The sequence below is a fragment of the Vidua chalybeata genome, chromosome 3 (genome assembly GCF_026979565.1).
Source record: "Vidua chalybeata isolate OUT-0048 chromosome 3, bVidCha1 merged haplotype, whole genome shotgun sequence".
Classification (NCBI taxonomy): domain Eukaryota; kingdom Metazoa; phylum Chordata; class Aves; order Passeriformes; family Viduidae; genus Vidua; species Vidua chalybeata.
In genome coordinates this window covers 72,901,705-73,190,062 of record NC_071532.1, presented here as the reverse complement: position 1 = coordinate 73,190,062, position 288,358 = coordinate 72,901,705, and the positions used below count along the sequence as shown (strand labels likewise).

The 288,358-nt window shown below is 41.5% G+C and overlaps 7 protein-coding genes and 1 long non-coding RNA gene across 29 annotated transcripts; 3 read left to right on the top strand and 5 right to left on the bottom strand.

Moving 5' to 3' along the window:
• Positions 1–52,460: 52,460 nt before the first annotated feature.
• On the bottom strand, positions 52,461–79,472 carry FAXC (failed axon connections homolog, metaxin like GST domain containing). Its single transcript, XM_053936834.1, has 6 exons — positions 79,204–79,472; positions 78,582–78,717; positions 73,280–73,476; positions 65,923–66,140; positions 60,258–60,374; positions 52,461–58,789 (listed from the first exon to the last, which is right to left on the bottom strand). The coding sequence occupies exons 1-6, from the start codon at positions 79,470–79,472 to the stop codon at positions 58,506–58,508; spliced, it is 1,221 nt and encodes a 406-aa protein (XP_053792809.1). The 3' UTR covers positions 52,461–58,505.
• On the top strand, positions 79,180–87,182 carry LOC128784923 (uncharacterized). 2 transcript variants are annotated; one of them, XR_008429679.1, is made up of 3 exons: positions 79,180–79,265; positions 85,072–85,139; positions 87,108–87,182. It is a non-coding gene; the product is annotated as an uncharacterized LOC128784923 (long non-coding RNA). The 2 variants fall into 2 exon arrangements; XR_008429680.1 differs by lacking the exon at positions 79,180–79,265 and adding an exon at positions 81,827–81,914.
• Positions 87,183–90,378: 3,196 nt separating this feature from the next.
• Positions 90,379–97,875, bottom strand: COQ3 (coenzyme Q3, methyltransferase). Of its 7 annotated transcripts, none has more exons than XM_053936836.1 (7): positions 97,791–97,875; positions 96,789–96,912; positions 96,267–96,419; positions 96,011–96,110; positions 94,209–94,451; positions 92,836–92,995; positions 90,379–91,434 (listed from the first exon to the last, which is right to left on the bottom strand). In XM_053936836.1, exons 1-7 carry the CDS (start codon positions 97,873–97,875, stop codon positions 91,217–91,219), a joined length of 1,083 nt encoding a protein of 360 aa, XP_053792811.1. In that variant the 3' UTR covers positions 90,379–91,216. The 7 variants fall into 7 exon arrangements, with proteins under 7 accessions (XP_053792811.1, XP_053792814.1, XP_053792816.1 ...); XM_053936839.1 differs by having other exon boundaries at positions 96,789–96,886; positions 97,791–97,860; XM_053936841.1 differs by having other exon boundaries at positions 96,789–96,882; positions 97,791–97,850.
• A 2,149-nt stretch (positions 97,876–100,024) lies between these two features.
• PNISR (PNN interacting serine and arginine rich protein) lies at positions 100,025–127,254 on the bottom strand. 6 transcript variants are annotated; one of them, XM_053936828.1, is made up of 12 exons: positions 127,178–127,254; positions 114,658–114,776; positions 113,249–113,434; positions 111,240–111,463; positions 109,377–109,563; positions 108,919–109,109; positions 108,166–108,303; positions 107,066–107,165; positions 106,311–106,364; positions 104,866–105,036; positions 102,240–103,341; positions 100,025–101,998 (listed from the first exon to the last, which is right to left on the bottom strand). In XM_053936828.1, exons 2-12 carry the CDS (start codon positions 114,743–114,745, stop codon positions 101,968–101,970), a joined length of 2,472 nt encoding a protein of 823 aa, XP_053792803.1. In that variant the 5' UTR covers positions 114,746–114,776; positions 127,178–127,254; the 3' UTR covers positions 100,025–101,967. The 6 variants fall into 6 exon arrangements, with proteins under 6 accessions (XP_053792803.1, XP_053792805.1, XP_053792804.1 ...); XM_053936830.1 differs by lacking the exon at positions 127,178–127,254 and adding an exon at positions 126,626–126,638; XM_053936829.1 differs by lacking the exon at positions 127,178–127,254 and adding an exon at positions 120,797–121,816.
• Positions 127,255–133,289: 6,035 nt separating this feature from the next.
• Positions 133,290–184,205, bottom strand: USP45 (ubiquitin specific peptidase 45). 5 transcript variants are annotated; one of them, XM_053936824.1, is made up of 18 exons: positions 183,654–184,205; positions 173,763–173,872; positions 171,539–171,708; positions 169,933–170,036; positions 169,449–169,549; positions 160,813–160,958; positions 159,450–159,545; positions 157,226–157,356; positions 148,563–148,650; positions 145,146–145,227; positions 144,087–144,178; positions 142,057–142,113; positions 140,729–140,872; positions 138,673–139,342; positions 136,913–137,010; positions 136,450–136,536; positions 135,853–136,006; positions 133,290–134,459 (listed from the first exon to the last, which is right to left on the bottom strand). In XM_053936824.1, exons 2-18 carry the CDS (start codon positions 173,860–173,862, stop codon positions 134,326–134,328), a joined length of 2,454 nt encoding a protein of 817 aa, XP_053792799.1. In that variant the 5' UTR covers positions 173,863–173,872; positions 183,654–184,205; the 3' UTR covers positions 133,290–134,325. The 5 variants fall into 5 exon arrangements, with proteins under 5 accessions (XP_053792799.1, XP_053792798.1, XP_053792797.1 ...); XM_053936823.1 differs by lacking the exon at positions 183,654–184,205 and adding an exon at positions 182,036–182,112; XM_053936822.1 differs by lacking the exon at positions 183,654–184,205 and adding an exon at positions 181,565–181,745.
• A 112-nt stretch (positions 184,206–184,317) lies between these two features.
• On the top strand, positions 184,318–186,858 carry TSTD3 (thiosulfate sulfurtransferase like domain containing 3). 4 transcript variants are annotated; one of them, XM_053936846.1, is made up of 5 exons: positions 184,318–184,411; positions 184,566–184,721; positions 184,935–185,094; positions 186,094–186,240; positions 186,438–186,858. In XM_053936846.1, exons 1-5 carry the CDS (start codon positions 184,333–184,335, stop codon positions 186,499–186,501), a joined length of 606 nt encoding a protein of 201 aa, XP_053792821.1. In that variant the 5' UTR covers positions 184,318–184,332; the 3' UTR covers positions 186,502–186,858. The 4 variants fall into 4 exon arrangements, with proteins under 4 accessions (XP_053792821.1, XP_053792823.1, XP_053792824.1 ...); XM_053936848.1 differs by lacking the exon at positions 186,094–186,240; XM_053936849.1 differs by lacking the exons at positions 186,094–186,240; positions 186,438–186,858 and adding an exon at positions 185,685–186,087.
• A 1,548-nt stretch (positions 186,859–188,406) lies between these two features.
• Positions 188,407–206,126, bottom strand: CCNC (cyclin C). Of its 3 annotated transcripts, none has more exons than XM_053936845.1 (12): positions 206,108–206,126; positions 204,837–204,943; positions 201,268–201,352; positions 200,954–201,023; positions 199,430–199,481; positions 196,823–196,878; positions 195,506–195,541; positions 193,991–194,082; positions 193,189–193,256; positions 192,831–192,910; positions 190,812–190,930; positions 188,407–190,152 (listed from the first exon to the last, which is right to left on the bottom strand). In XM_053936845.1, exons 4-12 carry the CDS (start codon positions 200,990–200,992, stop codon positions 190,098–190,100), a joined length of 597 nt encoding a protein of 198 aa, XP_053792820.1. In that variant the 5' UTR covers positions 200,993–201,023; positions 201,268–201,352; positions 204,837–204,943; positions 206,108–206,126; the 3' UTR covers positions 188,407–190,097. The 3 variants fall into 3 exon arrangements, with proteins under 3 accessions (XP_053792820.1, XP_053792818.1, XP_053792819.1); XM_053936843.1 differs by lacking the exon at positions 206,108–206,126 and adding an exon at positions 205,837–205,958; XM_053936844.1 differs by lacking the exon at positions 201,268–201,352.
• Positions 206,127–223,064: 16,938 nt separating this feature from the next.
• PRDM13 (PR/SET domain 13) lies at positions 223,065–231,222 on the top strand. The gene is made up of 5 exons (XM_053936835.1): positions 223,065–223,095; positions 223,956–224,098; positions 225,761–225,892; positions 225,990–226,110; positions 229,757–231,222. Exons 2-5 carry the CDS (start codon positions 223,958–223,960, stop codon positions 231,220–231,222), a joined length of 1,860 nt encoding a protein of 619 aa, XP_053792810.1. The 5' UTR covers positions 223,065–223,095; positions 223,956–223,957.
• Positions 231,223–288,358: the final 57,136 nt, after the last annotated feature.

Here is a 288,358-nt window from a genome sequence, read left to right as displayed (position 1 = left end):
AGTTCCAAGTGACAGCTACCTTCCATTTACTAACCAGGTAAATGCTACCTTTAAAACAGTCGTATTCTTTCTCATCATCATCATCAGTGTAAGCTATTTTCAGATCATTTTTGTGAGTGGCCAAGACTGTTTGTCCTGCTGCCAGATGAACTAGCATGGTTTATTTTACACTGTTTAAGTGGTACTTAGGGCATGCACACAAAGTATGTCATCCAATGGAGGTGTCACACAAAGGCTCTTCTATGAATGACCCCAGCAGTGTTAAATTCAAGAAAACAGTGCTAAAGGATATGTGGCCACGTGAAAGATTTCCATGGGGTTTTTTTTCCATATTGCAAGGTTTGAGTTTTGGGGGGTTTTTTTGACCAATAAGATTATTTTTATGTGGCCACCTGAAATGATAAGGGAATCACAAATCCAAAGGTAGCCTAGGCATCCTTTCAATAACCATTGTAAAAATAGACAGTAATTTTAATACTCCCTTCATTTCCATAAAATATCTAACTTAATGCTCCAAATACTTGCCAGGTAAGAGATACATGAAGGGGGGAACAAGACTATCCAGTGCTGTGAGTCCCCTCACCAGGGAGAAGACCGGGTAGGTAGCAGTGACCCTTGTGACAAAGAAAGCCACATGACAAAGAAAAGCATGGAATGTATCCTGGTGACCGTGAGAGGAGATGGGTCCTGCAACCACCAGATCCATCCCACTCCTCTTGTTCTTTCTGGCTCCACCACCGTGGGACAGGCTGGTCACTGACAGCCTTGCACTGTGGCCTTTGATCCTGGTCTGGTTCCACCCTTGTGGAGCAGTATGCAGGCTGTGTTGCTGTGGACAAAAACAAAATTCCATTGATGCCTTAGTGCCTGTTCTGACAAGATACAAAAGGTATCCATCTCCCAGGCTATAACCATAGCAAGTAGAATGAACTATAAATGCAGAAAATGTCACATTTTTAACAACCAGTTTTGGTGTTTTCAGCCAGTTCCCAAATGAAAAGACCTAATGTTTTCTAAAGTCTGTTTTTTTAATAAAAAAATCATTTCATGTACCAGGACAATGCAGCTTTAGAATCATACATGTTTGCTGCATATACTCTGAAACATGAGATTTATAAAGGGATTAACTGCTTCTGCATCCTGAATCATTCCAAAGATTGTCTGCAAATAGGAGACCATGAGGGAGCAGGAAATATAAATAAGAAAGTGCAGTTGCTCTAACAAGGAAAAGTCCTTAAAATAGGGGGTGGTCTTCAGTACTCAAAAGGAATTTAAAAGAAAAGGTGGCAGTTTTTCCTACAAAGACACACTGACAATGCAAGACAAGTGAGAGAAAAGGGAGCTGCCAAATAGAACATGCCACTGCAAACCTGTGCAGCATGGCAGAGCCCAGACCACAGGAGAGGACCCCCTACACTCATGCTCCTTCCTGACAGCACATGGGCAGCAGGGCCCCTAAGAGGGCAGGGGAACAAGTCTGCTTTTAGTGCTTTTCACATGGGTTTATCTCTCCCTTCCAGCACAACTTCCTCTGAGGTCAGACCCTTGGTGGCTGTGACAGAAGTCCCACTGCATCCAAAGAACACCAGAGGGTGATAAGGAAGGATACAAACAAAGTGGTCACTTTCCATTTTTAGCAGCAGCAGCAGTGCCCTGTACACTCAGTGGGACAAAGCATAAAGGCAGCACCTTGGTTTATCAGTGGCAAAGCAATGCCCTGCTCTGTCCCAAACATGTGGGGGCTGAGCTGGGGAGGAGCACATGCACGGGGAATGAACAGGCTTATTTACATCACCTGCTGTAAGTGAATTAGTAGCAAGATGCTGCAGCCCAGGTGTTTCAAAGATACCTGTTTCTGGGTAGATTTTAGTAACTTGGAGAAGCTGGCTCCAAGCATATGGAGGACAGTCTAAAATATTACTTCAACACGCAGGTTTTCAAGAAGGAAAAGAAGAACACTCAAGAGTCACCTTTGGGCAAACTCAGAGTAGAATCAAGGCAAGGGAAAAATGCTCTTTGCAGATAGCACAAACCACCAGTCCCTGCCCACAACAGGTAGCTGCAACATCTTCTTCTGTGAGAGTTTGGACCTATGCATCTTCATTTACCCTTGAAAAATGAGTGCAGAGCATTTCTGAATGGCAGGATGCACATTCCCAGCCTCTACACAGGGCTGAGCATTTGGAGAGACATCTCAGACCTGCCTGAGCCAGCAGTTTTGGAAAAGCACTTCTGCAATAGCAGTCTTAAAGTCAGTACAGTATCCCTGTACCATGGCTAATGCAAGCACCAATAGTACATAGCAGGACAGTTAAGAATTGGACTTTTAAACTCACGTGGGCTTTATGCCCTTCAGAATTTGGCTGTCTGAAACTACAGGAGTCTCTAAGTCAAGAACCCAAGAGAGAGAAGTATAATCTACTAAAATCACAGAATCCTCATTATAAGGAGTTATTGGCTCAAATAGATTACTTTCCAATTTAACTTGTGCCTTTCCTAATCAGCATATCTCCTACCTTTTGTGCACAGTAAATGCAAGCAGTGAATCCAGTCTGTACCAGCTTCCCTGGCCACAAAAGTTGACCCACTGTCTTTTCTTTCAAAGGCAGAATTTATAAAGCTTACATTGCAGTTCAGCCTTGAGTTGGGGCTGACATTTGTTTCCTTCCCCAAATGAGTTGCCTGGTTACATTTCAAGCAGACTTCTGAAAGTATACAAATGTACTTCTAAAACTGATAATCATCTGGGGGGGGGAAGGCTTATATCCTGTTTTTGCTTATGAGAAGGGCCCCAGGCACCCTGATTTTAAAAATGATCTGACAAGAAGCAAATACTCAAATGCTCCTTGACACATATACATCTGACACCTCAGATAATCAGCATAGTTTCATGGAATTAGCTGAAACTCCATCCTCACCCCCCACCCCCCACTTGTCATCTCACAGCAGAAAACATGCTGAATAACAGTGCATCACACCAGGTCCAGGCTTTTATTATATTTTCAGTCCAGAAGAAGAAAAAAAAAAAAAATTTTTTTCTCACTGTTTCTCTTCCATCAGCAGAGCTATTCTTTCCTTGATGCCATATCAAATGTTTAAAATTTTTCCACAGTTTAGTTTTAAAAGCAGTACATGAAGCCAAAGAAGGAAAAGAAGAAAAAAAAAGAAGAACAAATGCAGCCATTCAAGCTCAGCTTTCAAACAAAGAAGCCCGATCAGGACCTCAGACTTTGGAGCTGAAAGCCCCAGACTCCCTTTGGACAAATGCCTTCACTTCTCACTGATTTCAGTGACATCTGCACAGTATGGTCATGGACCCATCTTGCTTCAGAAATTATCTGTCTGTGCAAGACTTTGCTCATAAAAGACAAACCTAAAGGATGTGTGAGTCATATGAAAGCACATGGATTTGGAAAAGGAGCACTTCACAGTGTAGAGGACTGCAATAAAGCCTCGCTCACCCCCTTACCTGAAGTATTTTTGCAACACACATATTTACAAGATTCCTTCTTTATTTTCATCCTCTTTGATCTATGCAGTTCCTTTGATGCATGCAAGTGATAAATCTCTGTGTCTTTCCTCCCAAGCCTTTCAGACAATATGTGCCCTACTCTCATGACTACAGTCAGTACCTCCTCAGTTTGGTTGCTCCTCTTCCTCCTCCTGTATCCTCCTACTGCTCCTCCCACTCACTAAATTTACCAGTCTTTGCCCATAGCTATCTCCTTGTTCCTTGGCAGGACTATCCTTAGGTGTTCTTAAAAGTGACACTGATAGAAAAATAACCTGTAATCCTCAATCCTGCCCAGATCCACTTGGGTTCTGAGGATGCTGGTGCAAGAGATGAAAAGGAGCTCTGTATGGTTAGGTATCCAGGGCTTGTTTTCATTCTTCCACCTCTAATTCAAAGGCAGTGAAACCTGATCTCCTTCACCTTTCCTGGCAGTTCTGTTTTTCTTGTGACCAATATTGCTGGTCCTGTGTCTATCTGTACCTGTGTATCTCCTGGTCTTCTTTCTATATGTTGTAGTTCAGGACAGAAACTCTCTTGTTCTCCAGTGTTTCTGTAGTCTCTGGAGCCACAATGTCCCAGCCCATGCCTGGATCTTCCAGCAACTTGAGTCAGGCCATATTGCTGATGAAATACTGTAGATGAGGGGTTTGGAATTCTAGAAATATTTTCCTTTCCATATTTTTTTTCAGCAGTCATCTGTTAGTAACCTCTGAAGAATGAAATACTTACCCAGGCTTTGATTATCTTGCAGTCTTGCATCTTATTGAAGGTATCTTTTCTACCAACCTTCCAAATTCTCATCTAAACTGAATAAAATACAGTTTATTTCTCAGGCTTTGCTTTAGCTCAGAGAGATTTGAATGGGGGGTGAAAGTTAGCATCCCCATAATAAGTCTAGAAAAATTACAGACCACATTATGTTTTGGCTGCTTATCTGAGGTCTCTGAGCTACCATGGTTTCCATCAGTTTCAAATATGGAAGCTCAGAAGCTTTGGAGAAAAGCAGATCATTTAATTCAATACATTTCATTTGAAAAACTGATATAAAACTGTTCTTTTTTAAAAATCCCAGTAGCTTTTGCTTCTAAAAGGCTAAGTAAACTTAAAAGGATAGTGTCTGCCTCCATACCTTAGAGTTGCAGATGCCAACAAACACTGGAAAATGCAGGTAGCTGGGACGAGGAAGGCAGTGAGGAATTGATGCTCCTACAAGTTTGGCAAGGAAAGTGAAAAATCCACCACAGCAAAAGGACAGAAAACATACTGTGAGTAGATAAGATATTTCACCAGCCTTACAGCCTTCATAGATGAAGGGTTGGCAATCCAGCCTCATTGCATTCATAGGGGGAGTATTTTGGAAAAGCACTGGCATCCAGCAATACATATTACTGCACAAGTGTTACTATTAATAGGATTAAGGCTTGCATTTATTATGCTGTGCAAAGATAGCAACTGTGATAAATGAGACTGCAACTACTGCCCACTTTAACCCTTTTTATAATCCTCTTACTTTTAGATATCGTTTTCTATACTCACTTCAATACTTGGTTCCATGCCCGTGTTGGACAAAAAAAAAGCATTTCAAGCAGCTCATTACAGTAAACATTAAGTATAAAAGCATTAATTTCAAAATTAGATATAAAATTTATCTGTAAATGAAGCAGCTGTCTTCATTACATACTCACACACACAATTCTACATGTAATTTTGTTTGCATGTCACAAAGTGTCTCTAATTTGTGTCATTTGGAATCACCTGGCATTTCACAGTAAAGGCAACAACAGAGATGCCTTACAAAAAACAAATCCAGAAATCAATTGCAGCTGTAGTCCTTGCACTGAGGTTCAGCGTGCCCTCCTGCATCCATGGACAAAGTTTGCTTCTCTGTCCAGGGCATTCTGTGCCAGCCAGAGGGTATGGCCTCGGTCGGAGCAGTGGGAGTCACACGGGGCTGGAGCGTGCTCAGCCTTGTGAGATTTACAGGGTGATCAATGGCTTCAGCATCCTGAATTACTCTGGAGATGGTTTATTAGGAAGGGGCCTTAGGGAGCAAGGAATAGAAAGAGAGAGTAGATTCACAGTTAAGGGAAGAATTGGTACAAGGCAATTTATACATGAAAATTCAGATGCCCTTCTGAATTTCCTAAAAGCTTGAGGTATCTGCGTCCAGGGCTTTGCTCTGGGCCCTTCTCTAGAACGGATGTGCAAGTAAATCAGGCTCCTGTATGAAATCGCTCTTAAATGTGTGAGGCACCATCAATCAAAAGGTGTAATCAGCTTTCCTCTGCTCAGTCCCTGCAGAGCTATTCTTGGCATGCTATTGGAAAAAAGCAAAGGCAGAGAGATGCTCTTTTTTTCCCTCTGAACACGGTCCCAGAGAGACAGCTACCCCGCATAACGAATGCAGCCCGTATTCCCTGTCTGTAAGTCGAGTTTCACAATGTGTCATCGCCTCCTCTGCCAAGGTGTTCGATTCCCAATGTCTAGGACCATCAGGTCAGTGTCTGGTCCACACTAATCCACAGTTATTTCTACCTCATCTGACTGCCAAAAAATTTCCTTCTCATTTCTGGAACAGTCTTACCCAGACATGCCCTAAAATTTCATGAGGAAACTACAGACCAGCTACTGCCTCCACTTTCATGTACGTTCAGCTCCTCAGTGCCCCAGAGCAACATGAAAGCAGAGCAAAAAGAGCCGTGTCCCCTCACATATGGCTGGGAAGCAGGACTTAAAAACTACTACCCAGGACTTTTGGATGCCCTCACAATTAGGAATAGTGGAAAACCTTAGTGTGTTATTGCCAGCCCCTGGGCTGGGCCACAGCCACAGACTTTTGCTGCACCTCTTGTTTGAAATAGGAGCCCTACAATGGGCATCAGGGAGCTTGCTTATATGTGTGCACACACAGACATTTTGTTTTTGAAATCATTTAAAGGGTATTTGCAGAACCAGGAGGAGATATAAAGGCAGTAGGGCCTCACAGGAAAGACAGGGGGAAGAAGGAGTGCTGGGAATTACCAAACCTGGGGCTGCAGCACTAGATTCTCCTCAGCACATTGCAGGATTTATGTCAAGGTTTCCCACACTGACGTTAACCCTCAATCCACATATCAATGGCTGTGTTCCTGCTGGGGTGTTTCAGAAGATACACTGCCAAACAAAGCCTTTCAGCAAAGAGCACAGCGGTGGAATCAGATTGACCTCTCAAATTTTCTTCTGTAGTTTTTTTGTTGTTTCAGAAAAATCTTGCATAAGGGTAATCACATATTTTGCAATGCCAAGATGTGTATCATTCACATATAGAGGTTACACAAGTATCACTGGGAGAATGTATCCCTTCAAGAATTGTTCTAATTAGTGACTTGAGCTTTCATTTAATTACACTCTTTAATGCATATCTCGGAATTACAGAGGTGGGTGTAATTTAATTAGCCAAAAAAAAAAAAAAATCCAAGACACGTTTCTATTCCCTTAAAATATAGGTTACACTTAAGACATGATGGGGATGACACAGATATTTCCCAGGAACAAGGTCCATACGCCTTCACCTTGAGGTATGTTCGGATGCAGCTCTGGGCGTGCGAGCGTGAGCATGGCTGGAGGCTGACAGCTGCTCATTACAGGCTGCCAGGGGTCTCAGCCTGGCTCCTGGAGGACAGGTGGCCACATGACAAATGAAACCCCTCACAATTAGCACTAATTGACACTCGGGTGGCTGGCCTCCAACGAGAGGTCAGGGAGCGGGTGAGCTCAGAGGCTGAGCATCCCATCCTGGCTGTGAGGGTCTGTGGTGCCACTGCCACCACTGCCACCACCACATTGCTGTGTGCAAGCACAAGACTCAGCACCAATATTTTGACAGCCCTGGAGCTCACCAGGGCCCCCTGTGGCCCCTGACTAAAACTATCCCGGTTTTAGGTCTGCTGCGAATGCCTTAGCCTGGCCTCTTACCTACACCAGGTCCATGCAGTTGCCCTATCATCCATGCCCTTCATCTCCACTCCATGGATGTGCTGGCTTTCTGGAGAGCAGATGCAAGAGTCTGAGTTTACTACCACCTCCCACCTTTCATTTTTTTCATTTAGAAACATTTCCACATTAAAAATGTGCAATAAACTGACCAGCTGCCACCCCTTGATGCTTAATCCTCTCTAATCTCGTCTGGGAACACTGAAATGTACAATTTTGCTTATTATGCAGCTTCCAAAAATAATTGAATGTAGCAAGTAGAGAGGGTAGCAAGTGAGGAATAAAGGAAACTAACCCCTCAGCTATTTATTTATCATTTTCTAAGGGCCTGTATGGCACACTCACACTGCTGTGAATGATCTCCTCCTCCTTAGAGAGCACATACGGCTACTCAAGCTGTGGACTGAAAAATGCCCCTTGTCCAACATAGGCACTCTCCATCCAGGAACAAGATATCCCATGCCCCACAGACCTTCCAATTCCACAGCAAACAACATGGTCCTCAGGGATGGAATTAATTGGAGTTTGGATTTTATACTGGTTGGCTTGATTGACTTCATCTGAGACCTCACAAAAGCAGTAAGTCTTTCAGAGGGGCTCCCTATAAATTTATGGCTCACAAGGCAGGGAAAAAAATCTCATGTAAATTATACCCTTTGAAAATGGTCATGAGGTATCGAGATGGCCCAGGGGACTGTCGAGGAAGTTTCATCTCTTGCTCATTTAGCATAGGTAAGTAGCAATAACTCATTATTCTCTTGAAGTAATGCAAAAACTTAGGAAAAACAAAATGTTTTATCAGTTTATTTATACTATGCCCTGTACCAAATATGTTGCTGTCTACAATCAGATATCTGCAAGGTTTTCCCAGTGAAAACCAGCAGGTCTAAGGACTGACTGATGAATAGATACACAGACAGTGTGTGTATTCTGTCCTTTCTTGGTGTATGGACTTTCTTCCTTTTGCTGAGAAGCCACAGCCATGCCTGGATAATTTTGTGAAATGACGATGCCACATGGGGAGCAATTGCAACTGGATTTGATGGAGCCACTGGCATATTGTTCCATGTTGCCATAGGTTGATCCTAGCTCCTCTGGAGCCCCACAGTCTTGTCTTCAACAAATATCATAGCTCCAGTCATGATTTCTAATCCAAATGTCTAACATAATCTTTTTCTATGATGTCACCAGCTTTTTCCCAGCATTCAGTTCTTCCTGACAGAAATTTAAAGCCTTATCATGGAGTCGTAGAATATCTCAAGTTGGAAGGGTACAGGGCAACCTAAAACTAAATCATATAACTAAGAATGTCATCCAGATGTTCCTCAAACTCTGATAGGCTTGGTGCCATGACCACTTTCCTGGGGAGGCTTTTCCAGTGACTGATGACCCTTTTGATGAGCAACACTATCCTAATATCCAATCTGCACTTCCCCCGATCAAATTAATTTCATTTATTTAATTCTTTGGAGAAATAATTTCTCTGAGGATCTGACTGTCTAACTTGTATAAAAGAGAGTTCATGACTAAGGCATCTATAGAAAGTGAAGTATTCAGTAAAATTCAGCTTAAAAATATTATTTTGCAGTGTAGCTGTGTATCCCTCATCCCAGCTCTGAGAAACATTGAGTCTTTTTTTTTTCTTGTCCTGGGCAAAATCTATAAAAACACACAGTATAGAAAGCTCTGGAGGTCAGGGTCCTCTCTCAGTCATCTGCAAATCATCTAACAAAGTCATCAGTTCTTCACAAAGTGCAATATTAAGAGCATATTGTTTCACACATGCTGCTTATCATTTTCCACTTTGGAACAAGCAGCTACAAGCTCTTCTAGAGGAGCATATTAGTGGTAGCAAAGACAATCAACTTGGAAAAAGTGACTGATTGCTATAGTGCTAGTTTGCATTTCATGTCACCTTGCTTTCAAGTTCTCATTAATTACATTACATTAATTAATTAAGCCTGATAGCACACCTGTTGTTAAGAATTATCCATACTTCATAGTTAGAGGCACCAAAAGAGAGCTATTAGAAGGCTTGCTTAGAATCTATATTAAAATTGAAAACTAGTCCAGTTTCATACTAGACCCAGATTGTATCTGTGTGAATACATGGTCTCCCTCTATTGTTTCCCATTGTACTCAAGACTTTCTAGCTTCTAAAAATAGAGGCAACATCAAAGGAGTCGAGCTTTCCCTTCCCAGTATGCAGGAGAAAGCTTGGCTTATTTATGTGTACAAGAAAATTATTGCAAAAAGGTGACAATTGCAAAAACTCAGTTTTTTTGGTTCACTTCAGCTGGGATAGGCCCCTGAAGCTGGCCCTTGGCTTCTATCTGGGGTAAAGGCAGAGCCAGTGCAGGTGGCTGTGCCCCCATGGAAGGGTTTTTACTGCGTGATGGTAACAGCTGGACCAGCCCCAGGCACTGGTGGAAAGGGCAACAGATGGAGGCTGCAAGTGGCCAAATCCTCACCTGGCCTTTCCTTCCTGCAGTGCTGCAGAGCTTCCCTTTCCCTGGCCCCCATGCTTGTGGTGGACAAGAGTGTGAAGATCAGCCTCCCCTCTCCCACCCACCCACCCCAGTGCAGCTCAGCCTTGCCCATGTCCTGGGGAGCCCAGCTGTGGGCTATGGCACTTTGTGCCATACATGAATGCCCTTTCCTTTCCAGACAGGGCAGGATGTCACAACCAAGCATCAAAATGATGGGGACACAGGCCATCTTAACCCAGTCCCTGTGTGATCTGTTACAGATTTCCTGGTAATTCTCTCTAGGGAGAAATGGGTTGCCAGCTACATCCAGACGAGTCCAGAACCACTCTGGGCTGTGGCCTGCCTCAGTGTTGGTCTGTGTCCCACACAAGGGGCCATTCAGCCCTTTGCATGGCTTCCTGACAAACCAGAAAAGCAATCCAGGAAAACAAAGTCTCCTTGCTGCTGGTTTGGTTGTTGAAAGATGTCCTCCCAACACCCAAAACTTTAACAGCCCAGCTGCACCCTTTTCATCATTTTCCCCTCCATCTCATTTGTTGCACATGAAGAAGGCATTCCTGTTGGCCAGGTGGCTCCTCAAAGGCAGAACAGAGGTAAGGCACCATGCTCCCACATCCTCCTTCCTCTCCAGCAGTGTCCTTGCCTCACTCTGATGCCAGCAACTGAGTACTTCCCAAAGAGTCAATTTGTGAAAAGAAGCAGTATCGATTCAAGGGGTGTGCAGCAGTAATTCTGTCGTTCGGCTTCGACTCTGCACAATCACACTTCATTTTCAGTCTCCAAACAATAAATAAATATAAAATGAGCATTGGCTTAAATAGCATTTAACACGCGTGACTTCCCAAAGAACAGCATAAAAGCAGGATCTATTGCTGCTTTTCCCTTATGTGAATCAATGGGAAATGCTGAATGAGTTAAGAAAAGCAGAGAATAAAAAAAAATAGAGATTATTGTTAGAACAGGGGGCTTTCTGCACTGCTTGTGCTGTATATCCACGATCCTTTTGTGTCCCTCTTTATCCTACCCTGGAATGGAATTAGCTTTCAGTCTTTCCTTTTTTTTTTTTTTTTTTTTTTTTTTTTCCTTAAATTTGATCTTATTCAAATCAGCCCCTTAGCAGGTTGGCTGAATTCTTGAAAGCCTAACACAGCCTGCAGATGTCTGTCTGTGCAGCCACATGGCAGAACCAGGCTTTGGGGGTCCCCAGAGCATCACGCGGGACTGGGAACTTCTTGGTGCCGGTTCCAAAAATCCATATCCCTTTCCAGTTCATTACAAACACCTATTGTTTGCCATATTTATCTGCCATCACTGCTGTTTGTTAGCAAATGGAAAAAGAAATGCCAGGACTAAATTTCAGCCTGCCCTTAGAATAGTGGAAAGGGGCTACAGGAATTGAATGACAGATGGTCTTTGAATGATATACAGAACCTCTGCCCCTGGGCCTGCTTTGGAGGAGCTGTTTTGGATTGTTGCTCAGAAGAGTGGGAGGTTGTTGTGTGATATGTGATTATTCCATAATAATTTTAATTATTTTGCCTGTTTTCAAACAATAGTCTCAGCCTTTTTTAATTTTTACACTCACTGAGTTGTGACACGAGCATTCTTTCCTCTGTGTTTGCAGGGATTAAAATCAAACCCTGTATCCCTTCCCATTTTTTTTTTTTTTCAAATAATCCATGTTTAAATAAATTACCTCAGCCTGGAAAAGTGAGTTACAGGGCATTCTCCTGACATGTATGGCAGAGAGAAAAGAGAAGGGCTGGGGAACAGGGGTGGGGGGATGGGGAAGGCTTTATTGTGTTTTGCAGGATGAGATTGTCACCGTAACAAGTTTCAAGAAGAGCTGCTCTTTAACTCCTCTTCCTCGGCACAGAGAGCGCAGCTCTGGGAACCTCATTTACATGCATATGGGTATCTGATTGGATCTGTTCAAAGGTACAGTAGGAGTCAGTCAGATTGAATATGATGTGCATATAAATGAAGTTCCCAAAGTGGGGTGTGATGCTTCAGGAGAGACAGGGAAAATATGCTGTCTCTGCTTCATCCAAAGTCCAATAGAAACTTGGGGATTTTATTTTTTCTTAAACTGGCTTGAGATAAGCAAGAGTGGAAGCCAAAAAAAAAAAATACATATATATGTACAAATATATATGTATGTATGTATGTATGTATGTATTTCTCCCCTCCCCATTTATTGAATTTACATCTTAGGCCAAACGCTCATCGCTGGAACCCCATAAATTGCATTAGCTCGGCATTATCAGAGCACACATTTGGTTTGCAGGACAACTGCACACCCAGCCCTGCACAGGGCACAGCTGCAGGGCTCACCTCCCTTGCAGTGCACACACCTCACATGCATCCATCCCTCTGCTGACAAGCAGGGACACGAGGAAAGCTGTTGGGCTTTGCTAAGCTTTAGTCTTTCTTGCAGTAGATCCTGCCCAGGCAAAGCCACCACTCAGAGTTTTTGGCTAATCAGGGGGCGAGCAGCATGTAGCTTTGGCTGAGCTTTGTGCTTGGGTGCAGGCAGGAAGCATGGGGCAGTTAGAAGAGTCAGGCAAATATGTTGCTTAGGAGGAGATTTGGTCCACCCTCAGGAGCTGGTGTGCTCCAAAAGAGATAGGAATTATCAGGAAAATGCAGCACCATAAGAGGTAAAGGGCTAAAGGGAACTCTTCTCCGAGTAAAATAATCATTAGCAAAAGCTACCTCTCCGGAAAGCACTGAATTTAAATAATACTGCAGTGCTAACCTGGGACAGGAAACAACAGTGTGCCTACAAGCCAGGACTCCTTTGGTTTGGGCCTTCTGACCTTGCCAGTGTGCCAGGATTTGGGACACACCCCCGTGGCACAGGAGTGCACACCAGACCCTTGGGAGAGCTGCATAGTCCCAAGGTGTCCCAGCCCTCTCTTCACAGCTGGGTTAATGGCCAGCTCTGCCTCCTCCCGCAGGCTGGCTGCAAGGGGGAGCACATGGAGACTGGGAGATGCCCAGGAGCCACACAAAGATGTGTGCTTTCCCTGAGCCTGGCTCCTGTCCTGAGATGTGGCACCCATGGCTGCGGGGAGGGGGCTGCGGAGACAGTGCAAGCTGTAGGCGAGGGGATCCTGCGCCTCATCGAGGACACCCTCTGTGACATCTGCAGTTTTATTTTCAGCAAATCCCTGTCTCTCTGCAGCAGAGTCTCGCTGGTACTGCAGCTAATGCCCAGCTGAAATTCAGATTATTCCAGTCCCACCAGCAAGGAGGGCCTGGGGAGTGTACTCTGCCTCCACAGGGAAACATGCTGGTGGATGAAATCTTACGGGGCACTCTTGTGCCACAGGCAGCAAATCCAGCAAGCAGAGACCCACCTGTGGAAATAAAAATACTGTGTATTCCTCTCTCCTCGGTGTTACAGGAAGAAGAGAAGAAAGAGCTTACATAGTGATGAGGATGCTCTGGCAAACCAAGAGTACCTTGAAGCTAGATGCCATAATTTCAAAATCTTAAAGCCACAATACACATCTCTAATAGAAATTATTCCAATGCAATCTGAAAAACTAAACTTAAAAGCTGTCTAATTTTTTTCTTTCTTTTTTTTTTTTTTTTTTAAACCTTCCAGGATTTGTATCCTGGTCTGGGTGTTTCTCATAAAACATTAGATAATATCAAACATTTCAAGCTATCACTGAAAAGAATTTACTGTACAGCTTTAGGGATACTACCAGACATAAAAAGATGCAAACAGAACACTGAAAACAGGTGAATATAACAGAGAGATATTTCCATTCCTGCTGCTTAAGAATATTTGTTCCTGTAACTTTTGGCTACTTCCTATTTGTGGTTCAAAATCTAAAGAGCTTTGTTTTACCTTTACTTTAAAGCTGCACTTTGAACTCCTTTCAAAATACCCTATGAAAAGCAGAGCCGGTATCAGGCCTTAATAACAGGGCCTAAACTCCAGTGTTTGTGTAGAAATATGAAGGATGGCTACTGCTAAAAGAGAGGGTTTAAAGGCAGGAGCACATTGGAACTTTTATCTGCAGCACAGATGATAAAATAAAACCTTGTACAACTCACCAATGACGCTAAGATTGGTAGAGTGGTAAACAAGGAGAGCAGCTTATTGTTCCAGGCAGGCAGGAATTGCCTGCATGGATGGTTGCAAGTCCACAATGAGCATTTTAAGACAGGTGAACGAAGTGTAATTCAGGTAAGACATAGAGCAGCAGAGAACAGGCTCTGCCTGGGCCTCAGAAAATACTCTGAACCACTGAAGAACAAGAGCCCCTAGAGAAGTTCTCACAGCAATGATATTGCAGAAGGGACAGTGTGGGTTTTTATGTATAAAGAAATACCTGGTAGAAAGCACAAACCATCTTGCCTCCACAGTCCTAGATACCAATGCCCATCTCTGGAGAAGACCCTAAAGGGTCCATATACATATAAATTAGGCATTAAGCAGGGCTAAGAGGACCTTTCAGCTTCTCCAATGTGGGCACAACACAGATGATGAGCAAGAAGCAAGGCAAAGCACTGGGACTCCATGTGTGCGTGTTAGATGCCTGGAGACTTTTCAGAGAAAAGGAAGCATAAGGGTGTAATGTACAGGGAATTTGTGTGGTTTAAAGGAGCCTTTTATCATCCATAAAATGTCCTTCAGTCTGAATTGTGGCACCAGCAATTGAAAAGTTATAGTGGATACCCAACACCCACTTATTATTTATAATGAGCCTGAAGATCTCAGTGGTGAATCAGCCACTTGCCAAAACCCTCTGTCTGGTTACTGATAATAATCTGAGGTCATGGGCAATGAAGTATGGGGCACAGATTCTCGCCCTTATGTTTCCTTGGAGATAGGCTGCTCTCTTACATCTGCCCATGCTTCAGTCAGGGCACTGGACTAAATGACCTCCCGAGGTCCCTTTCAATCTGATTTATTCCATTATTCTACCATGACACCTTGTACAAAGTGAATATCAAGTCACAGACCTCAGGACCAGACCTTGCAGGGTTTTTCTTGTCCTCACCCTTGTAAGTTCCCAGCTGGACCACTCTTACTACTGCAGCACTGCAAGAGCCTCTGTGATAAATGGACCTGAATGTAAGGAAAGCATGATTTTGGCCATCTGGGATTATGTTATAAACACTTCTAGAAGAAAAAAGAAAGTACTTCTGGGAAATAATTGTAATTTGTAATTATTTCTACCTTCACAAAGTTTTGCAAATAGTTATACATTGCCTTTATATAAAAAAGTTAAACCATACCAAACATATATGATATGCATAATATTGCTTCCTTGAATTGGCCAAAAATAAGAGAGATTGTCAGGTGTGAAAGTAAGTGGTTGCTTAAGTAAAAATTTATATTGAAGTTAGAGATAGTTACCCTAGATTTAGCTACCAGCATTAATAATATAAACAACAATCAGGAGATTTTTCCCAGTTCTTCCTATCTAAGGCTTAGATTTTAGTGATGTTTAATGTTAATCCACATTGTTTAAATGCCTGCTGCCCTTCAAAGTATAATCCACCTGGAACAATGAGAAAAACAAGAATCAGTAACCAGTGGTGCTATTAATTATCCTTCATGGATTAAATACTTCAATTTCACTGAGTTATCACCCTGTAACACTACTGCTCAGGAACTTTGCACTATCTTTCCTTGCCCAAACAAGCTGAATCACATAATTTTTTTAGTGGTGCTGCTAACATAGTTCAAGGCATGATCTACATAATGTTGTTCCTGGGAGCTGGTGATTGAGAGAGCACAAAATGTCTGTCCTGAGGGTTTCCAATGAAGGGCTCAAATGGAATAGAAAGTCAGAGGTCCTGAGCAGTCTTCTGGTAAAGATTCTTTGCTATGCCTTTGAGCAGAGCCCTAAACTGCAAGAGAAGCAGGATATTGGTGAGTCTTTCCTCTGTTTAAGGAGAACAAAAACAATTTTTTCTGACTACCGTAACTGCCGATTTAATTTCTTATTTGTAATAACTTGATTAAAATTCACTGACATTTCACCTGGAGGCCAAAGGGGAAAAAAGGTGTCACTCAGACCTTACCTTGGACTTGATCCTACAGATCGAGTCAGTAGGGAGGTGGCTTCTGTGAGGACTTCTGGAAAAGATCCTTAGTGGAATTAATCAGTATTACGTATGCTAATACTTCTTGCAAGTAATTGACATATTTTCTTGTAAATCAGTTCAGAAACCAGCTGAAATTAAGTGGTGCAATGGATTTGGCTTTACTTCCTCATTCAGGTCAGTGATGTGGGAACACAGAGAATCTGCTAGTAGAAAATACAGGCATTTCCCTAACATTTTCCCAACATTTTCACAGGCACCCTGGGAGTCCTTCTCTTCCTCTATCAGACCCCATCGTCATCTTACCTCTTAATTTTCTCAGCAAACCCAAGTAGCAAGAGCTGGTACTGTGAGAAAATATGTTCTTACTGAATGCTGAACATCTGTATTTTATTTGTGAAACCCTTTCCACCACAGACACTACTCACTAAGATTTAACTGCAGGGTTTAGGGTTTGTCTCCTGCTCCCTGCAGAACCTTTTTTCTTCAGTTTTTGCTATTTCAACTGCTAAAAAGGGTTTTCTTTTCCTGACTATTTAGAAACCCATGCATACACATATATACACACAGAGGTGGAAAAAATTTACTAAGAAAAATTTGCAAATTCTAATTGATTAGAACATATGTTCTTTTCATTTATGAACTATGCCCAGTATTTTTAAAGTCAGCTTAACCAGTATGAACACTGTCATAAAAAGTCAGTATGTAAAAATGGGCTTTTCAGCAATTCCAGGAAACTGCAAAATAAATGGAAACAGTCATTTAATGCTTACCAAGTACAGTATATATAGATTTAATAAATGCAAGAATACAAAGGATTTGATTAAAATGTAGTATTTGTTATTGAAATGTACTAAAGGCTAACTGTTCATACATATGACTCATCTCTACTAGAAGCAGAAATGGTCAGAAAACGTATTGCTTAGCAAAAGTTTGCTTTGACTGTAAATAACTGCAGGTGAAATCATAGACAGTTCTGTGAAATTTCCTTTTTTTAAAAAAATCAGCATTGTGATGTAAGAATGTAATTTGGAATCTGAAAATTTTACTTTGTGTTTATTTGAATTTTATTTAAGTGCAAATATTTTCTTACTGCATTACATATTTGCATGGTCAGACTACGAATGTTATTTTAATTATTATATGATCTTAATGGCAAATTGACATTTTAAAACATCATATAAAAGCACAAATTAAAGAGGCTAGTTTAGTACAATAAACATGATGTGTGACTGAGAACAGGTACTTTCAATTTTCTTCTGTTAGCCTAGTAATACTTAATTAAGCTATTTTGGGGATTAATAAAACCATTTCAAACCAGTTTATTAAAACACACAAACAGAAGAGAGTTTGATCCAGCAGAAGTTTCAATCCCAGATAAGTAGCAAAAACTAAAAATTTCTATTAAAACTTCATTACTTCAATCAATATTTTGTATGATACTCCTTTAAGTAAAGAGCAGAAAATTTATTTAAAAAAATAAATAAAATTGGAAGAATTTACTTTGCAGAGTGGAAGTGCCCAAAATTTGCAAAAAGCTCTTGAAATAATTCTTATTTCATGGAGAAATTGAAGATGCTTGACATGACAAGGCAAGGCAGTGATGGCTTATTACCCTTAGCATATTGATGTATTTTATTGCAAATTGAAGAAAACCACTCAATGTCTCAGATCCCACCCCCTGATTCCTTCTCATGGACCGTGTCCAGTGCTCAGCTGATCTTGCTGGCAGAAAACTCCTCTTCCCATATCTGATACACACCTCCATGACTTCTCAGATCTCCAAAGGACACCCAGATAACTCAAACACCTCCCCTTTTTGCTTACGGTGCGTTAAAATTGCCCCGTGTCCTTATTTTTATTTCTTCTTCAGCGAAAATAAAGATAGCCATGAGATTTTTTCCCTCCAAAGGTGGTGTTTGCTATGCCTGTTCCCGCTGCCCTTCCCTGGCCCCTCCTTTCTCCGGAATATGTGGTACCTAACACCAGTCTCCAGTGCTGAGCTCCATGCTATCTGAATATCTGCATACTAACATTGAATATGTGGCTTTAATTACTCTTATGTAATGCTCTGGATGTACATTCATCATTGCAACCTCCAGCTCCTCTGCTACCAAACTGTTCCCTTGACAGTTATTCCCTTCCTTGCATTTCTGCAGTCAATCGCGCTTGTGAAGTGTAGGAGCCTGCATTTATCAAAGTCTACTCCGTTTTTGCCGATAAATTCCTAAAATATTCAATGTAATTCTGAATTCTAGCCCTGCCCACCAAGGCACTTGAAGTGTTTTTCAGGTTGGTATTTCTCTAAGTCTCTTGATTCACTGCAATCAGTGCAGACTTGCAGTGTAGCAATGAAGGGTTGCCTGCTTTCTTTGGCCAACTTTCCAGGTAGCCATTCACCCATCTGCCCAGAAGTCACTGTTTTTTCTAAATTTGCTCATGAACCTGTCATGTGATACATGACATCCAGGAATCAAGATCTAGCCCAAATATCATTCTTCTTTCTTCATGAGTCTGTTGCCCATAAATCAGTTACTTTGGCTGGATATATTTTGCTTGATGAGGCAATTACTGGCTGTTGGATGCTTTTTTTCTTGTTCTCTAGATGGTTGATCCATTAGCAAATGGATCAAATAATCAAAAATAATTATATATAAAATAAAATATAATATTATAAATATAATCAAATTATTAAGTCAAAATTAGTCTAATTCCTGGAATCCCTCCTTCTCTTTTAAAGAGAGACAATAGATCCCCAAGCTGCCATCAACCACACTTCTGAAGTTGCCCACTCCCTTCCCAAAGACCTGCTAATTCTCCAGCTCTTTCAGGCAGCTCCCAAGCTATTCAGCCCTGACTTGTCCAGCTGTTTTGAAATGTCTCGATTTTCATGTAAATTTCTTTCAGATTTTAGCCAGAGTCCTTAGCCACTAGTTACTCTTATTAACTGCTTTAGCCATCTCATTTAATCCTTCATGAAATACAAAGAAATACCAAAACCTTTTCCATTCTTGGTTGCCTTCTTGTTAGATTTTCCTCACTGTTGAAGACTGGACTGACATTTTTGTCTTCTCTTCCTCTTACCAGTTGCATATTTTCAGAATCATGTATCTTTTAAAATTAACTTTGTTTGCTGCACTTCCACTTAACTCAATAAACACCCTCTAAAAATCATTTTTATTTTAAGAGATGAGCACAAAAGGAAGATGCAATTGCTTTCCATAACATAATCAAATAGAGGTTTTTCAAAGTTCCCATGTCATTTAAATATGCCGTATCAGTAGTGGCATGGTGAATGCCAATGAAACACCGCTGTTGTATCATACCAGCATCATTCTGGTGGTAAATTTCCCCATGTGGACAAGTCTTTAGCAGTATTCCCCAGTGCTCCTCCCATTGTGAGTGACATTTCATAGAACTGAGTAGAGTAACATTGAAATGACCCCAAACCATGATGGAGTGTGGCAAAATTGCAAAAATGCTGAAGCTTTGAACATGAATTATTTTGGATTTTAAATACATCTTTCTTTTATTAATCTAGTGGAATTAGGAAGCTATTAAATACAGCAGACCAAACAGAAGCCAGGAACTGTAACACAAAAAAATTATTCCAAAGTGGGACCACCAGGCTAACAAATCTCACTGCAAAATACCTACAAGGCTACAACTATTGGTGCACCTAGACCCCGGTCATATTATTCCATATGATGATAAATGCAAGTTGTGCATTTTTTTATGGGAAATGGTTTTTAATAATTATCATAATCATATCTATCTCTAAATACCATGCAGTTTCTCTATTCTTGCCAGCCTGTAGCCCTTTTAGCTGGCTTTTGTGTTTCCCTGGACAAGCAGTGGCTTCCCAAGCTGGGAAGGGCTCTGAGAACATCTCAAACTTTTCCTCCTGCTCCAGAAACGATTGCAGAAAGCCACTAAACTTGGCTGGGGAGGCAGCAAGTCAAATTCAGGGTGTCTTTTTCTTGGCTGTCCTACAGCAATGTCACCTCAGCTGCACTAAGGTAGATGGCATTTTCTCCTATGTGTCAGTCTCTGCAGAAAATATTCAGAATTACAAGAAAACTTACAACTCTTCCTTCTGTTTGCAACTTTCAGGTGCAAAATGACCAAACCATCATGGTCTATTCAGTAAATTCTCAGCAAATGATGCATATAGAGAGAGAAAGGAAAATCCCAATCATCAATCAATTGTGCATTAAAGGAGGTCACATCTTGGATATCTGCTCACTGGAAGAATCTTCTACTGCAAATTTTCTCCCCCAAAACCTGGAAACTTACCAGGGTAGGTGACAAACAAATAGCGATAAGCAGGATTCCATCCAGTTGGGGTTTGAATGCCTGCAAAGATGGAGATTCCATGTGCTCTCTGGGCAACCTGTACCCATGTCACCCACATCACAAAAAAAGCATTTCCTGACGTTCAAGAGGGACCCCCTGTGTTTCAGTTTTGTGCCCATTGTCCTGCCACTGGGTACCACTGAAAAATGCCTCAGTTCTTTTCACTCTCCCTTCTTTATACCTTCTCTCTTATTCAGGTTGGACATTCCCAACTCTAATTCCTTTGTAAAGGAACTCATCAACTTTAAATTGCAGTCTTAAAAATAGACTTAACTTAGACATTTATCTGGCATGGGCCCTCTCCAGGACGCCTTTGAGCTACCTCAGTCTTCACTACAGAGAAGACTTGGCTGTTATGGGTTCTGCAGTATCTATTTGGGGTTTAAATGGGAAGCTTGCTGTTGCAACACCTTCCATCCAGCCTAGGAGTGGTAAAATTCCATTTGTTTAAAAGATTTGTCTCTGTATTTAATTATGTTCTTTGCTTGCTCTTTGATAATGCTCGTTTTGTTCTCACATCTTTTTTTGCATGATTTTAAAATGGGTGGGGGGAGATATTTCACAGAAAAAAAATATATATGTATTAGCAAAAAGAGTTTCATGCAACTATAATTCCATTTAGATCACTGTCAGTGACAGGCAGAATTTACTTAAAGATATTTTCTGTGCTTTACGGTTACTCATTCATGCAAATAAAGATAGCCCTTGAAGCCAAGTCACCTTGCCCTCTCAATCATCCACCTTGCCCTCCAGAGCTCTGGGGGGAATGCTAAATTAAAATCTGTCTGCTCTGGCAGAGGTGGTTTTTTTGATATAAAGCCAGAATAATTATTCAGACATATGTTTACAGCTGCAAGGTTATATTTTGCTGAAGATTTTTTAAAGCGAAAATGTAACTTGGTTGCTAAAGGGTTTTCTGTTTAATCACTGCAGAGGTATGGAAGACAGGAAAATTTGTGAATTTACCCTCTTTCATCTCGGTCCTTGTGATTTGTTTGTTTAGCTCACTTTTTTTCTTTTTTTAATAACATGAAATTTTGGAGGGTGAAAAACATTTCCAAGTCATATTATTTAAAGAGTTTCATTCTATTTTTGTGCATAGAAACAGAGTTTCCCCTCTTTTTTGCCTTCTGTGATGATAATAAACACTGGTCAGAGTGAAATTAAACACTACAGGAAAATTGTGTTAGTCATGTTAAGAAGAGTTCAATGAAGGGCTTCAAACAATATTTTGAGTTGTTTTGCAGCAGTGAAAATTAGCTGGAAGGATGACAAATGCAAATTGAGAAATGCCTAGTTGGAATTTACAAACTGTCCTGTAATGAAAAGAGATCCAAACTTTAATTTTTTAAACTGTAACAATCCTTGAAGCAACAAGAACAGAAGAAACAGAAGGGGAAAATTCTCAAAAGGAAGACAACTTTGATGATTTAACGGCACTCATGTTGCATAAACTTTGCAGGAACAGGTAATAAAATACAAAACAAAGCTTCCCCAAGTGTGGCAGGATTCCACTACAGGTATTAAACTCTCAAGTAGAGATTCATCTCAAGAAACTGTCTGCCATCATGCTAACTTTAGTGAGAGACATGAAATACCTCTACATGTTCCTCCTCACTTTTTATTTAGCCCTCTTCTCAGTTAGGCTGGAGCTTTCAAATGATGTCTGTTGCAAAGCAGGTCTGGATAATTTGGCAGGCTCCCTTTCCACCTCAACAGCTGGAACACATATGTGATGCATGAGATACATGGTGCATCCTGATTTTTGCCTCTCTCTTTCATTACTGTGTTGTCTAGCCGCTCCTGAAAGAAAAACGTTTCTAGTTAGATCAGTGGTTTTCAGACATTCACCTGCCTTGGGGTTTTCCACTGCCTTGTTAAGCTGCAAAGTCAGGAAGTTGGTGGTCAGGAATGCCAAGGCTCTGAGCAAATGGAAGATGGAAACACTGAAAAAAGCTCAAGTTGTAGTAAACATTCAGAAAAACTGCTTCATAGTAAAAGATTCCAGAATCTTAGTTTTTATAGATTTATTTATTATGTAAATCATATAGTTTATAGAATACATATTATATAAATATATATTATAAATAATACTGCATATTATTTAAACAAAAATCCTTAAGAAGAGATTGACTGCTGCAAGCAGGCACCTTCAAGAGCTCTTATGCTGCATAGCTTTTTGGTTCAGCAGGAAAAGACATCCAGGTGTTTGAAGCCAAAGCTAGAGAAAAAAAGTATAAACATATTTTTAAAAGGAGCTTCATTAATATCTAAATGAATCACAGCCTGAAGTTTTATGAATGTCTCAAAGCTTTAATTTCAGGAGTGGATAAGTTTCTGAAGATGTAGGAGCTATCTGGGCATAGAGACTGGAGAGGAGACTGGCTTGTGTCCTGAGAGAGGTCACATGAGCTGGTCACTGCAGGTTCCTCTGTCCTTGCAGTCCCATGGAATCAGAGACACTGTGAAAAGACTTTCAAGTTTCAAGAAGCTTGCAGACAAAGAGAAGTTACCTGGAGTCTGTGAATTCTTATATTAAACCAAAAATAGTGACTCTTATATAATTTATATAATTTATATAATATGTATCTCAAAATACCTTGACACTAGGCCACATTTTGTGTGTTGAGATTAGACAAAAGGAGGAAAAAATTATTGCAATTAATTCCAAGAAAGTCTGCTTGTTTATTTTCTTCATCTGCCTGTCTCATAATATATTACACATTGTGAGGTTGAAGTCTTTAGTGTAATCTAATAATCAAGACAATTTGAGAAAAAAATCATGTGCACAAAGAAACTTTTTCTCAGTTATAATCTCTAAGCCTGGATAATGACATTACATTTTTGAGACACTAAGATCAACATTGCAACAGCCCATTCCACGACCTATCAGCTTTCATTAACACAGCGATTCATCCTCGCCTTAATCTTTCTTCTTAAACTATTCAAACTGTGAACCAAATAAAATGTCTGTATCCACATGGCTTAAGTTCTACTAAAGTCTGATCTTTAGCTCAGGGTCTGATTCACTAAAACATCTGCCTGCCAGTCTAGATTTGTACATTGATTTTCAGGTAAGACATCTTTCTTTAAAAGACCAGACTTCACACTGGAGTTTAACACTGAGCACAGAAAAAGGCATACTGACATTCAGTTCAGGGGCTTAATGAATCAAACCAGAATGATTCAGGCCTTATCAGCCTCAGTTATGTGTTGTTTCATCTTCTCCCCTGCCCATTTAATTTAGGAATAATCTTTTGTCACAGTTATTTTTTTTTAACTTGGACTGCAAGCAGGGCCACTTCTTATTCCCTGAGTAGCCTTGCTTATGGAGAGGTAAGGAAGTGTGGAAAATCTTTTCCTGCATAGCAACCTAAGGAGCTTTTGAGCCTCCATGGATCAAATAACTAAGTAAGGTGGCAAGTCCACTGGAATCACTGTTTACACACAGGAGCTCACAGACATGCCTACCTACATATACATACATATATATGTGGCACTTACACTCTTATCAAATCCAGCTGATTGGATGGGATGATAAATCTCAAGCAAGATTTTTTGCAAAGAGACATCCAGATATGTTGCAACAGTGGAAAAGAAAGAGGCAGAGCAAGCCATGATCTGCTATGAAAGATCTCTCTTCCTCAGTCTGCAGCCCTCTCAAAGGCATCACAACTCTATGTAGCTGTCTCTACAGCAAGCAAACCAGCATGGTGCTCTCCACAAGTCACTAGCTACAACATGAAATTCTCCACTGCATTCTGACAGCCATCCAGCTCCATCCAAAGCCTGAGTCCCTCTCCTGCAATGGGATTTACCTCCTTTCCAAAGGCCCAAGATCTCTGTGCTCTCCCTACTCTGTGCCTCTTGCCACTGATGCCCAGAGAAGATGTGCAAAGCTGGAGAGCTAAGTAAAGCCACACAGACACCTTGAGGTATGACCATAAAGAGACACAGGCTGGTGCAGATGGCATTTATTTCACAACTGTGCATTGGAGAGGCAAATTTTGGAGATGCCTGGTGTGTGAAGAGACTTTTCTGTCTCCCAGAATATTGCTACATGTTAGCAGCAGAGTTTTCATAGACATCCAGAGACAAAGACTCATGACTTTTTGCTGTCTCCCTTGAAACCACTGGAGGCCTTTGAGCAGGTAATACTTCCACCTCCCTCCATGGTAACTGGCACCACAGTGCTTGACAGACTTGTAAAACTATAGGCAACTCAAGTTAATATCAGCCCTAGGGATATATGGAACTTGCTTGTAGCAGGTGTTATTTAACTTTTGAAGTTCCTGAAATTGCCCAGAAGTTAAGGACAAGAGAGGAAATTTGCACAAAATATGTTAAAATACTTTTGGGGGTATAGGGAAGGCAAAGATACTGAAAGCAGTGCCCCGCAGATAATGCTAAAGCATTTAAATTTCAACATTTGAAGCTTCAGATTAGCTGGCTATGGTCAATTTTCAGTCTTGGAAGCTAAGTAATAAGATCTAAATGTGGACAGTGCAATTAAACCCTTGTATTTAGAAGCCAAAAAAGTGTAGCTGTTTGACATCTCCTGAAATGAGGTGAATGTGTGTGTTAAGTACTTACAGACTCTAGTGAGCTCCTGTAGTTTTAAGAGAGACACAGTACCTCCTCCTTAATCATTCATGTCTTAAACAGTTTGCAAAGTTGCCTCAGGTGAACTCAGAAGAAAATAAGCAGGACACAGATCTGAATTGTAAAGGTACATACACATTCTCATGCTGCAAACAAAGTTAAAACCAGAAAACAGGCATTGAACACAGGATTCTATCCTATCAAGTGAAACACTGGTGGTTCTCTGAACTAGAGTTGTAGCAGCCCTTGTAGAGGAAGTATATTTTCTACAGCAGATGGAGAATTTATGTTCTACAATGATGAAGTCTAGGTAAAGAAAGCCATTACCAGTAGACCACAAATATATGGATGAATGAGACAAGACCTATTTTGGAGAGGAAATTTTTCTAACTGATTAAGGAGATACAGGTAGCCAGTAGAGTTGCTCCCAGTAACTGGGACCAAACAGAAATTGCAAAATGTGCCTTCACTGTTTGATGAAGAGCCTTCTTCACAGAAACCAGATATGTGCTTTCCATACCAAAGGATTGCCCAACTCACGTTTCCTTTGTCCCATGCATGAGGATGAGCCCTCAGTCAGCTGCATTAATCAATGTCCCAGTATATGCCAGGTGCTCGGAACACGCCTTGTCTGGGTGTGACAAAAATGGCCTTGAATCTGCATGATAGCGTTAAACATCTCACCATGCCCCTGTGAGATGGAGCAGAATTTTGTGATAATTCCAAGTGACAGATACCATTTGGACAAGGAACAAAATTCCTCAAAGAAAAATTCACACTGGATTCCTGTCCTTCACTTCGACTCAGACAGACCAATCAGCAAAACTTATTAAACTTCTGGGCTATGTTTGTCTGCAATTAGATGAAAGAATGACAAGAAAAGTAAAGGGAGGCTAGGCAAGCAATCCCTGTCATTTAAAGACTTTCAGTTGAAAGCCTATATTAAATTTCTGGATAACCTCTTTTTCTGTCCTAATGAAACTTTTCATTCTTGTGCTCAGGGTTGTGCAGAAACTTCAGTGCCTGAAGTATACTGGCATGCCCAGACTCTCTCATAACTTCTCCTCCTCCTCCAGCTCCCTTCAATAGCAACTCTTAGATAACAAAAGTTTCTTCAACTTTTTTCAGCGTTTCTGTTAAGCACCTGACCAAGCCAGCCTGATCATGGAGAAAGAAAGAAACAGTGTTCATTGCCTCATCTACTTTCCTCTCTCTGCATGGTATAACCAGCCCGGATAACACTGGAAGCCACAAGCCTGGTGTGCATCAGTCTGATATGAACCTTTACTGATCATGTCTATCCAGCACCTACTCAGTTTCATCTGCATACCAAGCCACACGAAGGCTGTGAGGCAGAAAGTGCATTTCAAAAATGTGATTTTCCTTTCAGATAAATGCGCTTTACTCAGAGCAAGCTGAATTCTAACTTCTCTCCCAGATTTTGCATTTAAAAATTACTCTTGAAAGTTGAGCAGCTAAGCATCCAAATCTATGGGGAAAGTTCCAGCCTCAGTCTGTAAGGCAGGAACTTTACCCATGCCCTGTGCTTTCTGCTTCAACTTTTGGTTTGTCTGGAATTTATTTACTTTTCATTGTTTTAATCACAACCATTCTGGATGCTTTCAAATGCCCAGAGGACTGCTGATCAATTGATATAATTGCAGATATAACCCACACAAGTCTATGGGCCTGGATGATTCCACCCAAGGCTGCTTAGGGAGATGGTGTAAGCACTCACCAAGCGACTTTCCATCATTTACCAGAAGTCCTGCCAAACCAGGGAGGTCCCTGTTGACTGGAGGCTGGCAAATGTGAAGCCCATCACATTTGAAGGGTCAAATGGACAATCCAGGGAAGTGGTGGAATCACCATCCCTGGAGGTATTTTTAAAACTGTGGATGTGGCACCTGGGGACAGTTTAGTGCTGGCATTGACAGCACTGGGTTAATTGTTGGATTCAATGATCTTAAAGGTCCTATCCAACCTCAGAGATTGTATGATTCTATGATTCTGAAATTATCAGAAACAGGAGTTTTCTTTTTCACTGAAGTTTCTTCTTGTTAGTTGTGTTAATTGACCACTTTAATTGATATTCTCTACAGCAAAAGAGAAAGCAGTGATTGGGAAATGTCCACCCAGCTGTCACTGCCCACGGCCGCTGCTATGGCTTACTCACCTGAAATGACTACTGCTTTTGGAGAAATTTCACATATGTAGAATATGATGCTGCACAGGACCACATGGAAGCTTTCTTCAGTGTTGCAACCAGGGTCTATAGCAAGACCAGACTGATTTTTCCTATGCTTTCTGTGATGTTGCCATGTAATACCCCAAGGGCTAAAGAAATATTTGGCTATATGTAGCAAAATAGGAAAATGAGCTGAAACAACAGCTGGGCAGATCAGAAAATATCAAAGTCCTAAAGAGAGATTCATGTGAAAAGATGTTTCAAGAGCAACTATGCTTTACAGATACATGCTTAAATAGAAACACAAATGTTTGGGGACAATAAAGCCCAGGTCCCTCACATTTCAAACTGATCACCTGAAAAAAGTCTACCCACAGCTTCTCCTTGCTGCCACTTCTCATCTGTAAGACAAAAATAGCACTGTCACCATCACCACCCTCATTGGAGAGCCATGAAAACAAAACAAAGTTTCTGAAGCACCTCAAAACCATGGTGTTGAACAATAAAGAAAAAACTTCACCAAAACTAACAACTTCTGCCTGCCGAGCCAAGTTTGAATAGTAGGCAGAGACCACACACAGAATAACTCAAAAACAAAGGGCTGAAAAGCTGCCTCTTAAATAGGTATTGCCCCTTCCACGTCCAGAGTAAGGCCACAGCTCTGTGGGAAAAATATTGTGCAATGCTATGACTAAAATTTCTTATGAAGGGTGTGAATTAAAAGATGCATAGAAAACTCAGACAGTATTGATGTATCTCTTCTGAGTGCTTATCCACATAGCAATTTCTTTTGAAAGCATCTTTTAGTGTCATAAATGTAATTGAGGGAGAGAAAATTATTTAGAGCAATGTGAAGATCCAGAGATAAAAGAAATATTTGGTTTGTGCTCTTGAGTCGACTCTGAAATCAGTGTTCCTTAAAAGGATTTCTCTGATTTCAGACGCTTTATGTAAACTTTCCAAAACAAAAAAATCCATAAATTTCTAGAAGCTAAAACGAACACTTTTTTTGCTAAATTAAAATTTCTTCTGTTTTCTTTTCCATACATCCCCACAACCAGTGGTAAGTAAATGTATTTTTCTGATAGTGTTCGCATAAAAGGCAAATACAGCTGTTTGAGGACTGTTTTTTTGATGATCCAGATGGATTTGTGAAGAATTTCTGCACAAGTTTAGGTTTATAATTATATGTCCTCAGATCCTGAGGTATCCCAGCAAAACCTCCCAGAAGAGAAACCCTAAAATGTTTAGGATCTGTGTCTGTATCTCCATATCCAGATATATGCCTCTATATATCTGTATATAAAAACACATGTGTATGTACTAAATATATAATTACATTTATGTTTCTATTTAGATGTAGTCATATATCCATCTATTTCTATCTGCATATAACAAGTGTTATATCAAAGAGCTGGAGAAGCAAATATTCACTCCCCAGAGTGTCACAGACCCAGCCTGAGTGTCTGGGAAATGCATCAGGGAAAGGGAAACCGCTCATGTACTGATGTGGCTGCAACCTCATCCCATCCCAGTGCCAGCAGAGGCTGCCTTGGCTCCTGCTGGTGCTCCCAGGGCAGCAGCCAGCAGGGATGGCACTGGTGGAAGCAGCAGGACAGGAACAGGACAGGGAGTGGGATGGGGTCAGGGAGGAACCGGTATGTGCCTTGCCATTGAGGTCCCCAGTGATGGCACAGGTATCCCCTGCTGCAACTCAACCTTCCCAGGGAAGATGGGGCTGGGGAGAGGAGGGGAGGCTTGGTTCCCCAATTAAATTTTATACATCCCTCCACTGTTTCTCAGGTTGCTTTCAGAATCAGAAAATCCAAGAAATATATTCACAGATGTTCCCTTGTTTATTTGTTGACTCTGTGTAATTTGTTTGCCCTAATTTGTTTTTGTCTATCATGGGACTTCCCTTTTTAATTTCCCTTTCTCTGTTTACCACTCTTTGTGGAGCAGCGGTCTGTTAAGCTGTGAGAGGCACATGCCAAATTAAAAAAAAAAAAAAGGAGGGAGGGGGGAAAGGCACCGCAGATTGTTTTAAGCACTGGCTGCCCCTTTGGGCCTGAAGGCCTTGCTTGCAGCCTGCACCTGCTCCTCCTCTTGAGACACGGGGCTCCTGATCTTTATCCCCTGCCTTTAAGCTGCCTGATTCCTATTATCCAAACTCAAACAGCGTTCTCTACATTCACGCCTCCAGCACTTGGCATGAAATTAATAAGCCTGGCTGATATATTTCCCTGGAAGCCTGCCACTCTTTAACAGTGGTGTTAGATTAAAAATTTTGGCATGGTTAATGAACAGGGAAAAGCTGAAGCCAAAAGTTTCATGCAGCAATGCAAAGATTTGGGGGTTATGAAAAGAATACCAACTTTGTTCGCATTTTCTGAATGCCATCCTAATTACAGGGTTAGATAACAGACACAACAAAATAGTCATGGCTAGAAGAAAGGACGTGTTCTCATCCTTCGCTCGCATTTGATTTTATCTGTAGCCTTTTCAATCGCATCCCATTCTGCTGTATTGTGTAACCTGAAACACAGTGGTGCTCAGTTGGATTCAAAACCCTGCATTCACACAATTAGTACTGAAAGGGGGCCACAAATCCAGAAACTGCCCTGTCCAACCCTCCCCAGGGTCCGGGAGCAGTGCAGTCCTCCTTCAGACTCTTCTGGAGACTGGGAACAACCTCTTCCCCAAACAGCAAAGTCCAAGGTGGATTGCAGGTGGCAATCATGTCCCCAAGTCATTCAGGCCTTTGGGCATGAATGGATCTTCATCCATCTTTGGTTTTAACAGATCTCTTTTATAGGATGCTGACAGCATGGTCAGGTTTTATCACTAGAAAAAATAATTCTAACAAGAAATTGCATGTGCACCCACGTGTGAGTCATAAGTACATGTATATATACATATATATGTGTAAGAAGTGCTGTTGATTCTTTCAGGTGCAAACCTTTTATCCAAATTTTCCCCGTCAGTGTCACTTTCTGCCCCCTGATCCCCTGATTACTACATCATGGCTATGCTGTTACTGCCAAAGCTATAAAAATACTCTGAAACATACAGTCTGCCAAACTGAAGGAGACATGAAACTAGTGCTAAAGCATCCCTAGCATGTCACCTGTGGGCCTGATGTAGCATTATGCAGAACATGAGACCTGTCTTTTTTCCTGACTGCCACAGGTCCCATAGCTGTAAAGCCACGGTGTCCTACTAGTGGCAGAAATGCTTCCTTCTTCCATTTCCTATGGGCTCTGGGCTGTGCTCCCAAAAATCCCTTGAAGTACCTCACCACCCATCTGAACTCCACACCAAGGGCCATCCTCTGCTGCAAAGAGGCCCACGCCAGGAAGAGCTCCAGCAGTCTTTTTGCTCTTGAAAACTGACAACAGAAAAGAACAACTTCTCCAGCTCAGTGCTCAAGGGAAACTTGGAGTGAAAGGGCCTTGTATCACCTTAGTATTGTCCTAGCTTCTTTCCCTCCCCTGCCCCTTTTCTCCTCTCTTACAAACAGATTTGTCACCACGCCTTGACCAAAGCTGTTTAACATCTCCTATCTCTTCTGCAGCTCACCCCTTCCCTCTCTCCTGCCTCCTGCCTTCTGGGATGCATTTATATTCTGTTTGTTAAGGTACCCATTGGAACTCCATTTTCTTGGTCTTTCCATGTAGCTTTCATCCTTCAAAATTTCCTCTTCCATACTCTGTGGTTATTTCCAGCTGAGTGAAAGGAACATCTCTTCCACATTAAAAAGTCTTGGCCATTCTGCAGCCACTGAGGCAGCCAAACCCCTTTCCCTTTAGAGCAAGGACCTGCCCTCAGTACTAGTTTTGCAGAAGTGGAATGTGTCCCTCCCTTGAGTTCTGAACATGAGGCACCCTGGTTGGGCTGGCTGCTAGCTCTTTATGCAGCACGCTGTCGGGTACGGCTCAGAAGGAGCGGTGTCACAGATCAGCTAGTGCTTTAGTGGCTCACTGACACGACCACGTCAGCTGTGGGCTCGGTTGATACCACAGAAAAGTGTGAAACGATAAGGAAATTGCTAATCTGAGTGATAGGGCATGGTTCTCTGTGCAAGTCCTACCTTTCACAGCTGCTCTTTACACATGCATGCCCTTGGACAGCTTCCCAGGCTGCCTCACTCCAAGGGTCTCCCAGAACGCCCCTCCTCTCCACCTAGGGTCAAGTCATCTTCTCCTATGCTAGCACCAACAGCTGGAGGCCAATGACATATGAAGTGCATGCTGAACATAATAAGAGTTTACAATGCTAATAACTTAAGCAGGCAGCATTTGACCCAGGCATAAGTGTGACATGGCAAAAAAAAGTGATAGGGAAGCACAACTTGTCAGGCTTTGCATCTTACATCGAGATGAAAGAGGGCATCTGCAAAGCATGACCTTTCCTAAAGTGTCCTGCTTGACCTACTGTGGAGCTATTTCAGAAGGCAGGAAGGACAGGCCCATGGGGACTGTCCCCATGACTAGACAGTGGGAGCCTTTGTTTCAGAAGTTTGAAATTTTGCTGAGTCTAGAAACCTTTTTTTTCTTCAATTGTCTGCCAAAGAGCATCAGTTTATAGTTTTTGTTTTGCAAGCAACAGTTTCAATGAAAATTACTTTTCTTCTGCCAAATTACCAATTTCCCACTTGAAGAAAACAGACTGGAAGGAAAGTTTTCAGCCAGTCCCAGCCACCAAGCACCAAGTTTCTTCATTCTGCAATCCTTCTTTATGAGTCCTTTGTGCACCATTGATCTCCACTCTTCCAGCCTACCTGACAGCCCCAGGCACAGTGAAACTGTGATTTTCTCTGTACAGCCAGAACAGACTATGCAAAAATGCTATGCATTTCCATTAGGTTGTAAGGCAAGGTAGCCCCAGCCATACGCTCCAAATATTTGCAAATTTATGATGTTTTGAATGTCCAGCACACCTTTAATTTTTATTGACGAGTTGCACAATAGTTCATCATTAGTAAAGCATAATCAAATTAATTGATTATGAGCTCACTCTGTATTAATCAGAATTGTCTGCTACTGCAGGAAATGGCAATTAGTCTATATTACCACTGTGTGAAAAGCAAACAACTGGTCTAAACACATGCTAAGTCATCATTCAGTATTACATGGTTCCCACCATTCTGGTGTCTATTCCATGTTAAAATGGCAAAATCAAAAAAGATGAAGAGCATAATGGTTTTGCCTTAACTACTGTTCTTATAAACAGAATGCAGAAATAATAATGCAGAAAACAGAAACATAAACAATAATGCAGAAATAATTTGTTCATGTGACATTTTGGAAAGAATGTGACAACAATGTTAAATATCTCTCCATATAATCTCACTACATAAACTGTTCCTAGTGTCTGAATCAGCCATACTACATGATACTACAATCTCCTCAGATTACATGGAGTTTAAGAAGTGTGGATAAACACAAATGTTATAATTGCCAAAATAAAAGAGTGTTAAGACAGGCAAAATCCAGTTTAAAAGCTAGCTTAAGAGACTGGATCTATCCTCTTTCTGAAACAGCTTCAGCTGAGGACGTTTAGAAATCTCCCTATAAATCTTCATCTGTAGCAGTGCTTATTTCCTCCATTCCCAGCAGGCAGCCTGTTGCCTCATGCCTTGGAATCCTTCTTTATATTAATTTCCCTTCCCCTTATATTTTATCTGACTGGAAAATTTTTCCCCCTTAATCTTTATTATTGTTTATGTTGATGTATGGAAACTAATGAACATAAGGGAAAAAGACATCTTTATTTAGACTGGCTTGCAGGAATAGTTGGCATAATGGACAGTGGCTGGGACCTGGTTTCCAGCATTTTCCCAGCAGATGCTCTGAAGAGCTTATCAGTCTGCACAATACCATGATATTAGTCCCTGTTTCAGGCCTGTTCTGACACATTTCTTTGTCTGCTTTCACTGTCCATCCTGTCCTCACACCTCTTTCCCAAAGGCTGTGAAAGCAAGTCCCAGGCTAATGCTGGCACACAGTGACGCACTAGCAGAACCAGTGGTGCATGTCAACGTTTAAGGTTGAATGAGTTGGGGGTGAAAACTCTGGTATTACTTGGGGGCTGTGCTGAGAACTGGGGCTGTGGGGGTTATCAAGTGAATCAGGAAAGGGGTGTATGAGAAATGGATACTATGTGTGAATTGTGCATGTATGCTGGAGACCCACACAAAACGTAAGTCACAGGGACAATATGATAGAAAAGATAAACCAGAACTGGACCTGAGGATAATTGTCTGCTGTCATTTATTCCCCTGGCCTCTCCCAAATGGTATGGTCAGATAATCAGAGGTCAGCTGTCAAGCAGCAAAGATCACAAACCTGTGGCAATGCAACATCTTAAGAAGACCATCTGTTCTTCAGAAGCCTTATCTATTCTTTACCTTCTGTGCTCACAAGAGGGTGGCTTGACTACTGGTTTCTCCAGAAATAACCCAGGTCTTCCATTTGCCCCCCAGTTGTCCTCCTAGATTAAACTTTGTACTAATTTCAAGATTTTCTCACATGATTTTTTCTAGAGGAGGAAGTGCCAGGTGTTTCCCATAAGACCCATTCAGCTGGTGTCCCCTTACTCCTGCTTTGCCACAAGGCACAGAGGCTGGACCATCACCTTTCCCAGTTCCCAGTCCGTGTGATGCCCCTCACTCCCAGTCACACATGGGTGCTGGGGAGGTGTGGCATGAGTGCAGGGCACCAGGAGTGCATCTCCTCCAAGGTCCTGCTCCCCCAGTCCGTGATCCGGCACATTTCGGGACACAGCTCTTGTGATCAGCGCACACAACTGCATCCCTTGTATGACTCGGTATGCCAGATTTCCACCCCAACATGTGACCTAAGAATTATCATAGTACCTTTCACACTCACCTAATTCCAAGTTAAATCTCAGCAGCTCATATTTCCTGTCTTTATGTGGATTTCCTTCTTCTCTGGTTTGTTTTTTTATAAGGCAGCGGATGGTTGTCAAACACGTTATCTGCGCAGATCAGTCCCAGTCAAAGCTGGAACACGTCACTGGAGTTTTTCCCTGGGGTTGTCTGGGAACTTCATGCAGCACTCTGTGGCAAGCTCTGCCTTGCCCTGCAACCAGCAAAAATATCTTTAACTACCCCAGGTGCCAACTGCATCCTGCCAGATGGTCAGGGATTTTTCTCCTTTGGTTTTAGACTGACCCAGCAAAGATGGCACGCTCCCATCTATGTGACCCACCACGGAGCTGTGTCCTTACACTGAGTCAGCTTGGAATGGCTGCTCTCCCATAAATGTCATACTGTCACTTTTTTCAAGAGATCTGAGAGGGAAGGATCCATCTTCATTAATTTGTGGAACAGGGACCTTGCCATTACTGAGTGATTTGTTCCGTGGTGCCTGGGAGCACACTGCTGCCTCCAGCCCCAGAAAACCCCAGTTCCAGGCACCTGGTGTGAAACTCCGTGCCACGGACTCGCATCTCACCGCGCATTTGCTGGAACGCCGAAGGCCAGATATGCTGAAGATGCCATGAGTTATCCTGGGGCCCTGCTGACACCCTGCCAGAGTCAGGCTGGCAGGAGTTGCTGAGGCAGATGCTTGCCCACGTCTCCCAGCAGAAGCCCTGCCGAGCAGTGACTATCCAGTAGAGGTACGAATGAAATCCTCAAAGTAAGAGCACGGTGCGCTCGTGAAATCTGAGTCTTGCCTAATTATTTCACTTAGCATTCTTAATCTTGCCAATTATACAGGAGGGTGCAATTATTCATGCTACAGAAATTGTGACATGAGAGCAGGTCAGTGGACTTTTTATTATTAGATAAAGTTCATGTCTCCAGAAATATTCTCATGGGCCAATCTGTGGCAGCCGAATGAACTCTCACAGGAGTGGTGAACCATTGCTAATTCTGCCTGATCCATATGCAGAACACATTTCACCATCCTTGTCATCCTTATCACTATTAGCAAGGTACCTTTTAAAAAATCTGTTAAGACCCTACTACAAATGCCTCGGCAGCTCTTTGCCATGGAAAAAATACAAAATTTAAAAATAAAAAAATTGAATGCACATTATTCAATATAAGTTAGAAGGAGCTTAGTATAGACATGCTGAAGTTACTGTTATTGTGATAGAATAGAGAGAATAGGATAGAGCAGAACAGAAGTTGCTTCTTTGTACAGGTCAATTAGCCTATATTCTACAATTAGGAGTAGTTTAAGTTGATGATACAGTCTGCAATCTCTGAGTCATTTTTATTTACAGGCATGTGTACAAAGCCTTTTTTCCACCATCCCAGTTCTACATCTCTTACAGCCCACACTGTACCCAAAAAATGAGTTCTCTTCTCTTGTCTTTTTCCAATATCATGTCTTCTTTCCTTTTCCTTTCATCTCTTAGATTTTCTTGCTTGTATAGTTCACCAAACTCTTCCTCTCCTCCCCCTAAATAAGTTAATTTCCAAACAGGTTTACAATAAATCTACATTTTCTGCAACTGTTGTATCTATTTTGGTCCTGAATGCAACATAGTTGCCACATTCACAAGTTTTGATCAGGTTTTCCCTGATCTCCATCATAAAAATAGAATAGTCAACCAAAGTTTGATAGTGTCCAGTGACAGATGGCTTGAAGAAAGATGTAAAAATCTTCATACAGATAATTAAAGAGAAAGCTGCTCTTGGAATGTGGGGCTCTACATGGAGGAAGTGTCTGCTTAAACCCCACCTCTTGACTGGTTTCTGTATTCAATGAGGCAAAAAGGTTTACATCCCTTTGCATTTTTCATTGCATCTAATATGGCTGTAGACTTATTATCTGCAATTGCCCTAACAGTAAATGTCTAATTTTCTTTTAATCCTGCTAACCACGTGGAGCTCTATCATATTGAGCCACCATGACTTCACATGTTTATTTTGTATCATGTTAAAAAGCCTTTTTTGTTGTTTTTAAGTAGTAGTAGTGCTTTCTAATTTAGATATTCATTTCATCTGGCATTACCAGAAAGAATATGCAATCTATTTACTTTTTTCATTTTCAGTGTTATATATTCTGCCAATATGTTCCCACTTCCTTATTTTCTTTCCAAGCTAAGCAGTCTTAGTCATTTCAACCATAACTCAGATGGAAGCACCTTCTATTTTAACAACCACCTCTGCTACTGAGATGGCAGCTTCTGCTTCACGCTTCTTTTTTGAGACAAAGAAAGCAGAACTCAGACCAGAATTCTGGGTGATGTCATATTTTTTTTTTTTCATATTGTCATATTTTATGATTTGCATCTTCATGACATGTCAGGTATGACTGGAATGTGTTCTGCCTTCAGCTCCATTCTGTGCACAGCCCACCTTTCAATCCTGTCACCTACAGCTCTGTATTAATCAGCCACTTCCACTGGCTATCCTAATTCTTTTCTCAGTTATGCTGAACTGAGATCCCAATAATATTTATGCGTAGTTTAATCTACTCCTTCCAATGAACTGCATTAACAGAATAATTTAAGCTCCCTGTATTCACTGTGAACAGAAATCAGTGCTTTCTACATCACAATCTACTAAGTAACTTATTTTCTTTTATAAATCCTCTTTTCAAAGCCTGATAGTTAACACCAAGAGATTTTGGCATAATCTCTTCTCTCAGCTCATTGAACTTTTTCCTACTGGTCTTGGTTTTCATCCCAGTACTTCCTACCTGAGTTCTGTTCTTGGCCCAGTTGATGTGTCCACCCTCCTTTTTTATTTCTTCGCATAAAATAGAGGAGTTGATTTCTCTCCCTTTGTATCATGAAAGCTTTCATTCAAACAAGGAAAGGTTTACATACTGTGGATCAGTAACACATGATACTTCCTAGGCCTTGACCTAGTAGCTCAATAAACACAAGGTCCAAAAATATATTTTAAGTCTGGTTACTTTTGCTTTAAGGCTAAAGTAAAGTTATGCAGAACAAATTCCAACATTCCCACCAAAGGAGAAAGGGTGAGAGAGAGAAAGAGAAGCATGGCTTGCTGATATAAATATGAATAAGTAAGAATATGGCAAGTCCTCTGTGGTAGGTGGAAGGATTTTTCTTTCAAGTTTTATAACTATAGACACCACAGTCAATGCATTAAGTTATCCATAATGACATGTCTTCAGCCTGGATCTTCCAGAGTAAATTGATTAGAAATGCTGACAAACAGGAGGAAAACGTGCAATTATGCCTGGCCCCAAAGTTCTTAACAATAAAATAGTATCACTGATACCCACTTGCATTACAGAAAAACTGCTGCCTGGACAGTGTCTGAAGACACTATATAATTATGTAATTAGGAAAGACCAAAATTTTCAAAGAGGGAATGAAACATGGAAACCTATTACATTACAAAAGGAGCCATCTGACCAAAATTTCAGGGCTGGAAAGATGGCAAATCCTGACCTTGTTTATTTGTGGGTTTTTAATTATGAACAGGGGAAGAATCATGCAGAGATGATGCATTGCCATCATTGTAGATATCTGTCTGAGGATGTTACAAAATGCTCTCTAGAGATAGACAGATACCTGTTCTACACATTGGACACTGAAGGGTGCCTCCATGATATCATTCCACTGTAGAGATCTAAGAGAGTAAGGGACCTTGACTTGATTTAAACATCTAACTTGAAGACAGCTGAATTAGTTTTGGATGTACTTTACCCAGTCTTCCTTTTGTTTAATTCCATCTTCCTTTCCAAAGGAAGGAACTCCAGTGCACAGTGACCTCAGGTGTTCACTGTGCAACAAACCCAAGGAGATGCTGAGCACAGCAGCAGCCTGCAGCAGCTGACATTGCAGCAGCTTCTCCAGAACTCAACTTGGCCAGTTTTTAGCTAGGAAGATTTCAGTATATAGTTGTGCTTTCTGCTGCAAAGCACAGGAAGACTCAGGCTCATGTACCTGCATTCACTGCAAAGAATCAAAATTGCTTGCAGACACCTGAAGAAAAACAAAACACAAAACTGCAAAATTTTCCCTAATACTCCATTAAACCCACAATGAAGAGAAGAAAGGGAAACATGAGCAGCCATGAGAGGCACACTTACATGACTAGGTGCAGACGGATGTAATCTCACTCCAGTGTGGAAAACAGAGAGCTGCATTACTGCAAGGATGTGCATGAGCTAAAAACTCACTCTCGTCTCTCCTCAGACCTTCGTTTCATTGCAGGAAGGTTGGTGGGGTTGGTAGTTGTGAACACCTGCTTGACAGAAATGAGTGTGAAATGCAATACTGCTTGTTCAGCTCTTTGGCAATGTTAAGTGCCTCTAAAACATTGCAAGTGCTACACATATTATTCAACTTTTAAAGGTGTAACGGGAACTGGCAATCATTATTGGCCTGGCCAGAGTCTGTGTCAGATTTGTTCTTGCTGGAATTAAAAAGCATAGCTATTAAAATCTGAGTAGGAAAACTTGATCATTAGCTCATATAATTGCCTCATAATATATATGGACTGTTTTATCCTTCTGTGACCAGACCAGGGAAATAAGCTCATCATTCTCATGGACTGTATCACCAGCTTTGCTACTGGCCATGCATAGGCCAAGAGTCCAGCTCAAATTCTGCTCTGATGGAAGTTCTATATAGACCAAGCACAGGCACAACAGCTGAGTGCAGTATGAACTTTAGAGATAATGACAGGAAATGATAAAAAGTAGAAAACAAGATAAAGAAATAGAGTCCTACCCCAACGATACAACAACACGACCCCATCAGTTTGTTGCCACTGAACTTCTCTTGCCATCAGACCTCATCAGACAGACCAAGGTTGTGCTCCAGCAGCTGCCTTGCCATACAACATAGTCTAGGCTGTAGTTCATTCCACCATCCAGTACTGGAGCATCTCCTACAGACCCTCCTGGCTCTGCTCTGGGCTTCCAGAAATTCACTCAGCCCTGGTAACCCCATGTTTTAAGGAAGAGTTAATTGAACATATAAATAGGCAGACTTCCTAGAGAACTTAGCTCCCCTGCACAAGAAAAAATAAATAAAAAAAAACAATCACTGAATTCCATTAGAGTAAAAATAAAGGCAAACAGGCTCATAAAGATTACAAAAATGTAAAGTGCTTTTAAATTACATTTACTAGAGTCCTTGTCACAGACTTTCCTAGAATTTGCATGTATCATATGCCCATCTTCCAGGGGGGTACAGAAGAAGGATATAGTTTGATAAGCATATTGTATTTGCTACAGGAGAGCCTTCTGTGAGAAGTTCCTAGAAGCTTCCCCTATGTCCACTGGAGCCAATGCCAGCCAGCTCCAACACAGACTCTCTGCTCACCACGGCTGAGCCCATCAGCAAATGGTGAATGGAGCCTCTGGGATGACAGATTTAAACTGGGCAGGAGGAGGGAACAGTGCAACAGCAACTGCAGCTGGAGAAGAGGAGCAAGAACATGAGAGAAACAGCTTTGCAGACACCAAGGTCAGTGAAGAAGGAGGGGGAGGAGGTGCTCCAGGTGTTGAAGCAGAGATTCCCCTGCAGCCCCTGGTGCAGACCGTGGTGTGGCAGCTGTGTCCCTGCAGCCCATGGAGGTTCAGGGAGAGCAGAATTCCATCTGCAGCCCATGGAGGACCCTGTGTCAGAGCAGCTGGATGTCCAAAGGAGACTGTGACCCTGTGGGAAGCCTGTGCTGGAGCAGGCTCCTGGCAGGACCTGTGTACCCATGGAGAGAGGAGCCCACACTGGAGCAGGTTTGCAGGCAGGACTTGTAGCCCTGAGGGGGGAACCAGGGGAGCAGCCTGTTCCTGGAGGGCTGCACTCTGTGGAGGGGTCCTGACTCTAGTAGTTCATGGAAAACTGCCTCCTGTGGGAGGAGCAGGAGCAGGGGAAGGGTGTGAGGAGTCCTCCCCCAGGAGGAGGAAGGAGCAGCAGAGACAACGTGTGACGAACTGAGCACAGCCCCTATTCCCCACCCCTCCATGCTGCACAGATGGGAGGAGGTAGAAAATTCAGGAATAAAGTTGAGCGCAGGGAGAAGGGATGGGTGGGGGTGTGTTTTTAAGATTTTGAGTTGTTTCCCATTGTCTCAAATCAGTCTGATTTAAAGGGCAATAAATTAAATTAATTTTTTCAAGTCAAGTTTCAAGCCTGTAATTTTAAGTGCTCAGGGATGTCTCCTAATCTCATCCCACAAAATTTTTGTTCTCTTTTCTCTCCCCTTTCCAGCTGAGGAGAAGAACGATAGAGCAGCGTTGGTGGGCATAAGCAAAGAAAATAATATAAAGGTGAGGCAACATTTCAGGCTGGGTAGTACAGGCACAGATCTCACCAAGGTTTGGTCCTTCTGAACCAAAATTAAGAGATGCAATGAAGAAGGCCCAGGACTGACTGCATAGCCAGAGGTGAATCTGAAAGAGCAGGATCAGATCTAGAGGATGGAGATGTTCTTCTATTTAGAATGAAAGGGAATGCTATGAAGGTGAGGAAAAAACAGTCAATGAGTTTGAGAACACCTCCAAAAATCTTCTGAAGGCCCGCTGGAAACCAGCCATCACCACCTTCACTGGAAGTTTAACTGGGACTGAAGTAGCCGGTAAAAATACTGAATACATTTGGTCAAATGTATCAGAATTCCACTGGCATGCAGCAGAGATGGACTTTCTGTTCTGACACTATAATTATCTGGTAGCTGATTTATCATCTACCCTTTATAAGATATGACAGTGTTCACTGATCAAACATAACTTTCTTCAATCAGAAAAGGTGGTCAAACCCTTTCGTTTTGTGAGCTGGTGCCTGGTTAACCAGATCTCTTTGTATTAGTATTCTGAGGGTGGCCCAGCAGCAGAGTAGCATGGAGGGCAGCAGTTGTTTTGTTTTGAGCCCACTGTGTGTTTTTCAGCCCCAAGCGTTGCCTCCAGCCACTTTCACTTCCTTAAGAGGATTATTTTCCAGTGATATTTTCTTGAAAAAGCATCAGCACAATGTAATGCTGTTGCTTTTCCTTACAAAAATAAGAGAAGTAAATGACCAAGCTTACGTCCGTGAGGGATTACTGATGTCATTAACATTTCTTGTTTATTTGGTGGCTTAAAAATAACAACAGCAACAAAACCAGACTTGTCTCAAAACTCTTAGTGAAGACTAGGTGATCTGGGTAACCTCATGTTCTTCTCTCCCCTTCCACCACCCACTTCACTGCATAGCCTGGGAAAATAAGCATTTGGCTTTCAGCTCTGCAGGCAACAGAAATAGCTCTCAGAACCAAAATTTTCCTCCAGGTTGACTCAGATTAACATTTTTTTTCACTATTTCCAGTTAACTTAGACTGCATTTGGAGTCGTCTTTGGTAAAGACTAAATCGCTTGGGTGAAGTTAGAGTCAAAAAATATCTCTCATGAAGGGGTAGGTCATGATGAGGAGGAAGGACCTTTGTGCTGTGGTGCTGAAGGCACCGGTGGAGGTTGGGGTGCATTGGTGTGGGGTTGGCTTTGGTTCCTTCCACCTTCACTTGACACAGGCCTACCAGCTACAGGCAGCAATTCCCTTTCCACACAGAAAAACATGTTTCTTACAGAAGAAACATCAGTACTCCCACAGTGGGAACTTTGTAGTTATGTTCCAGGTGGGACCTGTATGTACCAAGGCAAGTTTCCAGCCTTCTACATTTTTCCATATCTTTAAATATTGCTCCCAATGTAACAACACTCAATACAAAAAAAAAAAAAGTAAAAAATATCTACTGTAGGTATTCAAACATCTTTGTCTTAGGACACCAAAAACTCAGTTTCCAGTGTATTTTTCTTCAGAAAAGGAAAAAATGAGAAAGTATTGTTCTCTTGGGTGGGCTGCCAAGACCTCAGAGGCGATGAGTTTTTAGAACTGGTTGTTGAGATGTTGGGAGAAGATCCAGATATCAAAAGGATAAAAAGAAGTAATACTTAAAAAAAAAAAAAAAAAGAACTGTCTGCTTATTGGTAGATAGGTCACAAGGAACCAGCTGACAATAGGCAATGTCCAATATTTGAAGTGGTCACAGCCCCCGTGCTGCATTTGTTACGAGAGGAGGCAACACAAGTGTCTCTGCAGATATGGATTCTGTATTACTTCCTGGTTTGTTACAGCAGTCATTTACCATCTATTTTATTAGAAGACGTTTCTGTCAACAAACTTACTCCTCTGACTATTGAGGTAACCAATTAGAAAAGGGAACAAGGATCTAATAGCAGAAATGCTCTCTCTCTTTCCCCCAAAAATCAGTTACTGGTGGGCTGTGTAGGGATTTGTGTTCATGCACCACTGTTGGGTATGAGCCTGAAGGCTCAGTTTTATATAGGTGTATATGTGAAAGCAATGTAAGTACAGAGAAATCTCACTTCTTGAAGTTTACATTCAGTTTTGGATGTAAAATCCAAATGGATTGGATTTTGGATCCAAACCTTAATTTGAAAGAAACATGTTGCAACCCAAGGCAGATCTGGGAGGCTGTAATTCCATGCAAAATAAGCCAGATTTGTAAATCCGTGTAAAACCACTGAGAGATAAATCACACACGTACCTACACAGCGAGTCCAATCCATTCACAGTGGGCATGTGGAGTCCGACCCAGCAAGCACCAGGCTGGCCAAATAGAGATTTTCATCAGTCACCCCATGGTTTCTCATCTGCCCTTCACGGTTAAGGGTCAGGCTCCTTTTGCTTTTCTAGTGCTGCCTGAACATCCCTCCTGCCAGCGTGGGCGTACTGAACCTTGCAGCGGGAACTGGTGGCCAGCCAACCTGGCAGCTGAAAGGATGGGGCAATAACCTACTGTTATGCATCTGGCCAGTGTATCTGTACACTGTCTGCTACATGGGGTCAAAACTACCTTGGCACCACTCACAGAGCTCCCACCTTGTCAGCTGCTAAGGGTGGTTTTTCCTTCAGAAGCTGGCAGAGATTGTACTTGGGGAAATGTGAGTTTTGCCTCTGCTGTGACCTTCTTTTTCAATGCAAAGACTGGCTACTCTACTGTAAATGTCAGAAAGCTCCAAAATGCTGGAAAGCTGCTACTGCTCAAAAGACATCCTATCCCTACTATCCTAAAGTTGCAAAATGGGCTCCTCGACAGATGCTCAGAGGTACTCTTGTCCCCAGTTTGCAATAGGGAAACTGAGGCATGGCAAGCGTGGGTGACTAGCACAAGGTCATACATGCCAGTGGGAGTTCTGGGAATAAAGCCCAGAAGCTTCTGGCATATTGAGACACAGGCATATATTTCATAGCGCCTTGGCAGGCTGCGGATGCTCTCGTCTCCTCCCCGCACTGTGTGTGCCACAAAAACAGCCTTTGTTCTCCATAACTTGCTTCCAAATGTTTCAAACATCACTTCTGCTGTGAACTGTGAAACTCATGCTCAGTCTCTATGGAGCACTTGTCCAGCCAGTATGTGGCTGTTTCTGCTTGCTGCTAGGCTGGACTTCCTCTGATCCTGACCAGTTTCTATACCTTTGATTGGCACATGGAGTCAGTCTGGAGAGCTTGTCCCGACATTTCTGGTTGTTAGAGACCTTCTGGTCACTAACACTGATCATGAGAACATTTGTTTTCCTTTGGTTTTACCAAAAATTTCTAATTCTTATTATAACTACAACTTTTACCGTTTGCTAACTTAGCAAAAAGCTAAGGTAAAAAGAGACATCAGCCTATTAGCAACCCACAGGAGGGTCTAGATCTATGATTTTATTAAACTGTTTGTTGGCTGAAACCTGTGTGGAATGAGGGTCAGGTCTTTCAATGAAGAAGGAATATTTGGAGTGTATCTAGGACAACTTGTGAGTATCACAGATAACCATTAAATTGTTTGTGGGGTCTTTGTTACTTTTTTTCTTAGAAGGAAGTCCTGACCTTGAAAGTTGTGCAAACATGGGAGTTGTGCAAACACATTTCCTCCGCTCCCTTCCTGCCCTGCATGCAGCACCAGGGATGGTATCACACGCTCTCCACACACTGATGATAAGCTGAACTAACAAGAGTATGAGGAAAATGTGCCAAACCCACAGAGAGAAATGAAAATCAAATCCTCTTTTTCGCATCAGCGTCAAATTTTTATTTCTTGACAAGATAGGAGCTCAGTGGAAGGGAAACGAAACGATTAAAAAACAGATAAAAACTAGAAAGAAGCTGCATATCCAAGTCATTCACTGCCCTCCCGTGGCTGTGTGTAAAGCACATCCAAAGCACTTGGCAGCAAATGAAGGCCTCCTTTTCAAGTCCATGCAAATACATTTGCCAAATTAGTAGATTTTCTCTATCTTGTCTTTCACCATCATTTAATGTTTGGCTGTTGGCTGAAAAATAATTTATACCTTAAATACTGGTAGAATATTACTAGAAAATAAAAGAGGATATGTTATGTGTACAACTGAATTGAAAAACTGTGAGAAGATACAATGTATTAATATTAATATTTATCTACATTTTTTAGAAAATTATTATAATGCATTCTTGTGACAAAGGGAATTTAAAAACCTTGTTATAAAAATATTATTCTCTGAAATTAACTCCATATTTTTTCCTTAATACAACACAAGAGTCCCTGAAAAATTCCTGATCAGGTGCAGGTAGGATTACACAGTCTTACTCATTTTCCTGTGCTGTTGCCAAAGGGGAAGGATTGAGATTGTCAAGTGTGTTGGAATTGTTATTTTGCAGCTTTTCATCCAGCCACATTTTTGGCGTGTGCTGTATTTGTTGTCAACAGATATACAACTGAGGTTTAGGAGATGTTCAGCAATCCTAAATCAAAAAATTGAGTACATTTTTTCAGAATCTCTGCTGTTTGCCTAAACTGTTTCCACTTTTGCCCATCAATATTCTACAGATTGCTAAATTACTGCCACACTGCCAACACCACACAGGTGTGTCCCGTTTCTATGAAAATAATGGGGAGATGTGCTGTCACCACAGAGGCAGAAGCTGAAGGACAGGTGTCATTGCACATGTGATAATTAAGGGCCAGCATCCCTTCAGTGGGTGTCCCCACACCATGCAGTGGCAGGGGAATCCAGTGGATGGATGTCCCTTGGGGCTCAGATCCACTGCAGCCACCACGTGAGCTGTTGTGAGGAAAATCCTAAGCAAGGGTTGGAGAGGGATTTTTCAAGGATGGGCAAGTCTTCCTATTTAAATACAGTTTCTCAGTAAGTAGCCAGCACAGAGGGAGAAGGCTGGGCCCTGGTTTCCTCTCTACAAGAACACAGCGGAGATGACTGATTTGGTGAGAAGCAGCAAAGCCTGGAGGCATTTGTTTCAACACAACATCGTGCATCCAGAGAGCACGTACACTTGGACAAAATGAAGAGTAAGGTGGTCAGGAATTGAAACAAGAGAAACTCAGGAGGCAGATTTGTCAGCACAGGGGGATCCAGGAGTCAGCCAAGCATGCTGGCAATGCTGTGCTACCACCTGCGTATCCATAAAGGCAAGCACAGAAGAGGTGTTTGCAAAGGAATGATTCAGGACAGAACTGGGAATGTCCCTGCAGCTGACAGCAACTGATCATCAACAAGGATTCTGCAAGAGAAGAAAGGGGCACAAACAACAGAATTATGTACTCTTCCCTGATGAATAAATACGGCAAGATTGGATGGGGCATCTCATGTCTCTCTTCTAGGAATAAGACATAATTAAAATCAACAACAGTGTCACATGGGCAATCCCTTGAAGAAAGATGTCAGGGTCTTTTTTGCAGCTTCTTCCAGCAGATCTCTTCAGAGTCTCTTTCAATTTTCCCCAGGAAAGAAAATAGGAATATTTATGATCAAAAGTTTCACTACTCAATCCTCTCCTAGTGAGATGGCAGACTGCATGAGCAGGAGGATGCACATCATCGTGTGCAGGAGCAGCCAGCTCTGCTGGAGACTTGTCAGAACAACCAGGAGGAGGCTGAACAGCACAAGCAAGCTGAAGGCAAATAAGGTAGAAGCCCAACTCCAGTCATCCACAATGATGTTTTGCTGAATGCAAAGTGGATGATTTATTTCTGCTTCCTGATATATGGCTGCTAAGAGATGAAGCACCAAGTAGGGAGCACAAGGCGTTTCAAAAGCATGGTATGTCTGCATTAGATGATGTAATTTTGTTGCTGAAAGCTTGTGGCCTGATTCACTTGGCTTGAATGTTAAACTGTCTGACTATACCCTGCTTAGGATGGGGAGGTTACAGGAGGGAAAGATCAGCACTTTAAATTACAAACATCATTCAGTCATTTAAAGTTCTGAATAAACAAAAAACTAATTACATTTTTGAATACACATGGAACAAAATGCTGACTAAACTAGGCCAGAAGGGGGGCATCCAAGGGGTCTGACATCTCCAGTGCCAGTCAATCACTCATATCTATTTCATTTCATTCACATGTCAAAGAGAAAAAATATTTACTTGCCTAACAAAGCTTCATGTGCTTATGTTAGCAGTGGTCTGATGACATGAGCTACCCTCAGCTGCAGTACAGGGGCAAAGAGGCTTAGATTACAGTTAAAAACAGCACTTCTGTTTGAGGGAGATTACACACAGAGCGAGAATGAAAAACCAGCTAAACAGGGACTTTGTTGGGCCTTCCCTTATTCGGGGCAATGTTATACCAGATGGAAATCAGGGTGATTGATGCCTAAGTTGTCGTTTTAACCTCAGCATGGAAGTTTGGGGATGTGCAATTAACAGCTGGTCCTGGTGCCTCCCAGCAGTGTGGAATCAGATAAGGGGCATGGTGTGAGCTGCTTCTTGGGCCAGGGATGCCTCAAACTCATTTCTCTAATTTTTTTTTAAGTTTGAAGCATCATTCCATCTTGAACCTGAATGGAAACAGGAAAGTTTCATAAGATTGCAAGCTGAAATGCTGCAGGATGACTCGCTCTGCTTCAACATTTTTTGCCTCATTGAGTGGCACAGAGTGTGTGGAGAGGCTGCCCCAGAGGGCTGCATCATCCCAGGCTGCAAGGAAGTATTCACCCCAAAATACATGACTTGTGGCTCCTTCGAGTAATTTCTGCCATGTTTCAGTATCTGTGAAACTAAGTCATCAATATTTGTAGTAAAGGCTGTATGAATTATGATTTTATAACCATGTTTACCAGAATATTAAGTATTGTATTTATCATTTCCTTCCTCACCCCAATTTCTTTTCCCTCTTCCCATCTTCTCAGCCATCAAAAGCCAGTAGAATACACGATTGTCTGTAGAGCTGAGAGACTGTTTAATTTAGATGATGAATGAACCTCTTCCTGCCTTACAATTCAATGAGAAAAGTATGCACTTGGATTTGTGCAAATAAAAGTTGTCACAGAATCTACTAATGATTAGTTCCCATGCTGAAAGGAAACCTCAAACGTCTGCAGCAAACCCAGAAGTTTCTCACCTTATTAGCATGGGAAATGCTCAATGTTAAGGTGATCTGATAGAAGCTGTTCTGAAACTTTCAAGATGCCACCAAGATTCAGAGCCTGGTTTTAGACTGGTAAAAGTTTATCACAAAATCTAGCTGGCCAGCAGCAGCTGCTTCAAGACAGCCTGAGCCATAACAGCAATAAAGCAGGCTGCTTCATACAGACTTTGTGAACAGTAACCTGCCTGCTGCAGCCACTTGATCTCCATTGTCAGGTATCACAGCGTTAAGATGGCAAGAGACACCCTCCTGTGGATCTTATCCCCTTTCTTCCCCGTGAAGCTTTACAATCATACTAGCTAGAATTTTAAAGCTTCACATAATAACCATAGGTTTGCATGTGTAAAATGATTGCCTGCCTTCTATTATCCTCCTCCTATTCAAAGCTTCTGGTTTATCCCATTTGTTTAAATGCTTGCTCTTTCTCCCTCACCAATCGTGGCTGTTTGCCAGAGTATATCACAGTACATGGTCCTGTCTGATGCTACCAGGCTCATGTGATGCATGGTTCCACAGCTCTCCACAATCTATGTACAGATTAAAAAATATATATAATAATAGGAAAGACATATAATTATGAAGCACTTGATATTTATGCATCCAAAACCACAGAGACATTAATTTTACAGTCATACCATTAATTCTTGTTTGCCATATTTTTTGGCTTATTGTAAAAGTACTAATATTTTCATGGCTTCCAATTTAAAAAATGGAAGCAACTTTTCTGAGGGATTTGATTTTGTGAACAACTTCAGTAAGCAGGCTTTAAAAAGGCTGCTATTCACTCTGACACTCCAAGTAGGTTCCAAATGTATCCATTGCTATATGAATGGTGTATCAGATGGAGTTGCTTTTTTCTCCTCTTCAGTTCTCCTCTTTTGGCCTCAGCAGAAATCAAATACCTAACAATAGTTACAGCAGCTAGAAATTCTTCGTATCATCCTCACACTTTTACAATTTGTTTTTCTGCAGGATTTGGTAGCTGGTTATGTGCTACAGTGGAACCCCAACTCATGTTTGTTAAGACATGTAAAATAAAGTGTGACATTTGAATTATTTTATTAGAATAGCAGGGCTGGCATTGGCTTTCAGAAAATAGCTGGGAGAATATTTACTGTTCAGATAGCACTATGCTGGGCAGGCAGAGTAGCTACAGTCCCACCTTTAAAATGTGTAACTGCACTTTACAGTTGAAATATTACAGGAAAATTCTCTGGAGCTGTAAAAAGCATGGACTGTTCACAACTTGCTCAACAACTCAGGAGAGAGAAGGCTCAAACTTCACCCCCTGCTTTATCAAAACATGCACACATTTGGGAGCCACCTGCTTTCACAGTGATGCTTCCTTCACCAGCAAACCTTCGCATTTTCCCCTTCTGAATCATTGTGTGACAGTGAATCACTGATGATCTTCAGTGGCAGGACCAAAAATAGGGCTGGGCGTAGAGAAAGGCTGGGGTAGGGAAAACTTTTCCTATGTTCAGCCCTGGGTCTCCCAAGCAACAGTGAGCCTGGGGTTCTACCTCCAAGTACTTCAGATCCTCCTGGGAGCAATCACCTTTCCCTGCTCCACGGGCTATTTCTGCAGTGCTGCACTCACAGTGCCGAGAAGCCGCGGCAACAGGAGCCGCATTAGCATGCGGTGAAGTTTGCACCCCGGGTAATTATGGTTTTCTTTGTCACAGTGAATCACTGCATGTGAAATTACGGCAATTTCCCTATGCATAGATGTAGTTGATAAATCAAAGCTGCTTACTAGATAATAACCATGCTTCAGGTGGCTCCCAAAGAAATGCTGCCTTCCAAACAATGGCAAAGCACAGCCCAACCTCAAAGCCTTCATGCCTAAGCAGAGAAAACTCAGCTCCTTTCACTGCTGTCTGTAAGGTTAGCCCACCCTCAGCCACTGCAGAGTCTACTGTGAAGGACAGAAAAACTGCATCTGCCTGGTGACAGCCCACGTGTCCTCTCTCCAAATGTCCTCTCTCCAAATGTTATTATTTCTGCATCACATTTCTCCTTTAAATTTCCTCCCTGTTTTGATAAACAAGTCTTTATTTTAGACCCTCAATTTCCATCCTAATCAGCATTTCTCTATGACCCTCTAACCCACTTAAACTGCATCTACTAAGAAACTCTTTGATGCCTGTTTATATCTTTCCTTCTTTCTTTGAGTCCACCCACTGGCGCTTCCTATATCAAATTCCAATTCCTTGCACTTAGTTTCAAGGCTCTTGACAACTCTATCTTTCTAGTCTTGTCTATTACTGCATTTATCAACTTATTAGTATTTTTGAAGCACCCAGAAACCATGGTAATGACTGCCACAGAGAAGCTCATGAGGAAATTAATCACTCTGCTTCCATTGTAGGACTTGAATCCTGTGCAGTAAGTAAAGCTTGGCATTCACATTTCAAAAGAAATCCCCACCAGCTCGTCATTAATTCATCAGTCTCTACCTCCTGCACCAGATGAGGCAGAGGTCTTAAGAAAAAAAAAAAAAAAAAAAAAAAAAAAAAAAAAAAAAAAAAAAAAAAAAACAGTAAGAGAAAGAAAGAAATTAGATCTGCACTCCATACCTATGCAAAAAGAGGTGGCATTAAAACCATGTGTGCAATGGAGCTCTGGTATTTCCTAACCATGCAGTGCTCAGTGTTGGGGTCTGAAGTTCCCTTGAACAACTCCCCCTCTCTGAAATGGTACATCATGGCCCAGAAGAAGTATCAAAGTAGAGGTGATCACTGGGCTTTCAAGTAAAGACACAACTGGTTTTGAGTGGGATTCAGCCTGGGATTGAGGTTTTAAATTTGATGTCTGACCACAGAGCACACTCCTGAGCCACGTTCATCTTCCACAGTCCTCCATGGAGATCTGGGCCACGCAGTCAGTGCAGCAGGAGCAGTTCAGCTCACCCAACAGCAGACACTTCTGTTCTCCTAAGGAGCCCTGAGGCTGCATGGCCACTCAGAGCAGATCTTCATGGATTTCAACAATTCAGGCACTAGAGAAGCCTAGAAAAGTCTTAAGATAAAATCAAATGTCCATGGCTAAATGCACAGCCTACACTGAACTGAGACTATCTTTCTCTTCTCTTTCTTGCTGCACCTTGTTTTTCTTAGACTGCAAACTTCACAGTAGTTAGTCTGAGCCATTGAAGAACACTGCATGCAAGGACTCATGCTGGCCAGATTATTTGGGCTCTACCACAACATAAACATTGAATAATATTAGTTGCAACACCACCATCACTTTAATTTTCCCTTTAGATACTCAATTTAGATAGGATTTGTTTGAAGCTCTTCAGCCATCATTTCAGATGCTGTAGATACTCTGTCTGGCCTCCAGCTGCTGCTCCTGGTCTCACCTGGATCCTGCCAGCCTTCTCTACACAGATTCCTCAGGTCACCCAGGATATACTGGGCACCCACCTTGTGCCCTTGAGCCCATCTCAAAACAGACATGAGCATGAGGGAAAAGCTGGCAGAGACCTCTGACCAGCTGCTGTGAACAATTTAAAAATGAGCAATGGAAAACGAGCAATATTAGAAGGGTTTGGGGTTGAATGGACCTTTACAGGTCATCTAGTCGAATCCCCCTTCAATGAGTAGGGACGTTGCCATGCAGGATCTGGCCAATAGATAAATGGCTTTTCAGGGAACTTATCTGGGCAGTTTCCCGAGGGTTGCTGTCCTGGACCATATGCCTGCCTCCATCTCCTCACACAGAGAACACAGGCACCCACCCTCACCTTTTTGGCAGCACTCTGCTGCCAAAAGTTTACCACCAGTTACTATAATAGACCAAATTCCCACTGACAAAGCTGCAGTAAGCAGCTGAGTGTGCCCATATGGCCCAGAACTACTGTGTAGCATCCAGAATATTTCTCACATGCCCCAATTTAAAGTTTTTGTGAGTAGAGAATAAACAGAGTTTGTGAGTATTTTGCCAAGACAGAAGTTCAGTGAAACAGAGAGACACCTGAACTTGACAGAACTCTGCTTTGGCTACCAGCTCTTCCAGGCTTGCAATATTTAATGTTTCAATAGGTGCATGTTTCTGACCTCCATGTTTATTAAGCACATTGAAATTTCTAGCCTTCATGGAGAGAAAAAGTCTATGAACAACCTCACCAACCATAAAAGTTTAAGGCAGTGAAAGGAGCTAAAAATCTACTAGAATGGTACTTCAGCCTTGGGCTTGACTTGTCTTTTTTTTGCGGGGGGGTTATGTTATTTTTGGTAGGTTGGGTTGGGTGTTTTGGGATATTTTTTTGGTTTTTTAATGCAACACTGACACCATCACTTAGGAAACTGGACTTGATGTCAGGCCTCTGTGAGGTTTGAAAGACCTGTGTATAGCTTTGCACCTTTACTGTCTGCCTGCTGTTGCCCTGTATTTGTTCCAGCCAGGTCACATCTCCTGTCATGCAGCCCCTCTGCTGCATTTGGGGCAGCACACTAAGCCTGGCTAAGGACTTGCATTTGCTGAAGATATAGTGAAACTAGCTACCACAGTGCTCTGAGCAAAGACCTTAAAGCTTCTGCACTCCTGACAAGAGTTGTCTTCTCAGGATTACTTATTTTCACACTGGTAGCAGTAGCCATAAAAACAGAGTGAGGAGAGCAGAGACCCCTCTTCACACCAAGTTTATGTCAGTCCTTCCTCTTGTGCTACACCCTGAAATCCTTCCTGAGTGTCAAGGGGAGAGGGGATCAGTGACAGAATGACTCCATTCAAACAATGCTGGTGGCTAAAGTATTTGCCTGGGGAGATGAGGGCTTAACTGGCTGGTCATTAAAGTTTCATGCAATACCTACTCTCAAGAGAGCAACTCTCAGCTGTTCACAGCTGCACAGAAAGCACAGACACAGAATAAGGACATGAACCAGAAAGGTATTTTAGATCCACTCATTATAGTTTACACACCAATGACATACAGCATAAAGACAAAATATACAGATCTTCATATATATGTACATTGATCAACACAGTGCACAATTTAAAGTTATGTTACAATTAAGTGTACAATTTTAAATATGGCTTTATAAACTAGTAATAACAGTGCTAAAATAACGTATGTCTCGTGTAGTTCATAGACAAACAACATAATGCAGCTGCAGCATCAGAGTCCCCATTTAGAAATGTTTTGCTTGATCTTGTTAGTTAAACCTTGTACACTGCAGCTAGCTGGATATATCCCTTGCCCATACACATCTACATATACTTTATTCTTGCTGGATTGCACACCCCTGTCTTTGGGACTTGCATTCTTCAAGTATCCTGAAAAATAAAAACCTGTACATTTGAGGAAAGATAAGTCAGAAGAACAAATTAAGAAGTGAGAGAAGAACACATACAATCATAGTGCCCAGTGAAAATACCAATCTGACCAGTGCAGACAAAAAAAGCACTTTTTTTTAGGGAGCTTAAAAAAGAACAACAGTCACATCTTGTTTGCCTTACTGTCCCCAATAAAGCAAAATTTTACTTTAGTATAATTAGACAGGAATGAGAGAAGTGGTAATTTCGGGGTCACTTGGAAGCTCTGTTGGAAACTCCGGCACCGCTGAAGCAAATGGCACTTTTGTCAACAACTTCAAAGTGGAGCAGGATTTTATTTATTCCACAAGACTTGAATGCCTTTTGGCAGCATATGTTTCAGCTTCAACTTGTTGAGCTGAATGTGTAAATCATTACATGAAATCCCACAAACCTTTTTATGCTGCTGTCTGACCAAAAGCCCATAACGATCTCCTTGGCCTTGAAAAAGCCAGGAGTGGTGCAACCAGGACACAGAGACACTGCAGAGACACACGGTGTTTTCACTGACTGGAATTCCTGTGCTGTACAACGACCAATACCATTTAACTTTCCAAATTGCTCAGAGAGCTACAGAAACCTCTGCTAAGAAGTATTTCACACTGGGGCAGCTCCATAGGGAATGAACACAGAAGAAGCCCTTCCCAATGGCCATCAAAGAGAGGACTGCCCCAAACCAGTGAGACAGAGCTGATTTGTGTTGCAACCCTTCTCTCCACCAAGGCAAAGCTGTGAAGACTGGGGTCACTGGCCTGAAAATTAAATGCACATGGGCAGCATGGGGGAACAACTTCCCTCCACAGAACACCAACACAACAGCCCACATTCACCAGCAGGCTCAAAGCTCTGCTCACTGCCAAGGCTCGCTTCCAAACAGACCCTTGTCTCTGCAGCTCAGCCACGGGATGACAGCAGGCTGATGCCCCATAGGAGCCACAGCTACCAAAATAAGCCCCTGCACAGTCTACCCAGCACTAAGGAATACCCAAGGCACAGCATACATGGATATCCCATAGCACTGATCAACTGCTGAAAGCCACTGCAGTATTCAGAGTTACCTCTGGTTCCGTGGGATTAAACAGTACAGGCTGCGTGCTGCTCCGGATCACAGCTGCTGAGAGGAACGGCCATGACTCACACCTATGGGTACCCATTTCCATAGCCCAGCTACTGGACCATCCAACTTAATTCTGTATTTAGAGAGCATGATTTGCTTTATTAGTATCACATGCCTAAATCATAATTTCACAGTATTTGGGGAGGGAAGGAGAGTTAGGCCAAACAGCTACTTGTCAAAAAACAGCTTCAAATTCTTATTCAAACATCTAAGGACAAGACCCACTTGAATTCATCCCCTGCCACAGAAATTTCACTTGGTGAGCTGCCCTGCATAAATCTGCACATAACACGCTTTTCCAGCAGGCAATATTTTGTAAGGCTTAGCATCTGACAGATACAGGCCTTTCAAGGAAAACAGTATGAAACTGTCATGATTACTTGAGCAGACATCACTGACAAAAGCAAATTTGTGCCTGAACTGTTGCTGCAGAAATATTTCAGGCAGTATTTTTTCAAAGAGAATATAGATCTGGAGGGACATTGCCAAGGTTTTAAAGATCAAAATGTGTTACTTGCAGTGCTATAATTGGATGGAAACAGTCCTCCAGATCTGAAACATCAGGTTCAGTTTGGTTTTTAAATCAAACACCACATTTGCAGGATTTCTGTAGGACCTATACATCCCAGCGCCTGTTTCCCCCACTCGGTAACAGTGAGCTCTGCTGACAGAGCCAATGAGACCGACAGGGGTAAACAAATCCCTTCTGACATGACAGAGTGTCACACAGTCAAACACTGCAATTCACATGAAAAAAAAAACAACAGACTGCTTCAAATCTAACTCCACTGAAAATGCAGGGCTTGCTTTGAACTCCCATTTGCCAAATTAAGGGCAGACCAATTACTCATTCCTTTAAAGCAGCACTATGGAAACACAAAGGCAGTATTCAGCCTTTGGCAGTATTTAGGGTAAAGTACCCAGGAGGAACAGTGCTGTCTCCTCACTAGGATTTGGGCTCATGGTCCAGCTTATAAGCAGGGCAGGGGTCCCACCCAGGTTCAGTGGCCCCTGAACCCTTCCTAACATCACCCCACAGTGAGTTTCTGGCTGTGGCAGAGGGACCCCCAGCCAGGGAAAAACCTTCTGTGGTCTGTGTCACCTCAGACACGATGTCCTGGCATCCAGCAGCCTCCAGCTCCTGGCAGAAGCTGCTATCCCAGCTCACCTGCTAGGCAGATGGCAATCCACAGCTGTCCCAGGTTTCATAGCTGCAGAGACACCTGCTGACCCTCAACCCCCACAGCAGCACAGTCTGGATCTCCAGCATCCCTACGATGGACTTGCTCGCAATTTTGATCAGTGAGGGAGGAAAAAAAAGGAAAGAAAAAACCAAAACGAAATTAAGATGCTCTCTGACTATTTTTAGTTCCGTACAGCCCCTCAGCACTAACATTAAAAATAGATATGATGGAATGGGAAAAAAAAAAAAAAAAAAAGACTGCAGGGCTAAGAAAATGTTGCTCTTTTAGTAAAATTTTGGAAAGTCAAAAACAATTGTTCCCTTTTTAAGAAAACACATCTTTTTTTTTCCCATGCAAACCAAAATAAATGAACACTTTTTAATTTATTTTTTTAAACTTTTGTTTGTTTGTTTCCCCACAACAATTTACCAAGACAGTTTCCAAAAGAAAATGCACAGATTAAATCCTTTTAAAGAGGTCTGACCATCCTTTAATGGTCTTTTAATGACTGGGACTCATCTGCTGCAAGCACACCTTGCAATGCTGAACAAATGGAGAAAGCACAGCCTTCAAACATGCATCAGTAAATGAATGAGAACATCTCCATCAGAATTTCCAATAATGATTTTAAATAGGAGCTTTTTGATTCAGATTCCTTTTATTCAGAATATCAATACCTACATTTTTGCATATAAAATCTCTCCTGACTTGGCCATGGAGTTACCCAGGCCATCACTTCTGCGCTTTAAAGCCCAAGACTTATCTTCTTGTGCCCTATTTTTGTGCTTAGTTTCCTAAGAAGGGTCCCAAGTAATTGGATGGTACCTTCCTCCTCGGTTTTGGTTCACTTTGCCATTGATACTTGCCCACAACATTGACTGGAACAAGGCTTCAAGGACATGCCTAGAGAATTGTGGAAGCAGGTGCAAATTTACACCAAACTTGTCAGCTCTCACTGCAGTGGTTCCATGCATGAACAGACCTGGAGTTTCAGTGCAGACAAAGGTGTCCCTGCTTTCAAAGCCAAGGCTAACTCCAAGTTTCCCCAGAGAAGGTGCTTTTTTCTGCAGGAGGGACTCCAGGATCCTAGGGAGCAAGGTATTCTTTGAGTGCTGGAGTTATTTCAAACTCCAGGCTCACTACAACTACCAACAATTAACATCCCAAAGCAGTTGTCTGCCCTGTCTGCTCCTAGAACATTTGGCACATCCAACACATTATAAAAATTTTGCTGAGGGATCCTGATTCATCTAACTGTAAGTCACTGAGAATGTCATAATTAAAATAGGCCACTAACAAAGTCTGCAGTCAAATACCCAATTTTATATGCATATTTAAAAACACAACAGCTCAGTAGGTTCAATATGCTCTCTCTCTCCCAAAATCAACTAATCATGGCCAAGCAACACTGAAGTAAATGCTTAACTTCAAAGCTGTGAGTAAATCCAATGGATTTATTCTCATCTCTAACCTGCATTTAGGGAGACATGAACATGAAGCATGTCAGAACCTGTGCAATCATTTTGAGATCCAGATCCACAGATATGGCAGCAAAGGCAATTTAAATTAAATTCTGGTCATGCTTTCAGTATCTGAATTTCCCCACACGCATGGCAGTGCTGAGAGAACTGCCCCATCTCACCTCCTCCCGTGCATCACATTTAGGGACTGTGCACTGCAAGCCAGCGCAGTGTCCAGCACCTCCTGAAGCACCTCCCTAGGCAGCTATAAAGCATTCAATTGCCTGGGCCAACATCTTGCAACTACACAGTGTCCCATGCCTACTAGTACCTCAAACTGCTCTGCAACCTTCATGGGTTTGGTATGTCTATTGGTAAGGAACACAAAGCACCTACTGCTGAGACACACCAGACTTTTAGCAACAAATCCCAGCTCTTTAGTCTTGCCTAGAAATAGCAGACAGCAGCCATGGGCAGGGAGTAAAAACATGATAATAATTCAAAATCACAGAAGAAATTTGACCAACACATATTCCAGATGAGTTAACACTGACATCTCCCTCCTGCGTAAAAGTATTCTAGAATAGTGATTTCAACCTTCTGCAAAGAATAAGAAACAGTAACAAGCTCCTTTCTGCAGGATTATGTTTTCCTCCATCCTTCCCTGACTGTCTCCAAAAGAACTGGGAGCAGTTCTTTCCTGCAGACCCTGTAATACATGCACCCAAAGTATGGGTAGTCATCAAATAAAATTCCCCTGAAACTTTGCCAAATCACAGAATCTTTTTAGGTTGGAAATGACCTTTGAGATCATCAAGTCCAAGTGCTAGCCTAGGGCTACCAAGTCCACCACCAAACAATGTCCCTGAAGTGCCACATCTGTGTGGCTTTTAAATACCTCCAGGGGTGGTGACTGGGCAGCCTGTCCCAATGTTTGACAACCCTTCCAGTGAAGTTTTTCCCAATATCCAATATCCAAACCTCCCCTGGCACACCTTGAGGCCATTTCTCTTATTCCAAAGCTTGTTACCAGGGAGAAGAGACCAACCCACACCTTGCTACAACCTCCTGTCAGTCAGTTGTAGAGAGCAATAAGGTCTCTCCTGAGACTCCATTTCTCCAGGCTGAACAACCCCAGCTCCCTCAGCTGCTCCTCACAAGACTTGTGTTCCAGATCCTTTCACCAGCTTCACTGTCCTTCTCTGGACATGCTCCAGCACCTCAATGACTTTCTTGTAGTGAAGGGCCCACAACAGAACACAGGATTGGGGGTGCAGCCTCACTCATGCTGAGACGGGGGGCCAATCACCTAGCCACACCACTACTGATACAGGCCAGGGTGCTGCATGAATCTGATACACCTCAGCACACCACTGGCTTATACTGGCATGGCAGTCCACCAACACTGCCAGGGCCTTTTCATTACAGCATCCATCATCTTCTCCCATGGAAGAAAACTGTGCCAGTCATACCTCTTCCATTTTTGTCCTCAACCCGTTGCTGTAAGGATAAGATAACAACACAAACCAGTTGTGACAAATGCTCCACTTCCCAGAAGTTCGTCCCACTTCGATGTGGGATCTGGTTTTGAACATGAACAAAAATAGGTTGAAAGGTCTTGCTTCCCTCTAGACCTCCAGTTTGCCCATGTGTGTTTTAAATGTGTTTACCTTGGTCCACCTGAACAATTACACAAAACAAAATACGGTTGAAATAGTCCAAGCAGTATGTGACAGCTGAATTAAGCACAATGGTCTCTTCCAAAGTGGTATAAACCTCTTCCTGACCTGAAGGAGAAAACAAATCAGAGTGATCCCAAGAAACAGCTTATCTGCACAATGGGAGACACTTGTACATCTCACTTGCATTGTTCATGATCTCTGTACTCATCCATGTCCACATCCGAGTCAAAGAGGGAATGTCCAGTGTAATCTGTGTCAGGGGTTTGGGAAATACTGTTCCCTTCCTCATCAAATGTTTCTGTCCTTGAATAAAAACTGAAGTCCTGCAAAGGGGAGTAAGTCTTGCTTGCTTCGCTGCTTTCCTCAGATTCATACAGAGTGTTGTCATCATCATGGTGCCATTCTGGCCAAAATTTCCTCCTTATTCTTTCACAATACATAGCAAGGTTAATCAGTTCACCTGCAACACAACACAACAGACTTCAGTAAATATATCCAGCCAATAATGCTCTAACTCACCTGATGATGCAAAAACACATTAGCTGTGTTTGGAAACAAACTGTGTAGGGCCTTTCCAAAGAAGTTTCAAAATTCTAAGATGCCATCAATCCTCTTAGCAGCTGTTTTTAACTTTAATGTAACCACATACAACAAGAAGGGTTACACAGGAATAAACACAAATTCATGTTCACACAAATAGCAAAGCAAGTATCCCAAATTAAACCTCTACAAAAAGAAATCAAGACAAGACAGAATTTGATCTTATAGATGCACAGTATGTTTATTAAATACAGTGAATGTGGGGCTTTCACCACCAGATGGCAGCGTTGACTGCAACATAAAGTCACATTTAATATGGCCACTGGCTCATTCCTACTGCTCCCAGCCTTAGTATCTTATGCCTTGTTTATAAATACATTTATGCTTCCAGAACAAACCATAAAAAAACTCAAAGAAGAAAGTGATGTGTATGTAAAACCTGTACTCATGACAGCATAAGTAGATTGACAGGTACAGAGAATCAATCACACTGCTTGGGTATTTCAATCCATTATCTTCTATTTATTTTCATTAGAGATGAACTAATTCAACAAGCATAGTAATCCTTCTAGACAGCCATGAGCCCTTCAGAATTTTAGCTGTGATGCCCCAGACATCAAAGGGAAGAACTGCATAGCCAATATTTATATCCTCATCACAAGTGCTCATTATCTGAGGAAAAGAGTAAGCCTGTGCCTCTTCACCACAGGTTTAGCAGAGCTGTCTTGCACAGAGTAGGTTTACAGGTCAGATTCATTCCTTTTGCATTGTTTTACATTCTTTTCCTCCTTAGCTCTTCCCATTTCTCATGCTGTGTGGATTTACTATGAAAATGGATGCAAAGATACTTTAACATCTATATCACCCCACAAAAAAAGAACCAAATAAAAAAACAACTCTCTGTGGGGATAAGGAGCATGTTGGCTTCCAATTCATGCAAAAGCTAAGTGACTCCAAAGCCAAGCTGTATTTCTGTATTTCTTCCTTGCCTGGCACCTTCAGGAACAGCAAAGGCTGTAATTTCAGTGAGACAATAGTACTTGGAGTTCTACTATCAAGAAAAGTACTCAGCTCAGCTGAATTTGCCTAATGGCTGCTCTTCTTTTTTCTCATACATTACCCAGCATCCACTCCTTAGAAGCTTTAAGGCTTTGCCACGTTAAACAGGGAAAAGATCGAGTATAGAAATAAAAACAATTACTGTGTAGAACATGAAAAAGAAAACAAAGAATTTTAAGAGAAAACAACCTTACAGGATACAAATGCTACATCAAAGGCAAGAACAGTCTGCTGAAGTACTGCAGTCTTCAAAATGTCCTTCCAAGGCACTCCAAGTTTAAACGTGGAAAATGCCACCAAGAGCTCAGAGATCACTTAAGCTTTCTTACCTTTGATTAGTCTCTCTGGTCGAGTCCCCGGTAATGTCCACATTGCCTGTGCCAGATGTCCAAAGACAGTGGCATCAACAGTGGAAACAGTTGATCCCATAATGTACTTCTTGTCACCTGTAAATACAACAGCAAATATTTCTTGACTGGATGTCACTTTTCCCCAAATTAAAAAAAAAAAAAAAAAATCACAGTTCTGCCTTTTGCATATTTATGTTACTGAAATCATTCCAATGAAAAGGTTCACTTGTTCAAAAACAGGGATTCTAAAGCTGTTTCTAGAGTTCAGTAAGTGAAATCTATTACTGCAGCTGCCCCTGTGTTCAAGACTTCTATAACCAGGCCTGTTACAGAGTCACCACTGGCCAAGGAACCTCCTCTGCTCCTCACAGCTGGCAGCACTCACACACTGTACTCGTTCTGCTGCATTTAAAATCTGCTCTGCAGCTGCAAGATGCCTGAAAACACCAATTTTGCCTTTGGTGGTGCAAACCCAAAGCTGCTCAACCACAATGAAAAATCACGAACTTGCTTAAAGAAGCTGGTCACCCTTTACCTCTCATCCATGCAGATCCAGGTTCAATTTATTCAGCCCATCAGCTGGAAAAAGAAAAGTCACACCCAAATCTATTCTCTCTCCCTATTTGTTCTGGATGAAATGGATGCACCAGTCAGACCTGCAGCAACTGCTCAGAAATAACCTGCATCTCCAGGAAGAGGACAAAGCCATAGGCAGGATTGGACAGGTGCTCTCACACACCACCATGGCAGTGCCCTCATCCCCACTGACCCCTGACAGGTACAAATCAGAGGCATGTCAAGCACTAAGTGAAACAGCAGCCCTTTGGGTCTGGCCTGGCACAGTGGAGGGACATGTCTGCTCCTCACAGCAGTTCTGCTTACTTCTCTGGGCACCCCAATATCATGATGGTCCTAAATGGCCACTACAGCACAAGTAGAATGGTAACTAAGACAGGGAAAAAAATACATGCTTCAAAGCCACTGTTTGCAACAAAACATCCATTGTAGACTTGTTTTCCCATCACAGGCAGAAGATCTGGAACAAAGACCAGGCACAGAGCACACAGTGAAACATGAAGTATTGCAGAGGTCAGGTTAGCTGGTTGCACTGCTCCTGCCTCGGCCCAAAGTGCTATTAACTCTGTGAAATGTGGTACCTAATTGAATTCTCAAAATCCAGTTATCCCATCTCCCCAGGACATTCTTCCGAGCTGCCTGTAATTCAGCAGGTTATTCAATATTAGGTTTATTGAGCAACTCCAGAGGAACTGTCCAGTGTAAAATGCATCAAATTCCAGTATATAGTACAAGGAATGCTGCCAATCCCCTGCACTAGAGTACAGCAAAACAGTGCTCAGGAATATCCAGTAACAATAACCTTCTCTGGCCTGTCAGATATCATTTGAACAAGCAGTTAACTCTCCCCAGCTCTTCCACAGTTCCATCAATTTATTGTTTGAAAATTCTGTACACGGTAAATGTTGTGTCTTTTCTGTATTTATCTGACACCAAACACTCATCAATCTCAAACACAGCTCAAAAACTGGTCCCTAAACCACAGTTATATGCCAGCACCAGAAATTTAGCACCATACAACTGGGTCTTGAGACTCAATCCATAGTGATGTGCTGGGAAGGAATTTCCACTGCCATTTCCATCTTGCTACAACTAAATCAGGCTCTGAGTGAGGGCTAAACCATCCCACCCCTCTGGTTCCCCAGGCACAACACCCCACACCTTCAGGTGCATGGAAACAAAAAGCAAGAGGAGAAAATAAAACTGTGGGATCCTATAACTCCAAATCTGGTTTTAAGTCATGCTGCTCCACAAAATATGGCATCTGTGCACATTTTCTTCCACCATTCCCAATCTGTTCTCAAACTTCCAGTGCAACTTTAGTCCAGAAGACTTTCTGATAGACTAGGTATCTCTGTGTCTGTTTTTAGGTAAAATTACACAGGGTCTGTCACATCCAGGCTGCCATAGCACTGATCATCTCAAACACCTCTCTGCATCCCCTGGCTAATCCAACAGAAATTAAATCACCTGGTCACACTGGACTTGCATCAACTTTGTACTGCCCAGCAATTTGGAAGTACACAACTCCACTGTTTACAAATGCATGCACCAGAGGATTCAAAAGCAGCTACTTCAACAGTGGGTCAAGAAACCCCAGAAAGAAGCAGGTCTGTGGGAGACAGGCCTGCACACTTCCACAGAGGCAGGTACAGCACTTGCAGGCTGCTACAGGGCACTTAACTAACTTTAGAGGCTCAGATCCAGGTTAGTCCGACCTCTGAATTTCCAGCTCTGAGCACCCCTGCCCTCCCCCAAAGCATCAAATGTTTTTCAAAATCCACTTCAGGAAGCTGCTGGCCTGCAACTCCCTGCTCAAAATACTCATCTACCAAAGAGCCTGAGAGACAGAGAGCTGATTTATGGTCACTCACTTGCCTCTTCTAAACAATTACAAAAATGTGTATTTTTATATATTGCTAATTCATGTGCTCATTCCCCACACTTTCTTACACTATTAACAGACAGTAAGAAACTGCTGCAATACAAGGAAATTACATTTGTGGTTTAAAGACTGCAGGACAGAGAGAAAGGTGATACCAATGGGACAGGCTGAGCCATCACAGTGGGATTAGTTCCAATTTCCATGTTTATAAGATCTGGAGGAGTCTGTCAGGGAAATGGGTATAAGAGAGACAGAAAAATCATTCTCAGAAATAAAAATGAAGAAAATAAAAAAGCACCAAAGATGGGATTGGGAATGTCAAAATTAATGTCATAAGAACTGACAGATGCAAAGTTATCATTCTCTGGAAGCAGCTCTTGGAATTAAAAGTTATTCTTGTTCCCACGTGAATGGTCCTTGTTAAAAAAAAGGGAGCATTAATCTGATATTCCTGATGGCTGACAGCTACAGTTTGGTATGTGCAGCTATTCTGCACCATAGGCATCATTTTTAAGCTCTTAAGATAACAGCCAAAATCTCAACTACTTTCTGTTCTGGGAAAACACTTGGGTACATATATATGGAGGAAAATCTCACAAAGATTGTGCAGGCAGTAAGCTGACTGCCTGCCTTCTCCTTCCCCCTTTGAAACAGGGGAGCCTCTTGTCAGGCTGGAAGTCTTCATCCCATCTCCTGTCCCCATTCCAGGATGTCACCTCAAGGCCACAGTTACTAGACCCTACTATAAACAGATGGCTGGAGAAAACATATGCATAGTGATGTTAATGAAAATTAAGGCAATTACAGAAAAGTAGACAAACTCACCAATAATCAAAAGGGAAAATAAAATGATTCATGTAACTGCACACTGACTAATCTGACATCCATTTCAGAGGGGAAGATGAAAAAAATGTACAACATTCAGCTGGTATATTAACATAACAGGAATACAGCAAACACCCATCAAGGCTTTTTGATGCACACAGGCACATTCTCAACAACAATAAGAAGAAAAACTCTGCTGGTAACATATGTATAATACAATTAAAAATTTGATATAGTGAAGAAGTGCTTGAGGATTTCCAGTACATTTTCCACAGAGACTGATGATAGCATTTACCTTCACAGAGAGATGATCCAAGCCACCCAGGAAGGGAGAAAGAAGTAGGAAGAGGATTTGTCTGCAGGCTAGAATCAAACTCTCATTTGTAACAAGTCCAATTTTGAAGAGATTTAGAGAGTGACTAACATCTGTCAGCAAAACATGGTGGCACCTCCACCTGATCAAATGTCGTAATTAAAACTGGATGGCTTTTAGAAAGCAATCCCCAAGCCAGCAAAAAGGCACAGGCCTCAAGACAGCATGCAAGCAGTCTGATCCACAGAGATCTGTCTAGATGATTACATGATCCCTTTGAACTTGAAATCTTACCAATCTGAGTATCAGTATACACTCCAGAGAAATAAGCAAATCAAGATACTTTTACAGGTACTCAGGCACACGTTTTGGTTTTCTCTTGAAGGTTCTGTTCACTCTTGGTAGACAGGGATGACTTTAGCACAGACATATCCACTGCCACTCCTTTCAGCCTGACAGAGTTGTCTAGCCAGAACCAGGGGGCTTTGCTGAGCTACGAAGTCACAGACTGAACTTGCTCCAGCTCCTGTCCCAACCCCACTCCTTATGAGGAACATGGAGCCATGCAGAGCCAATCTCAAAACCACAGTATCAGTAGTCCCACAGAGGAGAGCACCTGGAGCTGGCCACAGCTCTGCAGTAGGTAAGAGGACCAGATCTCTTCTAAAATAAATTGCTCCCTCCCTTCTTCCCTCTCAAAGAAAAGGAACTTCTTAATCTCCAAACAACAGATCTTCTCTGAAGAGGCACTAGAATAAATAATTGCTTCTGTTAACAAACAAAGGCAGCATAAGAAAGTGCTGTCAAAAGAGGAGCTGTCAACAAATCTTCCCCTTGCCCACTGTGTCCATGCACTTCATGGGTTTTTTTCCACCTTGTTCCCAATCCAGCAACTCAACAGGTTTGTTTCAGAAAACAAAGTTACAGAAAACTCTACATCTGGGTCCACTGCAAACACCTTCCTTTCCAAAACAGCTTGGAAGTCCAGAGGCATGTTTTTTCCTACCCTTTCTCAGCAAGCTTCAGCTTCTGCCTTCTGCTGGGCTCTCCCCAGCTTGTTTGTCATCCACTCCACAGTTGTCTCTGTATAGCATGTCTCTTTAGAGCATGTCCCCCTGGAGCACAGGGTAGGGAGGCATCCTCCTGTCCTCCACTCAGCCACCTCTTTAAAGCAATTGTCACAGGGAAAAACACACAGGTACCATCTCTCTTGGTTTCTTGCACAAGGGAGACATAAGCTCAAAGAAAGTGACAACCTGCACTACAGCAATTCCTCAAAAGGCAAGTCACACAGATGCACAGTATGCTTAGCTCTCAGTGGAGCAGAAAGCAAGAAGCACAGTGCAAAACAGTTCCAGTGCATATTTCAACCTGAGCCACACAACAGAAATGAGGTTTGTGTAATTCTAGCTAAGTGAAGTCAACTTTAATTGTATGGGATCCACCCAAGATAACCAAGAATCTTAAACACACCTATTTGACAGCACAGAGCCATCTCTACTGGGAGCTTTGAATAAAGCTGCTGACACCAACCAAACACAATGAAGTTCAGCTCAACAAAATAACATCTGCAAAGGGTTTTCAAATGGCAGCCTCACAGCAATCTGTCAAACAGCCACAAATAAAAAACGGGAAAGGAAATACAACTAGGAAACAAAAAATGAAAAACACACAAGCCCCAGCGCACAAAGAAGGTATAAATAAGAGGTTTCATTTGCAGAACTAAACACTGCATTTTCCTAATTTCATCTTGCTAAATGCTCTTCCAAAACAGCAGGCCACTGCTGTTTGATGCTGTACATACACATACTCCATGCTCAAAGAAGGAAGCCTCTTATGCCTCTAGACACACAATTTGGCAGCAAACAGTGGGAAATGAAAACAGTGTCTCTGCCAGAGCAAGGAAGGCACTAAATGACAGCCTCTATTTTCTGCCAAAATGAGATTATTTGTGTGTGATCAAGCTGTCAGGAAGCACTGGAGGTCAGTTCCACCCCGTGGAGAGAGGGGCTGCGAACAGAGCACCGTAACTCGCTGTACCTTACCCAGGAGGCCTGCCAGAGTCCGCATGTCCTTCTCCATCAGCGTGTACATCTCCTCCTCCGAGAAGCGCCCGATGCCATGGCCGTACATCTCCCGCTTCACAATTCCTTTGGTCAGATGGCAGAAGATCCACTTCAGCAAGTCGCTGAAGGGGCCAAAAAGCGAAACCATCTTTTGCGTCTCATGAAGATTTTCCACCCACTGGCAATAAGCTAAAGTCCTGGAAGGATGCAGAAACAAGTTATAGCAGTGTAATCCCTGGAGAGCCCAACACCACCCAGCAGAGGCTGGCACAGAGGTCAGGCAGGTGAGCACTCACTGCCCTGATGGAGAGGTAGCTTCCATAAACAGCAGACTGAGGCAACTCGGAGTGCCAGCAGAGCAAACCCACTTTACAGTACTTAGGCAGACTGCCCAGTGCTTATTCTCTCATTAAATCACGACTCACTTCAGGAGAAAACAAGACTCATGTTGAAATATAAAGTAAAAGCTGCAGAATTCTGCTAAACTCTTGTAACAAAATGCATTTATTAGCTAAAGACGACTCACTGCACAGACCTGGGCAAAACAACAACAAAACAGCCCCCCAAAAAATCAGTCTTTCCACCAACCTTTCTCCCTTCTATACTGCTGACACTTAGGCAAGCAGTAACTTTGCTCCAACATAAATACTGAAGCACTAATTTTTCAGACTGTTTCTATTCAGAAACTAAGAATAACATGATCTTTTAAAAATAAAATATAAAAAATTAAGAAGTGGTGGTTATTGAGTTGGTTTTCTCCTATACAGTTTCCTCTCTTTAAAATGCTTATTTTATGAGAGAGACATTTCTAAAGGACTCTGTTGCATTCCATGCTTTATTGAATGGCAAATAATATCTTTTTAAAAGTCTTTTTATATAATTTGTCTCATCAGCTTATATTATTGTTACCTACATGAGATTTTGTTATTTATTAACATTACAGGCAAACACATCTTTATGTTTTGCTCCAGAAACCTATGAAAAAAGAAACATTAACTTTTTTAATATCCAGCATCTTCAGAAATTACAAATAAACCAAGAAGACCATATAGATGAACTTTTGTCACTAAGTTCAAGGGTTGCTGGAAAAACAGCTAAAGGCATCTCAAAGTAGACAAGATAAACATAGAAAGTCTGCAGAAACACTGGGAATTGATACACATATTCCAATCCAAGCCATTCCAAGGCTTCATTGTTTTCGTTTGGAATATGACTTCAGTTTTATCACTGTACATATTTCCAACTCCACAGAATTTCCTTAGTGCTGATATGATTCACATAATTCAAGAAAGGAAAGTAAAAAAAAAAAAACCAAAAAAAAACCCAGAATCTCCTGGAGAACTCCTGTGACTTCTTTTGATAATGTACATTTTATCAAGCTCACATTGTCCACTGCAGTTCAATGCATTCTGCTCTAACTGGTTTCACTGAAGTCAGTAACAGTGAGGTGTGAACAGGCTTTGCTGCAAATGTATAAACAAAGAAGAATAAAAATGTTCCTCCTCTGCTACTGATGGCTTTGACCCTCAACAGCTTACTCCACAACCTCCAGCACTGTATAATGAAAGCATCCTGCTGACATTTCACATGCTTCCACACCACTTTTAGAATGGGGTGTTCTGCAGAGTCCTGGTTTTTCAAACTTGATGAACTCAAGTCATTGAGCAGGTTCCAGCAATGCAAAGTTTTAATCAGAGACAGATTTAGCAGAGGCACCAGCAGTACAGGAGGAATGTGAAGCCAACAAATGCAGCAGCAAAGAGCTACTGAAACTCCTAAAGCATTGACTTTGTCTGGAAGATGTGGTGTGAGACTGTTCCAGGAACAGCAGTAAAGCAGGATTTAAGACAAATGGAAAGAAGGCTGGCCTGAAAGCATAAGGGCACTCCATCGAGCAGAATGTTGCACTAGTCATGTTTGACTGGCCTGGCAAAGGACAAGGTCTCTTCAGCAGGCACAGCTCTGAATAGGAAAAACTCTTGATGTGAACACTAGGAAACAATTACAATACTATGACTTGGGCTGGAAGGGACTTTAAAAATCATCTACTTCCAACTAGATGTCCACTGCAGGGACGCCTACTCCGTGGGGAGTGATATTACCCATTAGATCAGGCTGCTCAGGGTCCCATCCAGCCTGGCCTTGAGCACTTCCAGGGATAGGGCATCCACAATTTTCTGGGAAACCTGTGCCTCACCACCCTTTGAGTAAAGAACTTCTTTCTAACACCTAATTTACATCTCTCCTCTTTTGGTTTAAAACTGTTCTCCCTTGTCCTATCACTATCTACCCATGTTAAAAGTCACTCTCCCTCTTTCTTATAAGCCCTGTTTAATACTGGAAGGCCACAACGAGGTCTCCCTGGAGCCTTCTGCTCCAGATGCTGAACAACCTCAGCTCTCCCGGCCTGTCTTCACAGGAGAGGTGCTCCAGTTCTCTGATCATCTTTTGTGGCTTCCTCTGGACCTGCTCTAACAGGTGCAGATCTTTCTTATGCTGGGCACTACAGAGCTGGAAACAGGTGGGGTCTCACAAACACAGAGCAGAAGGGGAGAATCACCTCCCTTGATGCAGCCCAGGATGACATCTCGCACTGTTGGCTCATGTCCCATTTTTTCATCCACCAGAGCCCCCACAGTGTTCTTCTCCACAGTGCTGCTCTGAATGAGTTCTTCTCCTAATCTCTAAGTTATTATTTATTATTTGAATAAGGTAAGAAGCACTTGCTATCTGAAAGCACTGCTCTGTCTTGCTGCAAAGACCCTCCTTCCCCAGGATGGACCTGACCTGCTTCATCTGGCAACTCTGCAATACAATTTAGTTACTTTGGACAACAGGCCTGGCCTGGAGAAGGGCAATACGAAAAAGAAGTCAAAACAAAACAGAAAAAGGACATAGGAATTCCACGGCAGCGTTTTTTAAGTCACCCCAGTTGCACGAGATTAAACCTGGCCCTATGGACTTGCCACCATTATTGCTCACTCCAACCACACCAGTGAGCCGGCAATGCACCAAGAGTGATCAACCATGTCCAAAATTGTTTTAATTTCATAAAACAGAATGAACAAGGTTTCCCATAAAGCTAATTGGCCCATACTTTAATGCAAAAATACATTTCCCCAGAGCTCACTTGCTTGTCCTGGGAGAGAAGGTCTTTGGGTCTGGAAGAGGCAGAAATCAGACCAGGTGTTTAATGACTAGAACAGAGCACTATACAGGATTTAGGTAATTCTGCTTAGGCTAAACTGTCAAGCACAAATTTTAAGACATCTGCTCATCCCTTTGAATGAGCAGAATTGTTACATGTCCCATATCTCAAATTTACATGGGCAATGAAGGCATAAATAGACAATCACAGAATTTACTTCCGAACTGTTACAGTTCTGAGTAGATAAAACAAGGAAAAAAGTAGGCTCTGATTCAGGGAGAGTTAAAAACACTTAAAACTGGCTTTACAAGCACTTTGTTAAAAGAATTCTATTCAAAGGATCATTATTTTTTTTTTTCTGCCAAAAAATATGCTTCTCAGCATTTAATTCCACTCATCACTCCTATATTCAGATTACATTAGTGGAGTATTATCAATTATTACAAAAGGTTAGGAAATGCCAGAAATTGGGTAGTCTACATACTCTTCTTCAGTACAGCATAACTATACATTTTACACTGGAGTAAGTATTTATGGGATGATGTAATTATTTTAAATATTAGCTTGACCGGAGCATTCAGGGAAACATTACCATTCTCATTTGTGCCAGCACATCTGTACAAATCTTAGAGTATAACTAAAACAACAATGCATTAAAGAGCAATGCTGTGGGGGTGAAGTAAATCCGAAGTCTAAATGTAACAGCAGCTTTGGCCTCAATACATAAATCAGGCAAGGAGATGAAGAAAGTGACTCAACAGCAGCTTCCCTGATTATCTCAAAATTGTCTGAACTTCAAGGCAAGGGGAAGGCATTCACAAGAATGTGAACAAGGGGTTATTTTTCCTATCTGAACCTGTGCAGACCGGAATTTCTTCATATACAAAGGATTATAACAAATTAATTCCACAATCAGTTGTAGAAACCCCACCTTCTGTGCAACTTCTCAGAGCAACTGGCTTTTAAACCACCAGCAGCATTCAAGCCTCATCACTGTTAGCAGTAGGAGAGACACTACTCTTAAAATTGGCTTGATGTATTTAAACATATTTACATTATAAAAATATTTTATGTTTTAACACTTGGCAAGTCTGAATACTGACCAAAGTCAGATTCATCTGTATTCTCATATTATGCTCTTCCTGTACTTCAAGCATTCATCACATATGATGCTTGCTTCTTGAAAGACAAAGCAAGAAACAAGTCAAATATATCTGCAAGTGTATATATACATACACACATATTTATAAATCACACACATATACACCTATTTATAAATCACTACAGCTGTGTTTGACAATACAGCTCAACCAATCTAATGGATTAGTCCTCTTAAGTCGAATATTCAAGGCTTTATGTTCTCACTAAGCACATTAGTGTCACCAACCTAAGATCTGTCTCCTGAGATTGAAGTGACAGAAAGCATCTCACAGCAACTGCTAGCCCTACAGGCACCCAGGAGATGCCTGGCCCAAATCCCAGCAGTATTGTTGAGCCCAGCATGCCAGCTCAGAAGGAAGTGAGAATCAGACCTCTCTTCATCAGAGGTCTGATTCCACAAATGTGCTGCAGTTACACCAAAAACCCAACATATTCCCCAAAGGTGGCTGTGGGTGTCTCATTGGTTTCTGGGGGTCCATGGCTCACTGCAGGCAGTGAAGTTAACTCAGAGCAAGCCTACAGCAGATGACAGAGGACTGCATTGTATCCAGGTCCTGGGGTAAGAGTCACAAAATTATTTCATTTCCATCTCTTCACTGCTGGCTCGCCTCAACACCCATTCAGCTTAGAGGACTTTTTTTCTTTTGCAAACTAAACATAGCAAAAGCTTAATGGCTTACTGCCTTCTCCAGGGACTGTAGCTCCAGCACCAGTTCCAAATCAGTCTTGTCTATCTCAGAGATATGGTGTAACCCCAGCATGGAAACAGGCATGCCCACTTGCTGCCTTCCTGTCTGAGCCCTGCCAGGTGCCACAGCCCAGGGCAGAGAGAAGGTGTCCAGAGGCTGAGGTTCTCAACAGCCCCGCACTGCTCCCAGCTCCAGCCACAGCAGTCGCTTCCACACGTAAGAGGCACTGACTGCTGAAGATGAGCCACTGCCTAGGCAAAACTAAACATTTCTAGAGGAAATGCTGGGCATCCACCAGGATTAGCTCCACCCAGAGACAGCACACCACAGGATGTACTTTTCTTCTTTGTCCAATAAATTACTACAGTATTACTTATTTATGATGAAGCTACTTTGCATGCTGCTGGCAACAAAACAGTAGGAATCACTGTATCACTGCTTTGGAGGCTTGGTTTTATATACCTTATTCTGCAGAAAGGAAACCACTGTTTCAAATTCCTCACCATGGGATATGAGGAGACCAAGAAAAAACCCTAAGCTTCAAGTGGGAAGGTTCAGGGACAGATGTGAAGGGATCCCACAACCACAGATGCAATGCTGTCAAGGAGAAATATGGTCCTACACAGTGAAAGCCTGATTTTGGTGTAAGTACAGGATGCTCAAAGTTGTTCTCCAGGAATTACAGCAGTACAACTGCAACACCTCATGGCTCAGGCTTTGCCTACAAGGAATCTGCAAGGTATAACCTCACCAACATATCAAGCCTCTGGTACAGCCACAGGGACATTTTTGCACTGCAGCAAAAATACATGCCTTGGAGGAACTCAGCTCTGTGTGACTACACAGGAAAAGCAACAGGGATACACAGCCAGGTATGCACATCTCTGTTCTTGATGTAATTTTGTCCACCTGTTAAAACAGATGCCCCTCTCCGGACCAGTGGCTGAATTTGCAATACCTGTATTCCACATTTGCCTATGTCATGTCCAGCAGTGCCCAGCCAGCTCCAGGGGAGCCTAGATGGATGGACAACAGCTTCACAGAGGAAAGCTCTTTGTAACTGGGACACAACAGCAGTATGAGCCTGCCATCAGTAATGATACATTTAACACAGTTAAATCTATGAACCACAAAACAACTGACACTAAGGCAAGGAGATTAAGCAGTAAAGGACTAAAAGGCTTCATCCTCACTTTGGCAGCTGTAATAACTGAGGGTGGAAAAATGAACCAAAAAAAAAGTTAACTTACAGGCTGCCTGTATCATGTTTGGGAGGTTATGACACTGCAGATGGGTACAATTGGTGAAGGCCATACTTCTTGGAAGGCAAAGATTTAATTTGTAAGCCAAATCACTTCAATATTCTAATTACTGAGTGCTAAAATTGTTCTCTCAGGAGACACTAAAGATTATTTGAAGAACTATATGTACACATATTGCTGCCGATCTTCAATCAAAAGGTGAAAGAAAAAGCAGGTAAATACATTCAATTTAAAAATTACACATTGTTTTGAAGAAAAAAACGTGCAACATAAATGCAAAACTTAGTGTAGCAAGGACTTAAATGCATACTAGAAAGTAAACTACTGGGAGAAAGCCTTGTGCTTGCTAAGGCAGCAAATGCAGCGTCCAAGGTGCACGCCCACCTGATGCCTCTATGCCCAAACTGGAAATGGTACTTAAGGACAGAAATGTAAAGCACAGAGGAAATCACAGGTATTATTTTCAAAGGTGTCAGTAAAATGCATAAAGTCACAGAAAGGTTCTAATTCTATTTTCATATACATACTTCAGCTTCTCAGGATACTGTGACTAATACTGGACATTATCAATGGGCAGTATTGTCAACAATCCATATCAACAAGAGAATCCTGTGTTACAGGAAAGGCAGTGATCCATACTGCAATCATTCACACATAATTAAAATCAGTAAAAGTAAGAAAACAATATTCTGGATTAACCACAAACACTGGATTCATTCCTCTACGCCCCACAAACCACAAACACATTCAGCCACCTTGATCTTTTGGTCTTTATTAACAAGGCTGCTCCTATAGAGAAGTTTGAACAGAGGAGCATCCCACTGCTGCTTCCTTCTACAAAGCTGCAGTCAAAGGGCCTCACTTCACCTTGCCTACACAGCACAGCTTTTCAAGGGAATTATCCCAGGCTCATACCACCACAGGAGCAGCAGTTTCCTAGGATGCAGAGAGTTGTGAAGTTAATAACTGGGTACCCAAGGTTTCTGCAAGAGAAAAGAAGCATTCATGTCGAAGCCCAAGCTCAGGGACACATCTGACAGCACAGGAACACAGCCAGCTTTGCCATGCAAACTTACCAGTACAGGTGCTCCTCCACCATTTTGGTCACAGCTCTGGAAACAGCTCTTTCATGTGGACCAAGGTGTTTATTTAAATTCACTCCAAGCTTCTCTTCCAGAAAGTCAATAATGAACTCAGTGCCAGATACTTTCTTGTGATTGTATTCAATCCAAGGCATTTTCCCTTGAGGGGAAAGTTTTCCATCAAAATAGTTCTAATGAAAAAAAAAAAATTCAAGTAAACAAACATACAGACAAAAAAAGCCCTTCAGGTTCTGTTTTAATGAGAATAAACATATTTTAAATCATTTTCTGAGTTTTTAAAGAAACAAATCCACAAATCTTTTTTTAAAAATAACATTCTAGAGTTGCAATGGCTAATCAATCAGAGCAGCAGTTTTACCTTCCATGACAATTCAGATAAAATTATTTCCAGGCCCTGCAAGGTGTTCCATGCTTTTATGCTGAATGTCATGCGATATAATATTATTTAAATTATATTATTTATTATTTTAATACCTGGGTTATTTAAGGGTTGCAGATGTTCAGATCTCCCAGAAGACTGTGCCTGTTATTCTAAAGTTTTAAATCACAGGACTCACAACCAAATTCAGTTCCTGTACACATATGCACCTTGCATGTTAAAAGTAACTTTAAAAAATAAATTCACTACCCAACTCAGAAGGCTGCATTATCTCCAAGGACAAAACACACACAATCACAAATGTATATGAAAAGCCTATCATTCCCTCCTGAGCAGAAGGGAAATCTGCTTTCTGCAACTTCAAAACTTAGAAATCTCAGACATTTACACACATACTTATTACAACTGGCTGTCCCAAGAGCCCAGCACAGCAGAGCACAGCACTACTGCACTGCTGAATACTGCTATGCCTGCTCAGCACAGCATTCACGCAGAAGCAGCAATGTGTTTTTCCCATGACAAGGTGGAGCACAGAGATTAGAGAGTGCTGGCTGCCAAAACTTGATCAGACATTTGTCTTCAATTCTCTTACTCCTGAAGGCAGAGACACAAAGTGCAACCTTTTTCCATTCTTGTGATTCCCATCCTTGCATCCTGTTCTTTAGTGAATGAAAGCTCCTAGCACAGAAAGATGAACAGTAAAGGCTCTGCACTCAATCTCTGGCAGTCACCCCAAGAATTTCAGGACCTAGCTCCTAATTGCTGGAGGTTTAGGGTTTGCAGTTCTGGATTGATCTGTTTGGGTGTCAAGTATTTATACTTCCTGAATCCACTTAAGATGGATTAAGGTGCTCTGGCAGCAAGGAACACGCCTCCCACTCAGTCTGAGAGCACCAGCATCCTGGCTGCCACTCCAAATGCAGATGTGCAACGCACTGGGATCACGCAGCCACTCCCAAAGGCTCTTAAGAAAACGAATGGGTAACACTTCTGGGAAACAATGCCTTCTGGCTGCAGCCTCTTCCAGGCCTTGTGCCCAAACAAACAGCATGGTAGGGACACTGGATGATACCATGTCTCACCCACCTCACCCCTGCGTGAGCAAATAAAGCACCTGAATCCCTCCCACACACACACGTGGGTGACATGGGGCCAATCCCATAGCACAAGCTCTAAAACCACTGAATGTTTGAAACTGAGAGTACTGCCCTGTCCTTCTACTTTCCAAGACCTTTCCTTCATCAAAAATGGTCTTTCAGCACTGAAACTGACTGATACATTTCCATATTTTTTCATTATGACCTTACTACAGAAGCACAAGGTTTTCCTGGAACTACACAGCATGTTTAGAAGATCCTGAGCACTGGTGGCTTAATCTTCATTAAGCCCTACCACTAAGATATTTCTCTTCTTGTGCACAAACACTGGTGGTTTGCAGAAGCTACTGGACTTGAAGATGTGCTTATTGCATCTTGCAATTACTGCAGTCCATACCATTTGCAGCCCAGAAAAAAGCAAGTTATTACTCAGCCGCACATTTCTTCAAGCACATCTATCTAATACATATAAATATATTGCCAAAAAAGATTTTTGTGTTTCATTACATACGGTTTATGAAACAAAATAGGAAATATCTTTCAGTGACCTGAGAAAACCTTAGTCTCTTGAGAAATCTGTTACACTCTTTTTGCATCCACTGTTCTCAGACATTTTTAGGCTTGAAACCTCAGTACCCTTATGGCTGATACTAATTGCTATCAAATATTTATCAATTTTCCACTTAAAAATTGTTCCAGCTGCTAAGCAGGAAAAAGCTACAGTATTATTGAAAACCAAAAACAAACCAAAATATCCCTTTTCATTCAGAGTACATTAAGTGCCTACAGAGCAACAATAACAATAGCTCTACAGAACCTCATTCATAAGAAATTTACAAAAAGAATGGCACACGGTATTTCTAGGGTAATTTTACAGTACTATGCAGAAGAAATTAGATTTCACATTTTCCATTACTCCTGTTTATGATTTTACATTCACTCATGTCTTTTCCTAAGGAAGCTGCCATTTCCACAGACCTGGCATGAAAACAGCACATTTCTGCTGTGCTAATTATTTATCAGATTACATAATGGCTCAGCTCTTCATATTCTTGAGGAAATCAAGGAATACCCAAAAGATTGTGATGAGCACACAGACGGGGCTCTTTCAAAGCAAGCTTTACCAAGAAAAGACATCAAATGTTTTGAAAACACAGCTAGGGATTATGATAGCCCAGTTGGGGTGGGGCTGCCCAAATCATTTTTCATGGAAATTCACACATAGAGAGGCAGATTCAAGAAAACATAAGCACATGACAATAGCACACGTTTTGGGAGAAATTCAGGTGAGAGTAAGATAGGAATATGTCACTCTACTCCAGCCATTAAAGCTCGTTGCACAACACAAAGCACAATACTCAGCACTCTGATGCACCACAATAACCACAAGGAATCAAAAGTGTAAAAGCAGTCTGAGCATCTCACTGTCTTCTCTTCACTCCATTTCAGAACCCTCCCTTCAAAGCAGTCCCTCCCCAGCGAGGTGATGACCACAGCAGGTCTCCTGGCATGAGCACCAGCTGCCACCTGCAGCACTTCCCCATCACAGCCCCTGACAGCGTGCAGGGAAGCAAGGTGTTTCCTTCTGGATCCTGCTAAAGCCTCCTACACAGGCACCCGATGGTCACCTACAGCATCCTAAGGGTAGCACAGTCATGAAGGAACAAGACAAAAGTCTACAGGAAGAGTATAAGAGACACCAGCCAAGAACAGTGCCCCTGTCAGCTCTCCTCCTGCTCAATCCCACAGCAGCATCCTTATTTTCCTCCACTTGCCAGAGCCCAATGCAGCACCACACTCCTAATACAAGGACAGAAACAAGATCTGCTTCTTCCAGAAAAAAAGAGCTGTGTCCTCAGCTCATAAGCTCAGCTCCACCAAACTTACCTCTAAAACCCTTCAGAGGGTCAGTAACCCCCCAAACACCTTAAGCCCATGTAAGCCAGCACAGCTAAAAGTGCCATCTTGGTGTTCCCAGCACACGCAGGACCCATTCCTGCTCCTACAAAATGGCACACAGAGCATGTGGGGAACCAAGCTGATTTAAACCCAAATAAACTAATACGTCATGGCTCTAGCTAAGCCAGTTCTGATCAGCCTGAACTGCCACAGAAAAGCATGTGAAAGGGACAAGAGGAAGCAGCTGAAGGAAGGAATGTTGTTTCTGATGGTCTTATCAGTTTTGTGTACTCACAGCTAGTGAGAGACATGCAACACCAAAAAGTAATGCTGACCTTCAGTACAAAAACTAAAGAGGGAAAGATAACCCTCTGTAAATTCCTTTCTCCAAAAAGCTGTGTGATTTCTGACCAGCATGAGCTCTCCAAACAACTCCATCCAGAATCACGCAAATGCTGTGTTATCTTTCAGAAGTGACCATGTCCTGTCATAACCATCTTTTATAATGCAGCTTTCTTTAGCTACTGTCCAGCAGAGCAAACCTGACCATCACAAACCTTTGAACTGCATCAGCTGCCATTAGAAAGAAAACAGATCACACCAAGAGAGTCATCCCCTCAAACGTGCAATTTCTACCCAAATTATTTTGAGGAAAGCAATGTGCACAAAGTCCTCCTGCTCCAAGGACATGTTCAAGCTTCAGAATCTTGCAAGTTCTGTAAAACTAAACGAGGAAAATACATCCCTCAGGATGGAAGTCTTCCTCTTTAGTACTCCCAAGTATCCGATTCAAGTACCACTGAATTGTAAGAAAACATTAAACCCAGGCTTTTAAAGAATTAAGCAAAATGTTCTGATTAGACCTTCTTTCTCTTCCTATATAAAGGAGTTTAGCCACATATGAAGCCAAGTATCAATGAAAAATGCATTTTAAAAAAGTTACAATAGGGCTGGCTTTCCACTGTACAACATTTGATTTATACAAAACATTCTTCCTAACACCTTGCTATGGAGTAAAATGCCAAACTTGTATTACTGAGGAAAAAACAGAGGGATAAGATAAAAGGGAAAAAAAAAAAACAGACATTTCTTGTACCTAAGATCTTAGTTATATACATCATCATTATTTTATCATCTTAAAGGCATTCAGTGCTTAACACACCCAGAAAAAGAAAACCATCCCATGTCTCAAAGACTCCATGTGCTGCACAGCTTGGCAACACCACAACAAGATGTGTGCCACACTTGCAGCATCCCAACTCAACCTTGATGCTAACAGGCAAGACCGTGAGATTCAAGTGTCCACTCTCACAGCTTTCGTTCACTGGAGTAGCTCAGGCCTCATTCCCTGCAGGAAGATGGCATGAAATGCACCCAACCACAATTAAGGAGCAGTATTCATGACCTCTGAAAGCAATCCTACCCCACTTCACTGGGGAGGAAGCATTAGCCATGGGAGGTGAAGCAAAAGGTAAGCACTTCTTTCCAGACAGCTTTAGAGATAACGCCTCCAGAAAAACAAGAACATGCAGCTGTCTAATCGTGATGTCTTTAGCATGGTGAAATTCAAGGATCAAACAGTCCTGTGCTTTAGTTTTGGGGTGCTATTTAGTGTTATATAAACTCCAGACTATTCTCCCACTTCAACATTTTAACATTGATTTAGCTTTGCCAGTTAAGTCTACAGCTGTTCCAGACAATCTTATTCAAGTCATATCTTTAAAGGTTATACACTAAATTTAATTGGAGCCATAAAAACGTTGGCATACCCACCTAGCTGTAGGTGTATGTTTACATCTCCCTGGGTGAGACAGACTGGGGGGACAAGAGGCAGGATGCCTATGTGCTATTTCACGTAATTACAGAGAGCTGCAAGGCAAAGGCAAACTGCACGATGTACCTGGTAGGGTAAATCAGCCATCCTCAAGTACGTTTCCATTTTCAGGCAGAACGGGGATAAACTCGGAACGCCATTCCTAGGCCTTGAAAACTGATGCAGTATGATAGCATCCTTCGAATCGAGCTCTTCCTCTTTCCTGTCAAAAAAAAAACAGAATTAAAAAAAAAAAAAAAAAAACCACCAAAAAAAAACCACCAACAAACAAACAACAAAACCAAACCAAACCAGACCAGACAGGTGCGTGATACATCAGTACATTAAACAGACAAAAGAGAAATCCCGGCCCTGGCAACACACTCGTCAGCCCTTAAGGGGCTGCTGCAGGTTTTGGCTGCCCGGGTCCGGCGGCAGCGAGAGGGCCCAGCCCGGGCCACCTGTGGGGGTGAGCGCAGGGCTCGCCGCGGAGCCGCCTCCTGCGCTGCTGCAAAGGGCGAATGGGGGAAAAAGAAAGGTAAACGGCAAAAGCACGGTGAAGGAGAGACCCCCCGACCCGGCGGACCTCGCCAACCTGACCCCGCAGGTGTAAGCGGCTCCGAGCGCCGCCTCGGCGCCGCGGGGAGCGCCCTGGGCTCGCAGCGCCGCAGCCCCCGCGCCGCTCCCGCCCGCAGCCCCGCAGCCTCACCGTATGGCCAGCAGCTCGTGGAGCAGGTACGCGGCGGCGGCCAGCAGGGCTCCGCCCGTCAGGTACAGCGTCTTCTTCCACCAGGAGTCGGAGCCCAGCGCCGCCATGGTGCCGCCGCCGCCCGACAGCGGGAAGGCGACGATCTCGCCCCCATAGAAGGCGGGCGGCGGCTCCTCGGGCCCCGCGCACCAGCCCAGCGACAGGCTGCGGTTGCGGCTCAGGTCCGCCACGCAGGAGCGCGGCGCCGCCAGGCCCACCCCCCACAGCATCCTGCGCCCGGCACCCGCATCCCCCGCCGCGGAGCCGCCGAGCCCCCCTACCCTGCCCTGCCCGGTCCCGCCGGGCCCAGCCCGGCCCCGCGGCGCGGAAGGGCCGCGCCGCGCTGGGCGGCTCCGGCGGCTCCCTCGGCCGGCGCTGCGCGGCTGCGCGACCGGGCTGGGAAGGGAGGGGATGGAGAGGAGAAGGAGGGGATGGTATGGACCGGGTGTGTCCTGCCCTGCCCTTGCGGAGTCCCCCGGGCCCGGCAGCCGCTGTTCAGGATTGAGGACGGGGAAGCTCGGTTCTAGGCTCGGTTACACGCTCGGGGGCTTGCGTGTGAGCCTGCCCTGTTAGAATGCCCGCGGTCCGAGCATCTCCGTGCTGCTCCTGGAGGAACAGAAGCCTCGCATTCACCCGGTATTTGGGACAAAAAAAGCCACCTCACGCCCCCCACGCCTCCCCCCCGGGTGCCTGGCCGCAGCTGAGATTGCCACACGGTGTCCGCAAACACCGTCGCGATTTTTTTCTTATTATTCTGGTGCTCGATGAGGTGACTGAGGAAAGCCTCAGTCACATCAGAAAAGCAGAAAGGGAAGCAAAATGGCTTCAAAGCAAATCCCTTGTCCCAAAGGGTCATGAGATTTTACTGGCACTGAGGGTCCCAGCGTACCCTGGCCTCCGGCCTCCCTGCTGTAGTAGGATCTTTGGGTATCCTGTGATGGCACGAGCAGCACTTCACCTGCATTCTGCCAAATATCCTCAGCTCTGCACATCTCACCAACCCCAAAACAGCACCCTTTGTTTTTTAGGTAGTACCACTGCCTAAATAGCCCTTTGTCAAATGCTGTGATGTGTACATAGCTGCTCCAAAATGCTCACACAAGTTGGATATTTTATTATGCCATCGGGCAAGAGAAATTAGCTTATCCTTAACACAAATGGACCAACTTTCAGTGTCCAGGAAGGATGGACAAAGTCTGTGACCAGGACTTTGTAGATGCTTTACCTCGGGATATGGGACAGGTGGGACGAAGGAGGCGAATGAGGAAGAGGAGGTCCCTGAGCAAACTCAGGAAGTTCAGATCCATATAGTGACTTCTCCTAGTGCCAGCAGTGGCCAGCTGTGTGTTTAATTTTTCTGTGCAACGTCAATGAGAGCAACTTGAAGCTGTCAGGAGAGGTTTAGGTTGGATGTTCTTCCAAACACCCAGAGGGTGTTTGGACACTGGAATAGGCTCCCCAGGGAAGTGGTCACAGCACCAAGCCTAGCAGAGTCCAAGAAGTTCTCAAGTGTGATTCTTGAAGTTGTCCTGTGCAAGGCCAGGAGCTGTTCTTCTGTGACCCTTGTAGTCCTTTCCATCTCAGGACAGTCTATGATTCTGTGATTCTATGAACTGTCTCTGCCTCCTGCCTGCACTCGCCAGGGAAGGCTGCTGTGCTCTGCAACTTCCCTGCACTAGCTCCTTGCAGCATTTTGTTCTGCTCCTCACTTCGAGCTTGTTTACACATATTCAGTAGCCACAGGCTGCCATGCAAGTATGTGTTCAATACTGTGCTGATACTCCACTCTCAGGAGTCAATGGGATCAGAGAAGTCCCAGTAAATCTCATTCCACATGTGCCCTCCAAAATGTGCTGCACTTCTTTGCACTCATGCTTAGCAAGGTGCTGGCTGAGCAGCTTCTGCACAGCTTTTGAGCCATCTCACATGACAAGTGGTGCACAGGTAATGAAACAAGAGTGGAAAGTGAGAGCAGCAGCCTTTTCATGCCACAGCTGATCATTTGCAGTACACAGTTTTGTTAAATTCTTATGACAGGGCAATGAAGAGACAAAGAAGAAAAGTGCTTTTTCTCTGCTACAGCACCTGCAAATCTCAGGCCAAAGATTTGTTTCAAGTGGCAGACAGCCTAATAAATCTGGACCGTCACAGCCTGGTAGCTGGTCTCAGCTTTTGTTCCTGCATGGGAATTGCTTGCTGTGTTACTGATAAGAGGGATCCAGTTACAGCTGGGATCTAAGTTTCTGTGAGGGCAGGGAGAGGTCCTGGGCATCCCAGCTGCTGCCCCTGCTTGACTTTCAGAGACAAATGAGTTATCCTAAAATCTGTGTTTTTATCAATGGCCAGTACAAATGAGACCTGTGGGGGAGAATAGAGAGGGAAGGTCCTGGTGCAGACCCAGAAAAGTTAGGCAAACCTGGATGCCTTACTGCAGTTTATGCTCATGTGTTTTAGTAGTCCTGGCTGCCCCAGGATTCTTAGAGCAGGACTTCAGTCAGGTGTTTAGCACTTGCTCAGTAAGGGCACTGCTACCCTTCTTTTGGAGGAGGACTTTATGCTGTGTTAATCCTATTTTGGCTGCAGTGTTGCCTGGAAGCTGCAAGGGTCCAGAGTACAACGATGCCTCCTAGAACAGTGTGGAAGCCTCAGCAGCAGAACACATGTACCTCATGGTATGTCAGATACAGATCTGCCTGGAAACCCCAGCAGCCTTGCTGTCCTGCTCATAAACAGGATTTTTAGAGGTTGATTATGACCTGCATGGTGCTGACCAGACCTGGCCATTTAAAAGGTGCAGGTCCCAATGTCACATTTTGTTTGCCAGAGTTTAACAGCAAATAAAGAGCATGGGTAGAACACAAGTACCCTCATAACTGTCCCACACTTGGTTGTCTCACTAGTGGTGCTCTGCCAGCCTTTCTTCCTTCAGGTTTCAAAGATTTCTGCCAGCAGATATTGAATCCATTTGGCGTGGCAGGCTGGTAGTCAAGCTTATTGGCAGGCAAAACAGCAAAAAGTATGTCCTTAGCCTGCCTTTTCCCTGGCTGTGGAAGAATGCAATGTCCATTCCTTCAGGCACTGTTGCCTGTTGCAAATGACTTGTATTAGAGAGGATTATTGGCTGGTAGCAATGCCCACAAACCCGAGTATTGTTTTCTGCTCCTGTGCATTGCAGGTGCCACAGTCTGCGTGGTTCCTGAGATATGGTCTGATTTTCCCAAATTTGCCTCAAAGAGGCTCACAAGTGATGCCCACTGCACTGGCAGCTGCCTTGCTGTCTCACTTAGGGAGGGTGGAAATCCAGCTAATTTAGCATGTTAGCTTAATTACCACTGTTCACTTTTTTGAGCGGGGAAAATGAGAGCTAAGAGGGATGCCCTCAAAGTCTGTCTGGCTGCAAACACACACCGAGGGCAGCACAGACTGGAACAGTCATGCCTCAGATACATCACACAGAGCAAAATACCTAATACATTAAAATACACTCCTATCTGTAATCTGTTCTAGTGCAGCTGCCTAAAGGAAAAGCAAGTAACAGAATAAAATAAGTCCATTTTTCTAGTTAACATAAATCTGAGCTTGTTATATAGCAAGCCAGATTTTTCTTCTGAAGCCTGCAATTTGATTTGGGGGCAGGAAGGCACTTATTACTAGATTCTCTACATTGGCATAAAGACTCTTGATCTTCATTACCCTTTTTTTTTTCTGTAATGTCCTTGAGTTCATTGTACATCTTTAAAAAAGCCTGAGGTTACCATGGCAGGCTGCCACAAAGGTGACATCGGGTGGAAACCACAGTCTGAACCCAGTGGTTGTGATGAGACACTGTGGAGTGCCAGTGCACAACCTGTCCCATCTGTGTTTTAGCTCAGAACTAAGTCAGCTTTTTAAAAACCAGAGCTCATGCTCTGAGCTCATGCTTACCACAGGCTTTACTTCCATGTACTGCTGCTGGCTGGATTTGAACCATGGAGTTTCACTCGCCATATCTCCCCTGGGGCTTTAAGAAATAGGTCCACCCATTTTTCACTTATTTCCCTCAATGGTGTCATCCGTGGCTCCTATTCGGTGCCTCTCTTTTTTCTAAGTGCTCGAAGGCTGGGCAGCACAGAGCTCTGAACAGGTCCGTGAATCAGTGTGGGTTAGTTTTACAGGTTGTTCTGCCTGAAGCGAAAGCACCTTGCTGTGCCCTTGCACAGGGACTGGCTGTCCCCAGCTCAGGCTGGGCTCTCACTTTGAGTGCTGCCGGGGTCATCATCCCGTGGTATGGAAGTGCTTTCTTTCTCTTTGAAGTAGCCCAGACTTATTGAGCCCTTCACTGCAGATGACATCATTTAATGGGTTTTGCGGTGAGGTCTGAGTTTATGAGAGGGTGAAAAAAAAGTTTTTCATCACCAGCAGGCTTCCAGGATCCTTCTGAAACAATCCCTGACTGCTGCCAGGATTGGTTTTGTTGTAAAATTAATGATCTCTCAGGGCAGCTTGAGTTTCATAAACATGTCTTTTTAATTATTCAGATAAGAATAGCCAAGGTATAGATACAAAACAGTAATGCTGTGTTTCAGTTTGGATTTAGAAAAGGAATGAATGATACTTTAATGACATATAAAGGTACAAATGCTTAGAAAATGCAGAACATCAAAAATCTAAACTACTTCAGTGCTATATGGAAGTGTCTGTATGTAAGTCCACATTAAGTGCAATTCCAGTAGTTCTCCAGAGTTGACTTTGCACTTGCCGGTAAACAAAGCCACTTTCTAAGGCAGCACATACCCTGACATTGCCCTGAATGATGTAACTCAAGTTCCTTGCTTTCACAGGGAAAAAAAAAAAAAAGGCTTTGCATGAAACCTCCTGCTTTCTGTAGGTGGAAGTACTCAGGCTGGTAGTTGAGTATAGCTGATTGCTACTCAGCTGACAGACCTACAGTCTCACAATTCTTTAGTTGTTTTTAATTTTACTACTCTGTTTTACAAGCTTTTTGGACAACTGACAACCCTCACAATGTCGTGGGGGCAGTTACATGATTTATAGTCACGTCTTTAATATAAAACTTTCTCTATAGAAGAATAGTGTTGGGAACCTGCTACAGATTGCTTGCCATAGCCTGGTGCAGTAGATCCCAGTCTTTGCTCACTTATAAGTGCTTTCTGATCTACAGCATGCTCAGGAGAAGATTTGCAGTACATACTGCCATGACCTGGTTGGCATCTCAGTTCATATTTGACTAATAATAGAGATGTATGAAGTTTTTGCAGATTTTCTTACACAGATTTCCTTTCCGTACCATATTTACTTTTTTCAAGAGATCTATATGGTCTTCAGAGAAAATGAGTTGCTTCAATTCATCTGCCTTAGATTTGCTTCTAAGTAGCCTAAGGTGGTAGTAGAGGTAAAAGCACTGGCTGCTGCAGACACAGCAAAATGGAGCAGTGTACCATTAGGGGAAAAAACCCTGCCAATCCAGAGCAATCAGGCCACAAAATGGGAAGAGGAGATCATTCCAGCATGACGCATTTGTCTGCAAATAAACTGTCAGCTGAAAGCAGTGGGAGAGGAATGAGAAGGGATGGGAACAAGGAGGAGGAGAGACCCTTTCAGAGGCCATATTCCTGAGGCCAAGGCTGTGCTTTCATCTCCCAAGAGCTCTGGAAATAAAAACAGGGAGAGACAGTGGCAGAGCCAAGGGCCTGCAATCTGCATCCTCCAAGAAGGTGAACTGTTGATCACTGTAGAAGAAAGGAGGATTTTGGTTTATTATGAATTTGGTTTTGGACAAAAATGCTTGTTAAGTAATTCTGTAGACAGAAGTGTTTTCCTTATCCACAGGTAAGATTCAATAAGGGAGAGATGCTGCACAGCCCACATGGGAATGCTGTCCTGCCTAGAAAGGCCAGGTAAAGTTTCTTTCATTACCTGCCATTAAGTTTTTCATCCTGTGTAGCTTCCTCCCTTAGTTATCCTTTCAAGGGACATCATCTCATCTGACAACACCTTCGGAAACTTCTGTGTCTTCATCTGGGGCCTTACGCTTCTTCTGGAGAAGGCAAAAATAAGGTTTCTCCAGAGCACTTCATCTTCAGCCACAGCAATGTGACCCAAACCCCATCCTACACACACATATTTCTTCTTAGCAGACACCTTTGGTTGGCAACTTTGGCAGGACTTTTCTTACTATGGTGTACTGAGAAATGCCGTTCTGGTGATTCTAAAATCAAGGGGTCATTTTTCCTGGCTGCAGAACAGAGGCCTTTGGACAAGTCCATAGTCAGAGAACCACCTCAGTATTCCAAAGCTTTGTGCTCTTGAGAGGTTAGATGGTCTTGCTGTTGGGATTGGGAAAGCTGAGAGGAGGATAATGAACACATTACCTCTCTTTGACATCAAAAGGCAATCTGGTAGTGCTTTGTTTAGAAAGAACAACACAGAGGTTTACTGGTTTTTAGCATCTCTGAGTGTGGGAGAGACACAGTGCTCAGTGTTCCTGCAGCAGCGGTGAGCACTGGGTGGCTGTGGACATGCCCATCCAGTCAGGACTGCCTCAGTTACAGCTAGGGACCAAGGCAGGGAGCACCCCAAAGGGGTCCCCCAGGGGTAGCCAGGTCCCATCAGTTCTGTAAAGCATAACCTGGGAGATGGATCAAGGAAGGCAAGGTGCTGAGAAGGCAAAGACCTGTGTGTCAGTGCTGGGGCTGTGCTTCATCACAGGGCATTCGAGGTAAATCTGCTCATTTACATTTGAGTTGGATACATCCTTCTGAGGTATCCTTTATTGTATGTTTTGTTTACTTGAATTATTTTATGTCTGCATATTCTAACTCAGGAAAATAAACGCCATATCATTTTCTCTATCTTCTACTATTGTAAGTTTTTATAATAGAACTGCCATACAAGGCAATGTTAGCAATTCAATCTCCAAGTTATTCTGGGATTGTTTTTTTATTTTTGTGTTTTTGTGGGTTTTTTTCTGTGGGTTTTGTTTGTTTGTTTGTTTGGGTTGTTGATTTGTTTTTGTTTTTTGTTTTTTGTTTTTTGTGTGTTTTTTTGGGAGTGTTTTAACATACCTCATGAGAATGCAACAGAGATTTCAGATTTATTAATGGAACACTAATGGTCTTCACAATCCTTTTAGGAAGGAAAAAATATTATATCTTCTTAGAACAAGTGAATATTGATCATATTGCTGGAGTGACTCCACGGGGGAGTACAAGCACAGTAAAATGGAGATCTAAGTATATATCCTGAATTCCTAATGCACTGAGAAGTGGCTGTGCAATTAATGCTTATTTGAGTCAGGTCAGGTGATTTTACAGTCTAGGTGAAATCCCAGCCCTTCTAGCTAGAATATAACATGACATTTTATATTGCTTCAGTGGAACACATGTCAATAAAAATAAGGTTTACTGTCATCACAAACTTGAAGTGATTAGAATTTTGCCCTATAACTTGGAGAACATCTTGAATGAGAGATCTGTCCACAACTCATGATTAGTAAGTCACCAGCTTTATTTTTTAGGAGCTCAGCAAGGGTGTGGGCATTTGGAATGAGGCACTGGAGCTAAATGTGCAAAAGCAAGTGGGAGGCTGTGAAGTCCTGAACTTTTATGCTTGAGTGTGACACAGAGCCACTCTCCCAACCATCAGTAGTTCCTCTTCAAAGGCACACTAGAACTGGACTGCCCTCTACACCTCTACTTCACATTTCTCCTCTCCATCAGAATCATACTTATCTTCCAGGCATTGCTTATACTGCTTCTATTTCTGGCTTTTCAATGCTCTCCCCCATTCCAGGTACTCCTGGGCACCTCTCAAACCCTTGCAAATACAGTATCAGCGCCCACATAGTAATTCATGTTCTGTCTCAGTTTTTCTCCTCCAGACTGCTTCATCAGGCTAATTAAGACACTGAGTCTTCTGACTTCTGAACATCTAGACTGCATGGGATTATTCCTTTCAAGCATTTATTAAAAGTGTATGGGAAATAACTTTATTTGTTTGTTGCCTTTCTTTTTAATTAAAGCTGAGATTTCAACATAGTGAAAAACTACAGAAGCCATTTTCAGAAAAACTTCCAACAAGATATTCATTATTCTTAGCTCAACTCACAGCCACTGCACAATTCCTTTCCCACTCCTTTCTCTCTCTTTTTTTCCTTCCCCAAGAAATCTGACACAGGGTGTTAGTGGAAATGTAGAGGAAAGAAATTGTCAAGTCCTGCAAAAATGGCCATGAAATGTCACTGGACCACAAAGGAACAATAGGCAATAAGATAGCATAAGGGGACCATGGAAACTTCAAGTTGTATTTGTATTTAAAAAGGAGATTAAATGCAGATCTCCTCTGAGGCTCTCATACTACTCCAGTTGGGCTTGAGCACAATTAATGTTTCAACTATTATCTGAATGTGCTGTTCCACAAGTCAGGCTGAGCCAACCTAAAAGCCTACTGCCCCTCAAGGGAGTGTTCTGTCCCATCTTCTCCCTGTCCATTACCTCCCAAATGGCTCTAGTCCTCCACAGTAGGAAAATTTAGCTCCCTGAACAGCACAACCACCAGCAGCATCCCAGGGAAACATAGTAAAAATAGGAAAGAAAGCAAAAAAAAACATATTTACACCTCAGACAAGAATCAGTCTGAGCAAAGAGATGGGACTGGGATCATGTGGAGCAATGTGGGAGAGATGAAACAACACAACAAGCCAAACCACAGCTGAATAGCTGAGACCACCCAGAGTACCATTGTTTGCTCTGCTGGATTTTTTTTTTTTTTTTAATCAGCTTCTTACTCTGATTTGTTTTGTTGCAGGAATAAATGGCTGGTAATGGGAGAGTCAAGGCTATGCAACTAGAAATAAACAGAGAGACTGAAAAAGACCAAGCACCAAATACAGTTTTTTCCCTATCCCAAGGCAAGAATCACCTCTTGCCTCACCCCTAGTCCTGTGTGCATGCCTGCTGCAATAACATTGCTTTTTTCACCTCCTACCACCACTGTTCCTGTAAGCATTGAAGCTATGGCTCCATAAACATTAACAAGTTGCAAAATGAAAGAGAAAAGATTTGCAAATTTATTTGATTTAAATTCTGTCCATTTCAATAGCATCTATGAAATTTCTGCAGCAGCTGGGCTAAGAGAAGTGTGAAAAAACGTCATTGGTTTTCTAGGCACAGATTTTAAGAAAAAGGTTTCTGGAGCACAAGTACATAGTACATATTCACAGCACAGTATTGAATTTGATTACACCCTGCCAGTTGCACAATTATGATAAAGGTGGGATATAAAACACCAAAAGCAGTTCACAAGTGTAGGATATTTTTGTACGGTTTGTTATCTCATTAAAATGATTTCTACCACATTCTATCATTCCTGCATTAAAACAATGTTTTAAACAGAGGGATGAAATATAGCCAAGAGTAGTTAGGATAATCCCCAGGAGAAGAAAACTGAGGGGTAAGGACAGGGGATGGAGCATATCAGGACATTTGGAGACATACTAAAGGTACAAGTTGTTGTTCAAGCAGTCCCAGCTCACTTGTCCCCACTGCTCTCAAAACTCTCCTGGATTGACAGGGCTCCAACACACATGTAGGAGCAGAAGATTAGATGCTTGTGGTAAGGTTTTTGTCAAAACCTGAGGTATCCATGGATAACCAGGTCCATGTGCTTGTGGTTTAAATGCCAGCCATTGTTAACTATGTACAGGATCCCTCTTGTGAGCTTGGACAGAGAACTCAGGCAGCATCAAAGGTTTTTTGTCCTATGTGCAATAGAAATAACAGTGAAAAAAGCAAGACACCCTTTCCCTAGGTAGTTCACAGTTTAATGAAAAACGACAAGGTTTTGTAACAAGTAATTCACTTTAGAGTTGACTTAATCCGTGTGTGTCCCTCTCAACTCAGAATATTCTGTGAATCTATGAATGAGGAAAAATGGAAAGGATGAGAAAGCCAGGATAACAGCTAGTCACACAAACATCTGGACTTAGGGCTCCTAAATAAAACAATCAGCTCTTTCTATGCCAGTTTTATAACATTATTTTTTATTTCACTTGACAAGTCTCAAAACAAGTAAGTGGAGGGGGGCCTGCCTCTTGGGGGATGTTTCTTGTCAGCTACCTCAGGAATCTGTTCAGGTCTCAGTGCTTTTCAGAGCTGCTGGCAAAATTTGAAGCAAGAGTCATACAGTTGTAGTAACTTAGATTGATGTTGGTAATTTGGTTAGGGAAACTCACTGGAGCCACATGGTTTAACACGCCTGAACACAGGAGCAAAGACTACTGGTGATCTCTTTTGACTCCACATTTTCTTCCAGCATCGCTCCTCTCCTGAATGCTGTGCACCACACTGCATGCATGACCAATGGAGCAGAGATGCCTTTGCAGAAGAAAGGCAGACAGGGAATGATGTATATTCCTCCTGTGGACAGCATTAGTGAAACCATTAATGAATTGTTGCAGGCAGTTCCACTGCCATGCCCCAGGAATGTTTACCACAGAACTTTATGTGAACTCAGAAATGCACGTGTAGTGGTAATAGCTGTAGAGATAATCTCAGACCACTTATCTAAAAGAAAATTAAGGGGTGACAACTCAAAACTGCAGCTGATAGAGGTACTTAAGTGTAAAAAGGAGGATGTTAGGACATCACTGGTGAGGTTCCAAGGTTAAACCACCTCAACTGATGAACCTTTGGAATAATTTCTTTACTGGTGTAGTGACTTCTCCATCACTAAAGTCTTAACATGATCATGAATCTTCTTCTCAAAGCCAAGCTATATTCCACAGAGCAGAACTTACTGTCATGGAAGCAATTACACCAGATACTTCTTAATTAGCTATGAATAACTATTATTTCCATTATAAATTAACTATATTCTTCTAAGCATCATCAAATCCATCATGAAACTTTGATCTGAAGGCAACATGCAGATACAGCAAAGCAGGAAGAATGCAAATGTGTAAGAAACTAATTTAGCCCACCACACCTCCACAGTAGGAGAAATGCACAAGCAACTAAAACAGGGAAAAAAATAAGAGGGGGGGAAATAAAGTTTCATTTTCATCCCTGCAAACAAAAACAAGGCACCTTTCCAGCTGTGTACAAGCTGAAAGAAAAAGGAGAAAGGAAGGAGATGCAGTCATAGACACACACATGATACTTTATTTAGAAACTTCTGTTTCATTGTAAATGACTTTTCCTTACCTGGGCTCTAGAACATTAAGAATAAATAGGTATGGCACCTCAGTTATAGGACAGACTGCTAATCTGTTATTCTTCTACCACAGAGCTCTGGTTGCTTAGTAAAATTTTACCTGCAGCTTCCCTTTATTTGGGCAGAGGGAGAAAGTTGAAAAATAGGCACATATACAAGTATCTTTATGGTGAAGAGGCATTGACAGCTGAGGTGCTCTGGTCTCAGAGACTCTTCTTCCATTTCAGTTGCAGAAACAGCAAGATTCAACAGTAAAGGTTTGCTATTTTGTTTCCCCTGCTCAGGGAGAAAGGTGTATTACAGAAAAAAGTCTTTGCAGATCTTAAGTGTTTCATATATTTTTACAGAGTTGAGTATCTTAAATACTTAAGGCATTTTATTTATTGTACAGCATTGTGGTTTTTAACTCACTCTACACCTAAGCCATTATTCTATAGAGATCTGAGTCCCAGGACTAAAAACACTACCAGACAATAGCTCCCTCCAAGCTACCAACAGAATAATTTGCATTTCCCTGTCCAAGAATTTGAAACCACTTTCTCATGAAAATACTTATTCTTTAAAAGCTTTGCTCATTTCAATCTTAAAAGATTCCTGAGATAGTGGGCACTTGAATTTTTTGAGACCGTCCTAAGTATTTGGCCAAAAATAGCGCGTGTACTATTGATGCAAACAGGAAGCTTGTTGTTGACAAAGGTTTTATTGTGTCCATCTGAGTAAAAGCTCATTTTCTGTTCTGAAAATGAGTCCATCACCACCCACGTCAGACAGTGCTGTCTGGGACAGTGCCAGCTGTGGCAGCTGTGGCCGAGTGCTGTTGAACGTCTGTCTCTGGCAGGGCGTCTGCGGCGTGTGACTGTGCCGGAGCCCCAGACCTGACTGCGTGCACCGCGTAGTTCAGGCTCGTGCTCTCCATCCAGCTCCAGGAGCCTGAGAGCGGATTATACAACATCCCATTCACGCTCTTGACTGAAAAGCCATCTAGGAAAGAAAGAAGCCATATAAAGCAACAGATGTTCTTGTAAGTCACTGCAACATCAAGCTCTTTAGAACAGCAAGTCTGAAACATGCTTCTTCCTCTGAGGGAGGAAGCTGGCCTTTGTCAGACAGCCCTACATGCAGTGCCACTGGCACCGCTGGTGACAGCAGGTCCTGCTCCTGGCAGTGGCTGCAACAGCTCTGTGCCAGGCCATGCACCACCAGCAGCTACAGGGCTCTGCTGAAAACCCCGGCCTCACATCTCCTCACCTGGCTGACTGGAGGTGGAGACATGCTTCAGGTTGACATCACATGCTCCAAAATCAAAATCTGAGCACATCTTTGCACGGATTTTTCAGATTCCCTTTAGGAATGGAAGAATGCAAGAAAAAGGCACATGAATGCCATCAAGGACTCGGTGCAAAGAAAGAGTGATTTATCACTCCCAGCTGAGCAGCACTCAGTTCACTGCACGGATCTGCTGTGTCCCAGCAGGATACAGGATGGAAGGCCAAAAATAAACACCCTATCAAAACAAATCACTCCACTGCACCTGCTTCTCCTTTCAAAGGAAGAACTGAAAGAACCACCAGTATGTGAACCAGTACTGGTCATATTCCTTATGGCATCACTGCAAAGTGCCAGGAAAAGACCTTGCCAAAAGAATAGCTCCACTCATACTTCAGCTTCTTTGCAGTGAACTAGAGTAAAGTGAAATATTTGGTGAGAGGTTTTAAAACATTTGTGGTGAAGGAGGGCAATGGGCAGAACTCTTTCCAGCTCAGTGCTTTGTCTATTTTAAAAGCAATCAGACCAGGATAATTTAATTAGAAATAATTAAAATCAGTATCACAGAGTTTCTCAAGAACTGACTAATGAATTTGTGGTAGGTTTCATCTTCACATTTTGGAAGAAATCTTTTAGTAACACAATATGAATAGAGAACATGGAGCAGCAAACCAAAAATAAAAATGCCTCCTCCCAAAGGAAGGGCGACAAACAATGCAGTGGCAGCAGTGCAGCCCCAGAGTGCCAACACAGTTATTTCCTCAAACCTGACCTAGAGCTTATGAACCACTTCAGAGCATACATTCTGTCACCAGAGCACAATGGAAAACACTGGAATTTTTTATTTAGGCTTTAAACAGAGGGCAGCTGCAACAGTGATTTTGTTCAAGTAATCACTGCACTCTTAGGATTCCATTTAATTTATTTAATGCAAAATCCAGTAAGCAGCAATGTCTTTAAACCAGGAATTATACTCTTAATATATGACTGTTAACTCAAGCAGAAAAAGCTGTGTATTGTTGCTAGCACTCACCCCACCTAACTTATCCCTTTGCCATTTCTACAGGAACCATTTGGATATCTCTCTCCATTCCCACCATCTGGCCTGAAACTTACTTGATTCCAGGAGGTGCTCCAGCTCTTCAGGGGGAACAAATTTCTCCCATTCATGTGTTCCTTCTGGTACAATCCCCATTATATTTTCTGCAACCACAATTCCCAGGACATAGGACAATTGTGTTTTATTGATTGTCGTAATGAATAAAGAACCTTCGGGCTAATTAAAATATTAAAATGTTAAATTAGAAGAATTTTTTGGGTTTTTTTTTAAATGTAAATTTAATCACATTAAGACAAATAATTTGTCTATGTCAAAGTCTACACAATGCAAAAGTAAGAAGTAATTTCATCCCAGGATAGATATTTATAATGCTTTAATACAAGAAAGAATATAATGTTCTAACAGCATGTCTCAGGAATCTTCAAAGAATCAACATAATCAGGTCTTGGGTGGCCTAAAACTATTCCCTAGCCCAAAGAACACCTAGAAAAGTCAGTTATAATAATTTTCTGCCCAGGAAATGGATAAATAAAAGGTATTAAAGCATATACAATATCTATTGTTAAAAAAAAAAAAAAAAAACTCAAAAAACCAAAAACCCAACAAAGCAAAAAACCAAAATAAAACCACAAACCACTTTTTTAATTGAAACCAAAGTAAAATGTGAAATACTTCCTTAATTTCTGAGACTGCTGAATGCCATGCCATGCTTGTTTTAATAATTACATGGGCAAAGAAACAAAGCCAGAAAGAAATTCTAAGTCCTTAAAGGACTGTTTGTTAGAAATAAGGGATAATTTCTTTGTCCCTAGAAGGCTAAAAATTAGTAGTGCATTCAGTTGAAATAATTTATATTTCTTCTGATGACCAGAAAGATAAAGAGATCAAAGAAAAGCTCCCACTTGTGTGCTGAGCTTACCATCCTTCATTGCAAATGAACTAGTATCAAGATGAATAACCACCTGATTATCTCCAAAGCTTAACTAGGAACCTTTAAAAGCAATCCAGGATCTCATGTGATGTGATGCTAGTGCTGGAATAAAATCCTGTGTCAGAAACATCATTACAGAGTTCCCATGTAGTCTGAGCCACAGCTGTCCATCAACAGCAGCACAGCCACATTTCCTCACCTGTGTGAAATCAGATGCACCCAGATTTCTTATGGTCCTGATGCAATGCAAACTTGCAATGCTGGGTAATGCCTTAACACTTTTCTGAGGCTGAGCTGGGGAAATAAATTTCCCCTAATTGTTGTTACTGAATTTGGGAAGATGTATTTGCATCACGGAGAAGAATGGAAGGCACTTCTAGAACATGCTTCTGACTTAGTGGAAAAATGTGTGCAGATAAGTTTTCACACTCCTTTTAAAAAGCCACAATAATAAAAGAGAATAAATATTCCCAATAATGAAAGCAAAAGCTCTCTTACCTTTAACACCTGAGAGCAACACTTGATAAACGTTTCAAGGTCAGCCACATGCTCCACTACTTCAGAAGCTACAATTACATCAAAGGTTTCCATAGACTCTTCCACAATCTCCTCCAGTGAACTGCACTTGTACTGTATTCTCTTGGCCAGGACTGGATCAAATGACTTGTGCCGATCTGCTGTTCTAATGTTGTCCTCCACAGGATCAATTCCAGTAACTGAAGCTCCCAGTCTACCTAAAGGCTAATAAAAAAGAGTGTAATTTATTCTCTGCATGAAAACAATTTACTTAAAGGTTTCTGAAACTTTGCAATGTACATACAAGATGCAGAAAGCATCACCACAAGACAAACAACAATAAATAATGAGCTCTGATCCGGCAGTTTTATTTTAAATGTTTATTAAAGCAAAAACACCCTTAGATTTGGGAAAGGTGATGTTAATTTTCTTAGAAAATTATCTAGTGGACTATACACACACATCTAAATTATCTTTTGGAATAATTTGTTCTGAATTCATTTTGTCACACCAAATAAAGATTTCTTCCACTACTACTCTCTGATACAGGACAAACAAAGGGGGAAAATCAACACAGTAATTAAAGGGGGGAAAACAATGCCGTATTTAATTACTGTCATTACTTTCTTCAACATCCACCTGTAATGGTAAATCCTCATATCTTTTTAATGGTTACTTAATATATGATTATCTCTGGGACTTTCTCACTGCTGAGAACTAAACACTGATGTTTACTAGGATAGCATCAGCCTTGGCTGTCACTCAGGTTTCTCCAGTGTCTTCTTACTCCAAGGTTAGCACCTTAGTCATCACCTCTTCTGAAACTGAAACAGGCTGTAGAACATGACCACATGTATGATATTCCAACCTGAAATTCACCAGTTGTTCAGCCTGAGAAGGTGATGCAGCACACCAGTTTTGCTAGCATTGTTGGAGAGACCCCTCTCATAAGACTAGAAGGCTCAAAAGAGGAGAAAAAACAAGAAAGAAAACATGGGAGAGATTGAGGTCCCTTTGTAACACCTCACTTCAGATGCTGATGAAGTTCGCAGAGGAAGTCAGCCAGATCTGTAACTCTAAAGTCACAAACCATCCCTAGTCTATTGATGGGACACAGCACTGCTCAGAGCCTGTGTGGACAGCATTCCACCACAAACAGTAACTTCTCAGTCCCAAGTTTGTGCAGAATTCTCTGGAAGCCACTGTAACATCAGCCCCTTCACAGCAGCAATCTCTACTGACACAGGAGAGGTATGATTTGGGTGCTTGATGTTGTTCCATGCATTTCCCATGAGATCAAATCAAAGGTGAGAATCCCCATCCCCATGTAAAACATTGAAGATAAGCAGTTCAAACAAATGAATGTGTAAGAACAAGTTTATAACAAAACTTGCTTCTTTGGTAATGACAATGTCATGATTCCAAGTATTCCTGCCTAGACTTGTAAAGTAAAAACAGAAAAATAAAGGAAGAAGACTTATTCATCATTCTTTCCCTCTCCTTTACTTTACAGTGCTTGAAATCTTATTTTCCTGATTTAGAATCTCAGAATTTTAGAATTTCTCATTACCAACTCTCTCATTCTCTGTAAACCACCACATTATGCTAACCAAACACTCTATGGGCTTTTTTGTATGAGTGCACTGCATTCTACTCAGTAACTAACATATCATAGAAGAGAAAAAGTCCGCATTAGAAGATTAGAAATTAAGCAGTGTAATTTGTACAATTCAAATACCTTGCCTGGCTTTTAACAAGAAAACACAGAGCTCACTGTTTCTTACCTCACTCAGCAGCCCTCCGCCACAGCCCACGTCAAGAATCTTGATTCCAGAAAGTGGATTTCCCAGATGATAATTACTACTCATGCTCAACAGAGTATCTCTGAAAGAAAAGGGATGTGATTAAGGTCGAACCCACGAGGTGCTTCAACAGATGCTGTAGTTACCTTAAGTACCAGTAATTGGCTTTTTTTACAGTATTTTCTGAGGTCATACAGAAATAGTATAAATAAAAAAAAATCTGTCTTCAAAACCATACCTAATAAATGGCACTCTAATATCATTCATAGAATGAAGGGCTGCATATTCTCCTTCTTCATCCCACCACTTATGCGCAAGGAGCTGGAATTTTTTCATTTCCTTTGAGTCTACTGATGAGTGTGAAGTGCTGAAAGGTCTCTTCACAGTGAACCTAAATAATGAAAGCTGAACATCATTAAACCAGTACTAATATTTCATGTCAGCTGAAATATGGGAAAAACAAATACTGCATCAGAAAATGCAAAAACTCATCTTTCTATAGAGATTCAAGTTACACTCATTTAGTAGCATACAGATATTATACACTGTATGGGTAACATATCTTCCCAAATAGATGGCTGCATGCCTGTAATTTTTAAGTTGGCAATTAGTAAAACAAGAACAGGCCACATCAAATATTCAAACGTGAGATATAAAAACGACTCCAGGTGACACTATCACAAAGTCACAAAGTCAAATTAAATTGTTACAGAAAAGGGTAGCCCTCATCACACAGGGTTATTTTAGATACAATACTTACATGTTGCTTTTCATTTCAGTCAGAGAGATAGGCAAGGTACTACTGGATTTCATTTGTCTTTTCCTGTTGTAGTCCTGAAGGATATCTCTCAGACCTGTCTGAAAAGACAGATCAGCATGGTAATCTGCATAAATAAAAGACATCCAAATGGAAAACATCAGCTTTACAAGGAGTCAGAGACAAAACACCTAGTTGTAAGAGTGCTGCTCTAGCAGAATACTAACCATGCAAATCTTTGCACATTTGCTCACTATTGTACTTACAGAGTTGGGGATTAAATAAAAGAATGTATGCTAGTTCACCACCCCTGTACTCCTCAAATTATGTACAATAATTTGTACATAATTTCCAATGAATGGAAAAGAGCTTTTTATGCAACTGAAATGTTTCAGTTAGTGTGAATTTTCCCAAAATGTCTACCCTGACTGTAAGCTGTGCACACACACACACTTAGCAGTGCTGGGTTTATTATGTGTTGGAATGAGACATACACAGCTGCATACTCATTTTGCGTGGTACAAACCAGTGAGGAAACCTAAGCCAAAAACCCTCACGGACGGCGCACAGACAGGCCAGGGACAATATCCTGCAATTGTTCTCCACTCCTGCTTAGTCAACGCAGGGCTCTCCCCAGCACGGCGAACACTCGCTCACATCCAGTTGCCGCCTGGTCACCTACAGCCCCCAAATCACAGCAATGCCTCAATGGACCCAGAGTAAACCACCCCCTGAAGACGATTTTAGGCCGCAGTGAGCGATGGAGCGATCTAGACACCTCCTGACTGCAAAGGAGACGGCAGGGGCACAACACCTTCCCGGCGGGCTGGCTGAGTGGGCCGGGAGTGCCGTGGGACGCGGCCGGCAGCGGCCAGACGCACGCCCGGGGCCGCCGCCGGCCGGAGGTTTGCGGGTCCCGGCTGTGAGGGAGCCGGCGAAGCGAAGCCCCGTTACGCCGCCCCTGCCGCGCCAGGGCCCCCCCGCGCCCGCCCAGCGCCCGCTCACCGCCCGCAGCCCCCGGCAGCGCGGCCGCCGCCCGCCGGCGCCGCAGGGCGCGGGTGAGCGCTCGGGCCGCCCCGCCGCCCCACATGGCCGCCGCCGCCGCCGCCGCCGCCGCTCTCGCCCCGCCCCGGTCCGCGGCCGGCGGTGCCGGCTGCCTCGCCGGGCGGGTGCCGGGAAGGTTCCGCCCGGTGCTGGGGCCGGTGCGAATGACAGCCCCTACGGTGGCACTTGTCGCCAGAGGTGCATCTGGAGCAACTCTGCTTAAATGCGTGCCCCGTCATTCCCTTGTCTTGGAACACGAAAAGACCCGCAAGCAGAGGCTCGTTCGGATGACACAGCGACGAGCCCACAGCTTTCAGTCCCCTTCATCACCAAGAAACGCACCGGGCTTGCAGGGCACGGCGCAAGTACAAGAGTGCTCGCGCTGGGGCAGGCTCAGAGGGAAGCGATCCCACCAGCCGGCACTGCGGCCTGGAGCAGAACCTCTGCGCCCCGGCACGGCTGGGCCTGGGCAGCCTCCTCATGGGAACCGTCCAGGCTGGCGTGCTGCTGCATCTCGGAGCGGTGCCGTGTCGCGGTTTGCAGATGAAGCCCAGGCTGTGGCCCACGAACGAGAAGGGTTTCTGCTTTCCCTGCCCCCTCGCAGGCACTGCTGCCCAGAGGCCCCGAACTGAGGTGAGCGGCCCTGGCAGTTCAGGGCTGATACACACAAATGGAAAAGAATTAAGCCAGGTTCTTTAAATATTAGTTTTCTGACACTTTATTGAGCTGCAGGTCCAACAAGAACGCGCAGTGAAAACCAAAGCTGTCTGGAAGGCAGCAGTGCAGAGCAAGGCAAAGGTAAGCCGTGAAAGCAGAGCTGGCAGCGCTCCCGTGCCTGCCAGGCAGATGATCAAAGGCCGTGTTCCCTGCCTGGCTGTGCAGGTGCTGGCATCCACAGGCAGGAGGCACGGTCTGCACAACGCCAAGGGCAGGAGCATCCTCCAGGCTGCAGGACATTTTGAGTAGTATAACCAGTCCTGGCTTGACTTCCCTCTAGAGCCAGCCTGCTTTCTGAACTGACCTTGCTTGGTACTACAAGCCTCACTGCTTGAAATCTGCCTGTTTCTATTACAGTTCTCCTGTAAATACAGTATAATTTATGTAGTAGTTAAAGTCTGGATTATTTTCTTTTCAAAGCTAAATAAGGACTGCTGAAAGAGCTCAAAAAAGCTTGTCTGGACAGCAATTAAACATATGGCAAACCTGCTTAGTATGTACCTGCCTCACTTTTCTACTCACCTGCTTTCTATCCAACAAAGCTCATGGTGCACTGGAGTTATGAGTCATTAAGAACACCTCAGAGCTACTGAAAAAAAAACAAAGCTTCAACAAATCCTTTATGGATAGTCTCCTTAAGAGACAAAACTAAGCCTTCCTTCAAAGCACGCATCCACATATTATTCAGTTTTATTACTTGTCGTTCATTTCGCAAAACAAATGCAAAATCTGAGCAAGAGAGCCAAACCTTACGTTACCATTGCCTTTATATTTGTGATTTTAGAATTGCTTACAAGCAAGTAAATACATGCACACTGGCCATGTATTCTACTTAACAGGACAAGCTTGTTTGAAACTAGAAGTAGGTATTCCATGAGACAGAGCCTCAGATACAGAACAGAGTTTTTGTTATTGTGCCATATTTCAAAACACATGTAGTTGCTCGATCTTTCAAGTCAGAATATTTACTCAACTACTCTTTTTTGGCCTACCCATGGCCACAGCTAATTCTTGTTCTTACAGGATGTAGCGAGCACCTCGGGGCACATGCAGACACTGGCTTGCTTGTATTCACCTTCAGAACAATTTGCATGGAAATCATTATTCATTTGATTCCGCACCATCCCTCATTTATTTAAAAAGTTTTCAAGGGAAATGTCTCCAAATGTCAGTTGCTGCATGACATTCAAAATCCTGTATATTGCTTTCCTGTAGTGCATTGAAATGTTTTTGTAGCATTCATTATAAAACAATACGTTCCCATTTTTGTACGTATTTGCACATTTTAGGATAACTTCAGATGTATGGAATTAAGAGAGTGGTTGTTAGTCTAGCCTTTTCTGGTGAAAGACATTCCTAAGGGGAGTTTCCAAAGCCCAAAGAAGTTTAATGTATGTGATGCTGACAAGAATACCAACGTGTATTTAATAACTGAGTGATGAGTAGGCCGTTATAGTAAGATTTCTGAAACAGTTAAATACAGAGAACGTATGCTCTCTTTATTGGCATACAGTCACTACCCATATAAGTGCATTTGTGTCAAAAAAATAATTTTCATATTTACAGGAAGTGACAGAATTCCAGTTCTTGGCAGAGTATATAAAGCTTTTCATACACAATCTTTTTTATTATTAGACAGAGAAAATAAAATCTGAACTGAAAATCAAATTCAATGCATCCTGGAAACTGTATTCCTCAACAGCTTTTCTTAAGCTTATTTCTAGTTTCTTTCTGTCACTCACAAGACATCCTTCTAGGACATCTGAACTGTTATGCTACCTACTTTCCAAAAATTCCTCATTCTTACCCAGAGCAAAGAGTGTACTGAGATTGGATCAATACATCATTATTTATATTCCTACCAATGCAAGTAAAGTTGTGTGATGTAAATTATGCCTTATTTTGCTAATAAATATGACTGCTTACTCTATGTGAAAGATATAATTATGGGGGGGTTGTTATAATTTATAACTGATTATCTATCTGTAACAGCGTTTTGATAAACATGCACGTACTCACTAGCAATTAGCTTGCTTATTAAACACATAGTTAAAATGCATTTCTTTGCTCTGAAGCAGTTTATTTCTGCATCTTATTTATGAAAAAATTACCGTGGAAAAAAGCTGCATAGCTGAATTTTGACTTAGTTAAATGGATTTATCTGTTCATGAAGACATGCTTTCCAAGTTGCCTGTACTAGTACCATTTTTTCTTAGAAGATAGAGCCAATCAAAGAGAACTTACTTTGACATTAAACCTTTTGCCTTTTTCACAACTGGTGTCATACCAGACCTTTTAGGCACAGATCTCTCCATGAATTTATGTTCTTCTGTAACAGTCATTGGCCTAGAGTTGGGTATTGTTGGTTTGTTTTTTGACTTACATTATTTCACACTCTTGTTTCTAACAGCAATAGTCAATTTCCTTAAGTAGGTAATCGGTGACCTCTTTCACTTTATGGTAATATTAAAATCAAAAATTTAGTGATAAATTTGACTTTACATGTCATAATGTAAACATAGTGACTTTACATGAGTCATAATTCTTAAGACACTAAGGACCTACCTTTAACATTCAGTACGCATTTAATGCATGTGCCAAAATGTAAAGTTAACCTATTGTCAGTTTTCCAGTGTGTACTGAATGATGTTTATAAACATGCTCCATAAAAACATAGAAAATTCTGAGATGTGTGTAATATCCCTGAACATCCAAAGATCTCTCTGAAAACTGGGTGAGGAATATAGTTCCAGAGCTTAACACTGCCACATGAGATCAGTTAATCGCACATATTCCTAATGGGGTTCAGTCTGTTTAAGTATAGCTTGTATTACAGTGACCCATATTTTACACACACAGCATATAGTACCAGCTAGACAAAAAAAAAAAAAAAAAAGGGTTATTAAAAAATCTATTACACATATCTAAAGAAAAATAAGATGTCTTTTCTCTGTTCTTCCACTCCCCAATAAAGTAATCTTATCATGTCCATGGATTACAAGTGTTTCACATTAAATCTTTTTCAAGTACTTTAAAAATCTGTTATACCAAAAAAGCTGCCTTTTTCTTTTTTTAAGTACTTTCTACCATTTACCACAAAATTCAGGTGCAAGAATTTTAAACAAAAAATGAACTAAAGAGCTTTATTGACATCACAGTACATTCAATAGTAATTTTAAGAACATTACAGCTGAAAGAGAATGGCCTGTTTTATAGTCTTAATAAGCACTACTGTTCTTGAAAAAATGTAATACAAAGAAATCCTATTATTCTGAGCAGCATTTGGAAAAAATACACCTATTTACAAATAAAAAAAGGATTCTGGTTTCACCTACGTAGCCACAATGTGCCTCTATAATGAGACAAGCCTTTTATAACTCATGGAATTTTTAAACGTCATAGCACTGGTGCCATAAATTCCTCAGCGTTTACGACGAAGAGGAGTTGTTGATCTGAAAAATAAAGGAAAAGGGGGAAAAAGTTAATTGGAAAAAAATAAAAGACCCCCAAACCCACACACACTTTAGGCTTAGTAATTAATAGTTTTAAAAGATTTTCCAAAGTTACTTTTGCCTAAGACAAAAAGTTTAATAAATACCATACTTTATTAAAAAGGTTCATATGCCGTACACATGAAGACGAATATAAAAAAACTTTTTAAAAGTCAGACAAAATACTTAAAAAGTATACTACCTTGATCGTGACTTAGACTTGTGTTTGCGGCTTGCCTTCTTACCAGACCTTTGAGATTTCTCCATGGAGCATGACCGAATATGCTTCGATTTCTTAGCCTTCTTTTCTTTACTGCTTCCTGGTGATTCAGAACTACTCCTTGCACTAGATTCAGAGCCTGATCGTTTTTTGCTATCTTTGGTAGTAATTTTTTTGCTTTCTTGTCTGGAATCCTGTCTTATTATTTTCACACATATTGAATCACCGCGAGAGAAAGTTCTTTCACTGTCTCTTTTTCTCTTTAATCTACTGTCATCATGATTGCCAGTCTTACTTTCTTTTTCCTCTTTTTTGGGCTTATCTTTTCTTTTTTCCTGATCTCTCTCCCTTTCTCTGTTCTTTTTTTTGTCTTTATCTACACCTCCACCCTGCTCCTTCTTCCTTTCCTGATCTTTACCCTCACTTTTATGTTTGTGCCTATTTCCAGTAGGGCTTCTACGCTGGTCTTCGGCTTTACGTCTGTCCCTGCTCCTGCTGCGGCTCGCACGGTTGGCTCGCCGGTCTCTTGAGCGGCTGCCGCTTCTACGTCTATCCCAGCTTCTCTCTCTCGAAGGACTCCGATTTCTCCGCCTCTCCCCCCTTTCAGCACTGTGATTTCTACTAGATCTTCTCCTTTCCCTTATTTTCTCCCTGCTCCTACTCCTCTCTCTCCTGTTTCTGTGGGAGTAACTCCTGCTTCTACTGCGCCTGACTTTATGTGACGGCGTCCTACTGCGACTGTGTCTCTTCTTCCTTTTGGGAGAGGAAGAACGTGAAGTGCTGCGACTACTACCTGAGCTAGTGCTATACGACGAACTGGATACTGTGCTGCTACTGCTGCTGCTCCTGCTATTGCTGCTGCTGCTACCACTGCTAGAGCTTCTTGACCCACTCCTTCCTGTCCTCTCTTTACCCTCTTTCTTGAGTTCTACATCAGGTGTGATTGCATTTGGAGATCTCTTCTTTTCATGAACCATATCTGCTTCAATTTCTTTTGCCTCCTGTGATGCTAAGTTACTATTCTGTTCTTTGTTGGTAAATTCATTCATCTCTTTTGAAACTTTTTCATTTTGTAGCTTTTCTTCTGAAAAATGAAGTACACAGAAAAAAATTGCAATTAATTTGGAGCAACATGTCAGTAATTTCCACACCATTACACTGACAAAACCAAGTTTCCAAGCACCTCTCATAATACTTAAAACACTGCCACTATACCAACTACTTAACAAACTACTTTTTTTTCCTTATAATTCTAGAAAAGTTGTCCTCTTGGTTTAGAAAAAGTGTAGAGCCCAGTCATTTTAGAAGTCTTGAGGTTATTGCACGTTTTAGTGGCTTAAGATGAAATTCTCAAACAAATATCCTGGAACACTAGATCTCCCAAACTGATCTACACACAAGACTTTTTCCTTTTGTAACCTTTCTGCACACCTGATTCTCCCTTTGTCCTTCCTACAAGACTCCTCATCAGTACAGCAGGAAGTAGTGATGCTTCCTGCCTTTCTCTGAGCCCCATTCATCTGGGTTTGAGGATTACTGTCTGGTCTGAAGAAACTGTGTTTCTCACATAGTGAGACCCTCAGACCATTTCCCAGAGGTTTCCAAAATAAAAATTATTTTTATTCAACCTAGGATTCTTTGCATCACTGCCAACTTTATCTCCCCATTTTAAATTGAATCCAGAAAAAATAACTGACATACATTTTTTTGCCTAAAAATGGCCTTTTGATGTGGGCCATCATTTCCTGAATTAATTTAGGGAATAAAACTGCATCTAGAAACCCAGAGTGGTCCAAATGGCAGCTAATGGTCAAATTTAACTCAGAAAACAATTCCAGCCGGTCCCCGAGTTATTAGGCAATACAGGAAGAAGCCAGTGTATGTTAGAAAATGCTGTATTGTCCATTAGTAATCTTCTGCCTTTCCAAAACACTGCTGCAAATGAGACTCTGCACTAGCATTCTTCAGTATTTTGGATGTACAGAATCAGCTGCTTTACACCCTAGTTTTGTATGTCTGCAAATAGTCCCAATGGAGATGTCTCCACACTGACATCTGGCTTCTTGCACTAGGAAAAGAGGTCACAGGCCACCACTCAGACACTCTCCATATGGCTATGCTTTTATGCATACATCTTTAAACACTCAAAGAGAGAGAGGACTATTAAGAAAACCAAAAGTTTAGCTAGTCCAGCCTTTCATTAAAGGCTCCATATGTCTTATTTTCAGGACTTTAAATAAAAAGTTAAAGGAGGAAACTATCAATTTGAAGTTCTATCTTAACAGCACTTTCTCCTCCAGCCTGTGAAATTGGTTCACAACTTCTTAAAATTGCATCCATCTCTAGACAGCTCTTCAGCACTGCGAGGTGACTGTGCTACCATTTTGGCCTACATTATTTGTACAAAAGGACAAACCTTACCTTGTATGGAGAAGCAGAAGTAAATCACAGGGTTTTGGTTTTTTTAAAATTTGAATTTAAAAAGCATTATTTATACATTTAGTTTAGTATTTTTTGCTTAAAATGTGTTTCTTTGCCACCAATTTACATACACTAAGTAGTCAACTCCATTTACAGTGGCACAGTAAGAAGACTTTATTTGATTTACCTTCTAGCTGTTTTTCTAGTAGTAGTTGCTGTTCTTTCTCTTTTCTCCAAAACGCTTCCTGTTTTTGCCTTATTCTGTGTCGTAATTCCTCATCATCAGTATCAGATGATTCAGAGCCTCTGTCACTCCTCTCATCTTCACTGTCTCCTGATCCATAACCACCCAGTCCACCTGCGTGCATAAAGTCCAGTCTATCACGAGGAAAGATTAAGCTTTGTTCTTAATACTTCTGTGAGGCAAAGAGGAGAGCAACATTGCCCTTCCTTCACTTCCTCGTCTCTGAAGAAGTCACTTTATTCTGGTAAGTGCCAGTGTTGTTTGCCAGTGTGTTCAAGGCCCCCGTGTCTGCATTGATGGTCACTGTCTGCTTCTACTCCTTCTGGAACAGCTTGTTTATTCTCAGCAAGCAACCACTGTGACCATGGTACTTTTTTCCATTGTATGGAAAGGCAAAAAAGCTCCCTGTGGAGACTGTAACAGTGCCTGCCTCTGTATCAGCAACGGGACAGAAAATGCCTGGGATCTTTCCCAGAAGACATCTCTGAAATGACTTCAGCTGCCTCCATAGTCCAAGGCTACAGAAATTCTGAATGCCATATCAATTTTTCCTTATGATTTAGAAAACTCTGCACTTTGATAGGTATGGAGATGGAATAGAAACAGATTTTCTTCTCCCCCAGAGATATTTTTAGCTAGTGGACTGATAAGGATAAAGTCAGTTTAAACATCTGACATGGATTTCTTTCAGTCTGAGGTCCTTAGGATCTTAACTGAGTTAGTTTTGAAACATGAATACTTGTGATGATAACATTCAATCTAATTCATCAATATTCCATGTAATGAACACATAATTGAACACTGATACTGCTGTAGTACATTTTAGATGATAAAAGTCATGTTGGGAGAAATCTCTTGCAGTTGTGTCCCAAGGCTGGAATTTCAATCTCTCTTTGCTGTGTTGGTTCTGGCAGTATATGATATGGGAGCCTTTGTGTTTATGTAGCTTTTCAATAAAATAATAATTACAAAGATTATGATATTTTTTCACATTACTCTTCTATCAACTTTCCCCTCTGGTTCATATGGATCAAAACAGAAGAAAAGTATGAAATAGTATTCCTTTCTTTGAAGGCTGCAGTGTGCTTCTGAAACTATCATACTTTAACATGTAAATCTATCTAAAATTTTTATGTATTTTCAAAATTAGGGCAAGACTCTCATACACTAAATCACACTGCCTAGTCCTTTACTCCAGCAACTATCCCACTTATAAATCAGTAGGACCACCTGTGGAACAAACAAAGGTGCTGATAATGATGAAGTTATCAGAAAGTGACCCATACTCCAGGCAATTAAAATCTAGTTTCAAAATGCAATTTTTAGAAACGCAAGGCAAAAGTGAAACTCCCCCTTTAAGCCCTCTCAAAAATAAGGAACATACTTACCGAGTCCAGTGAGGGAAGCCAGTGCACTGGACTGTGCCAGCTGTTTTGCAGGAGCTTTGTATCACATCAACAACAGGAACAACATGTTAACACAAATAGCCACGATTTCATAGTCATGAGTCTATGGTATTGTTAAATCTACTACTATTGCTGTTCTTTGGAGGGAGAGAAGAAACATTAAAAACGCATCATCCATTTAAAACCACTTCTAGATTTTCTGACCATGAAGATTTAGAATTTAACTTCAAATTAATAGTGAACAGAAAAAACCCAAATATATAAATCACTTTCCAAGTTACAGCATCTGCACATAATTTTCAACTTCTGTAGTTACAGACTTAGATTAACTCTGTTAAGTTAAAATAATCTGTTCTGTAAATACAATACATGTTAATAGCAAAAGCAAATTAATTACTAATTGAGGACTCAAAGTTCATCTCTTTTCACTTCTGAACAGCTTTGAGATAAAGATGATAGTAGTAAGGAACAGCTACAACTCAAGAGCCATTGACACAGGTACCATTTTAACTGAAATGAATTGTATGAAAAAAATGGAATAACTCAAGTAACTCACAATACACTGCACAGGACGACAGTACATGATTACTGGATTTAAACTCTACCAAGTTGGATGCATTATACTGGAATTGTTCTTGAGGGAGAACTATGGAGTTTAAATGTTCTAAAGACATGCAAATACAGAATTTTTGCAGAAGAAACTAAAAAGGAAAAAAAACCTCCCAAATCTGGCATACCTTTAGTTGCTTTACGGTGAACATCTTTGGCCACATAATAGATTTCTTCATTTGTGACATCTAAGAGAATCTCTGTCAGCAGCATTTTTGTCAGCATCATCTGAAGAAAATTGCATATACAATTAAAGTCCAAAACATCTTGAATAAATGCTGCATTCAAGTTATATCCATACAGCTACACTTCTTTTGATGACTATGAAAGTCATCTCCTGCACATTTTATTTAATGACTTCTTTCAGAAGACATGACTAAAAAAAACAAAAAATATTGAAGCTGTTTAAATATGACCTGATTTCACAACTTTAAAGTTAGTATTTTGATTGTGAATTGTGTCTGCATGTATTGCACACAGCTAGATCATCTTAGACATTAAGATCAGTGCCCTGGATAACAAATGAGTATGTAAATCAGAAATGTACTTAGACTGATTCCAATTATTCTTTCAAAAAAAAGAGCACTTTTCTGACTGGTACGTTGCCTGTAAAGATCATCAGAGGTTACTTATATAGCATTTTATTATCACATATTTTCTACAAAAACGGAAATGGCAGTAGCTAGTTCTCCAAGTTGTTTATGTCTGACCAAATGCTCTACAAAAATATATTAATCGAACTTAGTAGAATTCAGGGCCTTAATTAACAAGGATTCACAAGTATGATGGTTGTGCAGACACAGTAAAACTGTTGGTGATCTAGGATTTAGGCTTGTAGCACTTCCTTGCAAGAAAATGTTTCTTAAATTCCCTTTCACAGGAACTGAGGCTGAAGCACAGATTTGAAATGGGTAATATTTAATCACTAAAAGCTTTCAGAAATTTGATAAGTGAAGCAAAACCATAGAATTAATAAAGATCAATGCAAAGAATACGGTCATTGCACTCTTTCACTACTGTGCTAAATATGAGTTATATAACTGATATCCTTGTTTCTATGAGAAAGATAGCATTATGAACAGATGCAAATACAACCCTGCTTTACTGTACAATGCATATTCTGCCTCTGTTGACAGTATCAGGCATAGAAAATGTGATTTACTTTGATATGCCTGAAAAGTATGAGCAATTAAACAGAAATACTTAGTAAGAACTACATTATTAATACCATTTGATACTCCTTTTCTTCTTCTGTCATTTCTGGTTCACTTTGCTCCTCTTGAGGAGCTGGGGATGGACTCCTGCTGATTTTCCCAACACTTACAGCTTCCGTGTTTTCAGCGTCTTCATCTTCCTCATCACTGTCCTACAAGAACAGCATCATAGTCCTCAGGAAAAACTTAAATATCAAGCTCCTTAGTTTCTATTTTTAATAGTCAGCTTCATTTACTTTGTACTGAAATCTGGATTACAAGTTATCATAAAACCATTTATTTTCCCCCTTCCTAAAAAATATGTTGGTACATATACCCACAAAAGCTAAGAAAATACTTAATTGTCGGTTCCCTGCCAGACACATACTTTGGACTACAAAAAAGATAACTGCTAAAATGAAGGCAATGCAAGGTTTCCTAAATTGGCTCAGTTTAGCAAATACAGATATCTTAATTTTTTTCAGCTGCTGATTTGGAATTCTGACTTTGAAAGGCTCTGTACATTCCAAAAGGAAAAAAAAGAAAAAACAGGTCCAATTTCATCCTTGTTTCTTTGCTACTACAGATTAAATTATATACTTCTACCTCTTGGCCATCAAAAACTTCAAAACATCAAGTAATTCTCAAAAGAGCAGCAGCTTAACCTTACTTTAAACAACAAAACCAATAGGTAACCAGGAACACAGAGTCTCTCCTTTAAGGAGACTAAAAAGTTGATACCTTTCAGGAAATACAAACCTGAGCAAAAAACAAGCCCTTCTACTTACAAATTTACTTCTCTGAGGTAACCGCGGGCCATCCCCTTCTTCCGCCTCCTCACTTTCCTTTTTCTCTTTTTTAGACATCTGCGAACGTTGCTGCTCCATTCTCTCTTTCTCCAATTTTTTCTGTTTTTCTCTTTCCATCTTTTCCAGGCCCTCACGAATCCAGGCAGGCAGAGTTCTACGCTTCACAGCATCTACATAATCAAGGTTTACAGTTTTGCAAGATGAAAAAACCTTCCCCCTCATAAAAAGGAATAAAAATATCCCCCAAAATAAAGAAGTAAATCCCCCACCCCCATCAAAACAAGTCCCACATCTGATTGTGGGGAAAAACAATTATAAGGGCTTTTACTTTCCCTGCTCTTTTATTTTCTATGAAAAAGAAAAAGGTCTTCAAATTTTGCAATTCTTTATAAAATACAGCTTTTACATTTTTTCATTAAAGAGTGGTTAACATGTACCAATCTGAGGAGGCTCCTGCTTCACAGGCATCGCAATAGGTGAACGCTGTCGATCTCTGAATGAGGGTCTTTCCCTTCGATTCTGAGTAGGTGCGGGAGGTGCTGGAGGACCTGGTGGCCCTGGTGGTCCTGGCTGCCAATAAGGTGGGTGAAATCCACCTTGAGGTGGACCAAAAGCAGCCCCATGCTGAAAGAGTAATGCAGTTTATTTTTCTTCACATGGTAACACTAAATGTAGCACGTGAGCAAGTTGGTCTACAAAAATCCATGCAAGTAGGAATCCATGATTTCTATGCTACTGAGATCTCTCAATGTCTTTTACTGTGGTCCCCAAGAAACAAGTTTCCTTTAAATATTTAATGACTAAACTTAAGACTTAAGCAGGGATATTTAATAAACCTGAAAGGGCTTCAACCAATCTCCTTTCATATTGTGCTAAACGCTAAGCTCTATAATCACTATCTCCAATAGTTCCATGGCAACTTAGCATCAGAGCATGCAGTTAAATAAGGAGTGTACAAAACTAAGATTTGAAAATCTAGCTATGTTAGCAGTCTTTTAACTACAGTTTGAGAACAAAAATTTAAAGTTCAGCCTTTTATTACATAAGAATTTTGCACTGTGCACTTTCCAGTAATTTTTTACAGATCTTATTAATATGGCTGATTAAAATATTAAATGCATAAATATGCAATTTTAGTACAGGTCCTGGGTTCTGGGCAATCTGTATACAATCCAAAAGTCATAAGTCTTGAGTCATACATGAGGAGTTTTTTATTTTAATATTTACTGGCCAGAAATGCTAAATAAAACTATTTAAGAAGAGAGTATTCAGGAAAAAGGGTACAGTATCAAATATTCTACTGAATATTTAAGTGGCTAGCACTAAAGCACTCTCCACTACAATTTCAGGTTAAGCATCTCTCATTCAATGCAAAATAAGTTTTCTGTAAAATATTTAGAGAAGCTAATTTTAAGAGTTTGTCCCATGACAATAAACAAAAATTATAATAAACTCAGGTATTGGAAAATTATTTGATCTCTATTTAACAATACTATTGAACAAGAGAATTGTAAGAGGAAAAATAATCTAGAAGATAAAAAATAGCTGAGAATATAACAAAAAAATTTCTGCCCATCTTCCCTTGTATTTGTTTATGAACAGGAGGTAGGTTTTTAGACAGCTAGTTTGTCATTTATATCAGGAGTTCTGAAAGAAAAATACTGAAAATAGAGGAAAGATATAAAGCTTCTTTGTGTTTAAGGGTCTGTGCAATTGACCCTACTATTATTAGTGATAAAACCACCTACATGTTTATTATAGTATACAACTTATATGCCAGAATGAAGAAGAAAGTGGATATGGATTTATTTTTTTTAGAAATACCATTGTTTATTCAAAGAATCACAGTAGCTAGATATGGAAAAGATCAATGGATCATCCAGTCTATCTCCCTGCAAATACAGGACTGTTTCCTGTGGTACATTATCTAGTGTATTTAAGCATATCTTTCTGAATTAATTTTTTTTCCTTCTCCTCTTTTTTTTTTTTTTTTTTTTAACACAAAGCTACATAATGTTAATTTATATACTGGAACACAGTGATTCATTTTAATATTGCAGACAACAGCCATTTCTCATTAATACTGCAGAAAAATAAAAGCCTTTGGCCTCTGAACAGAACTGAGAACTTTAAAGTGTCTTCTGTCAAGTGTTTGGTTAAAATGTATCTTAGCAGATAACAGATTCTGTAGATGTTTGTAGAACTGAAGAATGAAAGTCGCCGCTAGATGATATTAGAGGAACACATCCATGGAGGGGACTCTGCGCGCCTACAATATTAAAGCAACAAATATGTTTCACCTGATAGTCAAACTGGTTCACTGGCCCCATTGCAAAATTATCGGGAGGTCCCCCAAAGTTGTGATTGTTCTGGTTAAACATATGCCTGTTGTCAGGAGTAAATTCCCCACTGTCCTGACTGTTGCTGTCTTCCGACGGAGGAACAATTTCCATTTGACCTGGGGTTGGAGTCATCCACTGCTGATCTGGAGGTGGGTGAGGGGGTTGGTGAGGCATTCCCCATTCTGTTTAGGATTTAGAAGACAATTCAATACCAAGTTAGTATAATTTATATGAGTCACCAATCACTCAGTGTTCTTGTATTTATCACAAGGTTCCTCAAAGCATCACAGATGATAAAGCAAGGAAGAATCATCAATCTGCAGATTGTATTATATTGTCTCAATAATTTCTTCAACTAAACAAAGGAAATACAGATAGCTATAGCTGAACTGACACATGCAGTAGGGCGATATATTTGGACAGGCACAGACATCCTGTAAATTTGTTTTTATAAATTTCAAGTGATAGTGAGTTCACCAGAAGACTTACAAATTGCTTAAACTGTTAAAAAACTGCTCCTATGTCTCTATGTCGATTTTGAAAGCAAGGAGCTATTTTACTATTTCACATAATAGACTTGAAATACCTACTATGGAAAGAAAATGGTGTTGTAAGCAGCACAATCATTGAAACCTGTGCTCCAAAGTCTTGAGTCCTGATAATGGATGATTTCTTGGATTGCCCAATATCTAGCACAGGTTCTAGAATAAGCTGTAGTCATAAGCCCTCAAACATACGTTACAATTGGCTAACAGAGTGAAAAGGGTCTAAGGAATGAATTAACAGCTGGTGTGGCCATAATTTTTGACTGACCCCTTAAAAAGACAAAAATTATGAGCACTACACAGATACTTATAGACCGTGACACAGCTGCCTTATAACTCTCTCCAGTAACAGAATTGCTGTCTAGCCTCTCAGGTTAATTCCTACCTTCCATCCAGTCCTTTAGTACATTTTTCTTAATTTTTACTGTCCTTCCCATCTGCATCATAATTGGATCTATTACTGTAACAACTAAAAAGTGTTATTATAGCTTTTCTATTTCTGTGAAAATTTCTATGTACTGTACAGAAATACAGCTAGAATACACTCTGCCACATAGAAAAGTTTAGAATTCTTACATGTGCCTACAATAACTTGTAGCCTAGTGCAGGTAGGTGAAGCCTGATGGCTACCTCCCTTTTATTACACACATATAAGAACTACCAATAACATATTAAGCCTACTTATATTAAATGCTGCATTTCAATAAATTTGGATAGTGACAGTGAAAACTGGAAGTCTTATTCTTTCAACCATTAACAGAATCAAGCATGAAGTGCAGTTCTCCCCAAAACAACTGAAGACAAGCACATAGGCTTACTATCTTGCTCATACACCTCAAATTGCATTACAGTATAGTGTCAAAACCTAGCTTTCAGAAAACAATTTCAGAAAAATTCTTAGCAGAAAATAACCCATTTCTATCCCATTCTTATTACCAGTGGTATATTGTGAAGTTTTAAAAAGAAAATTAATTTTTGGGAAAAAATAAAGTTTGGAGGAAGTTAAAAAATACAGAAAATAATCTATACTAACAGAAGTGTCCAATCAACTTGAACTTACAATGACTGAAAAATGTTGACAATCAGATACCTAAGTTAAAAAGGCTAAATCCTAAGTATATGAAACACAATAAAACAGTATTTTTCACACAGAATTTGCTGATCTTCCTTTTTAAATATTTTATGACATCTAAAGCCAGCATCAGTTATATTGTCAACTCATTCTATATGTCAAGATCATGCCAGAAGCAGGTATTACACTACAGGAGGCAACAGTAGCTCTCTAAGTAGGAGCTGTGATAGTCAAGTGGTAGTTTTGCATTTGGAAGCCTGAGGGATAGGGCATGTTCACACCAAAAAATATCTGACAAGAATAAAATGAAGAAACATGAAAAAAAGGAATGAACAGGAAAGGAAACAAACCTGGCTGCCACATTCTGTTGAAATTGGGATCCCCCTGAAAATTATTATGGTTGTTTGGACCAGATTCTATTCCTGAAATGTCCTGTCCATTTGGCATCATTCCTTGTTGTTCCACTACATTCTGTTGCCCTGAGGCTTCTCGCTGAGCAATCCATGCTTGAGCTAATGCAGCCCAGTCAATCTGGCCTAAAATAAACAGAGGAAGTTAAAAAGGTTAGAACTCACACATCTGAAGTTCAATACTGTTTCTCAATTACATGTCTTTTTGCTCAAGATAAATGGGCAACATTTAGCTTCAGCAAGTACTGTGAGCACCATTTAAACTTATTCACAGTGTACAGTAAAAGAAACAAAGCAAATGTCAGTGTACAGACTTGCTGAAGTACAGTTTCTCTGCATATGTTCAAAAAGTCACAAGGCAGATTATTTTACATTCACATTAGTATTGAATGGGCGGTAGTAATGCACTTTTCTCATATGTGAGCTAATTTTGACATCGGAAGTTAATATACATATCCCTATATTATAAATTCATTAAGATTTGAGAGTAAAAAAGATACACAGTTAGAAAATTATTCTTCAATGTACCCTCTTTGTATAACCCTGGTGGTATATTATGTTACTGTTCTCTCTCCCATTTTTTTTTTCCTTTACTGCCATTCCTATCAGTAAATAAATAAATTGCAGTCTCAGATAAGAACACTAGTATGTCTTCTGCTTATTATCAAATTAGGAAAACTCTCCAGTGAATTTAACAGAAATTAAAGTGACAGTAAAATCTGTGTGCCTGATCACTTTGCCTTAGTATTAAATACACACCTGCACTTTCATCCATTTCTCTATTTCTCTTGATGTTTTGAATTGTTGCCACCTCATTCTCAACTTAAGGTATATTACATTCTACTCTTTAAAGCACTTGGTGGTTTTGGTGGAGAAAAAAATTTCAAACAAGAGATCAGGATTATCACTGCTGTAACCTAAATCAAGAACTGTTTTAATTTTCCAGTGAGGTTTTTTTACTGTATATATAATCTGCATTAATACTTCTGCCATATAGGTACTGAATAAAAAAACAGATTCTGTTAAACAAAGGATTTAGCTTGGCTAAAGAACTGACAGGGATACATATCTGGTAACAGAGGTCCAAATGTTGATCTGTATGACTGGTCAAATGTTGGTAAATTGTGTAGGATAACTCAGGTTTCTTGCCTGTATTTGCATATTATATATTAACTATGTGAAAACATTTGAAACCTTTCTATATTTTCTAGTTCAGAAAAGCATCATAAATGTATTCTCTTGAGAGCAGCTACAAAGGCAACTGTGAGTCATACTCTGTTACGAAGATTCAAAAATTTAAATGACAACACATTAAAAGAATTAATCCACAAAGCTTTCTATATACTTACTTGGATCTTGCTGGTGCTGAAATGACTGCATCCACTGCTGTTGGTTCAAAGGCCATTGCTGCCAAGGTTGTCCACCTTGATCCCACATCTTTTAAGTCTTTATACAGTCTATATTTCAACTAAAAATAATAGTTGTATGTTTAAATAGATGCCCATGAAATATCACATAACTGAAACTTACATAACTGCAGATATAGTTAAGCCTTGCAAAGCAAGCTGAAGCAATGCTGGCTTATTATTTTAAGCTGGAGGAAATGGTTCATCCTTTGGAGTAATATCTGAAATATTACTGTAAGATTTCAGGAGTCTAGTATGCTTTCTCTGTATTTTCACAAAGAAATTAACTACCAAATGGTGTTCAAGGAGAGATATGACAAGTTTGTACGACAAGATCTCATCTGGCAATAAATGCAATTTAAAGCAAGTCAAAATATAAAAGGCATGATTGGTATCTTTGCCTGCTTCTTAGGGAAAAGATGTGTATTTCTCCAAACAAGTGTCATGCAAGGCTGTTAAGCAAGACAAAAGTCACCAAATGGTAAAACACATTGTTAATGATTGCACAGGTACAAGACAGTGCCCCACATGCATGTTATGCATTGTACAGGCTCTTTTTAATTTATATATATATATATACACCTTCAATCTGAGGAAGAAAAATAAGTATGACCACACAATTACCACATTGTCCCTTAAAGTCACGAGAAACAATTTTTGCTGTGCCATATATATCCTCACTAAGCAGGCAGCAGCAGCCCTAGCTCCAGATGGCAGGCAGCAGAGCTCCACAGCGTGCTTCCAGTGAAGCTCCAGGGCCAGCTCTGTGTCCAGCAGTCCAGGCTGGTGTGCCCACAATGGCACACCAGTTCCCTCCAGTCATTTGTACCTCAGCACACACCTAACCTGCTACACATGGAAGACCTGAGAGCAGCCACCTGCACTGCTCCAAACAGCTTCTCCAAAGACAAAGCCTAGGCACAGTTCTGGGAACACTTCACTCCAGAAGCAGTTCCCAAAAACCAGTATGGTAGGAATGCACTGAAGGTGAGCCCCTCTGCCCTACCCAATCTGTTAAGAACTTCTCAACAGGCTTTCCACTCAATGAATATATCCTCGTGGAATTTAACATACAATCCCTAAGTTCACGCTATTAAAACATTAAGCATGTAGGTTGTTTCAAATACTCCAAACTTAAAAGAAAGAGAAAAATTCATTCCCTGAGGTCACAGGAGTAGCATACAGGACCCAGTCGTGGATCACAGCCAAGTGCAATACAGAATAGATGAATAGAGCCTCCCTGCTTCAGAACAAACCAGTTCAAAGCAGCCAGTGCCACTTGGGTGGCCAGCCAGGAGCAGCCCCAGTGGCTCGGAGGGAGTGGGACACACATCCCACCCCCTGAGCCTGCTCTCGGCACAGGGACAAAGCTACTGGAGTGGAACCTGCTGGCAAAGGCGTCTTGTGCTCACCCGCTCACACAAGGGACTGCAGAGGCAGAGAGCATCACTCTACAGAAGTGCACAACACACAGAGCTGCACTCAACATCAGGGGCACTGGGCCATGCAGAGATGAACACAAACTTGTATTTTGCATAGTTCTGTCAAATGAAATTCTTTATCTGAAAAACTGTAGGTCGCCTTTGTTTTGAGACTACTTACTGTCAACACTGTACAAAAATTATACCTGTGGCTCTGAAATTCTCAGCTGCATTTTGAGAGGTCTTTAAACAAGAACAGATCAACTTTGGCAACAGGGGGAGTATTGGGCAAAACCTATCTAATATTTTATTATTTTCACTATCTTTTCTTGCCAAACTAATTATGGAGGCTTTTTCCCATTTCATGAATACTTTTATGTTATTCAAACCTTTAATAAGTGAAGACACCACCCTTTTTTTTGTCTCTTTCTTTTCACATTTTTATCTGTACCTAGGAAATTAAATTTTTTATACAGCTGAGTGTATGCACTTCATGCAACATTTTAGCTGACCCCTTAAACTAGCTCTCCAGGTATTCATAGACACATATTTCATACACTAGACATGAGGAAGTAACTGCAAATACTATTTTCACCCTAAAGAAAAATGTAAGTAAATGTTTCTTCCTTCCCTCAGTTCATCTTTCCATCCAGAAAAAAAGATTCTTTCAAATGTCAAAATAAATTTGTTTACATATTAAAAGTTATAAGAATTGAGGTTTCAGACTACCACTGCAGTGCACAGCCTCATGGTGCTGCTCCTTTTGTTTCCAGCTGTTAAATCCCACTAGTAACAATAAACATGGATTTCACTAATTCTGGTAGCATTGTTTTATCTCAATATATAGTATGTTGCAACAACTTTGTGGAATTACACTTAAACTCAGCAAAAGGTTTAGTTTTTTTCACTAGTAACTTATAAGACCACTTTGCATATAACTGCAAAAAAAAATTTACACAGTTGAATACCAATTTCTCTTATCAAACTGTAACAATATTAAGACCACTTCTATAAATGCAACTAAGTTGGAGCCTCCTACACACAGCTTTTACATGGTAGGATTAGATGAGATTTATTTTTACTGGACTTGTTCTATCTCTGTCCTAAAATCTTCATTATTACAGATTGTTTTAAACATGTTCCAGCTAACACAATTATATATCTACGTCTCAACTGAAATGGATACTTAGTATTCTGGCTATTTTTTTTTTCTTTACTCTCAGGCCTTGATCCTCACTATGGACAAAGTGAAGCACTTGTTTAGATCATTAATAAGGTATAAGGCAACAAATGTCTCCACATCTCAGTAAAACCTGCCCTCAAGACAATAACTGCCTTATTATTTTACAGGGTATTCAAGTAAATCTTGTGGGAAAGATATATTGGTGACCAAGGGATAAAGCAGACAGGCAGTGACCTCAGACAGCAGCAGCATTCATTCACCTCCTGGCTGCCCCATCAGCAAGTTCTTATGCCCTAGGACACCGAGGCCAAGTCCACACTCCTGCAGGAAGGGGTGCTGAAGGACCCCACTGCCTCCCCATTAGAGAACAGCACTGACCCAAGCACATCTCAGGTGTGTGCATGGACCTGGGACCCCACAGGCAGTTAACACATGTCCAGTCTAGTTTGGAAGGTCACAGGCTTTCCTGCAGTGCCAGCTGGCTGCAGGGCCAGAATAAAAAGCACAGCTGGGTTTTAGTTGTTAGCATAGATAGCTGCTGATCCACTGCTCTGCAACACAATATGGCCCAGTCTTCAACTTGCCCTAGAGAGATTATTTCACCTTACTACTTCTATTCTGGGGAGAGAAATCAGGTGGGGAAGTGCAAAGCAATAGGTCAAGGCATGGAGCTGAGTTCTATTTTGATGCACAACATTATGACAAGACAGAAACAACAGTGTAAAACCCTGAAGAACTTCAACATTTAACTAATTCAATTTATGCCACTCAGAGCAAACTAATTTAAAATCACTGCTATTTGAAACAGCTAATTTTAGTTTGTGAACTATATTTGAAAGCTTTTAATTCTGTATTGCATTTGTACTTCTATGGTTTTCTGAAGAAATGTTGATTTTCATAGGTTGGTAACTATAAAATATGCTGGCTTTCAAGTACACAGCTTTATTACCAAAATCAGTGTAAAAACATTCTTTACTAATCAGAAATATGTACTACACAAACCCTTAAGCAATGACATAACTTTTTTTATGCAATCATACATACAGAAGCCCTTTTCCAAATATGATGTGAAAACTGTCCAAAACTATTTTTTGTTTATTTCAACACATCTTCCTTATTGAGCAATGTTTGCTTTACAGAAACAGGAATTGGATATGGAAGGAATAAAATTCACACCTTAAAATGTTTATAGAAGTAATCTTAACATATACAGGCTAAAAGAGAAAGTAATGTATTCAAAATTTTTAATATTGAAGACTAAACATGTTGGCTCAGAGCCATTGAACAGAAGAGGTTAGTTCTAGCACCTCTCTTTATGGTGACCTGGAACAGCAGGACATCGTAATTTTCTGGGAAACAGGCTCCCCTGCTTTTTAGTTCTCCACTTATTTTCCTGCATTTTCTCCAACTTTTCACCAGCTGGTACAAGGTAAACATGAAAAAGGTACTTGATATAATTTTTTTATCTACTACAGGGAAGCTACAGGCATTTAAAGATGGCTCATTGTCTTCAAAAACACTTTTTCTAAGTACTTTTGCTAAGTACTGTAGTGTCTAATAATTCCATCTGCTTTCAAGTTTCAGAGGCAAACCCCAACCTAGTTTTAGCTCTTCATTTGCAGCTGTCAAGTTCTAAAAGGTAACTAAAATAAGCATTTATGCTCTTTGAGGTTACTTTATTTTACATAAAGGCAATGTAACTTTGTATTCTGCTTGTGAAACTTTACTGAGTATGCAAGGACTTTTCAACAGAATCTCAGAATTGTCCTGTCAGACATCACTGACAGTTTCTTTCCTAGTGATATTTTAATGGTGTCAAAAATAAAAACAGATCAAGTCAAGTCATACAGTAATGAACAAACCAGATATGAGAGCTACCAAAACAACACTTTTGAACCTGAGTCCATAAACAGAAAAGGGCACAAACTACTTTACAAAGAACACTCAAAACACGGTGGAGAAAATGTAGCCTGTTTGAAGTAATTTTAAAATTACTGCAAGGGATTCACCTCCAATACCAAGGCAGGGGAAGAGGAAACAAACCCAAAATCAACAATGCCTCTCACCCACCAAACCAGTAACTTAAAGGCTTGAAAGAACTGGAACCTCTTGTACTAACGTATGTGATAAGAAACAGCCTGAGACACAAGTAGTAATTAATAATGGAGCAAAGATACTCAAAGTCCTCTCCCACTAACTAAAATGTGCATTGACAAAATTAACTTAGGATGCTGCCACACAAATAATAAACAAGTTTTTATTTCTTACAAGTTCCCAAATCTGCATTACCTGAAAGAAAGAGGTTTCACCTAATACAATGGATAGTTCTACTTCCTACCAGTGACCTAAGGCCAAATACACAGCAGAGCATCCAAATGACAATGAAACAAACTTCATTTTCTACCGAAGTTGGAGGGGAAGCAGATGAACACTGGCTAAAATTAACTCAGTTCAAACTCTAGCAAGACACTTAGTAACAGAGGGGTACCTCAACTGAGCAGTCATTAAGACATACTGGTTCTGACATCACTAGTACATACAACAGGTTCAAAGAATGGATCCATTTTATAGGCACCTACTTACAAAGGAAAATGCAGATACTACCCCTGTTTTACAATGATGGGTTAAGGTTCTTTTACTTAGCTGTTCTACCCTCCAATTTAATTTGGCATAGCCTTTTTTTCTTTCCTTCTCTCTCTCTCTCTAGCACACACACACAAATAAACAAAAGAACATTTATTGGTGCTTCAAGAGCTGTTCGCTGATGTCACATCACAGAACAGGAACCTGAATCTATTAAAAATCTGTTTACCAATGAAGAAACAGAAGCCAATTCAGGATTCTTTTTGTTTTATACAAAAGCACAATCACATGAGCAAAACGCACTCACTTTTAATTTCAGTTACACGCATTTAACAGATTATGGAAAGTTCACACGATACCTGAAAATCCTGCTGGAGTTCTTAAGAGCAAACATGTTCTGAAATATTTTCTTTCACATGTTGGGTTTTTTTCTTTATAAATTTCTATTCAAAGGCTGGACCAGAATCTGCTGAAGTTTTATTAAAGCAAATTACTGGTATGAAAGCAGTCCCTTGATAGGACTGCTGGTGAGGGCTCCCCTGCTGACGATAAAAGCTGAGACAGCAACACAGACAGGACTTACCTCAATCACCGTCAACCTCTTAGAGCCAACAGCACTCAAAAACATTTAAGTGTGGTGTCAAACTCTCTACCACTGTATTTAAACTAACTTTTCTTTGCATAAAGACAAAGAACATATTTTAAAGGTACCTTTTCACTCCCCTCCCCTCCAAGCATCTCAACTACAAATTACACCTCAATGTTAACCTGCTCTTTTAGGAAAAAAAGGCACCTCCTTCAATATATTTGTTAGATTAATAAGGTATTTTCCAACACACTTGTATGTGTCCAGACACACCACACACTGAAAGGCACACATTTAGAATGTACTTACCACTAAATAGAGTCTTGAGTGATAATTCACAAGCTCCTCTTTAACTCTGGGAGACTCTCCCAAGTACTTCCCACAAAATACAGCTATCTTGAATGAAATTATGTATTTCCACACCAATAGGAATATACTCTGTCAAGGAGAGCATGGTTTCCTGAGAATTCACCGATGGCACAGCGCTTAGCGAAGGCCCTTGATGAAAAAGATGGGGCCATCTTTTAGACAAGGTCACCAACAGAACTTGAGCACTAACAGGCTCACTCAGGTTCCTTGGACAACCCTACCTAGTTTCATAATGCAAACTCATAAAATTCATTACCAGTTCAACAGCACTTGTGCAGAGTTAACTGTGTTCTGACCTTTAAGATCTTTCAGGTCTTTTCCAACCTAGGCATTCCGTGGATTCTCTGAATTCTGTGACCTCTCAACACTGCAGAAGAGCAGTCTTATGGAGCAAGGCTCAGTTCTGGAAATGTCAAAAGACAAAGCCTGCTTGTCACCTGGAGATACTATCCTCCTTAAATGTGTTATGACATTGGCTGCAGCAGAACTGAAAAATATCAAAAAACTTCCTCTGGAAAGATAAGCAAGATCTGTCCCTAAACAAATTTTAATATGCTAATGGATAAACTGAATTGCTCCAATTCATGCAGCTAGTCCAAGACAAGAAGTACAGAGACCTAGGAAGTTAACTCAGCTCCAAAAAAGCATCAGGAAGATAACTAACCATACCAAGCTGTCCTGATAACTGCATCTTGCACACTCTTTCTTGCTCCTTCTAAGTAACTCCTATGACTGTGATAATCTGCTTCTTCCCAAAATCAATGTTACACACCATCCTAACCATGCAGAACACCTTACAGCTCAACAGCTTCTGCAGCAGATACAGAGATTCTCAATGGCTTGCCAGGAAATCCATGAAAGTAAAATATCTTAGAAATGAGAAAAAAGTAATCTTTGGAATATGAAATCAAGTATTTGTTAGAAGCTAGACTATCTTAACTCCAGGAAATCAGGAGACAGCCTAGGAGTCAAGCTGTCCCTAGAAGGAGAGTAGCACACACCTTCTGCTCTATCATGAGCTGAAAAGATCAAGGTTAGGAACTCCTACATCAGACATCAGTCTGGACCTGATCTTCAGGGCACAATCTGGTGGTGTGGTTTATTCAACCCTACAGACAGGCAGACTAACAAGTCTGGAACCTACAGAGCACACAGCAAATAATCAAAAGCTTTCTGATGCTGAGGGGAGGCTGTTGCATCACCTTTCTAATAATGCTACTCAGCATTCCTGAAGAGCAGGTCAACATATGACACAAGATGGCCTGACAAGTTTTACTTGCAAACTGAACTCTTAACACACAGCTGCAGGAGTTTTTCCGGTGACTAAAGATTTGTCTTGCAGGCATTCCAAACAGGCACTGCATTTAGTAAAGAAATAGCCATCATCTAAATAAACAAGGAAGCTGAAAGAGCAGGCCATCATGCATACTTAGAGAATTCCTACACAGCTAGTCTTTGTACCCCAGGGTTTAAAGACAACACCTTTGTGTTTAAGTTTAAAGACACTCCTTTGCACTCCATTCTCAGGTCAGGCGTCTTGGCAAAAAACAAAACCAAACAAAAAAATTAAAAACAAACATTAAAAAAAACTCAACCAGAAAAAGCTAGAAAGATGTTCCACATCCTCTAAGGTAACCTGACAGTGCAGCCATGAGTTTTTGACTATCTTTAGGTCTACATAGTTGAAGGGAAAGACCCCAAGAGGTAGGAGTCCTGGTTTGTAACAAACTGCAATTACTGGTTTTGAAACAAATCATTATCTAACAGTCAGTGTCAACTAGGTAATCTTTTGGTGTGAGTTTAAGACAATACAAGCAGCAAAGGCACATTAGTCTCTGATGCTCTTTGTGGAACCTGGGCTACAGAAGTCATCCACATCACATCTCAAGAAGGATCTCAAAAGCATCACATACTCTGTGGGCAGAGTTTCTTTATCTCATATAGATTTAGGCTCTGAAGGTGAACCTAAAGGAAAATGGAGATGTTTCAGGAGCAGAGCTCCTTGAAATCAATAGCCTGATTTTGTGGTCTTTCACGTGCGTGCCTTACTCTAACGTAAGGTTTTTACCCCTCATTCTAGGTAGCTGGTATTGACTCTGTGAAGTTTTTAGCACTGTTGAGTGAAAGCTCATGATGAGTTTCCATAAGGAATTTTGTGGAACTGTTCAGTTGCAAGCAGGATAAATCTAATCCTACATTCACCACACCAGGATCAAAGCAGTTAGTAGAAGGACAGGAATAAGGCCAATACCTCCAAGAGTTGAAGCTGAACAAGTGTTGCTGCAGAGCTGTTTCACCCCTCACTTTCCTCCCACTGTGCTATTGCTTCAACAGGGCCATGGTAGCAAAGACATCACCAATGAGGTTGGAAGGACTAGTGGATAAATACTCTAGGGATACAACACCAACAGTTCACATAGTTCTCGCAAGGAATTAGAAAGAGCAGCTCATCCGTGGTATTATCAATATCCAACCAAACTGGAATCCAAAGTCAATAATGGACACACATAGTACAAACTCCAAAGATGTCTATTTCAAAGTACTCCCAACTGGAAGGAAACATAAACCGAGCACTTCTTCCATGACTGTGTCACTGGAATAAAAGATACTTTTCTGTAAGAATTTGTACATGAGAGGACCAACTGAAAAGAACTGCAAATGAAAAACAGCTTTGCATACCCAAAGGAACCCCCTTACCAAGAAGAAAAACTTCATGCAGAAAGGGTGTCACAAGAATTATCATTAGCTGGTGGTCTTAGCATAGGAGACCCAGGTAAGTCAGAACACTTCTGCAGTTCTGCAGTTAAAAAGATGTGGGAGTCTGGAAAAGCGCTGTATCCTATGCACCCACAGAGAAATGAACCCTGCAAGTTACTACAGAGTGGCTGCAGACACATTCACTCAGTCAGAACAAATGCATACTGTCACTCAGACAAAAACATACCAGCTTCAGTTTTACTTGGAAGAATTAATATTTACTACTATATTATACTCAGCTCTTGATTAGAAAATCAAATATTTATGGCATGATTTAAGTCTGCACTAAATCAGAAAAAGTTACAGTAACTGTCTTGCCTATTACTCTGTTTCACTCATTACACTTTCACTTGGCCAAAGACTTCTATACATCATGTAGGGCACCACCCCAAGTTGTTCCTGGTATTTCATGCCCAGGTACTATGCATCTTTTCTCCTCTTGAGAGCCAGAAGCTATACCTAGGTGCCTGCTGGGATCTGTTAGCAAGATGACAAGTCAAAAAACATGCAAAATCTTCCAGCTCGCTTATAGTTGTGTATCACTAAAATTTGCTCCACTGCATTTTTTAACATCAGAACTGTTCTTTCTCAGACTGAAGAATAGAGGCTTTTCAAATGTGTAACCAAGATCCAAAATACAGAACCACAAAAAGAACTGATGAAAACAGCTTTCTCAGTATCCACGAAGTTTTCCAGAACCTGGTTCACACATCTAATATTTACAATGCTAACAAGATGAAGCAGCATGAACAAAGGTCAAATTAAAAAAAAAAAAAAAAAAAGAGTACTGTGAAATCTTCCTCAGGGAGTCACTCACTTCAGGGAGTACAGCTTCCAAGGTCTGTCATTTCAAACTTAAATCCATATATCCATTGAGTTGAATACGACTCTTTTTTAAAAGAGCAAAAGGACCAGATATTGGCATTCAGGTACCGTTTACTTATTTTTTGTATTTCTAAGACATAAAGACAAACAAATGATTTGATTATTATCATAAAGTACCAAAATCACTGCTAGAAGATTTACTACCACAGAAACATTATCATAACTTAGGTAGTTTAAGTCAAAACTCTACTGGGTTTGGGGGGTAAAAAAAGTCCAATCTGATTAATTTTTGCATGTATCATTCTGCTGGAAGTCCTGATGCAGGATTTTCAATTAGCCCTGTAACACAGCATTATTTTTTTTCTGAAGTGAATGGTCCATCTGCAACTTCCTCTGCAATTAACCTGCTCTGCACAAAAATTAATAGTGCCAATAACTGAATAAACAACTACTCCTCACTAGTCATGAGCAGATATTAACCTCAAAGATAAATACAGTTATTACTTAATAAGGGATCAGCTAGTGATGAAAGTAAGAACACTTTAGTAACACCTACCCAAAATATTATTTGTCACCAAAAGCAGATTTAAAATCACCACATACCTCAGTCATGAAAAGACATGACACTGTACACTCCTGTTCCCATTGAATCTTTACATAATCCTGCACTTAACTAAAAATCAAGCATGGTTATAACTCCACTCTACCACTACAGCTTATAAGGTGAGTTGATCACTAAAAAATTGTGGAACTGTACTAAATTTGTGGACACTTAAGCCCTACAACACCTCTGAGCCCAAAGTATAGAAAGCATTCTTATCGGAGCAGGAGTTTGTATGTCATGTGGGACAAAGGAAGTCTTGTAATGGCATAATAGCAGAGATGACACGAGGTTTGCTGCTGCACCAAACAAATTAAAAAGCAGGAGCTTGTCTGTCAGCAATCCTAGCAGCTTGTGCCTGGACAAAGCTGAGACTTTCAGTTCCCCTCTGTTCTACAGTCAGGGGAGCTGCAGCATCTGTCACTCCCATAAGAGCCATCCTTAGTGCAGCTGCACTCCAAAAAGAGGTTTCTTACTCCTACCAACAGTACAGGTGTTCAGCTGGACTGCAGTGGTATTTGTAACCCTGTCTTTGAAAAGTGTTAGAACACTGTCTGCTGGTAGACATGCTTTGTGCTTTGAAGACCACCGTTCCCCCTCTTTGAAAGGTGGCTGACTTTGCTTTAACAAAGCCTTTAGGGCAACCCTTGTTTCCTGTATCCCACACCTTCCAATAGACTGTTGGCTTGAAAACATTTACAGGTGCTAACTAGAAGAGAAGAAATTAACAACAACCAAAGTGGCTGAATACTCTGCATAATCACTTGTTACAGAAACTTGGGGAATTTCGGCTGGGGTAGCACATCACAAATTATCCAGTGGTTTGGGTTGGTAGGGACCTTTGAAGACCATCTAGTCCAACATCTTGCATGAATTGATGTTGCTGAAAGTTCTGTCCAACCTGATCTTGGACATTTCCAATCGTGCAACTTCTTTGGGAAACCTGTTCTACAGTTTCTCCATCCTTATCATAAAAAAATTCTTCCTTATGTTCAGTCTAAATTTATATTTCAGTTTAAAACTGTTGTCCCTCATCCAGAGCCCTGGTAACAAGTCTTTAACCATCTTTTTCATATTCAATAGTACCTTTCATACCCTTAGGTACTGAAAGGCAGCAATAAGGTCTCCCTGGAGCCTTCTCTTTTCCAGGCTGAACAATCCCAGCTCTCTCACAGAAGAGGGGTTCCAGCACTCGGACCGCTTTTGTGTCTCCATCCTTAACTGTAAAGCCTAGCACATCCCATTAAAATTCACTTCAACAACTTTGTGGGATTGTCTAATGAAGTACAGAGAAACTGCAGGGATAAGTGCTGAAAGCAAAAAGGCTTTCAAACCCATCATCTGTTTGAGAAGCCATTTAAAAATACCCTGCGTTTGCCAAGCTACTGGTCCAGGTATCTTACAAATGCTGCTGTGTGAATTTCAGTTCTCTGGAGCCCTCCAGTGGAACGAACTCATAGGAGCGGCCACGAAACCCATGAAACAGCACAAATACCCCACAAATACATTTCATCCGCAGGAGCCGGGCTGCTGACACAGCCAACTACCAAATCCCAGCGCACATGTTGCTGCCCTAACTAGGTTACCGGCTAAAGCGAGTAGACACTGCCCCGCGGAACCACGGCCGCTGCTTCCCCGGCAGCCGGCGGCTCCCGGCATCCCAGGATCGCCGGCCCCGCGATCGCGCGCTCGGCACCGGCCTCTCCCGGCCCCGCCGGGGCAGCGGCGGCGGCGCGGGGCGGCCCCGGGACATGCGCAGTGCCGGCGCCGGGCCCGTCCCCACCGGGGACCCCCGCGGGGGGGGTCGGCGCAGGACGGGGGGGTCCCGGGGGTCCCCGCCAGCCCCCCCCCCCGCGCCCTGGCCGCGCATGCGCGGCGCGCCGCCACCCCCCCCCCCCCCCCCCGACGGGCGGCGGGGGAGGGCGAGCGGCTCTCAGCTCGTCCCTTCTCGTCCTGGCCGCCGGTCTCCGCTGTCGGCGCCGCCGGTTCCTCACGCCCGGCGAGCAGCTGCTGCTGCCGCCGCCGCCGCAGCGCGCGGCGCCCTCCCGGTTCGGCTCGGAGCGAAGGGGAAGACCGGGTCAGCGACACCCGCCGGCCCCCCGGGAGCGCTGGCGAGCGCAGCCCGCCCCGCTACTTACGCGCTCCCCCGCCTCCCGCCGCCGCCGGTGCCGCCGCTCCGCGGCCGCTCTGCCCCCGCTATCACTCCTCGTCTTCACGGACAAGACAATATGGCGCCCGCTGGCGCTCACCCGGAAGTGAAAGGCGTCACGGTTCTGACCCTCGCCTGGCATACACGGGCGCCTTCCTCCGCCATCTTTGCTGAGGGCGGCCGGGCGGCGCTTCCCGTTTCCCTCGCCCCGGCCGGAGCGCCAATGCCCGCTGCCGCCATCTTTACTGCGGGCAGCGCCGCCGCCGCTGCCGCGGAGGGAGGCGGGGACGCGCTCCTGCCCGGAGCGGCGGGAATGGAGCGGGATTCACCCTCCCGCCTGCCGTGGTGTGAGGAGGCCCATGGGAGGCTCGTTAGCTCCGTGGCTCCACGGATAACTTCTCGTCAGAGTGCGATCCCTGTTTCCACTGCGGGGTCGACATGTAGAAGTATGTAAAGCTGCATGAATAAGTTTATAAAGCTGCTAGCTACGCGTGTAAGTGCTGTAAGTACGTAAGTGGATAGGCTCTGGGAAATGGCCCTACACTGAAATACATAATAACTGCTGTGTTGTAAAGCTACAGGGTGTGAGCCTTCAAAGTCAGGCCAGTGTATGGCTGTAAGGAGTGCTTGCGAAGCAGGACAATTCTCCAAGTAGCTTATCCAGAATATCCAAATGAACTTCTGTGAGTTCTACCTGGAATTTTTCATTTTATTTTAAGGTATGAAGGAAAAAAAAATCGCCTGCAGTAAACAGCTGTTCTTGTATGGACACTGGGGATGACTCTGTAGGCAGGATCTGAGTAATTCCATTCCTTTGTGTGGAGCAGAGGTTCCCATTAGCTGGCACATTACTTACCGCTGGGATCACTGCCTTCCCTTCCTTCAGCATCATGGATGTAAATGCCTAAAACATCCACAGTCTCTCTGATCTTTGCATAAAGTTATATTAATACCCACACGGAGTAGCAAAAATAACTATTATAAATCTATAGAAAATTCAAGGATTCAATTTATGATTTGTCAGTGCCACTTAGGCTACATATCAGTGTTGGCTGAAGCAGTCTAGATTTCCCCCTTTTTGTGTCACATGGAACGGCAGGACTGAGAATGCTTTCCACGGACAGAAATGCTGTGGAAGTTTTAAGTCTGTCCAGTGTCAACTCACACCTGGAACTCTGGAGTGATGCTTATGGATGGACAAACTTCCAGCTGCTACTGAAATGGGGCGTGCGAGGAAGTCCCACTCTTGGTCCTGGTTTTATCATAAATTACAGAACTGAGTTCTTGTAAAGGGAACAAATTTTATCTGTGCCCTTTGTCACAGAGGGTAAGGCAGGGGAAACAAGCAGTGCCCCTTAAGTGTTCAAGGATATGGATTCATCTCTGGGGAGCTCTTCCACAGGCAGTGATGACAAGACAAAAGCAAAAATACATGAGCTCAGATGTACAACATATAGCTTATGTTTAAATAATACAGTTTTCCAAATGGCTGGATGTTTTATTTACACATTTTTCTAACAATATATAACAGATGAAAAGACAGAATGAATAGATGACAGATGCAGCTATTTTCTCAGAAACTTATTAAAGCACCTTGGGTAGACTGGAAAACTGATCAGACTTGTGTTTGTTTTTCAAATACAGTCTGTATGTAAGACCCTGTTTACTTAGTAATATTTGGAATTATAAATCTACAAATTAAATGTATCAGCACTGTAGTCAAATTGTAAAAATACTATTTGTTATTTAAATACCTGCAGAATAGAGTTAAGACTATTAGTTCAAATAGATTAAAAAATGAAATGAATGAAAACTAGTTTAAACTTTTAACATGCTTGATTTATTGCTCACAAGTATTTTGAACTTAGCAACAAGATTTTTCATTATAGGATTGTCTTTTGTGTAAGCACAAGCACACATGAACATATCAGGGATTATCTCCATGTATAAATGACAGTAGAATCAGAACTCAGGTTTGTGGAATAGCTAAATAGGGAATGGAGACCATTGACATGGTGGTTTCACTACAGAATACACTAAAATGATTCCCATGTTACACAGCTCAAAAGCAAAAAAACCCTAAACCAGCAAAGCAATGATGTAATTGCTAAGAAGTCATAAACTCAGTCAAAATAAACATTCTTGTTTTCTTTTAAAAGCAGTTCTGCAACTTTACATTTTGTACTAGGGAAATCCTGGAAGCTGCAATAGATGTAAGAAACATTCTCGACACTTAAAAGTTAATTTTTTCTACTGCTATCAATGACAATGGAAGTATTTATAACCTTATATAAGTGGAATGTACACCAAGTAGTTTTGAAGTGGCTGGAATGCATAGCAATTGTTTTATTATAAAGTAAAAATTCACTCAGACTTCTTATGTAATGTTGTGCAAAGAAAGTGTTTTGACTTGCACAGACAGACATCCATCTGAAAATATATTTTATAATCTCATTTACAAAAAATAGATTGTGAATCATTTTGAATAATCACTTTTCCACTATTTCTGCTATTTGTTTATACACCAACAGGAGAGGTACAACAGCTAGAACAGCTGGCAAAATGACAGTCTAAGACATGATAAATAGACACAGAAGCAACAGTAATCTGTTCTAAAATAATTAGACTGAAATGGTTCTACCAAAGAATAGTGGCATTTCTTTCATGTAGATATACAAATCTTTGTACAAATACATAAATGTGTACAGGGTACAGCAAAATAGAGTCCAGATATTGAAAACTAAGGAGTATCAAATCTTTGTTTAATCAGGGTTGTTGTAACAACCCTCATCTGAACATTATCTTTCTTTCTTACTTAGTGTAGGCTTAGGTTATAATGTTGTTAGCTGGAACACAGATAGCTAAAGCTGAGGTGTGCTACCACTTTTTAATGAAAATTGAATTTGTTAATTATTGTTAACAGAAGAGTTGTATTTAAATGCTTTCTTTGTTCCCATCTAATTTGTTTCCTTTTTAATACATCTTAGATTTTGTACTAAAGAAATTACTCCTTTCTTATTTTGTTACCAGTATGTTGAAATAAGATTTTTATAATGGGTTGAGAATGTAGGTACATTAATTTCATGTCCCTTTATGATTCAGTTTGTGTTAGTATAAAAAAGAAGCATACAGAGAAGCAAATGGTGAAGTTAAGATATTTCAGCCTTTTAATGAATTTATAAACCACTCTCACCTGCTACCACTTGAAATCCATAGGTAAGAGCACTTCATTGATGCACACAGAGGGTGCAGATGGGAAAGGGGAGGAAGGTTGGCAGACTGCATGGATTTCATTTTCTAAACAAAGACGATTACAGTGTGTACATTTTGGGCGGCAAAGTTCAGGGTTTGTTTTTCTTCACCTCTATTTGTAGCCGTCTCTTAGGAGAACAGACTAATGCAAACATGATGTCTGTACACATATTGTAGACAGGTTAGTATAATAAATCTCTTTTGGTGTAAATGATAGATAAATCCAAAGATAACAAAGCTCTTTCTTATAATCTGTGCTAACTCTTTAGCTGATGCAGTGGTCTTTGTTGATGCCTCTGTTCTGGGGAAACTTGTAAGGGGTTCCAGTTGTCCATATATGTAAATCAGATACTTCCCATAGGTGATGTTTACTTACTGATGAGTGAGGAACTATTTAATTTGAATCCTTTGTAATTGTTTTACAGGTACTGTCTTGTGACTGGTCAGCAGAGAGCTGCTCAGGAGTCACAGCTTTTCTCAGGGGTCAGTATTGCAGCCTGTAGGCAGAGCCAGTGTGGTGGTGGGGACAGACCAGACTACAGCAACAGTAGCTCTTCCTGCAAGAGCTTTGCAAGCTTACAGAGTAAGTGATGAGATTGGGAACCACTATATCCTGCTTAAGGATCAATGAAAGCAAAGACATTGACATTGAGGCTGGCTTATGGAGACCCCAAAACCATAAAGAACAAATGGAGCTGATGAAGAAAGCAGTGGTGCCCTTGTGAGAAGAGAAGGGTGGGATGAAGAGAAAGCCATTTTGAAGGTATGCCACATGAAGACCCAGGCTACTGCACTTTCTCAGGGTGGGGGACCACAAAAGTATGGTGAAGCTCTGTAAGGAGTACATCCTGTAGGCCTGAAGAGATTTTTGGTTGGTAACATAAGACATTTTAAGGAGAGTGTTAAACTTTCAAGCCCTTCACTTGAATTCTGAAAACATACAGCTTTTCAGTAGCGTGCACACATCTGGTAGTTCCAGCAAACTGCCAGTTCCTTGACTCTAGAATCATATTTAACATTCTAGCACATATAGGATGTATACTCTTGTTTTCCCAGAATGCTCTGAGCTTCTTTTCCAATTCCTGATAAAGAATTATAAGAAGTCTTCAGTATACGCATTTATGTCATTTCTTTAGAGCCAAACTTTACACAAAATAACTTAGATCTGTGTAAAGGACACTGTGACTTGCATCTAAAATTGTGTGTGACATCTTGCACTGGTCAGTTTTTTCATTTTGAAGGCATAACTTCACCTATTGCCTTCATTTTTAGAGAATGCTTCCTTCTATCATATTTTCATACCTGTTCCTGACTCAAGGTTTACAGAGTTCCTTCCAACATAGCTTTTTATTTCCACTCAGAACACCTCATCCAGGAACAACAGTAATAATAAAGAAAAAATATTTTTAAAAAATAATAAAAATTATCTTGAATAAAGGCATTGGCTCTTTTTCATGGCACTTTCTCTCTATGTTCTATAAAATACCTGTAAATACAAGTAAATGTTCCCTGGCTGTTAAAGAGAAAATAATCCTGCCAGCATCTTTTATGCTATCCTAGGCAATGAAGTTCACTTGGGAAAATTTCAACAATCAGCTTGCAAACTCCAGTTAAAAAGAACCAAGACCACCTCAGGAATTTCCTGATAATAGCATTAAAAGTAGGAAGTAACAGGTAAAGAACCTCATTGTCTTTCTGTCCTAGTTGGGCAGTCTAGGGAGGTAGTACTAGGCTAAAAAGTAGATGAATACAGGTACTTAAATTCAGTAGTTTTCCAGAAGTCAGCAAGGAGAGGAACATCAGGTGTCAGCTACTCACTCTGCGTGCTTTAGGGTGGAGGATTCACTTCATGTGTCCTCCGAGCAAGATTGTGTCACATAAGTGATACTTAGTTGCCATTTGCTAGGACTGTTGCCTGGATCTAATTCTGAGTTTTGATCAGTTACACACAAAGAGGATAAAGACATGTGTAGGTAGATGAATGGTATGGGAAGATGAGGAACTAAAAGAGAATTATGGTATTTTAACCAACTCTCATCTAAACATTATCTTTCTTTCTTACTTAGTGTAGACTTAGGTTAAGAGCTTGTTAGCTGGAATACAGATAGCTAAAGCTGGCTGCTTGGTTTCTCTGAGTTTTACTACTTTTGGGTAGACTGAGACAATTTTAATTTATACAAGGAAAAAACCATGGTTTTGGCCAAAACACAGAGCCTAATTTTGATCTAAACAGAGGAGTTTTCCTTTTGGAAATAAAATGCTGTGCAACCAGAGGCTCACTCCATTATGACTATCAGTTGTATGGCCTAACAATCCCTACTGCCTGAACAAGAATGTGCAAGTTATGTGGCTCTTACACCTCAGCAGGTTGAGCAAATGCAATTCTAGCAGGCTGTGCCATTTTCTTATGCCAAAGAGACAATGCAAGTGGGATGAAGCTCTGAAATGGAGAATAGGAGAGTCAGGCAGGTAGGTATGACAACATGTGGTACAGACAGCAATAGGGACAGCATGTTTTTTCATTAAAAAAACATTACCATAAATGAAAACAGTAAGCATATATTAACATTTTTTTCTCTACCAAAGAGCAAGTCATACAGGATGGAACTGTTACAGAAGTAATTTGTATTTAAGTAACTGCTTATTAAATTAATTAATTGCCACAAAACTTCAAGTAGTCATCAGGTCTTGACCTTAGAATGAATCTGTTACTCTCTGGGATGGAAATGAGAAATTACCAAAGGAAGTACCACCTCAAAACAGGGCAGTCACACAGTCTACAAAAACCAGTTCTGCCACTAGGACTCCTGCTGTCCCCCACTGCTGACAAAAGGAAGTCCAGACATGTATCAGAGGGCAAAGGTCATCATTTACTGTCCAACTCACACACACAGTGCAAAAATAAGTTATAGTTTATTACTCCTGTGAGAAAAGTATTCAGGAACAGATAAACAAGTTCATATTTGGAACCAAAAGTAACAGAATTTACTGAATTACACTTGAACTCTGTACATACACAAGCTTATATGCTGTACATTGTCATAATTGTGAAGTTGAAAAATTACTAAATACAGAAATTATTTGCAAATCTCTTTCCTAGAAGGTAAAATGACAATACCTATTGATGGATTTATGGTGTGTGTATATATCTCAGAGGATATACTTATGCACACCAAGTACATATTTATATTGAAACAGGAGTACATTGCTATACCAGTGCCAGTTGGAGACAACTGAAAGGGTACTGGGTATCTGAGGATTCACTGTCACTATTTAGAAGCCATGTTTTCCCAATCTACTCCCAGCTCTTATCAGGAGAGTGCACTGAAGCACTGCCCAGAGACAGCTGGGTAGTCACTCCATTCTGGAACGACTCTGCTTTCCAATTACTACACACAGAAGCAACACTATTTGACAGGCTCTTGTTTGCAGAAATCTTAACAGCTGACATCCAACCCAGTGATGGGAAGGGTCTGGACTGGATCAAAAGAAGTTGAACACTTTATATTGTTACTGTACACCAGCAAATCCAGGCACTTAGCGCTATCAGTATTTCTATTCTCAATTGTTCTAGAACTATGGGCAAAAGCTTATCTTTATTATAACCAAAAACAAACTTTCCCTAGACCTCAGTAGGATAGGACATCATCTTACATTCTAACAGTACTGCATCTTAATGAACCCAGGAATTTTATATGTTTGGCAAAGTGCATACTTTAAGAGAATCATTCAGATATTTATAATAGTTTAACTGAAATTCAGAGTCAAAATATGATAAATTCTCTACAAGATAAAGGCACAATATTTACAGGTACTCTTACCACTGCAGCTTTAAATAAGATAAACTAAATAACACTACCTTCTTTGAAATTAAACTGTTAAGAATTATAGTAATAATCTTTCATAAAAAAGTAGATATGCTTGTGCATTTAGTACTCTTGATTCTGGAACCATCTGAACATGGGCATCACTAACGTACACCCACTGTCCTCCTGATGCTCCCATGGCTTCTTTTAAACCTGAAATACAGAAGCAAAAGAAATATTTTTCTTGTCTTTCACAACATCATCAAGAAAATACAGTGGCTATTTCAAAAAGCAAGTGAAGCTTCTAACCTACAAGAGTAATTCATTACTTAGATACAGTCTGCTATTCAGTTTGAAACTTACATGTCAAAGAGCACTGTAAGAGAAATTGGTGGAAGACAATGCATAGGAATGGATGCTGCCATGGCTTTTTCCATATATTTTTACAAAGCCTAAGATATCTCCAGTACAGCTTGCTGAGTTCCAACAGGAATTTATACTAGAATACAACCAGTTCTGACATAGAAAGAAGGTCTTATTTTAAAAGCTGACCAGTGTGAAATTAAGAACATGAGAAGATCTAATCTGTTCTAATAATCATTGCAAGTCAAGCATAAGACTGAAGGAAACTTTGATTTCATGAATAAGGTAAAAGATTGTCTTTCTGGGAAATGAGCTTCAAATGCAAAGTGATAGTACACAAAATAGAAAGGATAATGTTTGGTTCATACTTTCCCCCAGGAAGGTAAACAGTAAATATATTTACCTAACTTTGACAGCTTAACATATTCTTGCTGCTGCAAATTTTTCACTAACAGATTCTGTCCTGGAAACTTATTTCATTCTTGTCCTAGGGTGACTTTATGATACTTGTATCCCAAATAATCTGTTCTGCATACCCATCAACTATTAATAAGAAAGAACTAGTGTGCTATTCTCAAGATGCCAACAGAAACCCTACACCAAACCTTGTGTCTTCCATGAAAAAGATTCTTGCTGTTCACATTAAACCAGAGTATTCCAGATTTTTAAGTATTAAAAAAATTCCCATCCTAAAATACGTAAGATACACAAAATGCTCAAATATTCAGAAAATATGATTTAATATAATGGATTTGACTGGTGTACTAAACCATTTTCAGATACCAAATATGACAAATAATTAATCAGGCAAAACTACTGATCAGAATGTATTACTTTGAGTAGGAAAGAGAGAAAAGTTTTCCCTCAATTATCTGTTTAATAGCTGAATCAAAATTCCATTATTCACTCAGTTCTATATGGGATTAATAGCAGAAGTAGGATCTGTATTGTGTGCAACAACAACAAAAAAGAATAATTAATAGAATCATAGGTTGGTTTGGGTTGAAAGAAACTTCAAAGATCATCTAGTTCTAACAGTTCTGCCATGGGCAGGGACACCTTCCACTAGCCCAGGTTGCTCAGAGCTCCATCCAGCCTGGCCTAGAGCACATCCTGGGATTGGGTTTCTACAACTTGTCTAAAAACCACAATTATTCTCAGCTAAAAAATTATTTGCTATAAATCCCTGTAGACAGTTACTTTTGGTTTACAGTCAAGGAAAGGAAGCTCTGTTTGTACATACCCAGAACAGTTTTAGTGGTAGAAATATGCTCTAGCAATTTCTTGGAGGATGTCCTGACTTTCACATACGCTGCATAATGACCACCTCTCATTGAGCCACTGTGCTCCACTATTCCATAAAGACTATACAGCACTCTTGCACCATCCATAACGTTCTGCATCCCCAGAAACACAAAAAAACAGAAGTTAATTATTTCACAATAAATTTTACAGGCATCTTAAGTAGCTACCAGCAGTATGGTTCCAAAAGAGCCAATCAGCCATCTACAGCATTTCCAACAGCAAAATACCTCTATTACAAGACTCAGTAGTTTTACTAATTTAGTTACCATAGAGGCAGTAATACTTGTCCTTAATACTTGTCCACCAACATCACCAGGGCATCACAGCTTATCAAATATTAGCTGACATCTATGATATTCTTGATATGAATGGGATTGCACACAATTACAGTTCTGATCTCAAGACACTATCTGAAAAATTCACTCTACAATTTAATTTAAAATCATTATTATCATCATCATCATCAATCCAATTTAACTTGTGGTCAAGACACCAACTGCTGAAGTACAACAAAAATAAAGATTTTAAATGGTACCTTGCAAGATGCAGCACAAAATGGTGCTAAGTCTAAAATCAATGGGAAATCCACATGCCTGTTTACTTTCCGTAGACTCAAACCAGCCTTCAAAAGAAAAAAAAAAAAACAAGACTGTAAAATAAGTATTTTTATGAGGAAGCTTTTTAAAGCTAAGGTGGATCACTATACTATTAAATTAACCAAATCCAAGAGTAAGATTTCAACTGATTTAAACCTTCTTTGTTATGTTTCCAATGCAGTGCTACATGTAACGTGACGGACACACAAGGGGTTTCCCTGGATAGGTCAGGAAGGTTAAATGTACTCTGAATATGTTAGAATAACCACAACAAACATCAGCATGTTTCACACAGTGCTTCTACCTTCTAAAAAGGCAGTATTGGGATCTACAATGACACTTGAAGAACTGCTTGTCCACCAGTGGGGTGGAGGAATATACAAGGGGGGTTTGGCCTCTTACCTGGTGGAATCTTTTCAGGTGGAGAATAAGAATAGCAGGAACTGAAGAAATCAGCAGCTGTTTCCGTGCATTTGTGTAGACACCTTCCATTTTCTTTTCTGTATTTATGAATATCAAAATAATTTGTAAAGTGAAGGCAGTCATATGGAATTTTTAAAGTACTTTCTAAACATCTGACAGACTAGATCTATGCTGTGATGTTTCTGTACATATACAAAACACAAGGGACACTTTGGGGAGTAACAAAAATGTTTTCTCCTTTTTCTAGTTAATAAATATATTCTGTGAAATCTAAGCATTATTTTAGCCAGTCTTGTGCAAATCAGATCAGAAGCTGGAATCCTGTCCACTATCTAGGTCAGCTTGCACACTGAGATACTTATATTGTCTGTTACTATAGTACCCAACCTTCCTGTTAAAACCTAAAATAAATGCATGATCCCTGGATAAAAACTGGAAGGCACAAGTCTATTTATCTATGCTAATGTCCTAATCACTAAGAGTTTAGTTTTCCATTCTTTGGTTCTTTCTGCATGACTACAAGAAAGGTCTGAGGAGGGGTGTCTGCTTCAGGAAGCTTCCTAACCTGCTGGCTTCAGCATTCAGGATTGGGATATGTGGCTCCCAAACCCCCTATGGTGCAGAAGGCACCGAACACAGGGCGCTTACCAAAAGTAGCACAGTGAAAGCTCCACAGCAAAGCTCCACAGTAAAAGGGAACATGCCACTAGCGTTTGTTTTTGCTGAAAAAATTAATTTACTGGTTTTTTCGTATGTTCAAAAGAAAATAGTTAATTTGAGATATAATGGAGCACTTAATGTTTAATTAGGTGACCTCTTACATCTTTTGTTTTAGAAGGAAAAAATAAATGATTAGTTGTGAATTGATTTTTCTTTTCCACGGTGCCCAAGGAACCAAGGTGTTATTAAATGGCACTTACAGTCCCATGATGATTAAAGGAATGACTATAAAATACAAATATTTTTTTCTGAATTTGCTCATGCTTAACTTGTATCTCCCCAGATATCTATAAATGCACAGCAAACAGGCAATTTTTGTTATTATATGAGCTCCCTTTATTGTATTTACAAATTATCAGAAGAGCTTACATTTTTATTCTTCTGAAATTCTATATATTAAAAAAAACCCAATCTTCCAGTCCTTCTAAAATATTATTTTTTCATTAAATTTAAGTTGGTTTTCTTATTCAGTGAATTCTAATTGTCTGCTTGGGCTATATAAGCATCGAGGAAAACATTGTCAGAAGAAGGTACTTCTCTCTCATCTCCATTCTAACAAATTTTTGGAATTTTTTTTTCTCTCTTCATTACAACCCTCTTTTTGCCTCTTTTCCATATGTAATTACATTACTTCCCTGATTATGTATGCTACTGGGGCTGAATATTACAGCATATATTTTCAAAGCTTTGAGGATTGTAAGGAACAGAAATAGCAGCAAAGATTAGTATCGAGCAATGCACATAACTTGGTTTATGGTTATCTTTAAATTCTTCATCTTGGATAGAATAAAGATGCAAAATGAATTCTATGTTACATCTACGATTATGTTCTAATATAAAAATTAGTCTTATTGCCATTGCCTGATGAAGTTTTAAGTTGTTACAAGCAAGTTTTGTTTGGGGAGACATTTTCTGTTTAACTACAGCAGTGAGGCCCATGCTGGAGCAATGGAAGAGCAGCCAGCACACAGCTTTTGGGAGGCAATGCTGAAAATTGTCCAGAGGTACAGGCTCATTACCTGTGGAGTTGGTTTTCTTCTGATACTTCTGTTTCCTTTCTGTGCAGCTCTCACATAAAAGCTTGTTGTTCCCCATTAGGAGCTCTACAGAGGTGAACTGGTAAAGGCAGGACTGAACAGAACATTCCTTTGAGCTAGTTATGTAGCTTTGGGAAAGTGTCTGGAAAGCATTTTGAGGGTTTTGGGATAGTGAAGATTTGCCTACTGAGAACATGGAATTATTTGATAAACCTAATGCTGGATCTCCACAACTTGATTTTTTATCTTCATTTACAGGATCGCAGAAGCTAAGCTTGGATATGGCACTGGAAATCATCTCTTCATTGCTGTCGCTTGGCTTGCTGTGCGACGTTTTAGGGTTTAAGTGGTTGACGTGCACACCAGACACGCTGCTGGCTGGGCTCAAAGTTGTTTGCTTAGAAGCACTCTCGCTTTCTGAGGCTTCACTGTCTGCATCAAAGCTGCTTTCCGAGCGGCTGGCTTCCTTCTCGCTGCCCTCCGTCTGGCTTCCATTGACAGCCGCCTCTGCACAGGGGTCTTTGGAGCACAGGACGCCAGAGCTACCTTCCAGCTCAAGCTTTTTGGCTTTTTCCTGCATGATAACAGGACTTCTTTCTTCTTCTTTTGAGGAAGCTTTTCTGGCAAGCCGTCTCTCATGGTTCAATTGATTCTGTAAATTATGGCATTATTTATTCAGTAATAGAGAGGAGAAACAGGAAGCAGATTCCTAAGCAAACAAATCTTTTGAAACATGACAAATGCAAAGCAAATTATCAGGGGGTTATATTGTTCTATATTCTTCATCTCTCATGTTTAAGATAGCTGATGTCCTGAAGATGTTTTTAAACTAATTTAGGATTAGAAACCTACATCCCAGTCAGCTAAATCAGCTTATACTTACTGTGAGATCAATACTTCCCACAACTAATTACTTACACTTTCTGACAGCTGTAGATGGCACATTTGAAGTAGTATTTGCTTAATCTAATTTAAGCTTCTAAAAGGTCCTCAAGTTCAAGCTACTCCCCTGACCTCCCATGAGAGGCCTTAGTTGATGAGCAGCTCCAGAAAAAATTCAACTCACCTTACAGGCATTTGTCATAGAATTAACTAAGGCATCCCTAGGAGGATGTTTGCCGATTTCAATATTACCTGAAGTTGACTTTTTTTTAAATCAAGATTGCAAGAAGAAAAAAAAAGATTGCTTCCACAGAAAACTATTCCTATAGATTTAGGAAACCAAACCCACAAAGCTGCCATAATTTTAGGTGATTTGCAAATGTTCATGACTTTTCTTGCGTTCTTTTGTTTGGCTACTTTCCAAAAGAAACGAGCAACTTTCCTTCTCCTTTTTTTTCCCCCTTTATTTGAATTGGATCAAAATTCCAGTGGTACCAATGGGAATCCTTCCAGTCATCTCAATAGTTTTGTTTGGCTACTTTCCAAAAGAAACGAGCAACTTTCCTTCTCCTTTTTTTTCCCCCTTTATTTGAATTGGATCAAAATTCCAGTGGTACCAATGGGAATCCTTCCAGTCATCTCAATAGTTTGAGTTTTAGGCCTTTTCTTCTATAACTATCAGTTTCTGCACTACTTCTTTCTATCCTTTCCTTTGTTTCTACCTCATGTTCTTTTTCTACATCTGTCTCATTCTCTCCTCCTATCATTCTTTTATATTTTGTATTTTATATGTTGCATTTTATACATTGTATTTTTTCTTCACATGTGTTTAATGTGTTAGAACTTGATTCAGGAGTGTTTTTATGGTACTCAACAGAGCACAGACCCTTGCAACAGTCCCAAAAGCAACATGAATTGAAACTAGCCTGAAGATTTTTTTTTCCTTATAAATGAAACCCTGTAACTGAAAGCTAAATGGTTACCAATGACTGACATTTCTCATGCTTCTAATGATGACCTAAATATTTTAAAACAAGTCTATATGTATACTAAAAAACCCCACTGACACATGTCAACATTCCCTAGAAGTTCTCAGTCACCCTAGAAACTGAGTTAACTCAGGATGACTGGTTAGTGTGACTATTTAAGTTCTTACCTTATCTTTTGTTAAAGTGTGTTTCTTGACAATTTTGGGTTGATTATTCAGAGTACCGATAGAAGAGCAATTATACTGACCAAGATCTGCCTCCTGTACACTTTTACTTTTACCTGTTCTTCCCAAGGGCACAGGTTTTGCAACCTAAGAAATTAGACAGGAAATTAGGAAAGGCAACATGTCAATTTTGTATTCCTTTGCAACCTACAGAAAAGATGAATGTAGGTGGATTTTTTCTTTTATTTTAGAAAACAGCAACCTACATAAAACTAATTAAATACCCCCCCTGAATTGTGATGTAAGGCTACTTTCTAGAGTTTTTTAAAATCATAAGCTCACTGTCAGTGTCTCTGAAGGTTCAACTGAGAGCCACAAGGAATAGGAATGATAGAAAATTTCTGTATGCACTACAATACAAAATAATCTATTCTACTATTGTATAAGCACATGCATAGCTGTGGGAGATGTGACTTTACCAAAAGGGACACAGGTCCCCCTAAGTCAGTCCCTGGTGCAGCCTGTGACAACAGAGCTGCCACACCCCCACCCCAATCACATTACTGGCAGCAGCACACGTCACCTGTAAAGGAAAGTGCTGACTATAAAGTCATGCCCATGCTCAAGTAAGTGCAGCAACTGCTGAACAGCCACAGAAATCACTCTCTAACAGAACCCACAAACACATGGGAGCCAGGAAGCACAGGGGCCCAGATAGTCAAAATTATCTTAAAGCCTTAACTCCCACAGGCATCTGCACTCAGTGCACCAACAAAGATGAAGAATTGGTTATGAAAAAAAACTGGTGCTTGGAGAAAAATACATTTTATACAGAAATAAATATTATATTAATTACTCTCCCTTAAATGTAGATGAATATATGCAGGATGGAGGAAGAACCACTCCCAGCCCACACCCACTACTCTCAAATGAAAAGTCCAAGTCCTGAAAAAATAGCTTATGCCTTCAAAGGAACACAGTTCCTCTGCAGCTAATAGAGGCAATCTAGAAAATGCTGAGAATACCAGAATAAATAAATTCAAGTATCCATTTTTAAAGTGTCTCATCCTATAGGTAAACATCAGCCCAAGGGACTCAGGTTCTCTAGATACAAACCAATAGGTTAGAATCTGACTCACTGGACCTCCAAAAAAAAAAAAAAAAGGCTTAGAGGCTTATAATCATTCTATTTATGTAAGTACATACTATTAAATTAAGCTAATCAAAGGCTTAAATCAAAAACTATGTAAATACGGATAAATATTTTCATAAGGCTATTAAAAACAATCCACTGGAAGCAATAGTTACTTGTTACATATTCTGTTTCTTACCCTCTCCTCTATTATAGGAAGTGAAAGATCAATGAAAGGTTCTTTTACAGTTGAAATCTTGAAGAAAAAGAGAAAATGCACTTAAACACAAAGAACAGTATATGGGTTTAGTACATAGCTCCCTTTATTTAATCAATTTATTACCAAAAACTATACAACAAGCTAATTACTTACAAGATGTATGAAACTACAATGAAGAACTTCCCACTAACTTTTAAAAAATGTATAAATGTTACGTCTAATTTTCTTTCTAACACCACACAAAACTTCAGCATGTAGAGGTAAAGGGCAAGGCCGTTCATCTGGGCATGAACTGACTTGAAGCAGTGTGGTGTTCACTTCCTCTGCGCTCCAGATAGATTTTTCTCTGTGGTACCATTTTGCAGGAAGCTAAACTTTTAGGGTTTCCTGATTCTGGATACTTCTGCACAGGTGTTTGAGCTGTTATGCAGCTGGTAAATGACAGTTATGTGACAGGCTCTAACCTCATGCTCTCAGTTAAGATTAAGTCAGTCTTACTGGTTACACTCAAAAGCTTTGTTAGATTTTTTGACACCATATACTAATTGGTAAAGTCAATACAATTACAGGGGAAAAGGTACTTGGAAAAAAAAACAGCCTCTTTTTTTTTATTGAGGTTTCATTTTGCCATATATAAGCTGGAAAATTCTTGCAAAGCATACCTAAAAACAATCTCTTTCAGCACTTTCCATCTGCCTTTATCACTAAGTTCCTTAGGCTCTCTCCTTTGCTGTTCTCAAATTCCTTCCAAAACTGACTTATCTTACCTCTGAAAAGACTGTGAAAAACAAAACCTTAAAAAAGGAAATAAAAATCCTATTATATATTTAAGTCACAGCCATGCCATCAATTACTGTCACTATGTCCCTTCTCCTGTATTTGTGACCCCATCTTCCACCTGTGCCATTTGGTATGGACTGCAAGCTGATTTTTACCTGTTGCACGAGGGCCTCAGGAATGTTTAGGTTCCAGTAAAGCAATAAATGAGATCAAAACCAGGCAGCTCTGGTGACTGACTGACTGCCTGGTGAGCGATGTTCAAACAGGGGCTCCTCTAAAGTGTTGGTTTGCATGAACAAACATGCATCAAAAATATCTTGCCAGTGCAGGCAAAGGAAAATGAATGCTAAACTCTTCCTCAAAGGGCTACAGCTAGCATATTTCCAAGTCCTGTGCAGGCAGAATATAAGAAGCCAGCAAAAATACATGAGACATGCAAAATACATACAACCTCTATTTTTTATAGGGTCAAAGTTCTTCATTGGTACTAGTAGCACATTGAAGAGTAATCTGCACATCACACACAGGGAAGTTTACCTGGCACTGCAGGACTGTGCTTAATTTTTCAGATTGATTAATTTACTTAATCTCTATAATATGAAATAGAATGTTTAAACCAAACACAAATGTAACATTCAATTTAAAAAGTCATGCAATTAAGATTTTTCTCTGTCAAACTTAAAAAAAATTATAAGGATCATGGAAAGCATTTATGATGGAATGTCAGTAATATTAATTATGAAAGGATTACACTGTTCATTAGGGTTATTACATTAATTATAAAAAATACTTCAAAGAAAAAGAAGTCATTTTAGCATTTTCCCACTCATTCTAATTCAAAGTAAGTAATTTCCAATTTTCAGGTGTATCCCAGAGAAGCAGGCAGGAGGATTTATGTTTTAAAATAGGTGTTTCAAAAATATCAAATAACGCTGGCGTGCAACACATATGATTATAGAATTTGGAACCTCCAGCCTTAAGTCAGATGTAAAATCAAGCCCAGTACTTGAATCCTTTGTGAATTCAAAGGATCTCTCTTCTTATGTTTGGGAGGATAATGCTTTAAAGAAGGAATAAATAATTTCAAATGAGAAACTTTCAATAAAGTCTTCTTTTTACAAACAAACAAACAAGTATAAAATTGGCAACACAATTTTATACTTTCAAGACAACGTAATCAAACCAGTATGTGATCTATTCCACATCAAACCAAATTCCAGAATACCTACATTTTCACATTCCTCACACATGACAGTGCTAGTCAATTCACCAACAAAGATCCTATCTATGAAGTTCATCTTCACACCCTCTCTTCCATATGCTGAAAAAACATTGCCTTTTTTAAATGTGAAAAATAACACATCCAATGCCACACTATAAGTACAACAAAATTCTTTCCAAGATATATTACAAAAGCACAATTTTAAACATATTCAAAATGTTTTGAACACAATACAGTAACTAATACATCATATACTGTGTTATCTCAACATTTAAAATATTTTATTGAGAAGGTTCCCTTTTATCCTTCCCTTCCCCATCTTCTGTAACACAGTAATAATATTGTATCTCTTAAGAAGAAGCTTTTTAAATCTCAGTTTTCTTTTGAACAAATAATATTGCATTGCCTTGATATAGACACTGGGGTAAACAGAGAGATTCTCACCCTTTCAAAATGGTTTTTGCAACTGTAATGCTCTAAAACATAACAAAAACCTTTTCTAATACATCTTTATGCCTTAACTTTTGCAGATTTGGGAAGGATGACTTACAAAAGATCTTAATCATTAGGACTTTAATTTAAACAAAATCCCCCAAATTACAACTACTGAATTAACAAACACATGAAAAAAAAAACCACAAAAACCTCTTACTTTGAAACAAAAACACCTTTAGAAACAGCTGCCTATCTTGACTTTGTAATTGTATTTACAGTGCTCACAGTACAAGTCAACTGACAGAAATCAGTTTTATTTATGGAAAGTGGTCTCTCTGAGCATAAAGTAATTATGACTATGTAACAAATATAGAGCAGGCTATTTTAGAAAACAAAATTAAATTCTACCTATCGTTAAGAGATGGGGAGCCTTTCTCCTGGATACATAGATGCAAGTCAGCACACACTAAGCTCTCTACACTTTAGGAATGCACTAGGCGGCACTAGAGTAACACAGAATAAAGTCTGGCCATTACAGCACTTCAGACCTCCTGTTCCCAATAGGCAGTTCTGATGAATGGTATTTAAAGACTAGTGCAGTTTTAGAAGTTTTCAATAAAGAGTTGCATACCTTTGACTTTTCTTCTAGTTTCTTCATCTGCTGTCTTAGTGGTTGGGTTATTGAATGCTTTTAAGATACCAGTTTGTATACGCTAGAAGTAAAAATAAAACCAAGTATTTTAAGTGTAAACATTCTAAAAACTAGTCATGTATGATTAGATTTTCTTTTGTCTTATTTCCATAAAATAAATGTAATCTAATATTGTAAAACTATTGTTGTTATTCACTAACAATGTCAAAACTATATGAGCTTAACTTTAGTAGATAATCATCCAAAAATGTCCTTCCCTTAAAAGGGAATTTCCCATCATAGGGCACTTCACAGGTTATCAAGAAACGATGAGATTTTCAGTGAACTAATGCTATCCATTATCCATTTCTCCCACTGCAAATGGACTTACACTGATGGACTAGGATACAAAATACTTAGAAGGCAGCTAAGAGTCATTCACTAGCCAAAATTCAGTGACTGTGTTTGGGCAGTATTTTTATCACTTCTGTTTATTTTCTAACACTGCCAGATCCAGAGGTATGTTAGAAAACCTTAGAAGAGAAAGAAAACTTCTCATGAATTCATGTAAATGTTACCAACATTTACTGAAAAAAAAAAAAAAATCCTAAAAACTACAGTTTTGAAAGAAGGATCAGAAAGAAGAGAATTAATTAATGAGTTGTAGCTGCCCCTCCAGACAGGGGGTGCTTCCCCCTGCAGTTATTTCTCAGCAGCCTGGAGGTGAAGAGGCATTGTATTCCTGGCAGCAGCACTGCATGGGCTGGTAGAAAAGCCCAAGCTCTGACATGCTGCAGAGAGGGAAGCAGGAAGATGAATCAGGTCCCCTGACTCTAACTACCATGCATGACCTGTGCTTTCCCTTCTCCTGGCAAATGTTCTGTCTCTCTGATCCACAGACTCTAGTAACATGTATGAGTCTCCCTTGTTGGTGTGCAAATGACATTTATAATTAAATACTGAAGTCACACTTAGAGCAAAGTACCATTCTAAGAGACAAATACCAAACCTTCTGCAAGCAACTCTCTAACAGGAAAAGATTAATAGATGGCTCTAGTTTCCAGGCAGCACAGCACACTTCCAAGCCACATATCACTGTAGTGTGAGGATGACAGACAGTGTCAGAGGTTTGGTTTCCAGTTCAGGCACCCATCACACCAAGTCATACTCCGACCTTATGAGTATGTGACCTGGCTTGTGAATTAACTCCCGCTGCCCTGAGCTCAGCTTTGTTCATCTTAAAGCCAACAATATACTAAAAGGATTAATCAATAGGTAATTCATGAAGTTGAGCACCATAAATGGGTTTAGGGCCATAAGCAACCCTTTTGTTGGGATTAGCTCGTTGAACCATTTATTTAGGTCAAAGAAAGACATAGTCTTTGAATGGGCAGGGTGCTGTGGACAATGGCAGCAGACATTAATCAATTAGCAGCAGGGTTCAGCCACTTCAGGCCCCGGTGTGAAACCATCTCCAGCCCACATTGCTGGAGACAGCAGACGCTATGTCATCTTTATTGTTATATGGCCAAGCTTTTAGCTGAAAAGTCCACTTGTGTACACTTTCTAACTTTTTTCCTCAGGAATATGACAAAGTTCAGCACTGGTGTCAGATACAAACACAAAACCACACAGAAGAGGCAAAAGTATAACAGGATTTTTGGTTAGCTCCTGAAACTTATGTATGATACGTATTTCTCATCCAAGCTAAGGGTTTAAAAACAACTCATCCTGACAGAGATAGGGAAGCAGGGATGGCTGGGCTCCTGCCTGTGCCCAGCTGGTTGTCTGCCATCTACAGACCTGAAATATGGGATAATTAAAAAAAAAAACAGAGAGAGGGGGAGGGAGAGAGCTTTTACTAGTACTGTCGGTGGCAGAGCACCCCGAGGTGATAAAGATGTGTTTGCAGTCATGCACCATTAGGGCAGCAGTGGGATGTAATTGCAGGGCAGGGTGGCACCCACATCTCTCTGCCTGTTGATGGAGTGGATCACTGTAAATTCTTACCATCTTCCATCACTCTTTTGATGTAGGTACTGTAGCTGTCATTGCTCTCTAATAATAAATGATTTAAAAGACAAATGCTAATGCAGGTTATTGCAATGATGGCACATCCACTGGTGAAGCTGACAGAAGACTGACTTGAGGGGAAAGCACAAGCACCTCCTGGAGAAGCAGCTTAGTTGTTGTAATAATCCTGCTTTCTGTGATTCCTCCTTTGTCAAGAAAACATCGTTTTCACCTTTTATTACATGCAAACAAAAAAAAAAGTTTCCCTCTGCTGCAAAAATGTAACAACTGTTTTCTAATTGAAGTCAGCTGCTTCTGTTGTGTACACTGCTCAAGACATCATTTTCTAAGCGTGTGTGTCAAGGTTTGACTGTTTCTTCTTGCAGTTCAGTTCTGTTTATAATCAAGAATGCTGACAAGACCAATAAATATTCATATTCTGGCAGGATGGGGATTTGTTCAGCTCTACTGTAGTGCCAGGAACCAGGCTCAGACACAGCTTTACATCTTATCTGTGAGATAATTCAGCTCAGGATCATGACATTCATTGGGCTACTAAATGAAAGGGAAGAGGAAGTATTCTGGTCAGTACAAGATTTAAGGCCTTCCTTTAGAGGAGGCCTAGAAAAGGCTATTTACCACAAAGTATCATCTGAAAAGAAGGGTCCAAGACTAAGTCAGACAGATTAAATCTGATATGGTCAAAATAGCAACCAAACACTCCCTTTCTTGCATGAACAATGTAGGAAGCACAAATAATGAAGGAAAAGAAACAAAAAAAAAACTCACACAGTGACATTTTCAATATAACAAACTCCTTCTATACTTCACATACTTGGATGTAGATTCTAAGCAATGAAAAGCAGCACCTTATTGATAAAGCAAGGAGTTCTTCACACTTTCAAGAGACACAAGAAACTTTGCAAGATTTTCCCCCCTCTCCCCGCAATTTTCAGTGAAAATTTTTGGTTAAAGTTATGGGCAGGGACATAGCTAAGAACTGCTAGTTTTTGATCCAAAGCTTTAAAAATTCACTTTGCCAGCTAACACAGAGGTCCTACCTTTACTTTCTTGATGTCTCAGATGTCCTTTTTTTCCTTCTTTTCCTTTTTTTAAAGGCAAATTCCTAAAGTTGTCGTGTTCTACTTATCATATTCCTTCTACTAACTTTGATTCCAATCAACTATTGGAATCAACTATTGGATTGGAAACTTTGATTCCAATCAACTATTTTAATAAATCAACATGAACATAATTAAGTATCTTTCAAAAAAGTTATTTTCTCAAGATAATGAAAATAGACACTCCTGCTTCGCTACATACATCTTTAAAACATTGGGAGCACAAAGAACATTGAAGCAATGACTAGTAGTTCACTTTTAAAAGACACACAAAAGCCATTACTTTTGTCTCCTCGATCCTGATTGCATCCAACAGATAGTGCAGAAGCTCTTGGCTGTCCTGCTGCTGGAACCCCTTAAATCGAGGAGCCCTATGAAAGAAACAGTAAAGAATTTTAAATTATCTTGGGATATTCTTAACAAGACAACGACAACATCAGACACTTTGCTGGGGTACAAATAGGTACAATCCCTGCAGAACCTCACGGGGCTTTAGGAAGGTCCTGGAGCAGCAGGCAATTTTGCCAACAAGGCTGCACTTTAACCTGCATTGCAGTTTGACTCTAGGGAGTAAGGGTTGACTAAAATACAGATTTGCCAGTAGAGTTTCATCCATGCTAGCAGCCCTTTCCTGACAGACTACACCAGTAATTCTGTACCACTAGACATTCCCAACATCATGGAAGAGAGAGAAGGAAGATTTTCCAAGTGCTTAAACTCCTTTGTTGTCTCACCCTTTTCTTAATTGAGGAGAAATCTCAAATGTGCATAACCAGTCCTTTTAGACCACCAGCAGCATCCACATCACCCTCAGAAGCCCGACAAGGAAAAATGTCTCTTTCTGACTATGCTCCCATTTACACTGGTGATCTTTTAGGCAACTGCACAGGGGTACTGTTGCATCAGTTCTGAGACAGCCATTCAGTAGCATCAATCACTACTATTCAAGAACTGTTGAATTCTTTTTTTACTATTCACAGCATCTAAATGTACTCTACATTTCAGGCATAGATTAAATAGAAATTAGAAAAAATAAACTTATGAATACATAGATAGATCCTTAAGGTGATTCTTAAAGATACATCCTTCTCCTTACCACAGCCAGAAGGCTCCTAATAAACAGTTTGACTCTTCAGAATCTTGCAACCCCAAATGAATGAATAGTATTCACTATTAACACATCTCTGTTCACATTAAGTGTAAATGACTGGCCAAACTATACCTGTCTTTCCTGGCAGGTTACTCTTCAGATCTTTAATTACAGTCTTGAACTACTTAATCTAAAATGAGATTCCACAGAATCACAAGGGGTTGGAAGAGACCATTGGAGGTCACCTAACCCAACCTGCCTGACCAAGCAGGGTCCCCTAAAGCAAGTTGCTCAGGATTGCAACACGTAGGTTTCTGAATTTCCAGCAATGCCACCAAATGGCAGCTGTGACTCTTGCTGCAGAATGAGGTGAGCACACACAGGCCTAACCACGTGCACCCCTTCCAAAATCTAGCACAGGGGACAACTGGAGTAGCATAGCTCAAACAGGAGTTTTATCAAACTGGCAGAGCAGCCAGAAAAACCAATACTCACTCAGCTCCTCACTTTTATTTAACACACATTGAAGCAGTTTTCACTCTGAGCTGTGCATTGCATGCTGCAGCTAGCTAGTACACAGAGCTGCAAATACATATTGCTATTTCCCCTGGCACAATGATCTCACTTGCCCAGCAGAGCTCTTCAGCTGTTCAGGGCTCTTGAGGGTTAGTGAGGCTTCCATCCCACTCATACACTAAAGCTGCTCAGATTTGCCTTAGAAGCTTGTGCTCATGGACAGGAGAAATTGAAGGTGATCAGAAAACACCCCAGATGTGCAATGTTCCCACAACAGTAAAGTGTAAGCTGGGCAAGGTGGCAAGACACCAAGTCAGGGCACAGCAGACATGGGCTACAGGCAGGATAGTGACACAGGGTCTCAGCTTTGAACCGCTCCCCGCAGGCACTTTGGGGTGTAACTGGGGAAGGACTGAAGGTGACAACTCAAATGTCTAAGGTCAATGCCTAAAATTAAGTGGAACTAATCTGGACCTGCATATGCAAAACAACATGTTCACATTTACAAATCAGATACTTTCACATTTGCCTTTCATATCTAGTTTCTGAAACAAAGTTGACAATATCCCTAGTTTAAAATGATGTAATGATGCTACTGTACTGTGAGGCTTACTATAAAATCTGGAATCAGTAGAGAGGGTGACTTTATTAAGCCTTCTTCTGAAAATGATTTTTTTTTTCATGAGCAAGTCAACCTCAAAAATTAATTTCAAAATTTAAAAACTGAAATAAACTTAAAAATTAAATATTTTGTTTAATATTCCTAAAATGCCACCTTTTCTTCTATTAAAATCATATGGTTTATTTCTAATAAATTTGATTATAAATTGCAAATACTTTCTGAAAAGCACTGAACCTTTATTTTGGTTCCAATAAAATACTCAATATGCATTAAAAAAATAAATAACATATGTAGCTGCATGCATGTTCGCATGCAAGCACAGTTTCACTTTTCAATTTGCCAAAACAGTTTTCTCTCACTAAATGTCCAGGAATCTGAAAAAACCCAGATGCCAAAATCAGTTTAATTCTGAGAAATCTGGATAGATAACCACAGTATTATCATTAATTTATGAGAAATTTCTTGTTTTCCTGAGGCAGTGAGAATCAATGAGAATATTAAGCCCATCTCCTACAATACAGGCACATTAATAGCTCCACTATAGCAAGAAAACCCTCCACATATACATCTTCTGGATCCTGGTACTAATATGGATTTTATTATTTTTTGGCAACAAAAGCAGGACCTCTTCAAGAGACACTATAATAAAAGGGAAGAAAAATTAATAATTACTTGACAAAAGAGCAAGCAAAAATTCCACCACTGTTACAGGAGGGGTTTTTTTTCATTGCAGAGACACCTCAAAGAACAAAATCTTCAATGCAAATCAGGAAAAAGCCCCACACATACTTTTTGTTACTGCAGTGTAACCTCCCACTGATGAATATACAAAATTCATTTCAGGTGCAAATTAATTTTCTAATTTGTATTTCAAAGTAAAATAATTTACCTGCACGTTCCACACAGTTTTATTAGCTTAAATTAAAGAAGAGGATATTAACTCAGCCATGGAAGTTTTTCATTTTGGTTTGTTTTGGGTTTTTTTCATTTTATTAGAACACAGTGCATTTACAAGCACAAGATTATTTAGGCTTCTCAGGGCCTGTACTAAATTTATATGCCTGATTTTAATGGAAACAAGGATGATGGAAATTTAACAGCTACCACTTTAAAGGTGAATTGGCAGGGAAAGTGACTTGTAAAGATTCCCTGTAAGGCTGAGTCATTTACTTGCACTGACAATTTATATCATTGTTAACACTGCTTAAAATATATTTAATCTGTCATTCATGTAGAAAGCATGCTATGTAAAGTTGCACATAATTCTAAATATCTCATGTTTTGTGGAAAAATATTTGAAATTAGTGCATTTGTTTTGGAGAGGGGAACCACAAGAGGAAACCGAAAAATAACAAAAAGAAAGGAGGGAATTTTACGCCTCATAATGCCTACACTTATAAACCAGTATGAGAGAAGAAAAAATAATTAATCCATGCTGATACACAGAAATCTGACAACTAAAAGATGTGTGCTCTCGTCTCCTTGAAAATATGCTTCAAGCAATATCCTTGGCAAAAGTGGGGGACTTGGAGATGGTTGGTTGAGTTGACCGCTCACAGATGTGCTGACATATGGAAGCCAGTGCCAATGCGATACAACCTGTTGTACAGTGTCAGCAGGATAATGACAGAACAGGTTGAACTCCTGCTAATGGCCATAAGTGGTGAAGGACAACTGTGACATCTACTAGCCTCTCGTTGCTCATCTGGAGACCAGTTATAATTGCCTGACTGTCAGTTAAAAAAATACTCTTCATGATGATCTGCTTCCTAGAATGCTGTAATAACAAGAACTACGTGGTAACATAGCATTTTAAAAAATAATAGTTTTAATTCCTATAATATATTCATTTGAGGGAAATTAAGCCATGCTTTAAAAGCAGAACTTGGATACAATTAAAGTCATTCAATCATACTGCACAGAGCTGACAGACTTTTACTGTCTTTAATAAAAATCTTCTCCAAAGTCATCCTTTCAAGAATTACAATCTTTGCGCAGAAGATAGCCTAATACCTTGGAAAATTTTAGAAACAACAATAAGCACTTGGAAACAGAAAACAGAAGATACTATTTGATTTTTTCCATAAGGCAACACGCACAGGAATCCTTTAATGCAGTACATTACACTACAGAGTTCTGCCTGGTAGGAGGTGCTTAGGAGGAGCCCAGCCAAACATGGGCTTGCCTCCACATGCAAGTAACAGATAACACCAGGCACAACTGTACTATCTCAAGGGCATGGATAGACAGCACTTAGCTCTCCTTTGGATGTACTGGCCGATTTATTTCACCTTTTTTGTCTCACCTTCCCCCAAAAGGGAAAATGAGATACCTCTACTTTCTTGCAGTGTGCCAGATCTAGTCTTTCTTCCTTTAAGTCCTGCTAAGATTTCCAGCAGCACTCTGCTCTGACAGCAAGTTCCATAGGTTAACCCTATAAAATACTAAAAAACCTCCTTTTTTTTTTTCCCTGGCTCTAAATCTTGCTTTTCAGTTTCACAGACAACTCCTTGAACTCTTATGAGGGCAATTAAAGAAGCACAGCTAATTTATCATTCATTGTTTTCTCTTACTGTCATGTCTTCTTTTCATGTTCTCTCCTGCCTGAACTCCCAATATTCAAGTCTCTGTCGACCTAAAGGCTTCCTATTTTTGTTACCCCTCCCTAAATTCTGGTTAACTGAAATGGAGAATACACTGCCAATGAACCTAATAAAATTACTGGCTTTCTTCTTCATTTTGTCTATAAACTCTGCTTACACAGCTCACCAATACCACACACTGAAAATACCTGTGTTCTCCAAAATGCTACACAGGTCTACCTTCTGAGCAGAACATAAAGCTCAGGAACACGTACAGATTGCTGCCAGCACACACTTTTACATGCAATTTGTTTACTTTGCACTCATAAACTTATTCCTAAAATTATGAAAACTCTGACAAAGTTTGCTGAAAAAAAAAGACATGCAATCTCTCAACTGCCGCTGCCCAGAGAAGCTGTAATCTCTTCTGTCAGAGCTCCTCAATATGACATAGCACCACCAGCAAGGCACATGGAGGCATGACAAGGACACAAAATAATCCCTAACTACTGGTCAAGCAAACAAACTGTGTGTTCTGCTGCTATTATACTTACATGGTAAAAGTCAAATGAGAAAAATAAACAAGCAAAAAAATCTTTTCTAAGAAGATTATTTTTCAATATCTTCTTAGATACCGCAGTATTATTTAAAAAGAAAAGGCTCAAAAAGACTCCTTAATGAGAAAAATCCTGTTTCTTTTATCGCTTATATCTTGTATAACATTACCTTAGTTTTCCTTAGCATTTCATCTCAGAAGTGACAAATGTGGAACTGTTTAAGTTTCCCCTCCAAAACTATCGTTCTGTTAATATCAACAGTCCTAACCACACATGACCTCCATTCTGGCAGTCCCACCTCTGCCTTCAGTTCTACCTTCTGCACATGAGAAGGAAGGATGAATAATGGTCTTTGAAGAATAAAGACCTATGTAGATTTTGTGAACACCAATAGAATCTTTGTTAGGGAAGTATTTTTTCCTGCATGGTAATGTAGCAATAATATATCACTATTAATAATTATTTAATGGAGGTTTGAAGCAGCTAAATTCTGTAACTCCTTTCTAGACTTATCACTTACATGCTGCAACATTTACTTGCTACACAAAACTAAGCTTTCTTCCACCAATAAAATTACTCAATCATAACAAATAAAGGAAATAAAATGTATGTCCTCTTAATACATCAGTGTTGCATTAGTCACTAACTCTCCAGATAAGTCAGAAGTCTGCAGTCCTGATATTCAGCATAGTGGAAAACCAACAGAAGGGCCCTGTAGCTATGCTCACAATCTGTCCTCACAAAACATCTGACAGCTGCAACACTAACAAAATTAACAGTGGATGAATTAGTACCAGACGCTAAACATTTGCTGGAGAAAGACTCATCCACTTCTTTTCTTCTTCTCCCCTTCTTCAACCTGGCTACTCCACCACTTGATAAAATTAACACTTGGTATCACTTTTTTCTTTTGTTATTTAATTAAAAAAAAGAGCAGCTTTCATACACAAGATTATGAACTTCATACCATGATTTCCTCAGACTCTTAAAGAAGCAGTTTGCAGTTGAAAATGACTGTGTTCCAGTTCTCTTACTGCTTTTGAGCAGTGAACATGTATCCACTTGCAGGTTTGGGATCCCACTCAGGGACAAGCCAGAGCTGCAGTTGAACAAGGCAGTGTCTGCACCCTTTTCTATCCTATATTATCTGTACAATCTCCTTCATAAATTCTTTACTGAATAAAGGTATGGTGATATACTGTATACTTGCACTGAGACAGTCTGTGATGGGGAAAGAATGAATTTAAAAAAAAAAAAAAAAAGAAAAAGAGGTTGCAACTGGAGTCAGCAAACTTTTATGTAATATATAAACCCAAAACATTACTATCAGAATAGCATTGCCCTTCCCCATGTCCTTCTCCCTGGTAGCTGTGTCAGTGTAGTTCTTCCTTTTACACATTCATCCTGTCATCTCTTTAGGAAACTTGTTGTTTGAGCTTTGCTTGCTGAATAAAAGGAGTTTGTGCTAATGCAATACGAAGACCACAGGCAGTGCCTGCCTCTAGGATTACTTCATTAACACAACCTCTTGGCAGCCCTCAAGAAGCAGTTTTACAGAGAATGCTGCAGTAACACAGACTTCTTCCTAGCTGAAACTCCTGCATTCTTGCCTTGCTCTCTCTTGCATTTGAACTTCGATGAAAAATAGAAAGCCAGCTTGAAAACAAAAGAAAGAAAAAGGCTTTGTAAAAATGGCATGACAGAACACTGCATTCATACTGTTAAAGCTAATAAGTAGTAAATGTATTCAGTTTGCAAAGATAAAGATTTCCCATTCTCCTACTATTACCACTGCACACTGCTGAATTTTCTGAAACCCTCCCTTTCTTGTTTGTGTCACCAACAATGAGAAAACAATCCAAAGACCAAAACCTTCTGTCATATCTGTCCAGCCCCTCACTGCCCTTGAACATCTAACTTCCCACTAACAGGATGTGGCTGACACTTTTGTTGTTGATAGTAGAGCTAGTAAAGGATTTGTATCTAAGTGGTGTTCTGCAAAGATAACGAAAGTAAGAAGTAGGGATGAAGGCAAGTGATGGCAGGAGCTGGCAGATATATGTCTAAACAGCAAAAGTCTGCTGACCACATTAAAATGCTTCAATTTTAGCTGCTAGTTAAAGTGCATGCACACCTGAATGATTAAAAAACAACAACTGAACAACTAGATAGCTGAGATTTAATAGTGACATCGCTCAATGACTACAGACACACAGAGCAGACACAAAATACCTGTCACTTCTAGAAATACCATGCCATCTGAAGTACATTGTGATTATTTCACAATCAATTTGCTAAGGTGGGCTTCAAAATATGTTTTACATCATTTTTCCCCTTCAATCCTTAATATTAACTGGGAAAAAATACTAGTATTATTTAATAATTTTCCTTCCATTTCTCAGCCAAATTTAATTCTTACACTCACATTTTTTGAGAGAGCCTTGAAACACAAGGAGGAGTGAGAAAACAATATCGTTTTCTTCCCTGTATATTTTTCTTCCAGGTAGATAATGCTAAACAAAGAACACTGCTGTTTGACTCAAAAATGCTGTAAGGTAACTTTACACACATTTCCTTTTACAGCTCAAAAGAATCAAAAGGAAGACAAGTACAATAGAAAAAATATAATATTAAATTTCTGAAGCTGAATTTTGAGGATAAAGAAAAGGCAATGACTTGTTTCTTTACAGAATTAAATTGTCCCTGCTCTATTCGAAAAGCTTTTGTTTCTTTCTACCATATTTTAAATCCATTCCTGCTCAGTAAGATTGTCCTGGAACTCCGTGGTAGGAAGCTGCAACTTTCCTCCTAACTCTCCTGCTGTAGCAAATAAACTATCATGCAACATTATTCTTTTTTAAATATGAGATTCAGATACACCATCCTCCAGTTACTCTGCTTCTACAGATTCTGTTACTAGTAATTCAATGTTTCAATATTTGTATCAACTTTTTAGTAGGTCTTCTACAGGTGTTTTTAAATGCAAGATTGCTTGCATCATAATTTAAAGTACCTACAAAGCACCACTGTAAACATTTTCCATACCAAGAAACAGGAGTTTCTTTAGGGCTTGTAAGCTCTTTGCAATCTGCAGCCATATGCCATTTCAGTACTGCTTCAAGTCCTTACTTGTTAGACCCCTTTTAATTTTGAATTGATGCCAAGGTTAGACATCATAGCAGAAGTTCCCCATTTAAAATTTTACTCTTTTTTACAAAATACCTATGTACACTTTGTAGTGCACAGCTTTATGTTAACAAAAAACAAAACCTAGAAGGTAGTCCTATTTTCTTCAGTTTTACCATGCCCTCTTCTTCCCCCACACACTCAATTCAAAGCCTGTTGAATGTCCATGGTTATGAACTGGACCACACATTACACAGAGAGCAGGAACAACCCTGGCATGCAACAAGGAGTCCTTCAACTTTAAAACATGAAGGAGCTGTTTTCTGGACTGCCTGGCAAAAATCTAACAGTTTCTTTAGAAAGGACAACAGACACTGCACACTTAGAAACGCATCACTGGAAACTAAAATTAAAAAAATAAGTGAAAGATGAGCTTGAGGACACAATACATACTTTTGACAAAGCTGGCTGAACAGCACTTTAGGAGACAGAGGACCTTTTCCAGCCTCCCTCATGCTGTGAAGGAACAAGAACATTGCTGAAGTCAAAGGTCCCGGGCTGGACAGGTTTACCACCAAAGGATCCTTCAAAAACAAACGTAAATTACACATCAGATTTCAAAAGTAATGACACAAGACTTCTTTCAAGTTACTAGATACATGATAACAAGCAATGTAACTTTCAGTCTTAAGAGTGTTTCAGGGTTTTTGTTTTTTAAATATTGATATCATCCATTTGATTGAAATAATTTAAGAGCAGGCTTATTATTTAAGGAGTAATAGTTGCAAAACCAAACAATTCTTGGTTGTAACCAACAGCTTTGAAAACAGGCATGTCAATGAGCCAGTCTGGTTCTCACAAAAACAGGCAACCTTTGTATTACCTCCTACCCTCACATGCACTGAAATTCATCTGGACAGACAACCCAGGTGATCACCTCTGTGGGCCAGCCTAAGATTGTGCTCAGTGGCTCTCTGCTACCCAGCCTTAGGAATGGGGCATCCAGCTTCTCTGATCTGTGAGCCACACACTGAAATTTCCACACATCTGGCAGCCACAGAAACACAACCTGTTCCTCCACAAACCAGGTGCTGTGAGGGTACCAGCAGTGCTTCACAGCAAGGGCTGATGGCAGATCCCACATGTCCCCTGTGGCACTGAGAGACAGGCACAGGGTGCATCCTGCAGAGCCCCTCTTGGTATGATGTTCAGCCCAGCCAGCAGGTTCTGGATCTGGAAGGATCCAGTCAGCAGCCAATCAAGCCCATTTTAAAGCAGAATTTTAAAGTCCTGCACTGCTTATACACCACGTGTCACAACCACAGACCACCAGCTCTCCCTAACATGCTCCAAGGTTCCTATGTGCCCCCAGTGCTCCCTTCTAGCTGGCCTGACTCTCAGAGAAACAGATTACAAGTGCCAGATCAACACTTGGAGAGGGCAAGAAAGCAAATCCACACAAAGTGTAAGCAATATGGATACACACAAATATAAAGTATTTGCTTTATATGCACTAGCACAAGGTGGGAAAAGGCCCCTTACCAAGGAAGAAGCTGTAGGTTTCTACATTGCTATTAATTAGACTACTGCAGCCCTCTTATTCAATGTCAAATTCTGCACTGGCATACAAAGACCAGAAAACACAGTCTTTGCTCCAAAGACCTTATTTTCATTGTAAGCATTGTCATGAAATGAAAAATAAATCTTTCAACCTTATGGCTGTGCAAGTTACACATCAAGCATAAGCCAACACCCCACTGGCTTGCTAAGCCTTCGGGCAAAAACAAGCTCCAGACCTCTGCTGTGGCTCAGGATAACTTGGTGAAACATGTTGCTGCTCTGAACTGCCACTGGAGGAAATAAAGACAGCAATGCACTGAATTTCACACTGTTCTTGCCTGGAGAAGCTATGAACACCACCTACAGCAACACAGTGAAATCATCATCTTTTCAGAGGTATCTGAAACAGAATACCACTCCTCTACCCTCACTGCCACCAGAAAGTTCACAGCAAACAGCAGGAGAAAAAAGAAAAAATTAAGAAAAACTCCTCTGTAAACTATTTGCTTCAGCTAGCAGAGGAAAAGGGGTATTATCTTTATTGCCAATAACGTATAATGAAACCCCAAGTCTCTAAGACATGACTGGAACAGCAGGATATTCTTTGGATAATAGCGACAGGAGAGACTTTCCCATATGCCTGCAATGAGCTTGAGGACAAATTTGTTCCTCACTGAAATTTTGCTTCTCTCGTTTTAATCCCCTGGCCTGTGAAGCATGTAATAAACTTTACAGGCTTTATCAATGAAGGGCAGGGATGGACTAGAATAAAATATTTCACACACACTTTCTAGAGCCAAACACTATTTCCTGTATCATACATTCATACTAAAGAAATTAAACGCAAAGTAAAAACAAGCCAGATGCTCTTTCTTAAGGGAAGGCATTATTTGATACTTCAACATCACAAAAAGTGAAAGCAAGTAATTCTTCCTCCTTCTCCAGGGCTGAGTAATGACTTCTGTAAAAGAAATAAGTTCACAGGTAATGTAAATGCACTGAATAATTAAAATGTGAAAGAAATGGGAGAGTAACAGTGTGCCTTTAACGAAGATGTGATTTGCTCCAGCTTCTTTCCCACATTTTCCCAAATTTGTATTTCTCAGTGCATACTTACCAATTGAGAATCTGAAGTATGACAGATTTTTAACTTTGTTCCTTTCTCCTTTATCTCATACATCAGTTCATTTAGAACGTGAGTCTGTGCCAAGTTCTTAAAGAAAAAAAAAACCAAAACACCATGAGAAACATGCAGAGCGTTCAATTACAGAGTTGCTTTAGTTATATATTCTAGATTCAGGGGTACACCAAACCTGATATACCTTCATAACATGTAACTGAGGTTTAGATCCAACCACTAGAAACAGCAATAAAAAAATCACTGATTTGACTGTTTCTAAAATTGTATTTATTTCTTTTTCTGTAATTTCAAAATAGTTCACTAGTAATAACTTTTTTATTTATGTTGAGCAACAAGATTCTTTTGGGTTTTTTTTTTTGTTGTTTTTTTTTTTTTTTTTTTTTTTTTGGGATGAGGACATTATTATCAGAAACCATTTGCCTCTTTTAAACTCTGCAGTCCTTCTCACCATACCCCATGAAGCACAAAGGCTTTGGTACAATGAAAAGTATTACCCTTCTGAATTTAGGAAAGAAACCAACTCAACATATCTCATCTTTGTTTCTTTATTTTTGGTCAACTGTGACAGCAGATCACTTAGGCTTCTACAATGTGCTAAGTATGGACAGTTAACAATTTGCAGTTTTACTAACTGTTCAATGAGTTTTGCAATCAACATCATAAACACAAGGTGAGGTGTGTCAGTGCAGAAAACCTTTGTAGCAGTTTTCTTTCACTTTTCTGCAGACATAGAGATGTCTCTGCTTAGCTGACAAGCAACAGGATGGTGCAATATAAAACCCACTAAGGCTAATGCTTTTTTTGAGGATGCTGGATTGCTTGTACACTAAACATCAATAGATGTGTATTAGTATAGCTCATTCCTCTTATTGTAATCAGAAAAAAACACATAATCGATAAAAGTAATTTTATAACTGCATCCATTGTAGGGGTTGAAAATCATCCCAATGAATAGTGCAGACATTTACATTATGCACACAGTGCCACTATTCACATCACCAGTATGGTAGATACCCTGCATTAGTCATGACTAATAATGCTGAACTTCAAATAAAACCATATGCTACAGTACAACCCACACACGTACACAGTGTGTAAAACACTTGGCATTTTCACTTGTTTCATTACTGTGCAAAATGCCAGTGATCCAGGAATTCTTTTTTTATTATAACAGGAAACACTCCTTGAATAGCAAAGAGTAAAAAGAATTTGAAAAGGAATCTCAGAAAGCAGAATGAATATTTATAATACTCAAAACCTTTTCAGAAGCCCATAGATTATACAGACTTAGTATTTCTGAAATCTGTAAAGAGGAAGTAGCATGATCTTTCCATCTTACCTGCATTACAGCATTAAAAAAACAGGTATTTCCTAAATTATTTATTCCTTTAACTGGAACTGATGCACCATTACCAGATGTTTTTCCTTTCAGTATTTCACTTGTTTCACTGTTTTCTTCACGAAGACGTATTATTTTTGATGAACCTATAATTAAATTATAAATTAATATGACCACATAACTGCATAGCTTAATCAATTAAGTCCTTCCATTATTATGTTTATTAATTTTAACATATGTGAAAGATACCTTGATACAATTCTAAGTTACTGTATGCAATCTTAAAAACACCAAAAAACCAAAAAAACTAGACATCAACAGATAAAGCCCTGGGGGGTAAAAAAATGCCCTCGACAACTACATATATCCAACAAAACCTTCCATAATAATCAGACTGTCCTATAAGACTGTAACTTCCACAATTACACAAGCAATAAATAAAGTAAAATGAGTTCTTTATTAACAATAGGTAGCTAAGATACATGTTCATTATACACATCAGCAACACCACCCAAAGGCTGCTTTTTGGTGCATTTGAAAGGAGGTAGCCCAAAGTTACCACTGAACACTGCAAGTCTTTATCAACTCTAGTGTTCCAACTTCCATTGTCAACATTCCTTGTCAACAGCCCAACTGGACTCATTATCCCTACATTTGCTCCTCAACTCACCTCCCTTTGTCACAGCCTGAGGAATTACTAATGCAATCCACATACATACAATGCTAGTGTTTTAATTTCAAGTAACAAAAAATTGATAAAACTATGCTATAACATCCACATAATTCCTTGTTTCCCTTATTATTTAAATAGATGAGGGGCAGAAAAGTTAGACAGTCATTAACTTGTAGCCTAGAGGTAATGGAAAGACTTGAGATAACAATATTTAGCCTTGAATTCTACTAGCAACTTTCATACTGTCATGGTCGCAGGACTAAATGTGAACATTACTGACATCTGCAGTGTCTTAAATATTGATTAACAATGCACGTCAATGTAAACGAGTTATGGACTTAATAGATGCCAAGAACTGTGATGCTACAATCTCTGTCTTGACATATGAATTCATGTATTTGTTCTAATGAGTTTCACATTGAAGTCTCATTAAAGTGTTCTTGAGAAATAACTAACAGACCTATTTACGTTAATGAAATTCTCATGCCAAAAGGTTCTTTTATGTACACTCCTAAATACCGTCTTGCTTAGAAAATGAAAAAAAAAATAATTAAATAAAAAAAGAAGTCATTAAAATATCTATTGTATCTGGCAACAAGCTTCTGACGCAGTCTGCCTGCACCCTACAGTGCCATCAAGGCACAACTAATCTTCCAAATTGTATCAGAGTTTTTCAAAACAGAGTTAGAGGTGTTTTGCTGTTTAAAAACATTTTTAAATGTTCTTGTTAACAGCACTTACACAGCTTTAAATTACTCTCCACTCAGGTGGAAAATTAAGACAGTACAAGGGCAAAGTAAAAGACGAAATTCTCCTTGAAAAAAGCAGACAAAGTGGTTTTGACTATAATAAACAACTAGCAGCCTGCTCACACCCTTAAACAGTCACTGTTTTATGGGCTACATGAAGCAACACCTTTTAACTGGCATGCTTAGAAGGGAAATGCTACAGTGTCTGCAGCTCATGCACCCACAGAGCTTCAGAACAACCACAGCATGGGAATGGGAGCTCCAAGTTATCTGCAACACAAAGGCACTGCTCTCTCTCAGTTTAATAATATAACTGGAGATGTTTTCCCCTCAGAGAAGGGAGGCATTCAGAGTAGTGCTGGGGGAAAGAGATGGTTAAAAAGAAGAAAAAAAAATATGGAAAAAAGAGCCAAAATTGTGGAAATAATTTGTGTATTAGTATACCACAGTTGTTGCATTTATCCATCGGCATTCAAAAACATCTGGGACAGCATCTTAAAGTAAACAATGTTCACAGGGCCATCTGGACAAAACTGCAGGCAAAAATTAAAGCATAAGCATATGGAAAAGCAGATTTTTCTCTTCCCTTTAGCAGTACAGGATGACAAATGTCAAACCTAGATCTGTCCACGCTTCACTGTGCTATGCTTTGCAGCACCACCTGGCTCTCCTTGCACAGCCACCAAATATGGACAGCACTGCCACAGCGGACCATATCTGCAGGGCAAACTCGATAAAAGCATTTCACTTCATGGTTAAATGGCAGCTTCACACAAGTAGCAAGGTTCCATTTGCTGAACCTTACATACAAATTATTTAAAGGAGGGAAAACAAAGCTGAAGCATCCAGCTTTGTGATAAGAGCTGGATGAATACGCAATTACAAAACACAAGAAATGAGAACCAGACATCCGATTGCCACGAAGCTGGATAATGAGGAGGATATATATATATATAGATAGGGATAAGGATATAGATAAAGGCATAAGGAGAAGTAGTAGCAAATTGGAAAAATGCCTGGATATTGGTATCAAAGTTAGGAATCTCCTTTCATTCAGAAGGTTTTAACTACTGCCTTTTGATTTCTTAATAATTTTAAAAACACGATCCACATGACATTTTACTATGTTTTTTGTATCTGTGAAAAAGTCCTGACAGGAATGTGCTGCTTTGCCATTACAAACATTACCTGCTGCCTTACTTATAACATACAGATATTTTTAAGTACATATACAGAGCCAGAGGAGGGACAGCAGTTTTTAATTTAGCTCTGCTCAATGTCCCCAGCTCAGTGATAAATGACAGACAGGCCTGAAGCTGAATGTTTATTTGACATGTGAAGAGTTGGTCAGTCTTAATAGAACATGCTGGTAATGACTGTGATAGCTAATACTTCTACAGATTGGGGCTGGAGGGTCCTTCTGCAAGATTAACCCAAGGCTACAAGCATGTTATTAATCAAAAAGCTAATATGTAATTTTTTAAAGTGAATTTGCACTGAACAACTGTTTCATGGACCCTTGCTGACTCAATCTTGCAATCCTGTAATTTAACAGGCATGCTTTTGGGTATGAAAAGTGACTTTTAAGCCAGTATATACACAAGGATCCCAGCTGAAGGATTCCATCAAAACAGCTGTCATCTGCAGCTGCCCACAAGGACCTTCAGCTCCTGGTTTAACAGAATTAGTCTGGTTTAAAAGAAGTAGTCCTTTGTCCACATGCAATAATATTTGTTATAAAGAACCTTGTTCATATTAATGAGAGTAGGATGGGTGAAAAGCACAAAAGTAATTAATTTCAGAGAGATTTCTGTCGTTACTTAACTCATCTGCTAGAGAATTGACATGGTGACCCTTAAGATCTCTGCCTTTCCTAGGTAGTGTGGACATCAGCCCTAGGCAGGCCAATCCATCCCCAGCAGGGATAGAGTATCCCACTGTGCTTGGGACTCACATTCAGGCCATGCCCCTCTGTCAGACTCCTCCTGCTGTTTTGCTGCAGAGGTGACCTTTCTGAGGTCATACAAGGAAAACTCCCACCTAAGCTGTGCCTTGATCACCAGAACCTTCTCTTCCTTTGACAAAGTGTATCTGGCTGCACAGACACTCTACTTGAGCACTCTGCCAAAACCTATTGCCCAGCTCTCCATCCAGCTCATCACACCCTACTGACCACCTCTCCATAGGCACCAGGTTAGTGCCCACCTCTGGTCCTAACATGATATCCACCTCCAACTCTCAGACAGTTGCTTCTGTACATAGACACAGCCTCACGCTCAGCAAAGCTTCCTAACACCACCCTGCTCTCCCCCATGCTAGAAAGCCCCCTTCCCACCAGAGTCCTGGAAAGAAGGGGAGCAGAAGCTGCTCCTCTGCTGCAACTCTTGCCTGCAAAGCACTCTTTTCTTGTTCCTCTTTTCTTCAGCTTTTCTTGTGCCTGCTCCACTCACCTGTGGTCCTGTCCCATAAGCTCTCCACAGGCAGGGAACACTGCTTTGTCCCACAGCTGCTCAGCACCAGCCTCATGGGCAGTGACTGAGATCCCTAAGGCAAACATTAGCACAGACAAGGATTCACTCCACAAAGCAGAGCCACGGACTGCACCAGGTGTACAAACACACGCGGTGCCGACACATCCGCCTGCAAAGGGAAACTTACTGTGGGCTCCCTATCAATTTGTTCTGCCAGCATTTCAAACATTTGCAGTACACACGGACTTTGCTGAAACTGAGCTCTGTCTGGGGGTGCAGATGGTATGACAGCAAGAAGATAAATGACATCAAGTTTTTTTTTTTTTCAGCCAGGGGAGTAAGCACTATTGCTCATCTTTTCAATGCAACTTTTTTTTTTTAATTGAAAATAAGGGTTCCAGGAATACGCACTTTTATTCCAAGGTCAAGCCTTTTCTATTGAATACAACTCTGGTACTTCAGCTGAAGGACTTCACAGTAAAAGCAAGGTTAACAGACTGCCTTTCTTCTACCAAGTTCTCATCATGCTGTATTATGAAATGTTACTAAATTGTCTGGCACTCCTTTTTTATCTAAAAGATTTAGGGTTTTTTTTTCAACATTGTACAACAATGAGAATCCAACCTTTAAAAAAACAGACTGGTTTTCTTCTGAAATAGTCACTAGCTTTACATTTTAAAAGCTCCATTTCTCTAGCAGTGTTACAACCCCACCAAATATAAACTGTAATTTTATTTCTCTGAGTCTTGCCACAATGTTATAAACTGTAATTTTATTTCTCTAAGTCTTGCCACAATGTTATAAACTAGAAAAAACATCTGCACAGTGCGGAAGAGCAACCTATTCAAGGACTGCTTTTGATCCTCTATGCTCAGATGACTTGTGTTACACCTCACAAACAAATTAAGTACGTGGTCAGGAAAGGTAAAAATCCACGGTTAAAAATGACAGAATGCCTAAAATTTTTTTTGGTCAATGATTCAGTTTTCATTCCTTTGCAAGGAGCTTACTAGCAAGTAAGCAAATTTGAAAGAAAATTTCTGGCCAACAACCAAAATTTGCCTTTTTGCCAAAGTGTATTTTCAGACCCAGAAAATCAACATTATCTGTTTTATTTTGCTAGTTAATTTTAAGTAGATAGAATGGTCTTCTATGACTCCAAACTATATGCAAAAGTCACTTAAGAAAGAACACCATTTTTTTTCAATAAGATCCTTTGTTAATTGCTAATATGCACAGCAGAATGGAAATCTGCAAAGTTATTCATCACACTACCTGTTTTTCTATACAAGTCTGCAACTCTCACATGTACTGTAAAATTATATCTATTTTTATACATTAGTTACAGCCATCAAAATAAAAATCAACTTTCTAACTTTCACTTACTGGCAAATCCAGGCAGCTGAACTTACTAGCAAAACCTTGTTCCTCTGCTTGCCCCTCCCAACAATAAATTTAACTACAACATTCAAGAATATATCTTCTTTTTCCCATTCTATTGCCACACTAACCAATTTAATTAACTGCTCTATAAAAATTATGCGATCTTATATTTCCACCAAGATATCATTTGGCTTCTGTAAAGGAAAATACACGTAAGATTCACTTTTAAAACTGCAAAACAATTTGTTTTCTCCAGTAAATGAGCAGACACACAGATTGCAATGTCTCAGCATGGTTCCTGTGTACTACATGTGCATTATGTCCATGTGAAGCTCACAAGTGTGCCACACGGACAATACTGCACCTGCCTTTCTGTGGCAATCATCACGGCCTGCTAACCTTCTCCACAAAACAAATTTCTGGGTGGTACACCCTAGAAAGCAATCTTGCTTTTTTCTTCCAGCTTGTGCCCAACATGACCTCTTAACCAAAGAGACTCCTCTAAAAAAAAAAAAAGGGCAAAAAAAAAAAAAAAAAAAAGAAAAGAGCAGGCATTGCTGGGTACAACAAACCATAGGATCAGATGTGAAAATCACACAGCTGCAAGCATTCTTTTGGGAACCCAGCACTGGGATTTATCTCAATCGCTTAATGTAATTACAAAAGTCAGTCATGTAGTAGTAATGTAATTTGCACATTTTTACAGCTGAAGTGAAGTTGAATCTTTATGAGAGGCTGAGTGAAAAGCAGGGATCCTGCTGCCACACTATTCCACCACATTAGTACCAAATGACAAGCATTTTGCTTTTGTTTATTTTCCAAGATGCATTAATTAGGAAATCTATATAACCCTCTCTCACATGTTTCAACTGATCATTTTATCTTTAAATGAATCCTACACTTTTGAGAACTTTTGAGAAAAAAAAAAATCCTGGCAGCCCTCATTTGCTACTTAATCTATTTCATACTGCATTTCTACAGAAATTTCTACACAATGCTTTTTGAATTTTAATGATGCACCATGCCAACCAGTTGTTACAACAGAAAGAAATCCAGACGTAAGATGAATTCTTGTTACAGTGCCACATTCTGCTATGAGAACTGTCTTCACTGTGACTGCTTTTTAAGAAAGCAATGGGGAAAAAAGCACAAGATGGATTTTTAAGCGAGAAATATGAATTAACTGGGTTTTTTTCAAGTTATTTTTCATTTTTTTTTAATTAGCTTATGTTTTTAAGGAGTGAATACACAAAATAAATTTTTAAAATCTACACCAACTAACAATTTAAAGATGACAGCTACACTGAAAATATCAGTGGAATGTGAAATAAAATGTTACACTAAAAAAAATTAAACCAAAATAAAAGTAGAGTTAATTTTCACAGTAATACAGCATGTTCTTTTGTCTTCTGGACAACAGCATGAACTACATTCCAATTTCAGATTTTATTTTTTCAGAATCCCTAAAGGTAGTCTAATTTAAAGAAAAGAAAAAAACCTTAGATAGATTTCTGTAGAAGTACCACGTCTGTCGTTTATCAGAATGAACCAAGAGTGCCAGTTCTGGTCGGGAGCTCCCTGTCATGCACACCAGGCATTTAGGAATACACGGCTGTTTTCCAGCCTCTTCCAGCAAAGAGCCTGGCCTAAAGACACAGTCCTGGGCAAAGAGCTTTTCTGTCTTTTCCTTACCACTCAGGAAAACCCAACAAATCATCTTTGGACCAACATTCTCAGAGCTTTCAGAAATGCAATCCAAACTGCTCAACACTGACAGAGTGGAGAGGGTCACAGGCTTTCACCTCTAAGACATCACTGGAAGTACACACACACTTAATGCATTAATCAAAGCCTGCACTGGAGCCTCAACCCTTTCCCAGAATGGAGCAGGAGATGTGGCTGCCCTGCAGGAGCGACCCTGGCACTCTCAGACCTCTTGCTGCCAAGGCAGGCACCCTGCAAGGCTATGTCTAAGCCCTGAACAAAAAAACAAACAAAAAACCAAACAATTTTGGTTCCAGTTACAGCAAAATATACAATTTTGGTTCCACTTATATCAGCAAACATTTACATGAAATGTAAGCATTTTCAAAACAGAGTACCAAAATTAAACAAATGCATATACAGCAGAAATATATGCCACCCTGCTCTGCTATAAATATGTTTACTTTTCCTGAGTTAGTTTGGAATTTAAGTTGATTAATTTAAGACTTTTCACAGAAAACTTCTAAGCTTCTTAATCTGAAAGCTTTAGATGTTTTGACGTTTCACAAATTAAGAATCTAAACCATGAGGCACAGAGTTATATCACTCAGAAAGTCTTATCCAGCAGTACAATAATGGAATAAAATTGCTTTCATTACATTAACTGAAAAAAAAAACCACCACAGCATTTTCATCTGCAAGAAAGCAGCAACACCCATTTATTGCACAAAATTTGAAACTATAGCTGTGAATACAAGTGAAGCCCTTTGTGTATTTTTAAGTAGCCCTTCATTTTTTCCCTCAAAACCGGTAAGATTTATGCATATTCTGCTAGAAGAAAACTTAGTGTAATTCTGTAAGGCAACTGTTCTCCTTTCTTACTTCTAACTGGTTGATTATCTCTGTTAAAGGATGCAACCAATTGTTTTAAAAGTTACTTAAGGTGGGTTTTGAGAAGCAAATGTGGAATTCAATGCACTCTCTAAATCACAAGCCAGAAATGCTGCCAAGTGTGTTACAGCAGGGATGAATAACATCAACATTATCAAGAGCAGACAGCTGAGGGCCACACATACAAAGTTCTATCCACTAGCACATATATTGAGAAGGCTCTTAATATAAGAAAATCATTTAATACTATCTTATTTTAATAGACATGACCATTCTATCAATTAAAATGAAACAGTAAAAAAGGATATTACATCCAACAACAGAGTACAAGAAAATCCACTTAAACAAATCTAGCTATCAGTTTAGCTAAAGTTTAAATCAGAAAATTTCAAGCTGTTATAAATCCATAGCAAGAAAATTAAATTCATTTATAGTGAATGTATAATGTACACTTCAATATATTTTTATACATTAATTTATTAATTTATATGGCCTTATCTTATTTAAGGTAACAACTCCTCTACAGTAAACTTTCTTTGTTAAAGACAAAATTCAGAAAAACTGTCCTATAGTGTTCAAAGTATTTTTAAAATGTAATCATACTGTAGACAAAAAAGTGACATTATGTTTTGATAGGCATTACTTCCCCAAGAAGCTTTGCAATTATGAATTACATCATGGTCACATTGTACACAATTTTTCAGCTGTATTTTTAACATGACTCAATATCTGAAATGCTTATTATTATTTCCAGATAAAACTTACTTGGTTCAGCCCTGGCACCATGTTTTTGAAGGAAGTCAACTATCTGAGCCAGAACTTTCTTGTTGCAATGGGTTGACAGCTCTTCATCACACTCGTAACACCTGAACAAAAGAAGAAACAAACTGGAATTCAGGGCTATCTGCATGCACATCCCAGCTCTAGCAAACCTCCCAAACAACATTACACAAATTACTTCAGCTCTCAGTTTCAATTTTTCACACTAAAAAAATGGAATGGAATTGAATTCCTTCATCTCATATATGCTCTTCTATAGATCAGTCCCAATTCACTGTGGTCCTTACAGACTTAAATAATTTCAGAGAATACAAAGGACAAACACATATTGCCTCCAGAAAGCCTACCTTTCCTATATAGAAAGCATTAATTTTATCTGTCAGAATCATTCTTTATCACGAGAAGACACTGTCTGAAGTTATGTGAAGTCCTTACATAGAGGCACACACACCTGCATACTGATTCTTACCATATGATCCACGTGCTGAGGTTGATAACGATGCAATGAGGTTCTGTGCGTGCAGTTTGGAAGTGTTTCAGAGAATGCTGGCCTTCCGAATTCTTACTACATCCCTAAAAATGGACACATCAACCCAGTAAGGGGGGGAAAGAGAAGAAGGAAAAGACTATATTATTAAAAGACTATATTATTAGTAAATAAACTACAAAAACACCACTTTTCAAAACTAGACAGGAAGCTATTCTGCCCAACTTATTTAGCATTTGTAAGGATTGAGAGGATTTAACATTCTCATCTTTTCTACTTGGAAAAATCACTTAAAAATATAGAGAATTATTAATAGAAATAATTCCTAGCTTTCGGATAAGTACTGAATAAATATCAACGGACAAAAGATGATGCCATTCAAAAAAGCAAAAATGCTCTAATAATTATGAATGAAACAACTATATAGCATATTTGGTCCACAGACTATCAAGGAAGAGGACAGCATAGGTAACCCTCACTGCTCAAGAATGTCAAATGCATTCCAGACAGTAAGTGAAAAAAAGTACATAAAGTGCTTTGTACTTGTACTAAAAAGCTGCTCAGAACACACCATTTATGTACAGCAATTTTGAGAGAAAGTATTTGCAATGGTTCAAGTATGAGCAGAGTGGGACTTAGATTCAGGACTGGTCTCTGAATAGGCACAAGTTTTAGAAGCTGTTCACAGCATGAACATGAAGAAGCACACAGAATTAACTCCTTTTAAAAGCCCTCCTTAATGGAAGTTTTTCAAGCAAGACATATGAGTCCTCCTCAGATCTAGTTAACTATCTTCTGAAGCCTGTGAATAGCATGTTTCTTTGCAACTTCAAATCTGTTCATATTATACTGGTAGAAGCTGGCTTCTATAGTGAAACCTACTGAAATTCCAAGAAAATCATGACATGCTTTGTTCAGGCAACTACTGGCTGAACCAAGCCTGACACTGTCCATAAACTGATTTTTGCTATATCAAGCAAAATTTTTTCTTTACTTCATTCCCAGAGCAGAACTCTGTGAAAGCCCTTGGGGTCAGCACCTGCCATTTTAAACTCCGAAGCCATGATTTGACATTTTAACTGATCCAATCTAATGGCTAGTTGCCACAGGAGCAGCATTCTCAGTCCAGCACAGTCCTTTCTCCCTGGTTTCAATCAAATCTAGCAATTGAGTGTCCACAGCACAAGTTCATTCAGCAATATATATGTTTGGTTTTTCATTCATTCCTGTTTATGGGAACTTCTGCCAGAGGAGCCAGCTGATCGGATGCATTTTGCAGCCACACAGTTCCCAGAGCCAATTTTCTGTAAGTGGCAAGACAATGCAGATAAGAACAGAAAAAAGGCAGGACCATCACTAATTGTGATGCCACACCACACTGTGACACATAAAGCTAACCCTAAACGCTGCCAAAAACGAACAGGAACATAAAGTCACACCCCACTTCCCGAGGAAGCTGAAGCAGTGACTCTCACAACTAAGCACGTGCACACTGCTCCTCTGGAGGTAATGAGATGCCAAACAGACAAGGATCCACACCATATCCTTTAGAAACTCCACCTCTGCAATCTTGAGCACACCAGCTTACCTGAAAGCCACATTTGAGACACAGCCAGATGTCTGCAGGTGCCCCGGGCTCACCATCGCTCACCCGCCTCTCCTTCAGGCATTCCGCACAGACTGACCACACGCTCTGAGCCACCACTCTCTTCACATGGTGCACGTCCACTGCCTGCCTCACGTGCTGGCAGGTCAGCCCTACAGAAAATAACACACACTCGTTTTCATCCATCAAAAATAATAGCTATGAAAGAGAGCACGTGTACACTGAAAGACCATAATCTGCAATTAATTCAGCACCAGGAAAAAAAAAAAAAAACAGCAAAGAATTAAAGTAGGAAAGAACAGCCAGCTGCTCCCCACATACTGAATTTTATGAAGGAATCTCTTTCAGTCTTTCCATAATGGAAATTCTTTTCAAGTCAATAAATGCCACTTCTTAAAACCACATAAACTAGTTCATACAAAAGTACAAGGATTACTTTTGTACAAAACTAATTTCCCCGTTTTTTGACAATAAAATAATAGATAAATCTATTTTTGCATATAACAACACAGGCCATTGACCTCTTTTCAACCCATAAAGAAAGATTTTCAAATATCCATGCATCCCTACTACAATTGCTCATTCTGAATGTGAATCTCAACCATTCTTCTCTGTCATATTTTTTTGCAAAAATTCCACTGTATCACAGAATAAGCTCAGTTTGAAGTGACCTCTGAAGGCCATCTTGTCCAAGCTCTCACTTAAAGCACTGCCAAATATTAATTTAGATCTGTTTGCTCATGGCTTTGTTCAACTGAATGTCGAGTATCTTCAAAGACTCTGGCTTCACCAACTCACTAGAAAATCAGGTTTCTGTCGACCACCCTCAGAGTGAATATAAAATAAATTTCCTCACACCTAGTCAAATTTTTCAGGCTCTAAATTTGGTCTGTTGCCTTTAGTCCTCTCATCATGGACTTTCTAGAAGAATCTGGTTCTGCCTTCTCTGTAACTACCATCAGGCAGTCAATGAAAGAAATTATACTTTCACTCCTTTGGCTAAAGAAAGACATTCCCTTCAGCCCCTCTTCCCACATCATGCTCTCAATCTCCTTAAAAAAGTGGAAGGGGTGAACCACTGGCCTCACTGACAGGTCAGCCTTTCTGGTAAGAGAGAGCCCAGAACCGGGCACAGTTCTCCAGGAGAAGTCCCACAAGTGCTCTGAAAAGATGAAAAGAATCACCCACTTGCCCTGCACTCTCATTTATACAATCCTGCCTACAGTAGGCACAAACAGCACAGCTTGTTTTTTATTCAGTGTGTGCATTAGGACTCTCAGGACCTTTTCTGCCAAGCTGCCTTAATTCCCACCCTGTAATGACACGTGGTTATGCCCAAGTGCTAGACTCTCTACTTGCCGTGGAGAAGTTTCTGCCTGGCCATTTCTCCAGCCAGTCTAAGTCACTCTGAATGGCAGACCTATCCTCCTGCTTATCAGCTGGTCTCCTCAATTTGTTGTCATAAAGAGATGGCAGAGCACAGCCTCACAATGACATCAATTAGTTTTCTCAGCACTTCCAGAGGCATTCCATCTGACCCCATGAACTTGTGTGCATCCAGTTCTCAATCTTCTATTCTGGACAATGTTTATATCCCAGAGTCTGCCATTAAGGTCAGGAACCAGGGAGCATCAAGTGCAGAGCTTACATGTGAAGACAGAAGCAAAGGAAGAATTGAGTTCCTCAGCCTCTTCCCACATCCTGTGTCCCTAGAACCCCTGCCCCCTCACACAGCAGGTTTGCACTCACCCAAGTCTTCATTTTCCTGCCACTGTACCCATACAGGCTCACCTTACTTTTATACCCCTCACAAGAGTCAATTCTAACTGAAGTTGCTTTACCTCATCCCCAATCCTGCACACTCCAGACCTCTGCAAAGGCAGCCCAAACCTGCCTCCACCCTCTCTGCCATTTCTTTTTCCCTGTGAGCTCAGCTGGAAGCTCCCTGTTCAGCCACACAGCCTCCTGCCACGTGTGTCTGACCTCACATGGAGAGGTTGTCATCAAAGATCAACCAGCTCTCCAGCCTTTCAGGGAAGTCATGTAGTATAACAACTGCTCCTGTCATAAACACTTGACTGGGGATATTTCTGTTATAAATTCAAACAAGAAAAGTTTCATGGTACCAATGACTTGTGGTTTTCATCAGTCAACACAGAAGTTACTAGCCCTCAAACTCAGGAGGAACATCATCCTATGTGCTCACCTGAAATATCATCTGAAGAGTCCTCATCCTGTGGCCTGTTAGGCCTTTTGCTTCTCTTTGGCTTCTCAGGGTTCGTTCTTGATGGATCTTTCACCCGCATCTGTTGCTTACTACAAAAGACAAACAGAGGTTACTTTATTGTTTATTGAAATGTTTCACTGCATGTGGCATGTTTAAACTCTAAAAGCACAAAATCCAATCACACATTCGAACATCACAAACACATTAGGCTTGGTCTAATGTCAGCTATTGTGTAACAAGGAGTATGAATGTGTCAGGAATGAAGTCTTAGAAATGTCACAACACCAGTTAGACTACAGGACACTATGAATTGTAGCTGTAGGAAAATGGGACACATGCACACTCACTTCTAGGCAATGGTGTTAAATATTTGAGGTATTGAGATTTTCTTTATTTTTGTTATTGCAAAGTAAGTTATTACAACCACAACATACCAGAAAAACTTCATCAAAATAAATGTTTCTCTTCCTTAACATATATCCCTCATGAAAGGTTTCAGTCATGATTTACCCTTGGCACATTCCCTAAAGGTTTTTGAGCAATTTCAAACAGTGTAAGAAAATAAAAGTCTTCCAAATCTGATTAAAGTGTTCTATCCTACAAGGGATGACTGGAGTGCAAACTGATCCCTCTATTCAACATTGGAGAATCCATAAAGATTAAGTCTCTCATAGGAAATTTGTGTCATTAATCAAGAAGTCCTATGAGGAACAAAATTAAAGCATAGATGTTTGCCAGTAAACTTTAAAAAAATCATTAAAGATTTCAGCACACCAGTCATTTAATCAAAATCCAAATGTGAATCCACTGAAGGACTGTAGTTGTGCACCATACAGACAGCTGCCAGGGCTTAGACTTACAGTTTGTCTTTTAATGATGTGGTTCATAAAAACAGATTTTTGTTTTCACATACAAAACATATGAATGTAAAATAGTCAAATACTCATACACTGCAAACATGTGAGCCATTCTGTTCAGAAATAAAATGACATCTTGTTGTGTACCAGAAACAGGGTAGTAAACCTGAGCCACCAAGACCAAAGATTTTCAACTGTGCTACTGCATTTAGGTATAGGAAACCTCTAAAATGCCCTACATTAGGGAATAGTAAAAGGTATATTCTTACTACAGATCAATTAGTTAAGTTTGCCAAAGTTTAACAAGTTTGTCTACTTAAGCTTTTTTAATCTTTTCTGTATATGCACTTAGACCTTTGTACTACTGAAGCTCTGAGAGACACAGGAATCAACCAGTATATTGAATTCAATATTCCCTCTCCTTACTTATCCACTAAACCAATCACCAGAACAGTCATTAATACTGATGTTAGAGCACCACCACCACCACTGATACCTGAACAGCTTTCCCTGAAGCAAAGCAGGCAATCTGTACCACCGAGTTCCTGTTCCAAGTTCTACACATTTGGATAAACGTCCCTGCATCTGCCCTACATCCCTACATACTCTTAGTGCTAGAGGTTTTCTGCATGAACCTACCCATGAAAGATTTGTTTTGGACAAGTCAAATTTTTGTAGAGTATAAAAGAAATCTTTACTCACTGCTTCCTTGCATCAACAGCTTCATGATTCCTCAAGCCTTCAAAACACAGCACTTTTTTTTTTTACAAAATGCTACATTTACACAGAAATTAGCTTATATTATATTAAATGTCACGATGTTCCTAAATTACAGATCTCAAATTTTCCTATACTTATAGTTACAAAGCCCAGACATGCAAGTGAACGGTGCCACTGAATTCAGCTTTGCTGATCTCATGGATTCGCAATTCCTGTTCATACAGTAAGAAAGGTCTAAATATTCCAGCTCCTGACTATATATTTTCAACAGATGTCCATCTAATGTCCATCAATATGTCTAATGTCCATCAAAAGCCATGCAACCTGGCATTCCTAGAACATGAGGAGGCTCAAACAACTTCAACTGTGTCTTTCTGCCTTGGCAGCTTCTCATACATACCCAAGTTTCTTGTGAAACTACCATCACCATCACCACTTGTCACACTGCCACTGAACTGAGCACAAGCTTCATCAAGACATTGATGAATAGAGGGCCTATAGAGCTGCTGTGAGAAAACACAAGACCTTCCACTAAATTATGCAAAGAGTCAATAGCAAAGACAGCAAAAATGTCCTCCCTAAAGGAACAGAGTTGGGTTTAGGTGATTCGACATTGACATAAACAGTCTATGAGTTCATTTCAGCATAACAATTTTGATTTCTTTGGACAGATTATGTAAGACTGTCCAAAGCACAGACTTCACTCCAGTGAAAGTCATCTTCCTATCAGTACACTTAGAGAGCTCCAATAAATAATTGTGGGCCCAACCAGCTGAAATACAAGCAAGTCTTTCCCACGTGTGAAATCCTGCAGCCCACAGCACAGGTGATATGACCTGGATCAGGGAAGACACAGCCCACTGCTGGACCCATATCCTAGGGACCCTCAGGACAAGGGGAAAAACAGTGCCAGCTGATACCCACAATGACTGAAAGCATGGTACTTCAAGCCCAACCTAATCAGCATGGCATTAGAAATGAACACTGGCATAAGAAGCTGCACTCACATTGCACAGCCCAGACACTTTTCAGTCTCCTTTCACTAAGAGCAGGCAGAGGAAAAGACAACACGGACCATTAGATTAATTACTTTTCATGGACATACACACAGACAGACATCCATCAGACAATGGTTACTGACCTGTGAGCTCTTGGAAAAACCAGAACATATCAAGGACTTAGACAGCCAGGGTTTGTGCCTGATTTTGAAAAGCACAGAAGTGTGATGGAAGGGTAAGAGCAACGAACTACTGCACACGATCTACAATGCAAGTGTATACGGAGTACTGCCTGCCCTTTTCCAGTACATTCAGGGACTGAAAACATTACAAATTAAAGACCCCATTTGATAAAAACATGATCAACATCAATCAACATAATTTCAAAATCAGAATGTTTATTCCAGGAATTTGATTATTATATTTGAGTTAAACGAGGAAGAAACTTAGGATGCTTCAGAAATAACCTCTCAAAAATATTTCAGTTTATGGGAAATAAAAGATTTGAGATTTTATTGGAATGAAAATCCTGAACAAAGAGACTCAAGAAAGCATAAAATATAGCTAAGAAAAAAACAAAAGGGGTGTTCTATAACTTATTGTTGGCCATAGGCACAAGCCATTCAAGACAAGCAGGCAAAAGAGAAAAGAACAATTAAGACAAAATCAACTTGACACACTGAAGATTAAAAACCATGGAAGTATTCCCATTATTTGCTTCTTTCCAACCCATTCTCGTATTTTTTTTTTAATATGTGCAATGAGAATTTTCTGTCTACAGCCACCAACTATGGAGTATCCTAAAGGGGACAGACTCTCCTCCTTTTCCTATGCAAAAAAGAGGTCACCACACGTCTTCACTTGAAGATTTCTTTTGTGATGAAAAACAAATATATTTAAGCTTTTAATTTCATACACACAAAATCAAGTCATGGTGCACATGATATTTGGCTAATGAATCTGACAAATAAAAAGACATGGATTTTTGTGGTAGAAAACCTGAGTTTAGAGGGTATGTTAGCTCTACCCTCATCTCTACTTGGCACACAGTAAAAAATCCTAAGTAGAAATTATGCCATTTCCTTGGGAAAAAACCAAAAAATATAAGAAGTTAGATAAAAAACCCTAAACCTTTTCCTTTTAAAAAATCATTTTGTACAAAACTAAGAACTATCCCTTGCCAAACATGTTGAGATTCTTTGAGCTCAGCATACAAGAGTTTGAAGTGTAATCATCACCATCACTACCTATTCTCAGTTGACTTCTTACTTCTTAAAAGACTCCTAATGTCAATCTTCCTACAAAAAGCTGATTAAGATCAAAACCTCCTTACTCAACTGCTCATTTCCACCATTCTAGAAAGAGCAAACCACTTCAAAAGCAGCAGAACAATCTGCCTATCTAATTTTAAAAGCTTCAGTTTTGACAGAGTGCCAAAAATCAATTTGCTGAATTTGTTAATTTAAATCTATGGTGTGCCTAGGCTATTTTAAATTTAAGATATGCCTGATATAGTCTATATTTAACAGCATTAATATTCCTATATTTAGAAAATTACCTTCTTCATAAAGTATATATTTAGATACTTACAAGAGTTGAATGTTGTTTCCAAAATAAGTAACTGCTATTTTTTAAAAAATTTACATTTTACAGTAATTCAGTAGAGCTAAGACAAATAAAAATTAAAGGTTAGTATGAACTAAAAATCACTTTTCCTTGGGAAACTAAACCAACCCAACCCAACCAACCAAGTCATTCCTCATAACATTTTTATGCCAGAGAGTTGGAGAAGCAAACTGTCTTCACTGTCAGCACTTCCCAAAACTTTTTCCCATCTTACCATCTTGCACTTCTCACTTGGAAGATGTCTGGATGTCCTAGAATGTCTACAGTCCCCTTACTAAATGTTGAAATGTGTCACCTTAGTGAGTCTTCCTATGCTGTGCCTTCACCATGATGCTTATAAGAAACACTGACCAGGCCACCAGTATGTTAGAGAAATAACCTGCTGCACTGATTAATATCATATCACTGCTTCCATCTGCCTAGATCCACTTTTCCCCTCCTCTTATAATTAGGGTGCGAGCTCTTTCAGACAAGTGCCACATTTTTGTTCTTATCTGTGTAATACCTATTACAATATTTTCTGATTCTTGATTAACTAGGAGGATTACAGTTGCATTACTAGAATGCAAACAAGATAAAAATTATGCAAATCTCACCAGCCTATCGAAGCATACTGACCCTGTGAAATGTAGCTGAGTGAGTCTACAGAAAATCTCCAGGTACTATTTTGGATATGGGCAATACTCTCCCCATAGGACTGTCCAGTAGCTGTGAAACCAGTATTGTTAATTATTTCATCAATGAGCACCTGAATGCAAAGAAGCTGGGGCAAATACATTTACCTCAATCCCTTAATTCATCTGAGGTAGCCTAAATTTCAGCTGTCTCACTACTTGTTGTCAAACTTTCAAGTTAAAATTGTATCCTTTTATGTTGTTAATGCAAAGAAAAACCTGTGTCACACTGAAAGGGCAGAGCACACACTGAATACTGGGAAAAATTAGCATTTTCATATGACTTAACAGAATTGTCCAGCTGTAAACAGCAGCCTTGCACCAAAAGGGCAAAGGAACAGCACAGATGTGCAGATTAAGTCCAAAGATGCTTCGAAACACATCTGTGAAAGGTCCCTGCATGGATCAGTAATGCCAGGTCCTCCGCAGAACTGCTACATGTTTTGATGTAAGCCGCAAGTTGATACATTTCAGACGTTTCTTCCAAGCATTACCTGTGGCATTTTGCCTTGCTCACCACTAGACCAAGTGCCACCCAATCAAAAGAGGCACCACATCCATCACGGTCAGCAGCTGGGCAGTGTCACCCATCAGCAGGCCAGGAGGCTCAGCGCTCTGACAGCCACCAAAACCTTTGCGGAAAACAAGCCCCCGCTGCCTGCGAGAGCAGTAAAAGGACCAGAACTGCTGACTGGTAGTGGCAGCGAAGCTTCTTCCCCCGGAAAATGTCATCTGAAATTCTGAAAGCATCATCTCCGAGATTTCCTAGCCCAAAGGCACATCACACATCCTACACTGTCACTGGAGCTCAAACGCCAATCCTAACACTGTATTACAGTCCTAAAAAGGGTCAGACACTGATGTACTTTTGGAGCAAGGAGTGACACAGAGGCTTTGGACCGCTAGATACAACTTTCCAAGTGACACTAAAAATCTCATAGCCTCTCTCACTTTCAGTAATCCACTTCAGCCAGCTGCCCATGCTAAGCATGTTCTATCATCTTTCACGTTTGTATCCTCACAATCCCCCTCAACAATCCTCCTTCTAAAACCACCTGCCACAGAAAAATTACTTCTAAGGATGAGGAGAAGCCAGATACGTCCAGAAACAAAACTGAAAAGACCCTCTAACTGGGTTTATGACTAGAGTATATTAAAGCTCTAAGTGGGTAAAAAGAGTAGCATTTTGATGACATTTTTTTTTGCTAGCATCTTACAGCAAAGTTTTATGGAAAATTTCAGATATACCTGGCAATATCCAGCCCCATAAAGCAAACTGCAATTTTTGTTTATGTTCTCTATCCCACATTAAATGTTTGGGGTTTTTTTATAACATATCAAAAGGGAAAAACATCTAGGAAGATGCATGAGTGGTCCAACATAGGTATTTCTAGAAAATTCATCCTTTAAAAAAAAAACCACCTAAGTACAATAAAAAGAGCCATGGCTTATAACTAATGATGTTAGCTTGCAAGGTAAAACTTTGTATGCGAAAAGGCAGTCAGATGACAGACTGTGCACTCCCATGATATAAATACCAACGTTACTGTACCATCACCACAGAAAATCTGAGGGCATAAGAAACAGATGGAAAGTAACCAGTGAACTCACAGTACCTTGCCAGGATAACCATGTGTCAAAAACTGGGGAAAAAGCAATCCAAGATGTTGCAACAGAAAATAAAGGGCAATATGAGCAAAAGATGAACTTTGGAGAAATGCTCATTCTGTGAAGTCAAAGAAATAAAAAAGGAACTGTGGTTGAAGCATGTGTGTGAGAAAGAAGGCTGAAACCCACACAAGACTTTAGGCTAAGGCTCCTGCTGTACCCTGCCTAAACAGCTGAGCTGGAGAACATAAATGGCTGCCCATAACCTCCCATCTATTCTGGAAGGGTGTTGTGGGAGTTGGTTAATCAGTGAGGGTAGAACAGATAATGCAGTAAGTTACTACTAGTTTGAGCTCTTTGAAAGTCCAAGTCTTGCCATCAAGAACAAAAAATGTAATTCCATTTTCTTCCTCCACACAGACTGCCCCAGTTCGCTTTGATGGCATGACTGAAGCAGAACAACTTGTCCTCGATCTACAACTGATGCTCAAAACAGAACCCCTGAGACACTAGCTGCAGTTCTGTGAATCTCACAGAAATACAGCTACAGAGCACCAGTTCTTCAATATTTCATGAAGAAATCTGACAAAATATTTACAAATGTAGTAAACACGAGAACAATTTCGCAAAGGTATAATCTGCTTCAAGCTCGCACATGCTCGTGCCATTACTATGTTTCTGTTTTAAAAGTTAGAAAATGAGAGCAGAAAGAATCCTTTAAACACAAGTCTGTTCTTTATGCTTGTAGGAGAGGATTATTTAATGGAGTTGGGAAATACTTGTAGTTAAAGATGACACGCAACTAGAATACAGTGCTACACCTGCAGCTCTTGGCATCTGCTTCTATGTTCTTGATGTCTTCATTCTACTGCACCTATGTTTAATATGCTGTTGTGCATATCCTTTCTAATAGTGCAAGTAGCAACACAGCTATAGCAAGGGCAGGACAAAGTCCTAAAGTAAAGGACATGACAGCAAAGAAAGAAAGAAAAAAAAAAAAAAAAAAAACAGGAATCAAATCAGATAATCCAAATAATAAACAAAACGTGGAGAGTTGCAGCTATGGGTCTAGAATACCACGTCTCAGGCCAGCCGCGCGGACCGGCACCGGGCTGTCATTTAATCCGCGGGCACAGACCGATCGCCGCGCTTGAGGCCGCGGCGGCGGCAGCTGCAGGCCGGCACACGCAGCGCGGAGCCGGGCGCCCACCGCAGCCCCGCGCCCTACGCCAAGTGACCGGGCCGTCCGCTCAACCCGGCCGGAGGCGCTGCTACCGACTGCTCTCAATCTGACACACCGAGAGACGCGCTGCGGCTCACGGAGGCGGCCCGGCGCTGCCCTTCTCATGTCTCGGCAGGGTTAACCCGCTCCACACCGACAGCGGGCGGCCGCCACCAGCAGCTCGTCGCCGGCGACCCAACACGAGCCGCACTCGGCCGCCAGCCCGGCGGCAGAGGCGCCGGACAGCGCTGCCTCGGGCGCCGCCGACAGCGGGGAGGGGCGGCCCGCCCGGCCCGAGGCTACGGCGGGGCAGAGCCCCTTCCCACCGCCCCCAGCCCGCGCCCCGCGCCCGCCCGGCCCCCCCGGGACGCGGCTCCGCAGGCCGCGGGCCCGGCCGCCGCCGTGGCGGGGCCGATCGGCCCGGCCCGGCCCGGCCCGAGCCTCGGGCCGCGGCGGAGGCTCCGCGACCCACCCCCGGCCGCGCAGGACGGGCCCGGCGCGGCCTCCGCGCTGTGCCGCCCGCCCCCTCCCCGCGCCCCGCACTCACGGAGCGGCGGGCGGCGGCGGGCGGCGGCAGCAGGAAGCGGCGGAGGAAGCTCCGCTCCGCTCCGCTCCGCCCCCGGCCTCGCCGCACCGCTCCCCGCCCCAGCCGCAGCCCGGGCGGCTCCGCACGAGTGGCGGCGGGGTCGGTGCTGGCTCCGGGGCACAACGCGTCTCCCGGGTGGGAAGGGCGGTGGGGAAGCGGCGCTGCCCGGGAGCGCACCGGGGCCCAGAGGCAACAGGTAGCGACAGGTCTGGCTGCGGGGCACCCTGGAAACTCAGGGCAAAGGCTAGGGTGACCTTCACTTCTGAATTTTGCTGAAAGAGCTGGACACGCTGCGCTGGGTTTGTACCCGTGGGCAGCGCGCTGAGAGGAGGTTTGGCAGCGTGCAGCGCTGTGGAAAGTCGTGCCCAGAGGTTATGCAGCAGGGTCCGGACCCTGCGTGGATTTTCGAGGCAGCCACCGTGGGAGGGACTGGAAGGAGAACGGCATCAAATGTGCATATCCCCACCGAGGACAGGCAGAGTAAAGGATGTCCAGCACTCGAGGGAGGAGCTACTGGAAACTGGGTTGGGTGCCGCTGGGTTTGAGTGTGGGAGGGAGGTTGTACAGAACTGGAAAGTCAGGTGAAGAAGAGGTGAAATGGAGAGAGCCCCAAGAGGTGAAATGAAGGAAGCTGCTGAAGAGAAGTTGACTGAATGCAGCCATGAAGACAAAGGGGGAATTGAATGTGCTGCTTCCCACCTTTTCACCAAGCTGCGGGAGTTTGCTAAGCTTGATCTGTTCTGACCTCAGATTCTTTCAGTCTTTCACAAGACGGCTAGTGAGTGCTTCCTATTTCAGCAAACAAGCTAGTGTGTTCTCTTTTTTTTGTCATAGTATGATCCAGGGTCAAATCAAAACCATGAAAATGCTTCTTCCTGTGAATGTGCATTTCATATGACAAGTGTTCTGGTGCTTCACATGGAACGCTTTATGGTCCTTATGGTGATATATGCAGTAAGTATATTACAGATAAAATATACAGTAAAGTATACTTCAGAAGATAATTTCTAGAAGTAGTGTATTCTATCCTTTCCTTGTGGGAAATGGAAAATGCATTAAACCTCAATTTGTATATAGATATAGTTCTTCAGACAGACAATTTGCAAGTGCTTGTCAAGGAGGCCATATGGAGAGGCTGGCAGAAGGGCAGCTAGTGAACCAGTTATATGTGCCAAGTTCAATTAGTCACACTTTACAGTACCAAGAAATATTTTGTTCTTGTTTCGAGAAGGGAAACTCTAATTAGTAAAGATTCAAAAACCTATCTCTCAAAATACATCTTTTATGAAAAGATCCAGCATACCTGCTTTTAAAGACTAGAATTGCTGATATGTAACATATCTTTGAAGGTATGCAGTAAATACAGAATACTGATTGAAAATCAGTGTGGAACAGAAAGACCTTCATTTCTCCACTCACATACATCTTAGCCATTAGTCCTTGTGGCTAGAAGACTGACAGAATATTCAAAACTGAAACCAGGGATCATCAACTCATAGAATATCCTGAGCTGGAGGGGACATACAAAGTTCAAGTCCAACTCCTGACTGTGCACAGTACAGCCATAAGAATTACACACCATGTGCCTCAGAGTATTGTCCAAACACTTCTTGAAGTCTGGTGGGCCTGGGGCCATGACCACTTCCTTGAGGAGGCTGTTGCAGTGCCTGACCACTCTTTGGGTGAAGGTTTTCCCAATATCTAACTTAAGTCTCCTGTGATGCAGCTTCGTGCCATTCCCTCACATCCGCTCATTGGTCACCAGAAAGGAGATCGGTGCCTGGACCACATCCCCTGTAAGGGCTGTAAGGGGACAGTGACAGTGGTGAAAGCAGTGCAGGCCAGTGCTAAAATCACCTTTTCTCCTCGGCGAAACACTCACAGGCTGGGGTTTTTAAAATTGGATTTGGCATCAAAAATCCTCATCTCTCTTTCATCTCCCAGCCTTTGGTACTTTCAGCCGTCTCCACGGTTTGGGTTGGCTGGTAGAATTTACCCTACCCAGGCAATGCAGGGTAAATGCTGGATGCGCCGAAGCCGGAGGCGGTGTCTGTGTGAGCTGGCAGGTGCCGCGCGCGGCCACCCCGGCAGCGCTCCCCGCTGCCCTGCGCGGGCCAGCGCCGGCCGAGGCTGCGGCCTCCTCCCCGCTGTGGAGAAGGCGGTGTCTCCTCCTCGCCGGCGGGGGCGGGTGACGGGGCTGGGCTGGGCCGGGCCGGGCCGGGCCTGGCAGGGCGGCCGCCATCGCCGAGGGAGCCGGGATGGGGCTCGGGGGCTGGTGGCGGGCGGCGCGGGCCCTGCGGGCGGCGGGCGGCGGCTGGAGCCGGGCGGCAGCGCCCGGTGAGCGGGGGCGGGCGGGGATGGGTCTGCCTGGGGCGGCTGGGGGCGAGCTTGGCCGGCGCCCGGGGACAGCCCCGTGTGGCTGCGTTTGGCGGCGCTGCCGCGCCCCGAGCGGGTCCCGCGGCCGCGCTGACCGGCTGTGCCTCCCCGCCAGGCCCCACCTGCCGCAGCCTCTGCGCCGCCGCGGCGCCCAGCCTCTCCTACCAGGAGCTCAAAGACTTGAAGAAGGCCAACGTCCTTCACATTGACGTGCGGGAGAGGTGGGAGATCGACAGGTTTGGGAAAATCCCGGAGTCCATCAACATACCGCGTAAGTTGTCAGTGCCGCTGTTTGCAGGCGTCGGGTGTTCTGCTGGCTGGAATGGTCAAGTGGTGGTGACTGAGCAAGGAGGAACGCTGCTAAAAAGCTGCTGGCATGTAATGAGGCTGAACGTTCCCCCCAGAGGAGTTAGTAAGAAGTTTTGCAATGTGAACCTGTCTTTGGATGGAGAATAAACAATAGCTTGTTTTCTGTATTTCCCAGTGGGTGAATTAATGGAAGCTCTACAAATGGACCCAACGGAGTTCAAGGAGCAGTATAATCAAAAAATGCCATCCAAGTCAGACCCTGTGGTTTTCTCCTGTTTGGCAGGAACAAGGAGTAAACAAGCACTTGGTTTTGCCATGTCCTTGGGTTTCAGCAGGTAGGACTTTGTGTGTGAGGATGGGATTAATGCTGCTTCCCCCCATGAAGGTGAACACGTATTCACCTTGTGTGCAAGGGTAAAAATTTACATGTGGAATATGAACAAAACAATTGGTATTTTAGTTAAGCCACCTCCTCTTTTCTCCCCTGAACCTTGAAGGATGCCTTTGGGGGCTGCAGCAAAGTTAGGGGTACCACGCTCTGAAAGAACCCTCTAGCAGCTCTGCACATGTGCCGCTGGTGACACAAACTGTTGCAAGACCACGCTGCCAACTGAAGGCTCCTCCCTCTTAGGGCTCCCTTGCTGAGATGTTTCTTCCTTAAAGAGCTCCATAAGCACTAGTCCTGAGATGCAGGAAGAGTGTAAAAGTGGAGAACTGCTTGCTTTGGTAGTAGTACAATCTTAAACAGTTTAAGAAACCACACCCTTTATTGAATTGCAGTTCTACCTTTACAGTTCACTGTTGACAAAGGATGCCTTCACTTCCCGTAAAGCTTTGGATTATTTGCCAGGAGTAAAGCAGTGAAGGCAATAGCTGACAAAACAATGAGATGGTGATAGACTGAAATGCAACATTTGCTTTGCAGAATTGTTAAACCTATCTCTGGAAGGTGCCTCACTGTCTGGAAGACTGCAGATAAAATTTAAGACATGGGTTATTTGCTCCTGTTTTCACTGAACTGCAATTCAGGAACTGGAACATTCATATTAATTCTTGTCAAAAGTATCAAAGCATGTTCTTGTTTCAGAGTGAAAAATATCCTCCATTACCTGCTTTTCATTATGCCCAATTGAAGGTGTCAGTATTGTTTTGCATAGTGGATTTTTGTTTTAGAGTTTAGTTTTGCACAGCTTGATATCAGAGCTGTAGAGCATATAGGTTTGCAAGGAAGTAAAGATCAGTGTGCAGGGTTTATTTGGTGACAGTATTAGACATAATAAATAGACGTGTAAATCTCCCACTGCTGTGAGTCTCTTCTCACTCTTTTCAAAAAGAACTGGCAACTGTTTCATTGATCCAGCTACTATTTCTTGCGTGATGCTTGAGCTCCAGCATGTCATTTGGAAGAGTTACAGAACTCACTGCATGGAAGCAGGCAGTATTAGAGCAAAAGGAATGTCCATCTGGCTCATTGAAGCTAGGTACAAGTGTATATGGTTGCAGAGAGTTTCTGTGTTTTCTCTTTATTTTAATCTGGTTTTTGTAGGGTTTTTCTTGTTTGTTTGTGGGGTTTTGGGTGTTTATTTTTTACTTTTGGTTTCGGGTTTTTTTTGCTGTGTCCTCTTTGAGACAATATTAAGGACTCTTCTTGAGAAAGGTATCTTCTGCATATTTTCAGAGTTCAGCAGTATGCTGGTGGCTTTGATGACTGGGTAAAACATGAACCTCCAGAAAAGAAATGAAGATGACAGCCCCATCCCTTATGCTATCAAGGCTTCAGGATGGTTTGTAGGTTTCAGCAAACCACATGCATTCCACTTGCACAATAAAGCTCACTACTGGCTTCTTGTGTAAACGGACATTCACCTTCAAACAGCCTGTGCATATCAACTGCTTGGTTTAAATTATGCCCAAAGACTATGACACAAACAGAAAACATTCAATTTGCTCAACCTTTCAACCTTTACTTTGGGTTATATTTTTGGTGGATGCATGTGAAGAGAACCTAAGTGCAGATTATGTTTACTTTTTTTGTATGATGTAGTTTATGACTGTTTGAACTAATGATGACAGGACAAATAAAATTATTATTTCTCAAATACCCGTGTTGGGTAGTTTGTTTAGAATAGTCCAACTGCAGATATTCTAGTATCAAGGGGTCAAGGGGAAAACAGAAACCTACTGCTGGCTGTGTTGTACCAGGCCTCACCAGGACTAACAATGCCTTTTGAAGATCATTAAGGTAAGACTGTATAGAGGATTTCAGGATTTAGTTAAATGTATAATTTGTCATGCTTAACTGTATTGATCAAGCCACAAAACTTCAGCATACAAATGAACAAAGCAAGGCACTCTAATCAACTAAGTCAGTACTTATGAGCAGCCAATCCTTCCTTTTGTAACTAAATTAACATTTCTTGGGAACATCTAAAACTACCTAAACACAAAAAATAAGTTGTTCTGTGTTACACCAGATCTATCTAGCCCATTATTTTCTGTTTGGCAGAAATAGCTGAGGAAGAGCATAAAACAGGATTAGTATGTAGTGGTACAATCTCCAGATTCCTCTCATTTACAACTCAAGAGTGCTTCAGGCTTTGCATGTCTTATTATATTTGGGTATTTGTAAATTTTCAAGAGAAACTCCCATCAGACACAGCAGTGGTGAGAAATCTTTCCTTTTGTTGCTTCCCAACTTGCCATGTATTCATCAGCTGCTCTGGCTTCTTCTGTCAGAAGTGAGCAGTTGTCACCTATCAGTCTTCACACCACCTGTGATTTTTCTAGACCTACTGTTTTTTCTGAACTGAGGAGCTGTGGGTTGGTTTTTTTATAATGGGAAAATTACTGTATACCTCTTTTTTCTTTTCCTTTTTTATTAATTGTGTTAGGTTTTCCCAAGATTTTTGCTCAAACTATTTGTAACTTACCAAATTAGATGATCCTTTCTAATTTGCCTTCCAAATGATGGGCTTTGAGTTTAAATAACTTGTCTGATGCAGTTTGTTTCCTCTGGGATTTTTCTTTAAGTGTTTTTGGCTTAGATGGTTTGTGTTTGCTTTGACACTTCAGAGTCACCTGTTGCCATATAATCTGTGAAGAGTTTCAGCTACCTGTCTTTCAGTGAGAGACCACATTTTTATGCACCTCTCCTTTGACATGAAGCACAAGAAAGGTGATTTTTTCTGCACGCTTAGTAACAAGACTGTTGAATTCACATTATGTTCCATTTCCTGTTGTTCAAAATGACATTTTTTTAAAACTGTCTTCACTGAATCCAGCTCTTTTGACTGCACTTTATTGCCTTTCACTGTTCTTACTGGAATCAAAGCTGGTAAAATTAGCCTCCTCATCCCAGTAGAGAAATGCCTTAAGAAACTTCTAGGTAACATCAAGAAGTGCCTGACATTTTAGCTCCAAGATTTAGGTCTCATTATGCTTTAGGTGTGAAGTAAAGTCTGCAAAGACTCTTCAGCAGCAGTGATTAAATCTTTTCTTAAGAAAAAATTTCATCACTCCAGCCAGAATTCTTCATTAATTCCCCAATTCCAAAACATGAACTTTCCTGGCAGATTACGTGGTATATGTGAGAAGACTGATGCTTACCTAAATAATAGTTCCTGTTTAATTACTCCAGACAACAGAGGTCAAGTTGCTTTGATTTATTTCTATTCCCCAAGTCCACATTACAAATCGCACATTTTAGACTTCAAGAAATGAAAGCAAAATAGCCAAATTCCACTTCATCAATCAAGTGTCTATAAAAGGTATGGATCAAATGGCAACCAAGTAGCAAAGACCAAAATGTATATTTTTTCCACCTCACCGAAGTGTCTGGGGTGGGTTCACATAATGGTTTATGAAAATAACCTGAACAGAAATAAATGCTAGTAGCCTAATGGGCTACATATAAAACCACTTCAGTTATATTTCACTGAATACCCAGCCAATTACAAAGACAGGCATTTGCAAGAACAGGTGGGTTTTTTAAGGGACCAGTTTTTTGAACCAAGACATGTCACAGAGCACATGTTTTCAATCTCCCTCCAGGATTTCAGAGCAGTGAAATGTGTTGTTTCAGGAAAACAAACAAACAAAAAACAACAAAAGAAAAAGAACAATGTTACTGAACTTTATCATACAACTTTTATACTTGGGCAAGTTGGCATTATCATTCAAAATAAAGTTGTACAGAACTTAGAAACAAAGTTATCTAAAAAATCAAGTAATCAATTAAGGCCAATTCCTGTCTTCACTGGGATATCTGCCTGAGTAAGGAATGCAGGATATGGCCTTCTGTTTGAAGAAATCTCATTTTCTCCAGCACAAAGGTAACCAAGGAATCCCATTTCAGTTATTCTAGAGTTGCTCCTAACATCCCAATTAAAATTAGCCAGTATGAAGCTCACCAAACACTTGATCCTCTTAAATAAACTCTCTAATGAACCACACAAATTCACACTAACAGTGAAGGCAGACTAACAGTGTATATCTTTTCTACAATAAAATCCACCATAAAAAATAGCAATAATATCCAGATTTCTACTTGATTGTGAAATATTCCGATTGTACCATACAGTACATTTATTTGAAAAAAAAAATCCTAGTATGTTGGGTCATCTTAATTTCTAACACTGGCAATGTTTCAGAAAACTGCAGAATCACTATACATATTGCACTTCTCTGGCAAGCTGGGCTACTGTATCATGGCAAAAACAACCAAGTAGATCTACTGAGGAATACAGCTTTTTTAAACCCAAAAATAAAACTGACTTTCTGTCCTGCAGTTTTCATTAAAACTGTAACAATATTCTTTACAGGCTTTTCTAGGCATTTGTTTCTGAAGGATTGTGTGTTATTTGTTGCAGAATCTGTATTTATTTTTTTTTAAATCAAAAATCAAAACTGAAGGTAATGGATAGATTCAACACAGAGTGCACTATCTTCCTTCAGTCACAAACAAAATGAAGACAACACAAGTCATTAATACAGTTACACTTAGGCCTCAGGTTACTGTCGCTCTAAAAATAGTTCACTTCCACACAAATAAAACCTATCATGAACTATTTGTTTTGAGTGAAAAACATCAATCTTTTGCAGCTTGGTTTAAAGTTTGATTCCTTACACTGAAAAATCTTAGCACATTTGCTCCAGCGTCAGAGAAAATGATACCGTTTTAGAGAAAAAGCTTTCAAAATGCTTGACACAAACAAGCTATTTATTCTTCGAGTTCTTTGTCAAAGATGTTACTGAAACCTTCTGTCCATTTCATGAACACAGGAAATATCCCAGGATGTCTTGAGTCAAAGTGGTCCATAAAGAAATTCTTTGGAATGCCTTAAGATTGGCTATAACTAGAGTTCTGGCTACCATTTGGACCCTGTTCTCCTTCACTGTTGAAGAAAACAAAAACATATCTCTTCAATAAGAAGCACCACATTACATTTTTATCCTTTTTTTAAATTAAAAAATACAGTATTCTGAAAGTAATGAAAATCTTTGGAAAGAAAATACTTCAACATATACATAAATAGGTCAAAATATTCTACTCAGCTTAATTTAAAAAATGCAAAGGTAATTCTCAGCATGCATAAATAACTTCACCATATTTATGTGAATAATAATTTCAATATAGATCCATGAAGCTGCCTGCTAAATCAACCTCTGAAGTCAACATTGCAAAGTTCACATTACATAGGCATGTGCACAGGAATTTGCATGTGCAGATTCCCAGCAGTGATATTTAATCACAGTAATTAAATACGACACCAAGCAGGCCCAGTTCCATTGAATCTGGCCCAGCCATGGAGCCTCACACTGGGGTTCCTTACATTTGCTGAGCTGTATTGATCACATTCTAATCACATTAACATTCTCTGTAAGATAATGGATGTTATGCTTCCTACTAGCTCCTGAACAATCAGGCTGGTTTGTATCAGAAACATCTGCACGATAAAAACATACACTACACCTTGAATTAAACATTTACACATTCTTGAGGATCACAGGCTAGTTTTTCCTATAGGAAAGGTGCAATAAGGAAGTACTGTACCTGTTTGGAGGTGGTTTTGGTTTAGGCATTTTACTAAGAATAGTAGCCATCTCTTTTCTCTCATCAAAGTTCTTCCACTGCTCATACAGCTTCAGAATAACCCTGATTATTTCTAAAATCTGCATTAGAAATAAAAGAGAGCCTAAGGTCAGACACGATAGTGACTTTACCTTTGTCATAGCCTGGTTAAGTGTGCAATTAACTAAACACGCCCCAAACTGAAACTAAGCAACAAAATTTTTGTATTTTAAACAGAGCTGTCTCACACTTAATCTGGTCACAAAAAAGTGTTTAATTAATTTTTTGATTAATTGTAAATCGAAGCCTGAACAGAATACTTTCCCTTTCAACTGTATTTACTATTTCTCTTCCCCTGCAAACTAAATACCTTTTTAAAAAATTTATTTATTTATTTGCAACTACTGACACAGCTTATAACTAAGCTCCTGGGAAAATACAGACTTGGGCAGCATGACTGCAGCTATATGACCATGCATTATCAATATAGTAATTGATGATTATCAGTGTTCTATACATAGCAGGGGAACGGTGTGGGAAAACAAAAGCCCAAAACCACAAAACAGTCATCTGAACTCTTTCTTTCCAAGAAACAGAGCCAAGGAGTTTTTAAATACTTCTTACATTCTTATATATAACAAGAATTGTTGACACTTCGTATTCTGCTTCTGGAAGTGTAAGAATTCCATACTGGTTTGGACTTTCTATGTACCTTAATTTCCTATTAAATTTCTAGTTCAATATTCTATATAAAAGCTGGAGAATGTTTCATTCATAATATGTTTCATCATTCTCTAAATTAATAAAGTAGACTTCTTTCTTCTTTTTAATACATGATCTTTGATTAAGTGCTGGAGCAATATATTTAGAAATGAAAGTCATAGTTGGTGCTTCACCATGTCCATGGTGTTCATGTAAAAAAAAAAATCAAGCTTAGGCTTTATCACTGACATAAGAATCAATAAAAGTAAACATTCAAATATATTCAGTATCAAGCTTATGGTAATTTTATCTATTAAATATATGTTGGTTCTCCTTTGCTGCCAGTTTATTATCACCCTGCCTTTAAATGTATGACAGTATAATTCACAGAGCTCTCCACGCAGCATAGCATCCACACTGTGTTTACATTTCAAGACAAATCCTGGAATACAAACACAATGCCATAACATCAGTGGGATAAAGGGCAATACCAAGGGCACAGAGGGAAGCAGTACCTCTCAGTCATAACAGGCTATTTAATTCGAGACACTCACTTTCAAAAAAAAGACTGAAAAAATATGTGCTAAATGAAACAGTGTGATAAGGAATATAAGTGCTACTTCAATTTGCTTGCTGGAGCTAAATAAAGGTTAAAGAAGCCAACCCAAAAAGTAAAAGAAACTACTGAGGATGAAGAACATAAGGACAACTGCACCCTGAAACCTAATAAACTAATGAAGGGGATTATTTGACACAGAATTTGCATTAGCAGGGAACTCAACTGAATGATCTTGGTGTCTCCCTGCTTAGCACTGATTGAAGTCACGGTGCTGGGCATCCTGAAAGTGTCAAAAATGTTCTACACTATGCTATACTCTGCACATTTACAGGGAGAAAATGAAAATGGTGTGCTGGCATGATGCTGAAAAGTGAATCAGAAAATCACAGGCACTTGAACTTAAAAGCAGAACTACTGACAATCTTGTGTGACGGAAAAACGCTGGGAATTCTTTTTCTGGAAAACAATGTAGAAGATACTGAGTTTATATTTCTGTCTGGAAAACAGCAATACCAGCAATGCTCTTCTGTTATGCAATGGTTTTGTCTTGACTTTCAGAGCAGGGTGATAACCAAATAACCTGACACTGTCTCCCTTCTGAAGAGATCTGCCTAACTGCAACAGCATCTAACAAGAGCACTGAATTTTAAGTTAAAATCAGTATTGTGGATGTGAAAGACAAGCATGACTACCATTTCTGATCAGTCCATAACAAGTGGTGGGAATAAAAAACAGAGTACCTTTTCCATATCAACAGACAGCTCAGCAAACCATTGCCTTGCATCCTTCTGCTGGACAACACAGGCCACATGTAGGCAAGCTGCAAAGATCAGGTGACATGGATATTGAATAAAGATACACTCCCAATACAGTTAGAAACATTCAATTTTTTATAAACCCTATACAGTTCAACAGAGAAAACTCGGGATTAATTATCTAACTTTTCTTTAAGACTTTTTAAGTTGCAAGGCTACTGTGTCAATGCTGTATGAGACACAACCTGAGGCACCTTATGAGGGCACTGAGGAACACCTGTGATGGGACAGTGCAGAGAATACATCCAAGTAAACATGACAAGAGGCATTAATTGTTACTTACCTAGAGCTATCATGAAAGGAGGGTACAGCAGACAAAGATCAGTTCTATATGTGTCATTCACTATCCTCCTGTGCAAAAAAACACCTGTAAGTATCTTCCTATTCACCTTTAGACTATATCCCTTCAAAAACTGCTGTTGGTTTACAAATAATTTGTCAGTTTTCCAGATGGTCAAAGCAATGAGGCCACAGGGCAAAGTATCAAGGAAAGAGATCGCTTCCCTTGTAAAAATCTCTTAAAGCCTTTCTTTTTTTCCCTTGTAATTACAGCAGAAGTTTATTTAGAAACATTCTTTTAGTACATAAATGTCTTTCTGCAATGGATGTGTATGTATACCATCAAATAATTATCTGTCTCACAGATAAATAAAGGCTATCATAAAAGTAGTACTTCTACTGTCTTTCTGTATTTGAAACAGTTGAAGAATAAGAGTTCTGCTAACACTGCTAAACAACCCTATATATTGCTTCTACTTCCTATGACATGCTACAACAAAAAGACAATGTTGACAAAAAGAAATTCCCTCTACTCATAGTCACCATTCAGTAATGTTAAAACTGTGCTATTAGAGCTAGTCTAAAAACTAAAAATTAGACCACTGCAAAGTAAAATCATTACAGGGTTAAAGACAGAATAAGCTAAGTCAGGGATATACACCTGCACAGGTTAGCTAGGGCACCCTTTGTATTCAAATATGGCTAAGCTTGCTTGGTTCAGCAAAAGCTTAACCACCTTTGAAGCATAACTGTTAAACACTTGCATTCTTGACGAACGGAGGAACTATTTCCATTGTCTTCATTACCATGCGAGAGGTAGCAGCATGTCTTCTTGGCCCATATCTTGCACATATTGGAGCAAAGGTCTATAAGGATGATATACTATCAAACAGCAGTCCTAGGAAAAACGTCATTGGTACAGAAGTTAGATTTCAATGCAGAGCATGTTGTCAGTTCGTATTAAAACATTTGGTTTACAAGTCAATTACTGATGATTTTTTTAGGTAGCATTCTAACACCTAGCCCTGCTCTAATGAGGGCAATGCTCTCTCTAGAATACCATTACACAGCACAGTTGCCAGTCTGTCAATGTCCTTCCCCTAAGAGACACAGAAAGTCACATCTGCAGCACACTGAAACCACATTTGCTTACAAACCCGTAATTCCCACTTGGAAATACAAAACGCTGCCAGAAAACAGTCTGCTACTAAATACCACACAGGGAGACCATGCCAAAATAATTGATGCTGGTTTGGAAAGAAAGAAAAGAAAAATTCTACTGCCCTCAAATTCCCCCCAGGTCCAGGTAAACAAGAAGGAATAAACCTCTTGCTAAAAGCAGCCAAATGTGTGGATACTACAGGGAAAAGCCACATTAAGTTACATGTGCTGAACACTTTTGTGAAACACCATCACTGCACACACTATATATTGCACAGCATACTGGAAAAATAAGTGAATCCCCTAAATATAACTTCTTGTAAATGCAACTGCTTGTGCTAAAACTTCTGTATACAAAACTCAAGAGTTACTGCCATGTATAGCAGAGGTACCAAGGACCAAATCTAAACAGGAATAGAAAAACGGTATTAAAATAACTTGTAGGTACGAACAAAAACTTTGATCTGACCTCCTATGTGTTCAGTTCCCAAAACATATTCTCTCATCTGCTGTCTAACTCACTAAGCTGCTCCCTGGTTTCTCACTCCTTTTCTCTGCACTTGAGCAGAACTACTCTAGTACAGTATTACTCTAGTAGTAAAATTCAGTGCTTAACCCATCCAAGTCCAAGCCATATGCAGAAATTAAGTACTACTTTACCCAAGCCTTGTAAGAAGCCTGGGTTGCCCCCTTTCAGCTACCTGAGCAAACACAGCAATGGGATAGCTACTCTTACAAAAACAGGCATGGCTCCTTTCTTTCAAAGGGTCTGGAAGAAAATGTCCCACTGTGTTCCTTTCATCCAACAGCCTAATAGTTACAGCACCATCTCAGAAAATGGGAGGCCTGAATTCAGTTTCTTCCTCATAGGATTTAAACCCCCATCTCACTTCCTAGAAGATTACTCTAATTATTAGGCTGTTATAGACTAGCCTGAATGGGATAGTACCAAACCTTCTCCTAGAACATGTAAGTGTAGCCCCAGATTCTTCCAGGCAAGAAGGAGAGGGCATAGAAAGAATACAACTCCTCATGGTGATAACTGACCATTCCATCTAGGGAAAAAAGGACACTGACATCCCAGTCTCTGCATCAGGACTTAGATACAATTACCTCTCACACAAAAACAGAAGCAGTTCCACCAAAAAAACCCAACCTACCATTAATTCTAAGAGATAGAATTCACATTCTAGGATCTGCAAAGAAGCAAAATCACAGTTAATAAGCAGTATGTTTCAGGCAGCAGAAAAAATTAACTGACACACAGTTTAACATCACAAATGCACAGGAATTCTCAACAACTATTTCCAACAGTCCTAAATGCATTTTATCTGAAATTACAAAACCAAACAAAAATAAAACTGTTATTGGCTATTGCCTTATCACTATTATAAGTCAACTCCAGTCATAATAACAAACAATTTAAATATTTTGCATCAAGTTTGCTGTGAAAGACTGCTTCATTGGCAGCACTTGCCTGATTTGTTTCAACACCTGGTAGCAGCAAATTGTTCCCAGTGCATAAAAACTTCACAGCAATAGAGAAGTTCTTTTGTAGAATTAAGAGTATCTTTTTCAGCCCACTAACTTGTCAAATAACCTTTCAAAACATCTTCAGATTTTAATTTCATATGAAATATTCTGTCCAATTTTAGCAATCATATCAGCTCTCACCCTCAATACAGAAGGTGATGTATTGGTGACATGAAGGAAAAGACTGGACTACTTTGGCTATACGAAAGCTGTATTCCAAAATGTATTTCCATTTGCCTTTACCTATAAAACAGCAGTGCAGTTTTATTATAAGGTCTTAGGTATTTTATATTCTGACGTATCATTTGGCTTCCTAGATTGGGTAAAAAGCAAACCAACAAAAAAGAAGTATTTGTTACAGCCAAGCTAAAACTATTTAGATGTTTAGCTTTCAAAATTCTACAGCACAAGTCAAAATTGGTTTTAAGAAAAACTACAAAACTTCACAGTATTGTGACTGAGAATATCTTGAAAACCGCTGGTAAATTTAAATTTTATGTACTAATTAAAAACTATCCTTCAAGAGCCATTAAATTTTACAGGCAAAAATAAAGCTGCTTTCTGTAAGCCAACTGCTCATGTGTGCAAGCTTGGAAGCATTCCAGGTGCAAAGGCCATTTACTTCCCCTGGAGCAATGTATCTGTAAACAAGAATAGTCAAAAAAAAACTAAATCTCTTTTCTCATCACGCTATAGAAAAACTACCATTTCAGTCACCCTATCACATCACTTGTCTTTCCTGTCAACAATTTAAGGAAAGGAGGTTACATAAGATTTTTACTATTTTTAAAAGTAACTTTCACAATATTCTATACAAAACTAATCATGAACAAACCTGACATATGAGTATGAAAACATTTCTTTCTTAGTATTGAAAAGAAAGAATTTTCTGCTAACAATTACTAATTTATTTGATCAAGTTGTATTTCAAATAGCATACTTACATGGTTCATCCTATAAGGAAACTCCTTTGGAAAGGCATATGAAAACCTAGTTTTCACTACAGTAAACAGAAAAAAATATGTTAAAAATAATGTAATTCTTTTACTTCTTTCCCTTTCTATTCATTCATCTGTATATAGCCCTTCAAATCTACCTGGCAGCAGAATTTCAGTTTGTGGCTTTCGGTACAAAAGGTTTGTATTTCAAAGAGAAGATATAAGTTACAAGATTTAAGATCCTGAAAAGGAAAGAGAAATACACCTGAAACCCAGGTTTGGACACTATTAAGTCTTCTGGTTAACCACCAACTAGCTCAGAGACAGCTAACTTCCCACAAGTTATCACTCACAGAGCTCTCCAGCTACTGATGTTCAGGATCTCAGTTCCAACACTAAATCCAAATGGAACTTTCATGTGAAACTTTTTATATAGGTTTGATCTTTCAACATGTAAGATTTTAAAATAACTAATGAAGTCTTAGAAAAGCAAGCCCAAAGGCAGGGTAAAGGAGCTCAGACAGACTTCTTGCAGGTCCATAATGTAATGATTATCTCCAATGGAGGTATTTAACTAATCTTTGTGTATTTTACAAGGAGAATGAGTACAATTAGTGCACTGGTAAGAAGCATGCTAATATGCAAAATCAGAGTGATTTCATGTTAGAATGGTGAACAAAGAAAAACAAGAACACTTCAAGATGTGGATTTGACACATAAAACATTTAAACATAAAATATTTTGTACACATAAAACATTTTAAAAGCTATTTTAAGTCCTTGTCATCCAAGGAAAACAAGTAACATTTAACACCCTGGAAGTGGACAATATTCCATATATTAATGACAGACAGTATATTATTAAATTATACTATCAATATTACTTCCAGAAAATCAGTATGACATTCACTTCAAAGAAAAGATAGCATCAGTCCTCTGGACCAAAGAATTCACCATTTAGACCTAGGGTGAACTTTGCTAGAAAAGTTGTTGTAGGACACCAAGACTGGGCTACTGGTTGGAAATTTTAATTATTTCAAGAAAGAGAAGAATTAATAAAATATTTTCTCAAGATGTATGCAAACTGGAGGTGTACATGGTAAAAAAAAATATCAATTTGAGAAAGAAGATAGGGAGAAAAAGCATTTTTCCCACAAAGCAAACTGCAGACACAACCATTACACGGAGCTGTCAGTTTAGTGAGATGTGTTAACAGAAGAAAAACCTTTTGAAGAGGTTGTTGAAAACCAGGCAAAGATCATCTTCCTTACAAAGGAAGCAAGTGTTATTAACTCCATGTTGTTACTGAGCTAAAAGCAAGCAAACCTCTTAAACCAGCCACTATTATTACATCAGTCACCCCTTTTGTTAGCTTGTTTTTGCTTTTACTTGTCTTGCCTCATCTTTTCTTGTCTTTGGTATTAAGACCTCACAAAAAATGCTGTGTGCTACTGAAGAAACTCTGGTAAAGGAAGACCAGGTAGAATAAAAGAATAAATGCTTGGAGAAAGCCTGTTGCATTTTGCTCCCACTTCCATGAATGCACAGTACTTATCAGGGCTGACAGGACTTCTAGGTTTGAAGGAAGAGCTGTGGGGAAAATCTTCTATAAGGTCCTGAGACTGGAATTTTGAGAAACAGCACAGCTAAGAACTAGATGTCCAAATAAAATCAGCATATTTACCATCTAACCTTCTCAGTTATGCATCAAAACTTCCGCACATTGACGCTTCTGATGTAAAAATAGCAACTCTCAGTGCTAAATCCAGTACTGGCCTTGGTCATGCTGGCACTGAAGATGTGTTTCAGTTCCTGGTGGCAGAACTGTCACACGGCCAGCCCCATGGACTGATACACTCTCTGCATCAGGAGGCTGCAGATGCAGCCAGTCACCTGTCCCTCAACAGCTACAAGGGATTTTGAAAGCGCTGACCTACATTTGGAAGAGCACAGCCAGGAATTGCCCATTGAGAGCAGCTGGACCTTCTGGGTCAGATAACAGCATTCAGCTAAGGAAGACATCACTTCAAGAGTTGGATGGATGACATGTAAGTTACATGAACTGGGAAATACAAAGGCAAGTGGGAAAGATAGAGAATTAAGTAACTACAGTGTAATTTTATTGAATTTATTGTGAACAATTGGTTATAAAAGGTGTTTTTAGAAATAAATACCATGTGCAAAGACTAATTTTATGATGGGGGAAAAAGGATTTTAAAAAATTTGAAGGTATACAGCCAACCAAAAATTCTTAAGACAAGTACTTCCACAGAGCCATACCTTTTACTAAACAGACAAAGCCGTAAATTTCCAATTCTATCTTTAAGTAGTTCAGAATTCAATTTACTACTCGAGGTTGTTTATAAATTTTAATAGTTTTATGACTTTGTTTTTCACTTATGCCTGGCATAAGTTCCAACCATAATCAACCAAAACTAATACAGAAAGGATACTTCTGTCTCTGCTTTTGGAAACAGAAGCTCTTTATTCTAAATGGCTCTTATAGTCCTCCATGATTTGATAAAAATCTACCTTTAAAAAAAAAGGAAAGAAACCAACTGATTTCCCTACAGAAATACCTAACTAGAGTGCAATGAGAATTACTGATACTTACATACAGAAGTAGCAGCAGAAATCAACCTTGTATTTGAAACAACACCAAATTCCTGAAGAAAAAGAATGGTAAATGAGGTGAACCACCTGAAACACCATATACTCACACTGTTATCAAATTAAAATAATGGCTTCTTACTAAACTGGGCTTCTTTTTGCAGTATTGTAGTATTTGGTTTTTTTCTCCCACCCCTTTTTTTTTTTTTTTTCCTTAAGGAAAACAGGTTTAAACTCTTTACCTAAGTTATTTCATTGATTAGTTTCTTGGTTGTTTGTGAGGAACAGTAAAGATTCATGAAAGGCAGTAAAGCACCAAAAGTTCAGCTGGCTAACATTCTTTTTATAAAATAGAGAAGAGGGCTTCAAGGAGGTTATTTTTTCCTTATCCCATCTGGAAAGAAAACTGTCTTTAGAAACCTGCCATTAACTACCTTTTTTAGCTATGTTTTTGTGAAGTCTTAGCTCCTGTGCTGAGACAGCTCTCTGAAAATTTTCTGAATACAGTATTCTTTCAGAGAAGTCCATAGGTGAATCAATAGTGCTGCTCTCTAAAGCTGCAGAAGCTTTAGGAAGGCTACAAAGGAAGGAAGGCTACACAGACTTCTAATTTAAGGTACATCTATGTATAAACACTGTGTCTGTGCCCGCTTAAAGGCTCATTTAACAGGTTGATAAAAAAGCACTCTCTCCAACACTCTCGCTATTTTCCTTGATGTCTTCCAAACACTGATGAGTGTCACAGTACTTGTACAGACAACAGTATTACATGTCACCACTAATTTAGTAGGACTAGTTCTACCATACATTAAGTATTTGAGCTCCTTCTGTAAAACTCCTTAGTGCTGACATATCATAAAGTGGCCAATTTGGCTTTTTTCCATGACACAGACACTTCTCAAACAGTTGTAAACTTGCTGCATTACAAGGACTAACAGCAGCACTCAGCCAGTGCTAACTCTTGGCCACATTCAAAGGGGAGCAATGATGGTGGAGTCATGGAGCCCTCTAACCACAATCCCTAACGGGTCAGTTCCTTATGATAATTTCTCAAGGACAGAGCATGAGCTACAACATACTTTTAATCCAAGTAATGAAAGTGTGGTAAACTCTGAGGATCCCTTGCTATATGAAATAATAGAACAAGATCATTAGGAAAAAAATTCCAATTATGTTTTAAAGTTTGAGTAAACATAAATAAGGAGAAACACACCAGAAAGAAGACACTGCTTAAGATATACACAATTTAAGATACAGTGTATGTAAATATTTAAACACTGCGTGACAGTGAAACAGCCATTTAAAGTATTTTTTTCAATTTTCAGAGGCACTTCAGGGTTAGTAATTCAAACAAATTTTGAAGGCCTTCTCTGTCTCCTTTTCTTAAATGCTATAGAAATCTATGCAAAAAAGAGAAGGTTTCAACCCCCAAAGCATGAAGAAAGACAAAAAAAATTGAAAGTCCTAAACGTTTTCTTTCTCTCATACATCACATAATGTTACATTAAAAAATTGTAATACTTCATACCTCTACTTTGGATGCCAAAAACACACACGTAGGAGCCATTAATACTGGATCTATACTTTTTAGGGAATATCTGAAATGTTACAACAAAATTATAATATGTTGTTTCATACATGTAGAACGATTAATCTATTAAGAGCACCACACTTCCTTTTGAAAAAGCAAAGCTTAAGTTAACTTTATTAAAGCATAAAAGCTTTACACCATCCAGAAAACAAAAGTGGCACTGTTTTTAATACAGAACTGCATTTTAAAGGGCTACCAAAATGTGCCTAGCAAATGTTTTATTCTTGTACCATCATAGTAAACAGTCCTACCTGGCATAGAATCTCTTGAAGTAGACTGTAGCAGTTGCAATAACTTGTTGTCTTAACTTAAGATGTTCACCTAAAGCCTGGATAACTTAAAAAAAATGAACAAAAGCTTGAGTTGAAGTTTTTTAAACAATTTGACACCAAATAGCAAAGGGTCTCAAAACACTAGCTAGTGCTGGGGATTCTAAGGAGCAGCACCACAGTCTTCTCCCTCTGCTGCTCTAGAGGGACAACATGCTGCTGAAAACCTACGGACCTGCAGGTGAAGAACCACTGCCTCCTGAAGCTTGGGAATACCTTCAAAAAGGAAAAGGAACTTTGACTTCATTGTGTACAAAGTGAGTAAGACCTTTAAGAAGATGACAACACAAATCTCAGAAGGGTAAAGCTCAGGTATTCCATTTTAGAGCAAAACAAATTCAGACACAGGAAATATAAAACCTCAGCTCTTCAGTGCCACACAAAATGGATGGGTTTTTTTTCAAACAAGTAAAGCTGCCAGCACAAACACGGTCATTAAATTTGGCGGAGGCAGCAGGTGTTAAAAAAATGACATATTTAGTCTAGGGAGAGGGGGTGGGAGACCAGAGGATGTAGTCAGCTGCTCCATCACAGTGGTCCTCTGCCAGTTGGCCAAGAAACAACCCTGGTGTCATCTGTGCAGGTAGCTCTTGTTTGGCCTCCCAGGCAAAGGAAAGGTGCCAAGCAGATTAGATGCATCAAGCTGGGATTAAGAGCAGGGGTTGGATGTAAAGAATGGCACAGTGAAACATAAGGTTGTTACTTGTTATTTTTCCCATACTTCTGCGCCGCCATTATTCTGAGCACGGCTCGGCTCTGTGAAGACTCCCTCTTCTTTTTTTCCTCCCTCATGAGAAATGTCAAAAACAGTATTTTAAAATACACTTAAGTAGATATTTAAAATATGTACAGCAAGACCAAGACAGCGACCATTGGTGGGAAAAGCAAACAATTCTGTTGCCAGCCATCACTAAATTCTTAGTCTCTACTTCAACACTCAAGTAGAGTTTTTTGCCCATGCTCTTATCACATATCCCCTGCGAACAGCCAGGGTACACATTTGTCATCCACTGGCAAGGCCTAAAGCAACACTAAATCCCTGTCTGTCTCATATCATTCTTTTTCTAAAGAACACCAAATTGGGACTAGTTTGACAGTGACAGCAGGACAAGCAATACTTCCGAAAAGGGTGTTAAACCCAGTATGCAATGTCTGTACAAATACTAAATATTTGATCAGCACATCTTGGGAGGTTGGAAAGTATTTTTGCCTTTAATTTGACCGTAGGGCTAAAAAGCTGTCCTACTACTAGGGCATCAGAAAAATTCAAGTATTAGGCTAAACAGAATACTCCAAATATGTCTCATACTCCCATGGGATTTTCAGGAATGGTTAGGCCATCTGCTGTCAGAGAAAAATCAAGTGTGGTTTAAAAGCAAAAAATGGACAAGAGCCTAGAGAGACTTAATGAAATGGAAGCTTGTATATGCTGGGAAAAAGTCCAATGCTTTTAATTATTTTAATATCTGAAAAGAAACAAGATCATTTATTCTTGTACATTTAGAAAGTAAGCAGTTTCAGTAGTTTGGGTTTTTTTAATAAAGGTTGTTTTAAATCTGAGTATTTTCAGTAGCCTTTTAACACAAACATTACTGCTTCTGCCCAAAACCAAAAAGGGAAAACAACTAATACACTTCTCAACCAAAATCAGTTAAGGCTTGATGATCCAAACAGAGAAATCAACATCATTTTTTTTTTTTTTTAAACTGCTTTAGAAGATGATCTTTTTCCTTCTCTTTATAGCTGCAGGGAGCTATATAATCAGTTAGTAATCTACTGCACTTGTTTTCCAATGAGGAAGCAGCAGGAAATTGCCCCTCTCCATGCAGATTTTAAATTGCTTTAGGGAACAACCATCTCCTGGGCTAACACATACTGAATGTGACATGCTGGGGCCGAGCCTCATCTGCTCTCAGGTAGTGCAGATGGGAGACAAGGGGGGACCCAAAGCAGGGTCTCTATTCAGAGGCAGGCGAGGATACAACACACTGAGGGCTTGAACATGGCGAGCTCTGCCCGAGCACAGAGCACCTCTGCCCTCTGCCCTGCCCTCTCTGCTAGAGAAGGGGAGAAAGCCCAGCACCACTCACTCCTGCAGAGTAGGCTGTGTTTGTACAGGCACAGGGGAGATGCTGGCAGAGCTGCTCTCCAGCTGCCCCCAGTCACTCACCTACCTTCAGGGGAGGCATGGAGGGCCAAGGAAAAGGACACTGGGAACTACAAACCAAAACTAACTTGTTTACTTTGTAAAGCTTTGTTTACTCAAGAAAAACAATGAAGTGAAACATTTAAAAAGCATATTTCACAGTTCAAATTAATACTAGTGAAAATTAGCATAGAAATACAGTTTTAGAAATATCCATAACCCTCCTTTTGTCTCTTTTTCTATTATGAAGTTATGACATTTAGTTTTAACCTCAAGAAATATCAGGAATGGATCAAATGGGTAAATCATTGCTAGCTTGATTTCCTGATGCCCTGTAAGCAATAACAGAGGTATCCATAGTGATCGTGTTTATAGCATATGCAATTGTTACATAAATAACTAAGCTAAGAGAGAAGCAATGGTATCTTTCACAGATACCATTCCAGCACTGACATAAGATCTTCCAGTGGCCCTGGGAAAGTCACTTCACTTCTCTGTCTCAAGTCTGGCCAGACAGCTGAAAAAAATAAGCATTCTGTACTTTAAAGGACTCCTACAAAAAATATATGAAGATCTGCTTGCAAACAAGTTACTAGTTAGCAATATCCTTTGCATAAGGAGATTTTTTAAAAATATTGAACAATTCCACAGCGAAAATTTTAAGTGCCTTTGTAATCTGATATATTCAGGTGTGGCCGTTCATACGGAAAGCTAAATGCTGTGCAAGATCAAGTAAATCTTAGACAACTTCACACACAAGTCCTAAATTCTTTGGAAGAACAGGCTGCTTGGCAACAGCTCACAGAAACTTGTTGATGATTTAAGAGCCACCTGGTACTGGGAAATCAGTCAGAAGACAAAACACGAGCTGTGTTGCAGGTTTCAGAGAATCTAAGTGAACACAAGTAACAAGTTTGCAAATTCTGCTGTTTAACGGGACAGCACAGATCACCTACAATACTTACCCCACCCTAAAACCCCACCAAAAGCCCAGGCTGAGTCCTAATGCTTGGCATTGAGCCTTTAATACACTAGCTTAGCAGTTTCTGCTTGCTTCTCCTCCTTTTATGTTCTGATAAGAACTTCTTGAAAATAAGAAAATTTACTGTTTCGTCCTATCACAGATTAAAATGTTATATATGCAGCTAATTAGCCTGCAAGGTCTCCTAGAATTGTGTTAGTACAACCAACAAATTATTTACATTCTAAGTCTTTGTTAAAATAGGCTGTGAAAGTATATGTCACACAACAATGAAAACATTACATTCTCTAAGCAATTCAAACCTCCATTAAGACATGGCACACATTACACAGATTTTATGGCAGAAATAAAAAAAAGCTTTACCATTAGTAAAAAATATCTGTAGCTTCCAATATTCTTCTTCAGTCAGAAATTTCAAGTCTTTCTGGCGTTCTTTCAATAGATCTTGTTTATCCAAAATCCATTGTAAGCTAGAGGAATGGAAAATAATTTCAGCAACTCTTTATCAACATTATACTGAGTGTCTCCTACACAGACTATGAATTGAGGCTTGGGGATAAAGGGCTTGCGGCCTTTAACAAAGCCACAATCTTCTCAAGCAACTGCTCTTCAGGGTTTTCAAAAGACAACTAAAAAAAAAAACCACAAACAAAAAAACCCCAAACAACAAAACATGAACTACCAGGGGCTGAGATCAGCCTCTACCATTAGCAAACTGAGCTGGCTGTACAGACTTCAGACTCTGACAGTCACAAGGTTTATGCTGCAGCCATTTCATTACGGGCACCATTCAAAGCTTGACGCGCTCAGCACGAGGCGTTTCAGGGCAGAATCACAGAATCAATCAGGTTGGAAAAGACCTCTGAGATCGAGTCCAACCCACAACCGACCACCAGCCTGTCAACTACACCGTGGCACTCCAATCTTTCCTTAAACACCTCCAGGGATGGTGACTCCACCGTCTCCCTGGGCAGTCCGTTCCAGCGTCAGTCACATTTCCCAATGGCCATGCCAAGCCGAGGCCCGGCTGCCCCACCGCTGGGGACGAGCGTGTTGGGGAGCCAAGCTCCCGCAATCCGCCGCTGGAGCCCGGGGTGGCGCGGGCACCCACACCGGGACGCGAGTCCTGTCCCGGAGCGCCCAAACGCTTCCCAAGCGGCGGCTGAGCGGCGGCGGCTCAGGCTGCTCCCGCAGCCCAGCCCGGCTCCCGCCGAGTCCCGCGGCGAGCAGGCCCCGCCGCCCGCCCGGCGCTCCCGGGCCTCCCTTCGGCGCCGCGCCCGCCGCCCGGCCCGGCAATGAATGGACAGAGCGCGGCGGCGGCCCGCAGCACCCGTGCCCCGCGCCCCGCGGCCGCGGCACCCACTAGTGAGAGCTCTGCCAGAAGTTCCCGGCCATGGGAAGGAGCGGAGCGGGGAGGAGGCGCCCGGGCCCGCGATGCCCCGGCCCCGCCGCCACAGCGCCGCCGCCCCCGCCCCGGCAGCAGGAAGGAGGAGGCGGCCGCCGCCGCCGCCGGCCGGCAACACGCGGCACTGGGAAGCGTTCCCCCGCGCGCGGGTTCCGCCCGCCCCGCCGGCCCCCGCAGCCCCGCTGGCTGGCACAGGGACGCGGACCGGGATGGGCCGGGAGGGAGGCACCTTCCAAAGCCGGTCCAGCCCCCGCCACGCGCAGGGGCGCCTGCCGCTAGGCCCGGTTGCTTAGCGCGCCGTCCGACACGGCCTTGAACACTGCCAGGGATGGGGCAGCCGCAGCTGCTCTGGGCAACCTGTTCAGTGCCTCACCACCTTCACATGGAACGAATTTCATCCCTGTATCCAGCCAATCCTGCCCTCTGTCAGTGCACAACTGGCTGCTTCTCGCTCTCTCCTGTAAGCAGCCAGGAAGATCCAGAGCTTACTTGTCTTGTGCTATCTCCACCTCGCCTAAATTTCCCTTTAACTTACCTGTTCCCAAGTTTTCACGGCTCAGCTTGCTCCATGCTGGAATTTTCCTCATCGGAGAGAGCCTCTAGAGGTATTTACTTAATAATTCTAAATTTAAGCTACAAACAGGAAGTGCATGGGCCTGCTTTCTTTCCACGCTCTTTCCTGTGGTGGCTCTCAGCTTCTTAGTGGGATCTGAGATGTACCAATGCCATGCACTTGAAAACTTGAGGACAGGTAAGTTAAAGGGAAATTTAGGTTCTGTTTAGGAACTATGAAGCAGAGAGGGAAGATGCACAGGGTGAATTGGTGTCATGGTTTAGAAATTATATTCTCAAATGTCATGTTCACACTGAAGCTACTCCAGACCTCCCATGACTCACACACTTCCCCGTCCTTTTGTCCCCCTGCTTTGGGTGGCTGGAGAGCAGAACTGGAGGCACAAAAGGTAAAGATCATGGACTGAGAGAAGAACAATTTACTGCAAACAGCAATGAGATATGAAATGAACAGTAACAGCAACAACACTAATGGCAAGAAAACAAAAAGTTGTCGCTCACCCTATGGAAACCCCCATCAATGCCCAGCCGCTCCCTCTGCAGTGCTATCCCAGCCTGCAAGTGAGCCTTCTTCCTGCTTGTCCCTGGAAAATGACATGGGGTGGCATAGAATAACCTCTAGGTACTGGCCCTGGCCCTCATGGCTACAGCAGAAATTAAGCCTGTCCTGCCTGGAACCAGGACAGATGGAGCCAGTGGTGTTTCTAAATGCCTTTGCTGGCAGAATGAGACACTGTTCTGACACACCAGAGACTCTAGGTCTGAGACCCTGTTTATACATAGGAATGTGGAGGAGGGAGGTAGAGAAAAAATATTTTGCATACCCTTTACCTTTCCTCTCTCAGTGTAAGGAGACACGATGGAAACCACAGGTTGGGTATGTGGGGAGTCTGTGGGGGCTCTCTGACCTGACACCTTTCTTCAAAAAATGTCCAGACTTTGCAGGGTATGGGAAAAGGAACTTACTCTGCTGTGTCAATGTCACAAAGAGGTGAACTGAATTGCCAGCAAATGCCCTGGATCACAGCCACATCACACACAGCATAGCACAGCACCAAGGAATCAGCAGAGACAGAGACAGAGGCTGCTGTATAACAGAGAAGCTTGTCATCACCTCACTGAACATACTAGAGCAACCAAAATAGCAGCAAACCTCATGCTTCTGGTTATCACATCAAGCGAGCATCTCTCTTTTTTTCACCATCTTTCTCTACCTGACCATGGCCTTTTTCTTGCTCTGATTTAGTACCTGTGTTTTTTCTTGCTTACGTTTTTTCTTGCACCATGTTCCCTCATGGTGGTGATTTGGGCTTCTGCACAGTCAACAGCTGGATGAATATGAGACAGCTGTGTGCCCCTGTGGCCAAGAAGGCCGATGGCATCCTGGCCTGTATCAGAAATAGTGTGGCCAGCAGGACTAGGGCAGTGATGTACTCAGCACTGGAGAGGGTGCACTTCAAGTGCTGTGTCAAGTTCTGGGACTCTGAGGTGCTGCAACTTATCCAAAGAAGAGCAACAGAGCTGATGAAGGGTCTAGAGCACAAGTCTTATGAGGAACAGCTGAGGGAGCTGGAGTTGTTTAGCCAGGACAAAAGGAGGCTCGGGAAAGACCTTATCACTCTACAGCTTCCCTGAAAGGAGGTTGTAGCAAGGTGGTGTCAGTTTCTTCTCCCAACAAACAAGAGCTAGAACAAGAGGAAATGGCCTCAGGTTGCACTGGGGAAGTTTTAGATAAATTTCCTTTACCAAAAGGGTTGTCAAGTGTTGGAACAGGCTTCCCAGGGAAGTGGTGGACTTACTATCCCTCGAGATACTTAAAAGGTATGGGGATGTGGCACCTGGGGACATGGTTTAGTGGTGGACTTGGCAGTGCTGGGTTAACTTGATGATCTCAAAGGTCTTTTCCAACTTCAACAAGTCTATGATTTTACACTGCAGTATGGCAGGATATTAGTAGGCACTGGGCAGGATATTTACCAGAGCTGTGATAAATGCAATTGCTGCACTGCATACTAGGCATGGGGAACAGCTCTGCTTACCCTGTATCTGGCACCACGGGCTGTCTAATACTGCTGGAGTGGGAGCACTTGGCACCACAGATTCGTGCCAGCTCCACTCCCAGCCTGTCTCTTTCCCAGCAGGACAGACCTCATATTGCATGACCCCATTTCACAGCACTGCAGCATTGCACAGCACACCAGTATCAGAGCTATGGAGAGGGAAACTCTCCCTGCTCCACAGACCCAAAACCAGAGAGAAACAAAGACTCCTTGGGGTACACATTGCCCTGCAGTGGGACACTCTGCCATGCTGGAGATCCTCCAGTGCCCTACAAGGGGACACCCTGCTATGCTGGAGATCCTCCCTGCAGAATGGCACCCAGGGGGGCTCCCAGTGCTTTGGTGGTGGGGGGGTGGGGCCGGTCATTGTCAGCCCTGCAACATCACTTGAGCAAAGAGGCAAAGGTTCCTCTAGACTGGGCCATGCTGGGGATGCCCAGTGCCAGGCCAGGAGGCCTGCAGCTGGTGTGGGGGGTGCTGATGGCCATGTGTGGATGCCACTATGACTCCATCTCCCTGGAGGCCCAGCTGGGAGATGCTTTCTTGGGCAGGGCCATGTCAGGGGGCAGACAGGACAGAGCTTTTTCCCCTTGACGTTGCTTTTGAACCTTTCCAGGAGCTGTGTGGAAGATCGCTTTATTTACCATGTCCTCTGTGTGTGTGTGTCAAAACAAGCAAACGAAAATTTCATGAAACAGATGTTCAGTGCTGCTGTGTGTGCTGATGTCTCCTGCACAGCCTCAGACCTGGCTGCTGCTCTGAGGGACATCCAGATATAGGATGAAAAAATCGCAGCCAAGAACCTGCAGGTAAAATTATACTTTGTCATATTTGTGAGATGAAATTATCTGTCAGCTCTTGCTGATCTCTTCCCCCTCTGCCCCCCTAATAAAAACCATCACAAACATATTGAATATACTTAGTAGTCCATTGCTAGATATAAATATACACAGGATGGTTGGATAGATTTTTGTCTCCATAAAAAATGCTTCTTCCAATCCACATCTTATAAATAGGATGATATATGGTCAGTTTTTTGTTCATGGGTCCTCCCCCACAATTGGAAATACAATATTTTCTTTATCTCTTTCCCTGAATGCACACAAAAACAGTCTTTGCAGATACTCTCAGGTTTTTCACATGTTTACATATTCATCTAATAACTGAAAACAGTACATATCTTTTCACAGATCTGACAATAAGCATTCTTGTTTGCCCTCTGCTGTTTAATATCCCCTCGGGAAATGAATGAGTGGTACAAAACCAGATTTACTGACTTTAATCAAGCTTCCACAAAACATGCTGAGAATGTGAGACATTTCAGGGAAGAAATAGGGAAAAGAAGCCTAAGTGGAATTGAAAACCCCTTCCAGCTTATGTTATGTCGCTTCTGATGGAAGCTTTTGTTATGATTTCACTAAGTTAGGTAATGTGACAGTTGTCTGATATTTTTCCCAATAATGGTAGTCTTTTAGGCTATATTTTGCAACAAGCGAGGTGGATTGGAGGAGTGGTAACCCTGGATGTGACTCCATGTGTCAAACCAGCAGCAAGTAGCCACAAATAATATTTATACATATGAAACAAAAGTTCAGCTGCTCACTAATGCATGTATCTAAACATAATGATCCTGTTATTTTGAATGACAATGTCGGGGAAAAGGATTTATGTGGGAGAATTTTTTATTTGAAGCACCATCACAGACACTTCCACTTCCACACCAATAGCAGACTCCTGCAGAAGCAACCATTTAATATTTTATGTCAAAGACATTCAGGATAATTTCATTAGATGAGGGAAAGACCTTAGAATAATGAGGGTTTGTTTTACAACATGAGGATAAATAACAAGGGACAGAAGTGTTATTAAAACCATCAGCTCTGTTGTGAGAACCTCTTGATGAGGATAGATGGTTCAGCCACCTCTTACTGACCTTTGCTTAAAATAATTTTTTAAAATCAGCATTCCCACATAGTAGCCTGTTATTTCAAAGGGTTTTCCTTTCTGGGTCACAGACACACTGGCATTTAGCCCCACCTCCTCGCAGTAAAACATGCAGCAGGAGCATATGCAGGATGGAGTATCATATCAATGTTTTGTTGTTTTGATTTTTTTCTAGTCTCCTTTAAATGCATCCTCCACTCAGATGGCTCAGGCTTTCCATGCAGGGAGTAGCCTGTGGGTCTGGATCCTGAGCAGCTCATCCTGCCCAGGCTGAGATAGTTATTCAGGCTGTCCTTCAAACCCTGAGAGTCACAGGGTCACCTGCAGGCTGGCCACCCTTCACATGGGGCATGTGTCCCATCAAGGAGGGCTTTGCCTCCCGGAAGGACCAAGTTGCCAGGATCACTCCACTGGGGACCTGTGCTGGGACACTAACAGTGGACTGAGGGTCTCTTAGGTAGCCTGCACCTCACAGGGAGAGTTTGCCTCTCTCTCACCTCTTCCCAAATGTTCAGTTAAACAAGCATTAAGCAGGTATGGATAATGAAAGGCTTCCTGAGAAGTCAGGAAGCTGACCACAGCTGCTGCCCAGCCAGGACAGGACTCTATGCTACCCACATCCCTGGGTGCCTCTCTGCACCCTAAACAACTTTTCACAACTTTTCATAGAATCATAGAATCATTAAGATTGGAAAAGACCTCCGAGATCATTGAGTCCATCCTTTGACCAAGCACCACCATGTCAAGAAAACCATAGCACAAAGTGCCACATCCAGTTTTTTTTTTTAACAGTTCCAGAGATTATGACTCCACCACTTTCCACAGCAGTCTGTTCCAATGCTTAACTACTCTTTCAATGAAAAAACTCTTTCTGATGTCCAACCTCAACCTCTCCTAGAGCAGCTTGAGACCATTTCCCTTTATCATATCATTAGTTGCCTGGGAGAAGAGACCAACCTCCACCTTGCTTCTACCACCTTTCAGGCAGTTGTAAAGAGTGACAAGGTCTCTCCTAAACCTCCTTTTTTTCCAGGCTGAACATCAACCTCTCTTCATGATTTACTCTCTAGACCCTTCTCTGGACACACCCCAACACCTCAATGTCTTTCTTGTAATGAGGGGCCCAGAACAAGGACTTGAGGTGTGGCCACACCAGTGCCAAGTGCAGAAGGACAATCACTTCCCCAGTCCTTCTGGCCACACTCTTGCTGATACAGGCCAGGATGCCACTGACCTTCTTGGCCACCTGGGCACATGCTGGCTGGTGTTCATCCAGCTGTTGACTAGCGCCCACAGTTCCTTTTCCACTGGGCATCTTTCCAGTCACTTCTGCCCAACACTTTGCCTTATTACACTCCATAGAGTTGGCCTTGACCCATCAATCCAGCCTATCCAGATTTTTCTACAGAGTTTTCCTACTCTCCAACAGACCAACACTCTAACCCAACTTACTGTCATCCACAAACTTACTGAAGGTACACTTGATCCCCTTGTACAAATCATTGATAAAAATATTAAACAGCACTGGTCCCAAAACTGAGCCTTGGGGAAACCCCACTACTAAGTGGCCACCAACTGGGTGCAACACCATTCACCACCACTTTTTTTTGCCCAGCCAACCAGCCAGTTCTTAACCCATCAAAGCACGTGTCCAAGCCATTGGCTGCCAGATCCTCCAGGAGAATGCTGTGGGAGACAGTATTGAAATCTTTACTGAAGTCCAGGTAGACAACATCCACAGCCTTTCCCTCATCCAGTAGATGGGTCACCTGGTTGTAGAAGGAGATCAACTTGGTCAAGCAGGTCCTGCCTTTCCTAAACCTGTGCTTACTGCGCCTGATGTCCTGGTTGTCCTGTATGTGCCAAGTGATTCCACTCAAGATAATCTGTTCCATAACCTTCCCTGGATCCGAGGCCAGGCTAACAGGCCTGTAGCTCCTTACATCCTCCTTATGACCTTTGTTGTAGATGGGCATCACATTGGCCAACCCTCAGTTGTCTCTGGCCTCTCCAGTTAATCAGGACTGATAATAAATGATGGAGAATGGTTCATTGAGAAGGGAAGGAGAAAGCAAGTCTGCCTCAAGGGTGTAGATTTTTGCACTGAGCTCTTGGCCCTTCCACAGAAAATGATACTGCTGTGAAATGGAAGTGGCTTGCAGCCTACCCCCCTGCAAAATTGCAGGGATGCTCTTTTGCTATTCCAGGCTTGCACAGGGGCTTTGCCCACTTCCTCCAGACCTCTCCTTCCTTTCTCACTATTCCTCCAGGTTTTCACTCAAATCCTGCATTTCCCCCTGGAGAGCAGCTCTTCCACCTTCAACCTGAGCCTCCCGCTAGTGCAGCAGTTGTGTTGCTTTTATTAACTCAAATAAAATGAGGAACACTTATTTTCTTGCTTGACTCGGTCCTGTGGGACCTCAGGAGCTGGATTTTCTGCACGACTTCGTGAAGGTATTGGGTAACCTTGAAGCAACCCGGCAGGCGGGAGGGGGTTGCGGCTCCTGGTGAGCACGGCAGAGCCTGGCCCGAGGAGAAACCCACCCCCTTCCTCAACAAGCATCTGACATTACAGGAGAGAAATGAGTGGAAAACAGAGAAGCAAGTTAATTAGTTGCATCTTCGCTGGATCATGCTTGAGAGATGCTTTCACAAGGGCAGGCTTCACTGCCTTGCTCTATCTGGTAATGAACGGTTTCTCTTCAAGCCAGAAACTCAGAGGGAATTACTGGATCTATATATGTAAAGAACAACTATACAACCAAAGAGAGAAAATGTATTCCTGCCCCATTTTAGAATTCCGTGTCTCTATTACCCCAGACAGATTTCATATATGAGAAACACACACACACACACATATATATCTTATGTACATATTTTCCACCTGGTTTTGCGGGCTCCCAGAGGGAATTTGAGAAACTGCTGTCTTATCACCCCAGGTTCAAATGGCCTCCAACACAAGCCGCCTCTGGGGCCGGCCCGGCGGGGCCGCAGGACAGGGATACCGCAGCCTGCCCCCGACAGCATCCCGCAGTCTCTCAGCACAATATGCGCGGCTGCGCTGCGAACCCCGCGGCTCCGGGCCGGCTTCTCCTCCCACGGACAGACTGCGGGGGGAGCGCCGATAAGGTTGATATTTATAGGAGCTGAGAGACACGGAGAGCGGGGCTCGCTTTGACCACTGGCACAACGGGGCAGGGTGACAGTTTCAGGTGGGCTGTGATGAAAATCCAGGTATTTCCTCTCCTGGGAGCTCATCCCAGGTGACAAGCGTATTTTTGATTTCCCCAAATTCGAAAAAAATATTTTTTTCTTTGCAAGGTTAAGTACTGGAAAATCTCAGCATGCTGGCTACGGGGCACCCAGACTGTAGAAGGGGCTGTTCTTTCTCAAATAAAAGTTGTCAGAAGTTGCAGGGTTTTCCACAGATCGGGCAGGGCAGGGACTTGGCCCGCAAGCCGCAGTGCCAGCGGGTGCGGACAGCTTGGTGTGGCGTTGGCAGCTCGGTGCCCGGGGGTGCGGCCACCTCGGGGGCTGCCTGGAAGGCTCAGAAGGGATCATTGGAAGTCAAGTATTCCTTCTGTGGGGGCATGCATTTGCAGAAGGTCCAATCCCACACTCATCCGAAAGCTGTTTCTGTACCTGGGGGTGAGCCCTAAAGCCTGGGGGGCTGCTCTAGCTGACATGTACTGTTGAAAACCTTTTCTCAGAGGTAACTCAGTGTGCACAGTCGATTTTTTTGTTTGTTTGTTTGTTTGCTTGTTTTTCAAATACCTTGGGACATGGGTTTAGAAACAATAGTGGCAAGTCCTTTCTCAGGCAGAATACCTATATGGTGGGCATCCTAATTCAGCTTTAAAAACAATGACACAAAAGAAGGGATTAATTCGACTCTGACTGAAATTTTGAGCCGAGCAAAACTTGATTCAAATCCGGTTTTAAGTGTTCATTCCACAAATAATTTAAGGAGGTCAGCTTATTAAAAAACAAAAAAAAAAAAAAAAAAAAAAAAAAAAAAAAAAAAACAAAAAAAACCCAACCAAAAAAAACCCCAAAAACAAACAAACAAACAAAAATAACAACAACAAAAAAAAAAAACCCAAATACCAAGCTGTGATAGAAATATTCAAAGATAAATAAGATTTTTCCCTCCTAGCTGTGGAAGAGCTAACCCTTCTGTATGTCTGTGCCCGAAGTGTGCCCTTGTTTTTCCGTGTGTGAGACGCAGAGTGAGACAGAAACTTTGAGGTTAATCTGTCCTCTTCTTCTAAATGTGTATTTGAATATTTAGACTGAAAGATGATGACACTGGGGAAACTGAGGGCAACGGCCCACAGGCGACTGGGCAAAAAATACTGAATAATTTTATTTATATTTTATTTAGATTTTATTAGCACAAACAATGAATAGAAAGAACAACATTACATCTGCAGGCTGTTATGAAAAATTGTTTTTGACAGATGACACCTACAAGTTTCTTTGGTCTTATAACTCCAAATATGTCAAAAATGATGCCTATTTCAGCGTCGGAATATACAATGGCAAAATAAACAGAAGAAAAAGAGCTGTTCTTCGTTATGTACTTGATAAACCCTAGATAATCTGGGTTTAACCTGCGGTATTCAGCATATGTAAATTAAATCTGGTATCCTTATTGGGATAAGGTAAAAGATAAAGGAAAAAAAGGGGGGAAATAGGAAAAAAATTAAAAGGAAAAAATAAAAAGGAAAAAAAGAAACAAGTCAAGTCACAGGGACCAGAGAAAGACCTTTTGGTTTGTCAAATTCATTAATTAGAGAGCCGCACATACTAGAAGATGCGTTTTCTTGCTTTGCTTCCCGCCCCCACCAACAATTTTACCATGAGGGAATGTTTACCAGAGTGTAACGAACAGTTTCCGATGGCTGCATTTTTGCTAAAATTCTATTTTTTTTCTTCGTGTCTTGAAAAATCGTATCTTCAGCATAAAACGCTGAAACCCTTAACAACATTATATGCGCTCATTAGGAAGTCAGCTCTCTTATAGCCCTTTCTCCTACTCGCTGGCAAAACCGATCTCTTTCTCCATTTACACTGTTACCAGCCAGCCAGCAAGCCCTGCCCTGCTCCCTGGTGCCACTGCACTGAGATATCTTCCTTCCAGCAGCTACCATTTTTCCATCCCTTTCTTTCTTCCGTGCCAATGATTTATTTCCCCTGCCTCTCCTCAGATCAAACCACCACCGTTTGCACCTCCCGACTCCCGAACCGAGGGCATCCGCCGCGGGAGCGGGCACGGTGCCTTTTCCCCGTTCCTGTCCCGGCACTGATGGCACTTGCTTCTCCCGAGGTTTTTGGCATCCACCTAAGAAACAAGCTCCAGCTATGTCGTTGCTGTTACCGTACTGTAACTGTGCCCCTCGAGGAGAATATTTACAGAAATTAAGTGCCTTGTTTTACAGCTGCAATTCTTCTCTAAACACGGCTGATTTTAAAAGAGGTGAGCCCCCCCTCCCGCCCTGTAAGCTCTTCAGGAAAATGCAACAAATTCACATAATTCTTTTTTCGCCTTGAGCCGAGCTGAGCACGGCAGAGAATTCCTCTGAGGATGAGGAGGGGAACTCTGCGGGATGGGCTCTCTGCCTGCGTGCTTTGGCTTCTCCTGTCGCTGCACAATTTCATCCCTGGAAGAGATTCAGGGTCTGGCTGGAATCTATCAAGCTGTCAGAACGGATAGAGACAGTCTGAGGATATGCTCAGAGAAGGGTGCTCCCACTGTATATTTAAAAACCCCAAACAATTAAAGCCTAGGCTGAAATAAAAAGTCAATACTAGGTTGCCTGCCTAGAGGTGGAGGGAACCTGATTTAAGTGTTACAGCCATTGTCTTTACAAAGCCTGACTCAGAGAGAGCTCAGATCAGAAGACATCTCCATGAATTGGATTCCGGGGGATATTTGATGCTGGAGGACGGGGAGGGAGGGAAGCACCCCCTGTTTCCTCACCCTGCTGCTCCCCGGAGCGCAGGAACAGCTCGGCGCCACACAGACTTTTGCAGATGTTTCCTAAGACATCGGTCCTGTATACGTTCGGTAATCTTTGACTTTTCCACATGCTTTTCACAAAAAGCCCCGTGTCTCAGGGACGGTCAGGAAGGAGAGGAAGGGCCTTCATTCCTGTGCCCTTATCACGAAAACCATGGGGGGGAAAAGGATCACAGTTATTCGAGCATATCAATTTATAGATAAATGCCTGGGTATGTTTACACATAAACATATTCAGGTGCGCGTGTACGGATTTACAGGCAAACCCACATCCCTGATGCCTCTGAGGTGCCTGCGACACTTATGTGCCTATAGCCGGAGGAGCAGCCTCCAGGTACTGTGCCCTCCTGGACATCCCTTCCACAGGCACCTCGGGGGTACCGGGCAGCCGGAGGCAGAGCCCCTGTTCCCCTGCCTTGGCCCCTTTTCTCCTCAGGGAAGGGCTAAGGTTTGGCTCGGCAGCGGCAAACACGGGTTGCCCCGGCAGGACTGGGGCTGTGCTGGCAAACCCGCCCGGTCACTCGCTCCGAAAGCTGAGGCAGCGCTGCCGGCTGGCACGGGGATGCCCTTTCCTTTTTTATTTAAATATCGTGACCGTCTCGGGGCGGAGGCACGTCAGGGCTGGGCTTTTCCCTTTTCCTCCGGCCCTTAGCCAACCGTAGTTGCTGCGAAATTATGTCAGTGGCTTCTACCGGCCTCAGCGGCGGCCACTCGGCACAACTGCTGTGCCCTGTCCCCTGCACAGCGCCACGCACGACCGTGCCCGCCGCTCTTTGTCTTGCAAGAATACGAACGTCGGGCGCCTGGCGGTGCGGGAGGAGACTGGGAACAGGGGGCTCTGTCAGTGTCCTCTAAACCAGACCTTCCACTTTCCAGCAGCGGTATGCAGGGGCAAACCCGCCCTAGAGAACCGACTTCAGTCCCTGATCCGAGACTTCGGCAATATCTGATGTTAAGAGTCATAGCGCTGTTTTCCAGGTCAGCCTCGCCTCGCATGTCGCACACAAATGTTTGTAACGCATTCCCTGTTCAAAGCTGGAAATGGGGCACCAGGAGCCTTACGGGACACTCCCCATTTCCTTTCCCCACCCGGCTAGCCCCACAGGAGGTGGAAGGTGCCCGCATAAATGACCAGCGTGATCAGGTGGCGGGGGCAGGACCTTTCCCACCGCCACGAACAAGCCTACAGATAGCGCCAGGGCATTTCCCTCACGGAGGGGACACCCAGCTCTACATCACCACTGGAAGTCGTGTCTGTGTCGCCCCGGGGTTGCCGAGCTCTGCGGGGCGCCGCGGGGACACGGGCTGTGCCTGCGGCCGGGTACTTTGGCGCAAAACCGCCCCGTCGGGACGATGGCCGCTTTGCAGAGGAGAGTGGAGAGGGTGAGAGCAGCGGGCTGTCACCAGCTCTCCGTCATCACATTGGCACAGAGTAGCCTCTGCAAACAAAGGCCAGTAGCGGCACAGGCTCTTTTCTGTCTGATTGTGATGGGATCAAACGTCGTCTTTCTGGTAACTGACAGTAGAGTTTAGAAATCGCTCACCTAATTATTAATTTTCTCACCACGTTTTGGGCTACTGCACCCCGACGACCTCACACACGGGACAGTCACAGTGTGGAGGCCAGGCCTGAGCTTTGGAGGTTGCTTCTTACTGTGGCCCCACAAGCACAGAGTCCGCAGCAGTGGCAGGATGCTTTGCAGTGCCGGGGCTGCTAGGACACGGCTGACATGCAGACGGACAGACGAACAGGCAGGGCAATAGATGGATACGGACGTGGAGCAACTTTGGGTTAAAAACACAGAGTGGTTTGGGTTGGAAGGAACCTTTAAAGATCATCCAGTCTGAGCCGTGGCATCTTCTACTAGATCAGGCAGGCCCGAGCAGAGAGTACAGCCCTCAGCCATCCCTGTTGCAGCAGGACGGCATCCCAAATAAAGCTCATTTCCCTGATGTCAGCCTGGCCTGAGCAGGCAGTGATGTCTGCCTGAGACTTGCATTTCCTCTCTCTGCCTCCCTTCCCCTCTGGGAGCCCGTTCATTCGGCTAAAATAACCCAAGGAAGTTTTTTCATGGGGTTTTTCACTCCCGTGTAACCCCCAGTGTTTCTAAACCCGAAAGCAAGCTGGGCACGACAAACTTGAGGCTTGCTGTCCTTCCCTCTGATGGGAAACCCGGGACCAGGGCTCTCGCCACTACCCCACCACTACCAGTCCTTGTCCTCGGCAGTTGCCACGCTGGCAGCCCTGCAGAGAGACATTAGACTGGTCATTTTCTGAGTCTCCTTTATTTCCTCAGTTTCTCCCTGAAATCTTTATAAATCCCCCTTTTCCAGGGGGAGTGTCCAGGCGGGTGGAAGTCTGAGCACAATGAAACCTGAGAATTTCTGTCACTCTCTGCATATGGTCCGAAGTGCTTTAATCCCAATTAGGGGCGGCTGACACACGGTCCTATTCATCCCAATCAGCTCTTGAATACATTTGCCTAGAAATGAACTTCACAAATAGACTTTCTCCTAAATGTGCCCAACAGCAAGGAAAATCGAATTGAGGCAGGGGCTCATTCTGAGGCGATCGAGGGAGAAAAGGTATGAATTTATAAGGTACACCGAAACATTGCAATTCAGCAACAAGTTTACTGACTTTTATTTGCACCATGTCAACCGAAAGAACCAAGAGATACGGTGGGGGTTGCGGGAGAAGGGGAACACGGTTAAAAGGCAACTTTAGACAGACTTTGAATACTTTATGTGGCAAGCTTCGCCTCCAATTGAAGTTGGGCTAAAAAGAAAAAAAATCTCAGCCCCTACACTGGAATTTTTAACGAGCACAAAACGTGTTTGGATCCGATCTGGGCTGACGCTCGCGATTAACAATACGAATACCAAATCGAGCTCCTGTCATCTGCCCGGATTCCCATAGAACCTGAATTACTATTCAAAAGCTGTTTTAATATCCCACCCGCATCTCGTCTGCACCGCACAGCTGGTTGGGGCCGCCGGCCCGGCCGCAGCCGCTCGGCCCGCCGGTCGGCACCGCCCGCCCGCAGCACCGGGCACCGGCAGCGCCGCGGCGGGGCGGCAGCGGCTGCTGCGGGCGGCGTCACGGGGGAGGAATGAAAGTGAGGGGAAGGAGGAGAACAGAGGAAAGGGCGGTAGAGAGAAGGGGGTTTAAGAAAGAGCGGTTGAAACTAGAGAAGGTGAGCGAGATCGAGGAAAAGATAGTCGGAAATTGCAAAAGAGAAAGAGAGGAAGAGCAGGGAACACGGGAAGGGAAGGGAAGGGAAGGGAAGGGAAGGGAAGGGAAGGGAAGGGAAGGGAAGGGAAGGGAAGGGAAGGGAAGGGAAGGGAAGGGAAGGGAAGGGAAGGGAAGGGAAGGGAAGGGAAGGGAAGGGAAGGGAAGGGAAGGGAAGGGAAGGGAAGGGAAGGGAAGGGAAGGGAAGGGAAGGGAAGGGAAGGGAAGGGAAGGGCGAAGAGGAGGAAGAGGAGAAAAGGGGGAAAAAGGGGGAAAAGGGGGAAAAGGGGGAAAAGGGAAACAGAGAAAAGGGTAAAGGGTAAACATTTTATTTAAAAATAAAAGAAATAAAAAGAGAAGGGAAAAGAAGCAAAAAGAAAGGGACGTTCAGACCATATTGGTCTCTTCGGTTTAAAGTGGATTTCCGTGTTTCGGGGTCTCCGCAAGCCTCCCCCCTGCCCTCCGCCCGGTGCCTTGCATCCCTATCCACCTGCCGCTGAGCCTCACGGCCTGCTCAGGCAGGGACGGGAGTCTCGGACCGTCCCGTCCCGCAGCCCGGGGAAGGGCAGCCCTGTCGGGGCAAAGCCATTTGGGAAAAAGGTCACCCCGGGAGCCGCCGGCTGGGCCGCCCCGCCGGAGTATGGCCTGCTGAATGAACTTGCAGCATTTTGTTCCAGCCTCTGCTGCGATGCTCTGCGGCATAATGAGCCGGGCCCTGTATACAGGCATTCATGCTGGTCTGAATGTGGTGTTGAACCTTCTCTGTGCCGGAGCGGTTTGATGGTTTGAATGGAGCTCCCTGGTGGGACATTGCTCTCTGCAACTGTGCCTCTTTGGATGACTGTTGTTCCTTAACATTCATGCCTCATTATGGGGCAACCTGTTAAATCAGGGAGAACAGTGTGCCAAAGTGTTACTCAGGGGCACCGGCAGTTCAGCGGTGGGCATAAATAAGGGCCGCCAAGGAAAATAACTTTCATCGCATCTCTGGGCAAAAGTGATCTCTCTTTAATGGTGCCTCTAGTAGCCGAGTTTAAGTATATAAAGAGCGATAGTGGAATGTTTTGATTGAGTCTAAACATTGTCTTTGAATAAAGCTGAAACCATGTAATTAATGTGTCTTTTTAATAAGGGACAATACGGTCGTTCAAGCTATTTAATTTCATTTAATTTTCCATCCCATTTGCTCCAAAGGCTGCTTTTACTTTTAACACCCAGCCTTTCATGCTGCATCTTGCTCCAGTGGGCACATTAGATCGGTTTCACCCTTCCTTTTTAGGGAAGGAAAAATAAAAGAAAATGTGGTTCCTTTCCTCTTTTGTGGACAATTTATTTCACTTGGGGAACTTCAACTTTGAGCCACAGGACAGAATAAAAATTGGAGAACTGGTGTGAATGCTTCCAGAGCATGGGCTTTTCTTTTCTGAGTGGATGGGAACCAGCCACAATCGGCTATATTAATAAATAACTTTCCTCACAGTCGGCCTTTACATGGTCCTATTGATAAAATTGTTCGCGTGTCGTTCACGCTTTTTGACTCATTAAGGCCTGGGAGGGATCGGCTCCCGAGGCGGAGCAGTAGGGTACCTTGGACGCCTTAAAGGCCCTCTCTCTACCTCTGCGGCTTGCGGGATTTCAAGCCGGTCTCATCCTCGAGTGGCCAGGCCAGAGGTTACAGGGACATGTTCATGGCTTAAATTTATTGCTCTCAGCTTCTTGTTTATCCTTTTCCCCCATTCATGCCGCTGATCAAAGGGGTCATCTTCAGTTCCCCACATCCTCTCCCTCCTCCTCTTGCCAGCTCTGCCGAAGTGAAAACGAACCCATCCCTGCTCCCGGGACAGTCCCTGGCGTTGCACCCCGGAGAGACGCGATCGATGGTCGCTGATGCTGCAGGCGGAAGGCACGGGGTGGGGCAGGCGCGACATTTATCTCGCACGCTCACCAATACGGACCATTACTAAAAATACATTCAGAGCCTACGCGGGCTCAGTGCTGGCCAGCAGTCCCCGAAGCGGGCGGTGGCAGCGTCCGTCCCTTCCCGGTGCCGCCCGTCCGGGGGAGCTCCGCGCTTCCCTCCCCGCGCCCGCGGGCAGCGCCAAGGGCGGAACAAGCCGCACGGACCAGCCCTGCGTTCCTGCCGCTCTGCAGAGGCGCTGACACTTCAGGGTTCGCCCCGGCCCTGGCAGCGGCCGCCGGTGCCCCGGGAAGGCGGCCGGCCGGCACCGGCTGGGTTGGCAGCTCATTGCCGCGGCGGGCCCACAGCGAACGGCGGCCAGCGTGGGCAAATATCATCGCAGCAGCAGCGGTGACTTGGCAGGCAGAGCTTTCAGTGCTTTCCGGCGCGGTGAAGGGCAGGGAGAGGGGAAAGAAGAATTTTGCGACCGCCAGCTGGTGAGAGGTGCCGGTTCAAAATCGCTCTCGTTCCCCGTGCGCATCCCTGTGGCCTTTGCTCTCACGGTGCCACTCGTGACGGCGGCACATAAATCCAGAGTAAAGCTCCCACACACAGTCACGTCGAAAGCGACGTGCCAAGGTTTATCTTGCAGAAAGCGGGTTACTTGAGAAGAGCCCGCTCGGTTACCTGGCATCTGTTGGCAGATGTACCTCTAAGCGTAGCTTTTTTGGCTTTCCTTTTGAAATTTATTAGGGCTGACTATTACAAAAACGCCACAGGGAAAAAAAAAAAAAAAAAAAAAAAAAAAGCAAAAAAAAAAAAGCAAGCTCCATATCTACGATTATTTCTGAAAGCAGTGGATAAAATCTCATGTACAACTTTGCAACTTCTCCAAAGGACAAAAGTTTAGAAATCTTCTTTTGGAGTGTTATGAGGCATGGAACAGAGAAAACCTGCCAGCAGGAATTAGATAGGAATATAAAAGCGAAAGTTGAAAATTGAATTTGTTAGTATCCTTCTTGGTCTGACAGGGACATCTGAACTGTTGCATGCACTTAAGGAAAAAAGTCGCACACCTTTCCTTTTCAGCTCCTGGAAAATTCATGAGACATTTATCCAGCCTGAATTATAAGATGTCTTAATCCTAGCACCTCGTTGTATCTTAATTAAAATATTTATGCAAAGAGGAGGGTCACAGGCGCACACTCTGTTCAAATATCTTCGTTCTGGCTTTATTTAGTTGCTTTTTGCAGGTTCCACCTCCTAAAGCGGTTTCGGTGCAAGAGATTTTATATGTGGGCGAGGAAGTTGTGGATGTATAAAGGGAGGAATCCAGCTGCACACTGTTTGCTAGATATCTGTGTTCTCTGCTGGCCGTGCCTGCCTATTTCCTGGTGGCTGTATGTCTCTATTTCCTCCTGTCTCTATTTCTTAATCGTACGAACTACAGACCCAGCTTCCCCAGCACTCGCAGGTGCAGCGGTTTTGTGTTTTACAGGGGCTACGGCGGCTCATATTTTGTGCTATTCATCCTCCTTAAGGATCAAAGCTCTTCTGAAACAGATTACTGGCCTGAAACCAAACCACTGAAATGGTAATATGGTCGTTCTTAAGAAAAAAAGTGTAGGTATTTTCTGGTGTTTTCCCATCAAGTACCTGCCCAATTTCTGTATGGCACACGCCGGGAATCAATAGAAGTTAACAAGTCCTCAAAACATTCCCCATCTCTTTGTTTAATCTCCTTTACAATAAAGCCAAGGGAAGAGAATTAAAAATCTTTGAAGTATATTAAACCTCAAAAGGCTCAGCCAAGTAGACTTAAAATAGTCACTTATTTTCCAAAACTGGTTTGTCGAGGAACAATAAAAGGAAGTAAAATTTATGGAGAAATTATACAGTGGATTTGTCACTTAAAATATCGTAACTGTCTCGGGGACAATACCCCATGCTGAGGATTAATGGTCCCTCCAGACCTTTGATTCACCAGCGCCTTTTCTTTGCCCTTGACAAATTGGATTTTTAGGAATGGGAAGGTCGCCTGGCCCATTGTCTGCCAGCCATTCACTCCGCCTGATTATGCAGGAGGGTTAGGGAAAGGCTCCATGTGACCCTCTTGGATGGGACTCCGCAGCTGCTCGAGGAGCCAAACTCTCTCACCAAACTCTGCGCCCCAGAGCATCCCCCTGCCAAGGGGTACCCCTCCTGCTCCCGTTGAAAAGCCGGCGTCCACACAGCGCCGCGTCACTCTGCGGGCGGAGATACGCCTGTGCTCATCCTCCCGCCGCCTGCCGCTGTCACTCCGGCCCCCTTAAGTAGTTGGGGTTCCCGAGCGCTCACACCCAGCGGCAGCGATGCAAACCAGCAGGGCTCCGGCCATCAGCGTCAGCGCGGAGAGCTGCATCCCGGCTGGGCTGCGCCTGGGTCCTGTGCCGGGCACCTTCAAACTGGGCAAGTACCTGTCAGACCGCAAGGAGCCAGGACCCAAAAAAAAGGTATTTTCTTACGGTCACTCCTGCACCGCTGGACTTTGATTATTCGTTGACTCGGGGGAAGCCGGCTTTGGGAGAAGAGGCTGCTTCCCCCGTCTCTCTTCGATCCTCCCTTCTTAGAGAGAGCCAGGAAAGCAGAGGGAAGCATTTCCAGAACGTCCTGAGATGTCTCCCCGTGGTTTTGCCAGGAAAGCCTGCCCGCCCGTGCCCTCTTTCCCTCCTCCCCAGCGCCGGGGCCCCTAGCCCGGCCGGCCTCCGGGACGAGGCCAGAGGATGTGGGAGTTCTCCCGGAGGAGTGGACGCTCCCCGGCCTTGGACAGAGACGTGCTGGAAGCGTCGCCTGAGCCCCGTGCCCGATGTCGGAGGGCCCTGGTCCCGCCACCCAGCCCCCGCCCCCCGGGGCTCCGCTCACTGAGGCATTGCCCCTTTCCCTGGCAGAGCCGGGAGGTGCCACGGCCGGCTCCTCGCTCCTGGAGCTCCGGCGAGGCGAGGGCATGAGGCTGTGAGAGTCCCCCGGGTTTTGTCTCGGGAAGGAGCAGGGCAGAGGCAGATGCACCCATTTATTTCTGCGTTTGGCTTGGGTTTCTGCCCCTCAATCCCTCTTCCCGGCCGCGAATCCTTTGGCTTCGGCCTGAAGGGAGTGCGGGGCGAGAGGACCGGGGCTACCCCGGAGACGGCGCCGGGGTGCAGGTCGTAGGTGCCGGGGCAGCCCAGGGCAGCTCAACCTTCCCCCAAAGCCTCGGGGGGACCTCCTCCCCTGGAGCTGCAAACAACCCGCACAGCCGGAGCGGGAAGGACGACGGCCACACGGGTCAGCCCGTGTCCGAGCGAAGGAGCGAGGAGAAGGCGGTGAAGGGCTCTCGCCCCGTCCATCAGGCTCCTCAGGGGGCTGCGGATGAGACCCCTCCTTTCGCCCCTCGGGCAGCCGCGGCTCACGCGTTCCGCTCTGATTTTTAATGCACTTTAATTGTTTTTAAACGCTCTGCCAGCCCACTCAAATTTATTTCTCATCTGGCTCCCTTGGTTTCTCGCTTTAGACTGCTTTGTTCCGATGACTTTTATTGCACGGTCATTCAGGGAATGGGCACTTCATTTTCTCTTTGTATGGGCAAGCAGATTATGAAGTATGGGGCTACAGGGACTTTGTAGCTAAGCAGAATCTTCTCCCCCTTTCCTCTCCCCATCTCCCGACAAGTCCTGCATGTCACACTGGTTTTGCACGGACTCAGAGACAAAAAATAATTTAAATCGTACCTGGGCATTTAATATCGCTTTAAGCGAAATGTAACAGCTGCGACTGGACAAGGTGCATTTGGATCAATGCTACCCAAGGGAAAAATCCTGTTTCCCCTCGCCGGGCAGAGGGTCTTCCATCCTTACCCTGCAGAATTGCAACTCCCGCTAGGGCAGCTGCACCTCTCCCAAGGCACCTGCGAGCCTGGGGAATGTCCTACCCAAAGGTAGGTGAGGATGGAAGCGTTAAACAGGAGGCAAAAGGAGACGCTCTCGCCGCTGCTTTTAGCTGCGATGCTCAGCCCGCTGCCTAGTGTGGGGAAGCGGTTCGACGGGCCAGGCAGAGCGGGCAGGCAGGGAGACGGGTAACCTTTTTGCTCTCTTTGTGTTTCGTTTCACGTGAAAATGACAGGAGTGCCGCCTGTTTTCCAGGTGCGGATGGTCAGAGGGGAATTAGTGGATGAAGCCGGGAGCTCAGCTCTGGAGTGGATAGGGTTAATCCGAGCTGCCCGAAACTCCCAAGAGCAGACACTGGAGGCTGTGGCGGATCTGCCAGGAGGACAGGTACCCACTCGCGGCTCCGGGCTGGCATGGCACCTCTCTTCGCCACCTGCCTCCCCTCCCAAGTCTCCTGAAGAAGTTTCCTTTCTTCCCTCTCCAGATTTTCTACCGAGCGCTGCGAGATGTCCAGCCGGGAGAGGAGCTTACCGTCTGGTACTCCAATCCTCTGGCGCAGTGGTTTGACATCCCCGTCACGGCCACGCCGACGCACGACGAGAAAGGTAGAGATGCGGGCACTCATTTCAGAGCAACCAAATTAAATGAAACAAAACAAACCCTTTTTAGCTGACACCTTTGACGGGAACTCAAACTGCGGTAGGCAAACATGGGCCCTCAGAAAAATAAATGCCAGTACAGCTGCCGTAAATTTAACCCACCACCCTTTAAACTAAGACTCCATCTGCTTACATTTAAAGGGTGATCTATTAACTCGGTAGCGTATGGAAAGGCCCCCGTGCGTCGAGTTGTTCCGTCATCGGCCCGATTTAATGATTCTTTGATAGGCAAATGGGGTTTCTGTGAGACATCGCTATAGTTGGTATGCGGCTCAGCTCAGCTCACCCGATGCTGTTTCTAAAAACATTGGGTTTACCTTCCATGCTCAGAGTTTCAGAGATTCTTGTCAGGTTCTCTTGCGGGTAGATTCACATAGTCAAGTCAAAACTGGGCAGTACTGGGCAGTCCCTGTAAATTAGAATACATTAGGTAAAAGATTAAGTCGGCGTCAAATCACACTGAGATCAGGATATGCAAAGATGTTGGGAAGGGGAAGACACCCGTCTGGGACGGCTTGTTTCAATCCGCAAACCTATTCTTAGCTGGAATTACACCGATGTTAACAAAATGATACTATGGCAGCGCATTAAAAAAAAAAAAAAAAAGGCGAAGGAAAAAAAGATGAAACACTTCAGCTTCTCTCAGGCTTCTCTGTCGGCGGCCACCCCCTTCCACTGGTCCTGGGTCCGGACGCTCCCTGGGGCGTCGGTGGCGGATGCTGCCTGTGGGCACTCTCCTCGGGCTGAGCCCGCTCCGCGGGAGATGAGGGAACCCCAGCCGCTCCTGCTTGACGCAGAAGATCTTTCAGCTTGGCAGTGTCCCCGGGAAGGGAGCGAGTGCACGATCCGGGCAGGAGCTGCCCCCTCCCCCCCGTCACGGCTGGCCGCTCTGCAAGGTGACCAGGGTCCGGCCCGAAGGGATGACTGCGGGAAAGCTAGGCTCTGGCTATTATATCACATCGTGCCATGTGCAAGAGCCCAAAACCCTCCTTGTGCGAAAACTACACCCGGAAAAGAAACACTTGGTCACATCTCTGTCCCTACCACGTCGAAAGGCAGTGAAGCTATGCATCTGCCGAGAGTGATGCGGTCACCCCCTCGAAAAGCCTGGCGAAGTTTCGGTAGCAAGGAGGACACGCGGCTGTGTTGCGCCCCACTCCTCTCCAGCAGCCCTTGCTGCGGATGGGTACCAGTGCTACTCTACTCGGGGGAAAAATGAAAGAGAGCTCAGGTCTGCAAGAGGCTCCCAGCCTGCAGCATCTTCCTCGCCCCGTCGAAGCAAGGCTGATTTGCAAAGTGACCCTACGGACCTGCTGTGTCTTCGGTCCCACAGTTTCCAGACTGATTAATACAGACTCAGAAAAAGTATATCAGCATGCTGAAGTGCTCTTCTTTTAATGCTGAAAAAATATGCTGGAAAAAAAGCCGGAAAATCAAACTAAAGTCTCAAACCACCACCAACCAAAAAAAGACAGCGGAAGAAATTTGAAGAGTTTTTTTTAAAAAAAACCACAAAACGAAAAACCGAACTAAATCAAAAAATTGGAATTCTTCTGTGTTTGACCTCTTTAATTTGGGTCACCGTGGTGAGAAAGAGGTGGTTTTCGGTGGGAGTGTGCGGTGGTTTCCCCCCCCCCACACCTTTTTTTTTTTTCTTTTTCTTTTTTTTTTCTTTTCTCTGGAGCCGTTCTTGTTGAACTGGAGCTGAGTCGGGGAAGCGCCGAGCCGGGTTCGGTGGCGGTCGGGAGCCGGTCCCGACCATCTTTTGCCGAGGATACCAGGACCGACCCGCGCCACTGAAGAGACCTGCCTAGGCAAACGAAGATAGCGGAAGGGAGTCCGTGGCGGTCCGTGGCCGTATTCCTTTTCATCCGTACCGCTCCTTTACCCTTTTTCCCATACACGGCAGTGGGATTGCCACCGTGGCCGCTGCCGCGGCCTCTTTGGGGCCCGGGCAGACACAGTCGCGTCTCTCTCCCTCCTCGACGGGGCGAAAAACAGCGTCCAACGCCTTCACAATGCCGCAGATCCCGGGACCGCCTCTCCACGGCTAGCGAGGAGAGGCTGCACACGGCGGCGAAGACACACGCGGCGAGATACACGCAACAGCGTGCGATGCTTCCACGCGAGTTCGCACACGAGTTTCCCGCAGAGAGCGAAGATTCCGTTTTCCACACCCGCAGCGGACATCGACTGATCCCTGTCAAAAGCGTCTCGGAAGGCTGGTCACAGCCATCGCATCCACCCCGGCGACCAGCCCTCCCCGGGTGCCCCGACAGACGAGGGGCACGATGCAAGGTCTCACACCTGGGAATTCCACCCACGGGATTCCCTGAAACGTGAGGAGCTGCTCCCTGGCCTGGAGCGGGCTCTCATTTCTGTGCGGCGCTTGGCCTCACCTTAGGTGTTTCAGTGCATTAAACTGAGGGGTGAGGGTCAGCTGGGGACAGTCAGGATGGGTAAGAGCCGAAAGGGAAATTCAGGGGCATTCAGTGTAGTATGGTGACTGGGAAAACGAGAGAGAGAAAGATGGGTACAAAGAGACAGAAAAATAGAAGAAAGGAGAGAAAGAAGAGGGGAAGAGCAAAGGAAAGGGGAAAGTGGGGAAGGAAGGAAGGAAGGAAGGAAGGAAGGAAGGAAGGAAGGAAGGAAGGAAGGAAGGAAGGAAGGAAGGAAGGAAGGAAGGAAGGAAGGAAGGAAGGAAGGAAGGAAGGAAGGAAGGAAGGAAGGAAGGAAGGAAGGAAGGAAGGAAGGAAGGAAGGAAGGAAGGAAGGAAGGAAGGAAGGAAGGAAGGAAGGAAGGAAGGAAGGAAGGAAGGAAGGAAGGAAGGAAGGAAGGAAGGAAGGAAGGAAGGAAGGAAGGAAGGAAGGAAGGAAGGAAGGAAGGAAGGAAGGAAGGAAGGAAGGAAGGAAGGAAGGAAGGAAGGGAAGGAAGGAAGGAAGGAAGGAAGGAAGGAAGGAAGGGAAGGAAGGAAGGAAGGAAGGAAGGAAGGAAGGAAGGAAGGAAGGAAGGAAGGAAAAGATTGCTAGACAGACAGGTGGCCACAGAGGTGGCATTTCACCTTCGGGAATGGGGACATGCTCCTCCTTGGGAGTACCCTCCTGGCAAGCAAGGCCAGGAGGGGGAGAGCGGAGTCTGAGCCTCTGTAGTGTCGGGCAGCCACCACAGGCGCGGCCACCGAGGTCTGTTCCGCTTGAGAGAAGTCGAAATGGGACGGGGTACAAAGGGCATTGTCCTCTGAAAGGGAACGATTACATATGGCCCATACATATCGGATATTGTCTCGCCGCGTAATGAGGGGCTCACGATCATTAGATTGGCCTTTGTTCGGTGTAGCCGACTCCCTGACATACGCTACCTTCTCTGCAAACGCCAACAGATGGGCCCTCCGACAGACGACTCGCGGCAGCAGCTGCTCCCCCCGGCCCTACGGCGCCCCGCTCGCGGGAGCTCAGCCCGGACCGCGCAGCGCCCGCACCGCTCCGCGGCACAGCACGGCGGGGGCGGGACGAGGCAGAGGGAGCGCGGGATGCGCGGGGAGGCGCGGGGATGCGCGGCCAACGCTGACGGGTCCCTCCGCTTGCCTCCGCAGGGGAGGAGAGGTACATCTGCTGGTACTGCTGGAGGACCTTCAAATACCCCAACAGCCTCAAGGCCCACGTCCACTTCCACTGCGCTCTGAGCCACGGCCGGCCCTTCCTCCATCACGACCACGGCCGGCCCGCTGCCACCGCCTTCGGCCTGCCCCCCAAGGAGCTGCCGGCCGCCTCACTGCGCGGCCACCCGCCGCCCGGCTGCGGCCCTCGGGAGGCCGTCAAGCGGGAGGCCGTCGTCGCCTCCCCGCCGCTCGCCAAGCCGGCGCTGCCCAAGCGGGCGGCGGGCAAGGAGGAGCAGGAGCGCGCCCTGGACATGAGCGTGGGGGCCGCCCGTGGGCCGGGACCGCTGCTGGGGCCGGCGGGCGGCAACGGGCTGGCGCTGTACCCCGGGGCGCGCTCCGCCTTCCGCCCCGCCGGGTCGCTGCGGGAAGAGGCGCGGGGCGCCGCCGCCCTCGGCTTCTCCAAACTGCTGGGGGGACTGAAGGCGGGACGCGCCGCCACCGAGGCGCCGCCTAAGTGCGGAGCGCTGCCGGGTGAGGCCGCCCCGCAGGCAGCGGCGGCGGGGCTGGCTTGCGGCGGCGGGCTGCGCGCCTTCCCGCTGCTGTCGCCGCTGGAAGAGGCCTCGGCCTTCCGGCAGGTGGAGCGGGGGCTGCCCGCGGCCGCGCTGCCGCCCGCCCGCTACCCGCCGCTGCCCGGCGGGGCCCTGGAGCGCTTCGCGCTGCCGCCCTTCGAGGGGCTGAAGGCGTACGCGGGGGAGTGCGGGCTGCCGGTGATGCCGCTCACCGTCTACAACGGGGAGCTGCTCTACGGGGCCGCGCCCTACTACCCGCTGAAGCTGCACCTCGGCGGCCTCCTCAAGTACCCTGAGTCGGTGTCGTACTTCGCGGGGTCGGCGGCGGGTCTGCACGCCGCAGAGCTGGGCTCACTGGCCAGCATAGACCGGGAGATCGCCATGCACACGCAGCAGCTCTCCGAACTGGCGGCCGAGAAAGGCCGAGGGAGGCTGGAAACGCTGCCGGCGGGGGCGGCCGGGGCGGCCGGAGGGAAACCCAAGACCGGGCACCTGTGCCTGTACTGCGGGAAGCTGTACTCCCGCAAGTACGGGCTGAAGATCCACATGCGGACTCACACTGGCTACAAGCCGCTTAAGTGCAAGGTCTGCCTGCGGCCCTTCGGGGACCCCAGCAATCTCAACAAACACATCCGCCTGCACGCCGAGGGCAACACGCCGTACCGCTGCGAGTACTGCGGCAAGGTGCTGGTGCGGCGCCGCGATCTGGAGCGGCACGTCAAATCCCGGCACCCGGGGCAGAGCCTCGGCAAGGCGGCTGAGGACAAGAGTGACTCTGGCTATGCGCAGCCCGAGCAGGAGCAAAAGACTGATAACGAGAGCGATGTGGACGTCTGCTTCACCGACGACCATAGCGATCCGGAGAGCGGCAGCCGGCACCGCGAGCAGTGATGCGGGAGGCGGCCGGGGCGGGGCGGGGTGAGGGGAGCTCTGCAGCCCCCCTTCCCACTACTCTGGGCTCCCGGGGCGGTCCCACGGGAGGCCGTGTCGCGGAGGAGCGCGGGCTGGCGGGCAGAGCCGCCGGCGGGGCGGGCAGGGGTGCGCGGGCGTCCCCGGGTTCCCTCCACGGCGTCCCCCCCCGGCGCCGCAGCTGCGGTGCCGGGACAGGGACGGGAGGGCGAAGCCCTGGCGGGCCCAGGATCCCGCTGGACAGGCACCGCATCCCGATAGGAGCCCGCATTTCAGTGGCCATATATTTTTATTGTACCTTCGTGTCGAGAAAATTGTGCCTTTTGGAAACGATTTTTTTTTTCTATGCGCTCTCCCATCACTCGTTCCAGCGGTCTGAGCCGTGGGGCTCCGCAGTAGACCCGGGTCTGCAAGCGCCTCTGGCACCTGTACACTTTATTGACACCTCACCTGTGCTTGCTCGGGTCCTAATAAAGCAATACCAACAGCTTTTCGGAAAGACAGAAAAAAAAAACAGGCAACAAAATGCCACTCTTGCAGCATGGAAGAAGTTCACATAACAGGTGCACCATTTGATCAAGTTGCAATTATTTATAGCAGATAATATTTGAGTAACAAATGTAAAATAAATATTGAAAAGCATGACTCTAAAAGCACGCACTATATAATTTTAAAGGAAATACACTCTCTGTTTGGTAGAATACAAATGTGGTGTATGTTTGTTTTCTAATGAACGATGTACAGTGGACACAGTATTTTGGTCTTGGTTCCAGTTTGTCATGCGATTTTTTTAAAAAAAGAAATAAAGTTACTGACAAACTATTGTCAGCCTAGTTGTTCGTTGAAGTGCTGTCAGCGGGATCTCTTGGTTTTCACAACGCTTCTGATGATCGGAAGCTCAGACCCGTCTGTATACAGCGTCTTTGGGTCAAGCTCTAAACAATTTGCCCCTGAATATGCCGCCTGAGGATTTTCATTCTCGCACTTAGCAAAACCATCCAATCCTTTCTTCTCTATGCTTAGGATTTTTTTTTTTAATTTTAAAATTTTGTTTTGCACAGGGTGAAGGCGGAGCTGTTAACGGCTGGACATTATTAGTCTGTTTTTATCTGCACTCGGTCAAACGTGCCGCTTTTGCAAACACTCTTCTTTAGAATCATTGTTACTTTTATTTGAGGGAAAAATATTTTTATTCTTTGCCTGAAACGAGTTCAACTTAAAACAAAAGTCTGTCAGAACATTATCTGTTTCCCCTGGCAGCTCCTCCAACTCACCAGGAAAAAGGATGCAACACTGCCGACAGTGACCCGCCAGCTGTGACCCGCCAGCTGTGCGGGTCTGCCCGCTCAGGTCCGAGCTGAGGCTTTCCGTGTGCCTCGGGCAGGCAGAGTCAGGAGGGAGCCCCGCTTTTTGGTCTGGCGTAGCTCACAATTCTGAAGCAGACGATAAATCTCTTTGATTGTTCCATGCACTTAGAAGACTGTGAGTTTTCAGGATCAAGTCCTGTTTCAGTCCGGGGTGTAGGCGATGCGATGTAAAATGCAAACAACTTACTTTCAGTATCTGTGAGAATTTCAGACACAAATCTGATCCTTCGTCTGCTCATTTAAGGCTATACCGTGCTTGACAGAAATAGGAAGAAGGAATTCAAATGCCAATCTTGAATTTCCTTTAAAGGTTTGATGCTGTAGTGTTGTTTGTCGGCTTTTTTTCCCCCTTTTTTTCTTTTTCTTCCCCCCGCCCCCCCCCCCCCCTTATTTGGGCTTGTGCACCCACTTACTCGATTCATTTTATCCCAAGACGCAAGTTGTCGTTCTGACATGAAAATAAATGGAAAACCCCTCTCCTGCAAAGAGGAGGATCTTTTTCTTCTGTTGGCGGAGTCGAAAATCCTGTTGTCATTTATAGCACCGTCAGCAGGACCTGGAATATCTCCTGCCAGTTCTTTATTTCAATATATTTGTCTGTTGCTTTCCCAGGAAGGCACCCACCGTGGAGCTGCTGCCGGGGAGGGATGCATCATGTGTGCTGTGAAGTCGTGGAAATCGTATAATAATTCAGCTGTGAAACGGGAAATATTTTCATATCTGTAGAGTTTGTGAGTTTTAATAGAAGTGTTCCATCAAATCGTAACACTCGGACCACCCCCACAAAAAACAAAAGAAGTACTTCAGAGAGTCAATTTGTAAGAATTAATGGTCTGTATATATAAAAATCAGTCTTAGAGTTAAGAAAAAACCCCAAAACTGAACTAAATGTAACCAACCTCAAATAACCAAAGTCAAGGGAAAAACAAAAAAAGCAACAGCATATCGTTTGTCTGTTTTTTTTTTTTTTTTTTTTTTTTTTTTTTTTTTTTTTTTTAAATTGCTATGCAGCGGCTAAATCGAAATCCAAAGTACAGGAGGAGACACGCGGAGAAATTCTGCCACATTCACTTTTAGGGCCCCATTCCTGGGACGTTCCTAGCGGAGTCGCGGCCTCCAGCATGGGCGAGCCCCGGTGAGCGGCCCGGGACGCAGCGGCCCGCCGGAGCTCCCGCCCCCCCAGCGGCTTCCGACCCGTGCTGCGCTCCCACAGCCCCGTGTGACAAGCGATGCCTGCTTGGCGTCATTGCTAATTTCCCCCCACGTTTAATTTCATTTTATTGAAATTTACCACATGTCGGCTTATTTTATTCAATTTTGATTTATTTTGTTTTATTGCCCCTGTCAGGCCAGGGATGAGGCGACAACGTTCTCCCGAAACCTCAGTGATCTGGGCGGTGTCGGACGCTCGGGGTGCAACCAGGGCTAGGGAAAGCAGCATTTCTGGCGGGTCAGCAGCCGCAGCCCAGGCGTTCCGAAGGGTCCCTCGCTCCTCGGGACGGAGCTCAGGGCTCCGCGGGCGCAGGGCTCCGGTTCCCGCTGCTCTCCCGCTGCTCTCCCGCTCCCTCGGGGCGCGCTGAGGGTTCCAGGCGCCGCTGCCGCTCCCTCCCGCAGCGCCGGCCGGCGCTGCCAAGGCGGACGCTGATTGGCTGAGCCCCGCGGCGGCCCACTCTCCTATTGGTCGGTCCGGGCGCAGGGCCCCGCCCCGCGGCGGCGGCGCTGAGGGCGGTGCGGGCGCCGCGTCGGGCAGCGGCGGGAAGGGTCGGGAAGGGTCGGGAGCGGCCCGGGGCCGCGGGCAGTGCCCCCCCTGGGCTCGTGGGCCTGCGGCCTGGCCATGGCAGCTCATGGGCTCATTGAGTCATGTGCCGGTCATGGCGGTTCCCGCGTCCTTCGGTCTGCCTGAGGGCAAATTTGGGTCTGGAGGGAGGCGGGAAAACTTCAGGTGGCAGGGTCGGTGCCAGCCAGCCTGGGCACAATACCCGCTGGATTTTGTGTTCTTAGCGCCTCTAAGTTTAGCGTTGCTTCTGGCTGGCTACCATTCGAAGCTAGAGAAAAACCAAAACCCCACAGGTTTTACCTTCTGAATTTGTAATTATTGATAGGTGCAGTAAAGCGGGTATGTCCTCTCCATTTTTATAATAAAGGAGAAAATAATTAACCACATTTGCAGGAAAAATGTGGAAAGCGTAGGCAGAAAGAATGGTGCTAAGACTGAAGAAAGATTAACTCCTTTAAAATGTTACTCATTGAGATGCTTGTCAAGGACTATAGACATTAAATGACAAGGCTTCTGTATTTTGTTTTCTATAGGAGGATGCAGGTTTTTTGAGTTAAGTTGAACAGGGAATAATGAAGGGTGCATTTTGTGAGTGAAGAATGGAACATTATTTGCTGGTTAGAAGTCAAGAGCCAAGAATAATAAATAAATTGAGATGGCTTTTGGACATTATTAGAAACTAGTCTAGGTATTTTGCAGACTGGTCTTTCAGTTTCCAAAGATTCACTCTCAACCTCAGCTATTCTTGCAAAAGCAATTGATTTCAGTAACATCCCATTTTTTTAAATTTGGGAAGCAGTTTTGATAATTATTGACTTGCCCCGTATTAGTCTCTTCTTAGAATCAGCATCAAGAAGTCTGGATGCATCTGGCAGGTGGTGCAAAGAATTGCCAAGAAGTATATTGTAAGGATCTTGAAGGTAATTTTGGTTTTCAATCAAACTTGGTAGAAACTTTGGCACAAAGCTCTGTCATGTATCTTACTAGTTAATGCTGTAATTATTGTTGTATCCATGCACATGGGAGATGAATGGTGCTGTGAATGACCAAGCTGTAGGGCAGGGTCTTACAGACCAGGGGTCTAGGTCTTATTCCTCTAAACTTACTAAATGGGTTTGAACATAATCTTGAGTTTACAGCTTTAAACAACCCCTAAAATTTCCTGATTTTGCAAAGGTGTTAAACACCTGCTCTCCCCAGTGCAGTTAGTGGGACTGATTTAAAATCTGCCAGGATCTTTGACAGATGTAGTTTGCTGTAATGCAAGAGAGTTTAGATTTTGATCTGGTTGATAGTACTCAAGGAGGACTTGATCACTTTAAACAAGGAAATGGCTCTGTACACTTAGAGGAATATAGTTTCAAAGATTTTTGTATTAAACTCATATTTTAAATCAACACACATGCACTCGTGTGATTTGATCAGAAAGCTCAGCTGTAGGTATGAAAACATGTGTGTTCTTATGTGTCCCTTTCTACAGCTGCAACTCTGGTGTTGCAAAGAAGTGATTTATTGATCCAGAAAAACCTATGAGTTTGTTTGGGTACATTCATGCTGAAAATATGTCCAGGGAACTTTTTTTTTTTTTATTTTTCACTAGAAGCTATGTGCTTGGAAGTACATTTTGAAATAGTCACTGTGTTTGTAAGCTGTAATTTCAATATAAAAAAAATAATCCCCACACCTGCATCTGATGAAGTGAGCAGCAAGGCTTGGATTCATACTTCCTATGTGCCAGGGAGACATGAGGATGGGAGAGAATCTAACTGCACTTGGCTTCAGGTCAGGGAATGGTGAAGACCAAGAATTCTGTCTGAAAAGAGCAATTCTGCACTTGACTGTGAGCAGTTCCTTTCTGAATTTTCACCTGAAGATAAAGTTCAGCATGTCAAGGTCATGTTCAAGCTCACTGGAGTTCATTGGACCATGTCAGATAAAATCTACAAGCAACAAAAATGCTTTCAGGTATATTCAAAGTCAATCCAATGAAGAATGATTCCCTACAGCATGTGTAACAGTATAAACTTGTATTTTACAAGAAACATGAGAAAGTTTCTTAACAACTGAAAAAATCTGTAGCTGAAGAAACAGATCACTAGATCTGAGGTGTATATTCATCTGTGTTTAGAGCTGATATTTGGAAATGTTATGGAAAGCTATGAGCAAAGTTCATAAGCTTTTTATGTAGATTTGCATATGAGTGTGGCTTTTTGATGTTTAAATTTTGATTTTTTTAATCTGTGCTGTTTGGAATGCGATATCCTGTTTCAAGGGTAATGAAAGGACTTGCATTTATATTCTTTTTTAGAAGTTGTGGACTGCTTGCTTCTGATGAGAGTGGTTTAGTAGCAGGTAATTTGAAGTCCTGATCTGAAATGGAGTAAGTGTGATTTAAAAAGACAACAGCAGTAAAGTGAGGTTCAGAGTGCTAAGGAAACACTCATCACTGTTCTGCTGTTTGCATCTCTTCAGATTCATTGCTGATGGCTAAGCAGTTGCAAAGAGAAACATTTAGGAAGAATGGGAAGAGGTGAAATCTTTATACTCCTTTGTAGTTTTTAAAACCTGCTGGTGAGTCAGAGCAGCAGAGGTCTGTATTTTATCTTTGGAGCATATAACTGGTTCTTACAGCATGAACAATTTTTTTGGCACTATTCAGAAAACTGGAGGACTAAAAATATGTTTCAGCTCTGCGTCCTGTTTTTCTGTGTAAGACTTGCACTTACCTATTTTTCAGTAGTCTCAGCTATGCAGTAGTTCACCAAAAGAAATAACCAGAAAAGCAGACAGTGTATTTTTTTAGTATACTTCTTGAAAAATCAAATAGGCTGAACACTGGGGTTTTCAGAGGTACTCCACCAAAGATCCTGCTAGCTACAGCACAGGGCTAAAGAGTCCTGTTGGGAATGCACTTTTGCAGCTAAGCAGCAGCTTAGAATTGTGCTGGAGTAGCTGCACGGCTGATGGTTGGCCTGCAGTTTGTGCTTGTTATTTCTCCAGAGAGCCCCTCCCTCCATGTAGAAACAAGCAAAACTGACATTTTTTGATGGAAACAAAAGACTGTGGGGACCTTCAGCCTCTGGTCTGAGTTCAGGCAGGGTTCTGGTTGCAGCTCACAGAGCCCCGTGGCCACACTGACAGTTGTCTTTGTCAGTGCCCATAAGGAAAACTGCTTCAGATTTGCACAGGCCAGAATTCAATGCAACAACACACTGAAATTTTGTGGTCTATTTTTTTTTCCCATTCTGTTTATAAAGCAGAAACTTAATTTAACATCCCTTTGTTTTGTGTTGCTGACAGCCAGCTAGCTAAGAATAAAGCCTTTTGGACAAAGCAGAGAGAGGAAACAAAACAATTTTTCACTGCTTTAGTCTGAGAGATCTAAATTGTAAACAACTTTGTTAAATTAAATTATTTCAGTGGTTCTGTAACATTGTATGTTACAATGTTAAAAAAAACACAACTTAATTATTGAAGAAATGAATGAGAGTTAAGTTGCTGAATGAGTTAATTTCAGTTTCATGTGGGGCAACAAAGTTGCTTAAGCTTAATTTCTTGAGGTAGCCTGTAAGTGTCTGAGAATATGTCTCTGTGCTTTGCCATGATCTTCAAAAACGTTTAAACATAGAGAACCTTAGAATTTCAGAAGAATACATATATTTTTTTTTTAAAATAAAGGAATAAATAGGGAAGAGTTATATGAATGTATAACCTCTGTTTCTGAATGAAATTTATTGGGAATAATATCTCATGCTTTTGTCATAGCTAATGGAAAAAACCCCAAACCTGTTTTAAGGAGATATATAAAAAAAGTAAAAAAATATAATTAGCAAAATAAAACCCTTCACAATGATGCAGACAATTATTTATCTCAAATATTACATTCAATATTTATCTTAAATGAGAAGAATTTATATTAAAACCATAAGCCTTATCTCTGATTATATATGCATTTCTTCCATAAAGGTCTGATTCACCACCCTTCAGATAAGACCTTCCTGCTTCTTGCTCTCAGTTTAATGCTTTGGAAATAAAGGAATTTTAATGTGGTGCAGAAACTAATAGCAAATGAGAATCCATAGTTAGAAGGATTTCCTCAAATCATTCTTGTAAAATGCTTGTCATATTTAAAGTCAAGTTGCACATTTATAAAAGAAGGAATACATTTCACTGATTAAGATGTATCATGTAAGAAAACAAACAGATCCTTTGCTTTTAAAATGCCTTCTTCCTTTACGCAGCAGATGGTGCTAGATTGTGAATATATGTCAATTTGATTTATTTATAGTCTGAAGAATATACAGTGAAAGACATGGCATGTACAATGTTCAGATAGACTACATAGCAAACTGATCTTTATAAACTCATTTGTTTTGGCACAGTCTTCTGTGGTCTGCATGCTTTTCCTGATGTCTCCTCTGCACCCTTCCAAGACTTTCAGAATTGCTATCGTGCTTACAAAAGATGCCAAACCTAACAAACAACTGAGTGATAGAATTACAGTCAGTTCTAAAAAGTATCTTTTAGCTAAAGAATAGGTAAAGTAGAGGTAATAGTAGTTTAGACAAACTTCATTTATCTTTCGTACTAGAGCTTGTGCTCTCAGCAGCATCCCAAAAGGCTGGCAATTTTCCCAATCCAGATCTGTGTGTTAGCACTCCTGGACTTAATCATACCACGTACAGCTATGCTACTAAAAAGACAAGCATCTACAGAAGAGTGCATGTTTAGACCTGCACTTAGACTACCCCCCAATAGGTCCTTGGGCTTACCTAGAGTGCCTGTCTGCAGCCTGGCATCTAAAGCTGCCAGAGGTAAGAGAGCTGCAGAAGTGTCAGTGCACAACTATCAAAGCACAGAATGCCACATGGCTTCTAATGTTATTCTGTCCTTGTGCTCTCCTGCCCCCATCCAGCGTGAGCCATTGTCAGAGTACAGTCAGCTCCAGTCACATCACCTGTACCTCAGCATAATTGGATTTGTTGGCTGAAGCATTACTCAAGGAGCTTGGTGTCTCACTCTTGAGGGATTACAATGGACATTTGGTGTCTAAGTTTTCAGGGCTCTTTGGAAAATTCCAGATGCAACAGTATGCAAAATAGGCTGTTTGTCCCTTGACAGTGGGAACCTTTGTTAGAGCCTGTTAGCTTAGATCCTGATTTCTCCTTTAGGAAGTGATAGATCAAGAAACATGCAAAGTTAGAGCTTATTTGCCTCATCCAAGACCTTGAGGATGAAAGAGGCAATGTCATTGCAGCCTTTCCAGAGGCCTTTCCTGGACTGCAGAAATAACCTTTTGGGATCCTTCAGGTGCTGGTTAGAAATTCAACAGAGAATAAAAGCCTGCTCAAACACAGAGGAAAACTCGTATGTATTCACTAAGACATTCTCAAATGTCACCCCAGAAGTCAGGTCCTGAGGTCAGTACATTGGTAAGTATGAAGAATTATTATTACTAAATTAATGCATTAGTAATGTAGAGACTAATGAGTTTCCAAAAGAGTGAAAGCATGTTTAATCCTATCTATCCTTCACTAGAAGTGGTTACTAAAGCAAGTGCAGGAAGTTTCATCACTAAACCACAGCTAGTGTCAGTATAACCAGATGTTGCTGTAATTCCTAATAGGTGAGGCTTCAACACAATAATGGCATAATTATTTAGTGACTCCACAGATGGGGAAAACAATATGGAAAATAGTCCAGAGTGTTGGGATTGCCTGAGTAATTTTCTCAGAAAGATAATTAAAGTGCTACAAAATTCATATCTTGATAAGGCTTTTAAATATCATTGCCTCAGTTTGAATATTTATGGAAAAAACCTCTTGTATTATAGCTTCCTACATACAGTTCAGACTCTTTGCTTCAAGGTCTTGCACAAATTAGTTCCCATTTGTCTTTTTTCCCCCATCTTTTAGCCCATTTCTTGCCTGCCTTGTCTGGCTCAAGCCTATCCCTTTTCCTACTTCCCACCTCTGATTTCTTTCCTGGAAATAATACATATATATATATATATATATTTTAATTTTGCATCTTGCTTTATGGGACCACAAACACCTTGTTTTCCCTATTGAAGAAGATTAAAGTGTAAAAGAAATCATACAAGAATAATGTGTGTGTTCTCTGCATTCTGTATGAAACTTGCCCAATATTGAGAATGGACTATATGTCAGTAACAACTCTACTTGGTAACATAAAAAGTGCTTAATTGTGCAACATACTCATGCTGAACCATATTATATTGTTAATAATGGACATCATCTTACACCCTGACCAAGTTCTTGTTGGGGGATTGATTGGCCTTTGAGAACAGGGAAGGTATCACAGAACCTGACTAAAGGAGAACAAAACAAACTTATGAGAAAACCAGCCAGTAATGATGTTGAGCTAAAGCTGGTTGGTGCAGATGTTGTTGAAGAGTTACAGTACCATATGCTTAGACCCTGGATGTCATATGTGAAAGATTTCTGAAATCTTAAACAGATTCAGACCCCTCTTTGCAGAATTAGTGCTTTTGCACTCTCAACTTGAGTTAGTAGAATTTAACTCAAGTTTTAGCTCTTTAGTAAAAGTTTAAGTTGAGTTAGCTATTCAGTGGAGTTAGTTCTTTTGAAGAAGTCAAACTGCTTTGTAGTCCTCATTTGAGTTACTGGGTCGAGTTTTAAGTTCCTGTCTGGCAGGATATATTAATTTGGGTCTTTTGCTTTGCTAATACATAGACAGACTTACCTAAAGTCAACTCGCACTTTCCCCCTTCCATCTATTCCCAAACCATTTTTAAAGCCGTATTTTTTCATGCCAGGTGACCTCATTCTACATTTTTTATTGCAAAACATTCCAGAATGTCCAATGACATCAGCATCAAGTATTTTGCTCTGGTCCAGGGTAGGATCTTCAGATTTTCTAAACACTCTTAACCTTGTTTCTACAAAATTGTTATATACCCAGAAGAATTTCATTGCAAACATGACTGCCATAAGAACTTTTTTTTGTTATAATTCTGGTTTTCTCAGATACCTTCAAAATTAGCCCATTCAGGAAGATGTCTTGAGTGTGCACAATAATGGAGCACAATATGCTTGAATGATTAATTTTCAGTTCTGTCCTTCTGTAGCTCCAAGCTTTGCTTTGTGCCCATTCCTGCTTGTCCCCATAAGAGATGTTCATTCTCCTTTGTGGATTCTTCTAGAAAAAACATTGCAAAGTTCCTAGGAAAAGTTGGATGAAAACTATTTTTTATTTTGTGTAATGGGATATCTTGACTGAGATTGTTCTAACAGCTTTTTTTCCTGTCTGCCTAGCCAATTAGTCCTCAGGTTTTAATGACTGAGAAGAAGAGATCTAACTTTTGTGGGATTTATTTCTTTTGAGACAAATCTCCAGATGTTGCTGTGTTTGCCTGCATGTCTTATCCTCAGCTCAGTGGAATAAGCCCGACTCTGTCTGTAAGTGGCCGACTTCAGGGTGTTTGAAACTGAGAGGCAGATCACTCTTCATGAAATGAATTAGATAATCATGGGGTATTAAGGAGGTATTAAGAGGGCCTGCTCTCTGCCCGTGATCTCTCTGAGTAAGAATGATATCAGACTGCAGTAGAGGTTTCTGGCAAAAATAAAATATGTCGTATGTGTTGACATGTGTCTTGTCCCTCGGATCAGTGCCCTGGGGAAGGACCTTAGCTTCAGGATTCAACCAAACATTCACTAATCAGAGAAGGCCCCTGATTCCCCACCAGCCTTGGCCATGTCCCTGGGTAACAGCGAGCACTACTGGAGCCAGGCTCACGGGCTTCCTCTGAGGAGAGGGAGCCCAGGCTTGAGGACACATGCTGGAGAGATGACAAATGAACACCATGAGGTATGACAGTGTGCCTCATCCCTGCAGGAGCCTCCTCTGTTGGGATGAGCCGGTCCTATAGCGCAATCTTTGTTGCTCTGTATATATTTTCAGTAATTCAGTGTGTGGGGAGAGCTCTGAAAAGGCTGCTGATCCACTGATCTGTCCTATTTCCAGTGGTCCTCTTTGCTAGCCCCTGGTTTATAACAAAAAGTAATCTGTAATAAAGTCTGTTATATAGGCTGTGAAGCATGCACATGGTGTGGCAATGACTATTGAGACCCCAGGATAAAGAGACTTGCCCAGTGTGCAGTAAGACCTCACAGGACAGGTGAGATGTGTTTGATACAGTACAGACGTGACTGAGAGCCTCCAAAAGTGCTGTGCACTGTGGGTAGAGGAGGATGATGTAGTCCTGGAGGCATTTCCAGGGACAACTCAAATGGACAACCTCCCAGCAATATTAAAGTGATTCTTCTGGTTGCAGAGAGGGGGCAGAGCTTAGTGCCATATGGATGTGGCTAAGTTGTTATCCTGTACCATGCACATCATCTGCACGGGGCATGGTTTTGGGAAAGAAAGGTAAGAACACTGCTGGAGGTGTGTATTTTTTTACCTCACTCTCTCCAGTGGGAAAGCTGTCAGCATCAGCCTTGCAGACTCCATCCTTTTCTGCCTTCATCCATCCTCTCCCATTTTTCTGAGACACAGCTACAGGATGTGGTGCTGAATGGAAAGTATTGTCCATGTGGAACTAAGTTGAGATTGTGACCACCTTTCTACAGGTATAACACCTTTTTTTCTATGCTTTTATTACTTATATTGCTGCTGTTACTATGTGTTTCTTATTTAATTGCTTTTTGCTTTCACTAAATTGTTATCTCAACCCATAGTCTCTGCTTTTGTACCTCTCTTACCAGAAGGGGTGAGGGAAGGGAGTGGCTTACTTGGAGTTTAATTTCTGGTTGGTATTAAAGCCCTACAGTAACCAACAGGACTTAATATCTAACATATTTTCAGTCTGCAACAAAGTGACTAAGTGCTTGATTTCCCAAAACCCTCAAAATGTTATATTTTTATCTTACTTTACCACAGTAAGGAGGGATTTCTTGACTTCTTCATTTATTAACTTCTCAGTTTTGTTTGTTTGTGTTCAACTTGACTTGGTCATGTTTGCACAGACTTTCATCTTTGTATCAGATACTGCTTTAATTTGTTCACCAGCTACCTGTTTTTGCAATTTATGGGCTTCTCAGGGTAACATTTTCTCTGCTTTTGCTTTTCAATTCCCTGTGCCATTATTTATAATCCCTTTAAAACTTCTGCTCTGGATCTGCAACCTTTAGAAATCTAGATGAGGATCCTCTAAGAGCTACTTTTTCAATTTTGTATTTCTTATTATAAGTGGATTCTGAGTGAATGTTGCCATAGGTACTACAATACTGCATGTCTGACTCAGCAGTCTCAGCCTTGTTGAATGATGAAAAGAAACCACAAGTTCGAGACTTTTTAGGAAAAAAAATATTGTCTTTTTGAAGATTTTTTTTTAAGTTCTCATATTCTTTGGGTTTCTTTAGCACAATCTAATAACTGCATTGTCTCCCCACTGTACTGGAGGTTATTGAAAGTCTAGCATCTTTGAGCAAAGAATTGACAAGTATAAAAAACTCCAACTCTTGCAAGCTGCTAAGTCTGCACCATTGGCAGTTCTTTTCTTATTTGCCTCTTTCTGCCTGTTTCCTTCTAGATTTACCCTCTGGCTTTCCTTTCATTCTGGCCACCAGGAAATGTTCTTTAGCAGTTGGGAAAGAGTGCTATCAATCAGGGGGCTCACCCAGAGCATCTGGCTGGTGAGGCTGTTGTGAGGGGCTTCCACCCTTGGTGTAGTGGCTGCTGAGCTGGGGGAAGCTGGGCTGGTGCAGTATCTCAGTCCTCCCAGCAGCAACATTCACTGCCCTCCTCTCTCCTGTCCTCCTTTTGTCCAACAGGAGAAGCAAGCTTGTTCCTTCGTGGTGGTTCCCTGTGTCTCCCATGCCAGCTCCTTTCCACAGCAGGAAGAGCCTAGCTCTGGGTCCTCTTCTTGGTGGGGAGCAATTCAGTTGTTTCTGCCATAAAAAAAGTCATCATTCAGGAGGCCATCCAGTCCAGCATCCTGCACACAACAGCATCAGTGCAGGGTCATTCAGGCCAGGTTGCTCAAGGCTTTGGAGACTTGGTACATGCAGTGGAGCTATGTCTGGTCATAGAAAAATGAGGACAGAATTTCTTGCATAGCTGTTTATCTTGGCATCTTATACCATCTCTTACAACATATTTATTGATGAACTGATGAAGAATGAACTAGATAAATGGAAAACTATTTAAAAAGCTGGTCTTGAAAGGTTATGATCAGCAACTTGACGTCTAGCTGGAGGCCAGTCACTAGAGGTGTGCCTGAGGAGACCAATAATGTTAATCAATAACATTTCAATTAATGCCTTGAACCACAGAATCATAGAATAAGCTGAGTTAGAAGGGACGCTCAAGGATCACTGAGTCCAACACAGCCCTTCACAGAACCATCCCTTAAAGTCACACCATGTGTGACCCGAGAGCATTGTTCAAACACTTCTTGAACTCTGTCAGGTGTGGTGCTGTGACCACTTCCCTGGGGAGCCTGTTCTAGTGCCCAGCCACCTTCTGGGGAAAGAACCTTTTCCTGATATCCAACCTAAACCTCCCCTGACACAGCTTCAGGCCATTGCCTGGGGTCCTTTCACTGGTTATCAGAAAGAAGAGATCAGTGTCTGCCCATCCTCTTCCTCTCACAAGGAATTTGTAACTGCAATCAGGTCTCCCCTCAGGCTTCAGGCTGAACAGACCAAGTGATCCCAGAGGGTTGTGATGCAGTTCAAAAGGACCTTGGCAGGCTCAAGAAACAGTCTCAAAGGAGTCCCATTAAGTTAAAAAAAATGAAATGCCATGTCCTGCCACTGTAAAGGAACAACTTCATGCATCACTACATGCTGGGGATAAACTGTCTGGAAACCAATTTAACAGGAAATAACTTGGGGCTCCTGATGGACAACAAACGTGTTCAAGCAGTGTGCCCTCGCAGTGAAATGGCCAACAGCCTTCTGGGCTGGATCAGACAGAGCATTAGCAGCATGGAGGTGATCCTTCCTCTTTACTCAGCCTTGGTGAAGGCCCAGTGCAAGAGAGACAGGCTTGCTGGAATGAGTCCAGTCAAAGATTATGAAGGTGATTAAGAAAGTGGAACATCTTGCATAGTAAAGGCTAAAAGAGCTGTGGTTGTTCAGCCTGAAGAAGAAAAGATCAGGAGGATCTGATCGATGCATCCATATTCCTAAGAGGAGAGGCTAAAGAAGGAAAAGTCAGAAGATGGGCACAAAGAACGAGCACAAACTGAAACAGGAAATGGAGCTATCATGCAAAGATTCCCTCTGAACACTCATCTTAAAACTGCAACCTGGCAGTTGGGCTCAAAAGCAATTTTTAATGGCCCATCTTAACCCCATTCTTCATATTCAGATACACATTATTTTGTTTATGATTTGCCTCTTTTCATGGCTCTTTTTATTATGATTTTGTTATTATATACAGGCTTCACTTTCATAAAACTTCAGTCTCTCTCTCTCTCTTAGCTCTACTCACAGGTAAATGTCTTTTGTCACACTGTAAATACCAGGTATTGCTTATTCCAGCTAAAGAAGGCTGGTAGATATTTCAGTGCAAAACCAGACATATGAATAAGGTGCATTTTGTGATCAAACAAAGAAAAAGACATTTATTTGTAAATTAGTGTTGTGTTTGGTGCGAACCCAGTGAAAAGGTCTTATTGAAGAACCTGTGAGGTCTGCAAATACTTTTTCAGGTACTCACATATTTGTAATATCTAGTATATGTATCACAGAATTTGATCTAAAAGTTGTGATTTTTTTTTCTGATTAACACATGTAAATCTGTAAGACCAGCTTCTGTGCCCTACAGCAAATACTGGGGACGTAGTCACAGACAAATTTAAACTGCTGCTTTTCTGAGTTTTAAAATACAAGATAAAAACGATTCTGATAAATTACTAAGATGTACACAGTTTTACTCCAAGCTTTTTGATGCCATTACAAATAAGTGACAGTTTCACAGAAAGTATTTAACACCATGTATAATCACAAGCGAAAAGGCAAGGCAAAAAAATTATGCTAAACCAGGATGCTTAACAATTAGCCAGGAAGAAGCCACTTTAATAATCTGAGTCAGCTAAGGATAGAGACTCTTCCCATCACCAGTGGAGTATGTGGCAGATTTTCAAGAAGTCGGGTGAATGTGTTAAAAAATGTTTATTTGCTATAATAACAAAAGCCTCCCCATCACCTGCATTCTTTTTAAAAAAGTGAAAATGACCTTGCCTTAAAAATTAGGTATCTTGCCCACCCTCTCATCCCAGTACTGATGCCTTTTTTTCCCATTGTTAGCTCAGATCTAACCTGTACCTTCCTGCTGGGAGAGAAAGAGCTTCTGCCCTTGGGAGGGAGCCCTCAGAAATGAGAAGCATCTGGTGTGACAGCATGGGCCAGAGAATGGAGACACAAGTTTGATGGACTGCCATTGGAAATGGAAAGGGTTTCTGTCTGCTCTTCCACAGTTTGAGTTATGTTACTTTTTTTTTGTTTGGAGCCTTCTGCTGCCATTGTGGCCCAGGGTAGCTCAGGACAGCAGGAATCCCCTGGACATCAGAGCCTCAGGGCTCTTGAGGAGATGTGTGTGGTTTTACATTCTGCCATCATAAAACATCTGGGGGAACTGGATATTCACTTCTGCATTTTTTGTGCTTTCTGGCTGTTTTGTGCATTTATGGAAGCACTACCAGTAACAGAAAGTAATTTGCCTTATTCTGGTGGACTTGGTGGTGGCATGATGATATTTATGCACCTGATTCCAATTCTTCTCCCTTGAAATGCAAGTCTTTCTCTCTTCTTTGTTCTCTGTATCACTCCTGCATTACTCCTCTACATTAATAATACTTTGTACTGATTTTCAGCCTCCAAGATATCTAGAATTGTGCACTGTGGTGAAGTATATAACCTAGGTTAGCTCTCTAAGATCTGTCTAGGCTGTAGTTCATGGAGATTTGTGTATCTCCTAAGAGATGTTTATTCTTTATATTCTTTCACTAGTATGTTGCTACTGTTGCTTATACTCAAACATTTGAGATTGTACACAGGAATGAGTGCTTGACTAAGTGTCACGAATAATACTTATTTCATGAGTAGTGACAGCAGGGAGCTGTTCTTGTTCTTTTCAGAATTTTTGTGATCTTTCTATGTCTTATTTTAGGCTTCTTGCTGGAGGTCAGTAGTTCACAGACACTTTCTGAACAAATGAGAAACTAGGAAAAGTTGAGAGCTTAAAATAATATGTCAGAGATGATAGGGATAATTTATTTCTTCATAGTAGAAAGATAGAAATTAATCATTTTTCAACACTGAAAAAGTTCAGTTTGCAGTTTTCAATAAGAGATCTTTTTCCTGCCACTTGCTTCATGCTGGACTACCAGTTCTAATAAGGAACTTTCAGTATTTGCATCTTTGTGATTCTTTCAGAAACACTAGCTCATTTGTTCTTAATAACATTACTGAAAAATACCAGTAATTATATAATGGCTGTAGAAATCACATTTTAAATAAATGAAGAGAGAAATGATTTTTTTTATTATAACTCTCCAATTTATATGTAATTACCAGCTACAAAAGAACCTTCCTGGTATGCATAATGACCACCTTTTGTCCTTGCATGAAAAGTCGAGGTGATTTCATTCAAGGTTTTGTTCTCTTCAGCTTATTCCTGGCTGGTTGGGGAGACAGAGGCAGCTGTTTTTATGACAAGTCACACAGCCCTTCCCCAGACTATTGAAAGTGTTGGTTTGAAAACCAGCTGGGTGTATTCTTAGTCTGTCAAGCCCAGGCCATAGAAACAAGAATCCTGGGCAAACTAGTTGAAATGTGCCATTGTTAAAAGGGAGCTGTTCTTGATGTTGTTTTTTAATGTTAATAGAAACTAGAAATTACTAATTACCTGTAACTGCTATGATTTAAGAGTAATACAATAGAAAACATGCAGACAACATAAAGCGACACGCGTTGTTTTTCCAGTTACTTTGGGCTCCACTAGAGATTTGATTCTCTGCCATCTTTTGTGTAAGTACATATACAATTCTATAAGAAAAAGATGCAGGGCTAGTCTTGCTGTATCAGTTGTTATGTATTATCTGTAAGCTGCAGTAGAATTCATAATCAGAATGAAAAATACCTTTGTTTTTTGAACAAAAGGAGAAAGGTTACTTTTTGTGTAGCACCACAGCCACCTTTCTGACAGAAATTTGCCAGATAGCTGACAGGGGATGATGATACTTTTGGCTTTCATCTTATTTGGACTGGAAGGATATTGCTAAAGATGGAAAAGGGGTGGGGTCTGTAGAGGATACAGTCATGGGCGGCACAAAAATTCTAGTCACTGGGACAAAAGGAAAATGCTGGACATAATTCTTGTGAAGACATGGGACCTGGTGCTTGACAGCAGCCTGGATACATAATCTGAAGGTGAAAGAGCCTCAGGTGATTGAACCTGAACGACAGGTGGGAGGGCTCCTGTAGCTTACAGTCTTTGTAGCTTACAGCTGTTTTATATACTTGACCCACATCATGTGAGAGTGCTCAGAAACAGCAGTCTCTTTGCCAGCACTTTTGTGATGGCATGTTATTACAGGTACAGCAAATGATGGGTACAAAAAGGACACCTGCATCTGTTGGCTAGTAATGAACTTAACAGCAACTGAGATGATTCAGTCTGCTGAATTTAGTACACATTTTTCTGCAAGAAACTTTGCTACCAGCAATGTCCCATATTCTCCTTCAAAAACTAGTGAAATGGCCAGATGTTTTTCCTTCTTCAGTGTCTATCACAAGTTTGATTTTTTTTGGCAGAGCTATTCCCAAGAAGGTGGACAAGAAGAAAAAAGTGTCTTGCTGCAGTGCTATTTTTTACAAAATTTAAAAACTCTTGATTTTAATTTGGAATATGGGTGAGTGAAGAATACTGAAGCTTGACTTGGTTCTTCTGGTGTTTTCATGAAAATTTCCCCAGGCTTGGGGTCTGAAAATTCCTTTTTAAATCACATAAACTTTGTTTTGTACGGTGTGCTTTTTGAACAGTAAGTCATTTGGTCAGTGATAGGTCTGTTTTGTCAGTGTAGACTTCTTGTGTTGTGGCTGCCAGACAAGTGATATGAGTGGGTACAAGAAATTGAAATTTCAGTTGAACAAGCAGCAATAAATTCTAAGTATTGCAATACCCAGTATCTAATTTTGGGTCCTAAACAGTCATACCTAAACAGGTATGGTTTTTATAGATTTTGGAATTTTGTTTCAAGGCATTTTCCTTAAGGACTAAATCTAGATCCAGATCTAAAACACAGAAAGGTGGAATAAAATATTTAGTTTTAGTCACCACAATGGCTGAGAGTCTGTTTTTTCATGGATTTGGATGCTTTTCTATTCTTTTAACATCCCCATACTCCCTATTTCTCTGCAGTAATTTTACTTTCACTTTTATTCCCTACACTTCTTTATGGTGCCTTCTGCATGTCCCCCATTGCCCATTCCCCCTCTTGCACTGGATCCTTTCTTTCAGCTGCCCACACAGAGGTGTCTGTCCCAAGGGAACTGAATTGCATTCTGGTCTTCCTGAGTGTCTTCCCTAAACCTTGGCTGACAGCAGCAAGAGCCAGGGCATAAGTGCTTAGCCATGTAAGTCTCACCTTAGAGCTGAGTCTTTCCAGCAGCTAAAATGAGCTGATGGAATGGTGTTTCTCATAACTATGGGTCTAAATTGCCAGGTTGGATGAGGCTCTGAGCAACCTGGTCTGATTCTGCTGCTAATGAAAGTATCGTTGTTGAGGTTAGAACTAAAAATGTATTCATCAGAATATATGGGCAAATGGATTTGTCATATCAAATGTTATAATAAAAATCACTAAATATTTAACAGTCCTACTTAATGGTGAATTAAAAATCTCTCTTGTTTTCAGCAATCCACTTGTTTTATTCAGTTATTGCTTAACAAAGTGGACTTTGTAATGATCAGGGGATTTACAATACGTAATTGGTTTCTGGTGATAATGTATATGTCTCTAGCAAGTAGCTGAATTTTCTCCATCCAAATGCATTACATTTATCATCTTGATAGATGTGTAAAGATAATTAAATGTGACAACAATGCAGTGCAAAAATTCCACTCAGCTTATATTGGAAAAAAAAACCCTCTTCACATTTTCATATGTTTGCTTCCAAATTTCAGTGTAAACCTATTTTGTTTCTCTCCATTAGTAAGATTTTATAACTTGAAAGTGTGCAATGGGGAGTCTGGGAGGTGATGGAGTGGATCACAGCCTTGAGGAGTCCAAAACAAGTGTGGTAGTGTGTGCTTCACACTATGGTTATGGGTGGTCCAGGCAGGACAGGCTCTCCATGGTACTTCTCTGTCAACTGCATCTTGTTATGTTTTTATTTTTTTTGCTTCTCAATTACTTGCAAAGTATTGAGAAGTTGTGTGATTAACACACCTGGTTGAAGTGATAAGATGTAAATGTATGTGTTTTCTGCCTACTGTGACAGGCTGTTGTTGCATCCTCTCCCTCAAAGGCTTCATAGGCATGCTGCTGCTTGTGAGAGCCCTGTCCTGAAGGAATCTGCAGGAATTTGCAACCACAGCTTGTAACGACCTTCTGTGCTGGAGGAGAGTGGGAAATGTGACAGCTTCTTTATCCCACCTTGAAATCTCTGAAGATGAGACAGAAATATTTGGTTATCACCAAACGCCAAAAACACAGGAACATAACCCATCTAAATAGTCCTAAAATAGTACTTTCTTTTTCATGCCACAGAGACCCTTGTCTTCTTGACCGTCAACAGCAAGTGAATGGTGAATTTAATACACAGTAGCGCATGCTAAAGCCTGCAGGTAAATTACTGTCTTATTTGTAATAATTTACTTTCTATTTAACATACTGGAGTTGTTCCAAGGACATCTTTTCATAGAAGAAGCAGATGTAGATGAAGTTTTGCAAAATTTAGGCTGTATTTTTTTTCTGAAACATTTAATTAGCAGGCATTAACACAGCCAGACACTTGAAATGGCACTAAAACAATTGTTTGATATTAAACAGCACACACATTCAACTTGTGAATGGAGTAATACTGAAAAGCTTGAAAATATCAACAAATTGCAGTGTGTTTAAAAAAGAAGTTTTAATTTTCTTCCAAGGCTTTTTCCTGCAGAATTTGAAAGGTGGAGGAAAAAAGTTCCAATGAACACCAAACATTAAAAGAAAATGAAAGAAAGAGAAAAGATTGTTTCTCTGAATGCCAAGAGCTTATTAATGTGTCTTTCACAGATCAGAAAAAGAATTGTGACCTGTATTCTAAAAGCTGTATTGAATGGCTGCATTCTTACTTGGAAAAGTTTGATCACGTTATTGTGGGGAGAGTGGGACTCTGAATCATCTTGTTAAAAATTTGAATGTGAAAAAAGAACCTAAATAGTATTTAAAGTAAGGAGTTGGTAACAAGCACAATAAACTCTACCGTACAGTAATTTTTGCAAGCTGTTGAGTGTTTAGGGCCAGTTCCAACAGGTGATTGCAAAAGGAACTTCTTGTTTTCTGAACTTTTCTGACTGCACTGAGAGCACCTGAATGGCTGAGACATGAGCATGGCCCAAAGGGTCTTGATGCTTCAGGATATAGCTCAATGTGTCCCTTGAAGATGCTTGTTAGTAGCAGCCTGAGGTGTAGCATTCTGGATGGATCATGCATAACTCAGAAGAAAACCTAGATTGCATCACCTAAAACATTGACTTCAGTTTTCTACCATCAGTTAGTCATCATTTCATTACTCATTGTCTGGAGTTCTCTTATATTTACATACCCTTTATAGACATCATTAATCATAAAAAAAAAAAGAGAACATACAGATACATAAAAGGTATCATAAACCTACTTCCACAGGATCAAAGGTTTTCCAAAACATGGTGAAAATTTTGTTATTTGCACAACCTCTGGATGAATAAGTTTGGTTTATAACTGCTTACAAGACAAAAAGCAACCTTCCCCTAAGTCATATATTCCTAGTAATCATGTACCATCATAGACAGGATTTCTATAGAAGGTCTTTTATACAGTTACAGGTCTGTACTATGAGAAGACTAAATCCTGAAATATATTTCCCCAACACCTCCTCTGTCATTTTTTACTCATCTCCTAACCTGACCTAACTTGCAATTAAGAATAAACTTCTTGGAAATCAATAAATACGGAATGAATCTGTCCATGGCAGAACCCCATGGTCCAAAAGAAGAAGTATGTGTGCACATAATTTCTGTAACTACCATGGTAAATGTATTTCACATCGGAATCACAAGAATCCGGGAGTGTATTGCTCATATAATGCTCCCACACAATAAGCCAAATACTTCTACAGAATTCAATCAGAACAAACAGGAATTAATTAATACAGAGAGCTGAGAAACAGCTAGTTACCAAGCAAACACTTTTATGAGACAGCCAGTGCATCTTTTACATTTTAGTCCTGATTTACAAGAAAGACGTATGTAATTCTTTCAAAATACAAGTCTGGGAAAAAAAGTTTATACTTCGATGGATTCTGGACATAGTAGATACAATAAAAACAAGAATTATAGGGTAAGTTAGTATTGCAATTTATACTGTTGGAAAGAATGAAAAAGCTGGAATGATAGTTGTTGATGTAATTGTAGAAACACAGTAAGCAGTCTGCTAGAGAACAATTTGTTTGGGGTTACCATAATTCTTTTAATCAGTTAGGCAAGTAGACAGGTAGTTGGAGTTGTTACCCCTGGATAAGGATGGGGATGTTATCAAGAGGACAGGAAATTGATGGCCTCTCTATGACAGGCTCATGAGGAGTAAATAGTTATTTGCCACTTGTAAAAGATTAGCCCTGAATCACTGTATGGAGAAGAGCACATCAGAGTCTGTGTGAAACGACACAGCGTGGGATTTTCAAAACAAAGCACTCATGTGGCAAAATAAGAGAATAGTTCATGCACATATTATTGTGAGAAATTAGCATATGTAGGACCATTTTCACACTCAACCCATGGGGTTTAGAAAGAATCAATTATTGCCAGCACCTGCTTTGGATAGCAGTTATTTTTCAGCTGGCCAAAAGATCATGCAAATGAGTCGGAAAACTTACGATTCCCTTTATGCAGCGTGGTGAGATGGTGGTTGCCTGCTGGCTAAGGTGAGTTTTGGAAAGGTCACTGGGGATGCTTGGGCATGCATTCTGTAGGGAGAAGGAGAAGTGTACATTTCATCTGCTGAGCTTAGATGAGACAGCTCTGGCCACAGTCAGGGTCATATGTTCACTTGCAGGTGGAAAGAGCAATGCCCTACTCAGTTGTCAGATGAGGATTCTTCTTCCACACCTGTTATTTTCTAATTTAGGGAATATAGGGAGTTACACAGCTTATTGCTGGACACTGTCAGAGCTCTGCTACATCAGCCTGACCTTTGCTTTTGCCCGCCTTGATGCCATTTCAGCTGCTGGCGTTCAGGTAGTTCATTTCTTACAGCACAGTAAGAAATGAACTGTGTAGTAACTGTCCCTTATGTGGCACCTCCTGCTGAATTCACCAGGAGTGGGGCTGTTTATCAAGTGACCTTCTCCCGTGGCCTTATATTCACTTCAGCTGTGTCTGAACTATGAATAAATCTCAGTCATATTTGCTTCAAGTAAGAACATTTCAGCACAGAAAATTCAGCTAGTGTCACTCGACGTATATCTTTTGCTCTCAGTCATGATTTTCCTGTTGTAGGATTTGAGATTTGCAAATGTTTCCAGCAGCAAAAGAAACTCAGGTAATTGGCTTAGACCTTCTGCCCCTCCAGAGAAAGATTGCAAATGGGCAACAAGGGAATAACAACATCCTAAGTACTGGAGAAATGTCTTTTGAAATGATAGAGTGGAAAAGATTGGCTATGTCTGCACCAGTAAACCAAACAGGACCAGGGTGCATGGCCAGCTGCTCTGTTGCAACCATCTGCACTGTATTTTTAGTGTGGCCTGTGGCGTGGCTACTCTTGTTCCATCCCCCGGAGAGGGGGAAAGAAGTGTCATGCTGAGAGGCTGCTGTGATTTGCCCAAGCAGCCTCGTCTGGTCTGAGCAGATCTCAGCAGCTGTTGCCACACCAGGTTACTCTGGAGACACAGGGAGGATGGGGAGCCACCAAACAGGGCAAAGTTCCTCAATCTGTAAAAGAGAAGTAGGCAATACACACAAGGTGGTGCCTGAAGGCTGGCATGCCCTGTGATGTCACAACGTATATTTGATAATTTTCAAATACACACCAGACCACTAGTTACCTTGAATATTTTCTGCACGTTGTAGGCAAATTTTGAACAAGTGTTGCCATTTTAAAGTTGCCATGCTGGCTAGCCCCCTTTTTAACCTAACCTTGCTCAGTTCTACCTGAGGTAAATAACTCCATGTTGCACAGGAAAAGATTTGTAAAATAACTTAATCACTTCTTCATATAATGATAAAACAAAATTGGCAAAGGAAGCTTGTTATCAATCTGGGGCACTGGTAAGCAGTTATTATGTATAATGAGGCTTTTGTCTTGCAGCATTCTGAAGATCATCTTGAACCCCTCCTTGTGCTTCAGCAAAGGGACCATCATGTCAAATTTTCCTTTAACATTTTTTCCCCACTCCCTGAAAAGAAATTATAGGTTGCTATGTGGAAGCTCATTTGAAGCCTCAATTTTCTTGAGTATCCTGCTCTTGTGGGGAGTACCAGGTGTGCTCAGAGACTGTGGCCTTCAGGTTCAAACTCAGCTGGCATTCTACAAGTCTTTGATTTTTTTCCCCTTCTGCTGAAGAGGCAGTGGTTGTCTTGACAGCAAGAACAAAGCTTCATCCTTGTACTTTGATGTGTAGCAAGGTTAAAATAAATCCAAAATAGGCTTTCGAGAAACTGAGTATTTTTTTAAGACAAAGGTTGTAATAAAGGCTCATGATAAGATATATAAAAAATGGTTGGTTTTATTCGAGGTATTTTATTACACTCCTTGCTGTAGCACATGAAGATGCCACCCATAATAATGTATGCTCTGCAAGGTGATTTGTGAGGTGTAACAGATTCTGGACTAAAAATGATGTTATGTTCTCAGAATCATACCCCAAAGGAAGATAGAAGAGCACTCAAAAATTAGTTTTGCTTAAGAGGTACAAATACTGAAAAATAACATGATTATACTAAAACCAACAAGAGGAATCCTGGAGTGCTGGAGAGACAAAACAAGACATTGAAAGAGAAAAGAAGCATTTTGCCTTTCACTGATTCATAGAAATTCCTTCATTGGAAGGCCAGGTTTGCAGAGACTCATGTTCAGCTATTTTGTATTGATAAGAAGGTTGACATAACATTGTAGGAAGCATTAAAAAACTGTTTATGACACTGGAGTTTTGATTTAAAAAAAAAATTGTTGAATGACCCACTATTTTCTCAAATTGAAACATATTGGACTCTACAATGAAGCTGTATTTGTATATAAAAACTTTTGGTGAAGGCAGAAGTTACATATTTATCAGGTTCATTTGGTACTATGAATTTACACATATCTGAGTAATTCTTTATGCAAATGTATATATTTTTTCTCTATCTCTGCTGTGGCCATCCCCCCTTCCTCCCCCCAGCTATTGTAGGCACTTCAGGAAAATAAAAATAAAATAAATTAATTAATAGTGAAAAGAACTAACCAAGAATTTTACCCACCTCTCAGATGAACTGCTGTAAGAATAAAATAATTATATGTCTGTGTTAAACTAATTTCTCTATCATGTAACTGAAAAGGAAATCCAAGAGGTAGAAGTCCATGTTGACATTCAGCTCTGCATCTGCTAGAACTCAATGAATAGTTTATTTATTATTTATTTATTGCTATGACATGTTGAGGGACTGCACCATGTAATATCTTAGAATAGGCACCTGATCATCTTTATATTACATCAGTTTCAATTGTTATGACCTGTATTGATCTGCATTGGTGCAGCCTTACCTTGAATATTATGTGCAGCTTTGGCCTCTGCAATATAAGAAAGATATAAAGATGTCAGAGAGCATCCAAGGCAGGGCCATGAGGATGGGAAGGGAAGCCTTGAGGGGAAACTGTACGAGGAGCAGCTGAGGTCACTTGGTCTGTTCAGCCTGGGGAAGAGGAGACTGAGGGGAGACCTGATTGCAGTTACAAATTCCTTGTGAGAACAAGAGGAGGAGCAGGCACTGATCACTTCTCTATGGTGACCAGAGACAGGACACGAGGGAATGGCCTGAAGATGTCAGGGGAGGTTTAGGTTGTACATCAGGAAAAGGTTCTTCCCCCAGAAGGTGGTTGGGCAGTGGAACAGGCTCCCCAGGGAAGTGGTCACAGCACCACACCTGACAGAGTTCAAGAAGTGTTTGGACAATGCTCTCGGACACATGGTGTGACTTTTGGAAAGGGCTCTGAGGTAGACTCAGTAATCCTTGTTTGTCTCTGCCAACTCAGCTTATTCTATGATTCTGTGATTCTGCAAAAAGTTGGTTGCTTTACAAGAAAAAGCATTAATTTCTAGTGCAACAGACTTACATTAAATATTAGTTCCTCTAAAAGTAGCAAAAATTATGTAATAAACTCACAAACACTGACTATTGCAATATTGGCTGAAGTTAGGGACTAACTTAGAGAAAACTTGAGTACTGACTAATGCTACCCTGAATACTGTGCAGGTGCATATGTCAAAACATATCTTTGGCTTGCTCTTCTTACAGTAAGGGGAACTGCTATTGATAGGCAAAGATGAATGTGTTTCATGGCTGTGCCAGGGACATGCAAGTTTAAGACCATGATTCCAAAAAAATTGTCTTCTTTATAGGAACAGTTGTCAAGATGTAGGTCCAGGATGGTACATCTAAATGTGACAACACCAAAAACCAATGTAAAAGATTGCATTTTACCTCCCTGCTGGAATATTATGCTAGCAGGATAATTGTGACAAAATGTGGGAAAATATTTCCTCAAAATGTAGGTTTATTAACTGAAGAGGGGCTGAAAAGCACAATGAAACCAAGAAGAAGAAGAATGATTTTTAGTGATTATTGTAGAATTGTAGACTGTTGTTAGAAAGAGGTTATGAATGATAATCTCTTTAAGTTATAACCTCTATAAGAGGCTTCTTAAGCAAAGGACATTCCAGAGTAGGTGATATTTTCTAACAAAGCAAAATGAAAAAGATTAAATGTCAGATGCTTGGATAAGAGCACAAATACTTTAAGTTCACAGATGTTACTTCTGGTTCACTTGTTTTAAAAAGAGATTTAACTAATTCCTAGTGTGGTTTCAGTGGTCACAGTATGTTACCAAAAGCAGAAGGGTGTGATGCTCATATTAAACATTACCCTCTTTCCAGTCATACAAATAAAACTTGTGAGTGGTGCTGCTGATAGCACAGAGCTCTCGGTGCTTGGAAATTTAGTGGATACTGGAAATTTACATTCTTGCTGCGTAAGAAGAGATTTGGAACACATTTTACTGTGAAATGTAGCTATACACAGGCCTGTGCACAGCTCTGTGTTTGTGTAGTTTGCTATCACTGGTGGTTTTCTGCTAATTTGTGAATTGCTCAAAGAAGCTGGTGCTTGAATTTATGGGAAGGATGGTGAGTTGAACATTATTCATTGTTTCAGTTATACTTTCATTTCTACACTTACTGAAAAGCTTGTCTCGTGCTTACAAATGAATTTCAATAGCATATTTAGAAGAAATATGAAAATGAAAGTCAAATAAGAGTATCTTGAGCCTCTATAAAGCAGAATTTCCCCATGCATACCTCTGCACCAATGTGTCTCTGTTCCACCTTGCATGTTAGAAAACTTGCCAGCCAATTCAGGGTCTTTCTCCATTTGTCTGTCACACAGGCAGAAGTAAAAGGACAAATAGGAAGGGTGATTCTTTAGATCCCTTGGTGACCTTCTATTAAGTCAAAAAGAGCATGCAGGCAAATACAAACATTAATCTGTATTCAGAAATTAGCATACTGGATATGGAATACCTTAGAAAGAAGATTATATCTTAGAGACAAATTCATTTATCACCTGCTGAAAAAAGTATAGCTGCTTAATAAAAGCTAGATTATTTTCTAATATATGATATTTCAGTTAATAACTGTAGCTCAATCAGAGCAATATATAATTTATTTTCATTAGGTTCTATCAGTCTCCTGGGAGACAAGGGTTTAAGGAAATTCAGCAGCTGTAGGATCAGCTGGCAATTTTTTTTCTTGATCTGAGTTTTTAATTTGTATTATTTCAAACAGTTTTTCTTGATGTCCCCTCTTTGTAACTGCATGTAATTAATCTTAAAGAATATTAAGAGGAAATATCAGAAATGGGAACATACCATGAGTCTCTTGCATGACCATAGAGAAGTGGGTCACAAGACTGCAGCTTTTTCTTGTGGATGGCCTTACAATTTTTCTTTCAATTATTTGAAAACCCACAACAATAATTTGTAGTGTTGATAACTAAAAGCTAATTTGTTTTACACTAATACAGAATTAATATCCAAAGATCAAGACCAGATAAACTGTGTAGACATGTACAGTTACAAAAAAAAAAAAAAAAAGGTACATAAGACTATGTTCTTCAAGCAGTAATGAAATGTGCTAAGGCTGTACATTTAGATGTAATGCCAATAGCAGCGAGAATCTGGAATTATTGCCATATATCAAAGTAATAAAATGGTGCTGGTATTCATAAGAGATTAATGACTTAGATTTTTGTTTCCTCTGAAGAATTCATGATGGCAAAATAAACCTACTTCCACAAAAGATATTGTTTGCTTTCTTGGTATCTTTGGAAGATGCCAACCATGGGACACTGCCCTGTGGGGGACTTGCCAGCTTTGATGCTCACACAAATGGTTATCTTGGTGGGAGGACAATGGGCAGAGCTCAGGGCGTGCAGAGTGTGAGACTCCCATTTGGCAGGGTGGCATTGTTGCCAGCCAGCTGTGCTGCGTGTGCCTGGGCTGGAAGGCCAGCTGTGCCCATGCTGCCAGCTGTGCCCATGCTGCCAGCTGTGCCTGTGCTCCAGGGCACTGGATGGTTGAAAGCACAACTCTGTCCTTCTGTTAGCCTCATGGATGGCCTGTCTTTGGATGTTGGGATGAAGGCTGTTTTTAACTAATTTTTTTTTTTGTTTTTTTCTCATTTGCCTGTAAAGTCAGACTCTTGAATTTGTTATTTTCACTTCTTTCACCTGGCATTTTTTTGGGGGTGCTTTGCCTGCCATCAAATACTCAGCGTTATCTTACTATCCTCCTTCTTGAACCTTCTTGAGCCGTAGGAGGTTAACTCCTGTGGTGGTGACTTGTTCAGCCTTGGCTGAGTTACAGAGTGACTTTCTGAAGCTCTTGCCAGCAGCTGAACAGCACGCTGAACGAGGCTGCTGCCACAGTGCTGGCTAACAGTGCGTCAGAGCCTCAGCCCATCTCTCCATCTGCTTTCTGAACCTTTCCTCGGGCAAAAGTGTGCCAAAGACTGCCCTTTCTGTAGCTCAGCAATAGATGGCTCAGCCAGTGCTGTTACTTCCACCACTTGGCACGGAGTTACACCACAACTGCAGCACTCTCAGGGCAGGTTTACTTTAATTACTTCCAGTGCAGTGCAATAAACATGTAAGGAATAAGTGAACAGTTGCCACATGGCATCAGTCTTTAACTTTTTTTTGTCTGCTAATTCTCTTGCTAGACACCAAGCCAGGCAGACAAGCATCTCTGCTCCTCTCTGACTGCTGCTGGAGGCTGGATTGTCTGTGAATGAGAATTATTTTTACTAAGACTCTGAGAATGTGAGAATGGGCCAAATTCTCTTTTCCCATTATATGCAGTGATAGTAACTCCACTGGGAACAAAATAGTTAATCTGGCTGCAGGTGCATACAAGAGAAGGGACATTGAGGCTCTTCATCTGTCTGTATGGAAGCACTGATGCATGTTTGATTTCTCCAAATAAACAAGGAAAGACAAAATGAGGGCAAATCCTTGAACTTGATTGCTATTTAGATGTGTATTAGGGATACAGAATGCAACACAGGATTTTCTTAGGAGTAAATGTGTCTTCCATCCACACCTGGGGCCTTGTGGAGCACACCTGGGGGAATCAAGTATGAAGCAATGTGTAGGATGCTATCCTGAAGGCAGGGTATGTCTAGGAGAAAGTGAATTAATATACTAATTTCCAACATAGGCTAAGTATGTGCTTTTAACATGTGTACAAAGTGTCATACAAGGCAGTCTGAGGAAGCTCATAGTGGCTTGGCATACTCAGTTTTAAACAGCTGAAGAAGAGGGTCTTGATAGACAGTGCCATGGAGGACTCCTGCTTGTCACCAGCAGAGAGGCAGGCTATGCCAGGTCTTTCTGCAAGCAAGGAAGGGGGAGATACTTCTGTGCACAACCAACAGGCTGGTTAACACTCACAGGGAATGGGTGAAGAGTTTTGCCAGAGCTCATCCTGCCTTGTGGCAGTATGTGGAGGTCACCTGCCAGGTGATACAAGTACATTTGTCATATATAGGTACCTATTCCTGACGTAGTTGTAATAGGCTACCTTTGTAATTGATGGGTGGATTATTCTGTTTGGATGATTGATTGGGGTGTGGATGTTTATAGTGTAGAGGTTTCAGGTTAGAGGACATAAAACCATGCTAAGGTGTCTAATTGCATTCTGCAATTTAAAGTCCCTCTTATTTTAATTCATTTTGAGTCTCCCTGTAAATTCTAGCTCTATACTATAGGAGATAGAGGGGACTTGCTTGCTCTATGTAATTAGTGGTTTTGGGGGACACTGGTTACATTCTAGTTTCTGGTAACCTGTTTCTCAGCTGACATTTCTAAGCTTCTTGAAATGCTAGGGTATCACACAGGGAACAAACCAGCAAACCTATCCACCCTGCATGACTTAGAGTAGGGAAAACTGCTCCCACTCACCCAAACTTCCCCCCCACCAGAAAAGGCTGTCAGCATACAATGCCTTTGGGAGATTTTAATTCCAAGAGTTTCTGTATCAAACTCTGCAAATGAAACTGTGCTGAAACTGGCACAAGGAAAAATCCCAGCTGGTATGAAGAAACTTATATACCATTCCCTGTATCTGGAGGGGCTTTACCTGAGCTGCACTGAGCAGCCACAGCAATAGACAGAGTCTCTTCCTGCTGTTTAGTTCTCTTCCCAGCACCCTTTAAGGTCACATGGGGAAAAAAAGGAAGGAGAAGGACCTCCCCCTGTTCAGCATATGATGTCTTGGGTTGTGAGTGTGATGAGCCTAATTTATCTTTGTGCTCTAAAGATCACCTCATTACTTAAATTTGTGGGCTGTAAAAATTACCATGTTTGTTGTGAACTACGCTGGACACATATTCCTGTAATTATTAAGTCTCCCATATCTGTGTGAAAACTGTTAGCACAAAAAAGGCTCTGTAATTACGTAGCTACTTTTTCTGTGAGTGTTCTTGTGTTCTTGAACAACTTTGCTAATTTCTCAGTGGTATATTCATAAGAAAGATAATAGAGCAGGAGACTTTTAACTGGAGTCTATTATGTGTTTTTTTCCATCTGTTTGTGATGAACCAGAAAGAGCTATGTGTTGGGTCTTGCCTTATGGCAAATCCTGATCTGCAGTTGCTGTTTTCCCACACTTACTTAAGCTTCTCTGCACATCCCCGCGCACAAAGCAGATGCCGGTGCCACAGCAGGCCTGAGAGGCTCCTTCTGAGCGCAAGAGGCTGTTACACAGCCAGGTCCTCGGGTCTAGCCTCCAGCAAAGCCAACCAACCAAACAAAAAAAGCTGCTTTCTGTTGACATCAGATGATCTGAAACTGGTTTATCGATTGAAAAGGCAAAAGAAACACATGAGATCATCAGTGGTCTGCTGCAGGCCTTGTGGTCTCGCTAGCCTCTTTGGTGAAAGGTTTTGGAAAAGAAAAATGACCCCAGAAAGTGCACAATATTTTTCCTACTTTTCAAGTCTAGCAAAAAGCAGCAGTGCTGAGGAGACCCCACAAGGAACAGCTAATATTTTCTCTTTTTAAAAAAGATGAGGGATAAAACAAGTAGTAAATCCTCTTTCCTTGCATTGATAGTGATTGCTCCCTCTCCCCAGGGTTGAAATCTTGCCACATTAAAATAATTGGGAGCATGGCATTAATGTCAATGAGGCCAGGTTTCTACACTTTTATTCAGACCTGGACTCTCTTTTTGGCAATTGGCTCCATCACAAACTTTCCTCCAGGGAGCCATTCTCTTTGCATTATTTTCCTATCCCCATCCAGTGCTATAAGCTGTCTGTCAGAACTACAGACTATTGACAAAAAACAATGAAGCTGATAAATGTGTTATTAAAAGACCAAAATGATCTTGGACTTCTCTCTTTTTTTTTTTTTTTTTTCCCTTAGAGTATTTCAAGATTTTTTTGTAGCCTTCTGGTAGGTTTGAGTGTGAGGTGGTTGAAATTACTTTCATGTGCAACATCATGAAAATAAAACTCACAGTTCATTTGTGGAGTTACACTTGCCTGTAGAACAACTGCATGACAATTTTTCATAAAAAGTGCATATTTATAACCATAAAATATTCTATCATACCATTTTGAAGACTGTATTTTAATAAGAGGTGTGATACGTGTTTTCTTACATCCTGTAATTTTGATTTAAATTGCAAAACTTTATATTAATACTGACAGAATATTCAGAAACATGTATTAATTTTAAAAGCTGTTGATTTTGCTTCTCATCTTTCCCATGCAGCATTTTTGAGCCACATTTTGCTTACGTTGTCTCAACAATTAAACTAAAACTAACTTCTGGTTTTTGCATTTATCTTGTTAAAAAAAAAATCTATATTACAATACATTTCTTGGCATTTTATATCTCAGACAACCAAAACAATAGTTGTTCATAAAGGTTTTAACAAACCAAAACTTTTTATCCATAAAATTTAATCTATATAATGCACTTTTAAAAGTCTTAAATTTCACTCCTATGTAATCTGCAGCAAAATATGTATTTATTTATTTCATGCTGCTGGATCATGTATGGATATTTACATATATCCTGTCTACTGAAGGGGCTTCATGGGTCAGCTTTTCATTTCAAATTGGGCTACCAATATTTGTGAGTGGATGTTAATATAACCTGTCAAGTAAATATTTTCTTTGCCTTTTTAGAGGCCTAGTCTTAGGCTTTGAAATTCATGAAGTAAAAATACATGGCCCAAATGAGAATTTTTTTATATCTATAGATGCTTGGATTTTTGTTTTTCAAATTTATCCATTGCTTGGCACTTGCTGTTGTTAAAGACAGTATAAAATCTTTCCAGTCTCTGCTTTAAAAAGTAGCTATAAGGAGGAAAACATGACAAACATCTTGCTTTTGTGACAACATTATTACAAGTCTAATGGGGTCTGGTTCTACAGTCCTGAGAATTTATTTTGTACCAAAGCTCTTTGAATACATAATGGATACTCACAAATGAGAACCTATTCAGACGGTGTGCTATTGAGTCAAGTTCATCAAAGTTAAAGCAGCATGTATTTTCTGAAAGCTGTAGATGATTACACACTGGTCTAACTTCAATGAGTTCTGATAATCATAATTTCCTGCAATAGAGTTAATTAAATTATGTTCTGCCTTGGGGTTCCTTTTCTTACACCAGTATGATTGTAAAATACTCTATTATGTTGCATTTCTGCCCATCAGATTCTGCTTAAGAGAAACCAACCCAACAACCACATTTGTTACATAGATATAAAATATTTCTATTTGGTGTACACTTATTCCTTTAATGTGTTCATCCTAAATGGCACCTGCCAAAACCAGTGGAGAGCAGGCACCTCCTGAGTGAAAAGGAGCAGGACAGAGAGCAGCCTGCCTTATCTCTTGGGGGCGCTCCTGGGGGTGCCCCTCCCTGGCCCCTGAGCCTGCTGCAAGCCAAGGGCACGGGGCAACACAGCAACAGTGGTGAGTGCAGAGAGCTCTGCTCTTGCCATGGTGCTGCCACTCTCCAGTGACACGAGAGTCCAGGGCTGAAACTGCCAGCTCAGGTTGAGTGCAGGGACCAAGGTTGTTCGCTGCTTTTGGGTGGCAGCTTTTAAACCGACCTCATTTCTGCAGCAGAGCTAGGGGACACCAACTTTTGATAATTCAATACCTCATTTATGAATAGTGCTGCATTCCACAGTTTCATCATTTGAGGGAAGAAGAATATTAGAAAAATATTCTATTTACAGTTATCCCCAGGTAAATAAAAAAAAGGTTAGTGTAACTCATATGGCTGGGAAAAGATGGTATAATCACAATGGAGAATTTAATGGAGAAATTGATTTCCTGAGGTTCCTATATTATACTTGATGGATGACTTGCCAGTTGTTGAATCTCCTTCTCCAAACCTGATGAAATATGGTGCTTTTTAGATTTTAATTACTAGGAATAGTACAAGAGAATATCTGAGTCCATGTTTAATAATATTTTCAATCTCACAGCCCAAAAAAAAAAAAACCAAAGTTGAAATTTTAGGTAAAAACTTGCTGTATTTTTTGTTGCAGAATAATGTTATTAATAGTTATTAGTTTTAAGAAATATTGAAGAATTTTTTTTGCACTGTTGTGATTCTAACATAAAACCCCAACCAAATTTCCTCAAGTGCCTTTGTCTGTATTAACCGGAGCTTCATTGAAAATTATTTTAAGTTACTTGGCTATAATTGTGTTATTCTTCTATTATAATGATAAGAAAAACACACTATTTTATTTTTTTAATCAAAATTTGATTCCAGCTCCTGTTTACACAGTTTTCAGGAAATAATGAACAAGTTACTTTAATATATGTTGTGATAACAGAAAGTATTAATAATCTTTTGGTGGGAGCTGAGTTCCATGGGATTTTAGTGGGAGCAATAACAACTTGTCTCCTGTCAGCCATGTACTACTACTGAAACATGCTTATAACATGTACTTCCACAAAATTGTCTGCCTGTGGAATTATAGTAATGCTATATAGAAAACAATGGATAAGGCCAGATGCATAAAAATTATGAGTAAATTTCAGCCTCTGACCTTGTTTAAACAGTTATCTCTGGACTTGTGGTTTATGATAGCCTTTGTCAAAATCCTAAAATTGATAAATAGTTCATCTTTCTCCATCTGTTACACTTCAAGAATTCTTAGACTCAAGTGGCAGTGAAATATACACAGTAAAATAGTATTTGTAGTAAAATATTTTTTGATTTATCCTAGCTCACCTGAGATTATTTTAAGCTGAAAATGCAAACACATAGATGTACATATGTAGTCCAGTTGCTGCAATACAGGGAGCAAAGCTGGTTTAATTTCTGGGGGGCTTAATTTAGCAAGAAGTCGATGTATGACTTATTTCTGAAATGCCCAGCCCTCAGAAACTCCACCATGTTCTGCTGCAATGAAAACACATATATTGTAATATTTGTTTTGGAAATTTGTATACTGGCTGACCATATGAACATGTTCTCATTGCCTGCTCAGGCCTTTGAGCAATTTGCAGCCTTTTGTTATCAAATAAAGGCTCTCTGAGCCTCCTACTTGAGCACTGAGTTTACCAGCTGCTATCCACTCCTAGACCTCATTAGGGGCCTGCTGTTCTGCTGAGAACCACACCACATGCTCTGCCCCGCGCTGGCGGCGGATTAGCCTGTTGCTGCTCCTTAAATTACCAGCTACAAAAGGTTGCTCTGTTCCTCCATAGAGAACTACCACTCTTATCCTCTTTGAAGAGGCTCTATATCATGATCTCTCCGACTAATTAAGGTCCACAGACGAGCCACAGGTTGTTATAGAGGATTCGTCCCCATGGTTGATATCAGTAAGATATTTTTGAGTTTTGATCGTGAAGGATTAAAGGTGCTGTTTTTCAGAATCAAGTCCTAGAAAAGCCAACCAAAACCATACATATTTATGCAACCATTTAAAAAATGCTTCTTAATATCAACTCTCATCAAGCACATTTAATGATGTTTTTCTTCTACTTTCAAACGTTATCTGGGAGAAATTTTATAAATGCTAAAAGTTGTTTTAAATATGAGGAATAAGTTGAATTAGCTTCTGTGTGTCTAGAAATAATTCCTTACTAATTACAGCCAGAAATATTTTCATATAATTCAGTTTGGAAAGAATAGGGCATGTAAAAACCAAAATCTTGACCAGGATATGTCAATTGGAAAATACTTTTTTTTTTTGTTTATCTGAGCTTCAGTTTTGATGGATTTATGCACACATATGTGTAATTTAGAGTGCCACGTGAGAAAGGCTTTGAGATCTGTGCAGAGCAGACCCCCCTCCTATGTCCACAGCTGCAGCTCCCAGTGAGTTACTGGTCCTCACATACTGGACCATGTTTAAGGCATTCAGAGGGATTTTTCTTGGTTGCTTCTTGTTGTTGTTTACTATGTGACAGATGATGTCGTATCTGTTATATAATGACATTAGATATTTTCTGTTTTCATTCCCAGACATATGATGCCTATGAATGAATAGGAATTAGTTGCACCTCTAGTAAGGTAACATGTGTTCCACAGATTTCACATATGGATCTGAGACCTTGTCTGGCAACTGAAGGACTCAACACTAAGTCCAGGATTTTGTGCAAGCATCATTATATGCTGGTGCCAGTAAAGAGTTGCTACTTGCCCGTCACAATGGAATTATTTACATGTAGAAAATATCAATATTTCTAATATGTATTTCTACAGTGTGTTCTTCAGAGAGCCTCAAGTAATGAATAGGGAAAGAAGAAATGAATACATCAGTTAAAGAAGTAAGTTAAGGACCCTTTCTATAGGAGATTGCTGATTATACAGCTTGTTTTTTCCTGCTATTCAGTATGCAGATGTGAACCAGTACTGTCTGGACCTGATCTATCTTGGCACATAGTAGAATAGTCTTCTTTTAATTTAGAATGGGACAAAACCAGTGTTGGAATCTTTTGGGGAAGTCCATTTATATTATCCAGTGGCAGTCAATGGCTCTATTATATGTTCTGCCATCTGTTCAAAACACAACCAAACCCAGCCATCCTTTCCTCCAGGATCTCACAGCAGTACCATGAGATGTACCAGCAACTCTATAGTTCACAGGAGTATGAATTCATGTTGAATGTTAAAATGGTTGAGAAATTCTAACATATGGTTGAGAAATTTCAATTGCAAGGAAATTACTTCATTATCCATGTTTAGTTGTGTTCACGGTTAGCATCAGCATTCCTGGTGATCCCAAATATCTGTTAATGATAGTGTAGCCTGGCTCCTCATGTACAACATTCAAAGATGCACATCCAGTAATCTGTAATAAGACTATAGCACTTGGTTGAGTAATGTTGTATTTCTGAGAAAGAAAATCACCCTGAGATCTGCAGGAGGGATGACACAGCAGGACACAATAATGCAGCACTTCCAGACTGATGATGATGAAGCCAGTGAAGGGAGATGCTCTGCTGGATCTTATCTTTTGCAATAATGGAAGCTTGCATGAATGAAAAAGGAGCTGCTGGAGCTTACAAGCTAAATGTAAGGAAGAGTTGAAAGAAAGGACAGGTGATTTGGAAGGGATATACAAACATGGTCTAAACATGCAAAGATGAGGTCTGGAAAGCCAAGTCCCTGTAGAGCTGGATCTGGCAAGGGACAGGAGCAAAAAGGGCTTCTGCAGGTACATTGCAGTAAAAAGGAGACTGGGGGAAATTGGGATCATTGCTGAATGAACCAGGGGACCTGGTGACAAAAAGACATTGAGAAGACTTAAGTTACTCAGTACCTGCTTTGTCTTGGCCTTTATTCTGGTAAGATTAGTCTTGAACTGAGATAATACAGTACTGTGTGGAAAGAGCACAAAAGCATGCCTAAATAATTGCGTTATTGAACATTATTCATCTAAACAGAGCTTTTAAAATGCAGCAGTCAGTCCTATCAAACAACCATTTATGCATACATTTATGATGTTTCCACATGGCACTGTATTCCTGCTTTGTGTAGATGTCATGACTTGGAACCAAGAGTGCTGGTGAAGCAACTTCTGGAATGACAGCTCTATGAAAAACAGCTCCTTGGTATGTGTGCTTAGTTAAAAGTCTCAAGGAAAGAAGCAACTGGGCTGTGATTGCTGTGGGCATGGCTACAGCAGAAATCTGCCAGCCCAAGTCACTCTGTAAATGCAGTTCTGAGCCCTAACTTATTGTTACAGGTCCAGCCAACAATCCAGTAATTATATGGTTGCAGCTGGTAAAGCTGACTGACATTTATTTGACTACAGAACAAAAATGTGTGAAGCTGGTCTAACTACACAGGCCCACGAGGATGTCTTTAAACAAAATTCACAAGGATAAATACTAAGAAGTCAACTTTGAAGGAATGTATAAAGCCCATCTGATATACTGTGGTCACTGGTATTTAATGGGATTTTTCCAAAATCTAAATGGGTGAAAATTGCATGCCTATGCTTTGGATGTTTTTCTGACTGAAATACATGCTCCAGACTTACTTTTCTGCTAACACCTTTGGTTTCTGTCCTGCAAGCTGGGAATCACATCAACAAAATATGCGGCAGCTGGAAAGATTCTATGTTACAATTTTTTCGGGTTTAAAATATTCCTTTTAGACCCTCATACATGTGAAATTGAAGATGTTCAGATTTATCTCTTACAGATCTGTTTCGGAATGTTCAAGTGGTGATTCTGGTGAGATTACTTTGCAAGATACTCAGACAGAACAACTGAGAAGGGAGGCATCCATGACTGCAAGTTAAAATGGCTGGGAGTTCATGCTAATGGTGTGAAAATTTAAGATTCATTATTCTTCCTAAGTCTTGAGAAAAAGAAATTATAAAAGTAATAAGTGTATAAAATAAATTTGTAAATGCATTTTGAAAATATCACCAAAGAAGGAAATCTAGTGATGGATATTTAGTTAGGTTTTAGATTTTAATTTTGGATGCTTTTTTCCCTTCTACCCAACCCAGCAGTGCAGAGTTTATCTAATAGAGTGCTATCACAGCCCAGAAGAGCTGTGAGATGCCCAACCACATCCTGGGCTGTGTCAATAGAGGGGTGGCCAGCAGGTTAAGGGAGGTGATTCTGCCCCTCTACTCTGCCCTCTTGAGACCCCCCACCTGGAGTGCTGCATCCAGATTTGGGCTCCTCAACACAAGAAAGATATGAACTCTTACAGAAAGTCCAGAGGACTGTGAAGATGATCAGAGGGTTGGAGCACCTCTCCTACAGAGACAGGCTGAGAGAGCTGGGGTTGTTCAACCTAGAGAAGAAATGGCTTTGAGAAGACTCCACTGAGCTCTTTCAGTACTTAAAGGGGACTTATAAATAGGAGGGAGAGCAGCTTTTTATACAGTCAGATAGTGTCAGGACAAGGACCTATGGTTTTAAACTGAAAGAGGACATGTTTAGATCATGTTGGTAAGAAATTCTTTACATTTTTTGTTACACAGAAAGAAAGTAGCATGGATTAATATTTATTATTTCCTTCAGATGTACAAAATGTTATGTCATTTAAAGGGATAAGTGATCTTTTTCTAAAATATATAATGTTGTGGTACAGATTTTTGCACTGTCAGCTTAGGAACACTTCTGTCTCAAAAATAAAGCTAATTTGTAGTTTTGTATTGTGCAGATGAGGAGACATCTGAAGATGACAACAAAGATAAGAATAGGAATAAAAATAATGATGAGCTGCTGGTCATTTCAGGTCTGTGAAATGAAAGAAAATAGGAATATTAATTCCAATTTGGGAAAAAAATCTTTGATTGTGGTCTTAATTAGCTTAGCTGGGTTCTACAGAAGATACAACATATTGCCTGGCAAACCAGCTTTTCCAGTGGTCCTTGCTTTCTAAACTGGTAAATGGTATAGTGCATTCTACACCTTTTGAGATGCTGAAGAGGCTTGTTGCTTCCAAGTTCTCACTACAAAGATTTTTTTGTTTTGTATAACATTACTTTCTTATTTGTCACTCATGCAGCTCTCTACCCCCTCCAGCTCCTGACTTTACTACTAAAAGAAAGTTTTTTGAATTAAACCCCAGCAAACTGCTCTGCCTTATATTACTTAACATCTTGCTGCTGATGTCGCTCTGCCTGAGCTATGTCATTAGGTATCCTCGGGAGAACATTTATTCTGATTTTTTTCTAGGGACAGCCACAAGGCTGTAAGTGGGCATGGCTCAAACCCCAGAGGTGGAAAGGCTCCAGGGTGTGCCTGCTCCAAACTCCACAGCATGCACTGCAGCAGGGGTGACAGCCATCAGCTGCTGTAGCCATATGAAGGTTGGCCACTTCAGGGTATCCAGCACAGAGTCATAATGGTAGTCTTCATGACATAGCATTCTTTCTTTATGTGCCCATGTGGGCACATCTTTTTGTAATAAATACAGCCAGGTTGTTGGCTGTGCATTTACCTGTGGGTATAGTATAGCATGCTCTCTCTTCTTATGGGAACACAGTCTAAAAAATGTATGAATTGAGAGGAGGGAATACATGAGGCTTCAGCTCAGAAATCATCAGTGTGTTCATATGAGGTGCCTCCCGTTCCCCACTTCTTGGTTAAACAGCATTAACTTCTTCACCTCCCCCCCAGCACTCCTCTTCTTTCAATACTTCTGATATGAACAAATGGAACTGTTGAAAGTGAGCGCCATGAAAGAAATTAGTTTTGAACAGGGGTTAGAATGGGGCAATATCATTGATCAGGCCATTGTGCCACCACTGGGCAGAATGGGGCAAAGGGTGGGAAACCAGCCATTGCCCTCAGACTGTCTTCACTGGCATCATTAAGGAAACAGGTGTGAAGCAGCAAGGCTGAGAGAAGTAAAATTATCTTGGTCCCTGAAATCAATGAAAGTCAAAGAATGAAGTCTAAGAAAGAAGTTTCATGTAGTAGAAGAAAGAGCAGCAGCAAGTTAACACATGGGAATGACAGTCAAAATGATAATCTCAGGAGTAATCTCCCTTACAGTTTTCCACAAATTGAAAGTATTTAGTATATTCAGGAGAAAGCTGCAAGGGCCCTGCTATGAAATCATTAGAACCTGAATGAGATATAAAACCCAAGTGCCATTTATCTGTGCATTGTCATGCTGTGGTCAAGAAATCAAGTCCAAGAATTCAGTTCCAGTTGTGTAATATTTAGGACAAAGATTTCAGACAGAATGCCATAGCACCTGGCTAGGATATTTTATTAGCTGGAAGAAGACAGATGCAAAGATTGAGGCTGTACTTTCAGTTTAGATTAAGCTGAAGATTACATGAGAAAGGCCATACTAAGTCAGTCCTTCCTAGCCAGCTATACTGGTTGTAACAATGGCCAAAAGAAGATGCCTCTTGGGAAAAAAGAATTGCAACAGAGCAAGCATATGGTAATAATTTCCTGAAGAAAAGTGGAAAACAATGAAGAAAAAAAATCATTAAAACCTGGAGGGGAATCTCATGGACTGAGGGAGAAATAGAGGGATGTTTGCAAGTTTGAGGGAAATCCAATGCTGAGAAGGTGAAATTGCTGGTAAGTGCTGGAGGAAGTATAGGAGTCCAGAGTAATGAACAGTACATGATAAAGGGATTTGCTTTCACAAGTAACTATTCACTGACAAATGAAGCCATGGGATGGCTAACATCTTCATGAATTTGTAGTCTTTTCAGCCAAAAGAAACTTGGAAAGGTATTTAGAACATTAAAAACTGCTTTGAAATTCCTTGAACGCTTTATGTTTGGACATTTGTCAGGAAGGAAATCAGAAGCTAATCTCAGGAAGCTGAAGTAGGAGGCTGATCTTGCTCTTTGTTTTCCTAGTTCAGAAGCCAAAATGATCCATCTCGTTTGAAAACATGATTGTGTGTTAGAGGGAGTTGAGATTAGAGAAGGGAGAAAAATAGTGGCTATATGCTTGCAGCTTTGTGTGCAGTGGCTGTTCTTAGAAGGACTACAGGGGGAGTGCTGGTGTTGTAGAAGTATGTGGTTGATATTTTGGGAAACTGGAGAATAACTGAGGATCAATACTAAGACAGATGAAAGAAGAAAGGCACAAGAATGCAATTGAGAACTGATATTGATCGGGCAGCTGGAGGGATTGGAAGTTGGAAGATCTCAGAAGCAGGACCAGAGAGTGTGTTATGAGAGTAGCAAGCGTCCTCTCCCACCCCTCAAGGTGGAGGGGGTTCTACCTCACGTAAGGAGATATAAATTGGTGGAGAAAAGATGGCCTATTTGTGTACAACATCATAAAATCCCAGTGGTGAAAAAGTAAGGAGCATTGCAGTGGAATCCACAGGTATGGTTTTTTTAGAAGAGAAACTCAAAACAATACTGTTGCTGTTTGAGCGAACTCTGTGTGACTTCTATCCATTCCACCCTTGATTTTTTTTCTTGCTAAGCCACATGGCAAATCCAAGGATGGATAAGGAGACTACCAGTTATCATCATTGTTCCTGACAAACAGCAGCTTTTCACCCTGTGAGGCTGATTTATAAACACATGACTCATAAAAGATTCACCCAGAGGTGAATTTGGCCCTTGAGGCCATACCATACTTTGATTTCACAGCTCTGGCATTCTGGGATCAGGCTGGATTAAGAAGAAAATGTGGTCCTTTTCAGTTTGTAACATCTATTTTGAGACTTCATCCAGCACAGCTGCACAATTAGTGTTCAACAAAGCAGTGCTAATTATTTACAGATGCATCCATCACAAAAGCTCCTGACATTCAAATTCAGAGCTTCTGGAGGAAGTGAAGGTGGTAGTGACACCAGTTAACCCCACATGACAGCATTCAAACAAGTAACTTGAATTTTATGTTAATACCTGCAGAGTTGCCTCCTTAGACACTGAATCTCAGGACAAGGTACCCAAGCCATTCTATGATTTTGGGGTGTCAGTGGTCCTGATGCTCTTTTCAGGCAGCAAAAAGATCAAGAGTGGAGAATCTACTCCAGACATATCAGTTTTCTTTCTATTCTGTGCTTGGTCCTAAACTGGAAGGAAAAGGGGAACTTCTGAAATTCATCACCGAGGTACTTGGTACAAGTAGACTGATTGGAGAATTGGATGATTTTGAAGCCTGACATCTTAAAGTCTGGAAAAATGGTACGGAAAAATGTCTGAGTTTTCACAGTGGTGGCTTAAAAGTATGCACTGACATCTAGTATATATTAGTTCTATCCTTCTACTGATCTAAGTAATTGCCTTCTGATAAATATATAAGTTCTTTCTGTATGAGGTATAAAGCAGTGGACTAAATTCCCTACAAAAGTGCATTATTATTCTACACTATAATTAAATCCCCAAGCAATGAGTGAAAAGCAAATTTTTAAGCCCATGATCTTTATTTCTCAGTCATGTTTTGCTGGAAGATACTGAACATAAGTGGGCTGTGGAGAATCAAGCCCATTATCATTGAATTCAGGGTGGGATTTCTAGATATGGAAAAGCAAGGCTCCCACTAAACAAAGCCATGATGCCTTAGATTTTCTTTCTAAAAACCCACCAGTTTTTGATGATTTTTATCGTGTTAATCCACACTGTTCTTGCTCTTTCTGTTGCTTTCCTTGTTGGCTAGACTGAAATGGCTGGAAATTCATACTCTCCTTTTGGCCTCTGGCTGGGGGCTGACTGTCATTCCAGGCATTGCCTGTCTGTCCTCCCTGCCAGGGGGATCAGCCCTGGGGCCAAGGGGAGAAAAAGCCCCAGCAAGGCCAGCCCCAGTTTGTCTGCTGAGTTTGCTAGCCAGCTCATCAATAATGCAAATGGTGCTGATGTTTGCTTTGAAGCAGACACCTGCTTGTGAGGAACTGGGCTGAGACCACCAAATTGTTTTAGGTAGGTCAGCAAACAGCTGTCTGCTTGTGTAATTTGGTCCTCCTAATTTGGAAAGGGTTCTTATTGAGAGATGGAGCTGTTTGCCTGCTGGCAAGCTCACACGTATTATGTTGTGCATAATGTGCATGATTAACGCTTGTTTATTGGAGCAATTGTGCTGTGGGGAGCAAGGGCTGCTTTTTTTTTTTTTTGTGGCAGGGGGCAAGTGGCAGCAAGCTCTTCTTTGGGAGAGGCACTGTAGCATGCAGTGAAAAACTTTGTGAATCTTCAGCAGCAGAGTTCCTCTAGCCACGTAGCAGAGTAAACATTTTGTTGGAATCAACCTCAGGTTGCATGCAGGTGGCTGATTTAGGTTTGCAGGCCAGTCTGTAGGTAGAGAACAAGGGTGGCTTTTATTGCTTTGTTTTGCAGTCTTCTTCCTCATATATGGTACAGACTAACTGGCCACCTGTAAAACTTTTTGGGCTAAAAGTTCTGTTGCTACTTTAGAGACTCTACAATAGCATTTTCACTACTTTTATGAGCATTCTTCTCTGCCTTATGCTAATTTTGCCTGTGGGTGACTATGGGTACTAATCACATGAGAATCACACTTCTCCTGCCCTTATATGACAAAGCTTTTCATACAAGGAAACTCTGATTGCAGTCCTGCAACTCACTGTAAGTTTTAATCAAATATACCACATTTTCATGTGTGGCATTTGCTAAAAATCTGGAAGGTTTTTTTGCAATGATTTCTTTTCTGTTAATACAGTGTTTTACTGTAGTGCAGAACACAGTGCTCAGAATTTGCAACAAAATTAAAAAAGAAAAACAAATATTCTGATACAAAATTACATCAAAATTTATTCTTATTTGATAAGGATTTGATTATAAAAATGTATTTTTTTCCTGTATGAGAAATATTCAGATTCAGTTGCTAATGTCAACATCCACTCTTATATGGGCATATGTGTTTTCCTTTTTGTCTTTTCCTAGCTTTTTAGGACTTTAAAACAAATGGGGAGACTACTAGAAGAAGTTGTAAAAAAAGAACAAAAAAAAAAAAAAATTTACCTCCTATTTATCTGTATGAGGTATCTAGCGACTCAAACCCAAAGCACATACGAAATAAAAATTCCCTCCTCTTTTCCTGCCAGAAAACAATGTACCATATGAACCATTACTCCATGAAAACACTTACCCTCTATTCACTTGCTGTTGCATTGTTTTCTTTAGCACTCCACTCTTAATTTAAATTGACCTAGCCACTAATAGAATTTAACTTATTTCACTCAGCCTGTAAGATACACCTGCAATTCTCCCTCGCATTTCCTCGGCAGGGCTGGAGAGCTTTCCACCTTTTTTTCTGCCTCCCCCAGCTGTGTGTTCTCACCCTCCTCCACGGGAGGTTGCTGCTCCTCCCATTGTTTTCCCATCCCAGCTCTCAGCTGGATCTGCCAAATGAGCTATTTAAACCCCTCCAACACATAGGAGGAGAAAGATTTTGTTTTGTTTTGCCTGGGACTAGAACATTTACCAGCCTCGGTTTAGAAGTACGGTTGAACAGTTTAGTCTGTGGGGCAGACAAGGTGACAACTGGGAAGGTGGTGATGGGGGAGCTGGAGAGGAGTGGGTTTGGGAAGGAGGCACCTGGAGCACCTTGGTGTGCTGGTGAAGAAGCACAGCAGGAGGGGAGCCTTAGTCACAGGATTCCCTGCCCCTGGTGCAAACAATCTGAGCACAAGTTACAAAGAGTGTTTTTGGAGATCTGGGGAGTGTTATTACACAAATCTCCTGGCTGGGTGGAAGAGTGGGAAAGGGAAAATAGAGTTTGGATCCAAGGGTAAAAAAAAAAAAAAAAAAAGAGGTGCTGGTAACATAACCATTAGCAGGGACATGATGATGATGGGGGAGTAGTTTAGGAAAGCTGTTCAGAAACTTGATTTAAAGGAACAATATTTGCCTTGAATTTTCCTGGCTTCTGATTTAAATGAAATAAAAAGCAAGTGGATTTTTTTTGCAGGGTGGATTTTTTAAGTAGGAAAATGGATCCATGGTTGATATCAGGAAAAAGCATCTTCCAAATCTCTAAGTCTGGAAAATTGATACTTAAACCATGCTGAGAGCATCCCCAAATGTGCTTCTTACTACTTTCCCATGGGATCATCTCGGGGATAATTGGGCTTTGAGTTAGACCTGGCCACAGACTTTTTTTGGTCATGGAAAAGCAGGTTCAGTAACCGTGCCCAGCTGTTGAAGAGAAACATGCTGACAGTTCTGCTGTGGCACCCTCTGAACAGGGTAACTGTCTTTCCCAGCAGAGCTGTTTGCTTTTGTAACTGGTTACCTATTGGATGAAAGCCAGTGAGGGGGTGGTCTGCTCTTAATTCCAGCAGTCAGAAGGGTTCATCTGACTTCTGGGAAGCTGAATTCTTCCCTCACCCTTTATTCAATTTGATATATGGGTTGGGAAAGGCTTGTTTTATCTAAGTGCTGATCCAGACTCAGGCATGTGTTGTGAAGGTGATGTTTTCTTGTCTCTTAAGTGTGGTCCAGCAGGTAGGACATGCTTCCATGACAACCTTTCTGCATCCTACCTTGCTCTTCCTTTTTTACAGGAGGTGTGTGATCCAGTTCTGGTCCCACTGCAGGCCCCTGTACTTGGTGATCTCCAGTTTGTGGAGGTTCATTGGTTTATGGGGCCTTGGTTGGCCCCATAACTGCAGCTGTAGGCAGTAACACAAGAACAGTTGTAGCAAATGCTGGAAATCATGCAGGAATTGTTGCTCCTGGAGGACAGGGACACCACCCAGTTTGCACGAATGCTGCAGGTTTTGCATGTATTTTCTGAAAGGAGCAAACTGATTAAAATCAATGAATGTGAGTTCAGGATGTACTGGTGGTCTGTCACAACACTCATATCACTTCATATTCTTCCAAATGCAGTTGAATGGTCTGGCTTCTGTGAGGATTGAGACTGAAGATCTGCTGTTCCTCAGCTGCACATTTTTCTTGACCACAGTGGTTGGGAAGGGCACACAAATCTTTCCATGGCACCACAACCCTTCCAAGCTTACAGTGAGTGTCCTGAACCAGCTGCATTGAGCTAATGCTGCAAGGCCTTTTAGCAGCTGTCCAATCACACCTGCATCCACTTGGCCTGGTGGGAAAAGAAACCTTTTTAAAAAGATGGAAGTACACATCTCAATGTCTAAAAGCAGCTTAGCTCTTCCCCAAGCTATAAGAAGTGTTCCCTGGGTGACCTGAGGACAATTTTCTCCCGCCTGTTTTTCAAGGTACAGCCTGCTGTATTCTCAGGCTTCCCAATGCACAGCTTGCATGTGTGCACACAGCTGCTGCTGCATGGCTTGCTGCAGGTTTAAACCTGCAACTTTGCCTCTTTGCTCATGAGTTTACATCCCAACTGCTCTCATGTGGTCTGCATCTTTTATGACCCCTGGTTTTTGTTTTTGTGTTTTTTTTTTTTTTTTTTTTTTTTTTTTTTTTTTTTTTTCTTTGCCAGCTGCCATGGGCCCCTCTATATTAGGCAATACTGCCTTAATTGTTCCTATTTTTCACCTGTTATACAGAACACTCACTACTGCTGTTCTTTCATTGTCCCAGTCATTTTTAATTATCATGTCCAAGCTTAAAATTATAGTCAGTCCCTTAATAGTCCCTCTGTTACTGAATTTTACTAAGAGCTTTTGGAAAAAACCCTCCCCAGTTTTTCTTTTCCTGTATGATATTTTCTTGATTCCCCAGAGGAATCCTTTTATTCTGATAAACAAGATCTTTATTTACATATCCTATCCTACCTTGTACCTTGTGTAGCATGCTTTTTATATGATTCAGTAGTTCATTATTGTTTAATTTAATTTACTTGGTTCTCATAAAATACCCTGTTCTCATCCCAGGGTGTTCTTTTAGCTCTAAAATTTACTGTAGCTTCTTCCCAAGCTCCTGTTTTAAGAAACAATCCCTAGTATTCACTATGTATGACAGGAGAAATGGAGTCAAGGGAGAGCCCTTTTCAGCCTGTGTCACCAACTTGGGTTTATATTTTCATAACTCTGGTCATTAAGCAGCATTTGGTATAGACAAGAATATGAAAATTTAAATGTCACCATCTGGCCTGTCACCTTAACCTGTCAAAGGCTGAGTAAATCCCATACCACCTTCTAGGCCAGCGGTAGATATTTAAGAAAAAGTGTACCTGAAACACTAAAGTTTTTGTAGTAGACTGATCCCATCTCTTGTACATCCTCCAAACTCCAGAAGATACTAGGTTAAGGACTACCTCAGTCAGAATCTGGACCATTCTACCTGATAGCCCTGGTGGACTTACGTCTTCGATTTTACGTGAAGAATCTTGGGAGCAGAGTGGGAACACTTCTGTGTCCAACCCTTTGTTATAGCAAACAAGATCTTCAAAACATAGCTTAAAATTGTGTAGCCTTCTTTTTTTTTTTGAGCCTTTGTGACGTGATTCTCGATTCTCTTCATTTAGAGAGAGAAGCCTAGACCTTTTTCCATTCAATGCCAAAATGAACAGTGTGGTGGTAGGAGAGACAGCCTGAGGCCTCTAGCATCAACTTCTCTGAATTAAAGGTTTCCCTTGTCACTGATTATCCAGTGTTTGGCTATCTTGTGGTGGCTTCAAATTGCCAGTTTATAGTCAAATTAGTAGATGTGCGACTCCATCGTTAGATCTAGACAGAAGCTATTAGAAAATAATACTGAAATTAGTGTTTGGGGACAGAGTGATTTAGATTGTGTAAAAAAATCACTGAACAGCTGCAGACTAACCTCTGTATATATGTGGAGAAAATAAGTTTGCAGCCAGATCAACTATCTGGTTCAAGACAAATAGGTTGGAATAAGTAGCCAGAGCCTGGACAGCTCTGAGATGGGGAAAGAAGAGCAATACAACATATTGCAGTTGGATTCCTTGCATGTCTGGATGGGACTGGAACCCCACACTGTGTTCCCATCTTGATTTCATTCCCCAAATTTCAACATTTGTATCCACATTTCACTTAAAAATACATGTGCTTCCAACAAGCAATGTCTGGTTTGTTTCACTTTTGTACTCCTGCTTCAGGGCTAGTTCAGATCAATAGATTTGTTTTTGGAGTTTCTGGCTGCAATAATATTTTTCCCCAGCCTTTGGCAACTGCAGATGGCATTTTAGGTAGCTTTTCTAACACAAGGATCTTGTGCCTTCACTGGTTCTTTGTACAGGACACGAGACATATAATTGCATGAATTCCTTTGTGTATTATTCATTATTTTCAGTCACACAAACATATAATTTCCTCCATAAGCTACCATGTGACTCAAAATAAGAGTCAATTAATTGCTATTTTTACCATGGCCGAAGTTCAGTCTTTATTACTGAATGATCTGTAAACAAAATAATTTTGCAGCGTGATTACAGGATGTTTCAAGTTGTTCTTTTATATAATATAGGTTATACAATTTAAAAAATAGAGTAGAAAAGGAGCTTAATATTCTTTGTTCAAATTGAGTTTAAATTTAAAATAACCCATAAAAACATAGCTGCTGTTGTGTTACTATATGCTCCCTGCAGTTTGGAATGTGGAATTTCACCTAATTTTACATCAATGTATTCTCATTTGGATAAAACTACTTTGGACAGATGCTGTCTGATACTAAGAGAGTCCAAAAGATCTGAAAAGTGTCTTCCTCCCCCCCACCCCTTTCTTTGCTTCTTGTCAAAAACATCTCAGGTTTGCTCAAAGGTTATGGATAAGATTTATGCATGTAAAATGTCAAGTAGCCTTTGTAAAGTCTTTGCAAACCATGAATAAAGCAGAAATAAAAAGGGTACAGATATTAAAATTACATGCTGAGCAGAAAAATAAGTGCTTTAATTAAAAAAAAAAAACAAAACAAAAAAACCAATTAATATCTATGTCAAAGAGCTTCTAAAAGCTCTTCAGTGATACTGGAGTCTTGTGCTCCTGAATATGCATGTCTAATTCTAAGAGTCCTTAAACTCTTTTGGAACATATAAATTTTTTTTTTGTTTGTTTTTTTTCTCCTGTACTGAACATCAGTATGTAGAGGCTTATATTTTGAATCTCACTTTATTCCTAATCCCTCCTGTGATCTGCAAACCCATAGCCCAGTGCACAGACCAAGTGCTAGAGCTCACAGAGGTTCCCCAGGGCACAGGCAACAACACCCACATGAGTTCCACATTAATCCAGCAGCAGCTGGCTTTGAAATACAGCAAAATAGAAGTTGTGGTTCTTCCTTTAGGCAGAGGTGCTCAGTTTGTAGAGTGCTCAGGCAGTCTGGAGAGGACCTATGTCCAATGGTTTCTTCTTTTATCTGCTGATATAAGGACTTACATTTCTAATCAGTCCTGTCTCTCTCTGTTTTGCCCAATCCTGCTTAGCTCACTGACTGGATAAAAAGGTTGAGGTGCTTCTCTACAAGTTTTCATAGCAATGCTCTGTGGAGGCCCCTGGCTATGAATTGAACGAGGAACATCAACCTACTTGTGAATATAACACTTCATCTCCAGTGTGAGATAAATTAGGCATAAGCTGATATTTTCAGCTTGTCCTAGCAGTTCACTGCTTGTGGAGCAATTTGTTTGAATGGCATGAACTGAGGTAGCAAAGACTATGTGCAGTAATATTTTCATTTTTATCAGGAGGGTGTTCTTGAGCTGAATCCCCTCCTCATCCCCATTGACAGCAGTTGCTTTGCATTGCAGAATGCTCTCACAGTGCTCAATCTGGTTTCTTTTGCAAGAAATGAAATCAGGAACTTGTTCCAGGAGGACACATGGTGTTCTCCTCAGACCAGGCTGGGATGCTGTGCTGTAAGCCCACAAAATGCACATTCTGCAGTGTCTGGGTTCCTAGCATCAACTCTTCCAGACTGCAGACTGGCTCCTGTTGGGTTGAAATACTTCCTAATACAGACATAGCTAATGAGACCTTGTAATCATGTAGAATACTATAGAATACTTGCATAGGAATGGGAGAAATTCAGGTGCCTTGAAGCTGTACCTTGCAGAATTTAGTGTCAAAACACCTCAATCCTTTTTAGCTGCAGACCTAAGTACATGCTCATTGGCACCTACCCATATAATTCTGCTATTCAATTTACCAAATGGAAACATTTGTGATAAGCATTGAAAGAGAGATTTACAGTCTACATTAAAATCTTTCATCAGGAAGAACATGCTCATTAGTGCAATATTCACTTTAATCTCATCTTTTTCTTCTGCTGCTGCACACTGCTCTTGTATCAACACTGATTAGCAGCTAGAAACCTGGCCTGTTTTTTTCTTACTTGAGCATCCTGCGAATGGGGAATGGACCTTAACTGTTGGTAGTCAGTGAGGCTCTCTCTGTATTATCTTAATGTTCTCATTCACAATGTTTTCATTACGAGCTTCATTGTTTAGAGTTAATTTCCTGGCTGTTACAAATTCTATCAGGATGAATTGTAGCAGAAAGGCTTGTAGATTTGATTTGATTTCCTTTGCCAGAGAGGGTGCAAAATTTTTCCCAGTTCTCTTTTTGTTTTAATGTAGGCTTTCAGATACTACTTCCCAGATAATTTGTATCTAAACAGAACTCTGATCAAAACAAAAGAAAAAGATTTTTTTTTTTAATTGGGTGTTTCTTCTTAGTCTTCCAACTGCTTTGTTCCTAGAGCTCTTGGTGAAAATACATGGGAGATCTTGGGAAGCCACTTGCCAACCCTTTCTTAATGGAGCTGCTGATTTTCGGTCTGTGTGTGCTTGTGTGTATGTCAAGAAGGAGATAATTTTTTTTGAAGTGGAAAGCACTTAGTTCTTATAGGTGGCTAAACTACAGAGGTCATCAGCTCTCAAGCATTCTACTATCCTTAGTAGCAAAATAAATTATTTGGTGCTGTAAATCTAAACATCCAAGTTTAAGTCTGGAGATAGTGCAGACTCTCATCTTTTAGAGCTGATGTTCAATGGGCACTCATGAAAACTATCTGTTGAACCACAAGTTAGACACACTTTCAGAGTGCTTACTCATCTGTGAATGTGAACATAGTAACAGACAATAAAATGGGATCTGGGAATGACTGCTGCATGTTTTTACAAAATGATGGGGAATGTAGAGTCAAAAGCCCCAAGTTTCAAAACTGTCATGGAAGGGTATGACTTCTTTATGAATAATTTTCAGTATAATCTAAGATTTGCCCTCTAACTAAATTCTATTCCACTTATCTAGCAACTTAGAAACTATTTTAAAAAAGGCATTAGGGTTTTTCAATTATTTAAATCATTAGGTTATTTTGTCTTCCTTGGCCTCTTCATTTTTTAAGGAGATGTTTCTATGCTTATGTTTGAACTCCTTTAGAGCAAAATGCAGATATAAATAGTTGTGATTCATTTTCCTCATTAGCTGAATGCCATCTTTCGCAGCTGTTGATTTGGGACACAATAATACATTAAATGAATTCCATCTGCCCTGGGACAAGCTATAGCAGTTACACAGAGATATCTCAGGTTTCAATGTTTCTTCTAAGTGAAAGCACTCGGGTGCATGCCAAGCGAGATCTCCCAATGTACCACCCTGGCTGTGTCCCCCAAAAGCTTTCTGTAAGCCACCAAGCTGCAGCATATTTCTTTGCATTCAGAACCTTTTTTCTTACATGGCTTTCAAAAACTTAATGTAAAAATATATATAGAATCAACTGGCAGCTGACTGGCTACTGCATATGCCACATTTGTGATCGTAGTCGAATGCAGCGCTCCAGGAAAGAAAACCCACTCATAATTTTGGCTACTGCCGGGCATGGCTCAGGCCATCACTCAGGCTTTGCTGTGCAGCTCTGTCAGGCACATCAGCCCTGGTTTGCAGCACTTCTGGTCTCCCATCCCCGAGGCAGCGTGGAGCCGACGCTACAGTTTGCAAATGGGTTGAGATAGGTACATTGAAAGGAGAGGAAGATCACCAAGTTTCTGCTACCACTTTGCTGCCTGAAACCTTGATTTTTTTTCCCCCTTTCTTTCTTCCTTTTTTTCCCCCTTACAAGGCAGAGGAGAAGCCCTATATATTAACAATTGTATTTTAATCAATTGCAATGTGACCTGTAGTGAATGTGCTTTGCAAAGCACATTCATGTCTTTTTTAATGTCTTTAAAAACATTATTCCCATCTACTAAAGCCACTGGAATAAATACTTCACATAAAAATGAGCTCTGTGCTGATTTAAATATTTTTACAACTAATAGCACCAAATTTACCCACAGGAAATCTCATCTGAATAAATATCAAAGTGTTTGCCACATAATACTGAAATTAGGAGCAATAAATTTTCAGAGGAATTACTATTTAATGGTTAGAGATCAAAATTCTCACAAAAGGAGAAACAGATTTTACACAAGCTCTCTGTATTTAAGTAATTTAGGGCAAGTGCAGAGCTGGGCTTTACTTGATTATTGAAGGCTTCAGGTTGTTGCTCATCTGGGTGTTAACAACACTGTTTTGTATCTTTGCATACGTGGGAGGTGACAAAGTAAAACCAGTTGACTTAAAATTTCAATGCAACATTTCTAAAAATTATGCATCTGTATTTAGGCACATGTGCAATGAGAGAATAATGGGGAGTAATATGTTTTGGTGTAAGCACAGTAAATTGCCTTGGATCAATGTCATATTGATACTTTAAAGTGTGAACTCTTTGGTTGGATAAGTATATAATTTAAGAGTAGAAAATAAGGTAATTATGATTGCTGCTTTTTCCTTCTAATTCTACAGAAAATCTAACTAAAGATTAGTGTCATATAAAGCAAGAACTGTCATCAAAACAAAGAGAATGGTCATTCTTCTCTTAAATACCAAAAATTTTTTGTCCGGGTTGTAATGATTATAACCTTATCTTTGATGCAATATTCCCTCCTTCTCACATATATAAATATTAATTAATTCCATGAGAAAATCTCTCTGTTTCAATTCCAAGGAGAATTTTGTGAGCAGATAAGAGCCTTTTTCTAAGATTCTTTATACACTCAATCTTTTTGATATGAGGTTTGTTATTTTCATAAGCCATCATCACCAAAGTTTGTAAATGATCACTAAATCAGGATGGGTAGCCTAATCTGAGTGTGTTCCCCTGCTATAGCTCTACCTGTGCTATTGGTACTTTTCTGTCAGTATTTTTCCCTGTGAATACTTTGCTCTATCTCCAGGTGCTCAGTGGGTTTAATTTCATTTATACATGGTGGAGGGAGTTATGGGAAGGCAGAGGGCAAGTGATGTAAGCAATGATCCAGTGAGCTTGCTGGAGGCTTTTTTCAGTTTGGATAAGCTTGAACCCAAGGTTCAAAGGTGTTAGTCATGTTATAAATGACATGTTTGGGAACTTTGTTTGCAGAGATAAAGGACTTGGAATGAGCTGCTGCAGGAATATGATGAAGAGCTAGAGTGTAGACAGTGTGTTAGGGACTGGTTGCAAAGTGGGGCTTTTTCTAAACCTTGTTTAGTCTGCATATCTCTTTGTAACCCCACAAAGAGCTCAGAACACACCAAAAGTCAGTGAAAAACTGCTAATACCTCTTGTTGACAAATATGTTCAGTTTTCATTCTTTAATATACAGGTAAGTGTTTGCACCTTGTTTTGTGACTTTCTGGTTTAAAAAGATTTGGCCTAGTGTGTTAGAAATTAATCTATCCACCGTCTATGTGAGCTGATAGCAGATTTATCAGGGTTATCAGATTTGGTGACAATTTTTTACTGGCTAGTAGTCCTGTATATATCTTGATGGTGCAAATTTGCAATTTATTATCCAAGTTTCTCCTTATGCACTGAAGAAAGTGAAGCTCAAATACACATGGTCAGGCAAGAACTTTGGATTTACTGTCTCCTTCTAACATACCACATGTAAGTGTGGAAACACTGGAGCCACCAAGGAGGAAACAGAAGTGCTGCACACCAGCTTCCCTTTCTAATGAAGAGCAAGGAGAAGGATTGCACTTATGGATACAAACAGAGGGACATGTGAAAGACTCTCAGTTAGTGTTTTGATAATGAGCCTTCCTCTCCTTCAGTGACTCCCCTGAAAACAGAAGTGCAGCATGAGATGACAGTTGCCATAAAGCTGTAGTGCCATACCATGCAAAAAAATAGCTTTTTTTTAAAAAAAGAAAAGGCAGGACATATTGCAATACTGTGCATGCTGCCCATCCAAGTGCATCCTTGCTGGAACCTGTGTCCTAGTGAAACAGTCTGACTGACTTGTGAGCAGGCACACAGCCAGTCTAACAGATGGAGGTCAGTGAAGTCAGCCAAGAGACCAAGCAGTAACTGCACATAGAGTGTGCTAGCTAACGGCAGGATTCCCAGACAGAAACATCCAAATGTCTCCTGGTAATCCTATATTTGCATACTGGGACAAGACAAAGACCAAGAAAATGGCTTTAGCAAGAGAAACAGAAACAGGAAGATATGAGGAGTGGTTTCTGTGTGGATTACACCAGCAGTGTAGCTGTGGTGTGTGGAATTGCATTTTAAAAAGTGAGTTGTCTTCTAAGACCACTGTCAGAACTAGGCAGGCAGGGGAAGGACTAGCTCTCTTCAGAGGAGATGCATCCAAGGTCATAGGGTCTATTTGTAATATATTAATGAAAAGTGCCTGATTTCCTGACTATCTTTTGCTGAGAACATAAGATCAGTAAAAGAAGACCAATCTTTTAGCACTCCCACTCTTAATAAGCTGATCTTTATTTAATGCTGTTGGTAATGAGGAAAGACTTGTGTTTGTAACAATGATTTTAAACACATGTGATAACCAAACAGCGATAGAAACCAGCTGAACTGTTATGCAAGTAGCTGAAAATGAGGATCAAGATAAACTGCCACCTAAAAGGGAGAATAAAAATGCAATCTGTATAAAGGTCAGCTAGTTACTTGCCAGACTCATTTGGTTCATCCTGCAAGAGTAGGATCTTGTCATTTGCAGAGGAATGTAATAAAGGCATGAAGAGCAATGTTATTTTGCATTTGGGATGCTACACAAATACAATAAAAAATAGTCAGCATTTCTTTTTTGACTGTCTTTTGAAGTGCTTAGAATTGAGCCATACACAGTCTCCCTGATGCAAAAAGGCTTTCAGTGAAGCAGGGTCCAACCACTGCGTTTTTAGAAATTCTTGTATTGTTGTGAATTGCAAGAGTCAAAAGAAAAGAGCAGACTGAGTTGTGTTTGACAGACAGCACAGTCAGGACTATGAAGCTTCAGAGTCACTGTAGCTTTCCCTTCATCATGCACTGTAGAATGGGCAGAAAACTGACTAAATAGTACCAGTGCCTCACCAGGCAGATGGTCAGGCAAAGGCCAAAGCCCTCTGTCCCTCACTCCCCTGCCTCTTCCAGTTCCCAGATGCAAGTTGAACTGGCACAGGGGTTGCTATAATTTGCTGCTGGTATAGACCAGCAACAAATTACTCCCCTGAGGAGCAAGCAGGAATAGGGAAGAGCATCTCTGAGGCATAAGACCTTCAGCATGATTCCTTACGCACCACCCATCTCTCAGGGCAATGCCCAGAGGCCCAAACTACCCTGTGGAGGATACTTCTGAAGCCACCAGAGAGAAGAGAACCTTTCTTCCACCTCCCGAATTTCCCTCTCCCCTTCTGAAGTGTAATCAGTGTAGATAGATGTCAACTTGATTACACTCGAAAAAAACTGTATTGGTACGTGTCTTGGACCTCAGTGTAGGAGAGACACACTCTCTTGCTGGCTTGGAACAATACCTTTAGCTAAGGAAACTTGCTTCTACTTGCTTGCCTCTTTTTGCATTTTTACGTTTTCCAGAACTTTGGAGGCAAAGGGCCACCTTCTAAAAATGCTTTCTGTGCAATAACTGGTAAAGCAAGGCATTACTTGGTGTGACTGCCAGGGTCATGATTAAATCCTGGAGGTAATATATTCAAATAGGCAGCCAAAATAAAACCCTGATGGGGAGCCCTTTACTATGAACTTGTATTTGCTTCACAAATCATAGAGCTTTAACTGTCTGGAAGAAAGTTTCATTTGTATTTGAACATAGCCATACTTAAGGATAGACCAGTGGTTTTTTTCCTTATGTTAAAAGAGATTTATATATGATACACCACCAAGGTCAGGGATTCCCATATCTCAGAATCATTGATGCATTTATGATCACTGTTTCCCTATTAGGATGGGATACACAGTAATTTCTCACTGAAAAAAAGACAACTGGCAGTGGGGTTCATCTGAGCAGATGTAGATGTTTGCAGTGTAGGTCTCCAAATCCCAGTTAAGCATCCTCTGTTGTTAAGGGTCAGTGGAGAAAATTAAGCTTTTCTAGGCGTGATTTATTTTGTTTTAAGATATTTGTAAAATATCAGACTTTTGTATAATATAAGACTCTTTCTTAAAGTGCTATGGACACTTTCTTAAAGTACTCACAGACTTCAGGGTGAGCAGCTGAGATGTTTGCATTACAGTTAAACAGCCATCCTACTCAGGGAGACTAAAGATTGCAGAAGAATTTAGGTGTTTACAGCTGAAATGTAGATACTCAGAATGATTTTTTACTTGCCACTTCTCCTTGGAGATACCAAGAGTTCCTGAGGACCAGATCTGTAGATTTGCGGAAGGCAAGCATGCCTGTCTGTGAGGTACCTTGACTCCCAGTGACATTCACTGCCCTAGGCTTCCCCTGCTCAAATGAAGAAAAAAAGCAAAAAACATCAGTCAGGACAGAGTGTAGCTCTGATGTATTACACAGTATAGGCAAAGACAGACAAAATATTGTCTGCAAATCCAGAGACAGAAGTTTTTTTTTTATTATTTTTAAATAATTTAAATTATTTTGATTGACTGGAAATTCCTCAAAAGTAGAATTTTGGGGTGATATTTTGGTTGTGGCTCATTTTGTTGAAGTACATGCTTTCCCCATGTAAGGGAAAAATAATAAATCTTTTCTTTATCTAGGACACTGAATAGACTGTATTTTAGCTACACTGGCATTTGATGCACGCCCACACATATCTGTGTATGTACATTTACATATAAGACCTGCAAATATTTCCAAATGCTAAGCACATTATAAATGATGAGAAGAGAAGGACAGC

Coding starts and splice junctions, on each gene's coding strand:
- COQ3 (XM_053936836.1), bottom strand. CDS start 97,875: ATGTGGGGCGGCGGGGCGGCCCGAGCGCTCACCCGCGCCCTGCGGCGC. Junction 92,996..94,208: donor GTTGCTCTCAGGTGTTAAAG/GTAAGAGAGCTT, acceptor TATTTTAATTAG/CCCGAAGGTTCTTTATTCAT. Junction 91,435..92,835: donor GGAGCACCTCCTGGAATCAA/GTAAGTTTCAGG, acceptor TTTCTTTCCTAG/ATGGCTTTTCAGTCAAGAGC.
- USP45 (XM_053936822.1), bottom strand. CDS start 181,614: ATGAGAAGGGCAGCGCCGGGCCGCCTCCGTGAGCCGCAGCGCGTCTCT. Junction 171,709..173,762: donor CTCTTCAGATGATATTTCAG/GTGAGCACATAG, acceptor TATTTTCTGTAG/GGCTGACCTGCCAGCACGTG. Junction 169,550..169,932: donor CTCAGCACGTGGATCATATG/GTAAGAATCAGT, acceptor TCTTTTGTTCAG/GTGTTACGAGTGTGATGAAG.
- PNISR (XM_053936828.1), bottom strand. CDS start 114,745: ATGTGGGATCAAGGTGGACAACCTTGGCAGCAATGGCCTTTGAACCAA. Junction 105,037..106,310: donor GGCTTCCCTCACTGGACTCG/GTAAGTATGTTC, acceptor TTATGCACGCAG/GTGGACTGGGTGGTTATGGA. Junction 101,999..102,239: donor AAGTCTAAGTCACGATCAAG/GTAGTATACTTT, acceptor TTTATTTTTCAG/ATCAACAACTCCTCTTCGTC.
- CCNC (XM_053936843.1), bottom strand. CDS start 205,868: ATGGCCGGGAACTTCTGGCAGAGCTCTCACTA. Junction 201,353..204,836: donor ACAGATATTTTTTACTAATG/GTAAAGCTTTTT, acceptor ATTTTTTTTAAG/TTATCCAGGCTTTAGGTGAA. Junction 193,257..193,990: donor ATGCTGCTACCTCTCGCATG/GTAATGAAGACA, acceptor TTTTTTGCACAG/GAGGATAGTGAATGACACAT.
- FAXC (XM_053936834.1), bottom strand. CDS start 79,472: ATGCTGTGGGGGGTGGGCCTGGCGGCGCCGCGCTCCTGCGTGGCGGAC. Junction 73,477..78,581: donor TGGCTGATTTACCCTACCAG/GTACATCGTGCA, acceptor TTTTTTCATTAG/AACTATTTTGATGGAAAACT. Junction 66,141..73,279: donor GTGGAGGAGCACCTGTACTG/GTAAGTTTGCAT, acceptor GCATCCTTCCAG/GACTTTAGCTTATTGCCAGT.
- PRDM13 (XM_053936835.1), top strand. CDS start 223,958: ATGCAAACCAGCAGGGCTCCGGCCATCAGCGTCAGCGCGGAGAGCTGC. Junction 225,893..225,989: donor CGGATCTGCCAGGAGGACAG/GTACCCACTCGC, acceptor TTCCCTCTCCAG/ATTTTCTACCGAGCGCTGCG. Junction 226,111..229,756: donor GCCGACGCACGACGAGAAAG/GTAGAGATGCGG, acceptor TTGCCTCCGCAG/GGGAGGAGAGGTACATCTGC.
- TSTD3 (XM_053936846.1), top strand. CDS start 184,333: ATGGGGCTCGGGGGCTGGTGGCGGGCGGCGCGGGCCCTGCGGGCGGCG. Junction 184,412..184,565: donor GAGCCGGGCGGCAGCGCCCG/GTGAGCGGGGGC, acceptor CCTCCCCGCCAG/GCCCCACCTGCCGCAGCCTC. Junction 185,095..186,093: donor ATGTCCTTGGGTTTCAGCAG/GTAGGACTTTGT, acceptor CTTTTCAAAAAG/AACTGGCAACTGTTTCATTG.